The sequence below is a fragment of the Acartia tonsa genome, chromosome 8, assembly GCF_053477335.1.
Source record: "Acartia tonsa isolate MP-2025a chromosome 8, ASM5347733v1, whole genome shotgun sequence".
NCBI lineage: Eukaryota > Metazoa > Arthropoda > Copepoda > Calanoida > Acartiidae > Acartia > Acartia tonsa.
Genome location: NC_137267.1, coordinates 21,651,199 through 21,939,556, shown reverse-complemented (window position 1 = coordinate 21,939,556; position 288,358 = coordinate 21,651,199). Strand labels below are relative to the sequence as shown.

General features: G+C 33.1%; 4 protein-coding genes across 24 annotated transcripts; 1 reads left to right on the top strand and 3 right to left on the bottom strand.

Moving 5' to 3' along the window:
* Positions 1-19,585: 19,585 nt before the first annotated feature.
* LOC145326303 (uncharacterized) lies at positions 19,586-29,396 on the bottom strand. 3 transcript variants are annotated; one of them, XM_080169585.1, is made up of 15 exons: positions 29,307-29,396; positions 26,735-26,778; positions 26,283-26,341; positions 25,656-25,703; positions 25,160-25,249; positions 23,488-23,561; positions 23,210-23,313; positions 22,641-22,694; positions 22,416-22,523; positions 22,108-22,243; positions 21,942-22,044; positions 21,406-21,530; positions 21,012-21,066; positions 20,350-20,395; positions 19,586-19,891 (listed from the first exon to the last, which is right to left on the bottom strand). In XM_080169585.1, the coding sequence occupies exons 1-15, from the start codon at positions 29,361-29,363 to the stop codon at positions 19,822-19,824; spliced, it is 1,173 nt and encodes a 390-aa protein (XP_080025711.1). In that variant the 5' UTR covers positions 29,364-29,396; the 3' UTR covers positions 19,586-19,821. The 3 variants fall into 3 exon arrangements, with proteins under 3 accessions (XP_080025711.1, XP_080025710.1, XP_080025712.1); XM_080169584.1 differs by having other exon boundaries at positions 19,586-19,895; positions 20,351-20,395; XM_080169586.1 differs by having other exon boundaries at positions 19,586-19,886; positions 20,351-20,395.
* A 17,510-nt stretch (positions 29,397-46,906) lies between these two features.
* LOC145326302 (actin 403) lies at positions 46,907-50,347 on the top strand. Of its 2 annotated transcripts, none has more exons than XM_080169582.1 (5): positions 46,907-47,592; positions 48,034-48,080; positions 48,631-48,774; positions 48,961-49,695; positions 49,915-50,347. In XM_080169582.1, the coding sequence occupies exons 2-5, from the start codon at positions 48,035-48,037 to the stop codon at positions 50,118-50,120; spliced, it is 1,131 nt and encodes a 376-aa protein (XP_080025708.1). In that variant the 5' UTR covers positions 46,907-47,592; position 48,034; the 3' UTR covers positions 50,121-50,347. The 2 variants fall into 2 exon arrangements, with proteins under 2 accessions (XP_080025708.1, XP_080025709.1); XM_080169583.1 differs by having other exon boundaries at positions 47,334-47,592; positions 48,010-48,080.
* Positions 50,348-54,918: 4,571 nt separating this feature from the next.
* Positions 54,919-79,818, bottom strand: LOC145326301 (uncharacterized). Of its 12 annotated transcripts, none has more exons than XR_013881828.1 (18): positions 79,667-79,818; positions 78,783-78,905; positions 72,171-72,276; positions 71,150-71,240; positions 69,975-70,039; positions 68,665-68,755; positions 68,200-68,303; positions 67,437-67,531; positions 67,131-67,182; positions 66,396-66,470; positions 65,451-65,549; positions 65,010-65,086; positions 64,239-64,334; positions 63,719-63,814; positions 63,072-63,155; positions 62,266-62,407; positions 61,863-61,930; positions 54,919-55,125 (listed from the first exon to the last, which is right to left on the bottom strand). XR_013881828.1 is itself a non-coding variant. In XM_080169581.1 (17 exons), exons 2-16 carry the CDS (start codon positions 78,883-78,885, stop codon positions 62,346-62,348), a joined length of 1,296 nt encoding a protein of 431 aa, XP_080025707.1. In that variant the 5' UTR covers positions 78,886-78,905; positions 79,667-79,818; the 3' UTR covers positions 54,919-55,104; positions 62,331-62,345. The 12 variants fall into 12 exon arrangements, 3 of the variants coding, with proteins under 3 accessions (XP_080025707.1, XP_080025706.1, XP_080025705.1); XR_013881830.1 differs by having other exon boundaries at positions 54,919-55,104; XR_013881829.1 differs by having other exon boundaries at positions 62,270-62,407.
* Positions 79,819-80,888: 1,070 nt separating this feature from the next.
* Positions 80,889-276,639, bottom strand: LOC145326299 (uncharacterized). Of its 7 annotated transcripts, none has more exons than XR_013881823.1 (24): positions 276,422-276,639; positions 138,246-138,340; positions 137,553-137,669; positions 137,159-137,241; positions 131,252-131,331; positions 125,798-125,872; positions 101,778-101,867; positions 101,394-101,456; positions 99,386-99,544; positions 97,595-97,654; positions 95,993-96,058; positions 94,298-95,020; positions 93,898-94,167; positions 92,731-92,805; positions 89,538-89,640; positions 87,653-87,742; positions 86,461-86,531; positions 85,718-85,809; positions 84,927-85,014; positions 84,417-84,494; positions 83,392-83,460; positions 82,841-82,944; positions 82,017-82,467; positions 81,642-81,922 (listed from the first exon to the last, which is right to left on the bottom strand). XR_013881823.1 is itself a non-coding variant. In XM_080169573.1 (23 exons), exons 2-23 carry the CDS (start codon positions 138,299-138,301, stop codon positions 82,383-82,385), a joined length of 2,697 nt encoding a protein of 898 aa, XP_080025699.1. In that variant the 5' UTR covers positions 138,302-138,340; positions 276,422-276,639; the 3' UTR covers positions 80,889-82,382. The 7 variants fall into 7 exon arrangements, 5 of the variants coding, with proteins under 5 accessions (XP_080025699.1, XP_080025700.1, XP_080025701.1 ...); XR_013881824.1 differs by having other exon boundaries at positions 82,167-82,467; XM_080169573.1 differs by having other exon boundaries at positions 80,889-82,467.
* Positions 276,640-288,358: the final 11,719 nt, after the last annotated feature.

The following is a 288,358-nucleotide window of genomic DNA, read 5'->3' as shown; positions in this document are numbered from 1 at the left end:
CGTTTGAACACTAAGCTTAATAAATCCAACCAATCAAAATTTAATTAGAGTCTCTAAAGTTGTTAAGCCAACGAATAAGAAAACGTTGTTATAAATCTTGTATAAAGACTTGTATTACTTGACTAGACTATTTATAAGATTATAATTATGTCTAGGAAATTCTTCTATTAGTTGACTAGACTATCTATAAGATTATAAATATGTCAAGGAAATACTTCTATTACTTGACTAGACTATCTATAAGATTATAAATATGTCAAGGAAATACTTCTATTACTTGACTAGACTATCTATAAGATAATAAATATGTCTAGAAAATTCTTCTATTACTTGACTAGACTATCTTTAAGATTATAAATATGTAAAGGAAATACTTCTATTACTTGACTAGACTATCTATAAGATTATAAATATGTAAAGGAAATACTTCTATTACTTGACTAGACTATCTATAAGATTATAAATATGTCTAGGAAATACTTCTATTACTTGACTAGACTATCTATAAGATTATAAATATGTCTAGGAAATACTTCTATTACTTGACTAGACTATCTATAAGATTATAAATATGTCAAGGAAATACTTCTATTACTTGACTAGACTATCTATAAGATTATAAATATGTCTATGAAATACTTCTATTACTTGACTAGACTATCTATAAGATTATAAATATGTCAAGGAAATACTTCTATTACTTGACTAGTCTATCTAAAAGATTATAAATATGTCTAGGAAATACTTCTATCACTTGACTAGACTATATCTAGGATTGTGTCTGCTAGTGTTGTTACTTTTCACTGAGTAAAAGATTAATTATGTGTGGAGGACCCTCAATACTATTTTAAAACAAGGAAAATTTTGACCATTAGCAGCGCAATAATAGCATTTTAGACATATATAAACAAGGATGACAACATCCATAAGTAGCGAAGCACAAAAAATCGTGGATGGAAATACGTAAAAGTAGATTTTAAGTGTATTTATTAAAATCAATAATAGATTTATTGGAGAAAATAAACACGAAACCTTGTTTTATTTTTAATGATGACGAAGGTCAAAGTAGATTACATAAAAGATTCTCATAACAATGGGAAAAATTATTTTGATACTGATATCCCAAAAAAAAGTTTGAAAATTGGACAAAAAACACCAAATATATAGGGAAATATGTAAAACATATAAAAATAGCCAAAAACCTGATAAAAGGCAGTCTGACCGCCATGGTTGTTTTCTTTAAACGACGGGAAATTTAATTTTGATATCTATAACTGAAAAAATTTTGAAAATCGGACCATAAACACTGAAGATATGGAGAATAATGTGAAAAATACAAAAATAGCCTTAAACCTGCAAAATGGTAGTGTGGCCGTCATGGTTGTTTTCTGTAAACGACAGGAAATTTAATTTTGATATCAATAACTGAAAAAAATTTGAAAATCGGACCATAAACGCTGAAGATATGGAGAAAAATGTGAAAAAGACAAAAATAGCCTAAAACCTGCAAAATGGCAGTGTGGCCGTCATGGTTGTTTTCTGTAAACGCCAGGAAATTTAATTTTGATATCAATAACTGAAAAAATTTTGAAAATCGGACCATAAACACTAAAGATATGGAGAAAAATGTGAAAAATACAAAAATAGCCTAAAACCTGCTAAAAAGCAGTCCGACCGCCCTTGATGTTTTATAGTTAATTGTGCTCCTTAATAATGGGAATGTTGTCAAAAAATTTCAGCTGTCTATCTTTAATATGAGCCGAGAAAATCACGTTTCCCCTATTCTGTCTCAGACGGACGGACGGACGGACGGACGGACGGACGGACGGACGGACGGACGGACGGACGGACGGACAGACGGACGGACGGACATTTCGAATTATAGAGTAGCTTCGCTACTAAAAATGGCAAAAAAGTATAGTTCCCCTTTTCTATTATTCCTATAATTCCGGGGAGGTTTTACAACTAAGGAGGGTACCTCCAACCTCTCAGGAAGAATCGCCCCTAAACTAACTTTTTTGACTACAAAAGAACGTCAGACGTACAGACTTATAATAAGAAATATTGTAGCTGCGATTCTACCTTATAAAGTAAGGATATTACCATAAACAAGAATGCTAGCATCCAAAGTGTTCCAAAGAATAACAGGGACAGGTCAGCGGATTTCTATATTTCTATATTGATATTAGGATAAAATCTTGAGTTTTCTATCCAGCCGCTTGTATTTTTAAAAGCGAAGCTTTTCTATAATTAGGGTCGGTCCGTCCGTCCGTACGTCCGTACGTCCGTCCGTCCGTCCGTCCGTAACGGATAGCTTTTTTCGTTAATTTAGACATGTTAGAATTATCCTTTTGCATGGTGATTCCTTAAGTAGTTAGGTACGATTTAGAAAGCGTAGCAACTCTATAATCATTACCAAAATATCCGTACGTCCATTTTAAACATGTTGATTTTTTTACTTTTGTGAATAGCTTTTTTCGTTAATTTAGGCATGTTAGAATTGTTCTAACGACTTCAAATTTTGCATGGTGATTCCTGTAATAGTTAGGTACGAGTTAGAAAGCGTAGCAACTCTAAAATCATTACCAGAATGTCCGTACGTCCATTTTAAACATGTTGATTTTTTTTACATTTTTAACATATTTGTATGTGACTTAATTATCCAATTGGTCTGATTTTTGATATACTGATTCCTGGGACAACAAAGTACAATATTATAAGCGAAGCAACTCTATAATCAAGTTCTAAAAATGTAAGTATGTCCATAATATTTATCCTGTATCAAGTAGTTTTTCAACAAATTTACTTAAATTTTGCTTTGACTCTTATACATTCGCATTCTGATTATTCAGTTCTGACATTATACAAGTGTTAATGTCCGTTTGTCCTACCGTTTCAGAGCTTCGCTTTTATGGATGTTGTCATCCTTGTTAAATAAATTCTTTTCTCGTATTCATTCGAATCCGGTGGATAGGAACCGGTTCTCATCCATACGAAAAACTATGTCTAGCATCGTATTATATCCAGCTTTCTACGAATATAAAAATGTACAATCATAAGATTAAAACCAGTTTTTTTAGCCAGTGCCTTAATACGATGCGAGAAATAACTATTCTTTATATACTTTTCTTTTTAATATCAAATGAAAGGTTATGTGGTTTTTCTCATCTTATTTTACCAATAATACTCATTTAACTTGAAAATTTGAAGAATAATTTCTTGTTAAGATATTAGTTACTAGCGGCTACGCCCCTAGAGGCCTCTGGGGGCACTTGAGGAGGGGGGAGTTGAATCCCAAGACCCATTTTTCCTAATATAGATTTTTTTTGGGGGGGGAGTAATTTTTTTCTAGTGGCAATTTCTCTTGGGAGAGTTGTGGTACCCTCCCCCAAAATAGTTATAAACCTTCCCGGGACCTATGAGAGGCTACCATGTAAAGGAGAACCCGATCGGTTCAGCGGTTAGCGAGATCCTTCGCTACAGACACACAGACACACAGAAAGACATCCTGTTACTTTATTATAAGGATAAACAAGAAATTTGGAAAAAATCACCGTAATCCATAGATCTTGGGGAATAAGACAATGGACACGATAAATAACATAATGAGCAAAATGTACAGACTCAAACACAGCAGTTTTTCTCTTATAAATGTTGACCTGTATAAGAATATCGTGAAATATTTGTATAACTATAACATCAGGGATTTTAAGGGATAAGAACAATGGGCGTTAGTGATAAGAAATACCCCTTTCTGTAGATTAAAACTATTGGTTGAAATGTTTGGACATTGCTATTGTGTATCCAAATAATATGACGTGGTTATAAAACTTTGGGTACCAGTGTAATGTAAATTATGGTCCAATTCCCCTCTCTCCCTGCTATAACATATAATAATAGAATGGTCAAATAATCATATCATCACCACAACGGACCTTTTAACAACATGCATCATGTTTAAATTTATGACAAAAAAAAAGTACGTCATATTTATGAAAAAAATTATTGTTAGATTCAGAACTTAACCTTACCTTATTTTTACTCTATCAATAAAACAATACAGTGGCGTTTAGTAATGTAACCAAAACCTCATTTAAAATTGAAATTAGGAAGATATACCCTCCCCTTTTTCACCCCCTAATGGTTTAACACTTGTTTGGTGAATCGATGTGCACGCCACTTCAAGAATGACCATTAGTTTGTCCAAAAAGTTTCACCAAACGTAAGACCGATATGGTTTTCCTTTACATATATAGTGGAGGTCACATGAATGATTTTTTTTTAGGAAGGGATGGTACCTCTCCCCCTCACAGGAGAAAAAAAATCCATACCTCAACCCTCCAAAAAACATTTTTAATAGGAAGAGGCTAATTTCATAGGTTTGTTTATTGCAAGAATCTAGATTTTAATTACGAAATGGTTTTATGATATTTTAGTGTTAAATTTTCTATTTTATTTATTTATATGATTATAAATAGCACAAAAGGATTAATATACTGAAAGCGTTTTCCCAATAGCACTATTCGTACATGTATGATATAGAACTTTATGGAGAATGAAATATGATGTACGACTGTAAACAAGATAAGAGCCATGTGTGTGTGTGTGCGTGTTTGTGTGTGTTAATGTGGGTGTGTGTCTGTGTGTATTTGTTTTTTAGAGTTAAGTTAGAAAAATGAACAGGCATAATAACAGAAATCACATAAAGTTAGTTATGTCAATCTATTTATATAGATTTTATAGGTTGAATTAAAAAGGACTTCTAAGGGGCGAATAAAAGGATTTCAACAGAAGCTTTTAATATTGCCTATAAAAATGACGTCATACTGGCCTACCATTGGTCAATTAACATGTATACTGGCCTGCCATTAGTAATTTTGTCTGTGTATTGACCTAACATTGGTCATTTGTATTGTATGACATCATTTTTTATAGGCACTATAAAGAACCTCATAAAAATCAGATAAAGATAGATATGACTTCAACGTACATTATATATGTTACATTTCAAATTATTTGAAGGTGCGAGAAAAACGGGTTTCAATTATCCGGGAGGTTTTCCCTCACCGAAGGAGAGACAGGCACACAACCTACTACTACACTGCAGTATATCAAATAATGGGTGCTTTTAACACAGTGCCTTGCGAACCAACTCTCCCCTAATCCCCTTACTTGCTCGACTTGGAACTTTGAGGGAAACTGTTAAATTATTAGATTATTACTAGATCCCTAATTTACCAACCTTACTGTAATTATGAAAACTATACATATGTACATACCAGAGATATAAAGGCATAAGACAATGGCCAATAAATTGATGTACATTTTACATCTCTAATGATGATACACAAAATTAACCCTCCTGTAGATTAAAATTAGCGGTTTATCGTTTTGATACTCAACTAAATGAACCAACAAATAAAAATTCAATAAAAGTCCCCCAAATTGTTGAGCCAGTCAATAAGAGTACTTTATGATAAAACTTTGGGGACTAGTGTAATAAACAGTCCAATGTCCCCTCCCTCCCTGTATAATATGTATACAGTATTCTGTTGTCCGTTCGTCCCTATAGAATTGGGCCAACAGCTATTGTTACTAAATGACTGATCACTCAGTTACCTCTTTTATCAATTCCCCTTTGCTTTACCTTTCACAATGGGCAATTTTGTCCGCAAAAAGACCCGTTTCTAATAATATTATTTTATTTATTAGCTATTATATTTGCAAAAGTTCACGAAACCGAAAATTTGCTTAAAAATAAAAAAACTAGAATTATTGAAGCTAGTAAAAGTTGCTGACTCAGATTATGACGTCACAAAAATTAACTAATGAGAGGCCACTATAAATTTTACCATTGGTCAATTACAGTGTATAGTGGCCTCTCATTTGTTAATTTTTTTTGACGTCATAATCTGAGTCAGCCACTTTTACTAGCTCTGAATTAATATAATATTTTTTTCTTCATTTTTCTATCCGCGGAAAGTTGTATATAATTATTATTACTCTCCAAATAGTAAAAGCTTATTCATAATTTTGTAATTTAAAGCTGTTGGTGAAAAAGTTTGGACATTGCAAGTTTCAACAATTCAATCAACTTTTAAAAAGTCGCCAACGTTAATAAGCTAACAAATAGGCGACAGGTCGGTAAATTATTGGGAACCAATATGATATACAGTCTATAACTCCTCCCTCCAAGCTTATTTGTAATAAATATATCCTATTTTTATAAAGTAGTAATCTTTTTTTGTCTGTAGCGAAGGATCTCGCCAACTGCTGAACTGATGTGATTCTCCTTTACAGTAAGGCTTTTTAGAGACCCTGAGAGTCCCTAGATGCTAGGGGTGCATCTGCTAGTATAATATATATAAATATCTATTGTCCATGAAATTTGACTGATGTCTTTATTACCAAAGGGAGAAGGGTCAAAGGTTCGATATATTATTAATGGATGTTGCATACTCACATACAGAGTTACTCGCATCTGGATAAAATAATGATATCCCCATTCACCCCACTTGCCCCATCACCTTCTCTCCTACTGGTTTTACTGGAGGTCCATATTAGCAACCTAAATTGACGACAATTTTCCTCCTGACCATACATCCACGTATTCTATTATATATATCCATTATATTATCTTAGCACACAACTTAGCTAAAGGTATAGGTAATCGTTTGATTTGTTTAAATATATAGAATGCTTTTCGCGGAAAGAAAATTCCGTGGGTCCGTTGGCTAACTAAATCTGGTATTATTATCATAAATTTTCAATTAATTATTCGTGGAAAATTGTCTGTGATACGATGCGTTACATGATTTTTCAGTAGGCTCAGAACCCAGTTATAATCCTGCAAATATTGATCGGTTTCGAAGCCCTTTTAGAAATATCAATAGAAATTGTCCTAATAATAAAAAATATTTATATAAAAATAAAACTATAACAAAAATATTATATTAAAAAGCCGCTAAGAAATTTAACAATCCATGGAACTCTGAATATTTTTATTTTGTCCATTTTTGCTACGACACACCTAAATTTTTGGGATTCAAAATACATACATTTTTTAAAAGCAACAATAAAACAATTCTAAAATAAATTTAAAGGAATTTTGAATGTAAAAATATCCACTTAAAAAATATATATTTCCATACACAAATTACAAATGTTGGATGAACAAAGAAACCAGCCGAGAAAATTGTATTTCCATACTGACGTCACGGACGGATATTATATATTGTGGAGAAGCTTCACACATTTAAAAATCTAGTAGGTATTTTCAAATATATTTTGACTTCGGGCTTAACTGAAAGTAATTGTGAAACAGAAAGATTTAAAGGGGGGAGGGGAATAAATGAAGGAGGTTTCAGAGAAAATGTGCATAAAATCGAGCAAAAGCAATAAAAGTTACATTTGTGCTTTGGTAGCTAGTTAGATAAGAAAAAAAAATACATGCATAAGTGAGGACAGAGTGAAAACAGAGAAAAAATGATGAAAAAATAAGACCACTTAAAGAATTTTTCGTAAAAAAAGTTTTTTTTTGTGTGAACATATTTAAAATTGAGTGAGGTCCTAATAACAAATTATTTCTGGTTGTTCACTTGAAGCTATACAACACATTTTTCATCAACATTTTTCATTAACTATCCGACACACTATAACTAAATTAATATGGACGCATTTTTTATGATTTTGAGATGCAAAGCATCTCTACAAGAGAGTTCTAATGTCTTCGACTACATATTGAACTTGAAAAGGTTGCGTGATTAATCTATTTGTATTGTTAAAAAGTTGTTTTACTTCATTCTTTGGAAATTTTCGTTCCTACCCAAAAAATTTTATTAAAAAATCCTTTTAATTAAAACGCTCTCTGTCTGTCTCTGTGTGTACTGAAGGATCTCGCTAACCAATTAATCGATATGGTTCCAGAATTTTTTTTTTAATTTTTGTTCTTAAAACTAAAATTGAAAATTTGGGGGGAGGGGTCGACTTCCACCACCCGCCAGACGCTGGTCAATAATAAAGCGAGATAATGAAATTAAATTCAATTTATGTCGTAAGAAAATTTTATAGAAGATTAAAGTAGTTGTTGTCATTGTTCAAGAAAATTTTCATAAAAACATAATTTTAAAGATTGGATTTAGAATATACCTTGATAATATGACGGACAGATTGACGGCCATTACCTATTGATTACCTCATATGGGCTGTGTAGTGTGTAGTGTATGACACTTTAACATTTGATCTAACAACCTAGAATAGCTAAGGGGTGCCAAATCTCTACTATTATAAACAAACACCCTGGTTATTAGGTTAAGCAACACCCAACAGAAAAACAACTATTTGATTGTACGACCTTTGTCTGGAAGTCCCAACTGTTCATGGTAATGAGTTGTACCTGTTTTTGGCCAAGGCATTTCCTCAGTTCTCCTGTCTTAACAGCAGTAGGTACAATTTATAACATCTTTAGTTAAGACGCGATGATCAGCCGAGATTCGAACCTATCACCTCTCTTTGGGGATACCCTACGTGTTGAGCCACGATCGCGGGTATTTTTTATAATCCTTATCTCTGTCCAACGGAGGAATGTGAAAGGATCTAGAGGGATGAAAAATTGGTCCAATTTTAGTTGTCTGCAATTTTCAATGATTTTTCATCTAACCTAATTTTTTAGATTTACCATGCCTCTCCCCTTTAATCTAGCCGAGCCCATATACCCTCTTTTTTCTTCTTCTTACCTTCTCTTGTATTCTTTTTTCATCCTTTTCATCGTCTTTATTTGTTACAAGCGACTGAGTATCTCAAAGTTCTGTATTCTGAAATAGCATAAAACCATCCCCAAACCATATAACAAAGATTGGTCCAAAATCGTTTTAAAAACTTTGTAAAGCTTTTCAAATATTGATATTAACGAATTTACTACTTTTTACATATAACAAGCAGCTACTCCCTAGAAGCCTCTAAGGGCAATTGAAGAGATAGAGGGGACGCCCTCCGATTAATTTTTTTATCAAATCTTTTTTTAGGGGGGAGAAGGGTCATTTTTCTAGGGCCGATATGTCTTGCTAGGTTGGTGGTAACCCTCCCCCCCCCCTTCCCTAAAATAGTTATAAACCTTCTCCGGATTTATATGAGAAGCTTCACTCTGGGGGGAGAACCATATTCTTTCAGTCGTTAACGAGACCCTTTGGTTCATACAGACAGACACATAGACGTTCAAGGGGGATGGGTAAAATTTTCATTTTACCCCTTCCCTGGGGGTGCCGTAGGCACCCCCCAAACATTTAGGAAGGGGTATTTACCCCCCCCCAAACAATTTTGGGGGGGTAAATACCCCCCCCCCCCCCATAATAAAAAATCTCTAACAAAAATATTTTTTGCGCGCTTCGCGCGCATTTTTAATACTAAATATTTAATAGAATTTAAATTACCCCCCCAAAAAAAATTTTACCCCGGGGGTAAATTTTGGGGGGGGGTAAACAAAACATGGGGGGGGGGGAGGCTGTAGGCACCCCCCAAACATTTAGGAAGGGGTATTTGCCCCCCCCCCCCCAAACAATTTTGGGGGGGTAAATACCCCCCCCCCATAATAAAAAATCTCTAACAAAAATATTTTTTGCGCGCTTCGCGCGCATTTTTAATACTAAATATTTAATAGAATTTAAATTACCCCCCCAAAAAAAATTTTACCCCGGGGGTAAATTTTGGGGGGGGGGTTAAACAAAACATGGGGGGGGGAGGCTGTGGAGATACCATCTCCCAAAATTTTTATAAACCTTCCCTGGGCCCATAAGAAGCTTCGCTGTAAAGGAGAACCATATCGGTTCAACGATTAGAGAGATCCTTTAATTTTTATTACATAATAATTAATAAACTCTCCTTCTAATATCTTTTTACTTTTTATGCAGTATAATGCATAAATAAGTTATGTCTATTGCATAAATGAACAATTATTCAAGTATTTTTGCTTACAATACAACATACAAAGAGTAAAATATAATTATTCTTTTCTGTTTATGTTTACTGAGGTCGCGACTTCAATTATTCTAGAGTAAAGCTTTTCTTGGATTTGTTTAATCTGTTTTCCGCCGATAGAAAAATGAAAAATTAAAAGATTAGAACCAGTTATGTTTTGTTAGACCCGAGTGTTCGCAGACCCGGCTTACAAAACTGGTATTAATTGTAAGATTTTTATTTTGGTATTCGTGGAAAGCTGTATATAATACGATGCGATATATAACTATTCTATTTCTTTAGATAGATCGCAGTATACTAATGAATAAGTTTTTTCTTGTTTAAGTATGAAAGACAAGTGTTAAGAAAAAAGAGGGAAAAGAATAGGATGAGTTCACAAGGATAACAACAACCATTTTAAACATAAATTTTGTAGAATTTTTTTTAGAAAAAGTACGCTAAGGAATTAAAAAAGATGATTTTAAGAAGATATAGTAAGGGGGGAGAGGTTGCCAAATCAATGTTTCACTTTTAATTTTGATTTTAAAAGAAAAATTAACAAAAACTAATTGGGGTGTCATTTTTTTTAGAGGCGTTTTCTCTTGGGAGGGTGGATATATTTCCTCCTAAAGTAAATATAAACATTACCTAAGAAGCTGTGGGAAGACAATATTATTTTAGTCTTAAGATAAATCCTTCGCTAGACACATACAGACAGACAGACATACGTCCTGTTACTTTTATTTAGGGTTAAAAAAGTCAGCCTTTCGGAAACTGTATGCATTGAATTAGAATAAAATTTTAGTTTGTCAAGCATTAGTAATTACAACTAGAAACCTATATACACATTTTTATTTGAGGCTAGACTGACTGACATTAAAGTCAATCATATAGGTTCTCTGCTCCCGTTGAAATGGGGGGGGGGGGGGATAGACAGTGTTCAAATAGAAGAGGGAAATACGCTCTATTGTTCCTAGTTAAAAATATGTGACAGCAGAAAAATTACTCTCATTAACCCTAAAACTCCCTCTTATAAATTTCAACCAATCACAGTCGAGTTTCAAAAATTTACTCCTCATTTATTGGTGGATTTTTCCATGACAATTTATAATTTAAAGTGATATACCTTACAATTTTAGAAAATAGGATGTGAAAAGATATTTTTAGAATCTATTTTTTTTTTAACTGAAGAGGGGATATAACGTAAGGTTTCGTTATTTTTAAAATAAATTCATACTTTTTATAAAATGAATTGAATAAAAATGATATTTATAGCGTAATTAGCAAAGAAAAAAATTTTATTATTAAATATTTTCTTATGAAAGTTGATTTTAAAGGTTATCTCCCAAAATATGTATCGTAAAAACTATATTTTTAAAGTAATTCATTCATTTTAATCAAGGAGGGAGGGGACATTTAGCTGTCCCCAAAGTTTTATAAAACCTTTTAATATTCATTTTTATTAAATTTCGATTGGTTGGTTCAATAAGTTGAGTATCCAAACGTTTCCACCACTAATTGTAACCTACAGAATGTGTTATTTTGTGTATCATCATTGGGAATGTCCATGAATTTATCCGCCATTGTCTTATCCCTTTAGATCCCGGAATTTTAATTCTTTTTAAGTAAAGATATTTAAACTTTTTAGAAAATTTACATAAATACGTCGCCGCTCCTAGCCTCTAAGTAATTTGTCCATAAACATAAAGTTAGAAAGGCAAGGGGTCGTATCATTTTTGGTGGGGAGGGAAGAAATTAACACACCCCTCCCCCACAAAAAAAAAATCTTAAGTGTTGGAGTGATCATATTTCATCTTAACTGAGTATAGCCTGCTGGAGGCTATAGCTGCAGCCGCCAGTTTACAAAAACTATATACATGACAAAGTAATTTCTTTATAAAAACAGTTATCTAGATATGAATTCATATTTATTTATTCAACTAAAAATCGACTAATTGAATTTTATGAAGACAAAAAGAATGAAACAGACAATTTGATTAAATTTCCTTCTTTTATTGGCAAGTGTCCCCTATAATTTTATACAATTACCACTAATTTAATTTTCATGTGAAAAATAGCTGGTTCCACCATGAATTATCACCAAAACTATACAATTTTTCATAAAATCATTACAGGCTACAGACATAAAAAAGTGAAAATTCATTATCGTGTCTCTCAGCTTATATATATTTATGTATGTTTATTGATAAGTAAAGGTTTCTTCAATTTTATTAATGACAGCACCTGGCCAATGAACAACTGTTAAAAAGAATCAATGTTGCATTTTTGTCAGTTCAAGATAATAATATCTTAATTCTAATTAAAGGTTTCTTCAATGATAGATATTTGGAATGGAACAATTGAAATGTATATTGTATTTTTGCCCATAGTATTTTATTTCATTTTTAGTATGAACTAAATAATGCTGCGATGAGAACTCTCTATGTTGCGATTTTGTCATTTAAAAACTGTCATAATTTTACTAAATTTCAGCATCTGTTGAAACAAAGGCACATATGTATGTTTCAATACTCCTCCCCCCCCCCAAAAAAAAAAAAGGAATGGACTTCCTTAAGTTTTCCAAAACTAACAAAAAAAAACGCATAACCCCTGTCAAATTCCAGTTCATGACATTGATAGCCATGTTTTGATCTTATTGGTGTATCATAATTATTAGCATATTTTTAAAGTGGTTATATTATTCTATCTTTGATCCCAGTATTGAGTATTAAAGTTTCAAATCTGTAAAGCTATTTTAACAAAAAAGCTAGTAAGTTATTTTTTTGTTTTTGTCTCTTATTCTAATGATAATACCCAAAAATTTAATTTACACTTTATTCCATTGTTATTTTAGCCGGTACCGCAGCGCTTTTCACAGAACCGCAACGCGATGCATTTAGCCGCCAATCCAAATAAATAATGCGGCCACAGTCAAAGGGGGGATTATAAGTGTATGTATAGGGTGGGGGGTTAATAAAAGGGGGGCATGATGGAAAAAGGCTAAACAGGGCCTATTATTATTTTTCCATTATCATTTAAAGTTTGTCAGGTATATTAATCAGATCAAGTGTAGGCTGAAACTTTCACAGGGTTGTCTATGCAAGGTAGACATTTTATTAAATCTAACAGTTATTCCAGGATTGGTTTAAGCTGTTATATTCCGCCCATTCTACCTCTAAAAGGAAGGAGCGCTGCCGCCGCTAGTTTATCATACAACATAATAATAACAAAAGCGTAATAATAAAGACTTATGTTGTTATACAAACAGCCCAAAGTTTGTGAGTACAAAATATTAAGTTGAATTTTTCTCCATTAAGACTGAATTCTTTTAAAAACTTAATTTTTCTACCGTAATTGAAATTTTTATGTATATGTAGAATATATTTGGTGTTGTCTTATATATATGTTTATTAGGAGTACAGCTACTCTATGATTTAAACAGTCTTCTTAGTTTAGAAAATCATTAAACTAAAGTAAGGATGTCTACTTTTGTGTATGTGTGATTCCATTAACATATAGTGAAGGATCTCGCTAACTGATTAACAGAAATGGTTTTCCTTACAACGAAGTCCAGATATAGTTTATAACTATATTTGGGGAGGTTACCTGAAACTTCCCAAAAGAAATTGCACCTAAAAAAAATAACCTGTCACCTTAAAGTTTGTATTCTTGTTTTTCTTATAAAAGCTAAAATTAAAAGTTAAGGGTCGAATTCCCTCCTTTCTTCCCACAAGTGTTCCTAGAGGCTTCTAGGGGTGTAGTAGCTGGTTAACAAATAATTTAGCTAAATTACTAAAACATTTTAAAATAGTCAGAGTAAAAATAGAACATAAGCTAATTTTTTTTCCAAAAATCCGATATTTTTTTCTTTGTTGAGTTACTAGCAAGAAATATTACTTAAACCCATCCCAAGACTTAAATGTGAAAATAGAATTACAAATATCTCTCTATTTGAAAAATAAGATATGAAATTATATATTAGTTAATTTTCTCCCAAATTCTTAACTGTAGAATTAATTCTGTTATTAAATAATGATATTGGGGTAAGAAAGGGATGTAGTTTTACTTGTTATGATATGTTAAGTTTATACCCTCAAGACTTTACCCAGACTTACTATGGCATAATTTTTTAATGAAGGAAAAAATTCAGGAATCATAAGGGATGAGACCGCAGCCGATAAATTGATGTTTATCCACAATGAATATACACAAAATTACCCCTTCTCTAGGTTACAATTACAACTAACCTTAAAAAAACCAAATCTCTAATTAGTCCCCAAAGTTGTTGAGCAAACGAATATAATAAGTTAATATAAAAAGCTTTAAGGACCATTGTAATAAAATGCCCAATGTGCCCTCCCTCCCTAGAATTTTTTTTAGATTTTTCTACCAATTTATAGATTACCCCGCCCCCCTTTCAAATAGATACGCTCAACGTTAATAGCCTTAAACCTCCTACCCTGGACCTATTTTATTCTTTCTAGAGTATTAATGAATGTCTATTATATCAGCCGTTTGAGATATTTAACGTAAAACGTACATTTAACTTTTGGCTAAGTTAGGACATTGTGAAAATATGTGATTTGTGATCAACTGAAAATTGATTGTCCATTTCTTCCCTAATTTCCGAAGTTGTACAGCAGATAACCCAAATATTGCAAACCTATTTTCAGCTACTCCCGTCAAAGGGAAAAGCGATATAATGTATGAACGATTTATACATTATACTTTCAAAATTTTAATTTTTCAAATTTTTTCTTGAAGGTTTTAAGCTTTTTTAGCTAGTAGAAATTATTGAGATAAGATGAGGAAACTTTGTACACAATCGGAAACTTAAATTCAGCTGACCTGATTTGTAACATTAGTTGAAAAAAAGGGGGGTGTTAAAAGATAAATATACACTTTGGAGAATATGTCTTCTAAAAAGGAAGTATGACAAGAATGTTAACTTACATGGAAATCCTCGAAACAGCGCATAGTGTCCAATATAAAATTACGTCGTATAATACAAATGATCAAAGATAGGCCAGTATACATTGTAATTTACCAACCAATGGTTAATTGTATACGCCTTTCATTGGTCATTTGTATTGTATGACGTCATTTTTATTGGACACTATGCGCTGTTTCAATCCTCTATATTGAAATAGATCTTAAAAATACTATATAGAATGTTAATCTTAAGGAATAGCTTTACTATTACTTGGATCTTACACCAGATTACCATGTACTCTAATAAAGTGAAACTTGTAGCAAGCAAAAAAACGACCACCCCCTTCCAACCTTTACCCCATCCCCTCCTCTGCTACTGGATAAAACAATAAATGACATGGAAATAGCGACCTAAAATGACGACAATTTTTCCCCTGTCATAATATCCACGTACATACATATATTCTGCATCAATATCATAAGGTATATGAAGTTTAATTTAGTTCCTTTTAATGTTATGGTAAAAATCGTGTAGAGAGGGAACGAAGAGGCATCTCTGGGGGGTGGGGGATAATACCTCCCCAAAAAATATTAAAATAAATAAGATAACCCTTGCCATCATCCCATAAATCCCCAAAATCTATGATAACCACAAAAAAAGTAAGTTAATGAGGGGATTCATCTGGGTGAAAAATTAATTGAATATAAGGGTTGGGGGGGGGGGGGGGGGGTTGACACTAGCTAGCTTCCGGTGGGGGTGGTAAGGGGGTTATCCAGATGATTTTTAAATAAACAAGAACAAAGATGTCAACGACAAAAAAAAAGAGAGTTCACAAAAAAAATTCATTTTTCAGTTCGTTTATTTGTATAAATATCTAACCATTTCTACCAATTTTCGCCGATTTGCAGCTTCAGCACATTCTCAGGATATATGCAGCGGGCTAAATTGATGATTCCCTTTTTTATCCCCTGCACCTTATCCCATCCACTCTTAGTCCTACTGGATGAACGAACTGACCAATAACTGAGTTTCAAGTTAGCAAGCTAAATTGACAATTAATTTTCTCTGTCATCATATCCACGTATATTCTATATTCATTGCTTCAGCTGAACATTCAATGTTTAGATTTATAGATAGATAAGCATTTCAACATAAGCATAACAAAAATAATATAATTACACATATTGACATAATTTTAGACATAGTTTAGTACTTTCATAGTTTAACTACCTTGTCTCGTCCTATTTTCGAAGAAGCTTTAGTTTTTTCAACCACAAATTAATTTCTGATTTTATATCCTTGTTTTCCTTGTAAAAATGTCGTCATTGGTTGTTTGATAGCGTGCTTTTGGAGAATTAAAACAACTTTATTTTATTTCCATAATAAAAAAAAATAACTTTGCCTAATTAGGTGTGATGTGTATTTTTTAATAATTTCTCATATATAAAGTGTTGATAGAGGTAAAAGGGATAAGTTATAGGTAACAATAGATATACTATATCAGTGGATATATTGACACGGGGAAATTTGTCGTTGATTTAGCTTAATATTATGGACATCGTTGGGTCAGTTCGTTCAACCAGTAGAAGAGGAGGGGATGGGATAAAGGTGGTATATGGGTGTTATCGATATATCAGCCAGCTTCTAGCTCACCTTATTTTGGTACATGAAAATCTGGTGCAACATCCAAGTAATAATATATCGATTTAAGTAATAATCATATATTGAATATTTAAATAACCAAATATATGTTTTTGGGTTGTTTCTCTTTAAGAGGGAGGGGGAGTTTTTTTAGTTCTTTTGCGTTACAATGTAGCCCCTAGAACATACATAGAGAGAAAAGATCTCCATTCCCATCATTTTCTATTTATTTCAAAGTAGGGTCTGTGCTCGCTGGGGACTTTGAGGGAAAATATTAAATTTTTTTTATTATGGAGTGGAATAAATCAATTAATATAGCATATCTTTTCAGAATTTTTAAAAGCGAAGCTTTTCTTTAATTAGGGTCGATCCGTACGTCCGTCACAGACGGATAGATTTTTTCGTTAATTTAGACATGTTAGAATTGTCCTACCGATTTCAAACTTTGAATGGGGATTACTTTAGTAGTTACGTACGATTTAAAAAGGGTAGCAACTCTATAGTCATTATTAAAATGTCCGTACGTCTATTTTAAACATGTTAATTTTTTTACAAAGAAGTTAGTATTTTTGTCTGTAGCGAAGGAACTCCGATAGGGTTCACTTTTACAGTGAGGCTCCTTATAGGTCCTGAGATGGTTTTAGGCTATTTTTATTTTTGAAAGCCTTGGTATGGCTTTAGGTTTTTTTTCTGCCCATCCTTTCGAATATAGAGCCCCTAATGGTGGGGGCGCAGCCACTAGTTTCTCAATATCGACCAAACCCTTTTTCCCTGGTAAAAACAAACAGAACTTGGTAATTAGTTTAGGAAATCAAATATTTGGATAATTTTTCTTTTTTATTATTTTCTATTTTTCACACTTAAACCCAGGGAGGGAGGCGATATTGAACTCATTTGAATTTCACTTGCACCCAAAGTTTTATTACAACATTATCTCATTTTATTATTCGTTTGCTTAAAAAAACTCAGAGCACTTTTAGATTTTTTAATTGGTTAGTTTCAATTTAGTAGTGTCCAAACTTTTCAACAAATGTACCAAGATACATTGAGAGAGGGGACAATGATCTGTTAATTAATCTGTCTCCAAATTTTTACCGTAACGTTTTCTTATTCGTTGGCTTAACAACTTTCAGGACTTTAATGAATTTTGATTTGTCGATTTATTAAGTTGAGTGTTTAAACGTTTCAGCCACAAATTTTATTCTACAGAAGGAGGTAATTTTGTCTATCATCATTGGGGATGTACATAAATATTTCGGCCATCATCTTATCCTTTTAAATCCCTGCAAAGGCAGACTTTTACATATTGGTGAAACAATAATAATTGTCCATGGTCCCATCCTTTAACCCCTGAAATTAAACATAGTTATTAATACTTTCTCCCCCGTTGATAATAAATTTTAATTTCTGAGACGTTTTTCCTGCCTATATATTGTATTTTCAAGTATGGCTGCTAACCGATTAATATCCGCTGTATTAGAACCGGTTCTCAGCCATGCCGAAATAAAATCATTAAAATTTATACCCTCAGGGCCTACAAAATTGGTTTTAATCTTATAAATTTTCATTTTAATATCCGCGGACAGCTGTTTATAATACGATGCGATATATGACTATTTTTATTACAGAATGTTTTAGGGATAAGAATGCTTGGGGGCCTGTCTGTCCGTCTGATCCAAAAAAAGTTTACAAACATGTAGATTTATAATTTTTCTATATTGAGAGTCAGTCCATCTGCCAGAAATGGATAGCTCTTATTGTCAAATTATGCATGTTAGAATTGGCAAATCGATTTCATACTTGGCATAATGATTACTGTATTAGTTATCAGTAAGACCAAATGTTTCTTTTCTGCATTTTGAGTTACTTTTTTAAAAAGTTTTTCGAGTAGGTATTCCTGTGACTATAATGCACAATGTTTTAGCGAAGCATCTCACAATTAACAGGTGTTTATGGATATTGTCATCCTTCTTTTTTTTTATAGATAGTTTAAAGATAAACACTATTCTTTAATTCGACTCATTTTAAGGCTTCATAATAAATGGCTTTTGAACCAAAAAAAAGGGTAGGTAGTAGTTTTTTCATTTAATTTTTTTAATGTTTTTTCTTAAATATAGAAGCTCCTTAATCATTATAAGTGGGCGTTTTTTCATTTAAAAAAGGTTAACCCGATTAAATAATCAAGAAAAAAAGTAATTTCTTATTTTTATTTTTTTTTATTAAGAAAACATAAAAAATAACCTGATATAATTATTTTAGAATTATTTTTATTCATTTATAAATTTTTAAATTTATTAGCTTGATTTCTAATAAACCTTCAAAATGATCTAAGAATATATTTTTTCTTAGTAAAGGTTTCGTGATTTTATTATTTAAGAGGTTTCGTGAAAAAAATATATATCTTTAAATTGATAAAAATTAAAACGATGTTTGTAGTGTTTGCTCTTCTTTTTCTGTCTGTACGTCTGAAGTTTAAGATCTCGGTTACTGCTAAACCACTTTCTTTTTGTTTTTCAGAAAGAATATACTCTGGGATCTTGGCAAAGTAGCTTCGGACAAAGTAGCTTCAGACAAAGTAGCTTCGGACAAAGTAGCTACAGACAAAGTAGCTTCGGACAAAGCAGCTTCAGGACAAAGTAGCTTCAGGACATAATTATTTCCTTTTACGCTGTTTTCCAAATGGTTACTCTAATTAACATTGAGTCAAACTGGGTACAAGTTCTACTATTTTAGATGCGTGACTTTAATAGTTAGAATAGGGGGAATGCCTTGGCCCAAAACAGGCGCAACTCATTACCCTAACAGTTGAGACTTCCAGACAAAGGTCGTGCAATCAACTAGTTGATTGCCTGATTGGTGTTACACAACCTAATACCCTTGGTTTTTGAACAGAAAAGGAGAGTTTTGACTCCCTTATGTATCCTGGGTTGTTGGACCTAGCGTCAAAGTGTAATGGACAGCAGCCTCGAACGTATGAGGTAATAGGCCCAGTCCCCAACTAATTGACATCCCTCAATTTTACTTTATAAAAATTTTATTTCAGAAAGAAAACTATAGACGAAAAGGCGCAAATGTTTATTTATTTATTAGAATTTTATTTCATTTTTAAAAAATATTTTTTCAAAATCACAATATAAACATAAATCTTGTTGAACAGTGGCGCATACAGGAATTCACCAGGGGGATGTGTAGATTTTAGGGGATGAAAAGGGGGAAGGCAATCCTTCCTAATACTTGTTTCAGGGGGGCAATGGGTGTTGACACCCTATTCCAAACCCGTATGCAGTGATGATACTCTATATTTTTCCTAATTCTTTCAATTCTTCGGCCATTTCCATGATTAATCTTCCAACAGATCCATCTACAACACCTGCAATACATATTCCAGTATAGCTTCGAAACCGATTAATATCCGCTGGATTAGAGCCGGTTCTCAGTCACACTGAAAAAACATGTATCGTATCGTATATATCTAGTTTTCTACAAACATAAAAATATACAATTATAATAACAAAACCAGTTTTGTTTTATGCCTACATCCATAAATAGCGAAGCACAAAATAAATTATGGAAAGTCAAATGGACAAAGTAAGTTATAAATCAGATGTTCAGTGGCCATAAATTCAAAATAGATTTGCAGCAACTTTGGGGACTCTTTTTCAATTTTGATTGGTTGGTTAATATGGTTGAGTGTCCAATCGTTTCAACTATCAATTGTAATCTAAATAAGGGAGAGTTTTGTTTACATCAATTTATCGGTCATTGTCTTATCTCTTAAGATCCCTTTCTTAGATTTATTCTAATTTGAATAGAAATATTACTAACCAATTGCAGGAACAGAATCCAATTCGTCTATATCTTCTCCAGTTCCTAGTAATTATCTTAATTGTATAGGTGGTTTCCCTTAAAGTGCCTTGGTGAACAAACAAACCCCCACAACCAGATTAATCAGATAAATCAAAATTAAGGAGCAGTATGTTTGTTTATTACTCTAGGTTAGGTATTAAGGTAAGGTTATACTATACTAGGTAGACTCGCAGTGTTTTGGCACCACATGTATTGTATAGGCCACATAGGATAAGGAGTTTTATGTACATGCATAGGGGAAAAACTCTCCTCTTTCTTATTTTTTTAATAAATTGAATATAAGGTGGTGGGGGTACATTATTTGCAAAAACCCCTGCGGATTCAGTGCTCAATACAAACTTTGAGAGAGAATATCAATTATGCCAACAAATATGACAACATTTTTTTTTAAATCTTAAAATCAAAAAACTCTACTCTAATATTTGTTTATTGGCAATTCTACAAGTTTTAAAGCAGTATAAAATTTTCTAAAAAATTAAAAATTTAGGCAAATATTTTTTAAATGTTAGATTTAATACAAAAAAAAACACCAAAACTTATTTAAGAATCAAAATATCTTTTTTATATTTTTTCTAGTCAAAAATAAACAATATTCCAATTTAAATTGTATAATTTGTACCTAAAAGTCCGGGTAGAATGTTGACCGCTACACCCACAGCTGGCACTACAGCATCCTATTTCAATATTTATACTTAAAATCTATAATGAAAATGTTCTATATTGGCTAATATTAAAACTGTTGGCTTAAACAGTTTTCCTCTTAAAATTAAACCTGGTAATCCTCCACCAGTTGAGCGTATGAATACTGGATAGGTGTCAAGTTCAAATCCCAGGCCAAGTAGATTATCTTGTTTTAATACACTACGAGGTTTGGTGTAGGCAAGGAAGACGATTACAGCCAAACATACAATAGGTTGCATCTTCCTACACGCCAAGAGGTTTCGTGAATATTACCTAGAATTGTTTGCCTGATAGGCATTCCCTATTCCCTGGCTATTTGAAATTAAACCGGCCTGGTAATCCTCCACAAGTTGAGCGTATGGATAGGTGTCAAGTTCGAATCCCAGGCCAAGTAGATTATCTTCCAGCTCTTTGTGATAACTCTTCAATATTGTTGTCAAATGCCCTTTTCTCAAACCTTCAAAAAATATATTCAATATTATTCATTTTCTTTAAACTTTTTTAATGAGGATGACAACAGTGAAGCTCAAACAATTAGGAGGACAAACAAACATTGGCAAGAAAAGATTAAATGTACGTTTAAGACTAGTTTATAAAGATGTCATGATGCCTAATCATTCTAGTAATCTTTAATTTAAAATCATGGTAATAGGACAACTACACAACTTTAAACTTGTTCAAACTAATACTCTTATGTCGCGTCGTCAAGTGTTATTCTTTAGTCTAAATGACATTAATATATTTTTCTTTGGATAACCTGGTAAACAAAAAATAATTTTTATAGCTAGGTCTATAAATCTCATTTATTTTATCTATGTTCTATTATTTGTTTGTTTATTTATGGGAAATTTAATTTTAGTTATCTTACTTTTTTGAGTAGACGTGTAGAGTAGAATAGCAATATCTATAGCAGGTTGGCATAGTCGGGTCTCTGTATAGTTTGTTAATATACTTTCCAGGGGAGCTTCTTCCTAGATAGATATATATTTTGTTAGATAGATAGATAGGAAGTTGATAATATGTAGATAAAATACCTGGCTTGCTCTCCACTCCATAATGTTAGCCACAGTTGGCCGGCCATGACAGGTTGTACAGAAAAACCGGTTTCTGGGTCCAAATGTCGTCTTACATATGTCTGCATATGCCTGGCTTGAAAACAGGTTTTCTAGCCTAGATAACAAGTAAATAGGTATCAAATTTAATGTTAAAAACAACATGGTCTACATTAGATTAAATTTAGTTCAGGAATAAAACGAAAAGATAAACCTATTTCAACTGTAGTTCTAATTAACTTGAATAATATTTTAAATTTTAAAAATAACACTAGATGACTCTAGTGTACCTGGAAGCATATTCCTTCTGTACGCTGGTATCATCCACAGATCCAAGTATGGTCAGGTCCAGGAACAAATTCTTGTAGGATTTTCCTGCAAATGGAACTTCATCCCTGTTTTGTAAAAAAAACAGCTGATCAAATATGGAAAAAGTAAAATTTATAAATTGTTGTAATAAGGATACAAAACTTTGGTGTATTTTTTTCAAAATTTGTAAAGCTGATTTTTTCCTGAGCCAATAAGTATCTTGTCCAGACCTGGCATAGCTGTACCCCAAAGCATGAAATCTAAATGAAGAAATAATAATTCATTCAGAAAAAAAATGATGGGTAACTTTTACTTTTAAGATTAAGGATGAGAAAATTGAAAATTAAGATTTACACAGAATTTAACACTACAATTCTTGATTAATCTATCTCTATTTGTTATTTATAAATAATGCTATCTATTACTAAATTTGAGGAAATTCATAACTAGCTAAACAACTGTCTTTATTGGCATTGTTACTAGTAAGTGGTAATTGTTTGTTTGTTTAGTAGCGAAGCTATTCTATAATTTGAAATGTACGTCCGGTTCCATGTCTTTGGTGTTTTTCGGTTCGATTTACAAATATTAACTAGTTTTGTCTGATAATTATGGTTGTTGTCAAGCTTTTTAACGGTTATACAAAAGATTTAGGGAAGCCCCGGGAAATTTGTTATATGTTTTTTATTCAAAATCAGCATTTTATAACCCCTCTCCTAAATTTAAATACAAATACACTATATTTTTTTTTTGGGGGGGGGGGTAAAGCATTACTTACCTAGCCAACCATTCAATGGCCAGTAGTACACTATCTAATTCCAGAGGAAAACATGCCTTGCTGAATCCATTCTGGGTCAAATCAGATAAGATCAAACATTCTCTGGTAATATAACAATTTTAACTTTAAATTGTCAATAAATCGAAAAAAAGCTACTTTTTACTATGTTCATTTGTAATTTCAATTTTCAAAAAAAATTCTCAAAATTTTATTGAAATATCTGTGAATGCTATTAAGAAAATAATATAGATTTAGATATAAAAATTAAGATGTTTCCTTTGTTTAGTAAGATCATGGTGGATTAGGTTTTGATGCTGAGGTAACAACAAATCTGAATTTAGTCTTCCAATACCTGACAAATAGATATAATCTAGAGGTAGCTGTCTTTAGTGCCCTAGCAAAATAGGGCCTACCTTTTTTATTGACTTCAGGAAATACCCTATACCTCATCTCTTTTCTAAGGGGTTTCTTCCCCCCCTTCCCTGTTCCTCTAATATAACCTCAGTAGAATAGGTAAGCTGTGACATCTGTCCCCATTTTCCTAGGGCACTAGAGAAATCTAAACCTAACCCAAATATAGCAATTTCTATTTTAAAACAAATTTTTAAAAGCATCCAAACGAGAATGAATTTGAGGCTGCTGCTCCCTAGCTCTGTTTGTAAGTAACAAAAATCAAAGCAAGCTTTATTTTCAAATGTAACAGATTTTTTACAAATTTGAGTAAACGTTATATAATATGCGTGTGTTAACCCTTACAGATCAGGGGGGGGGGTGTTCAAAGAGCCCCCCCCCCCCCATCTAGTTTTTTCAATCTCATTTTTTTTGTAGGTAAGATGGAGAGCTGTAACTTCATGACTTTTTAAGTTTAGTAATTATACGTCGGCAAGAGTTGATTTTATTAGGATATCTGGTCTGTGTCGGTCGTGGTGTCCGGTCAAAGTCGGTTGGGTAGAAAAAAAAATATAAAAAATTCTAAATAAATCTTAATTTCTACATTATGACTTTTGTGTATAAGGTAGAAATCTAAAATTTTTTTGGTGAATACTTAGATATCAATGACCTTCTGAGAAAAGTGGTGTTATGACCGTTTGACCGCTCCCTGACTGACTTTATGACCAATTTTTGTCTGGCTTTTACTACAGACATATATCATGAATATCGTGGCTTCTATTACAGCTAGAGACCTATAATTTTTTTTGGTAAATCCTTGAGCAACAATAAACAGATAAAAACATTAATTTGCGCCGCCAACCGCCGTTTTACCGCCGTAACCGCCGAAAATGGCGGTTTCCGTTATTTGCCGTTTTTCGGCGATGATCAGAAAAAGTAATTTTTTTGTTATGAAAAATAAAAGTTCGTTCTAAAATTTGGTCATCCTAGCTGCAAAATTGGCCGCTCTACAGCTGTTTTAAAATTTAGCGGCTGGCCGCTAAAAAGCGGCTAAAGAGCGGTCTGACTGCTATGACTAGAAAAAGTAATTTTCTCTAAAAATACACATGAACCACCAGAAAAAAATTTTACGTCATTATAAAGGGGGGCGGGCTCTTTGAGCCCCCCCCCCCCCAACCCCGATCTATTAAGGTGGGAATTGGGGCCCGATCTGTAAGGGTTAAGTAATACAACGACTAGATTAATTGGATAATTCTGACACCAAAAAAAATGAATTCTGAACTGGAAGCTTAATAATTAAAAGAACATATTAAAATTGTTACTCTATCCAAGAGAGAGAGTGAAAAATGTTTAATACACTAGTCCCCAAAGTTTTATATTAATGTTTTCCTATTCGTTGGCTTTACAAATTTTGGTACTTTAGCAAATTTTGATTGGAAGTTGTGTGTTCGAACATTTCAACCACTAATTCTAATCTACAGAAGATCCCGAACCTATCCTAGGTTTCTCAAAAATACCATACCAAGGACTTCATTCATGTAAGATATATAATTATAATACCTTGGAAATAAGGAAACAGAATCTGATGAACCTTGACCTCTCTGGGCCACATTCCAATAATTTCACCAGATTTTGCAATAGAATCAAATCCTGCAAAAAAAACGAAAATAAAATTATCTTAATTGCTTAACATGCATTTTTTGGAATTTTTTATTCCTCCCCTTGCATATTTTTTTTTTTTAAAGGGAAGAACACCGCTCCTAAGAAGGATCTGGGGGTTATATCAAAGATTTACAACACCACTCTCATAAATATTTACTTTTCCTTTTATACTAAACTTTAAAGGATAGTGTCGACATTCCCCCCCAGCCTCCACTCCTTCTCACAAGTGCCCCTATAGAGACCTCTAGGAACATGACCGCTAGTAGCAAAGTTGATGACTATTATAATAATTTGCGATTTGTGGTAGTGATCACACCCCATAAACTTAATCAAATAATCAGAAAACTGTGAAAAAACATAAAACGCAAAATTGATATAAAAACAAGCTTTTTACCCGAAGCCATTTTGATAATCCATTTGTAGGTTTTCTCTTTCCTTCTCACTTAATATATACAAAATATAATCAAATAAAAACACAAGGATAATAATTTTAATAAATAGCGAAGCGGCAAAATTTGAATTTCAGGTAAAAAGAAAGAAAGGCCGGTTAATGTTTGGAGGAGGGGTGGGGGTGTTATACCATTTACTTCAAAATTTTCTGGTCAAATTTTTATTAGTTATTATTTCCAGAGAATATAATAGTATTTTTCAATCATCTCAGCCCTGAACACTTTTATTTAATTTTCAGACTATTGAAATAGCATTAATTGTTATTTAAAGAGAAGCTTTAATTCTAAAGAAGTTATTAGCAATATTTATATCTTCATTAATTTAAACGTAATTTATACTTGGCATTTATAACAAACTGACTAGTATGCCCTTAGACGCCACCAGGGGGCACTTCAAAAATGGGGGAAGTGTTTCCTACACTTTCAATTTTAGTTTTGGATGATGTTTTGGTTTTTTGTGGGTGATCTCTCTTCGATGAGTTGAAATATATTCTGATAAAAAACACGAAACCTTTCTATTCCATAAACTTCAGAAGCAGTCTTTCATTAAGAAATGTAAATATTATTTTTACCTTTTGCTTGTACAGTAAGTTCAACAATTTCACAAAGAATACCCTCCTCATAATTGTCTTATTTTTATTTGGAATTTTAAACAATGATTTAAGGGTTTTGATTGCAAAAAAGATCATTTCGTGCACAAAATTATAAACTACTTAAATAATAAATTGCATGGAACTTTTATTAAATTTTAGATAAAATGAAAATAAAAAGATCTAAATAAATACATTGTATAACTTTAATAGATAGACATCCAATTACTTATAATAGAAATTATTTCCTAATGCTGAAAAAATTTAAGTTTCACAAATAAATATAACTGAACGCAGGAGAAGAAATCAAGTTTTTGATGGACTGACAGACAATTTGAGTCATAAAGTATCTTTGCTACTGTGAACATAGAAAATAAAACTAGTACAAAAGACAAAGAAAACAAACAAGTTAAAATCATTTAAAAAACATTCCTGTGCTGATTGAGTCGATTTCTACGTATTTTGTATTCTCATGCACCTATGAATTTTTAATATAATTTAGTCATTTATAAAAACTTTATTAGGTACTAGCGGATTTGCCCCTAGCCTCTAGGGGCTTTTCCCCAAGAGGTTTGATCAAACAAATTTTTTGTGTTTTAGATTTTAAAGAAAATTTTAGGAAAAAAATTTTTTTGGGGGGGGATTTTTTTTGAGCGGGGGGTAGTCGACCCCACTATTTTAATCAGGGAGTAAGGGAGGGGACAATGGGCAATTAATTCAATTTAAGAGTTTTTGAAGAAAGGCCATGAAAACCAGAATAATCCCGAAAATATGGTTGAAATTGTAAAGTGATTGTTGATTAAATCTAGAAAACCATAAACTAAGAAAAAAGTTCCAAGAAAAAAAAGCAATCATTTGAAAATTAGATTACCAGTATTACAGACTGACATAACCATTCTGTAATTAATTACTAGAAATATCTCCCTGAAACTCTCCAAATGACAGGGAAAGAGAAAAGAGATTTGGGGGCAAGTGATGTAAACACGGAAAAAAGGGGCAGGCAGGCGTGTAGCTGGAGATGGGCAAGTATATGACCCGCACGCCTTCCTGCCCCTTTTTATCCTGTTTATTTCCCCCACCTCACTTCTCCATTTCCCTTTCTCGTCTACTTTTAAAAAGGAGGTGGGGATGAAATATAGTATGGGAGGGGGGCCGTGTATTTATATTTGAACTACTCTCTGTCTGCAAAACTATATATATTCAAAACTAACAAAACGAGTAACGGCATTTCTTGCGCAAGTCCCCAAACTCAGTCAGAAACTGCTAAATTCTTGCACATTCCCTTTAAGCCAGTCCCCAAAGTCTGAGACTCCTAAAGATTGAATATTCGATCCATTGTCCCCTCCCTTACTCCCTGATTTTAATTTTAGTTTAAAACAAAACAAAAATTGTGGGGGGGAGATTTTTCATTTTCTTTTTTTTTTTGGGGGGGGGGGGGTTAGGGGTGTCCCACCCCTCAAGAAAATAGTTTTAAACCTTCCTGGGACCTATGAGAAGCTACCCTGTAAAGGTGAACCCGATCGGTTCATCGGTTAGCGAGATCCTTCGCTACAAACAAACAGACAGATATCGTTCTACTTTGTATTATAGATATTCTTTAACCCTTACAGATCGGGGGGGGGGGGTCATATTGACCCCCCCCTCTATTTTTTCAATGTCATTTTTTTGTAGGTAAGATAGAGAGTTGTGACTTCATGACTTTTTAAGTTTAGTAATTATACGTCGGCAAGAGTTGATTTTATTAGGATATCTGGTCTGTGTCGGTCGTGGTGTCTGGTCAAAGTCGGTTGGGTAGCACTAAAATTTAAAAAAAATCTAAATAAATCTTAATTTCTACATTATGACTTTGTATATAAGGTAGAAACCTAAAATTTTTTTGGTGAATACTGAGATATCAATGACCTTATGAGAAAAGTGGTGTTATGACCGTTTGATCGCACCCTGACCGACTTTATGACCGATTTTTGTCCGGCTTTTACTACAGTGTATATATCATGAATATCGTGGCTTCTATTACAGCTAGAGACCTAAAATTGTTTTTGGTAAATCCTTGAGCAATAATAAACAGATAAAATATTAATTGGCGCCGCCAACCGCCGTTTTACCGCCGTAACCGCCGAAAATGGCGGTTTCCGTTGTTTGCCGTTTTTTGGCGATGATCAGAAAAAGTAATTTTTTTGTTATGAAAAATAAAAGTTCGTCCTAAAATTTGGTCATCCTAGCTGCAAAATTGGCCGCTCTACAGCTGTTTTAAAATTTAGCGGCTGACCGCTAAAAAGCGGCTAAGGAGCGGCCTGACCGCTAATTTTTTCTAAAAATACACATGAACCACCAGAAAAAAAATTTACGTCTTTATCTGTAACAGAAGCCGAGATAGAGGGGGGGGTCAATATGACCCCCCCCCCCCCCCCCCCGATCTATTAAGGTGGGAATAGGGGCCCGATCTGTAAGGGTTAAAAACAAATTCGTAAATCATCTACAGACTAGTAAGATACTATTTGATTCAATACAAACAATGAATTTATTATTGCTTGTATCTTGCACCAGATTATCATGTACTTAAATTAAGTGAAACTTGCAGCAGGCTAAAATAACGATTTATTCCTTCCATTCCCTTCACCCCGTCCCCTCCCATCGTAATGGATAAACAGATTGACCAATAAATGACAGGAAAAATAGCAACCTAAATTGACGACAATTTTTCCCTTGACACAATATCCACGTAATTCCAAATACAAGAAAATCACGCAACCTTGATTTTAATTTGAAATAAAATGTTAAACTTCCAGTATGGATTCGAAATCGATAAGATTAGAAACCGGTTTTAAGACATACCGAACAATCATGTATCGTATCGTATTATAGACAATTATCAATATTGTATCAAGTTTGAATTTTATTTGATGGTTGTTGGTTAGTCGGTCGGATTTATTATAGTTATAGAGTTGCTTCACGGTTAAAGTTGTGTAAATTATAGAGCTAAAAATTTAAATAAACAAAACATACTTTAACAGCTGTTTCTATAAGCTTGATATTGATAACATCACTTCTTAGGAAAGCCATTTTTATCAACTGATCAATTTTATTAATTGAAAGTATATTGTTATCTTTACATTCAATCCTAGAGATAACATATATTACTTCATTTTGCTTTTTTTTAAACGGATTTATTATCACTTTGATTTTACACCAGATTATTATGTATCCTAATAAAGTGATACTTGTAGCGGACTAAAATAATGATCCCACCCCAATACCCTTTGCCGTAACCCCATACCATTCCCTCCTACTGTGTAAAAAAAATGACCAATAAATTAAGAATTAAAAAGTTAAAGTAAAAAAAAATAATATCATCTACAAACTATTTTATTTTATTACTATCGGATGCGCCTCCAGTATCTGGGTGAGGGAGGAAAGTAAACAGCCCAAACCAATCCCGCGACTTATATAAAGCTTATCTAAACTGGAGAACTCAACCTGTTTAGATCTTAGTTAGATCTTAAACAAACAAAAACAATTCATATTAAAATAGCAGCTACGCCACTAAATGAAAGGGAAAGTTGACCGTGAATTTTAATTTCATTTTTTCAAAAGTAAAAAAATTGGGATGGGGTAGTATTTTTCCCAGGGGCGATTTCTCTTGGGAAAATGGAGTTACCCTCTCCCAAAATAGTTTTAAATCCTGGACCTATAAGTTGCTTCATTGTATAGGAGCCAATTCAAGCCATAAGCTGGTTTTAGGCTATTTTTCAATCCTTCCCCCCCCCCCCCCGAATACAGAGTTCCTAGATGCTAGGGATGCAGCCGCTAGTGTTGAAATAAAGTGAAATACCACAAAGATTATCTTTATACGCAGTTTCATATAATATTGTAATCCAGGGATATAAAGGGATAAGACAATTGCCAGTAAATTGATGATATACGTCCCAAATGATGATACACAAAACTACCTTTTCTGTAGATAACAATTCGTGGTTGAAACGTTTAGACACTTCTCTTGATAAACCAACATATCAAAATTCAACTAAAGTCCCCAAAGTTGTTAAGCTGTGAATAAGAAAATGTTATTATAAATCCTTGGGGACTAGTAAATGAACAGCCTAATGTCCCCTCCCTAATTGTAATACATATATTATCAGGGAGGGAGGGGACACTGGACTGTAAATTAAACTGATTTCCAAAGTTTTATAAACAAATTCTTTCATTTATTTGCCTTTATAAACTTTGGAGAATTTTAATAAATCTTCATTTGTTGGTTCAATTACTTGCAAACTTTACCACCAGTAATGTTAATCAATAGAAGTGGTAATTTTGTTTATCATCATCGGGGGCGTACCTCAATTTATCATTCATTGTCTTATCCCTGCACATGATAAAGTAGCTGTATGAATTGGTACTGTGTAGGTGTGCTAGTCCAGTAATATCTCGTAAATGTCTAGAGTCTTTGTATTCGGACAGAGCATGTTTGAAGCTATTTTTCAACATGAGTTGGGAGTTGTGTTAAGTAATGCCCTCTAATTTAATATGGTCCAATGAAAAACTACTATCAAACAAAAAATAAATATTGCAGAAGTTAGCCCCCTATTTCCTAAGAGGCATAGTACAAAGCAACTGGTTTTTTAAAAACTTTCATATCCAAATAGATTCTTTTTGAATCGAAAACATGTTAGGACGAACGCGCGTATCATGTTTAAGAATATCTGTGCTACTAAACTTGAAGCCACCCTATATATTTGTGAATGATTTGATCAACCATCAAATTTTAAGGGGTGTTGTTTATTTATTTTTATAGCAAAGCTTCTTTATAGCTGTCTGTGCGTCTGTCTTTTAAAAATGGCTATATACGTGAATATTATGTTAGCATGCTAACATGGACATCACTTATTGGTCAGTTCGTTATTCCATTAGGAGGGGAGGGAATGGGGTAAAAAGAGTGGAAGGGGGAAATCTTATTTTAGCCTGCTGCATATTTCACTATATTAGAGAACTTGGAAATCAGGTGTAATACCAAAGTAGTATTTTATCGATTCTTATAAATTCATTTTGACTTTTTGATACTGTATAAAATTTGAATTAAACTACCCATAAAAATAGGTTATATTTTAAAATTTGCAGGGTTGGTGCGCCGCAGGATTTGAGTTCTCCACAGGAGTTGGTCTTAGATACTAAAAAAAACTACCCTCCTAAGAATGGAGGGTTTCTTTGTTCGCCTGGAAATTTGAGGGAAAGCACTAATTTCCCTTTTTCTTACTTCATCTAAATCATGTGATGTTTGATATTGTTTTGCCACTGCACTGATGATATATTTGTACTTGTTATTTTACGATGAATAAATTTATTGCAAAATATAATGATAGAAAACAAGGAAGACAATATCCATAAAAGCTTAACATATCTAAAAAAACGTCAGTGAAACAAACATAGAGTAACAACGCATCTAAACAGATTGTATATTACTACAACAAAGTAGATTACGTTAAATGACATTGGACCAAATCCTATAATGTTCCTAAAGTTAGCATTGAAGTTAGAGTTACCTAGGTCCTTTAGATCTATGTATAGCTAAGGATACCATAACTCCTAGGCTAGGGACGTTGCCTTTCCTGCAACTGGCAGAAATACAGAGGATGTATTTTGTCAAAATTTTTGTCTGGATGTAAATTCGACAGTAATTTGTTATATATCGTAGATAAGCTGACAAATATACATCTAAAACAGGCATTTAAACATCCAAAATTGTCAATTAAACATCTATTTCTTGCCAATTTTACATCTAAACTTTCTTACATCCTGTACATTTTTATCAATAATAAACACAATCAATAAACAAACCAAAATGAAATTACAAATAATGCAGCAGGTAATCTATGATACAAAGTAGAATGATGCCTGTCCATTAAGATCTTGGTAACCACTGAACTGATCGGATTCTACTCTTCAGGGAATTTACCAACTGTTCTTGTGGTAATTTAAGGCTATTTTCTTGGGGAATGGGACAACCACAACCCCCCCAAAAACAGGCAGTTATTTTAAAATAAATGGCAGCACCAGATATACGTAATTTTTTTTCTCGTATTCATTTGAATCCGGTGGATAGGAACTGGTTCTCATCCATACGAAAAAACTATGTCTAGCATCATATTATATCCAGCTTTCTACGAATATAAAATGTACAATCATAAGATTAAAACTATTTTTTTTAGCCGGTGCCTTCGGCAACTTGGGGCTAAAAAAACTAGTTTTAATCTCATAATTGTACATTCTATATCTGCGGAAAGCCATTTATAATACGATGCGAGAAATAACTATTAAAATTACCTCTTGGGTAAATGTCTACTATACAGTTCACTATTGTTTATTATTAATTAAAATGTACCTATAGGATGTATTTATGACATATAAAAAAGTTTTAGAAGTAAAATTGGCAAGAAATAAATGTAAAATTGACAATTTTGGATGTATAAATGCCGGTATTAGATTTATTTATGGCGGTTACTTTAAATATGACTGTATTTTTGGCAGAGTTTTTTACATCCAGCTGTATTTTTGCCAGTTGCAGGAACGCCATGTACCTCTAGGCTAGCCTAAGAAAATAATTCATAGGATTTGGCCTATCATATACTTTATTTATTGATAGAATTTAACATAAATTTCCTATTTAGAGATTTATCTACAATACCTGCATAAATTCTCAACTTATATATTTACCAATGGTAAAATATATGCCGGCCCATCATTGGTCATTTGTATTGTATGACGTCATTTTTTATTAGGCACTGCTTCTTCATAATGAAAAAAAAAGAAATGTTTAATGTTTTCTATTTGATAAATAATTCAAATACTTTTATATGTCAAGGTCTCAAAACAAAACACAAAAACACAGCACAACGTTTTTGTAATAGTTTTATTATTTATTCATTGATTTAATAATTTACAGTTTAATGTTTAATATGGGCTAGGTTAATGTAATTACTATGAGATATCCTACTAGGAATAACACATTGATGGTCTTCAAATTTATGCACTGTTTAAGTTTTGTCAAAAAAGGCAATACTTTAATACTGAACTAGCGGCTTTGCCCCCTAGAAGCCTCTAGGAGCAATTAAGGTAGGAGGGGGAAAAGTCGACCTCATCCCATTTTAAATTTGAGATTCAAAAAAATAAAATGAGGGGAAGGGGTGAAGACACCCTCCTCAAAAGTAGTTTAAAACCTTCCCAGGACTTTTAAGAAGATTCACTGTAAAGGAGAACAATATCGGTTCAGCGGTTAGCGAGATCCTTCGGAACAGACAAAAAACGCTTACCACTTTATATAATAGGATATAGAGTTGAAATAGAGAATTCTGGATTTGGAAAATCAATGCTTTACCTATACTAGTGGCTACGGCACGAGTTTAGTTTCAGTTTTTTTAAAGAAAAAAGGGGGGGGGGATAAATTGGATCTACTGCAGTTCACGGTAAAATATTGCTGGTAACGAATATTGCCAAAAAATCTATGAATTTTAAAGGCTGCTAGCTGCCAAACGGCTGAACGTACAGATAATGCCCGCACACTCTTTTTGGCATAAGAAGGCCTACAAATAATCTGGAATAGCCACAAATCAATAATGCATAATTATCTCGCAGTGCAGAGAAATGCGCGAAAAAGGCCTATTTTACGCGTTTTTCTTCAGTGAAGCTTTCCCTGTGCATCATTGGATCTTGGATATTCCAGATTATTTGTAGGCCTTCTTATACCGCTCAAAACAGTGTGCGGGTATGATCTGTACGTTCATCCGATTGGCAGCTAGCAGCCTTTAAAATTCATTCCCGAAAAATACTAAAAAATCTTCCTTGGACCTATAAGAAGCTTCAACGTAAATGAGAATCAAATCGGTTCAATGGCTAGCAAGATCCTTCTTTACAGACAAAAAAGCTTACTACTCAAAAGAAGAGCCCAATCGGCTCAGCGTTTAACGAGATCTTAAGCTTCAGACAGGCGGACATACATAGTTCTACCTCGTATTATAGATTTATATTTAGATTCTTTCTAAAAACTTTAAATAATTCATCAGCAAAACTATAAAACATGAAATCAGCAAATAAATAATTTAGTATTGTCAGCTTTTGCAGGGAACAACAATAAATCTAAATACATTATACATGAATGTATAACCCAGACAAATACCTGGATCCAAATTTGAGAACCTTTTTCGTCTGTTAGCAAATTGCTTTCTGCTCTTTTTCAGCGACTTGGCTGTGTTAATATTTCCAATGCCTGGATGACATTCAAAGACCTAATTGAAAGTCTGCACAGGGTCCACGGGGTGGGGGCATACAGTTATTTACCCCCCCCCCCCCCTCCCTACAATTTCTGCCGTCACAAAAGTGAGGCTGCCGAGCCCTATATTATTGAATTTTAATTGTGTAGTAGAATTTTTATTTGTACATTACCAAATATGGTAATGAAAGAGTGATGAGTCATTCATTGTTCTCTCTGTCACAGTAATAATGGCGGGAAAAGGGAACAGAAATTCTGCAATTTTGATTCATTTTAATAATTATGTATGTTTAAATTGTAGATCAATCGTTTTACCTTTTTAAAATAAACAAATGCCTACCTTATCAGGAAGGTAAAAAATTAGAACCTAGTAAAAGTGTCTGACTCTGATTATGACGTAATAAAAAAATAGCCAATTAGAGACCAGTATACACTGTAATTGACCAATGGTAAAATTTATAGTAGCCTCTCATTGGCTTATTTTTTTACGTCATAATCAGAGTCAGACACTTTTACTAGGTTCAAAAAATAAGAACTTTTGTACATAAATATAAAAAATTAACTTTACATCTATTTTGTTCAAGGATATTTTTCAACAACAAAAGATCAAACGGGAAAAATTATTGAGGGGGACCAAAAACACAAGTTTTCAAAGTTTTATAATAACATTTTCTTATTCATTGGTTTAACAACTTTGGGGACCTTAGTGAATTGGGTGATTTCTTAAGTTAGGTTATCAAACGTATCAACCCCTAATTTCAATCTAGAGAAGGGGTAAATTTGTGCATCATCATTGGGGATGTACATCAATTTAAAGGCCATTGTCTTATCCTTTTGGATCCCGGCCAAAAAATCAGCTAAAATCTTTCAAATAAATAATATCCACTACATTTCAAGATACAATTGATAAAAATTGCTGAATATATCTGTACCTTTCCTTGGGACATAATCTCGGTGAAATTGCAATTTTTTTAGCATGCGCAATAAGTGTTCAATAAAGATCTGGTTTCTACTACATTTTTCATTAAAATTTTCACATACAAGCAGGGACGTCCAAGCTTTTTGTTTGGGGGTAGCAAACACCCTTGGGCGTCTATCATGTATACAAGGTCCTATAGCGTGTCATAAAAGAGAAGTTAAATAATTGGGGTATAGTCCCTTTCGTCGCAACGCCTCTTACACGCTGTAACACTCCGGTGCAATCACCTAACCTGACCTAAAATAACCTCTCCAAAGCTACTGTGAAAATACGACGAATCGCCCCTTAAGAGGCTTTGCCACGAAAGGGACTATACCCAAAAATTGTCTCTTATTACAGGGAAAATAGCTAATAAAGACTATTAAAAAAATGCAACAAAGTAGTCAGTAAAAAGTAGATTATATTTGTGAAACAGGATGTTCAGACTATTTATTAAGAACTATTTTTGTAATATTGGAATTTTATATTTTTCTTAATTCTGACTCTTAATGGCAAATATTTATTATGAAATTTTATTATTCATAACAAATTATATAATCTTCATATTTTTTGACAAACAAGATTGTATACGGACATAGATGTTATACAACTTTTTCAACTATCATCTAAGATATATTTACGTCTGTTTTTTGTGTGAAGATTTCTCTGACCAATTTGCACCTACTCTATAACTTACTTTATCTGCAACTAGTGTATAGGCCTCTAGCATCTAGGGGAGGGCAGGGTTGGTCAGATAAATAGCATAAAACCACCCAAAAACATCTATCAAGCTTCCTTGAAAAGTAAAACAACTTGATACCAGTATTTTCCAAGATATTTAGCTTTATACAAAAAAAATCTTACTACTTTTTATTATAGGATTCCGTTCATAGCGCTATAAAGAAGCATGATTTTCATGAGAAAAATATGCTTGTCTTGGCTTTTAGGGGCATCTAAAGAGCGGAGGTTCAACCGATAGAAAAGTGATATTTGGGGATAAGAATATTTTTAAGAATGTTACGCGTCAAAAAAATGTGTCTAATCTTTTATAAAAGACAAAAGCTTTTTTTATCATTTAAAACAAACAAAACTTATATCATTATTTTCATTTATTAAGAGTACTTATGAATTTAATATCTTTTCTCGTATTCATTCGAATCCGGTGGATAAGAACCGGTTCTCATCCATACGAAATAAATCCGCGGATATAGAATGTACAATTATGAGATTATACTAGTTTTTTTTAGCCGGTGACTTCGTCACCTCGGGGCTAAAAAAACTAGTATAATCTCATAATTGTACATTCTATATCCGCGGAAAGCCGTTTATAATACGATGCGAGAAATAACTATTAATCTCTTTCTATACATTTTTTATCTTTTTTAAAACTAGACTACTTTATAATACATGTATGTCTGTCTGTCTGTCATTCATGTTTTATAGATGGGGGTGCTCTCTACTCCATCCCTCCCTCCTTTGTTCTCAAACTTTTTCTCCTTTCATTTATCCTTCCCTCCATACATATACCTGAAGAACTTATTTGCTTTTCCTAGGGAAGTGCGCGAAGCTAACCTGAAAATTTTTATATGAAATTATTTATTTTAAGTAAATTGCAAATAATTTAATACATTTAAATTACATTAATTTTGTTTATAATTAATAGCAGCTTCGCCCCTAGCCTCTAGGGGCTTTTCCCCAAGAGGTAATTAAAAAAAATTTAAGTACTACTGATGCTGCCGCCAGTAGTTTTATGTAAACTAACTTCTCCATAAGAAAAAAAATCTAACTTCTCCGCAAGAAAAAAAAATCGGAGGGGGGATTTTTTATTTTTGGGGGGGTTGGGGGTGTCCCACCCCCCAAGAAAATAGCTTAAACCACCACAGGACCAATATGTATATACCCTGAAGAGTAGAATCCGATCGGTTCAGTGGTTACCGAGATCTTAAGCTTCAGACGGACGGACGGACAGATGGACAGACATCATTCTACTTTGTATTATAGTAATATAGATATCCAATTACATTTTGATGATACTCCATAAAATTTTCTATCATAAATTGAATTAACTTGCTGCTAAATCTTCGCTACTTGGGACCTAATGTCCTTATTTAATTTCTGGTAAGCCGAGCGTTCTCGGCCCACGGGGTAACGAGTTCGGATTCAACGAGCCCTAGCCTTTAATTATTCTACCAAACAAACAAGCAGGATTCAATCATACAGAAATTATATATTTAAACTGAATAATATTTACAAGTTATGTTTTACTATATATATACAACAGATTATAACAATGGTTAGGTTTGAAGGGGGTGTGGGGCGCTAGGGCTTAGCTCCCGACGGTAGACAGGCTGTGGGGGCAGCGGTGGTAAAAGGGGAGGCAACGCCTCCCGGTTATATAAGCGCGTGAGGGACTCGTGATAGTTGCATGTTTGAGTCCCCTCCCCACATTTAGGCAGGCTAGTTTGACCGCTGGGTGCGGGGTCAACAGCGGTCATGAGATAGATGGTGATATAATAGGATTAGTGCAGGGGGTTTGTTATCATAAGTCACAGCGAAGCAACTCTGTAAACGGCCTGTCCGTCTGGGTGTCGTATTACCACAACCTCCCCTTCAAGGGTTGCGTGGCTCCTGAGCCACCAGGCCTTGAACCTGGGGATACGACAGCCTATGCCTGCGCAGGACAGGCAGTTCTTGGGGCACAGCTCGATGGAGGACAGCTCGGGCTACACAGGCTCCCTGGGACACTCGTTGCTCGGTCTGACTGTGGTTGGTGATCAGCATTGTCAGCTCCTGGTTGGCTTCTAGGCGTGGGTTGGCGACGGCCAAGCCCCGCCGCTGGAAATTTTGCCTCGTCTGCAGGATTAGTTCTGTCTCGGCTGGTAGCTGGACACGGAGGCCTAGGCAGACTCTGATGGTTCCTAAGGGTGGAATGGCGATGGCAAAGGGTGCATAGAACTCCATGGGGGCGCCTGCTTGATTCAGGTTGCTTGGTCTCCTAGCTCCTACCCGGATGGGGATGGCTGTCATCAGCAGGGGGCACATGGCTTCTTCTTCTTCTTCTGGGGCGGCCTCTTCCATCGCAGTGGCTGGCTCTTCTCCTACAGGCTCGCTGCTGGCTGGCAGGTTCTCCATGTCCGCGTCAGGGTTCCAGATGGCATCTCTGAGTGGCTCTGGAGCGGGCGGCGGCGGCGGTGGTTCGTTGGGCTGCTCCTGCAGGTTCTCCTCTACTGGGTCACGATCTTGGCCGCTAAGCTGTGGGGCGGCTGCGGCTGGCTGGTGCACTGGGAGCTGTCCTGGGTTGCTAGCTGCGGGCGCCGCCGCTCCAACTGGCAGCTCAGTGGCATCCTCGTCGCCGTCCATGTCGACTTGGATGTCTGCTGGGATCTGGTGGGCAGTCACATCTCCAGTGTATTTGCGCAGTCGGCCTACATGCGCGGTAACTTCTGAGATCCTGGCTACTGGAGAGGTAGGTTTAATGACATAATGGACTTCTGTAGCTTTCCTCACTACTTTCCAGGGGCCAGTCCATCTCTTGGTAATCTTGGCTGCCTTCCCTGGCACCAGGCGGGGGGCCAGGTACCAGACCAAGTCTCCAACCTCATACTTGGCCGTGCCTTCGTAAGCTGCCGCGCTCCTCCTGATGGCTCCCTCCTCCTTCTGCTGGATGGCATCATACACTGCATAGTAGCGCTGCAAGAGAGCTTGGACGTTGGCTGGAACTGAAGCATATTCGGTCTCTGGCAGCCGTAGTACCATGTCCACCGGAAGTTTGGCCTCTCTCCCAAAGAAGGCCAGGAACGGGGTCACGCCAGTGGATCTGCAGGCCTTGGTGTTGTATGCAAAGGCGATGGCAGGCAGGTGTGGCTCCCAGTTGTTATCGTCTCTGTCTAGGAACAGGCGCATGCCTGTGTTGAGCGTCCTATGAAACCTCTCCACTCGGTTGGACTGCGGGTTGTAGGGTGGTGGATGTGTCAGGCCAATCTCAAGCCTGGAGGCCAGTTCCTGGAATACCTGGCCGGTAAATTCCATTCCATTGTCGGAATGGATCTTCAGGGGGCATCCGAACGTGGCCAGGTGGCGGTGCAACAGGGCTTCAGCCACCGTGAGGGTGCGCTTGTTGGGGATGGCGTAGAGGCTGACAAACCGGCTGAATCCATCTTGGCAGGTGAGGATGTAGCGGTTCCCAGCTGGGGTCTCTGGCAGTGGCCCCACCAGGTCGATGAATAGGACTTGCTGTGGATACCCTTGGCGGGAGGGCACGTGGATCCCCTGCTTCAGCCTCTCCTTGGTAATTTTCTGGACACACTCAGGGCAGGTTTGTACCATCAGGCGGACGTCACGGGCCAGGTTGGGCCACCAGAAGTGCATGGCAACGCGGGCGATAGTTGCGTCCATCCCAAAGTGCCCAGCCATGGGGGTCCCATGGGCTAGAAAGAACGCGTCCTGCTGGAGGGCCGAAGGCAGCAGGTATCTTGTCCTCTCTCCTGTCAGAGTCTGGTCAGTGGTGGTGAGGCAGCCATGCTCGTCAAGCCCCAGGGCTGGGAAGCGGCTGGCGTACTGCTGCTCGTCTCGTTCCTTGCCACGCAGCTCAGCCTTGGTTGGGGCTTTGCCATCAGCCACCCATTGGCGGACACGGAGCAGGAGGGGGTCCTGTGTCTGGGCCTCCAATACTCTAGCTGGATCCAGTCGGGCGGCAGGAGGCCGGCTAGCTGCGGACTCCCCTAGCTGGCAAAGGTTGTGGATATACTCAGCCTGCTCTGCTAATTCTTCGGCGCTAGCCGTTGGCATGTTGGCATCTTCCCGGCGGCTGAGGGCGTCGGCGTTGGTATTCTGGGTGCCAGGCCTGTGGCAGACAGTAAAGTCTAAGGCCGCTAGCTCCTCCTGCCAGCGGGCCACCATCCCTGTGGATGTGTTCAGTGATTTCATCTGTAGCAAGGCAGAGGAATCAGTGTTGATCTGGAAGCTGCGGTAGGACAAGATGCCGTGGAATTTTCGGATCCCATACATAATGGCGGCCATCTCTCCCTTCCAGGACGGGTAGCGCGTCTCAGGGTCGGTTGTCTTGCGCCCCACGGCGGCAATCAGCCTCTCCTTGCCATCCTGACATTGACTCAGTATGGCAGAGATGGCGCGGCTGCTGAAATCTGTGGTGAGCTGGAACACCGCTGGCAAATCAAACCTGGGCGGCGCTCGGATGGGGGCCTTGCGGAACTTGTCCTTGAGTTGCAGCAGCTGGGCTTCCATCTCAGGCGTCCAGGTTAGGGCCTTGGCCGTCTTCTGTCGATTCATCTCCTAGGTGAGGTCTGCATACTCTGGGAGGAACAGGCGGTAGTATCCAAAGAACCCCAGCAGCGCCAGCAAATCCTTGGGGGTGCTAGGGGCTGGCCAGTCCAAGATACGGTCAATATAGTCCTCTTGCATGGCTATCCCCTCACGGCTGAGGGTGTGGCCCAGATAATCCACCTTGGATCGGAACAGCTTGGTCTTGGCTGGCTTGAGGCGGATCCCTCCCCTGCGGTGGGCTTCCAAGACCTCTCGGAGCCTGGCCAGGTGGGCCCAGGTATCCTGGTGGAAGGTCAGGACGTCGTCAAGGTATGACTGGAGGTTGGCTGTGCCTAGTGGGTTTAGGACCCCTGCAATAAACCTGGAATAGACAGACGGTGCCGTAGCCAGGCCAAAGGGCATCCTTTTCCATTGGTACAAGCCCCTGGGGGTGGTGAAGGCGGTGCAGGGCCGGCTGTCCTCGGACACACGGATGGTGTAGTATGCGGCCACCGCGTCTAAAGCACTGTAGACACGGTGCCCGCCAGCTCGTTCCACCAACTGCTGGATCCTAGGCAGGGGGTAGCTGTCCAGTTCCAGACACTTGTTGAGGGCTCTGTAGTCGACGGCCCAGCGGGTGCTCCCGTCCTTCTTCTTGATGGGCACCAGGGGGCTGCTCCAGGCGGAGTCTGACGGCTCTATAACTCCCTCCTGTAGCCAGGTGTCCAGTTGTTTCTCCAGTTCAGCCTCTTGCCGCGGGTTCAGATCCCTAAATCTCTGGCGGATCGGCTGGGTCCCTGTCTTGAGGCGCAGCTGCAACTCAACCACATCTGTGCAGCCGGGGGTAGAATTGGAGAAGACGTCCCTGTATTCTGACAACATAGTCCAGACCTCCTTCTTGAGCAAGGGGTCCTTGCGTAGGAACTCATTGTCTTCCATCTCCAGGGCCTCCCACAACTCCTGCATGTCTATAGGCTCAGCAGGTTCTTGGAACGAGTGGAGACGCGGGGGAGGCGTATCAGAGACCTCTAGAATGTCAGGTTTGACCAGCTCCCCTGCCACTGGGAGGCCAGCATCCAGCAAGAGGGGCACCTCCCCTTCATTGACCACCAGTACTCTAAACACAGTGGCAGAGCCAGGCCGGTGGGCATACAGGCCCTCTGGAATAACAAGATCCTCCCCAAACCTCTGTTCTGGGGCAGCTAGTTGGATGGCATCCTTGGTGCGATGGCCTACTAGCTCAACAGGGACCGCCATAACCCCGCGGCCAGGCAGGACCACCCGCTTGGCTGTGCGGAGCTGGGGTGGCTGGCCATCAGTTGGAGTGACAGCGCTTAGCCTATACGTGGCTGGTGCGGGGTCAGCTTTGGCTCCGGGACCCACCGGCCGCGACTTGACGGGCTCGGCTTCTGGAGGGGCTGACGTGTCGGAGCCAGGTGTGGCTCCGAGGGCGTCCGGCCACGATTTGACGGGCTCGGCGCTGGGAGAGGCCAAAGTGCTGGGTCCAGCTTTGGCTCCGTGGACGTCCGGCCGCGACTTGACGGGCACGGCGCCGGGAGAGGCTGGGGCCTGAGAGTTGAGTGTGGCTCCGGGTACATCAGACCGCGACTTGACGGGTCTGGACTCGGGCTTGGCTGGTGGACTGGCTGGAGGTCCCAGGTAGAGGGGGCCAGGTGGACACGGCTGGCCGTTGATAAAGGTGTCGGCGGAGAAGATTGGTTCTGGAGGGCTGGCAATCTCAGGAAACGTTGTTGGCAGGCTCTCCCTCGGCACCTTGGGCACTGGGGGCAACCCCATGGCTAGCAGGTTAGCTCCCTTGTGTGCGTTGAGCTCAGCGTCCACCCAGTGTGTGCCTTTCTCAACCACACGCGGCTGCTCAGGCAGGGGGCCTGGCAGGGGCCCCTCATAACTTAGCTCTATCTCGGCTGTCTCCCGGTCAATGGGGACGCCACGGAGTGGGATAAACTCCCCACGCACCCACAAGCAAGGTGGTTGCATGTCGAAACAGAGCCTAGTTCCGAACTCCTTGAGAAAATACCCTCCTAGGTTCAGAGGGTGTGAGAGGTTCCGGACCACAGTCACGTGGTATAGATGGAGTATAAGAGTGTGTGAGACTGCCATATATAACTCTTTTAACTTTCCTATTACCTGGAGGGGCTGGCCTTCCTCATTAGCAGTCAGGATCTGGGTGTTGTCCGGAATCAACATGCGTTGCACGCCCATCGCGTGCATGAGGTGCTCAGAAATTACAGCAGACCCTGGTACACGGTTGCCAGAATCAATCATGGCATCAACCTGTACATGCTGGGCAGGGTCAGGGGTAGGAAACCTCACCCTGACATGGCAGGGGAAGTGGAGGTCCTGCCCTTGAGACAAGGGGGCCTCTCGTTCGGCTGGGGTTGGCAGAAACTTTGGTGGTGGCCGAACCGCAGCTATGGTGGTATCGCTTACCATGGTGGCTTAGACTGTAGCTTCGAATCACTAGAGCTTATTAATTATCACTTGGTCAACAATTTTATATTTTATTTTTTATCACTTGGTTGACATTTATACACACTTATGTGTTGTTATCACTAGGAGCTCTAGGTGTGATTCTGGAAGCACTGGCAGCAGGGAATGTCCGTCCTGCAAGGTTCAGAGGGGTGACGGCGGTAGGGAATGACCCGTCCTACAGCGCCGCTGGTTCGAATCCCGAAAATGGCGGCAGGGAATGGCCCGTCCTGCAGCGCCTCGGGTTCGAATCCTGGGAGACAGCGGCAGGGAATGTCCCGTCCTGCCGTGCCTGTGGCTCAAAATCTGCTATCCGTCGCAGTGGTAGGGCTTACTTGTGTGCTGAAGCTTCGCAGCCACACATTGCCTTCTTAGGGAGACCAGCACCCAGCTGTCTGTCTCGTAGGTTTGGCCTGGGTGTCCTGGGGCTTGTCCCAGCTACACTTGCCAATTTAGACTCAGTTCTGTAGCCGTCTGAGCTAAATTATCCGATTGCCGTGGCTGCGCACCTAGCGCTACTCCTACACGACACGGAAAAAGCGTCTTAACTGGCGCTTTTAGCAGGCTAAATCTGCTTGCCGTAGGCCAGAGGCCCACATATTGCGTTCAAAATGATGGAAATTCGACCTAAAAAAGGCCGTCTCACGGGTCAGTTGGCAGCTGATTGTCCCCTTATTTGCCAAAGGGTCCAATCAGAGGTAGAATAGGCTAGTTTCTGTAAGGCTCGATTGAAACACGCTGACACCAAGTTCTGGTAAGCCGAGCGTTCTCGGCCCACGGGGTAACGAGTTCGGATTCAACGAGCCCTAGCCTTTAATTATTCTACCAAACAAACAAGCAGGATTCAATCATACAGAAATTATATATTTAAACTGAATAATATTTACAAGTTATGTTTACTATATATATACAACAGATTATAACAATGGTTAGGTTTGAAGGGGGTGTGGGGCGCTAGGGCTTAGCTCCCGACGGTAGACAGGCTGTGGGGGCAGCGGTGGTAAAAGGGGAGGCAACGCCTCCCGGTTATATAAGCGCATGAGGGACTCGTGATAGTTGCATGTTTGAGTCCCCTCCCCACATTTAGGCAGGCTAGTTTGACCGCTGGGTGCGGGGTCAACAGCGGTCATGAGATAGATGGTGATATAATAGGATTAGTGCAGGGGGTTTGTTATCATAAGTCACAGCGAAGCAACTCTGTAAACGGCCTGTCCGTCTGGGTGTCGTATTACCACAAATTGACAAATTAAGCCGAAAAATAAACATAAGAAAGCAAATTTTTATCGATACAAAACGATTACAAATAAAACAAGGATGACAACATCCATAAGTAGCGAAGCACAAAAAATTGTGAATGGGAATACGTATAAGTAGATTTAAAGTGTATTTATTAAATCAAGAATAGATTTATTGGAGAAAATAAACACAAAATCTTGTTTTATTTTGTATGATGAAGACGGTTAAAGTAAATTACATACTAGATGCACATAACAATGGGAAAAAAATATTTTGAAACTGTTAATGCAAAAAAAGTTTTAAAATTGGACCAAAAATACCAAAGATATGGGGAAATATGTCAAACATAAAAAAATAGCCAAAAACCTATTAAAAGGCAGTCTGACCGCCATTGTTGTTTTGTTCAAATGATAGGAGCCGAGAAAATCACGTTTCCCCCAATTCATTAATTACGGACAGACGGACGGACAGACGGACTGACGGACGGACATTGTGAATTACAGAGTAGCTTCGCTACTAAAAACAACAACTGAACTAATTAAACTTATTAAAATTACTTGGTGAAGACTTTTTTTCCCCATATTGCTTGAATTTTCTATAACTTATATTCATCATACTAACGTCCACGGCACTATAAAGCCTCCTTGAAAACGTGGGGGGGGGGGACTACCGTCCACTTTCAATTTTAGTTTTTATAAAAAAAAAGGGTTGCTTTTTAAAGAGGGGAGGATATTTTTTCTATGGGAGATTTCTCTTAGGTTGGTAGAGGTACCCTCCCACAAAATAGTTTTCAACCTTCTCTGGTAAAAGGAAGCTTCATTGTAAAGGAAAATATGTATGTAATTTCAGTGGTTAGCGAGATCTTTCGCTACAGACAGACACACACACAGACATATTGTTACTTTTTATAAGGACTAGCGGCTTCGCCCCTAGCCTCTAGGGGCTTTGCCCCATGAGGTGATCAAAAAAAATTAAGGTGAAATTCGTAAAAGGACCAAGGAAATCTTCTGCATTAAAAAAAAAAAAAAAAAATTGGGGGGGGATTTTTTTGTTTTTTGGGGGGTTGGGGGTGTCCCACCCCTCCCCCCCCCTCCCAAGAAAATATCTTAAAACCACCACAGGACCAGTAGGTATATTCCATGAAGAGTAGAGCCCATTCGGTTCAGCGGTTACCGAGATCTTAAGCTTCAGACGGACAGACAGACGGACAGACATCGTTCTACTTTGTAATATAAATTAACAAAATTAATTTCAAACCCGACTAAAAAATCATACATTTGATCGAAATAAGTTTTTTATGAAACATTGACAAAAATGCCTATTATTGCCTTTTATGGTAATGATAGATAGTTTGAATTATATTCATTATTTTCTCCCCCCTCACAGCTGTGTCTCTCTGTCTGTCTGTTTGTCATTTTTCATAAATAAACAAGGATGACTTTGTTATACATGGTTTTTCAGTATGGCTGGGAACCGGTCCTATTCCAGCAGATATTAATCGGTTTCAAAGCCACACTCTCATAGCATCTAGGGGTCATTAATGTGGAGGGGGGAGTCAAAACCGCCGTTTCAATTTTATAAAAGGAAAAATAAAGATTTTTTTGGGGAGGGGGAGAGTAGAGATACTATCATCCAAAATAGTTTTAAAACATTCCCTGGACCTAGAGGCTTATTACATGGACTAGCGGCTACGCCCCTAGAGGCCCCTACTTGAGGAGGGAAGAGTCGAATTTTATAAATCAATTATTATTTTAGATTTAAAAGAAAAAGTAAAATAAATTTGGGGCGGGGAAATAATTTTTTTTTTTTGGGGGGGGGGGGGGCCCCTCCATTTTTAATTTTAGTAAAAAATTTAAATTTTTTTTGAGGTGAGGGGTAATTTTTTTCTAGGGGCGATTTCTCTTGGGAGGGTGGAAGTACCCTCCACCAAAATAGTTATAAACCTACCCGGGACATATGAAAAGCTACCCTGTTAAGGAGAGCCCCTATCGGTTCAGCGGTTAACGAGATCCTGATCGGTACACACAGACAAACAGACAGACAGACAGACAGAGAGATAGACAAATAGACATCCTGTTACTTTATTATAAGGATGTAATTATATATCAACTTCGCTCCAAGTATGATACTCTTTAGCTCATGACCTTATATGGTAATGTCTCACTGTATCTTTCTATCCTTTTCTTTCTTTCTACCTCTTTCCTCTCTCCAGCTCTATGTCTACCTTCCTTGCAAATAAATATATGCAAACGAATCCATTTTGCTTAATAAATAAGGGGGTAAATATGGACAATGAGAGAATTTAGGTTGAGTGGGAAGTAAAGGGTTAAAGGTGAAAGGAAGAAAAGGGGATTAGAAAGGGGTGAATGGTTGGGGAATGGGTTGGGGGGTTTCTCTTTCACTTGTCCCACCATAGACAAATAAACTAAATCTTTATAATTTTAAATCTGTAATATTTTAAAAATATTACTGAAAAATACAGTTAAAAAGAAATGTTTAATTTTTCACATTTTTTGTCTATGAAAATATTGACAAAGTCGAGATTTTTATTTTTGACGAAAATAGTCGTCGACAAGAACAATGATTTTTGAATTTTGTCAAATAAATTAAACTGTTAGATTTTTCAAAAATGTATTTTGAAATGATTTATATCGTCGACTTTGTCCTTAAAAAATTCCAAAACAGTGCACCCTACCAAGAGCCTGGTTCAGTATTACCATATATGGTCATACCGGGCTTCCCGGCCTCTCATTGGACAAAACCATTATCTCTCTCCGCTCTCATTGGTCCACATCCTGAAGAGTTGAACACGGCTGGTTTTCTCCGCAAACACAAAATCCGAGAAGATAAGAAAATTTCTCCAATAGCGAGGCTAGAAACAATATTTTGCGCATTTTTATTGGTCAATTACTCAGGTAGTTGTGAAGCTGTGCTAGAAACGAATCTCAGCCCCAAGGCGTTTCCTTGGTCCTTGTGTGGGTGTACGAGTGTGTGACACTGAATTAGACCCATTCTCCTTCTACCACCGACGACGGCAGTTGTGCGGCTTTTATAACATACAACAACTTTTGTCCGAAATAAAACAGGTATTTTTAGTTGTTTTAATTGAGAAATATTTGGGTTGTGAGTCACTCGAGTTCCACCACTTTCATTGAAGGGTTATATTTGATCAGTATTGTGATGTATTTAATAGTTAAATGACTAATTTAAATCATTAAATAAGGAAAATTAAAGGATTAATATTCAGTTTCTAAACGAAATTACAAAGTGTTTGATTTCATATGGATAAATTATCCCCTATTATATTATAGTTTTCCGCGGATAGAAGATAAAACTGATATGATTAATTTTCATTTATTGGCCATTAAGGCCCGATCTTATAATTGAATACAATCTTGTTAATATTAACAAGTTGTTTTTGCTTTGGAATTCTTAAACTTTTTGTCAATTTGGCGATTGAAAACCCAGTTACAAAGACAGTGTTACAAAATATAAAATTTCAGACCTCTATTTCTCCATCTATTCAGAATGTGTGACGACGAAGTAGCCGCTCTTGTTGTTGACAATGGATCCGGTAAGTTAGTAAACTTTATTGTATCTCCATTATACTAGCTGCCCCAGCCTTTAATAACATTTTAACTCTAAAAATTCTTTAATACAGTCCTCTTGACCCTTAAAAAGATTCTATTAATGGTAACTTAATTTGTAAAATGTTTTGTGAGATCTTTATATACTAATAGACAGATTTTCTGTCCTTTTATAGTTCCTGTAATCTTGTTTAATTTAATATGCAAGAGTGTGTCCTATCCGTTTTAGATTTACTTTTAGTTTATTGAATTTGATATTAAGTCTAAAAGTAATAGGCCTCTTGTAAAATACTCTCATATTTTTATACCTACTAATTAAGTTTTGTATTTTTAACCTTTTTTATTTTTTTTTTGTATCTTTTAACCTTTTTTATTTTTTGTATCTTTAAACCTTTTTTATTTTTTTGTATCTTTTGACCTAATTTATTTTTTGTATTTATCTTCTACGAGTTTATTTTGTGTCTTTTGATATTATTTAATTTTGTAGGAATCTTCTTAAAATGTATTTTCGTATCTTTTGACCTTTTTTCTATTCAGGTATGTGCAAGGCCGGTTTCGCCGGAGATGATGCTCCCAGAGCTGTCTTCCCCTCCATTGTCGGCCGTCCCCGTCACCAGGGTGTCATGGTCGGTATGGGACAGAAGGACAGCTATGTCGGTGACGAGGCTCAGTCCAAGAGAGGTAATGTAGAACCTATATTTTATTTACCATTACATTTAGAACCTGTAATCTAAAATTCATTTAACTAATTCAAAAAGTCTAAAATTTAAACTTTTAATCTTCAAAAATAAAATCATTTGGAAAATTTCTTATGCAAACTGAAATGTTTTTTTTATTTCAATCTTGTTCAACTTTATTTTATTTTAGGTATCCTCACCCTGAAGTACCCCATTGAGCACGGTATCGTTACCAACTGGGACGACATGGAGAAGATCTGGCATCACACCTTCTACAATGAGCTCCGTGTGGCCCCTGAGGAACACCCCGTCCTCCTCACTGAGGCTCCCCTCAACCCCAAGGCCAACAGAGAGAAGATGACCCAGATCATGTTCGAGACCTTCAACACCCCCGCCATGTATGTTGCCATCCAGGCTGTCCTGTCTCTGTACGCCTCTGGTCGTACCACCGGTATTGTCCTCGACTCTGGAGATGGTGTCTCTCACACAGTACCCATCTATGAGGGCTATGCCCTGCCCCACGCCATCCTTCGTCTCGATCTGGCTGGCCGTGACTTGACAGACTACCTGATGAAGATCCTGACCGAGCGTGGTTACTCTTTCACCACCACCGCCGAGCGTGAGATTGTCCGTGACATCAAGGAAAAGCTGTGCTATGTTGCCCTCGACTTTGAGCAGGAAATGGCCACCGCTGCCAGCAGCAGCTCTCTGGAGAAGTCCTATGAACTTCCCGACGGTCAGGTCATCACCATCGGTAACGAGAGATTCCGTTGCCCTGAGGCCCTCTTCCAGCCTTCTTTCTTGGGTATGGAGTCCTGTGGCATCCACGAGACCACCTACAACTCCATCATGAAGTGTGATGTTGATATCAGAAAGGATCTGTATGCCAACACTGTCCTGTCTGGAGGCACCACTATGTATCCAGGTATAGTTAAATTAATTTGTCTTTGGTAGTAAAACCTGGAAGTAAAACAAAATTAGATTGTTAGGGGAAAAAAACTATTGGAAGATTGAATGCTATTACGTATGATAAACTTTCAAAGAAACTATACAAGTCTTTCAAAACTAATCATGAAAAATGCTTCCCATGTTAGATAAATCTTTTCATAATTTGAATTTATTCAATTTTTAAAATTACTTTCAGGTATTGCTGACAGAATGCAGAAAGAGATCACCGCCCTGGCCCCATCCACCATGAAGATCAAGATCATCGCTCCTCCCGAGAGGAAATACTCTGTCTGGATCGGTGGCTCCATCCTGGCCTCCCTCTCCACCTTCCAGCAGATGTGGATCTCCAAGCAGGAGTACGACGAGTCCGGACCCTCCATTGTCCACAGGAAGTGTTTCTAAGCAGCTGCAGGGAAGGTTCATCCTGTTCCTTTACCTGGTTTTTATAAATATTAATCATAATACCACAAGCCATTGATTAAACATGTGATTTTTGTAATAAGTTAATATTGTTATTTTACTGAATAATTATCACCACGTATTACACTGTATACCTACTAAATTATTACTATGTATAACTACTCTCGCTACGCCAGAAAATTAATAATATATGTAACCTAAAGTTCAAATTGTTAATTTTTTATTATTTTGGATAGATGATATTTACTAAAGAGACTTCTTGTCTCTAATAGGAGGATACTAAAGGAACATACAAGAGATCTGATTGGTTAAAATTAGATACATATTGAGCATATTTTTTCATTTCGTTCGTATGAGTGCTATAAATAACAAAATGTAAACAGTTCTGTCGGAAAAAATTCCCTTTTTAATATTGACGAAGAATTGGGTCTGTTGAATTATTTTGGACAGATAGAAAATTAACCTTAATAAATTTCTGGTAAACTCTATTCTAGACCAAATGCATTTATTAAATATTGGCTGGATACTTTAAACAAAATACAATGATCTATTCCTTCAACATCTATGATATTGCCAAACATAGCTTGACGAAATTATACTATTTTTTTACTATGTACATTATTTTCCATGTTGAGTAGGTTAGATTTTTTATATCTGACTGTTTCTTGACTTAAACAAAGCGTTTGAATAACTAATAACATATACCCAATGTTGAGCGAAAAGTGATTTTTTTTCTGCTTCCATTTGAGATAAACTACTTGCTGTGATTTTAATCAAGGTTAAGTTTAATTTTTCTACATTTAAAATGAAGGCATACATATCCAGGCCTAGCTAGTGTAACAATCAATTCTACAAAAAAAAAATAAGAAACTTTTGGAAGTTAGCTGGGGGTATATCTTGTTTTTCATATAACTGAGGAGGGGTGGGTAAGAAGGGTGTTATGGAGAAATTTTCCTTTAGAATTGTTTGTCAGAATATCATTCCCTTTTCCCTGATATCTATTTCTAGATAGCAACAATTTAAGCACATTATTTGTCAGAAATTAAATTGACTCATTTGGGCGACCTAATCTGTAAGTCCTGCAAAAATAGGAATATTCAATATAAATATGTTTGATGAAGGTTTCTTGATTTCTTTATTCTTATATGTTTTCTTCCTATCCTTTTATAACAACATAACATTTACTTAATTCACTTTGTCCGTTATTCAATCATTATTTTGTGCCTCGCTATGGAAATTATCCTGTGAGATACTTAAAGATTACTAGGATAAATTGGAAATGTCAAATTTGAGAATAAAACATTTTTGTTAAAATATATAATTTTACAGGGTGGGGCAAATACAGGGTGACCACCATGTACGTTATGTTCAATATGTTCATATTGAACACCATTTTTAGGTTTTTTGGTACGTTTTTGTTCGTTATTGATTTTTGTGTACAATATGAACATTTCAGTATACGTTATTGTATGTTTTTCTGTAATGTATGGTTAGTATAAGTAATCATTAATGTTATTCCATTTCATAAAAACTATTTTTTAAAATTTTCTGCGCGCTTCGCGCGCCATTTTACCAATTTATCCCGGGATCTATGACGTCATTGTGAAGCTTTAGTAAAATAAAAAAAACTCAACTCAATCAAGTATTTCACTACACTTTCAAGGAGTATCACATTTGTTCATCAGTTAGCGAGATAATTTTTAGCTGATTTTTATGTTTTCATGTACTTATAGGAATGAGATACTACTTTCTATAATACAAAGTAGAACAATGTCTGTCTGTCTTAATCTTAAGATCTCAGTAACCGATGAACCGATTGGGTTCTGCTTTTTAAGTAATATACCTACTGGTCCTGTTGTGGTTTTAGGCTATTTATTTGGGGGTTGGGACAACCCCAACCCCCAGCGTTGCGGATCCGCATTGATTGTATGCGGATCCGGATCCTCCAAATTTGGTCAGTGCGGATCCGGATCCTTGACAATAAAAATAAAATCACCAAATTTTTCAAAAATATTTATTCTTTTATCTCGAAGAGAGAAGAGTGTGGGAGTAAATCAGCTGATCTTAACAAGGTTACCAGATATTTCAAAATTTGTAAGTTACTGTTTTATATAAATTTAGGTAGATTTTTCCATAAATTTATACCCCAGGATCAGGACCCGGATCTGCATTTTTTTGCGGATCCGGATCCTTGGACTCAAAAAAATGCGGATCCTTCCGGATCTGGATCCGATTCCGCAACACTGCCAACCCCCCTAAAAAAAACCCTCAAAAGTTTTTTTTATTCATTATAAAATATAACAAGTAGGTAAACTCGTTTAAAAAAAAACTCACAAATTTTTTTCTTTTTTTTTTACAAATTACGAACGAACAATTCTATATCTATAAGGAGGGACTTTACAATACCTCTTTGGGTGACGCCCCTAGAGGCTAGAGGCGAAGCTGCTGGAATATTTAATCATACTTAGATAAATGAATAAAAACCTCGTTTTTAGGTGGTACTATTTAGTATTTACATGATTAAATTGGAGTAAATTTTCTTAGGGGAGGTTTTAGTAGTTAACACCCAAAACAGATTTGAGAGGGGTAGAAAAATTTCTGCCTTTTTACCCCTCCACCCCCTCACAAATTGAGCTTTTTATACCCCCTCCAATGAAAAAGTTTGGGTATCCTTGGATAATTATACTACTTTCTATATGTACTAGCAGCTACGCCCCTATAGGCCTCTAGGTGGTGGGTAATTTTTTCTGGGGGCGATTTCTCTTGGGAGGGTCGTGGTACCCTCCCCCAAAATAGCTATAAACCTTCCCATGACCTATGAGAAGCTACCCAGTTAAGGAGAACCTGATCTGTTCAGCGGTTAGCAATATCCTTCGTTACAAACAAACAGACAGGCAGATATTGTTTTACTTTGTATTATAGACTAGCTACTCCTCCCCTAGAATCTAGAGGCTTTATATTGGAAGGAATTTGGAGGGCATAAAAATAGCCTAAAACCAGCTTACACCAACAATGAAATTAATTCGGAAAAAAATCACGAAACCTATACCTATTTTATATCTTAAGCTTCAGACAGACGGAAAGACATCGATCTACTTTGTATTATAGATATATGTATATTGTATATGTGGTTTATGGTACGTTATTGTACGTTATTTTTTCAAAAAATGTACGTTATTGTGTTCATTGTAATTTTTTTGTAGTACGTTATTTTCAATATTAATATCAAAAAGGCGGTGGTCGCTCTGCAAATAAGACCGGACAAATTCTAACTTCTAAACAATTGAACATAAAATCCTCAATTTTAAAGACTTTATTGAATTTTAAAAACTGGCAAGCAAAATAGGTATATGACTATCAGATTATTCAATAAAATCGCCGCCAGCCTTAATCACCGCCTCTACCCGCCTTCTCAACCGCCGGCAGGTCCAGGTCAAAATGTACCTGTCCAAGCTGGCGTAGTTCTCCTTGATAGTGGCAATGAGGGAGGTCTTTTTGGTATGGGCACGTCTATTGGTGCATGCTTAAAAGTAGCCCCAGGCCCAAAAGTACATTGAATTAAGATCGGGCTGCTAGGAGGCCACATTTCCTTAGGAACGTGAGTAACCGCAGGATCTAAATTCGCCCAACGTTTAAGCTACTCTTATACACGGAGGCTCTTATTTGGACCACAGTTGAGCTAGAACGACGTTCTTTACCTTTTTTGAAATGGCATGAAGTTTCAGCTAGGGTTGTCAGCGCAACCCATAGTCTAAAATGAGTTTTAAAGTTCAATATGGGTCCCTGAAGTCAAGAACCGAGAAATTTTCACGAATTTTCACACTTTTGTGACTTTTTTTACATCTCAAAATCTGCCCCGTTTTACTTTGCTGGAGTACTACGGCCAAGCCATTTCAGATAGAGAGCTCTAGTCTTTTCCAGTGTCTTACTTATGTATCTAACAGTATCCCCAGCAAGTTGCATAACTCTACCTCACCTACAGATGGGCTGAGGTCAGATTTAGTGGGCCCTAGTCGAGAATCAAGATTAAACCACCGGCGCGTTTGGAATCTGCCTTGTTGAACATATGCGCGGCCAGCTCGTTGTACACGTCCATCTTTGTCCAAAAGTTTTTTTTGTGCTAAAAGGTCATTACCTAAGCTTTTTATAGTGTGGTCAAACGTCCTGAATGGTCAAGTAGTTTTGGAGCTATGGCCGTTTAAAGTTTGTCCGGTCTTATTTGCCCCACCCTGTATATACTAGCGGCTACGCCCCTAGACGATTTTAGGGGCACTTAGGGGAGGGGAGAAATTGATCAACCCTCCATTTTTAATTTTAGATTAATAAAGAAAAAAGTTTTTTTTGGGAGGGTGGAGACACTGTTGTACCGAGATCTTCCTATTAGGTTCAGATATAGGACGAATGAAATAGTTTAAAACCTTCCCTTAACCTATAAGAAGCTTTACTATAAAGGAGAACCATATCGTTTCAGCGCTTAACGAAATCCTTCGCTACAGACAAAAAGCTTTAATAAGATAGATTGAATGCAAGATTAAAATATATTTATCACTGTTCGTTTTGTAAGTCTACTTTTTTGCGGTTCGCTTTTATATATAGAAATCTTCTTTGTTTCATTGTTTTTAATGAAAATATGTAAAAATATTAACATAATAAAAGTCAACGTTGTTGAGCCACCATTTAAAAATGAATCCCTAAGTCTTACGATTCGAACAAACGTCTGATCGAATTAACAGCAGGGTTATCCTTTTCAGAATTTAAAATAACTGAAATTAAAAAAACATTAATTGTAATTAGGTATTTATTTTCATAATACATATTGTGAAATGCATAGTTTCCATAAATTTACATACAAACAATACTTGAATACATATTTGTGTGTCAGCTTTTTATATTTACAAATTTCATTATAATTACATAATATTAGTTAGGTCAGGTTAACTTTTGGGGGGTTTTCCTTCTTTATGTCCTTGTGTGGTATGCGGCAGCTCTGGACCATGCAGAAACCAAGACATTATAGTGATGCTACGCACCTAGCTAAATCCTGTTATTCTACAATTATCAAGCCACCTGAAAATATGTCAGATAACGGTACTGGTTTCATCCCTCAGTTGTCCTGCAAATGGAGGGAGGGGGTGTTACCCCTCCCTCTCCCATCTTAAGCACCGGAACCTTCCCCTTCAACCACCAAGTTATCAGCACCACCTCAACCCTGAGGATAAAGGATCTAAACCTGCCCTCACCTGATAGGATCACCCCCACACAGACTGTTGTTGTCACAAGTAATCATCAAACCTTCCCTCCTTAGTACCCAGACCTACCACTCAACCCCTCTATGCTTATCTACCTATTGTGCTGCTCCATGGGCTATCCTGCCTGCCCCAGACAGGGATAGCCATCTACCTAACCATTGCAATTACCTATGTTTTACTGTATGATTTATCTTTAACTATCTTTATTCCTAATCCATAGGTATTTATATTATGGTTAACTGTATTCTTAATTCCCCCCACCCTTTCCAGGGATGGGGACTCATGATTGCCCAAACTGACTATTGTATATGTATTACAATGCTTTTATGTTATGATTATTTATTCCTATCCATTGTAGTTAATGTTTGTTGTATATATCTTCAGTATCTTACAACCCTTCAATAAAGTGACAACTGAAATAGATGTTGATCATTATCTAGTGAAAGCTAGAGAAGCGTAGCTTCTCTATAGTAAGGTGTCCACGTCTGTCACACTGCCGTAGTCTTTATTCGAACTCTGGTGTCTGCCATTTACCCTAGGCGGATACCACAATTTTGGTGACAGCTGTGTGAGATTACGGCGAACCACAAGTGTAGAGCAGACGCGCATCTGAGGCGAAGGTACTCCCAGCAGTGAATCTGGCAAAACTGACACAAGCAACCTGAATTACCCACCCTGGATAGCAAAGTTTAACTCTGCATCCGGCAGTTGTGGAAGCAAGACAGCGAAATTTGATGAATAACCGCGAGCAGCGCTGATATCTAACGGAGAATTGAGCGCCAAAAGGGCTGAAACAGGCCTGCGGACCGGCTGAAACAAGCCAAAGAAGTGTAAACGGCTGAAAATAGGCCAATTTTACTGCAAGAAATAGCAGGATCCGAACCAGTGGCGCTAGTAGGACGGGACATTCCCTGCCGCCATCAGCTGGATTTGGATAAGCGGCGCTAGCAGGACGGGACATTCCCTGCCGCCGATAGGCTGAAACATGCCACATAGCTGCAAGCTGCGAGCCAACATACGAGTGTAGTGCACCAGAACAGAGAAAAACTACGTCAACTCTAAGTGTCCTGAGAGGCTACAACGCAGCCACCCATCTAGAAAAACAGATATTATATTACAGTGCAAGGATTACCACCCTGGTGTTATGGCCAAACAATAGATTTATGAGCAAAGCTTGGCAAACAAATTGTTGTGTTGTGATAAATCTAAGAATAGAACAGGCTTGGATTATTGGGTATTGTGATAACAACTAAAAATAGGACAGAGTTGGTAAACAAATTTGTTATGCAATTGTGATAAGGACAATAATAAAAGCTAGATGCAATATAAACAAGGACCCTGATACACAATCAAAATATCTCAAGCCCACAGCACAATAACAATACACCCCTTATTCCAAGGGAAGGGGAGAAGCCCCTCTCCATTGAAGGCAAATACAATCAGGGTGATATAATAGATAAACCTAGGATTAAGAAGAAAAGGCAATATTACACCAGCCCACAGTTACCCCCCTCTCTCACAGGGGGAACGGACGGAGTTACCCCCGTCCCCTTACGCGCTTCCCCCTTCCTACCCACACTAGATTAAGTCCGTCTGTAGTGTGGGGCTAGCGATCGGACACACAGAGCGCCATTCACGGGTAGCGCAACAGAGTGCGGAAAATATCATAAATCCAACGGACGAAGCTGACCAATGAGAGAGCGAGTTGAGGGGTGAGAGCGCGTTTTCCCCGTGTGCGCGGATTTGACGGTGCGGACGCGCGTTGCAAGGACAGGAGATTTCACGCACACACACACACACACACACCCACACAGGAGAGGGGCCATTCTATAGCATACATCAGAGATATTTTTTTAGGAGAAAAACTTGCAAGCTCCTCCCTCCCTGTCTACAGTGTGATAAGGAAAACTAAACCAGTTCCTTAAACCCGCTCAGACCCTCAACATCTTCCTAGCCTGCCAACCCTACTTCAAAGCTGAATGGTTAGTGAAGCAAATATATGTATATATAAATACCCAAGTGATAAATAAGGTCGTTTTTTTTGTACCAGGGGTACAAATAAGTGAATACTAACCTCACCAAACAACACTGGAAACTGATATGGTAACTGAACGAAAGTACGCCCACCCTGTGGACATAGCCTGACTTGCTGCCCCACACTGGGCAGTGGTGGTGTGTACCTGGACCATCGACCTTCATAGTTGTGAACTATATACAGAGGAAGCGTGATTTTTTTGGAGCAAGGAGGAAAAGCTAGCTAGCTCTGGGGATATTCCTATACACGTATATATATATATATGGGCATGTAGCCATGTATATATATAGATAGCCTACCTATCCATATATCTACTAGTGGATACGCTCCTAGAGACATCTGGGGATACCTAACATATTCCCTGTTACCTTTAAGCTAAGATCCGCTGGTTACCACAGAAATCAAGAGCTATACTGGAAAGGAGAACAACTCAGGCTCAACAGTTAAACAAGACGCTGGCACAAACAGACCAACCCCCTGCTACTTATCATGGGGGCGCGCCAGCCACAGAAACTCTTGAGCCAGGAGGACCGAGCCTACGGCTACGTGGACTACCACCCTAATTACACAGCTATAGTATTTATACTAGGGGTGAGCCGGCTCGAACCTCCTTGCGGTGCGGCTACTCTACTCTGCTCCTATATCTACAAGATACTGCTTCTGTTATTACTTTGGCCTACTGTGTTGAGTACAGTGAACATCAAACACATGCCAGGTCACAGACCCCTGGTCCCTGAGATGCCCTTGTCTGGAAGGATGACTGAATGTCCGCTGCACAGCTCCTGTTCAGTTGGTGCTCAACGTACGAGAAATAGCAATACTGGACTGGGGATTGCTGAACCTGTAGGTGTCCTCCTGGGGGTGTTGAACGATGCAACTGAGCCTAATGAGAAGGTGACAAGCTTCAGAAACTTAGTGGCCAGCCCCAAGATGGACACTATTACCAGAACTGAGATTCCAAAGGGGCCCAGCCCTAGGGCCAGTACCACCTGTTTCTGGGGTGGAAAGGTCCTCCCTGGCACTGGCCTCCCCAATCTGGAGGATGGGGAGCTGTCCCAGGGGAATAGGCCCTTCACCCAGATGCCCGACGCGTACCTGGGGGTGGGGGAGCCGCCACCCAAGCCTCCCTGGGAGCCCCCAGGCATGGAACGACTGGGGACCGGCCTAAGGATGGGGACTGGTGACCTGCCACAGTGGAAGACTTTACCCAGCACGGAGGGAGCAGGGTTGACCCGCAGCAGTGAGGCTGTCCCCCCACACTCCAAGACCAGATGCCGCTACTTTGTTGAACCACTGCACATGTCCCAGCCAAGTTTCCCCATGCTGCTGAAGATGGAGGCCCACCAGGATGCAGAGCTCAAACTAGGGGAGTCAATAAGAAGGCCACCACCTGCCAAAACCAGAACCACCGCAGGGGCTCCCCACCAGCAGCTGACGGAGCCTGGCAGGGACGCAATACCAGCTGGCAACTCTGGCCCAACTCAGGTGGCTACCAACAGTCGGCTGACAGTCCGGAATACAGTCCAGGCTACCATCAGTATGGCATCTTCTGGGCCTTGCTGGTCCACCTGTGGGTACCTGTCCACACACTGGCCACAGGTACCCCCCAGAGATCATAGCCCCCTTTCCGCCTGGCACCATCAACGGCCTTTGCTACCAACTACCTGGCATACCCAGAGGCAGGATCCCTCATGTGGAGAAGCACCTGCAGAAGCTAAGGCCGAGGCTGGCCTCGCCACCCAGGGGAGGAGAGCCGCTGTTGGATGGAAGGAACCTGTGTGTATGGGGAGGAGGCTGAATGTAACCAAGGAGCCACCACAAGCAGCCCAGCACCGCCTGACCCCTAGTAGGGGAGACCCTGTTTGTCAGCTGGTGCCCCAACTGGAGGAGGAGAGACCTGGCAGGTTGATACACCCTGGGGAAGCCGGCCTGATGGGACCCAGCTGGACGAAGGGGCGCTGCCGCTTCAACGGCCACACAGCCGCCAAGTGTAGAACCGGTTGGGACCAAGCAATGAAGAAACACCAGGCCGCCCAACAACCTGCATGCAACCAGTCTGCCACCCAGGTCCACCTGGAAGGAGATGCCCAGCCGTCACCCCAATTAGCTGCTGCCGCTGGGGCCGCGGCTACCCAGGAGTCTGTGTCTCAGATTGGGACCATAGTGGCCAGGATCAACGTGCTGGGAGGAGCGGCTGAACCCAACCGGGTTGGCCTGGACCTCAGCCTCAATCACAGGGGACCGGTGTCCGTAACCCCTGTCGCCCCCAGCAAGAGCCGAGGGGCGCTACCCAGCGAGTCTGAGTCAATGTATGGGACGTCAACCGGCGTCGCCACCTGGAAGGAACGAGAGGTGCTTCCCTGCACCACCAAGCTGATGTCTGGGGCGACAACCGTCGCCGCCACCTGTGAAGACTGGGGGGTGCTATCCAGCGCCCCACGCTGGTGCCTGGGGCGACAACCGTCGCCGCCACCGAGAGACCTGGACCCCTGTGAAGACTGGGGGGTGCTATCCAGCGCCCCCACACTGGTGCCTGGGGCGACAACCGTCGCCGCCACCGAGATACCTGGACCCCGGAATGAGCCCGCAGCCCCAGAGGAAGGGGTGACACCCGTCACCCCCAGCCAGCCAGAGCCCTCAGCCAGCAGGGAGAGTCCAGCTGTCCCTCACCCTCAACTGCATCCAGCTGTCTACCTCCCTCAACCAAGCCAAGGTAATTGTATTGCACTGGTGTACCAGGAAGTTTGGGCTGGGCCAAACTTGCCTGCGCCCCCTGCATCTGCCCCAGGAGCCAGGATATCAGCCATTACCAGCCAAACTGAAGAAGCTTTGACCGCTGCCTGGGGAGTAACACCACTAGATGTGCCAAGTGCCGAGCCTAACCATAGAAGTAGAGGATCCCCAACAATTATGTCTACCCAAGATGGAGACAATGTGCCTGGACCCCTTCAGGCTAGGGGAGGAAATCCGGAGCCTTGTGCCTCCAGTCTACCAGCAGCAGTGGCCGTGGATGGGCCTGTCTCCCAGCCAACTAGAGCGGAGCCACCCTTGCAGATCCAAGACAGCCTCCGGCATAAAGGAGGGACTGTTACCTTTCCCTACCCCGCAGGTCGGACTGCCATGCACCACCCTGCCAATGTCCAGAATGAGCCTGAAGGAGGCAACGCTCCTACAGTATGGCAACCACCACCTGCCCGCGTTGACAGAGACCCTGGAAGCCGAATGAACCTGACCAGCCCCGAGGGCGAAGAAACTGCGCCTGCATCCAGTAGCCAGCCTGCCAGCAGCAAGGTGACTAACACGATGGAGACCACCAGCCCAGTGGAGAAACCTGAAGAGGTGTATACCAGGCGGCTGTTGGTCCAAGCCCCCTCATGTGCTGTGCCACTCCTGGAGGTTGCCAGGGTGGCCTCAGAGGTACACATCCAACGGCCAGAATATCCAACAGGACCAGCTACTCCAGCAGATATAGCCGATCCGTTAGACCTGGGGAGGGCTGGAGTCCACCACCATCCAGCAACTGGTATCCTGGCGGACCCATTCCACAAGGACAACAAACTGGAGGCCGCAACCACTGTCGGAAGTCTGGCGGTGCAGACAACCCCTCCAGCCTTCCGAGGGGAGAGTTGTGGTATGCGGCAGCTCTGGACCATGCAGAAACCAAGACATTATAGTGATGCTACGCACCTAGCTAAATCCTGTTATTCTACAATTATCAAGCCACCTGAAAATATGTCAGATAACGGTACTGGTTTCATCCCTCAGTTGTCCTGCAAATGGAGGGAGGGGGTGTTACCCCTCCCTCTCCCATCTTAAGCACCGGAACCTTCCCCTTCAACCACCAAGTTATCAGCACCACCTCAACCCTGAGGATAAAGGATCTAAACCTGCCCTCACCTGATAGGATCACCCCCACACAGACTGTTGTTGTCACAAGTAATCATCAAACCTTCCCTCCTTAGTACCCAGACCTACCACTCAACCCCTCTATGCTTATCTACCTATTGTGCTGCTCCATGGGCTATCCTGCCTGCCCCAGACAGGGATAGCCATCTACCTAACCATTGCAATTACCTATGTTTTACTGTATGATTTATCTTTAACTATCTTTATTCCTAATCCATAGGTATTTATATTATGGTTAACTGTATTCTTAATTCCCCCCACCCTTTCCAGGGATGGGGACTCATGATTGCCCAAACTGACTATTGTATATGTATTACAATGCTTTTATGTTATGATTATTTATTCCTATCCATTGTAGTTAATGTTTGTTGTATATATCTTCAGTATCTTACAACCCTTCAATAAAGTGACAACTGAAATAGATGTTGATCATTATCTAGTGAAAGCTAGAGAAGCGTAGCTTCTCTATAGTAAGGTGTCCACGTCTGTCACACTGCCGTAGTCTTTATTCGAACTCTGGTGTCTGCCATTTACCCTAGGCGGATACCACAATTTCACATATAAAATTCATAACAATAATAGAATTATCTTAATAAAAAAACCTTATGTAGAATAAAAATTATTAGTTGAAACGTTTGAACACTCAACTTAATGAATCAACCAATCCAATTTTATTCAAAGTTCCCAAAGTTATTAAGCCAACGAATAAGAAAACGTTACTATAAAACTTTGGGGACTAGTGTAATAAACAGCCCATTGTCCCCTTATATACTTTAGGTATTTATATAAAATTATGTTATGTTTATTCCAAACTAGTGGTGATCTAACATTTAAACCAATAACTAAATCTAAAGAAAAGGTAATTTTGATTATCATTATTGGGAATGTATATGAATTTATCGACCATTGTCTTATCCCTTAACATCCCTGCTTATACCAACACTGAAAAACTTATTGGGAACCAAATTATTGTAGTTTTGTAAATTTTCGGAGGAAAGTTACTGTTTTGTTAACTGCTCAGAAAATATTTGTCGTCGTATTTGGATTTGCTGTTGAATTCAATTTGTTCAGCATCAACTCTGTAAAAAGAAAATTAAAATAAAACAAAAAAAAGAAGTTGAAATCAGGAACTTTCTATGTAAAAAAGGATGTAAATTTGTAAACCCTCAAAGATTATAATGAAACTAATTTTAGACGTTTGTTTATACTTGTCCTTTTATGAAAAAAAAGTTTAAATTATATATAAGAAATATTTATAGAATATTTTAAATCTTATAAGGTAAAAATAAATCGGATGATAAAATGACAATCTATATTTTTTAATGGGATTTTTAGCGTGCAAAGCGTATTCTTTATAGCCAAGGCTGAAATAAGCCTATGTATATAATATATATGTACATAGGCTACTTTCAGCCGAACATGTGATGTATTATCCGAACAACTAAGAAGGATTTAAAGTCAATCTATCATAAACTGTTATACTTAAGTCATACAAACAAAATAATGAAGAAATATCAGCTGCAGAAATAAAGTATGAGCGTAGATGTATACCCTACAACTACCTGGCCCAAGTGGCGGGGACCTTTTTCGTCTGATAGCAAACTGCTTTCTGCTTTAATGTAGGGACTGTGTTTATATTTCCGACGTTATTGGCTGATATTCAAAGAACCAATTGAAAGTGTGCACAGGGTCTTATCTAGAAATATCTCGCAAAAATCAAGAATTATAATTGAAATACTTTACCTAATTTTAAATCAAGTTCTTCTAATCTGGTACAGAATTGTGATTTCTCAGCACTATTCTCAAATTCGTCAGAACTACTCCAATCTAAAAGAAAATCAATTTTAAATAAAATGAGCAAAAAGTAGTAAAAATATAATTCTTATAAAAAACTATAAAAAGAAACAAAGATGACAACATCCATAAGTAACTAAGCATAAAAAATTCTGGATGTACGAACAAAGTGATTTATAGAGCAGATATGCAGTGTTGTTCTTGATTTTAAAATATAATTTAAATAAAACAAAATCACGAAACCTTTTAAGTAAATCTTAATATTCATATTTTTGTAGAAAGACTGATAAACTAATTGACCTAGTAAATTATAAATTGGTTGCGCATTAGTATAAAGAATCTTGACAAAAAATCCATCCGTCTATCTAAAATAGCAGCCGAGAAATTCAGGTTTCCCTCTTACAGTTTCTTAAAGAATTATAGAGTCAGCTTAAGTAATGTAACATAGAAATTATTCAGCTGTGCCCGAAGCTTACCAATCTAATATTGGTCCAAGGATTCTCACTTCCAATCTCCGTGTGCATCTGAATCCTAACTTCAGAGAATCAGGGCTACATACAATTACAGAGTAATTTTGCTCCAATTAAAGAATGAACCTGAAGTTTTTTCCACGTCACTATTTTCTTGATTATAGTCATCCTCCCAACTATTCTCATTCTCTTCAAATATATTATTGTCCACCTCTACATTACCTACAATTATATTCATTATAAGGACAATTTGGTATAAAAATAACATTTCAATATTCAAGATATAAGAATGAATTTTAAAGAACAAATAAAATTTTTAGACATTATATATAACCCACACAATTCATTTGTGGGGACCTTTTTCGGCTGTGTTAATATTTCCTACGCAATTGGCTAATATTCAAAGACCCAAATGAAACTCAGCACAGGGTGCCCACCCAGTACACTTACACAATGATTCAAATAAAACTATCCTATCCCAGGAATGTTCCATTCATCAAATTTAACCTAATGAATTTATTATTACTTGAATCTTACACTAAATTTTCATGTTTTTAAATAAAGTGAAACCTGTACGCCTCAAACAATGAATGACGGGGGGATTAGCAACCAAAATTAAAAAAAATTTCCCTGTCTATTCCCTAACCTTGATTAAAAATTTGATGTTCATCACCATCAACTTCGTCAGCACTAAACTGTTCATCAACCAGCTCAAGCAGGTGACGTGTGTCCAACTCATCTCCTGGTAAATAAATTACCAGTATGGATTCAAACCGATCTAAATCCGCTGGATTAGAGCCGGTTCTCATCCATACTAAAAACTCATGCATAGGATTATAGGCCTTACATTTTTTGCCAAATTAGACAATTTTGAATCATTTTTTACTTGACACTTTTTTGGTTAAAAATATTAAGAACAAAAAATCGGCCGTTTCTTGTAACAAAATTTGAATCATTACATAGAAAAATTTAAAATCCTAATACTAAACAGGATGTCTCTCTGTTTGTCTGTGTGTTTGTACCGAAGGATCTCGCTAACCGCTGAACCGATCGGGTTCTCCTTAACAGGGTAGCTTCTCATAGGTCCCGGAAAGGTTTATAACTATTTTGGGGGAGGGTACCACCATCCTCCCAAGAGAAATCGCCCCAAGAAAAAAAACTTCCCCCAAAATTTTTTTTAACTAAAATCATAAATGGGGGGGGGGGGGGGAAGCACTCCCAACCAAAAGAATCTGAAAAAAAAATTTCTTTTAAAATCTAAAATAATAAATTGGGTTATAAAATTCGACTCTTCTCTCCTAGTAGCCGCTAGTATATATATAAAGTAGTAAGCTGATGGGCATTTTTACATTACAATAACAGGTAACCAAGTCATAGGCCAATAACCCAAAGCAGATCTATTTATATTTATTTCTACCTGAATCTTTGAGAAGAGGGCTGGCAATGGTAAAGTTAAGTGGCCAGGTATTATTCCATCGACGACGTTTCTTTCCACTAAACAAAAACCATAATTTTGAATATTCAAAGAATATAATGTTTACATGTATTAACAAAATAGTTACATTGTTTCAAATTGTGCTTGAAATATCGTTATCATTAATAATATCTGTATTTTTTTTTTATAAAGCAACAAACTTCAAGGTAAAGAAGATTTTGTAAAAAAAATCATTCATTTTAATACTATGGATTGTTTCTCACCCCAAGCTTTTTTATTTGAGGGATTGTAAAAAATTTAAAAATTGAGGGGGGGATCCTTTAACCCCCCCCCCCTTGACATCCTTGTCTCACCTCTATATAATAGAACTAAATAAACAGAAACGTGAAAAACATCCTGGCGGGTAAGAATCAGAGGCCATACCTGGAATCTTGGAGACCAGAAGTATCTTGGCTTTCATCAGTCTTGGCGCCATTACACGCTGGAGTATTCTGTATCTCATTATGACCTCCAGTTATCAAACTAAATAAATTCAACTTCAGAATAACAGATGTATAGTATCCTCCCATCCTGTTTTCATAACCTTTGTCGTCTGCTACCAAATTGTTTCCTGCGACTTGGCTGGGTTAATATCCCTGACACCATAGGTTGATTCTTAATTAATGACACCATTGGTTGATTCTTAATGACCCAATTGAGAGTCGGCACAAGGACATTGTGATGGGTAGGTACAGTTATTTAAAGGTTTCTCCCTCTAGTGTTTAACTCTAATATCAGACTAATAAAAGCGTAACTCAACAAATCAGATGATCAAATTAATCTAATTTTTAAACAAATCAGGATGCGAAATTTTAAATCAATAGGACAATTCTAGTCTAACATACTTAAGTTAAGATAGGAATAATTCGGAAAATGTAGAAATGTAGAGAATGTAGAAAAGCTTAGGTTTTAAAAATTGCAATCCTCAATTAGAATGGTAATTGGATGAAAGGTAAAATTTTAGAACCAATATTATTTTAGAGAAAAAAATCTAATACATTCCAATTACTTGGTAAAGTATGAATAGTTATTTCAAGATTTGTGACATTAAAGAAAAACAATATCATAAGAATAGCATCTCTTTAACTATGTCTTAAAATAAAACCTTATAATAAAGTAACCGGATCTCTGTGTGTCTATACCAAAGGATCTTGCTAACCATTGAACCGATATGGTTCTCCTTTACATTGTAGCTTTTCATAGGTCCTGGGATAGTTTTTTTTTAACTATTTTTGGGTTGGGTCCACCTCAAATGTCCCTAAAGGCCTCTAGGGGCGAAGCCGCTTGTATTATTATAAATCAGCATTAAACCAATTAACATGAACTTACTTTTTCAACCCATCCACAATTTTATCAATAGAGTTGAGCTCCTCTTCAGTTTGTATCAGATTGTTATACTGGACTCTGGAATAAATAACAAGAATGATTCTCAGATATTAGCGAAGCTTGGTGGTTTGTGTATTTAAAAACCAGGCCATTGGTTAATAAAATATATTTGTTTCCCTTCTTCTTCGATTTGAACCCCTAGAGAACCCAAGGGCATCATCCACCTGTAATGGGATATGATACTTTAACACCCACTGTAGGAAATTGGGCTAAGTAACATCCAATCTCCAACTAGCCCTTTGATTGCACAACCTTTGTCTGATAGTCCCAAATGTATATGATAATGAGATTCTAAAGTTTAGGGCCATGAAATTCTCCCTACTCTTAACTATTAATGATATACCAGAAGTAAGTAAAACTTTTAACGTATGAAGTTTTGACGCGAATTGAGCCGAGATTCGAACAAATAACAAATCCAACGACGATCAGATGCATTACATCTTACGCTACAGTTGCGGGTTCTATGTTATATTGGATGAACATTATGATCTTATTGCAAGGTAGGCATGTTATAATGGATTTATTATCATTACTTGGATCTTACACCAGATTTTCATCTTCTGTAATAAATTGAAACTTGTAACGGGCTAAAATAACGATTCCCATCCTTGTAATCCCTCTTTACCCGATCCCCTCCCCTACTACTGGATGAACGAACTGACCATGACAAAAACGAACCTGATTTCGTCGTACAGATAATCATTCTCGTTTCTCATGGCTATCAATTCCTATAGAAATCATTCATTATAAAAATAATGTGTAATTCTAAATTGTTTAACCTATTTTGGGCATTTGTTTTTTTATCAAACATGACCTTTACGTTAATTTCGGTCAGTTTTACCTTAGGCTTTAAACTCTTCTTCTGGATGGAAAATGCAAGAAATTTCCCTCCAAGTGCCTAGCAATCACAGAAAACCCCACCCATACTTTGAAATAATTTAAATAATCAAAATGATCTCAATGTAGCATAATGAAATAATTCCTTTTGCCAAGTGAAGAGGTTTCCATGAAGTCTAGAAATATCGTCTTCCAATCCATTTACTCGCTGCCGGGTCTCAACAAGTTCTGTGCTATTTTGCCTGAGGAAAAAAAACAAGGACGGGTAAATTCAAACCATTTTAAAAGGACATTAGTTATTTATTACATTATATTACAGACAGCTTTCCGCAGACATCAAAATAAAAAATTTAAGTTAGAAAACAGTTTTGTTAAACCAAGAGGACCGAAGTCCCGTGCTAACATACAAATATTGATTTTAAGATTTTGATATTTGTGGAAAATATTCCGTAATAGTATGCTATAAATTTTTTTTTTTGGAATGGCTGAGAACCGGTTCTAACCCAACGGTTATTAATGCTATACTGGAAAATATATTTACGATATAAAAAGGCTTCTTTTACATTGTCATTCTTGATACGTAAGTGTAGTCACGCGCAAAAAATGGTGTTGAAAAATGTAAAAAACTGGAAAAAATGTAACAAAGTGGTTAGTTGGAATTTTAGCATCCTCTACTTAAAATACAGTCAAAAACACTTATATACAGTTAAAGGTTTTATATTTGTAATAATAATACATAAAATCAAATATGACATACCTGAGGTGAATTCTTAAAAAACTTTTGACCCACTGAAATCAGTGGGGCAATTCAAAAATTTAGAGGGGATAATTTTGCTCCACTAAAATTTTAGTGGGGCCAAAGTTTTTTTTAAGAATCCACCTCTGTACTTATAATTAAATAATGAAGTACCTTATAACTTTATCCTTAGATTTGATTTCTGTTCTCAACCTCTCATTCTCTATTTGAAGAACAGATTCTTTTTGAGACTCCAACTTCTGCTCGAGTTCTTTTATCTAAATAAAAAAAGACATTTTCACGTTTTTCTAAAGTCTGAAAACCTTTAATTTATATAAATTCTAATAATTAAGTAAACAACTATACGTTTAAACAACTTTTCTTGTCATTTAAACTATTTGAGACAAAATAAAGAAACTTTTTTTGAAAAAAAATAGACCGTCCAATTTAGCAAGAAAAAATAACGGGAAACAGCGGTATTTGGCAGCAGTCCAACGCCGTTACTTAACAGTTCCAAATTTTACCTCATTATAGCACCTGTCATGCCAAATTTCAGTGCTGTGACTCTTTTTTTTGGTTGAGTTCCTTTGTCAGTTCCTTTGTGGAACTTAAAGATAAAGGTTTACAAATAAAAAATACCTTTTGATTAAGAATGTGGTTTCTGTTCATGGCATCCCTGACGTCTCTAATAGATTTCTTTTTACCAGCCTCCCGGTTGTGGTGGAAACCTCTAGAATAAAGTGAGGCATTTTTCGTCAAGGTGTGTTTTTTAAGACTTTTAAACAGGAGTAGAACTCTAAAATTTCTTGACAGTTGCTTTAATGCTGTATAACGTGTATTGATGAAAGACGCTTCCACCGAAACAGATATATACCGGTTTTTGTCGGCAGTGAGGGTTTTTGCGCCGTTTCATCAAAGTTCCATATTGTACCATATTAGAGCAAATGTAATGTCAATTTTTAGAGTTCTACTCCTGTTTTAAAGTTTAACACACACCATATACGGAAAATCCGCGGAAAAAAAATGCCTCCATTGTTCACACTTTTCAATCTTACACGCTTGCAGTATAGATACACTTTTTATTATCTTATAAATATTAGGAATTAGTAATATGGTTTACATGCAAGACCTTTGTCAGGAAGTCCTAATTACACTTGTTTATTTAGCATTCCCACATTTTTTACAAAATAATGCCACTTCCTATACAAAGCAACTGGCAGTACCATGCAAAGTCTCTAGTATGACTAGACCTAGTCTAGACTAGTACCCTACTAGGGAGCTCTCCGACAGCAAGCGGGCACAATTAAATGACAATTAACAATTTAAAGTTTAGTTCACTGACATTAGGGATACTTGAGAGAAGGGGGGGGGGGTGAGGGTAGTTAATCCTTCATTTACATTTTTAAGGAAGGGGGGGGGGGGGGCCGGGGGTTGGGTATTTTTTGTTGGGGATGTAGTTGGTACATTACACTCCCCTAAAATAGTTATTAACCTTCCCTGGACTAGTAAGAAGCTTCATTATAAAGGAGACCTATATCGGTTCAGCTATTAACGAGATCTTTCGCTACTTACAGAAATTATGAATATTAATTAAGGATTAGTTATTTCTCGTATCGTATTATAAACGTCTTTCCGCGGATATAGAATGTACAATTATAAGATTAAAACTAGTTTTTTTAGCCCCGTGGTGCCGAAGGCACCGGCTAAAAAAACTGGTTTTAATCTTATAATTGTACATTTCTATATTCGTAGAAAACTGGATATAATACGATGCTAGACATAGTTTTTTTCGTATGGATGAAAACCGGTTCCTATCCACCGGATTCGAATGAATACGAGAAAAATTATTAAAGTGCTTTTTTGAACAAATTATCCTTTTTTTAATAAAAAAAAAATTGTAGATAAAGTATAGAGTAGCTACGCTACTAATGACAAAATGAGTGACTAACCTACTCACATCCGCCAGAACTTGAGGTAACTTGTGCTCCAAATTTCTTATTATCTTATCCTTCTCCTACAATAATGGATATATAATACGTGGATATTGTTGTCGTCAATTTAGGTTGCTAATATAGTCCTCATTTATGGATTTCTAGGTTCCTCTATGGTCAGGGGAGGAGATGTGGTAAAGTCATAATGGGAGGGAATATATAAGCCAGCTAGGAGAAACATTTTATCAGGGTATGCGAGAACTTGTCACAATATCCACGTATTCTATATCCATTCCTAGAATGTGAGAGCTCGTGGTTAATTAAATTCTAGGAAAACAGTATTTAAAGGTTTGAATGTAGAGTTTATGTAGATTTGAATTTAACAAAGTATTTGATAGAAACAAAAGGGGTAGTTTCATGAAATGCATTTGAACTTAATTTAGTGAACCGCATATGGGTTAAACTACATTTATGTAGCATATATTTGAAATAAATTCAATTTTTTACCACGTACTTTTTAAAATATCAAGACTTGAAAATTGTTTTTGTAATATATGTAATTTAAAACGATTTTCAAGTCCTGATATTTTAAGAAACTACATTGTAGAAAATTGAAATTTTTTCAAATATATGCCATATAAATGTAGTTTAACCATTTAACCAGGATAAAATATGCGGTTCACTAAATTAAGTTCAAATGCATTTCGTGAAACTACCCCTTTAGAAAAATACAAAAATGCTGTTGATTTTTAAAAAAATAAAGTATTCCCTGAAACCAAAATATTATTTCTTTTTTAAATCAAAAATTATCTTTTCCCCAATTCACAATGCAACACAAAAACATCAACCAATTTAAAAGCTAAGAGTTTTATACATTATATAGTCAGTTCGTACGTCAGATTGTTATTACCGACTAAGCATTTACATACTATACAGGATGATTCCTGCAACAGATAAGTACAATTAAACCACAACATGTTGCGTAAGAGAATGAATTCTTGGTATCTAACTTCTAGCTTAATATTTAAACTAGACAATGGTGGTATCCAATTCCTATTTTTTACCATTAACTTCTACATCTGTTAGGGAATGAATTCTTATCTATGACATTAGCCTTCACTCTCATAACATTACTATGGTTTTATATCATTCCTATTTATGAGAACAAAATAAAAATAAAAACAAGTATAAACCTGTAATTGTTGGGTGAGAGAATGAATTCTTGATCTCTGACTTCTAGCTTCACTTTCATATCTCCGACACTTGGCCTCCAGATCTTTTAATCTAATAATAAGCTAAATATGCAAAACAGCCTAATAATGCAGGATAAAGGTATAACCAACAAATCATATAATTCCAGAAAAAAAATCATGATTTCAGGTGTTTTGGGGATGCTACCTTAGTGTTTATAACAGCCTACCTAAAATTAGCTGAGATAGCTGAAATATTTGTTCTCGAAATAATTCAGTTGCTGGTAACATTAGCAAGGATAGTATTAAAGAAGAAATACACTGATCTGACTGCTGAAAGACTGCCATAAAACCCTATACCCCAAATTTGAAGCTTTTGCTTCAATATTAAAAACGTTAAAGGCATTTTGAAATGACATTTTAGGTAGATGAAATTTGTGAAAGTTTTACAGCGCTTAGTAACTGGTATACTAACTTTAGGCCCAAAACTAAGCTTATAGTTTTGCTTCTAGATTAATTTTATAATTTCTATCATGAGTGCTGGGAAACTTTCCATAATTTCCTCTACTTAAAATATTATGGAAACTGGAAGCTTCAAATTTGGGTATTGGGTTTACTTGTGCCATTCTTTCAGCAGTTAAAGCAATGTATTTCATGCAGGCTTCCTTTAAATAAAGATTATTAGCCAAAAATAGTTATGAATAGACTGACATTAATCATAGAAAACTCAACAAAAATCTTTATAAAAGTTACCAGTATATAGTCTCTTTCGTGACAGCACCTATTAAGGGGCGTTTCGTTGTATTTTCAAAGTAGATTTACTCCTATTTCTAGCACCTGTGGGGCCAATTGCTTAACCCTGCGAGGAAATCGCCTTACCTAAAGTAACCTATCAAAATCTACTGTGAAAAATACGAGGTAACGCCCCTTAAGGGGCGTTGTCACGAAAGGGTCTACACCCAAAGTTTTTGCTAATGCAGCAAACACAAATCTGAATTCATTACATTCAACAAAAATAAAATACCTTGAATTTGAGGGAGGTTTGGTTGTCTTTTCGAAATTAACTCTTCTTTTTGAAGCTGGAGGACTTTTGATTGGACTTATCCCCGATAAATCTGCGTCTACTTTGTCTAAACAAGAAAAACACAAATCATAAGAATAATAAACTTTATTAAAAGGCTTTCTTACCAAAAACAAAAAATTTCCTTTATACTCAGTGGCGTGCGAAGCACTTTGTCTAAGGGGGGTATTTTGAAGTTTTTGTAAAATTTTGCCCCCCCCTAAATCAAAGTGCCCCAGGGGGGCACTTTGCTTTAGGGGGGGGCATTTTGATTATATATACTAATTTTAAATAAGGGCGTTTTAAGGGGTGGGATTATTTAATTATGGGCCTTCTAGTCCTTATCCCTTCTTCCCCATCCCTTCCCCCACCCCTATTTCCCATTTATATCCCCCATCTCTTCTCCCCCATTCCTTCTCCCCACCCTGCAATGACCGAAGGGAAGGGAGCTAGAAAGCATCTTCGAAAAAAAAATACAGAAGATAATTTAACCTTCCCCCCCCCCCCCCCCACCACAATACATTTTTTATGGGTGGAAGGGGATGTTATAAAATCTCAGCAGGAAGGATGAAAAACCCCATTAAACAAAATTTTGGGGGGGTGGAGATAAAAACACTCATTTTGGAAATAATTTACCAAAAATTAACCTAATATGTAAAACTGATTTTAAATATTTCTTTATTGTATGACAACAAGGATGACAACATCTATAAGTAGCAAAGCACAAAAAAAACATCCGACCTCCATGAATTTTTAATAATTAATTATACTCCATAATGATGAGAATGTTAACATTAAGTTTTAGCCTTCTATCTTTAATTGCAGTTGAAAAAATCACATTTCCCCTTTAGCATTACGTACTGACAGCCATAGTGGATTATAGAGAAGCTAAAAAGTTATATCAAAATTAGGGTGGGTAGATTTTGGACATTTTTTTCTGAGGCTAAAGCTGGGATCTGCACTCAATTTATATAGATATAATACACCTCTGGATGATTTAAAATTTATCCTAAGTCTTAAAACCGCTGACGACCAGACATTCAATTGTAAAGCTATTTGTAAATGGGAGTCAAAAATTTATTTAATCAGAACTATGGCTTCATGGTGCTCCCTGGAAAGGCCTTGAGGAGCTGAGTCAGGAACTTTAGTCCGTTTCAAAAAATCTCGTTCCTAGCCTGAGAAAATCTAAAAAACCTCTACAAATTGGACAATTCTCAATAAACCTTAAAAAATTGTGTTTTTTTAGTGATTTCTAAGGCTAGGAACGAGATATTTTGAAACGGACAAAAGTTCCTAATTCAGCTCCTCAAGGCCTTTCCAGGGAGCACCATGAAGGCATAGTTCTGATTCAAAATTTTTTTTGAATGTCGTCTTTGCATACTAATAAGTAACGAATTATACTTTTAAGTGGTCGTGTTCTAAAACTCAATTTTTTAAAATTCTTTTTCGGTCAGAAATGTTTTTAAGGTTAATTTTATCTGTTGCATATCCCCGCTTTGTCTAATTCCGATATGAACCCGCCCTAATCAACATATCCTACCCTTTAAATGACACTTTAAAACTCTGTTAATTTATTGATTAAGTGGTGTTTCCAAGGATTTATAAGGGCGGTGTGTGAAGCCCACCTAAAAATATTTACTCCCCCTTTGAACTAAAATCAATTAAAGACAACAAGAGTAGCGTATTTTATCAAGTTAGGAATATAGAGTGTAGTTAGTTTTAAGGGTTTTTAATGAAAATTCAAAAGAAGGTGTATCAACTTTTTCACTTTTTATTTAAGATAGCTAGCCGGCTTTTTTAGTAAGTAGTAGATGTAAAATTTTTCATAGAATTCAGATATGCAATCGGTTTTTTTTGTAGACCTCTTATTTTTTAAGTAATTTAAGTTTATAAAAAAAATAATTAAGTCGGTTTTAAGGTACTAAAACGCAACAAAATAAAAGAAGAAAATGGCCAGTATGAACAAAAATAGTAAGATCTTTAATTTGACACCTTACTTTTAAAATTCTGTTGAGTAATTATTGAAAAAATCAATTTTTTTAATCTCGGTTTAATAAAAACTTTAAACCTAAATATTTTATCAAACAGACATAAAAAATATGGGTTCATATATACCTTTAGAATCAGAAAAATATTATGAATCCATTCTAAGCGAAATTGAAAAAGTTTTAAAAAATTGTAATAAAAAATAAAAAAAAATAAAAAGTTTATTTTAAGAATTGTAACTACTAAACTAGCCAATCACAAATCGCGAAAATTGACGAATCACAAAGCTTAACCTATAAAGTTAACCAATAGAATTACCAAAAAAAAAGGAGAACGTTCATACAATATATACAATAGATACTACAATAAATATAGTGATATTACAGAACATGTAAAGAATGAAAAATTATGAACAAATATGCATCAGTCTGTTTATAAACTTCAAAACAATGCAGTTAAAAATACATTATTGTTTCTTGTGTTTAAAAAATATCTGCTACATTGCATTGTCTTTTGTTTAGGTTTTATTCAAGCTAACCCTTTAAAGCCGAAAATTATGATTCTTAAAATAAACTTATATTTTTTATTTTAGTTTTATAAAAGTTTTTCAATTTTGCTTAGACTGGATTCGTAATATTTTTCTCATTCTAAAAGTATATATGAACACATACTTTTTATGCCTGTGAGAGGATATTTTTAATTTCAAAGGTTTGATTAATTCGAGGTTAACAAAATAGATTTTTTCAATAATTACTCAACAGAATTTTAAAAGTAAGGTATCAAATTAAAGATCTTACTATTTTTGTTCATACTGGCCATTTTCTTCTTTTATTTTGTTGCGTTTTAGTACCTTAAAACCGACTTAATTATTTTTTTAAAAAACTTAAATTACTTAAAAAATAAGAGGTCTACAAAAAAACCGATTGCATATCTGAATTCTATGAAAAATTTTACATCTACTACTTACTAAAAGAGCCGGCTAGCTATCTTAAATAAAAAGTGAAAAAGTTGATACAACTTCTTTACATAAAAAAAACCCATGTTTTTTGTAAGGGTATGTACACAAAAAAAATGATAAACTTATCCTGAAAATAATATGACATCATATATATAGTTATACAGACAGACACACAGTGCAGCAAATGTACGTTTTTTTGGACATTTTAACTATGTTTACTAAAAGCTTCATAAATCGATCAATTCTTGGGATAAATCAATGCATAATACCAATTTAGAATCGCCAATGCATTGAGAAATCAGTAGATCCCTTTTTTGGCTTAGTTAATTATGAATTTTATTATTTTTTCAACGTCAAAACATAGCCTTGAATTAATCATAAACTTTTGTTTAATCCGTTACACATTTAATAAAATAACAGGATCTGTGTGCGTCAGTGTGTACTGTAGGATCTCTCTAATCGCTGAACTGATATTATTATCATTTACAATGCAGCTTCTCATAGATCCTGGGAAGGTTTATAACTATTTGGGGGGGAGGGGGGGGGAGGGGGGGGGGCAAACACCCTCAAAAGAGAAATCGCCCCTAGAAAAAAATACTCATCAACCCAAACGAATTTTTTCTTCTTCAAATTTTATATTTAAAACTAAAATAAAAAATGGGATTGGTCAAATTCATTCTTCCCCCCCCCCCCCCACTATCTCAAGTGCCACTAGAGGCCTCCATGGGGCGTAGCTATACTAGTTATAAAAAAAATTGTTGTATAAGAAACATTGTAGTCTAGTTTAATGGTTTGAACCACAACTATTCTTCAACTAGTTGTTGTCAGTTGGTCTATCTGTCCCTAAAACATTAGCAGTAAAACAATTATACTTTGTTGTTTGATGACAGATTTTAAAACTTTAAATGCTTAAGCTTATTAACTTGAAATTATCTTATGAATCTATATAAAAGTGTCAAACTTGTTGATTTATTAATAAACTTCCCAAGGAATGACTTTCTTTTACTGTTTGGTACTTATAGACTTTATCATTCTTGCTAATTAATATGCAATACATTAAAATATATTTAAAAACCTAAAATTAAATGTTAACAACCCTTTATAAATAAGCTAAGAAATTGTTTGCCTGACTGTATAAAGATATATTGCCAAATGCTCATGCAGCTTCTTAATGTCAGGCGAAAGTTATCAAATGATTTATGTATACTGCTTCACCCTACCAAGATAAACCGCCTAGAAAAAAACCTTTTACCCCAAGTTTTAAATTTAAAACAAAATCTAAGGAGAAGTCGTGACTAGAATGATAAAAACAAAACTGAAAATATCCATATGTAGAAAGCAATAAAAATATTAAAGAATTGGACAAACAGACGAACAAATGAGATGAGTCTTAAAGGTTAGAGTCAGAATTTCCATGACTCTCTTAGAATTCTTGACAGACTAAGTGTTGCTTATATGATTGTTATGAGAAATGTTAAAACAAAGATCATTTTTCTATCTTAAATAGCACCTAAGAAAAATATTTGACATTTGAAATTATAAGATTATCTTCGCTACTATGATTGTAAATAAGTTTATTAGGAATAATGAAAACAAAACTTTTTTTCTTCAAATATTTGCGAGGATAATCACCCTTCCCCTTCAATAGACGGGCCTAAAATATTTCCTTTTGTATTTTCATTGTTCTTGTATAAAGAAATAGGGTTATATATGTTTGTTTTCCTTTGCTACGCTATATATAACTGTTAATAAAAAATTAACGAATGCTTTGAAAAGGTCAAATATTACACACTTTCTCACTAAGTAAGGACTGTATAAAAATGTGAATATACGAAAAAAAGCCTCTTGGGTAAATATTAGACCCACTTTTTTATCATTATTATAACCTTGCTCAATTATAAATGTATGTGGGAAGGTTACCCAAGCGGCTTTTTTTGAGAAATAACCTAAAGAACATAAAATAAATGTAAAAATGAAACGTATGAAAAAACAATCATTTAAGACAAAAAGCCTTTAATTCAACATAATGATATAAAAAATATATCTTTTTTAGGTTTTTTATTTAGTATTAACATTGCAATTACTGAATTTAACATTAAAAGGCGACTAGAAAATTAATTTATATGTTAAAATATTGCTTAATTGACATAAGGTCGAAATCTTCAAATTCCTTGAATTTAGATAATTTCTTGTTTAGGTAGCCAACTTCAACCAGCTGGTACTCAGTCAATTTTAAATATTTTCTAAAAATTTCAACTGCTAGCTTCATCATTATGCTCATATTATATATTAATTAAAAGATAAGGTTCAAATTTGATGGTTGAAAATTTTGAAATGTCCAGCTTTGCTGCACTGTGAGACATACAGTGTTGAGAAAAAGGCTTAGATAAATATCAATGCTATTTCTTTTTTATATAAAATAACTTTTTGATTAAATATTTGTTGTTTACACATGTTTTTATAGAAATAAAAACAAAATATACAATATGATAAAAAGCAGAAACCATTTGGAAGGGCGCGAAGCAAAAATTTTTTTCTTCAAATATGCAGGGAGGGAGGGGTTTTTGGGCTATTTATTACACTAGTCCCCAATATTTCATATAAAATTTTCTTATTCGTTGGCTCAACAACTTTGGGGACTTGTGTACATACCCTTACAAAAAAACATGTTTTTTTTATGGAATTTTGATTGGTTGGTTAATTAAGTCGAGTTTCCATACATTTCATCCACTAATTGTAATCTATATAAGGGGTGATTTTGTGTATCATCATTGGGGATGTACAAAATTTCTTTGGTAAAAAGTTTATATTATACAAAATAAAATACTTCCTATTACCTGCAGGCTTGTTATGTTCAGTGAAAAAAGATTATAACCTAATTTCTACACTAATTAGAAAATTTGGTAAGGTTAAATGAATAGTAATTGTCTGATTGGCGCGAAGCGCCAAAATTTTTTTTTTTTGGTATTTCTTGATCTTTTTTTTGGAAACTGGGATAGTTTTGCTTTTTGTAGGGTAGGGGGCAAAAAGGGGCATTTTTGTTGACCAGGGGGGGCAAAATGGGGCATTTTTCAACATTTAGGAGGGGGCAGGGGGGGCGATGGCTAGGTGGGGGCAGGGGGGGGGCGTTTTTGTCGCTAGGGGGGGGCGATTGCCCCAAACGCCCCCTTCGGTTCGCACGCCACTGTTTATACTCGTGGTTTGTTAATACTTATAAAAGTGGACGCAAATAGAAATTAAATTATTCTCTCCCCAATATTCTAAAGCTTCAAAATCATAAGAATTGATTTATTATTACTTGTATCTTACACCAGACTATCGTGTATTTTAATAAAGTGGCTGAGATATCTTTTCCTATCCCTGGATAAACGAACTGACCAATTAATCAAATCCATGTTAGCAACTTTAATTGACGACAATTTTCCTTTGTCATAATATACACGCATATTTTATATCCATTATATGAGATATAAGAGAAACAGAAATAAACCAATGCGTAATCTCCCCCCTCCTCTCCCAAAGAGAAATCATACCTGAAAACAAATATAAAAAAATTAGATACAGGGTACCCCCTTTCCCTGTTTAAGATGCCACTAGGGGCGCGGCCACAAGCAAATTTAAGAAGAAATAACCTTTGCATTTTGTATCCAGCCTTTTGAGAATATTTGCCTTTTTCTTATTTGTTGTTGAAGTCAGCCGATGTAGATTGTTATCCTTGTTCTCTAAGATAGGCATCTTGGAGCCACAAATAAGTCCTATTATATAAAGTAGTAAGGTTTTTTTGTCTAAAGCTTAAGATATCAGTAACTACTGAACCGATAGTTATCTCTTTAAGATAAGCTTTAAATAGCTCGTGGTATTTTTTTAGGTCATTCTAATTTCAGATTTTAGTCTTGGGATGGTCTAAAGCTATGCCTCTTTGAATACAGAACCTCTAGAAGATAGGGGCGTATCCGCTAGTATACTAAAATATACTAGAAGTAATAACAAAAATAAGAATAAATGACATTATGCATAAGTAAAGTAAAAAACAATATGAAAGGACAAACGGACAAAGTTTAGTAAATGTTTAGTTGCCATAAAAAGAAAATGCGGGAATTCATAGAAAATCACGAAACCTTTATGAAAATAAATATTAATGTTATAAAAGCATGACCGTCAGACCAAGTATGTAATATATGATTAGAATAGAGAATCTCCACCAAACATTTTTAGCTGTCTATCTTAAATAGTCGCCGCGAAAACACATTGCTGACGGACAGGCAAAGTAAATTATAGAGTAGCTGCGCTACTTAACATGCATTCGCTATGACAATATTTCAGAGTAACAAAGACAATAAATTACGGTATTGTTATTTTAAAAAATCTTCAGAGCAAATTTAAAGGTCTCTTTTACATACAGCGGCCAAGAAAATTGAACACAAGTAAAACGTCAAATTATTTTTAAAAATACTTTCAATTGACGGTCGGAGATTCCAACTTTCATATTACAGCCATTTAAAAAAAATTATTTTACCTTTTCTTATAGTAAGCAACTTTCTTTTGAGTAAAGCAAAAAAAAATAGTATGACAAATAGATTTTAAAAATCTTAACAATTTAAGAAACTGTAATTAACAGCAGCTGGTTCGTACTAGCAATACAATCTCAGGGCTACCGAATTTTACCACATTTTCTTTTATTTTTAGAGTGCATGGTTGCCAACTTTTTGTAAAATTAAAGCTAACTTTTTAAATAGCAATTTATTCATTTCATAAAAACGCACGCAATTTTATTTAAGCTAAAAATTTGGTAATTTCTCACAAAGTGACCCTGAAGCACTGAACCTAGTACCCAATCGACCGGACCAGACAGCAATATCGGATGCAGGTTATTCAAATTCAGTGTGGCCTAAGTGATAAAAGCTTTGCGGACGGAAAAATTGCCAATTTTCCTTAAAATGCCTTGTCGAGCACAAAACCCTTTCCGTATTTTAGAGTAAATTGAAGTAATGGGAGGGGTGTTATTCTTCGAGTTGTTTTTTTTTTGTCTACATTGGATCACTTTGGGTACAGGTAAACTCCACACTCCACAGGATTTGGGGCCCGGGAGTATAAACCCCCAAGGGATTTAAACTTTATTTCAAAACTAGCGGCTACACCCCTAGAGGCATTTGAGGGAGGAGAGTTGAATTCGAAAACCCAAATGTTTAGATTTAAAAAGTAAAAGAATATTTTTTATGGTTGGTATTTTTTAATTTCAATTTTCAAAAAAATTAAATTTTGTTTTGGGGGTTAAAAATTTTTTTTATGGGAGTAATTTCTCCTGAGAGGGTTGTGGTAGTCTCCCCCAAAATAGTTATTAACGTCCTGTGAGAAGCTGCCCTGTAAAGGAGCATCATATCGGTTAAGCGGTTAGCGAGATCCTTTGGTACAGACAGACAGACATATTATTTTATTATAAGGATTAAGGGGGAGGGAGTTGTGTCCGCTTAGCTAGTGCATAGAAAATTCTATAATGTTCATTAATAACCGACAGCTTCTACCAATAACGAAATCAATTCGGAAATAAATCACGAAACCTATACGTGTTTTTCAGCTGTCGTTGGGGGGCAGCACATCGTAAAATTGACGACCTCTCCATTTGCCCCCCAAATATTATTTTATATTTTTTTCGCTTGTTGGTTATACCTTATTCCTGAATAACCGACCAATCACTTAAAACATTAACAGTAGCTTTTCTAAAAATAAAAAATAAACAATTTTAACATTTAAATTTATTTCAAATGGAAGATTTAAATACAGAAATTACAAGAAATGAAAATTATCTAAAATGAAACAAAAATCATAAATTTTTAAGTTCCTAACTTATGCAATTTTTTATAATTCCATTTAATTCAAAATTATTATGTTTGGTAGGTAAATCAAGTTTGTAAAAAATAAAATGTTCCTTTTCTCGTGTTTTTTTTTACATAAATGATAAAATATATGATTATATGCGTTTTTATGGTTTTAAATTATTATTTCTCTTTTTAATTAAACTCTAAAAGCTCATTTACTATAGAATAATCAGCTAGGAAAAAAACACTGAATTACAAAAGAAATATTCGAATTATATTGGTTTAATTCTTATTGCCATTTAAATAACAATGTTTTACTTTGTTACTAACAAAAAAAAGGGGAGGGGCAAAAGTCATTTTCTAGTGCAAAACTCGGTTTGTGTTAAAAAATATTTACCTACCGAATTTGGCGCGAGAGACCGATTTTTGACTGCCCCTCTTTGGTAATTAAATTTTAATTAGAGATAATCAATTCATTGAGCTAACAATTTAAATTTTTATTTTCTTTCAATTTTTAAGCTTATATGTAAAATAACTTCTCTGTATATTTTTAATATTAAATAAAATAATTGTTAATAAAGTACATGGTTAATATAATTCTATTGTAACAGTTTTTTTTACATATTTTATTTTTAGTACATCTTAATACTTTTTTTAGCATATCTTAACTAAAAATTTCTTTTTTCGTCAATTTATTTTGTAGGTGAATTTTAACGGTCTTTTAAGCATAATAAAATAAATCAATTGGTTACATTGGTTTAATATTAATACTGGTTTTACTTTGTTTATTATTTTAAGGGGGGGGGGGGGTGTTCCAGTGTGCCAAATTTAATTGTGTTTAAACACGGTTGATAATGTAATTTTGACAAAATCGATGAAATTTCCCCCGCCCCCATTCTTCTTTTTTTAAATAAAAAAGTTTTATGATGGACAAATCACAATTAATCTCTCCCCTACTATTGAAATAGTTGAAAAAAAGATAAAAATTTTTTTTCTCAAGAAAATATCAAAGAAAAATAATTTAAAAACAATATTCATCCATTTTTCAACTATTTATTTCAAATCTTAATTGTAATAAATAATAAGTATGTAATTAGTAGGAACTTTTTTAGGTTAACATTTGATTTTATGCTTTTGTAAATACATTTTTATTACAACTAAGATTTTGGTCAATTTAATTTTTTAACGTCAATCATTAACATTTTATGCAATAATAAGTTATCATGCAATAATTTCAATTTATTTATAATAATGTATAATTGTAGTTTTGTTATGACTTGTTAAGTTTTTTTTTAATGTTTATATAATTAAAATATATGATGTTGATCACTGCTAGAATAATGAGTAGAACTGGTACACAGCACACACCAACATCTGCTTTGTCGGGTGCGTGCACAGAGTTCGGGTTAGTGATTATTACATCATTATAATCAGATCTGAGTTCTCCTTGTTTTCTTTATTTTCTTTCATGGCCCGCTTCTTAGCTTCTAACATCTTTTTCCTGAAAAATGTAGTAAATCAATATACAAGTTTTAACTTGTATTTTTGGAGTAAAAATCTAGGCAATGTCACAAACAAAGAATTTCTAGGAAGGGGAGGAATAAATGAAGAAAAATTAATCTTCCCTTTAATATTTAAAGTTATTGAAAAAGGTACAAAAATCTGGTAAAAAAAATGAGATTCATTCATAATCAAACTAGTTGCTTCGCCCAAACCTTTAGGTTTGCAAATGTGTTGCAGAAAAATAGCTTAAAACAATCTAAGATCGATAAAAATGCTTCACTCAAGAGCACCACGTAATTCATCTGACCTTTTAGGAGATCTTTTGCATAAGTCAGTTAGATTTTTTGAATTTGTAGAATAAAAAATGTTACCTAGCTTCATCTCTTGCTTTAGCAGCTTCGCTCTTCTCTTTTGGTTTGATTGGTTTATTCACGTTCTTGTTCATTGGCTTCTTTGCTTTAGGCTTCACCTCAACCTTAATAAATAATATTATTAATATTTCTGAACGTTGCAGATAGGTATTAGAAAACAAAGAAAATCAGACTAAGGGACGGAAATCCTTTGTTTAGATGTTTTAATCATATGTAACTATCAATTTATATAATTGAAGATTAAAACCATCCCTAAACCATTAGAAGGTTCCCTAAAATGGAAGACTCAATGGATTCAGTAGTCATCGAAATCTTAAGCTATAGACAAAAAAACCTTACTCCTTTATATAATAGGATTTATCATATATCCTGTATCTATTTAAACTTTAAAATCTTTATGTTTCCTTTTCTCTAAAGCTATCAAATCTAGCTTATCCCTAGATATCTGTCTATCTATCTATCTATCTTCTTATTTGTATCTCCCTGGATGTCTGTCTATCTTTCTTCTTAATTGTCAATCCATCTTCCTGGATGTCTGACTATCTGATTACCTTAGTCTCCTTCCATCCTTGAGATCTGAGCTTCTGTAAATCAGCAAACTTGTTATGAACCTGTTCAACCTGCAAATAATAATAATATGAACACGATTGCGTAATATCAGGAAGGTGCCTGCTTGTATCTTCTCCACAACTGATTATACATTAGACATTTAATATGGCACAAACTGCTACTTTATTAGGTGCATGAAAATTATGGTGAATAGAGAGGATAATGTCTAAGCTCAAAAACAAAGAGTGACTTCCAAGACAAAAGTCGTGCAATCAAAAGGTTGGTTATCTATAAGGTGTAACCTAATTCCATGGGTGTTTAAGACTGAAAAGGAGATACTGCTCTCCTTATCAGTTTTCCTTGGATGTTGGACATGATTTTACACTTTCATGCGTATATAGTTAGGATTCAGATGCACATGGAGAGTGGAAGTGAGAATCCTGTAGCCAATCTTAGATATGTAAGCTTCGCGCACAGCTGAGTGTATTTTATGTAAAATTATAAGATGAACCGTAATTCTCATGTAAGCTACTTTATTATTATATCACCCTGGCCTAAACTATACCTGAAAATGAACCATATCCCAGAACCCAGCTAGATCTCCAGAATTAGGTTCAAACTATCTATCTATCTAGACTATACCTGAATATGAACCATATCCCAGACTCCAGCAAGATGTCCAGAAGTAGGTACAAACTATCTATCTATCTAGACTATACCTGAATATGAACCATATCCCAGACTCCAGCTAGATCTCCAGAAGTAGGTACAAACTATCTATCTATCTAGACTATACCTGAATATGAACCATATCCCAGACTCCAGCTAGATCTCCAGAAGTAGGTACAAACTATCTATCTATCTAGACTATACCTGAATATGAACCATATCCCAGACTCCAGCTAGATCTCCAGAAGTAGGTACAAACTATCTATCTATCTAGACTATACCTGAATATGAACCATATCCCAGAATCCAGCTAGATCTCCAGAAGTAGGTACAAACTATCTATCTATCTAAACTATACCTGAATATGAACCATATCCCAGAATCCAGCTAGATCTCCAGAAGTAGGTACAAACGGATCCTCTTCTTTTGTTACATTCTAAACAGGAGAAAAATGTAATCATTCATAACAATGACAATATTGTGCAAAGAAAAATATTTTGTTTATTAAAATCTTTATGTTGTGTTAGATAAATTGCTTTCCCGAATTTTATGGGTCATCTCAAAAAACGCCTATCTCAAATAACGCCCATCTCAGAAAACGCCTATCTCAAAAAAATCGAATTTAGCCTTGGCTTTGTCATTCAAGACACGTGATCAAACTGTTTTAATTGTATTTAATGTTACTATTTTACAAAGTTGACCAATGGCATAATTTATATCATGACAAATATGCATTTCATTAGGGTTTAAAAATTGTGCCCATCAAAGCAAACAGTGTTGTTATTTTTATATGTTTTAATTAATTTTAACTATTAACTGCAAAGAAAACTTCATACCTATACAAAGAAAGTAAAAACTTTATACTTACAATATTTTTATCACAGAGTCCCCTGAACTGAGTTAGTTTCTGAGCCATCAGTAATTTAGCCAGGCCCACAGTACTGAGTATTTGTTCCCTGTAACAAAAATTAATTAAATAACAGCTCCACTCAATAAAAAGTAAGTTTTTAAAATCAAAAGGGATAGTTGCATGGAGTGTTTTTCAGAAAAAAATGATTTCAGGCCTAAGTTACAAATATACCATCAAACATACGTAATTTTGTATTACAACAAATAACAAACAATTAGAAATTACTAAATTGGTCCTCATGCTGTTATTGTAAAATTAAGCCAGCTATATAGATTGCATATATCACAAGAATACGATTTTTAAGTATTGATATTTTTAAAACTATGTGGTAGAAAATTGAAATTCTTTCAAATATATGCCCTATAAATGTAGTTTAATCCATTGATCAGGAAAAAATATGCAGTTCACTAAATTCAAGTTTAAATGCATTTCGTGAAACTACCCCTACTCACTAAACAAATTATGTAGCTACTCCAAATCAGATATTATTTGCCAGTTCAAAATAAAAGATTAAATGACAAGATATAAATTGACTAGGTACCTAAACTCTAGGTACCTAAACTAAATCCCCAATGATTATACACAAAATTACCCATTCTGTTGATTAAAATTAGTGGTTGAAACGTTAAAACACTGAACTTTATTAATCAACCAATAAAATTCACTCTCTCTGTATAACAAGATATCTAGCGTGATGATGAGATAGTAGGAAAGATATCAAGCTATCTAGAAATAAATTAACTAGGTACCTAAATTCTTCTGGTATATCTGGACTCATATTCAATTCTTCCTCAAAATCACAGATATTTTCTTCAAACTTGAATATCTCATTCTCTAGCACCTGAAAGATTTAAAAGTATTAAGACATAATTTTTATTTGTAAGTCAGTAATATACTTAATAGGTACCTTCGATCCTTTTATATAAAATATTATTAAACTGATCTGGGAAAATGATGGTCCAAATGAGCTGTACCTTTCAGGGAATAAAAAAAGTCTTTGGGTGCTTTTACGCTTTTTCCTTACCTCTCCTTGCCATCCCCTGAAGGCTAGGAGCAGAGCAACTAGTTAGGTAGAAGGAAAGGAAAGATGAATAGTTGAAACAACTCAATTAAAGATATTCTCTTGTATTTAGACCTTTTCAATTTTTGATTACTTAAATAACTTTCAAATTCAATTCTAGGCGTAAAATTTACTTAAAAACATAACATAGCATCAATGGACTTTAAGGATTTTAAATTGTTCCTTTAACCATTAAGTGAAAAAGTTATTTTAAGAAAAGCTAAAATTAAATAAAAATAAAATCTTGTTTATCAAAATTACATTCTTTAAAATAGAAGGGAGGGCGTGGACAAGTTGACAAGTTCAGTCATTCGTTGGCTTTTTCTTTTATAGAAAATCCTGATAAAAAAATTTAAAAAAAATTTTTTAGAAAAAATCACGCAACCTTTCACCACTAACATAATTTAAAAATGTAATAAATGAAAATATTACCTTCAAGAAATAGTGTCCATCCTGAATTTCCCCCTGCTCTGTCAACAGTAACGGATCATCTGACGAGTAACCTGCAATATAAAGTATTATAAAATAGCTGTGCTTAAAAAATTATGTTGTTTCCTTATATGTTTTAAAATTATATCTTTGGAGCCTTAGGTATGATTTGGTCAAATTGTCGAGTTTAAATCAGAGTAGGGATAATGGGCTATTTATTACACTAGTCCCCAAACTTTTCTTACCCTTAGTTTAGCAACTTGGGGACTTTCAGTTGATTTTGATTGGTTGGTTTATTAAGTTGAGTGTCCGAACGATTTAACCACTAATTGTAATCTATAGAAGGAGTAACTTTGTGTATTAACATTGTAGGTACTTTATTTATTTATCGGTCATTGTTTTATCCCTTTAGTTCCCTGCGTCTAAATGTCTATGCCTCAAGCCTAATAAAATTTCGAAATCATAGGACGTTTCTTCCACTGTTGATTGCAAGGCTGCATAAAAAGAGTAGCCTTTCGAACAGCAACCTTTATAAATGTCTAAGAACGTTTATGTACAAGAATTTAATCTACATATCTTAAAATCTAATTCTAAATATTTTTACAGCAATAATGAAAACTAAAACAATTTATATGCAAGTCCAAAGTGTTGTTTAGAAAAGAATTTTTTATCTTGGTATTTTCACATTATGCCTACATTACATAGCTAAAGTTTTTTGCTAAAATCCATTAAAATATTGAAATCGAAAAATAAGCCTTGACAGATGTTTCTACCCGTAATTGGTTAGCTAAAAGTCACACGTTTAACAGTTTAAACTTTAAATACTTCATGATCAAATCTCATGATTAAGATTTTTTTAAATATAACAAATTTTTAGGTTTTCAAAGAATAATAATTTGACTCTTTTGTATGAAGTCTTTTTAACGTGTAGGCGTATCTTGTAATCTTGAATTAGTTGATCAGTATCTATTATAGCAGGGTGGGGCGGGGTAGGCCCTGGCAGGGTTGTTATCCGTCTAGTCTAATATATCTTGCTAAAATAACTGCATACAAATGATTATGTGTATTTATTTTTATAAGAAAAAATCACGAAACCTAGTTTTAAAAATCAGATCAAAGAATTAAGTTATCAAATGCTTGTTTTATTTAAGGCTGTATTAAAATAAGGAGGGCGCATTAGGATTAAAACCAATACCTGATGATCCCGCACCATTGCTGGCAGCCTCCAGACTATCTCCAGGTACTGCAGGTCCTCCAGGTGGCTGCTGGAGTCCTTGGCTTGCTCCTACAATAATATTATGGTTTCAATTCTTAGTTAGTGATAAAAATGATTGAAATGCCTTATACAGGGTGCGGCACATAAATCGAGACATTTTTTAAACGGCCATGGCGCGAAAACAACTTGACCAATCAGGACGTTTGACCCCACTATAGAAAGCTTAGGTAATGACCTTATAGCAAAAAAAAATCTTTGGACGAATCAGGGTTTCGGATCCGCATTGATTGTATGCGGATCCGGATCCTTAAAATTTGGTCAGTGCGGATCCGGATCCGGTTCCGGATCCTTAACAATAAAAATAAAATCACCAAATTTTTCAAAAAAAATTTTATTCTTTAATTCGAAGTCAAAAATACTTTTAATTTTCAAGTCTGAACCTAAACCTTAAAGATTGGCTCTCATCAAGAGAATGTCTGAGATTTTATATAAATTTAGGTAGATTTTTCCATTTTTTCCGCATTTTTTTGAGTCCAAGGATCCGGATCCTTGGACTCAAAATATGCAGATCCTTGCGGATCCGGATCCGAAACTCTGGGACGAATATAGACGTGTTCACCGAGCTGGCCGCGCATATGTTCAATAATACAGATTCCAAATACGCCGGTGGTTTAATGCGCAAAATCACAAAACGTATGGTACGACAGGGAAGGAGTTGGAATCTTAACCCCAAATTTTGTGGGTGTCTTAGGCTCATTGAGACACACATTTTGCCGTGTTTAAATCCATTTTAGCTCAATCCTAGCCGAAATGAGGTCGATTTTTCAAGATTATTTTTGAGCCTTAAGAAATCACAAATAGTAGGGCCCGACAGGGAAGGAGTTGGAAATTTGACCCAAAATTTTTTGTGTGTCTTAAGCTCATCGAGACACGCATTTTGAGTACTTGAAGTCCACTGTAGCTAAATCCTAGCCCAAATGAGAACAAAAACATGGATTTTGTCAATTTGGCGGTTAATCGTGTTCCTAAGGAAATGTGGCCTCCCAGCAGCCCGATCTTAATTTAATGGACTTTTGGGCCTGGGGCTACTTTGAAGCATGCCCCAATAAACGTGCCCATACCACAAAGACCTCCCTCATTGCCACTATCAAAGAGAACTACGCCAGCTTGGACAGGTACATTTTGACCTGGACCTGCCGGCGGTTGAGGATGCCGGTAAAGGCGGTGATTGAGGCTGGCGACGATTTTGTTGAATAATCTACTAGTCATATACCTATTTTGCTTCCCAGTTTTTAAAATTCAATAAAATCTTTAAAATTGACGATTTTATGTTAATTTCTTTAAAAATTACAAAATGTCTCGATTTATGTGCCGCACCCTGTATAACATAAGTATGAACTATTGAATCCTCCAGTAGAATAAACATTACCTGTGGACACCAGAGTGCCAGCATGCTGCAGGTTGAGCAGGCTACCAGAGGCTGTACTCTCATTATCTCCAGAAGTATAAACATTACCTGTGGCCACCAGAGTGCCAGCATGTTGCAGGTTGAGCAAGCTACCAGAGGCTGTACTCTCATTATCTCCAGAAGTATAAACATTACCTGACGGCACCAGAGTGACAGCATGCTGCAGGTTGAGCAGGCTACAAGAGGCTGTACTCTCATTATCTCCAGAAGTATAAACATTACCTGTGGCCACCAGAGTGCCAGCATGTTGCAGGTTGAGCAAGCTACCAGAGGCTGTACTCTCATTATCTCCAGAAGTATAAACATTACCTGAGGGCACCAGAGTGCCAGCATGCTGCAGGTTGAGCAGGCTACTAGAGGCTGTACTCACATTATCTCCAGAAGTATAAACATTACCTGTGGCCACCAGAGTGCCAGCATGCTGCAGGTTGAGCAGGCTACCAGAGGCTGTACTCTCATTATCCTCCTCCAAGATTGGACATAATAGTTCTCTCTCCCTGTGGTACAATCATATTTAACTGATTATTTTGTGATCAGAATCTAAGATATTTTTCATTCTTGTTCTTTTAATTAATCTTAAAATTAATGTTTAGCATTGCTCTAACTGTAACATTGATTCAAAAGTAATCTTTTAAAAATATCCTTAATTGATAGATTGAGTTGTAATTTCAAAATTTATGATGTGGGCAAGTAGAAAGATGATTTTAGTGTATCTCAAATATTTCATATCATGGCGTAAATAAAAGATAATCTATTATCTTCTAAAATGGCCTGGCTACAAATACTGAAAAGTCACTTGAAAGAGATGGCTTTGGAGTTTATCTAACAAGAATCACAATACATTCAGGTCTCTGGTTGATTACTAATTTGATGTGATGCTAAGCTGCAATGTATGTTTTAGGACCAAGACTTGTTTTTGTTCCACTTATGGGTGTTTTTGTGCCTGTGTATGGTAGAAATTGGCAACTAGCATGTACCAGTGTAGCACAGGTGTGGACATATCACACAGTGGGATAAACAACATTAAAGTGGATATTTTAATAGAGAAAGGTACTCTGTAAGTGTTTCTGCCTGGTTAATCTAATCAATGAATAAGACAATGGACAATAAATTTATATATGTACATTACCAATAATGATAAACAAAATTACCCCATCTGAAGACTAAAATTATTGGTTGAAAAGTTGGGACAATACTAGATTGGGACCTACCAAAGTTCAAAATAAGTACCCAAGATTATTGAGCCAAGATAACGCAGTTATAACTTTTAGAAACAGTCCAATTTCCCCTACCACCCGGTTCTAATCTAATATTACTTATACAGCTGTACTCAAATTAAGAATATTCAAACCTATACAACATCTATAATTAATTTAAAATTTCCAACAGAATAAAACTGTGCTATTATTCTTAGATTTGAATCTGTCAAGGCGTATTAGCATACACACCATTGGCTAATCTAAAAGGGATTGTAACATGATGATGATTTAATTACAAGTTAGACAAAAATTCATTTAAGAATCTAATAATCGTTTCAATTTTCCATATAATTTAAAGCTATTGCACTCCAAGCAAATAAATAGAGGAGGGGCAGTAAAATAGCATAAAACTATCCCTAATATGTGAGACGCCATATTAGAATTTTACAATCTAGAACTTAATTGTTTATTGAGATATTAACGGACAAACTAAGAAAACTTACTACTTTGGGATTTAAACAATCACTCCTTAAGTAGCTAAAAATAGAATTTACTTTTTTTATTATCCAATGTCAAATTTAAATGGCCTTTCTTTTTTCGTATATATTCAAATTGATATTGAACTTGAAAGCTTTCAATGATAACCACTCCCTGTTTTTTCCCCCTCCTGTCCTTTTTCAACCATGTATTCATTTTTCTCTTTTAATGGTTTTATGCCCCCCATGAGCAGAGCTCAAGGAATGTGTAAAAATTCAAATTATTCAGAATAATTGGCCGAAAGTAAGTTTCTGCCTTAACAATATACGGTTGCCAAAATTAAAATATATGGTGAAACGGGGGCTTCGTCCCAAGTGTGCCGTGGGGGTTCAGCGGTTACAGAGGTCTTAAGCTTCAGATAGACAAACAGTAAACTTATTGCTTTATATAATAGGATAATACAAATTCATGTCATTAAACTAGAACATGGTTGGTATAAAAAGACTTCTTGACAACCATTTACGCGTAAGATAACTAAAAGAGACAATTTAATTATTCCTTACTTCTGGCATGTCCCTTGCCCCCACCTTTCTAGTGAACATAATACCCCTTGCCCCCACCTTTCTGATGAACATAATACGCCCACTCGGTGTTTCCATGGGATAAAAATGTTGCTTTACAAGGTGTGCTAATTTTTTAGGCGCTGCTAATTTCACAGTTTTTGGAGAAAATTTAATTTATTAGTCGTTTAATGATATACTAGAAACTACGCCCCTAACATCTAGAGACTTTGAAGGAGATAGGCTTGAAACCTTTTATAAGACTTAATCTGCAATTTAAATAGTCTAAAACAATGACAGGAACTAAAAGTCCACCTAAACTAGATAACCAAATCGGTTCAGTATTTATTAAGATCTGAAGCTTCAAAAAAAACTTAATAATAAGCGCAGCAGCTCTTTAACTTTAGAACGTCCGTTTGTTCGATCTCCATAATTGAAAGGTAAGTAAAATCATAATAAGCTATATAAACAAAATTCATTTACAATAAGATTGTTAAAAAAATTTTTAATGAGTTTTTAAAAAATTTTAATGAGTTTTTAAAAAATTTTAATTAGGATTTTTAAAAATTTAACTACAAAAATGTTTGTCTTTTTTAAGCTAGTATCTTTTTTTTACAAAGCTTTCCCGTTATTTTACTTATACAATATACATATAAACTTGTATATGAAAAGGATTATGTGGGCGATTTTCAAGCTTTTATGTTTATAATAAAATAATAGAATTTTTCAGGGAGAGAAGGAACTTTTCATGTTTTATGGAAAAGTTTTCAAATTCGTTGGCTTAAAGACTTTTAATTGTTTTGTTAACATTAGCAGTATCCATAAATTTTTAGCTAGTTATGGGGTAATTTTATATCTAATGTATAATAAATACGTTGGCTTATCCATAAGGTTTCCTGGGATTATTTTATACGGTAAAATTTTCATAATAATTCCATTACGCCATATTTTATGTCAAAATACAGTTAATTTTTATTACAAGAATACCAACAATTCATAAGGCTAAATGTAAATGGAATATTTTGAACTAAGTTAGGTTCTCTTTCTTTTTTTTGAATTAAAAACGGGGGATTGGTATTTTACTTTAAACTGTACCCAGTATAATATGATATAACATAAGAAAAACAAAAACTCTCGAAAACTACTCACCCCTCTAATTTTAAATCTATATTGCAAAATAACGGGAGGGGGGGGGGGGGAGTTCTGTGCGCTTTGAGGGAAACCGCCCTAATTTTGTCTTTTTGTTAAAACAAAGCAGAAGGGAAATTTTTACTATAAGTTTTAACATGTCTTTATTTTTAGGGACGCTTGCTTTGTATCCCAGCTTAAATATTGTTTGTTAAATATGTTCCTTAATCCATAATACTGTGTAGCATACTGTTCTCTCTCCATTATTTCATCCTCATCCTCCAGATATTCGTCCGTCAACTAAAATTATTTATTTAATTAGGTACCTAGATAATTTTTGTTGTGTTGACTTCTCATGTATAGTGATGAGAATCCATATATAAGAATTGAATGCTGAACTTTATTCTCGCCTACTCTAATAAATTGGTTCTTCCAGCTAGCTAGTATTACAATACTCTCATTCGCCCCTTTTACCTCATCTCCTCCCCTCCAACTGTAGGAAAGTACTGACCAATTAATGAGGACTAAAGTAGCAACCTATTTTCACAATAATTCCCCTGTCATAATATCCACGTATATTATGTCCAACAATGAGATTGAAAGAATGATTTTTTATGTTTTAGATTCACTTTTTGATATGAGATGAATAAATCAACACAGCGCACACATGGTTTAATGTGTTTTTATCTTTTTAGACTGATGACAAATCTCAAGTTGAAGAGAAGCTACAAAGGGGGGGGGGGGGGGGCGAAAGTGACACTTTTTGAAACCAAAACTAAGAGTCAACAAAGGAACTCAACTAAAAAAAGGGTTACAGGTCTGAGATTTTGCATGGCAGTTGCTTTATAGGGGTACAATATGGAACTGTGAAGAAACGGCGGCGCAACCGCCGAAAACCGCCGTTTTTCGCCGTAATTTTTGTTGCCTTTTCTCGGCGGTTTTCGGCGGTTGCGCCGCCGTTTCTTCACATTTCCATATTGTACCCCTATAAAGCAACTGCCATGCAAAATGTCAGACCTGTAACTCTTTTTTTAGTTGAGTTCCTTTGACTTTTAGTTTTGGTTTCAAAAAGTGTCACTTTCGCCCCCCCCCTTTTATCATTTCATATTATGCCTATGCCTAAAGTTATAAATAGTCAACAGCAGCTAAAAAGTCATGTCTCTTTCCAGACTGTAAAATGGTCCGGGCTTAGTGCCTCTTAGTTATCACCTGGTTTCACAGTTATCCTGAAAAGTAGGCGGGCCAGGCTGACCGCCAAGCCTGGCGACGAGCCCGCCTAAAACCCGTGGAGGCTGGACACAGACAACATCTCTACCCAGACCAGGTGAGAGCTAATCTTATTTCCGCAGTGTTTGGCAAGTGTTTAACTTTATCAATTAAATTTTGTTGTACCTGATAATTATGATTTCTACCGAGGAGTTGTCTCGTGTCTGTTCCATTGATATGGTTCTCTTCAATAATATCAGCTGATTCTGGTGTAGGGGTCACGTGTCCCTCCTCCTCCTCCCCTCTGCCCACCTCCTTCCCTTCCTCTTCCTTGATATCTTCTGTGTTGGTTAGGGACATAGAGTAGACCGATGAAGTGAGGCCGTTGACCTCCGCTGGTTGGCCGTTGATGGGGGTCACTGGCTCTTCAGGTTTTTCTGGCTCTGGCGCCTGATCCTACATAATAAGTTGTTGTAAAAATATATTCAATGTTTTGTGTTTAAAAATGCAAGTATTCACATTTTAGTTGCTTATATATTAAATTCAAAATTATTAAAAATAAATAAAGCATGAAAATGTGTTGTACCTGTGTTGTGAGTGGTGGACACGGAGACATGGTGGAGCCTGTCCTGCAGGAATCTGCTGGCGAGCCAGAGCGGACACTGTTATCCGACGGGGTCGGCGAGAGCGGTGGTGACATTAAATGCTCTGGTTTAGGCGCTGGCGCTGGTTTTATTACCGCCCCGTTGCCGTTAGAATTGGCGGTTGATGACGGGCAGATAATATGTTTAGGACTGAGTGGACTTAGTTTACGGATTATCAAAGGCTTGGCGGGCATGGTCACTGAAGCGGCATCCTTTTCACTTTTTGCCTTATCTGCGGCTGCGGACTGCAGCGGATTGCGAAAACCAATCACAGTGGGCACAGTTCTACGGGCAAAGCCGTTCACTAAAGACTGCTGGACGCCGCCGTGGCCAATGGCCGAGCCGTTTGAGCCGTTAACAGCCAACGGCGATTGGCGCCCATTACTGTAAATACTACTACCGCCATTCACTGGCGAAATCGTGCCGCCGTTTAACATTTTAGCCGCCGGACTGTTAGAATGTCTAGTCGGCGGTGTGGCGTTGCCATTTGTTGTGGACGTAGAGTTGCCGTTCAGACGTGTGATCGGAATCACTCTTTCAGCGGCGGGTCTTGAAGTCGGCGTGGCCGTGGGATCGGCGGCGTGATGGCTCGCGGCAGGCGCACTGCGGGTCTCTCGTTGGATTGGAATTATTCGCTCTTTTCCTTCTTCATCAGGCATTAATACCTAAACATTTTAATATATGAGTGGGAGATTTTGGTAAATGGTACCTATTAAAAATATACTTAAAAGTAAAATTATTAGAAAAATAAACACTTACTAATTAAAAAATAAAAATAACGAAAATTTTGTCCACTTAACCAAATTTATAACATTTCACATTAATTCAAAGATTTTTATAAAATATTTAGAAGGTTTTCCTAAAACCAAATAAATTATGAAAATGTTGATCGCTTATTTTTCACTAGGTATAAAAAGGTAAAATAATAGACGAAAAACAGAGTTATTAGATTAATTCTATAGGCCTATCTTTACAAAGATAGCCTAGGCCCTAGTCAGGACCACTACAAAGCTTCTTTTAAAACAAAAGAAAAATGTATATTAAATCATAAGAGTTTTTTTAGAATATATTATTTATTGTATACACATTAGAATAGATACTGTGTAAGAATGCAGGCTCAGAGAAAGACTAATGTTTGGATAACAAACAAATAAAGAAGAGTAGAGTACTTGGGGAAATAGACTTAGTTTCTGCAAAATACTTCACTGTAAAAATGGATGTAGAATATACGTGGATATTAACCTGCTACAAGATTCACTTTATCAGAGAACGAAAAAATCAAGTGTAAGAACCAAGTAATAATGTATCTATTATTCATCTGAAAATTTCGCTATTTCAGAAAGTAATCTCATATAAAAACCCATATTTAGAATGCACGTTTATTTTTTATATTGCCAGTCTTATAACATTCATATAACATTCAAAGAAGAATTGAAAATATTCCTTAAATATCCCACTAGCTGGAAATAAGTATGTTTGTGTGTTTAGTAAGATCTTGCAAACGGCTTGACCGGTTGGTACGTGAATTTCAAGTAAGCCACCAATTGGTCCAAGAAGAAGTCGAGACAATCACATTTCAGACGGACGAACGGACATTGCTAATTATAGAGTAGCGTCACTACCCACTAAAAACTCACCCTACAACTGGATTGTTTCAACTGTTCACGGAATTCTGGACGTAATAACTTAAATACTGCAGGTACCTAAAATAAAAAAGATTTAAAGGGGGGGGGGGCGAAAGTGACACTTTTTGAAACCAAAACTAAAAGTCAACAAAGGAACTCAACCAAAAAAAGAGTTACAGGTCTGAGATTTTGCATGGCAGTTGCTTTATAGGGGTACAATATGGAACTGTAAAGAAACGGCGGCGCAACCGCCGAAAACCGCCGTTTCCCGCCGAATTTTTTTTTGCCTTTTCTCGGCGGTTTTCGGCGGTTGCGCCGCCGTTTCTTCACAGTTCCATATTGTACCCCTATAAAGCAACTGCCATGCAAAATCTCAGACCTGTAACTCTTTTTTTTAGTTGAGTTCCTTTGACTTTTAGTTTTGGTTTCAAAAAGTGTCACTTTCGCCCCCCCCCTTTTCAAAAATCCGTCAATAAACAAAGGAAATAAACATATGTAGACGGCCTAATGGCTCATTATTTGAATCTTTATAACACTTAATATAAATTATATTTTCTTTGAAGACATAAAAATATTTTTTTAATGGACATTCATAATATTAAAACCAGTTTTGTAAACTCGTGACTTAAATCTCGGTGCTAACAAAACCTGTTTCAATCTTATAATTGTAAATTTTCATATCTGAGGAAAGCTGTTTATAATATGATGCGATAAATAACTATTTTAATTCTTTAAATAGTTGTCTGAAGTGTAAAAATAATTACAATGACTTTTTATTTGTAGCCAAAATTACAGTCTCTAATAGACAACTAACTTATAATCAATTGAAATTGAAACTTGTATAATTGTCAGGGAGGGAGGGGACAATGAAGTTTAGATTATTCCTCTCCTACTTTTTTCAACAACAAATAAGCTTTAGTAGGAAGACTAATTTATTTGCCAGTATGGCTTTAAAACCGATTAATATGCGCATGATTAGAATCGGTTCTCAAACATACTGATAAATAATGTATAGCATAGTTTTACAGACAATTTTCTACGAATATTAAAACAAAAAATCATAACCACTTTTAACAGTTATAAATCTATCACAACCATATATCATAAAAATTAATACCAGTTTTGTTAAACCCTAGGAGTCATCCCTGTATTCTTGAATAATTATACTTTAATAGACAATAAATTAGAAAGTTAAACAAAAGTTTTTTTTAATACTTCATTGAGTTTTTGATTTCTTATTGTTTCTTTCAAATAGATTGAAAGTTGCATTTAGTCATCAGAAATTATAACAAGATAAGTTTTTATAAAAACTGATGCCTTTCAGAAATGAAAGAAGATTACTGTCATTTCTTTTACATACATACATACCCCCCACTACTCTTGCAGATAGATAAAAGTACTACAGAGAACAATTGGAAATCATAAAAATCTGCTAAATGATACTAAACTTAAATAGGGTGACACAGACATATTTAAGACCACTGTTTTGAAGGCCTGTAGGGCAATAAAACTAACGAGAAAGTATTTTTAACAATAATGAATTGTTGGAAGAAGTAAAAACAATATGACTTTTTTTTACAAAAAGACATAAAAAATGGAAAAGCTTATTATTACCTTTAAAGGCTTAATTTCTCCTGGCACATCGTGTTCTGGGGATTTTAAGGTGGAATGATCCTGAAAAAAGTTTTAATTGAATTTTTTTTCTGAATAGGTAATAATATATCTAAAAGACAATTAATATATAAGCAAAGCTATATTTTTTAGAGGAAATAGAAATCAAATACATAAAATAAAACTTTAATGCAAGTATTTAACAATATAATAATTATTTCTCGCCTCATATTGTAAACAGCTTTCCGCGGATATAAAATGTACATTTATAAGATTAAATCAGATTTTTAACCACAAGATGCCGAAGGCACGGGCCAAAAAACTAGTTTAATCTTAGGATTGTACATTTTAATATTCGTAGAAAACTGGATATAATACGATGCTAAACATAGTTTTTTTTCTCGAATGGATGAGAACCAGGTCTAATCCACCAGATAAAAATCGGTTTCGAATGAGTACGAAAAAAGACTTAAAGCCTAGAAGTCGAAGGAAATTAGAAAATTGTATGGTAGCTTCGCTACTGAAAAACAGCAAAACAATTGTAATAAAATGCAACTTAATGGTAACAAGATATAATTCTAGAAGTCGAAGGAAATTAGAAAATTGTATGGTAGCTTCGCTACTGAAAAACAGCAAAACAATTGTAATAAAATGCAACTTAATGGTAACAAGATATAATTCCAACTACTTAAATTAAATAATTTTTTTGCAATATTATTAAACATAAGAAGTTTAAACAAATGTTTTCTTATTAGTTGCGCACTGCGCAGCAACTATACAATTGGTGTATGTTAGTACGTCCATAAGTCAGTATTTTAAATAAGTGTAATTGAACTGTAAATTACACTGGTACCTAAAGTTTTTTTTATAAACATGTTGGTTATACACTTTTTGTGCTTTTATTGAGTTTTCATTTGTAGGTTCAAGTACTAGAAATGTGAAAACCTTTCGACCATTGTCTTATCCCTTAAGATTCCTGGATTACCAACATTTTCCTGTTTAAATACAGTTCATCCTTGTTAAGTATGACTTAATCCCTAGATTAAAAGGACGACAAACTCTATATTGTAAGATGTTATTAAAAAAAACTCTTTTTTAAGTAAGGGGGATTATTTATGTAAAATAGGATGATTGATCACTATGTATGCATATTTTCACATATCAATTATGCTAACTCATCTTACCTTACTTTTAATGTAATTGCATCAACTGTTTCATAACCCTTATTGCCATATTACTTTTTACTCATAAGAATGAACTTTTTCCAGAATTTTGCATACAAACCAAATTCGAAAAACTTCCTTTTTAAAGTTGAAATGAATAAATTTTGCTTAGTAGTTGAGAAATGCAATACTTGTATTTTGTTATCAAATGATAATCAAATTACAGGATGATGTAATATTATCATTTCAAAATTCTTAATTATTTTACTTTATTAGGATTGTTATAAATAAATCTAAATAATATGAAATAAATAAGTAGTTGGAATTCGGGATACAAAAAGATCTTAGAAAACCGCAGCAGTCAGGTTTTCGGCTGTTTTCTTTCAAGGGAAGAGAGTTGATAAGCGAAATCCCTTCATCGTAAAAAGTCTCTAAACGCTAGGGGCTGAAGTCAAATTAAAGTGACATTGATAATATGCCTAGAATATATTATTTTTTAAAAAGTCGGTACAATTAAGCACTAGTTAGATATAGAATACTAGTTGCTTCACCCTTAGCCACTAGGGAAGGGCAGGGGTCAGAAAAATAGCCTTAAACCAGCTCAAGTGCAAAATTTCAGAAAAATATATACCTTCATCTTAGTGATGCCGAAGCGTTTGGAAAAGAATCCGCCGCCATTTCCGAAGCCTCGCTCCGGTGAATCCTTGCCATTTCTACCATGTAGTCCTCCACCTAGGTCATCCTCGTAGGCGTGGGCTCGAACCTGATGCTCGGGGCTAGTTAATCGTATCTGAAAGAAGAAAAAACAATATTAGTTCAAACTAAAGCTCACAAAAGAAAACAAACAGACAATTTAAGATGCAGATAAGATGCTTATAAGTCAGAGGTTGATCTACAAAAATAAGTTTATCTTTTACAGCAGCTGTGTAAATCAATTTTCAGCAATAAAAATTTCATGTTTCTAGTGGCACTACAGAAAGACTGACAAAGTGAATTTAATTGTTATTTTGAAAATATTCACACAACAGCCACCTATATTAAACAGCAGCCGTGAAAATCACATGTCTACCAATATTTATATATCTGTGTGTACCGAAGGATCTCGCTAACCTCTGAACTGATATGATTATCCTTTACAATGTAGCTTCTCATAGGTCCTGGGAAAGATGACAGATTTGGGGGAGGGTTCTTCCATCCTCAACCCCAACTTTATTTACTTTTAAATCTAAAATTGAAGGTTCTACCACCACCACCCCCCATTCCCTCATGGGTCCCTAGAGGCCTCTTGGGAACGCAGCTGCTAGCAAAAACAAAGTAACTTAAATCTAATTACCGAGAAGGAAAACTTACAAGAATAATGTCACTTAAGAGTGTTTCCAAATTACTATTGTTTAGTTTTTACAATTTAATACTTTACTCAGGAATTAAGTTCAGGAATAAATGAAGAGATAAATGGATAAAATATTAGTATTTTCAATAGATATTCAGGTAGACTGGATATAAGAAGTTAGTAATTTTCCCAGTAAAGTAATATAATAGAGGAGGAAGCTGTTAAATAACTGTAAGACCCCACCTCGAGGAACCTTTGCCGACTTTCAGTTGGTCCTTTGAAAATCAACCAATAGCGTCGGGATATTAACACAGCCAAGTCACTACAAAAGTGCAAAAAGCAATTTGCTAGCAGGCGAAAAAGGTCCCCAACCGGGGGATCCAGGTAGTTGTCAGGTTATATATTTATACATTTATTACCCCTATCCCTGCTAAATTGGGATTAAGTTTGCAATAATTTCTAATATTTCACTTGTATGCACACTTCTGTAGGGTTTCTGCAACACTAAACCAGTAACCTTTTTTTTTAAAGACCATAGCTTCTATATAACAAAGCAATATACGTACCGTACGTACGACATTACAGCCTTAAATGACACAAATAATCTTCTTTTATAGATTATCCTACTTTCCCTGTTAGTTTCCTAATTTTTCCTTTAATATGTTATTGAATATTCTCTTATTGCTGAATTACAGTTTACTGCCCTTCTTAATTTAACCTATTGTTGATATACTACTTATATTGACATCGTTTTTTCAGTAAAATAGCTACTGTGCAACCAATGAAATTTCTGAAATATTTATGTCACGTGTCTTGACACGTAGCAAAAAGACATATCTGCTACTTTATGTTTTGACCAGTATTATTACAGTTTATTACCTGTAATATGAAAAGCTTTACTGTATAGGAGAACCATATTGGTTCAGCGGTTATGGAGATCCTACGCTAAACACATATACGCAAACTGACAGACAGACATCCTGTTACTTTTATAAATGGATAAAGATAAATAAATCTTATTGTGAAAGTTATCAAAACTGCAATTTGAAACTACGCAATTTGCGTACAACAGGGCAAAAAATGAAGGGATCTAAAGGGATAAGACAATAGACGATAATTGGATGTACATCTCCAATGATAATACACAAAATTAACCCTTATATAGTTTACAATTAGTGATTGAAACGTTTGGACACAAAGTTTTTAAGCCATCAAATAAGAAAATTAAAATAAAACTTTGAGGACTAATGTAACGAACAGCCCAATGTCCCCTCCCTCCCAGCAGAATGTGATTATTAATGTAACTAACCTGAGCAAAAGGATCTCCGCCATATAATCTTTCTATCTGTTTACTAACTAAATTCTTCTTCGCCTGAAATTAAGAATTTAAATCAACAAGAATTATTTTCTCTATTATACAGGACAATGGACGATAAAGGGCGACTGTTTTTGCGCAGCAGTTTCTTTAATGGTATATAATATAAAGTTGATTTGCGGTCTTAAAACACTCACTTTTATTTTTATTTTTATTATAATTCTATCTAATTAACGTTTTTAAGCCAACGAATTGCAGATTGATTGGCACTAATTTTTCAAAAAGCTTACAACTATTCCTAACTTTTTAATTCTGTAAATACATATAAATGACAAATTAGTATTATAAAACAGGTTGAGTGTGATTTATTGACAATACCTGTGAACTGGTTGGGGTACTTCCATTGCTGGCAGATGAATGGAACTGTGTTATAGTTGTCACACTCTTACCCTCACTGTCTGTGATTACCTGAAACAAAAAATCACATTATGAAAACTATATGGTAAAGATTATTTCATAACTCCATAATGAGCTCCTGGGACAAACGCAGGAGCGACAAAACGTCGGAGTGGACACTTAACCTTATTTTACCTATCTTAAACCTACTTACAGGTTTTTTTAAATGCCTAACCCCTGAGTGGGGCACATTTGTACATTCTTATCTTAACCTAACCTAACCTGTATAGAAATACTTAATTTACTTAATATCTAAGACACTACTGCGTATGTCCACTACGACATTTGTCACTCCTGTGCTTGTCCTGGAACCAATAATAAAAATAAACTTGCAGCTAGAAAGAGGATGCACCAATCAGGAGATAGATTTAACTAATTTTTTTTGTAGATTTCAATTATATGTTTATTTAAAGTCAAAATAGTTCTTATAAAATAAATATACTAGCGGCTTCGCCCCTAGCCTCTAGGGGCTTTCCCCCCCCCCCAAGAGGTAATTTAAAAAATAAATTCAGGCAAAATTCGTTAAAGGACCAGGGAAATCTTAAGCAAATTCTTTTTTAAAAAGGGGGGGGATTTTTTTTTTTTGGGGGGGGGGGTGTCCCACCCCCCAAGAAAATAGCTTAAAACCACCACAGGACCAATAGGTATATACCCTGAAGAGTAGAATCCGATCGGTCCAGTGGTTACCGAGATCTTAAGGGACAGACGGACAGACAGACGGACGGACGGACGGACAGACAGACATCGTTCTACATTGTATTATATAGGTATATGCAAATAATTATAAATAAGTTCAGAAAACTAAAATAATGTTAACAATGTATTAAAATTTGGGTTTTAATGTTAACTCTCAGTGATTTGTGGGAGTGTACGGAAAGGTAGTTATCAATTTACTATTGCGATGTTATTCTCATTTTGATTACAGTTCAATCCTTAAAAATTACAATTTATTAATTTTTTTTTAAAGGATTCGTTTTGTAGTGTTGTTATCCTATTATATAAAGTAGTAAGCTTTTTTATATGTAGCGAAACATCTCGCTAACCGCTCAATCGATATGGTTCTTCTTTACAGTGAAGCTTCTTATAGGTCCCGGGATGGTTTTAGGCTACACAATTTTTTTTCAAATGTCTGGTTTTAAGCCATTTTCTGGCCTTCTATACACCTCCATCATCCACCCCCCACCCCCCCCCCCACCCCCCACTGACATCCCTTTTATTTTTTTTACAGTAGCTTATTTTAGATTATGTTATGTTAGGTGATTGCCCCGCAGGGTTAGGCAATTGGTCCCGCAGGGTTAGAGACCCCGCAGTGGCTAGAAATAGGGGAAAAGTTACTGTGAAAACGCGATAAAACGCCCCTTAAGAGACGTTGTCACGAAATGGACTATACCCAATTTTTTAAAAAGTTTAAAGATTGAACCCAAAATCAAACAGCATAGAACAAAAAATGTACTATTTGAGCTTTCTGACAATTAAGATGAGTTACATCTTTTGATTGATTTATTACCTTTTATTTTTTTTGGTTATTTATTTTTTAAAAAATATACATCACATCCTATTATTATTTTTTTCTGGTTTTTATTTTGATTTTTTAAAGATTTTTTCTATAGTTTCGTGCCATTCCAACATGTAATAAAAAGTAGATAAATAAACAGGTAGTTAAACTAAGCCCTGGTGGCTAGAGCCAAGCAGGAAAAAAATTAGATCAATAAGCAAAAATATGCTAATCAGAAGCTTATTGCATGCTATCCTATAATATAAAGTAGTAAGGTTTTTTGTTTGTAGATTTTGACAGCTACTGAACCGATTGAGTTCTCCATGTACGGGAAGCTTCACGTTAGTCCCAGTTTTATTTTACTTTTTAAATTTAAGTCTTATGATGGTTTTAGGCTATTTTCTAAATCTTCGAATGCAGACCTCGTTGATCCAAGGGGCGCAGCCGCATGTTATTAATATTCTAACGTTTTCCATGAATGAATTTGTTTATTAAAACCAAAATCTGTATTTTTATTTTATTTTATCCTTTCGTGTCAGGATAAAATATTCTAAGTGGCGAAGCTACTCTGCATCTTTTTATTCGTTATTACATTTAATTCATGAGTCATCACTTATAAATAACATCCTTAGTGACGCCCAAGCTCTATATTTAAGGGTGCATACAATGAGGGGTTTCAAAGGTTTGAGGGGGATAATCTAATGCATTTTTTAAAATTTGAAGGGGGGTAAAATACGGGTTTTAACATTTGAAGGGGGGGGGGTAAACACATCCTCTATTCTAAACAAAAAACTTTGAATACAATTACAAAGCTCCAAAATAATAAGGGGGAAAAAAAAATAAAGCTTGCTTAAAATTTTTTATATTTTTTTATCCAAAGGCTACGTTTCTATTAAACGTAATATTCTTGTTTTTTTTGTGCAATGAAAATCAATTTGATAAAGTATTTGAAATTTGAATAAAATTGAAATATTTGAAATATATTTGATTAAAACAATGAAAAGCAAATAAAAGGTTATTTGTCTAATTAAAACATTCAACTAAAGCATCCATTATCAAACTATTTTCAAAAAACAACGTTGACTTAAATATCATTATAATTAAATAATTATGTTATTAAATATTTCAGGGATTTGCAGGGATCAAAAGGGATAAGACATTGGTCGATAAATTTATGTCCATCACCAATGATTATACACATAATTACCCCTTCTGTAGATTCTTGTTGAAACTTTTAGACACTATATGAAACAACCAATCAACCGATTTAGAAAACGTAATTATAAAACTATGGGACCAGTGTAATAAACAGCCCAATGTACCCTCCTTCTCTGGGAATATGTCACTGAAAGAGAGGATAGACAAGAGAAATGTGATACACAAATTACCACTTAATGAACCAACCAATCAAAATTTAATAAAAGTCCCCAAAGATGTTAACTCAAGAAATAAGAAAACGTTATTATAAAACTTTGGAGATTAGTATATTAACAGCCCAATGTCCCCTCCTTCCCTAAAAAAATTTAAAACAATTTTTAACGTGCTTTTTAAATATTTCAACTTTTACAATTGTACATGTTTCTAAGTCATACCTTTAAGCATTCATAAATACTTCTTAACATTTATAAACACTATTTAATAACTCACTTTAAAATGAATTCATAACTAAAATGTCAAATTTTAGAATTTAATTAACAGAGAGACGTGTATTCATGTCTAGTGGGAAGGATATATTGACAACTGAGAGTGAAGCCGGCTCTGCCAATATTGTTCAATTAATAAACACAAAAATCTACCAAAATTTTATATAGCAAAAAAATCTAGGAACGTTTTTCTTTTGATGTAAATAAATTAAATATAATATACCATTGTTCTTTATATATAAGATCTCTATAAGCTTTATTTAGTTCTCTTTAAAAAATTTAAAAATTTTGCTAAAATAAATCTTGACATTATAATTCGAACAGAAGTAATTTAAAATAATTTTAGTAGTAAATTTTTTGTTTGATTTGTTCAGAAAATGGTTCTATAAAGCTTTTGCTTATAAATTATTAATAAAACCTGTTTCATACTTCATTGATTTTTATTCAATGTCTGTATAAGAATTAAAACAATGAAAATATTACCTACACAGTACACATTTAAAATATTTTTTAAAAACTCAAAGTAAAAATGTGCAAGCTTTTTTTAAGTTTAAAAAATCGAATTATAATTAAAAATGAGATATTTTCTATTGTCTTAGTTAAAAAATGAAGTAAGAAAAACATCCATAATTGCCATTGTCACTAACCACGGAAATCATGGCTTAAGGAATACCTAAATAAAAAATATTGAAAGGTATTACATATAAGCAACAGAGGTCTCTAGGGGTGCTTGAGGTTAGAAGGGGGGTGAGAAGTCAACACTCCCACTTTTAATTTTAGTTTTAAAAGGATTTCTTAGGGTGATTTATCTGGGAAGGGTAGAGGTACTCTCCCTAAAAAAAATTTAAACCTTCCTAGGACCTATAAGAAGCTATACTGTAAAAGAGAATCGGTTCAACGGATAGCGAGATCCTTTTGTGCAACCTCCCTGTTACTTTTATACAAGGATTTCTTTTAATTGGAGGAAAAATATTTTGTCTTTTATTTAAATAAGCCTTTTTTGCCATAACTGGTATTTTCAGCTTTTGCAACAGCAAACCCAGGTTATGAAAGTACCAAACTATGCATATGTGAATATGTTTGATAATATTATTATTATTATTTTGCATGATTATATTGAAATACTGATATCTATCTATTTGAATTTTAACCTATATTAAAGATCTCTAACATCCCTGCTTTCAACAACTTTGAAGTTTTGAACAAAAGATGATGCAATTATTATTTAATTTTAATCAATTAAAACAATAGCACAATGACGATATTATTGGCTTAAAATCACTTGAAGTTTGGTCGTCTGTCTGTTACGAACATTTTACAAAGGTAAATAATTCTTGAAAATTTATGGTTAGGACAAAATAAAGATGATGGCTAAATTCTGCGTAGGGCAGTGACAAATTGGTGGAAGAAAGAGTTGTAGATTTTTTGTTCTCCCCCTTCCTGATTGATTCTTTTATTATCTAAATTAGTTTATTTCACAAAAAAAATCTTTCAGGGAAAAGACAATAGAAAAAAAATTATATACATTCGCAATGATGATATACAAAATCATATGATAATCTGCAGATTTAAATTACTGGTTAAAACGTTAGAATACTGCTAGTTTGGAACACTCCATTTTAAATTCCATATGAGTACTTTAAGATTTTGGGACAAAGAATAAGTTAACGTGGTTATCAAACGTTGAGTACCACTATTATTTACATTCCAATGTCTCCTCCCTCCCAGAGGTTTCCTATTTAAATCAAATAAATCACCAGAAATGAAACAAATTAAAGCAATAATTGCAAGGGAGGGACGGGACATTGGGCTGTTTATTACACTAGTCCTGTAAGTCTTATAATAACGTTCTCTTATTCGTTGGCTTAACAACTATTGGGACTTTTATTGAACTTAGATTGGGTGGTTGATTTTGTTGAGTGTCCAAACATTTCAACCACAAATTCTAATCTACAGAAGGGATAATCATGTGCATCATCATTGGGAATGTACATCAATTTATCAGTAATTGTCTTATCCCTTAAGATCCCTGTAGCACGTGGCTTAACAAACTATCAACACTAACACTGTCGTCCAGAAAATCTGTCATACACGAGTAAATTTACTAATTAAAAACCTTATATATTAACAAATATTGATTTATTATAATTTACTAAGCGCAATGCCATGACACATGATATGTGTATAGGCCAGGCATATGCACTACTAAACAGTAAACACTAATAAGATTATACTAGATGAAAATTCCATTATAATCTACAGAAAGTAGGTGTCCATTTTTTATCACCAATATGAAAATAGCTATATTAGAATACATGATGTAGGTACATCCAAAAAGTTTATCAAAACTACGTCTTACTGTTATTTAAAATATCAAGAACAGCTAGACCTTTGCAAGGTTTTCGACTATTCTTCTCAACCCAAGGAACAAAAATAATAAAAAGAATCATTTTGCGATACTTGCTATATATTTTTTGTGCTACAATTAGGAAACACCTGTAACATTCTTGCGTTAAGATGTTCCCTTTAAAAGAGGGAACACGGACAATTATCCAGAACAATTTAAATAAAAGTTACAGGGGTCTGTCTATCAGTGTGAGGAGCGAAAGATGACGCTAACCACTGAACCGATATAGATCCCCTTTGCAGTGATGCTACTTACAGGTCCAAGGAAAAATTATTTTTGAGTAGGTTTTACCAAGAAAAAATATGGCAACACAATTTTTTTACTTAGTCAACTAGTGCCCAAAGTTTTATAACCACATTATCTAATACGTTAAATAGGTCCAAACATTTAATCTTTATCTATAAAAGGGGTAATTTAGTTTATCATCGTTAGGGACGTAATGTCCAATTGCCCACCCCTTGAGACCCCTTAATATTTGATTAACATAATCCTGATGACCATCCCTGTAAAGGAAAATGCAAGGTATGTATATCTAAAAGGGAAAGGGTTTGCGTCAGGACTACAGGGATGTGCAATCTCAAGATAAAAATCCAACCCCCCCCCGTATTTTCTTAATTATAAAATGCATCTTCATGTATATTTAAATATAGAAAAAGATTGAGTGCAAAGATTAAATTATTTTTACTTATCCATCCCTGCATTCCTGAGATTAGTTTACTTGCTTCAAGTAGACACGTAGACTAGGAAATATTTATAAAATGTACGTAATATAATCTTACAGCACAAATAGCATATTTCATTCATTTATGTTTAATAGTTATTTATCGCATCGTATTATTGACAGCTTTCAGAGGTTAGTAAAATTAAAGATTATAAGATTATTTCTAGTTTTGTTAGTCCTGAGTATTAAGATTTATATTTTGTTATTAATAGAAAATTGTCAATAATGCGATACGATGCAAGATTTTTCAGAATGGCTCAGAATCTCTTGACAACCCAGTACCTAAAAAGTAATAAAAGGAAAACTACCCGAAACCTAAGTTTCGAAATGAAAGAGGGGTGGGGTTAAGCTCGATAAGGAACTATTAGGCAAAATGCCATCCATTCTTTATTAAAAGTATTACTGTCCTAGAGATAGGCCTCTACAAATTACACTTTTGTTGCGTTATTTATATAAAAAAAACACCTGAACATTTTATGTTAGGATTAACTTGGTGCTAGAAAATAAACCCAGGAAAATTACATACAAAAGAATCATTTTTGTGGTGTTATGGGACTTTAATAGATTTTTATTTAAATTAATTAATTAATAGGTAAATATTTAGAGAAATTTTCACACAAGAAACAGTTTAATTGAAGTGTACATAAAACGTGTAGAAAACAAAAATTATCAATTCATCTGTTTTAAGAAGCAAAGATGTTTTGATCAAAATACAATTTATGTCAAATCCTAGTTCATTTTATAATTAGTAAAAAGGATGCTATACATGATTTTTCAGTATGACTGAGAACCAGTTCTATTCCAGCAGATAGTTATCGGTTTCGAAGCTTTCCTAGAAATAAGATTATATTTTTTTTTTTTTGGGGGGGGGGAATAGACAGTAAAATTATCATCAACAATCCCACACCCCCCCCCCTCCCCCTCATTTAAAGAAAATCACAAGCTTCTCAAAGTGAAACCTTAATTTTTTGAATTTATTTATCATACATGTCCTATCCTTTAATTCCTGAATTCTTTAGAATGGAAACCATATTATAACGATATTAAACCTCAGGGATTCGGGATATGACAAAAAACAAAAAAAGAATCTTTCCCAATAAATATTGTTAGTGATAATTCTTTATTGGTAGATTGAAATAGTTAGAAAATTCTTATATTATTTTGAGTACTATTGTTCTGTTCCAAGCTTTTCCTCCAACAGTTTTAAGCAACAGAAAAAGTTTGGGGGAAGATTATTTTATTGTTGATTATCCCTTGTTTCCCTGATTAAACCTGGATTCCAGGAGTACAGCCCTGCTGCTGGACATAATTCTGCCAAAATTATAATTGGATTAGCGTGGCATTTGCCAGTTTTCTGGATTATCAGCAACGTATACTCTAAAGTAGTATAGAGTTGCTAGCATAGAGTAGTAAATTAAGGAAGATAATCTAGAAACATAATGTCTTAATCAGCCATTAGGATAACAGCCAAGGCACATTCAAGACATGTCATTGCTTGAAACTGATTTTGGTACGTTAGGGTACATTTTTTTCATTACGTTCACATTATGAGTCAGCTATAAATTGTCGTATTTCTTAGGATAAAGCTTATACTAGGCAAATCAATTCGTGCAAAAATTTCTTCTATCGTGAGCTAGTAATGAATAGTAAAATTTCTTAGAATAAAGTTTGCATTTTAAAGATTATATCGTCAAAAAGTTTCGTCGCCAATATCTCGTATATAACAAAAAAATAAAGGAAAGGTTTTTGTCTGTTAAAAATCTCTATTTAAGTTTGTCGAAAAATGGGGTCAGATGGACCATCTAGAACTATTATATCTATTGAGGATAATTTAGTTAAAAGATTTATTACTAATGCACAATGTGTCCTGTTTAATTGGGACAAAAGCAGCACAGCTTTGCTTCATGCAGTGTGCACTCATAAATGCTTAAAATTCTAAATAAAAGTAAATTTAATTTTGAGAAATCAATATCAGTTAAAAAAAAAAAGGATACAGCCTATGTACTACCAAGAGTATTTATTTTAACACAAGAGTATTCTTGTAATCATAAAAGTGGTAAATTGGTTATTTTCTTAGGTTAACCTGTTCTTTATTTCTACTGTTTTAAATAGACATACTAAATTGTGTGCATTAAAAGAAAAAGGGGGTTAAAGACTTTATTATTCTAATTGTTCCTAAAAATGATTACAAAAATAAATATATTTTTGTTGTGAAGCTGCTCTACAAATAGAACAATTATTATCCAAAATATTCTAACTCATTTAATCTGGTACTTTTTACAACTGCCAGAAATAAGATAAATGTTTTTTTTTTGTCAAAATTATTTGAGTGATATTTGACAAAACTTTATGGAATTTTGATGTAAAAAGTTTATTTTGTAATAAGTTATTGAAATAGTCTATTTAAATATTTTATAACAGTTTCTTTTGAAAAACTAAAATATTATAAGCAAGTAGTAAAATTCATTTATATTTTTTTAAACCAAAATATCCATGCTTACTGTATTGTCTTTGCTGTCTTTTTATGTAAATGATAAAGCATAAATTAGAATAAAAAAAGATGAAGAAAAAGACACAGTTATAAAATGATATTCTAATTATTCTAGATATTAGTTGTCCTTCAATACAGAAAAAAATAAATTTGCGTTTTAGCCAATTATAAAAAAAAACACATAATATTTTTTTTAAGTTTAAGAAAAATAAAATATTTATTTGATAGTATATATTAGCGACGAAAAAAAAAGACAACTTTCAGCGGGTAAAAAATCATTTTCGTTAGACCCGAGGGGCCGAATTATCTGTAATACTAAGCTATACATGACTTTTCTGTATGGCTTTTAACCGGTCCTAATCTAGCGTATATTAATCGGTTTCGAAACCATACTAATAAAATCGGATTTTGTTTTGATGTTTTACTAAAACCCCATATGACTGTTACAGATTAGAACAACCCACCAAAATTGCAGTACCAAGATTGTAAAGTCATTTCTTTAAAAAACTGTAGGCGAAAAAAAGTCGACTAAAAACACAACCAACATTTTGTAAATTAATCGTCTTTTTACCATATGAAATAATAATAAAATAAAAATCTTTTTAAAAACAAATCTCGTGAAAAATTGTTTTCAGCAGGGCTCTACGTCGATTATTTTAGAAGAGAGGGATTGTCATATTTGGTCACGTTTAGACTTCCAGCTGACTCATAACATTGTAAAAGGTTGGTTTCCCCGAGGCAAACAATTGGCTGACGCGCGGCTGCCAAGCCAAATTACTTCTTTTTCTAGATGGAAGGATTGTTACCGAAGAAGCCCCTTAAGCTAAGGGCAATGCCACTAATAAACTACTTATTTGGATAATATTGTTTAAGATAAGATAAGATAAGATAAGATTTATTTTCCTCAAAGGTACAACATATTTTATTAGATATATATCATACATTATGTTACTATGCTTTGATCTGTTTGATTCTTCTGGTTTGTTTGCTGCAGGTTTGGTAATAATATAATAATATACATAATAACTATTATTAAGTACCTAGCATGGAATTGGCCGAACTTCGTCTCCACCTAGTTACCAGGCCAGTTCGAATAAGATGAAGATAACATTTTACAGAAAAAATTCCATGCAACATTGTACCAGATAGTTAGCATAACCCTTTAAGGGTTGTGGAGCCACTGGTGTACTTTGACGCTTGCTAAGCCGATACAATGTTATATGTGCAAATAAATAATAATCTTAACAATGAAAGAACAAAAATATCTTGCTGTGTATTTCAGACATCCTCCTACTATCAGTTGCAACTTCTCCAAGCGTAAATTCGGAACAATTAAGGAACCAAAACCTCCATCAGGAGTCGCTATTCCCGTTGTGATCCCTTTTCAGCTCTACATAGACAGTTTCCTTTATAACAAATTATTTTCATTATAGAGTGGAGTTTTGTCCGGGTCTAAGGACATCTCCACACCAATAATTACAGGATAACGGCAAATCTCGCGATAACACTTGGTCCAATCCAAAAATCCAAAATCCAAAAAATGAATAAGATATCCTAATATATAATCGTATCATGTACTAAGTGAACAAGGTGTAATGGTTGGTTTCGATTCCTACGGAATCTGATTTTTATTTCTTGAGAATGGATATAATAATCCTATGATGTACAATTGTATAATTGTACAGAATAAAGAATAGGTCATGTGCGATTCCTACGGAATCTGATTTTGGTTTTTTGATAATGGGAGTGTGTCCCTAAATGTGTAAGGTTCGATTCCTCCGGAATCTGATTTTTGTGTTTTGAGAACTGGTCACAGCATGGCTGTGAATGGGGCAACAATATGGGGGAGGGTGAGGTGAGGGAAGGTGAGAGGAGAGTGGTTTGTGCTAGAAAACGTTTACATTAATCCATTGATCTCACTCTTTTTGAAAGTAAAGGGTGAAAGTGGGTCATGTTAAAAAAGGCTGTGGCGTGCTATTGCGCGCACAATTTGTTATAGCTTTGCTTTAGTGGAGTTTAAATCTTTCTGTTGTTTAGGCACGAAAATGTTCGGAGAGGAAGAGTACCAACAAATGTGGCAGCCGCTACGCAATAGACTGACAATAACATATCAACGACTTCTCAATATAGTTAATGGTGACAATGTCAGTGAGGAAGTACGTCGTGAGGTAGCCCGTCTACTATACCATCAGGGTTATTTAGAAACCGAGTTGGCACTCACATTATACAACCCAAACAAGGATATGGAGTATCATGAAACTAAATTAGGTGAAATTGCTGAGCGGATAACTGCACAAGAGGGGGCTTGTCTCCAACTATAGCTCCAGAAGTTGGCCATTTCTGGTCAGGACCAGTTATGGTCAAGTTCTCTACGACTTTATATACAAGATATCCGCAAAATATCCGCAAAAACAACCGCGGAATTATCCGCAAGACGTCCACAAAAAAAACAACAGTGAGGCAACAGAAAAAAAAAAATCTGCAAAGTGAGAAATAAATAATACAGTTTAGTTTTTTGAAAAAAGTAGCTAAATATAATTTTTTTAAAAATAATTTACCATAAATTCATTGATTTGTTTTTTAATAAATCCTAGATATCTTGCTATGAACTTTTATTTTTTATTTGAAAGATGTACAAAGTAATAGGATGTCTGTTAATTAATATTTTGCTATGGATTAATTTAGTATTAGCATAAAAAAAGTAAGGATAAGAAATGTAAGTTGGTGAAGTGAGAGGCTAGATAGAATAAGGGAGATGGGTCGAGGAATTGAACAGGTATGGGGGAGGAGGGGAGGAAAACGAGGGGGATAAAATGGGGCGTGGTGAATGGTTTGTGCGCGGTCGTGGCTACCAGCCAGACAGACAGAGCGGCGCTTATCGTTTGGTATATGCTAGGGGGGGAGAAAAAGTAGGGGGTGGGGGGATGAGTGGTTTTCCGGTAAAGCACAGTAGAATGAAGGAAAAAGGGGCGGGAGGGAGACAATTGGTTGTAAAGCATAGGGGAAATACGCGGGAAATCGGAAGTGGGGAAAGTTATTTACTAATTAATAAGTTAAATTAAGATTGCATAATGCATGGTATTAAAACACAAGGGGGGTATAAATATGGGGTAGGTAAGGTCAAATTTCAATTGTCTCCAAGATGTCAGATCAAGAAGAGGAAGTAGGACAAGGCCAAGGTGCTCTACCAGACGGGGCGCCGGAAGTTCCGGAGGAGGCTGGAGGTGAGGAAAATGTTCCCCTCCATGACCAGGTGCAGGAGCTCATCGCTATGCTCAATTCTAGCGATGAAGTCGATGATCCTGTACCCGTGCACGGCGTCCAGCAGCTGCTGAACCTCGCGGCAGTGCCTGATCTACTCCCATTTCCGGGGGTAGACAGGCGCTGTCTGGACCTCTGGTTTATGGTCAAGAGGAGGTTGTTGGGCGTTGTGCACGAGGGCGACATGTTGATGTGGAGGAGATTCCGCAACGACGCCATCGATGAGGAGATCCTCCGCATGATGTATTCCAACTATGGGTTAGTCGTGAGGTTAATATCAGTAATGCCCACGTACGCCCGCTCCTTCCAGGCCAACATGGATTCCATCGCCGCAATGGACCGCCTGGTCACCGTCCAGCAGGACCTTGTGGAGGAGCTCCTCCAACAGGAACCCGACGACATCGGCGACTCCAGCGACTACGACGAGTAGATGGCTATGCCCACTACATGAGCTTAACCAGTCAGCGATAGTCATTTATTAAACAAAATTTTTGATATCTAAATTTAAATAAATAAATATATTTTTGGTCAAAATTATGAAAAAAACTTTGTTATTTTTTTTATTAGATAAATAGAGGTAGAGGTTGCGCGATTCGTTAGCTGCTTGATAAAAAATATATAATATAATGGAAGAAGTTAAAGTCAAAATATAAAATGTAAAATGAATAAAATGGATAAGAAACAAACTATGCTAAAGCTACTCTATACATAGGTATGTATGTCGGTTCCTACGGAACCTATTCGTTGAGATTTGAGGTTAAAGAAATGCTGTTTTATTATTTTTTGATATAGAAATTAAATGCTTACAAAAAGTCGAGGGCTAAAGATACGAATAGAAACTTAGTTAGAACAAAAAATTGTTAAATAAAGGAAGAGAAAAAATAAAGTATTTGCTTTTTTTAAGATAATAAGTAATAAGTAAAACATCTTTCTTGAAAATATTTTTATTATCAATCAGTTTAATTTCAAAAATAAAATATTTGCTTTTTTTTAAAACTCAATCTTGTTTAGGTAATAAGTAAAACATTTTTTCTTAAAAGTATTTTTATTATCAATTAGTTTAATTTCAAGTGGAAGGTTGTTGAATATAGTTGGGAAAGAGTTAAGAGGGGCGTGCAGGAGAAAGTTTCTATTGGTGCCCGGTTCATAAGCAAAGTTGTTCCTGTTCCTAGTGCCATACGTATGTCTGTCTTGAACAAAATTCCAGGTGTTTTCAAAGATTTTGGGAAAATTGCCTAATTTATAGGCGTGCATAAATTTACAAACATTGAATTCAATTAACAGGTTAAATGGAAGTATGCCATTAGATTTAAAGAATTCAGCTGTGTGAGCTCTGCTAGGTAAATTTTCGATTATTCTAATGGCCTGCTTCTGCAACTTAATGATTGGTGCTAACAGATACATAGGACAGGCAGTGAACAGGAGACAACAATATTCGATATTCGACTTAATATAAGAAGAATAGAGTAGCTTTAAGTGTTTCTTGTCCAACAAATGACGCATTACTTTCATACTATAAATTATTTTAGAGACTTTGCTATAGACTTTTTCAAGATGATAAGAAAACTTCATTTTCTCGTCCAATTGAATTCCCAAGTGTTTGATACTACCCTCATTGGTACCGCTCACAAGATCCAACTTAGTGATTTTTGACTCATCATTTTCATTATGATTATTCATGTTTACATAGACTTCAAAGTTGGTCTTAGCGGCGAGCTCAGCGGGGGTGAGTATCTCACGGGGGGAGGAAAAGACCATACATTTGGTCTTGCGGGGGTGAATGAGAAGTTTATTGGCATTGTACCATTGGGTCAGTCTGGGGACAAGCTCCTTTGCAAGGTTAATCAATTGTATAATATTCTGCTTTTCAATGAAGCCCACTGCGTCATCAGCAAAGAGATTGATTAGGATCTCTTCACTGCATGAAACAAGGTCATTGATAAAAATCAAAAAAAGAATTGGTCCCAGGACTGACCCCTGAAGTACGCCAATGATAATGAATTCAATTGTAGAGGAGAAAAGACCCTTAAAAAATACACGCTGCTTTCTATTTGCATAATAACTACGGAACCAATCAAGTGCAACCCCCCTTATCCCTGAATTCTCCAGTTTGCTAAAAAGGATATCCCTATTTATCATGTCGAAACACTTCCTTATGTCCAAAAATATGGCCATACAGGAAGTGTCTCGACTGAGTGCTTGGGTGATCAATGTGCTTAAGTTCAATACATTGTGGAAGGTTGAGATCCCTTTCATGAAGCCAAACTGGCGATTGCTAAAAAAAGACCGATCTTCCAAGAACTTAACCAGCGTTTCACAGACATATTTTTCAATGGGTTTGGAAAAGTTATCGATGAGTGAAATTCCTCGATGATTATCTGCCTCGCTGAGTGAACCTGATTTGTGAAGGACAACTATTTTGGAAGTTTTCATTTTTTCAGGAAAAGTGCCATTTTGAAGTGATAAATTATAAACATGTGTTAGGGGAGTGGCAATGGTATCAGCACAGCGAGACAGAACATACATCGAGACATCATTTATGTCTGTGGAACGCTTAGGTTTAATACTACGAATGATATTAATAACCTTGAAGGGATACAACGGCTCAAAGAAGAGGGAATCTTGACATGGGGGTGGTAAATATTCAAAAAAGTTTTTGGGGGTGGAAGGAATTTCAGGCCTTAGGGAAGACCCAATCTGACTAAAATAACGATTAAATTCATTAGCTATTTCTTGGTCATTTTCAATTTTGTTTGGGCCTACTTGAAGGTATGTGCACTCAGGGGAAGATTTACTAAACCCAATGACTTCCTTTAGGGTTTTCCAGAGTTTTTTCCCATCCCCGTTTGCATCTCTTATTTGTTTTCTGTAATATTCAATCTTTGCTCTTCTCACTTGCCTATTGTAATTATTCCTATAGACATTGTAAATACTTTCATTTTCAATTGTTTTGTCTTTTAAAAAGTTGCTGTACAAAATATCTCTATGCAATCTACAACGCAATAAATAATCTGACATGAAAGGCTGCTGGGGCTGGGTACGTTTGTTTTTTCGTTTTTTCCTAACTGGACACTTTTCATTATAAAGTCTCAAAAAGGTTGAAATAAAGTTATCATAAGCGATGTTTGTGTTGTCTTGACTTAAAACGTGATTCCAGTTAGTGTGGTAGAGTGCATAGTTTAAGGCATCAAAGTTTTCATCATTCAATTCTCTTTTTTCAAAGAAATCTGGAGGTTTGGGTTTATTTACTTTGTCTATTCGGAATGAATTAATAATTGGCAAGTGATCGGAGATTTTTGATGTTAAAACAAAGGAAGACATTAGGTTTTGAATAAAGTTACCTACCCCGAATAAGTCAAGGAGGGTTGCTGTGGTTCTAGTTACTCTAGTAGCTCTGGTAACGGTATTTATGATACCGTTAAAAGAAAAAGACTCAATAATTCTCATGGAGTTGCTATTTATATTATTTATTTTGAAAAGATCAAAATTGAAATCTCCCACAATGAAGTATGGTATGCTTAAAGCTGCTATTCTATCAATCAGGTCTAAAAAAAGTTCAAAAAATTCTTCTATTTCAGCATTATTCTGATTGGGTGGCCGATAACAGTTTAGTAAGCAAAACTTTAGTCCATTGTGGGAAATTTTTAAGCAAATAGACTCAAGAATATTTTCTTTAAATGAAAATTTATCAAATAGTTTATCTACTTTATAATATTTGCTTACTAGAATACCCACCCCTCCCCCCCTACTTTTTGTGCGGAGTTTAACATGCCAATCGTAATTATTAATCCCATAGCAATCCATATTTACATCCTTATTTAGCCATAATTCTTGAAAACACAGAACATTTAAGTGGATATCATGTTGCCTAAAGAAGTCTACAGTGGAGACAATATCATTGTATTTAGAATGTAATGACTGACAATTAATACTAAAAATATTGAGAAGGTTTTCATTGAATGTTTTCAGTTTCTGTACGATACCTTGTTCACTTGAAAAAACGCAATTTATTCCGAATTCATTCTCAAAATCGTTAAAGTAGTCGCCGTAAATCGGATTCATAAGATTTAGACCAATGTTATCGTTTAAGTTACCGTGATCCTGGTTAATCTGATCATTAAGGAGGTTTGTCATAGCAGAGCTGGTCCAGGAGCACCGCAGGAGGAATCGTCTTAACATCAAGTATGGACATCTGAAACACAGTAGATATTAGTGGACAAATAAAAATAGTTAATATACAATATATTATCGTTAAAGCGAAAAAAATTACCATATTTACTATGGTTATTCCGATAGCGTTTAGTTTATGTGTGTGTTGGGGGTGGCAACACATTTCAAGCTAGTTTAGTTCCCCCTACTCTTTTTCATACAAGTTCCATGTATTTTATATGCTAATCAGCAGAAAAGAAAAATAGATTGAAATTAATATGCGATGTGGGCGTTCTAACAAGTTAGGTAATATATAATAATAAAATTATAATATTATAGAGTTTACGTGGATACAAAACATTCATTTTTTCGAAATAAATCACTTTGGAAATGATTTTAAAAATGATGATAATAATTTTTTGTTAGGTACCTTTTTTTTCCGTCGTATAAGATACTTAACTTCATGATGTGATTACCGCCTTTGTTGCTTTGCTTTGCTTAGCTTTGTTGGCGGTATCTCTAGCTTTGGCCCTCGTGGCCACAGGATCAGAAGGTGCTGAGTCAACGACAGGGGCAACAGGATCAGAAGGTGCTGAGTCAACGACAGGTGTAGATGCGGCAGATGCGGCAGACGTGGCGGCAAGTGCGGCGGTGTGTGTGGCGGTAGGTGCGGCAATAGATGCTGCAGGTACGGCGACAGACACGGCAGCAAGTGCGGCAGACGTGGCGGCAGATGCGGCGGCGGTCACTGCGGCAGGTGCGGCGGTGAGCGCGGCGGCAGGTGCGGCATTGAAAACAGCGGTAGCGGCGGCGGCGGATGCGACGGCGGCAGGTACTGACTGTGTGGGCTGTGCGGCTGGTGCAACGGCTGTATGTGCGGCGGTTGCGACGGTTGCGGCAGAGTCTATGGGAGGAAACACAGCTAGGTCCCCAAGAGCTGGGGCAGGGGCAGACGTTAAATTATGTTGAATCGTGCTGGAAGGGTGGGCTGTGATCGTACTAAACTGTCTTGGGAAGTCATCCTCTGTTAAGTCAGCCTGATTAGAGAAGAATGTTTTCCTCTCCTCAGGCGCTAGCTTGTTGAAACAAAGGATAGGCGGTGCCTCCGACAGAAAAAAATCCTCGCTTCCAGGTATGGGTTGGGCCATTTCCTTCAGGTCTTTGCCAAATGGGTTAAGGCAGCGTATCCAGCGGCTGCCGTTCTTGAGCTGAAATTGGACATGTTGGCCAGCGACTTTGGCCCTCGAAATCTGGTTTGTGGCATATACAAAGGTCATGGTCTTCCTGTTGAGGTCGGACATATCTTGCTTCGCCTGGACTAACCTATTGGGGAAGAACGGGACCGGTGACGCGTTGTTCCTGGGATTGAACCTCTTGATCTCGGCGTTGTAACGGTCAAGCACAGCCTTCTTATTGTTCATCCACGCGTCGAGGTAGGATCTTAGCTATATTCGCATCGTATTCTTTAAACTTAACATCCAAAGCAGCGTCCAAATTTGTTTTAAACTTTGACCAATATTCTGGGTTGTCACACGTACTACAGGCCATGATGAAGTGAAGATGGCGGAACCGAGGGTGCTGAGTGAGTGATGGCAATGAAATATAATAGGAGTGTAAAAAAAACTAGGGCGTTAAAATATTAATGTTCAGTTTGTAACTTTGTAGCATTTTCATCAGGACGGTAATGAAAAATAATCTACTCACCTTCTTTCTTTACCCCAGTCAACAAGAACGAATATTTTAAAATGAGAGAGAATTAATTCTAAGTCCATTTTCCCTGTGACCGTGATTTTATTTTAATATGCATAAAAAAGGGTAGTGTGTGTTGGTTTTCATTAGGATTCATACAAAAAGACAAAAGAGCACTTTTAAAAAAGCTACCAACTTTATAATTCTCTTTGTATGTCCGTCTGTCAGTCAGTAAAGATATGGAGGAAATGTGATTTTCTCGGCTGCTAAATAAGGTAGACTGATGGTTATTTTATTTAAAATACCAATAAGCATGTACTCAACAGTTACTTTGTCCAACAATGGATTACTTAGCTATTATTACATTTTCATTGCAAATAAAGAAAATTTGCAACATCGAATTGACGCCAAATGTTCGTTGTTTGCTCAGGACAACACCATTTTTAGGAAAAGTGTGTTCATACACAAATAAAGAAAATTTAAGCTAAAAGTTTTACGGTTAAAATATTCAATTTTAAATTCTTAACAATCAAAATTATTCCTTGTTTAAGGCCTATTTTCAAGTTTGAACATTTTGTCTTGAATGAAACTTTTGATTTATTCGACCATTGTTGTAGTGATTTTTAATTTAGCCACTCGTTTTTTATCTAAATTGAGTGCACACATAATATTTTTGCAAACAAACGATCATGCAACTGAAACAAAACTTCACCCACTCATAGTTGGCAAATATGGTTTATTATTTCATTTTTAAACAATAATATTCCTTTGTTTATCCTATATAATTGCAGTTGTTAGGTTATTTTTCTTAGTCAGGTTTGAACAAAAAAGTTATTATTGATGAGATCATTTAGACAAAAATGAGATAAGCCAGGTGGTGAAAAAGGGTAGTGCAGTCCTCTTAAATATCTTCTTCTAGACCACTCTACACCAACTTACCATAAGAGGTGTTATAATTAAAACTAGTCTAAATGCTAAATAATTCGATCACTTTTAATTATTAGTGTACCTAGTTACTTAAATGAAAGGAGGACGTGAAACTAAAAGAAAAAAAACGGCGTCAGTTTAGTTCTGAAAAGTTCCGCCCATCCCCAGGAGAATAAAGAGATAAGACAATGGTCGATAATTTGATGTAAATCTCCCGAGATAATACACAAAATCACATCTTATGTAGATTACAATTAGTGGTTGAAATGATTGGACACTTGATGAACCAACTAATCAATTTTCAATTCAATAAGAGTCTCCAAAGTTATTAAGCCAACGGAAAAGAAAACATTATTATAAAACTTTGGGAACTTCTGTTGTTTAGTTAACAGCCAAATGTCCCCTCCTTCATTGGCCCATCCACTACCACCCTTTATTTGAGCTTAATATCTCCTACCCTTCTGTATTTAGTCATTGCATTAAGTGTCCCCACTTGAATTCCAGATTGCATGTGTCATTCTAGGTTTCAAATGTTGGGTCTAATTTTTGATGAAATAAAACATTTAAATATACCAATATATATATTTAAAAAAATGTAAAAGCTATTACTTTTGGAGTCCTTTCCCTACCAAAAAACTTGCCTAAGACCAACCACAAGCTTCCCTAAAAGGCACAAACTCATCAGTAAAACTGTTTTAAGGGACTTATGAATCCAAAAAAAAAAGTGTGCTTATATCCTTACTTTAAAATAACTTTTCTCCTACACTGTTAAAAATAAAAAATAAATTTAGCATCAGATAATACTATATATTCATTTCATTACTGTATAGCATCATCCCATACGTTCTAGCAAAAAAACCCTCATTACGATATAAGGAAGATTCCAATACTGTATTGAGTATTAATTAGTGTTCTGTGGAGTAATATGTATTACTAAATAAAGAATGTGCATTTTAAAGTATTATCTAATACTCTCTAAGGAATAAAATTCAATACGCTAGAAGGAAGTTTTTAATACTCTGGTTCGTAATTTTTGTTACTCTGTGGGGTAAGAATTGATACTAAGAACGTAATATCTCTGTATAGTAATAGTTATTACGGTATATAGTACTACATGGTGTTATATATTCATTTTGTTAATACAGCACACTTACGGTACCAGGTCTAATACAACCCCAGCGTATCAATTGATACTAAATGAAAAAATTATTTTTTACAGTGTAATCTAATTTTTACCACTTCTCTCTTTTTATTACATTTTTATTATTCTAATTTGATATTTTTTATCTCATAAATGAAAAGTAATTAAATCATAAGATTTTTTTGATATAATTTGGTTTTGCAATTTTTTTTATAATAATATAATTAGATTTTAATTAGGCTTTATTATTATATAACAAAAATTATTAATTTAATGCTTGGTCAAGTTTTATTTACAAGCAGCCCAACTATATGCATGGAATTTGTCCGTACGTCCATCAATAACCAAAAATGTTTATGGTTAGATTCCAATAACTCAAAACCCTAAATTAAAAGAAACCTTGATATTTTACTGTTGCCTCTAATTCAAGAACATCTATTTAAAACAACAAGTATGCTTTCCTTTAGGAATACGATTGCCCTTGTTATATGTATATTGTAAAAAACAAAGAAAAGATCGTTTAGATGGAGCTCAAAAATAAGATTTACAAGAAAAAAACTATTGTACAGTAATAAGTGTAATATCCCCCCAAAATATAATTAAAGAGAAGATGCACTCTGAAAACTATGCATCTACCACGGATCTTTAGGGATAAGACAATGGACGATAAATTAATGTAAATCCCCAATGATTAATGACAAAACTAACTCTTCTGTAAATTTAAATTGTTGGTGTAAAGGTATGAATTTTATTTTTTATTTTGAACCAATATATCAAGATTTAATAAAAGTACCCAAAGTTTCTGAGCCTACTTTAGGTACCAGTATAATTTACAGTCCAATGTCTCCTCCCTCCCTGACTTCTAGGTATATACAAAGAATAATGTTGAATGGTTTCTGCATTGGGATACAGCAACACATCAATGCACACGAGATTACTACTATGGCCTAGAAATTACAGACCATTTTTTAAAGAAAGAATAACAATGATGTTTAACAAGGACAATAATGCCAAAACGTGCCAAGACATTTCCCCTTTAATGTTAATGTTTTGAACTAAGGACTTGTAGATAAAGGTCGCTTGGTATATTGATTAGATTTTCTGTGCCACTTTAGTTGGTTTATTTCAGGTAAAAATAAGAACTTTTGGTATTCCTATCCTCCATAGGTTATTGAGGTTCATTTGAAATTTGCAATAAATACTTTAAAATCAACTAATTTACCATACTTTTGACTAAATGAAAATGAGTAGGAAAAAAGTTTCTAAAAGTTTATTTAGTTACAAAAGTTTCTCCCCCCGTTTCCTGTTCACTAATTTAACCTGTCAAATGATAGTTTCAAACAACCAATCATACAATAATTTTACAGAGAACAAATAGGCTAAGAAAGACTGAAATTGTAATGTAATTGTTAGATTTTGCAGCCCTCAGAACCAGTCATGTCTAGTCGGTTTCTTGGTTTGTAATTGTCAGTTTTCTGTGATTGCAATCCTTTTAGAAAAATTACATAGATTGCTAATTTGCACGGGGGGGGGGGGGGACATTGGACTGTAAATTACACTAAAACCCAAAGTTTTCTCATTTGTTGGCTAAAAATCTTTGGGCACTTTTAGTAAATCATAAATAGTTGGTTGACAAATTGCAAACCTAAATTTTTAATTGACATTTTATCATTACCAGTGCAATGTACATCAATTTGACACTTTTGCAATAGATTTAAATATTACATATTCCATAGTAATTAAATGACTTTGGAATGTATTGAATTAAAAATCTTTTTTTTTTTATTTGAAGGATTCTTACTATGAATTCAATAATGTGCAAAATTTTAAAGGAATTAAATATCTATAGCGAAACTATTTAGTAGTTCCAATCTATGCAACAAACATCTTCTACATTTTGTACCATTGCCGAGCTTTATTAACTTTTTATCTATGTGGAAACCTTACTCAGGATTGAAATAGAATACAGAATACTTCCTTCTTTGCGGACGGAATTTTAATCAACTTTGCTTTCAATCTTATTCCAAATATGTTTGATTGATATACAAGTTTACATTTGAAGATAAGTAGCTTCAATACAATGTAAACGTAGTATAGTTTGCTTCTCTAATCATTCATTAAATCCTAGTAATGAAATAGTTAGTATGCATATTTATAACCTATTTTTTGCTTTTTATAAAATTATAAAGACAAACTAAGGACAATCCAAGCCCCTGGGAAAGCATGGGGCTAGTGGAGAAGCAGATAATTTAAAATTAATGTTGTGAAATTAATAATAAAAGAACATTTGCATTCTCTTGAAAATCTGACATTTAAAAGATTTGTTTGTATTCAATTAGTTTAGTAGTTCAACCTAATTATTGTACAAACACTTTTCTTAATTTTGACAAATTCATTTAAAATATTAGCTTTCAGATGTAGTAGTTATCTAAAGCTTAAGATTTGACAACTACTGAAACGATTGAGTTCTTCATTTCATTTACATAAGTCCAGGAAAGGTTTTAGGCTATTTTTAAAACCCCACTCCTTCAATACAGAGCCTCTAATTGATAAAGGTGCAGCCTTTAGTATAATAGAGGATGATTTTAATCCTTTAATTTAATGAATTATTCTAAAGATATAAAAAATCCTCTTTTGTAATAAATTCACAAAACCTTTAAAAATATTCTTTACTAGTATACAAAACTATTCTTCTAAAAAATATAGAATTAAAATATAAAACTTAAAAATATTATTTCTGTAACAAAAATGTAGTAAAAGAATAATGGTCAAACAGAAATTGTTCGTCCATAAAATCCCGGAAACGGAAACTTTAATTGATTCATTTAAAAGTAAAAGTTTGACAGTTTGGTGTTTTGACAATAAATACATTTTTTGGACAAATAATGTTAGAATTAAAATTTATAATCATTAAAATTGATGTCTGCAAAGGGAAGGTTTATAACTATTTTTTGGGAGGGTACTTCTACCCTCCCAAGAAATCGCCCTAGAAATAATAAGAAAATATATAGTAAATTAAACATAGGTATCAATTTCTTTTCAAAACAAAATATACCTATTCTGTTTTGAAGTAACATTTATAAATTTAATTTCTTTCTTTTTTTCAACCTAATTATTAACATAAAAGTACATATTAAGGACTAATATAGGAAACTAAAATATCGTTATTGTCCTCATTTCCGAAGTCAATAAAAAAAATTTTTATTATAATTTTCTTTAAATAATAGTCAAGCGGAAAAATACGTTTCATTTGATTTTTTACGGGATAATGTTTTTGTATTAATTGTAGTTTGGATAATATGTGTTGTGATTCATTTCAGTAGGAAACGGGACATATTTATTACACTAGTCTTACACGTTTTATAATAAAGTTTCCTTATTCGTTGGCTTAGCAAATTTGGAGACTTGGGGGATATTGTACATCAATTCATCGGCCGTTGTCTTATCCCTTTAGATCCATTGATCACATAGTTATTCTTTTAAAATAATGCTATTTTTTCATTAAAAACATTTACAATATACTTAAGCATTTTACACCTATTAAAACAAATCATTGTAAAAACTCCTAAAAGGTTCTTAAGATGTAGAGAGTTTGTATGTATGTATGAAGGAAGCATTATCAAGCTAAGCAATGCAACCTTTTTCACAATTTGAGGTTTTCTACCGTTTTTTGCGGCACATGGCGTTGCCACGATTAATTTAGATCTTACTCATTTTTTATTTGAAGCAACTTCACATTTTATTTTGTTAGGATAATGGATTTAACTTGAATTTTACACTAAATTTTCATATTCCCTGCGAGAGTTAACCTTGTAGCGGGCAAAAATAATGATCTAACCCATATCCCCCTTTCCTACTGGATAAACGAACTGACCAATAAATGACAGGAGAAATTGACGTCAATTTTTCTCCTGTCATAATATACAAGTTTATTATTCTACATCCTAGGATAGGATTTAAACATTGCACACAAGTAAAAGATTATGCAAAGGTGGCGAAACAACAATAAATATCTTACCTCCTTCATATGTGAGGTGGGAAAGAACTGATCTTGAACGTGGAGAATTCTTGCATTGTCTGTTATATCTGAGCTCTAAATAGAATAATTTGTATTTGTTGCTTAAAATTGTAAACTTATCTTTAAAATATGAATAACTCTTCTGTAGTATATAATTTCTTCGAAAACAGTGAACAGTGGCATATAAATATAACATAGTATGTCATTGACCTAAGGAAGGGAGGGGACATTGGGATTGTAAATTACATTTGTTCCCAAAGTTTTATAATCAAAGGGAATTTATATCAATTTACCGTTCATTTACTTATCCCTTTAAACCCTGCATGTTCCTGACTATTCGAACATAAACTTTCAAACAGATAACATCTGAATATTTTGAAGCTGTCATAATGAAAGATTAAATAAAATTTAGATGATACATCTTAATTTATATTATCACGTCTAGCCAACAAAATTAATATGAAACAGGGTTAGGTAAATGGTGAAAATATCTTGATTCATCAAATGTACAGGGAAAGGTCATTTGCAAGTAACACAATATGAAATCTCCCTATATCAAAAATATTATTTTCTCCCCCTCTACATGTAACCAATTCTTATTTTCCCTACTTTCACAACTTAATTGAACCAAATCAAAATGTTGATTTTTAGAGTAAAAAAATTATTTTCATAATTTTAAGCAAGGATAATTATGTTCATTAGTTGTCGAGTTGTAGAAATACTCTCAGTTGTTTTTAATTTAATAAATAGAAAAATCTAAATACTAATACAATAAAGATATTAAATGACAAGTTAAGGAAAGGCAGCTACTCTAAAATTTATTATGTGTATGCAAGTGCTTAACACTTCAGAAAAATTACAATCACATTTTTTATTTTTCATGGTTTTCTTTAATAATATCAACTGCTTAATATATACAGAACTCATTATTAAAAGGTCCTATTCAGAGATTTATAGATAATACCTTCCAAAAATTAACCTTTTCCATCTATGTTTTAATCTTGTTATTGCTACGCAACCTATGGGCAAAGTTGTCTATAAATTAGGTAAGATAAAGAGAAGATAATAAAAATAATATTATGAAACACACATAGGTATACATTATAAAAACAATAAGTCTTTACTTCACAGGAAGATATATTTTGTCAATGGAAAACTATTTTGTCTCTGATTTTTACACCGAATAATCATAATATTTTCCTATTTGTTTTTAAAATATTTAATAAGCATAGTTTTTATTGAGATAAAAAAAATTGTTCCTGATTAATGCATAAAAAATTCCCATGTATTAGCAACTATTCTTTTATTCTACTTAACGCCAAAATTCAAGTAAATCTTTGACATTAGACATATTCTATTAAGACTAATCATACACTTATTTATTTGAATCTTTATCTTTTGAATTTAATTTACAGGTAAAACAATGCAGTTCTTTTAAGAATCTTTACGATCTTCTTTAAGTATCTTCTCTCAGTTTTAAGCAACCGATTTTTAGAAATGCAGGGCAGCTTTCTTAATTGAACAACCCTAAAAAGGCCATCATTTAAAAGCATTTTTCAATAATTAGAATCTGACCCAAGAAAAAAATGATTGATGAATCTATGAAAACTCAATTAATCGGGGAATAAGGAAATGAAATAGGTGGAAATATGTGAAAAATTCCAGTGATTGACCCTTTCTTTAACATAGATGTTGCATTCTTACAGTACAGGGATGTCAAAGGTTTGATGTTATTTTACTTAATTCCGGTTTTTAGGTTTTTCTAGTGATAAGCTTTTCTAGCTTTTATGTAGGTGAATAATAATAAGATATTTCATTTTTATTTAAGAAAAATAAGTCTATTTTTAATAATTATTTAAAGCTTTGATTTATGTTTTTGTTATAAAAAATAACTACTTTAAGGCAGGATATAAAGGTTTTAGACAATGGACGATAAATTGATGTACATCCCCAATGATGATACAAAAAATTACCCCTTCTGTAGATTACAACTCAACTTAATTACAAAAATCGGTGAAAGTCTCCAAAGTTGATGAGTCAACGAATAAAAAAAAAACGTTATTATAAAACTTTAGGGACTAGTGTAATGAACAACCCAATATTCTCTCTCTTTTTGACTTAAAGGAAAAGAAAAAGTACTGAAATGCATATTTTATCTTTCATGTTCATATCCCTGAAATACAAATAACTACTACAATATTGAAACTAGCATATAAAACAGAACATCCCACGACAACCCTGAAAACTGCACACACAAACAAAGACACACAAGGACAAATATATGCAAAGAAATTGCCAAGAATTTTCAAAAATACAAGCATATACAGGATAGAAATACAGAAGTCATCTAATAATTATTCAATTATTCTCTCTAATAAATAAATGTTTTAAGAATCATAACAAATATATATTTTTTAAGATAATAAATATAAAAAAACTTGCTTTTTAAATGAATATAAGAAAAATCGAACACATTTTTATATAACTCTTTTTTTACATTAACATAAACGTCAGTAAAGTTAATCATAATATCAAATTTTAATAATACCTATTATTAAAGCTAAGTGTTTAGGGGGCTAAGAAGAGAACTAAGGCAAAGGTCGTGTTTTGTAAATATAATTAGTTTTACATCAAGTTTTTGCAAGAGAAAAGTGAGGGCCCAGCTTGCTTCAGGACAAACATACATTTGCTTGTCTGTTAGCCTGTCCCAATATGCAATTTTTGAAATACAATTTTGGTCCTTTTCCTTCTTTCTAAAACTTCATTAACACTCTAAAAATCACATTTAATCTTTCAATTTTCTATTAACTTTTGGACCGATAGCTTAATTTTACTTGGATGGGGCCAACCCCTCTTAAATAATAGTACAAGATATGTCATCTAAATTTTTTATTTGTGTATTCAAAGTTGACAAATAGGGGCATCCTAAAAATGATATTTTCTTTTCATTTAGAACTCTTTTACAAAAATATTGCCATTAATAAGAGAGAGGTCATTTTCTAGTAAATCCCGTAAAGGTGTGTGTTATAAGGCCTAAAAATAGTAGTAGAACGATAAGGTGCTCTATATATTTGTATTTCCTATTGAATAGAACAATAGGGAAGAAATTTTTTTTTTTTTTTTATAACCATACCTGGAATATCTATCAAATTTCTATCAAACGCTTTGTTTGGCTCAAACTGACACAAATAAAAAAAATATAATTATAATAAATCAACCTGTAAAGAATGACTTCTTCCTTTGTTTAATGGTATAGATTGTTCTTAACCTTTATCTTGTACCTATAGAAAACATTATTATTATAATTATATTTTTTTTTTAATTTTTGTCAGTTTGAGCCAAACAAAGCGTTTGATAGAAATTTCGTATTTTTTAAAGATATTCCAGGTATGGTTATCAAAAAAAAAAAAAAAAATTTCCTATTGTTCTATTCAATAGGGAATACAAATATATAGAGCACCTTATCGTTCTACTACTATTTTTAGGTCTTATAACACACACCTTTACGGGATTTACTAGAAAATGACCTCTCTCTTTGTTTGGGTTGCAGGACTATAAATGTGGCCTTAGCCTAGAAATAATTCTTTTTTCAAACTTTGGGTAGATTAAATTGTACTATTCCTTCATTTAAATTCTTACAATTGAAACACCCTAGCCTTTGATATTTTCTTTTCATTTTGAATCTTTTAACAAAAACATTGCTATGAGCTATCAGATGCAAGTTAAAGGTTTTGACAGATTCCAAGCGTGCCTCTATTGGATCTTGCAAATGTATGGATAATATGTTCTTAAATTTAATAATTAATTAAAATTAATACGACGCAATCAAAGGCATGCATAAAGGGGGGTTGATACACATCCCTAAGTGTTCACCTCCCTACACCCCCCTAAAACTCCCTTCACAAGGGTCTGCTTCCTTTGCACCCCCCTAAAACGCACATTTTTTTTCTTTTTATAATTTTTAGTATCTTGATTATGAAGTGGGTTAAAGAACACCAATCTTGCTCTCTACGATCCACAATGAGCCCAGAAATCCAATTTTGTGGAAAAAATTAATAACTTTCTTATTTTTTATCCAAATCAAACACTTTTTTTTAATTAGAAGGTTTTTATAGTACCTTTTACAGAATTAAAAAGATTACCCCCACCCCCTCCTCCCTAGATGATTGGGGGGCCAAAATATCCCTCCCCCCCCCCAAATTGTTTTTTTGCCGATTTTAGGTATTAATTTCATCAAATAAATAACTAATAATTTTCAAATAATAATCTATATGTCAGCATTATAAATATAGCATAACATTAAGAATTAAGATATCTGTCCCTAAAGATCTCTTAAATGGCCAGTACTTACGCCTTCCATTTGTAAAACTATGTAGACAAATTGTAGAAAATACCTATGTAAGTACGTATAATTATCGAGAAAAAAAAATTAAAAACTAACTTTTAAGTCCCAAAAATTTTTACCTTAAACAGATAAATAAAAGGACAACAATAAAATAAATCCCCTAACATTTAAAGTATTGCTATAATATAGAGAGGGTTAATAAGCAAAACTATAATAATTTGAAGCATTTGGGTTAATAGAAGAAATATATAGATTACAAAATTTAGGTATATACTTTATAAAATGCGACGAACTTATAGAGAATGGATATAAAATACGTGGATATTATGACAAGAGGAACTTATCTTCAATATAAGTTGCTGATATAGTACTCAGATATTGGTCAATGGATAGGAGAAGAGTGGGGTGGAGTCATAAGGGGGGGGGGGGGTATTGTTGTTATATTAGCCACCTGGGAGAAACATTTTATCAGGGTATGCGAGAATCTTCCACAATATCCACGTATTCTATATCCATTGTAAAAAGATGATTTCATTGAAAAAATAGCATTTTAAAGCATATAATATTTTGCAATCTACACTAAAATATAATAAAAAGCCTGCAAACAAGTAGAAGTAAATATATATATTTTTTATTTACCATATTTTTATTTTGTTCTTGCTCCCCCTTCATCTTGCAGTGTGTGTGTGTGTATGTGTTTGTGCGTGCGTGCGTGTCTTTAATTTTCTACAGATTTTTCACAACTGCAATATTAATGGACAAATGTTTCTGGCGTGCTTGGATTGGATATTTAAAAAAAAAGGAAAGGTAACTTAAATTACAAAAAGGGTTTAATTTTAGGATTCATAAATGAATATATGCCTTTAGTTATATTTTTTAACTGTTTCAAATCAAATATTAATAAAAATAAGAACTAAATCAGATTTTTTTAGGTTTGCAAAAATTTTGAGGGATGCATATTTTCACTGTAAAAAAAACTCTCGATAGGTATGTAAGAATATCTTCCAATAATAGCATAAGAAAGGCATTTATATTAAGTAGACAAATTTAACTGATAAACGACCTCTTTCACTAAATGTCGTAATTAAAAATTTAAAAGTCGTCTTTACCTCTGGTCTGCCCATGGTAATATCTCTCATAGTTTCTTGAAATTCCGCCAGAGACCTCTGGAATCCGTCTTGGTTCAATACTGAAATAAAATAAAATATTAAGGGACTTGACGTGATGTAATCATAGAGGTTTGAGGTATTTCTTTTAGGGATGATTTCTGTGATTTGGAAGAGGTTCCCTCCCCAAAAATTGTTTTAGACCTTCCCTGGACTTGAAAAAATCTTAACTGTTAATAAAATATGGCTTGGACAGTTGGCGAGATCCTTCACTACACAGGGACACCAGCAAAACATATATCCTTTTACTTTCATATCAATTATGATGCACTGTAGCGAAAGGAACAAATTTAACCCATCTTAGTTTGAAAACTACTTGGCAAAAAATGATATTCTTTCACAGAATATTACTTTACTTATGTCTATCCAAGTTGAAGAATTGTTAACCCTTATCTTGAGATAACCTAAAATGGTGTAATTTTGGTTTTAAGAATGAGTAATAATTACCCAAACTAAACATCTTTAACATGAATTTTTATGAGGATTAATATCCGATGCATTTTTAATAGTGCTTTGGTTAAGTATTATTTTCAAATTAAACAGTTTTGTTTTTATAAAAATATTCAACAATCTGAACTTCCGGAAACTTAAAGGAAAGAAGGGAGACAAAACAAGAACCAATTATCCAAAAAGTAGAACAGTGTTAGCTAAACAAGGATGTCAAAATCCATATAATATAAGCAAAACCAAATAAATGAGTGTCTTGATACTTACAAAAGATAAAAAAATTATTTCAAGCCTAATGCAATAAAACTATAAGTGCAATTTATAATGCTTTGCAGTATATTTGTAAACTCAGCGTTACAAAACCCTTATTAAAAAAACCTAATGCCTTATTAGAAAAGCTACGCTGATTCGAGGGGAAGTTAGCGAGCAAAATAGTATTCTAAGTTCAAGTTTATTTGTTCAGGGTAGCAATTTTAAATACATTTTCTTAAAAAACTGCACTTAAAAAAAAACTTCAAGCTTACGATATTTGATTAGTAAGGAGAGGCATAAAAATAGCCTAAAACTACCCTGATACATCAAAACTAAATTGCCTAATATGAATTGTTGAAATCATCCTTTGGAACTATAGCAGATTCTCTAAAATTGAGAACTTAATCGATCCAGTATTTAGCGAGATCTTAAAATACAAATACAAATATTTTTTTTACTTTTATAATAGGATATTTTATTACTGCAATTTGTTATAAGTCAAAAAAGACACAGCCTCGTTTCTTACACAATTTTAATGACAATTAGAATGAATTGCTAGGCTTTTTAACGGCTTTGATTGAACACCTATTGAGACAATACTGATGAGAATTAATTGGAACATGAAACGGGAAAATTTGGAGAATTTGAAGGGAAAAAATGTTGCGTCACTCTTCTATTTATTTTTAGATCACATAGCAGTTCAAATACAGTACATTTTTTAGTTCAAAGATTTAACTAATTTTAGAGCCAATTTTATTTTCAGTTCTAGATTTATTAATACTAGCGGTTGGGTAGTAGCCCCATGTATTGTTTGGAGGAAAGAGAGAATAAAAAAAACCAAGTCTAACAAAATAGATTAAGTTTCTGAGATATCTTTAAAATTAATATTCTTCAAAGTGGATCCGCTATGTACCCAATCCTGTTTTATATTGTTTAGTAATGTTCTACTGGGGGAATTAATAATATTAATATCCTATTGACTTATCCCTGTGATAGAATGATTCATGCAACGCGTGATCTATTAATGGATAATTCAACCTAAATCTTAAAGTAAGATACTCGTATAGACCATTATATTTTGGTACAAATTCTTACAGATCTAATTTGGTAATTTTAAAGCCATTTAAAACAATTATTTCCTACATAATAAATTAATAAACTTGAACATTTAATTCAATGTAAATCTTACATCAAAATCATAAGTCATTAGTTGAAGTACTTGTCTATTTGCATAAATAATTGTTAAACAGCTATGCCAATTTACAGGAACCCATTCAAGAATCTAACTATTTGATCAAGGACATTCTAATCAAATGAAATGACTAGGGCAAGGGGAAAGTTCAAAAGGAAGCACTAGTTTTTTTTAGTAGCGCGTAAATTCTATAGCTAAGAATTCCGCTTTCAATAAATTCTTCTATTTTCTTAATTAGTCATTCAAATAATGGATTAATAATTTTTTCATAATAATTACTTTTACTGAATAGGCCTAAATTTTTTTTACTACTGTATATAACAATTAAGTTATTATAGACATCAAAATTATTTTTAGTCTGCTGTTTCTACGCAACTTTGAAAAATAAATGTCTTTCATATATACATATGTAAGTATTTTAACCGTTTTCCCTTACAAAACTTAAAAATAACCTTATTTGTTATCTTTTCTCGCAATCCATCAAGTTCAGTGTCAGAAAAAAAACCTTCAAAACGGTGCAATTTTATTTCTATGAATACAGTGGAAGTTATAATTTTTGTGAAGATAATAGTTTTGTGTCAATATTTTATAGATTTCTTGTCATAAAGGCTCGGCAGGTGTATTGGCAGTTTTTTTTCCCAGAGCATGTAGCTGCAACTGCAGATTCTTGATCAAATAATTGTTGCAGCCGCCAAATATGGCAAAGCAGAAGACGCGTTTTTTTGCCACATTTGTATTGTTTAATTAACTGTCGAATCTTAGCCGCGCATGCAGGTGCTGAGCCCTGTTGCTTGTCAATATAGATAACAAATAATCAAAGTCCATTCTATGAATTCATTATGAAATAAATACTTTTCATAGCAAGCTTTCTTTACAATTAATCGCGTCGGTATGTTCGTAAATGATAGGTATTTTGATTCACGAAAAAGGAACAAGGAGTATAATATCCATAAAAACAGACAGAATTATATCATTGCCCCCGAAAAACACAATTATGTTTGATGGAAACTAAACATTAGAGGGAAGTAAAAAGCTGATGAAGGAAGGGTGCCCGGGGGTAGGATTAATTTATTTTCAATTTATCACTCCCTGTGTTGGATGTAATCATCCCTGTAAAATATTTACCGCCTTTTTTTTCTATTAAAGATTAATAAGTATACAGTTTTGTTTTCATTACCTACTTGGTCAAGAAAATTACGTCATTTTATGCTTTCTTTAAAATTAAGATATGCAACTAAATTTGACACAACCCTCCCCCCCCCCAAAAAAAAAAAAAAAACTGTCAATGCCTTATCTGATTTTTAAATCATTACAACAAATACATAAAAAAAAATTTTTAACCAAAACTTTATCCACCCTTTTTTCTCTCTTTTCGCTCATAATGACATTTACTTAAGAACAAATATAGCAACGCCCTAGTTGGTGTTATTTTTAACATTTATTGACAGTAAAATATAAACATGTTTGAAAATAAATATATTACTCAAAAGATGTAGTTTTCTAAAATAAAAAATTTAGTTTATATCCTAAAAAGAAAATGTATGAACTGTTGGCATTTTTCCATAATGTGCCTGTAGAGCACCGAACCCTACCCCCCTTTTTTAAATTTAAGAAAAAAGTTTTCCATATTTCAAACCCATGCGGGGTGTATACTTTTCAGGCCTACCCAGTCTCCAATAACCTTACCTAACCCAAATTTATATACTAATGAAATACTAACCCCATCTACCTTTCAATTTTGTTGGATTAAGAGGAAGTTTTCAGTGCTGAACACGGCACTTTGATAAAAAGTAAAAAAATTATCCTATTAATTAATAAGAACCATTCTTTGAATTAGAAATCAATAATAAAAAAAACTTGCAATTAAATAAACTTATAATATAAACTGAACGCAACTTTGGCAGGGATGGAGGAGACATTGGGCTGTTAATTACACTAGTCCCAAAAGTTTTATTGCTATTTTCTTATTCGTTGGGAACTTTGACTGAATTTTAAATAATTGGTTCATTAAGTTGAGTGTTCAAACGTTTCAACCACTTTTTGTAATCTACAGAAGGGGTAATTTTTTATCATTATTGGAGAAGTACATCAAATTATCGGCCATTGTCTTATCCCTTTAGATCCCTGCAATTTTTAACTTTTTATTTTTTCCAAATATTATTTAAAGCTTTAACTGTTTTTCTCTCTTTGTCTATTTGTATAATATTTAATAGGTAGTTAAATACAGCAAAATGCATAATCTCAGTAGGCAGATACGTACTAAGTATTTAGAATTATAATTTTAGCAAACAATAGGCTTTTTAACACCTTCTTATTTCAGCATAAATTTTTGTTTTAATACATTCTAGGTGTATCATTTAAAGTAACAAAATAATTTTAAGAAGATTTTGTACAGAAAAAAATCTGGCAATGATGCTTTTATTTAATTTGAAAATTAAACTGTTTATAAAATAAAAGTTATGATATTTGATAATGGTGCTTTTAGGTTAGTCAACTTGACTATTACTATTAATTGTAAAAAAGTAATCCTTGGTAGGTCTATTTTATCTAAACTGAACAAAAAGATGGAAAAGTAACTGTGAACGGCTCAATTTAGGGAAAATAGACATACCAAGGATTAATCATGACAAGTTTTATACCGAAATTGGGATTCTAATTGCCATTTGAGCATTAATTAAGAGATGGTTGCATTACCCCCCCCCCCCCTATACTTATAATTGACGTTTTCTAATTTTATACATATTTTCCTACCTTAAGTTATTCCAAACCAAATTTTTAGCTATTTTGAGAGAACATTAAGAAATATTGTAATATGATTAGTATTCAAGACTGATGGCTTGCCTAACAGCATTATAATGACGGTAATATATAAATAAATACTAAGAATGTCAATAAGTAGCTTTTTTATACACAAAGCTTTAGGGTTAAATCATGGACAAGGTCTATTATTTTGCAAAACAAAGAGGACTACAACAATAAGCATAACATAACAAGGATGACAACATCCATAAAAGCGAAGCACTGAAACGGTAGGACAAACGGACATTAACACTTGTATAGTATCTGAACTGAATAATCAGAATTTAAAAGTTTAAGAGCCAAAGCAAAATTGTAAGTAAATTTGTTGAAAAGCTGCTTGAAGCAGGATAATGTTTATGGACATACTTAAATTTTTTGACTTGATTATAGAGTTGCTTCGCTTATAATATTGTTCTTTGTTGTCCCAGGAATCAATATACCAAAAATCCGATCAAACGGATAATTAGAACACTTGAAAATTTGTTGTTAAAAAAGGAGAAAAATCAACATGTTTAAAATGGACGTACGGACATTCTGGTAATGATTATAGAGTTGCTACGCTTTCTAAACCGTACCCAACTACTACAGGAATCATCATGCAAAGTTTGAAATCGATAGGACAATTCTAACATGCCTAAATTAACGAACAAAAGCTATCTATCTCGGACGGACGTACGGACGGACGGACGGACGGACGGACGGACGGACGGACGGACGGACGGACGGACCGACCCTAATTATAGAAAAGCTTCGCTTTTAAAAACGAGCATAAGCAAAAAAATATTTTTTGATTCTGTAAAATTCGATGTTAATTGCTTGAAAACAGGATGCCTAATAGAGCATATGAAGACTTTATTGTAGAGATAAAGGTTAAGAAAAATCATGTAAAACCAAACTGACCAATGAGAGCTTACCTAGTGCAACATAATTTAGATTCGAATGTTTTGATTAATTGAAACTAATCACAGTAAACTAAACTGACCAATGAGAGCCTTCCTAGTGCAACATAATTTAGATTCGAATGTTGTGATTGGTTGAGACTAATTACAGTAAACTAAACTAACCAATAAGAGCTGACCTAGTGCAACATAATCTATTTTTGAATGTTGTGATTAGTTGAAACAAATCACAGTGAACTAAACTGACCAATGAGAGCTTACCTAGTGCAACAGAATCTAGATGCGATTGTTGTGATTGGCTGGGAAAATGTAGAGGTGGGCTAATCCGCCTACCAGTTCCGGTTCTGAAATAATAAAAAAATAAGAAGGGATCTAGGATAACTAAACTTTGTATATTTTATAAAGTAACAAGGCTACTTTATAATTCGAATGTCCGTCTGCCCGTCATGAAGATGCGAAATGGGTGACATAAAATTTCGGCTCTGTTCAATGTTAACCAATATTTTCTTTCGTTTAGATTCCCTATTTTAATGGGCAACCAATGTGCAATTGGTTTGTCGGTTTAGTGGTCATGCTACAAAAGACAAACACATTTTTTATGTTTATAGATTGATTCTATTGGCGTTCAAAATATCCAAGAAAAAATAAAATATACCTATAGCTAGCATAAGGAGTATAACCATTCAGAGAGTTAGAAATGCCCACATATGAGGGACGCTTCGCTCTGGTCTCTGCTGAGTTGGGGCTTCCTGAACCTCCCTGATCTAAATCTCTAAAATATAAGGATTCATTAAAAACATTACAATGTTAGGTTAGCATTGCATAACAGTTCTTTTAGTTTTTCTAGCGTCACTTTATTTTCAATGAGAATTTTTGTTAAATCCCCAATATTACTATTACTTTGTTGTTGTTCAACTTGATTTGTAGCCATTGTTAAAATAGAAAATTGTTGGACACCCTATCACCAATAGTTTCTATCAATAGGTCATACAGGATATGTTTATTACACGTCAGTTCAGTCTGGCGGTCAACTATCATTAGTTATTAGTATATTAAAACAGTAAGTGTTAATACCATTAATTTATTTATTATAATAAATCATATCTTCCATAGGTAGGTACTTTTCATAAAAATATTTAAAAAGAGCAATTATATTATAAATCATGATTTATTTAACTTTTGAAATTCTACATCCATTTGAACTAAAGGGTAATACACTAAACTTATTTATTGAAAACAAAACCCTTATCCCAGACCTCCCCTCCTACCTTGAAAATCTATTACTAGAGATATGCGGGGGATCCTATCCCTACAGGACTTATGTTACTTGGAAAAAGAAAAGTCGTACCTGAAGTAGATTGCGCGAGATGCCGCGATCTCGGATTTAGTGTCCACTACACTCATACAGGCATAATAATACAACTAGTACACTGAATACACCACCTGAAATATAATAAGAGATGTTTAGTGATTTAAAAACTAAGAGATCTTTCTTATTTATTTTTTAAAAATGTGCCTAGTCGAGCACAGAACTCCCTCCCTCAATTAGAAATAAATTGAAAATAGAAAGGGGTGGAGGGGCTGAGGGCTAGTTTTTTTTTTGTTATTCTTTTTTACTTCAGGTAAGGTGTATGGCTATATTGGGTACTGGGTAGCCCTGAAATGTATTGTGCACAGGGTTCCGTGTTAACTAGAAACTGAGGCAACAAAGCACCGATTTATTTTAACACCCCCCATCACCGAACTTTAGCATAATTAGGAATCTTAAATAATGCAAAATTTTTAATTATGCATATTTTTTCAATTTTGTTTTAATGCCTAGAATAAAATCTTGATTTGTAGGACAAAGACAACAGAAAGAGAGAGTGGGTGTACAGATGAAAAGAGGTGTTCCCACCCAACTAATATTTATTTCATCCGAAGAATAGCAAAGAACGGACGATTGCGTTCAATTTTAGCAAATCTTTTAATTAATTTCATTTGTCTGGTCCTCCTTTTTTTCAAAGTTAAATTCATTAGATTACAATGAAGAAAGACTCCTGGCATAGTTAGGTGTTAATGAATAATTTCATGCTAGGAAACTTAGATATAGTAATAATTCCATGAGGATGAAGTTACTCTATAAAAACTTGGGATCGTAGAAAGAAAACGAAGTAGCGAGTTTCGTCATATTTTAATAGTAGCTTTTGATAGGTTAATTTAGGTTAGGTTGGGTATATGTTAATGATTGCCCCACAAGATTAACGCACTCAACAGGTGATAGAAATAGGAGAAAAACTACTGTGAAAAAAACGACGAAACCCGCTACTTCGTTTTCTTTCCATGATCCAAATTTGTTATGTTATTCTCTTGGCTAAAGTAAATTATTTGCTACATTTTTGAAAGATGAATAAGATGTAAAATATCTCTCTCAATATGTTTTATAGGTCATTGTCAAAACAGTTTCTTTTGGAGAACAATAGATTTACAAGAATAGATCAATAGTGCAAAAATATTTAGCTAACAACAGTTCAATGTCCCTTTAGTAACCCGTATTATAGAGAATCTGTCTGTACTTTAGAGATCCCGCTATTTGTATCAACAAAAGTAAAGCCAATACATTCCCCTCGACCTTCATTAAAAGTGTCAAGTGTATAAAATCAATAATGGACATTGACAATTCAGGGAGAAGGGAACAATGGGCTGTTTATTAAACTAGTCCCCAAAGTTTTATAATAACGTTTTCTTAATCGTTGGAATGACAACTTTGGAGACTTAAGTGAATTTTGATTGGCTGATTCATTAAGTTGAGTGTTCAAACGTTTCAACCACTAAAATTAAATTAAAAAAGGGATAATTTTGTGTTTTATCATTGGGGATGTACATCCATTACCGGCCATTGTCTTATTCACCTCGTTCACCTTGGGACAATTAAAAGATGTAATATTTTTAATAGTGAACTGTATGTCTATATTGAAAATCTAATATGAAGTCATGGTGTGCTATTTAAATGCCTCAAATATGCATTTGTTTTTGCACGCAGTTTTAAAAAGCAAAGCTTTTTTTACATGGAAGCGTTGTCCGTACTTCAATAGCAGTGGCTAGAAGCAATGAGTGGCAATTAAAGGGGAGGGAATTAAGTAACCCCCCCCCCTCATTTTCGATTTAAGTTTTAAAAGAAAAGGTACATTTTCTTGTGAGGGTTGAGGTACCCTTCCACAAAATATTTATAAACTCTCACTGGATCTAAAAAAAAAGCTTCACTGTTAGGATTCCTCGGTTACCGGGATCCTTCGCACCAGACAAAAAAGTTTACTACTTTAATTAAAAGTATATATAATCATCCTTCATTTGTGAAATATAGTTAAACAATATATTTAAAGGTTATTTGCAGATTATATGGATGTAAATATAGGATCATGATATAGGATTTATATTCGGGAAAATGCCTTATAATGCAAGTGGATCATCCTCTTTCCCATGATTTTCAATTTGAATTTGTTTTAAATGGAGCCCAATAAGATAAGGGCTTCCTGCAGGGGCAGATAACAAGGAATTGGAAATCTTAACAAGGATGACAACAACCATAAGTAACGAAGCACTAAAAATCATGAAAGGACAAACACACAAAATTTATCATAGAGAAGATTTTTAGTTAATAAATATGCAATAATTCATAGAAATCACGAAACCTTTCTGAAATAAGGATAAAGTATATTTTTAAAAGCGAAGCTTTTCTATAATTAGGGTCGGTCCGTACGTCCGTCCGTCCGAGATAGTTAGCTCTTATTCGTTAATTTATGCATGTTAGAATTGTCCTATCGATTTCAAACTTTGCATGGTGATTACTGTAGTAGTTAGGTACGATTTAGAAAGCGTAGCAACTCTATAATCATTACCAGAATATCCGTACGTCCATTTTAACATGTTGATTTTCTACTTTTTTAACAACAAATTTTTATGTGATCTAATTATCCGTTTGATCTGATTTTTGGTATATAGTATCCTGTGACAACAAAGAACAATATTTTAAGCGAAGCAACTCTATAATCAAGCCCTAAAGATGTAAATATGTCCATAAACATTATCCTGTATCAAGCAGTTTTTCAACAAATTTACTTACAATTTTGCTTCGAATCTTATACTTTTATATTCTGATTATTCAGTTCAGACACTATACAAGTGTTAATGTCCGTTTGTCCTACCGTTTCAGTGCTTCGCTTTTATGGATGTTGTCATCCTTGTTAATGTCTTTTTTATGTATAACCGACAGACTGACAGACAAAGTAAATTACTTACTAGATGCTCATTGATACAGGGAAAAATTTCAGCTGGCTACCTTCAACAGGAGCCGAGAAAATCGCATTTCCCTCATAGCATTACGGACGGACTGACGGACAGCCAAAGTGAATAGCAAGAGAGAATTGAAACAAGGTTTATTACATTCAAGGGTATCACGCCTCAAAAAACATAAGCTGACATGCCCGAATGGAAAGAAAATGGTCATGGAATACACAGAGCAATTATCCAATCAGAGCTCAAGATATCGCAATTAGCCAATCAGGACTAGGGAGATACCGCAATTAACCAATCAAAATTCAGTGCAAAAAAGTTCACAAGTTGAAATTGGTCTCTCGTGCCGTTTGTTTTAGTTTTTCTCATTAGGAGCACAGCTATTCTACAATTCAGAATGTTTAGAAAACAAAACGGTTGGCACATTTTTTTCATGTTAGAATCTTACATTTAAATCTAAATTAATAGTAATAGAGACAGCTTTCCGCGGATATTTAAATGAAAACGGTAATAATTTATATTTTATTCATAGAAAATTGTATATAAATACTATTAAATTCATTTGTACTTGTTTTTATGAAAATTTCTTAAATTGTTGAAAGTTTGGATTGAAATGAATGAAATCTTTTTTTTCTTCTCCCGAGGTGCTTGCTTACATGTGAAGACCGGAGCACCGAAAACCCCCCCCCCCCCCGCTTAGTTTTGACAAAAATCAAAAATAAGGGGGGGGGTAGTTTTTTAACCCCCCGCTTAGTTTTGACAAAAATCAAAAATAAGGGGGGGGTAGTTTTTAACCCCCCCCCTTAATTTTGAAGAAAGTCAAAAATAAGGTTTCCCCTCTGGTATACTGGATTTTCTTGATTTACCTCACTCAAGTTTCTGGCGTGTTGCACAGTGAAAAAACTACCCCCCCCCCTTATTTTTGATTTTCTTCAAAATTAAGGGGGGGGTTAAGTCTTTGCCTTGCTGAGCCCTTTTCCTCCTTGCCGTTTTCCAGACATTAAAAAACTACCCCCCCCTTATTTTTGATTTTTGTCAAAATAAGCGGGGGGGGGGTTTCGGTGCTCCAGTCTACCACATGTAAGCAAGTACCTCTCCCGACTTAAAATTGTATTAAATCATGCAATTTTTTAAGATCAAGGACACATTTTTGCATAAGTAGAACAGAAAAATTTAAAATTTAAATTAGAGAAATGAAGGGGTAAAAAGTAAAATATCTACAGAAGCAAATACAATGTGCAGAACAAGTCTTCAATTTTCTTGGTTGTTTGATGTATAATTTAAGCTATAGTAAAGCTGCGCTATTTAAAAATATAATATTAGTTTTGCAAGTATTTGCACAACTAAAATTTGCACATCAGAGCCCAAGACAGTTCTGCAATATTTTGGCTCGTGCTGCTGGCCTGTTTAATTTTCAGCGTACAAATTTGACGCACAAAATTTCTTTCTGGTTGCACAGCCAATTTTTATCTATAGGGATAACACAATGGCCAAAAAAATGATATAAATCCCCAATGATGATATACAATTTATGGTCGAAAAGTTTGGACACTCAACTTAAACTACCAACCAATCAAAATTCAATAAATTCCTCTAAAGTTATTTTGCCAACGATTAAAAAAAGCATTATTATAAAACATGGGACTAATTAAAAAAAACCCAGCTATATGTGCCCTACCCCCCTGCAATATTTAAGAGTTTAAATAGAAAGTGAAGCTACTTCATGCCCAAAACTTTCTCTTGTTTGTCCTCTATTTGTATTATCAAGATATTGTTTTTTTTTCTTGGCGGTAGAATATAATTGCCAATTTCACTTTTTAATTTGTTTACTTGTAACCAGTGGCGTGCTGAGGGTTTTGCCATTCTTATACATTCCTTACGATTTTTGACACCTGTTTAGTAAAAAAAAGGGGTTATTTTCAGAGACATGGGAATAGATACACCCCTCTGAAAAGCAAAAAAAAAGCGTCACTCAATATTTTTTTCCTCAAGAGAATGTAGGAGGATTAACAACTTTGGGGGTTGAAACACCCCACTTCTGCACACATCTGCATGTAACCATCAACATTCCTTGAAAACTTTTGGTTGTATTTCTTCCCCATATTTCAACACATTTTAATGGCTGCGATACTTTACATATGCCTTAATAATTAGCAATTAATTTAGTTTTTATTAGGGTCAAGCGGGGCATTAACCGGAAAGGGGCATTACCGGTAATTTTTTACCCACCTTCAAAAAATGACATTTTTCTCCATGTTCTAATCGGCTGACAGAAAAAAAACATAAAAGCAAATTTGTTCCTTATTAAATTGCCTACAAAAAAGTATGATATGAAATTTTTGTGAGATGAATTTTAAGGGTACTTTTTGGGTCTCAAAGTCGGACGAAAAATTTTTTTCTTCAAAATTTTTTTCACCTAGGAGTATAAAGATCGACCTACACAAAAATTGGTAAGACCTAGAACTGATCCGTATAAACCTTTTGAACTAAGAATTGCCCGCTCTTTCCAAATCCGTTGAGAGCTTAAATGTAGAGTTAATATTTTTTTCAAAAATGACCAAAGTTCGCGCGGGGTATTTTTCGGTAACGTCGAAAAAAAAATTCAAATTCGATTTTTAAGATCAATTTTCAGGTTTTCTTTGGTAAAATCTAAAATTCAATATGGGCTTTTTAAGAATTAGGCCAAAAAGTGAATAGAACAGGTTTTTTTATATATTTTATTTTTTAAGAAAATTTTTGTGAAAAAAAATCGAAATTTCTCGTCTTTAAAAAAAAATGATTTTTGACATAGAAGGAATAGTCCGATCTTTATGAAAATTTTTATGGATAATCCCTAGAACCTATACTAATTATGATTATTTATGTTTGACTGTTTTTCATCGATTTTTTTTAGGTTGAAAAGACGTTACCCACAATGCCCCACCGTGGGGCATTTATCGGTAATTTCTTTTAGTCCAATTATGACAAACTTCTAAAAGTCCTATGATAACGTCCTATTAGGACCTGATAGTCCTTTCCGTAAGCTTTCTAATGGTCTTGGTCCCATTTAAAAATATTAATATTTACCCCATTTTTTTTTCAAAAAACCAAAAAAAAATACCGGTAATGCCCCGCCTCACCCTATAAATAATGGATAATTCTAATAAGATTCTAATAATGGGTTATTCTCATAAAATTCTTACTTTAATTGTCTAACCTTGAATATATCTCTTAGTAACAAACTTTGATAATGTTAGTCATTAAGAAAAAAGTAAAGGGATAGTTGCATGAAGTGCATTTCAGAAAAATTACTTAAAGCATAAGTTACAAGTATACCATCAAACATACATAATTTTGTATATAAATAAATTACAAACAATTAGACATCACTAAAACGTAATGCTGTTTTGTGAAAATAAGCCAGCTATATAAAATGCAAATATCCCAAGAATATGATTTTCAAGTCTTAATATTTTTAAAACTACATGGTAGATAATTGAAATTCTTTCAAATATATGCTCTGTAAATGTAGCTTTAACCATTGAACAGGAAAAGATATCATTAAATTCAAGTGTAAATGCATTTCGTTCAAAAGTTCAACAGTAATAAATTTAAGCCCCATTTAAATAAAGATAGACATTCATGTATAACTCCTGACCCAAGAAGCCTTAAAAATCATTGAAACTAATGAATTTTTACCATTCTTAGCTTAAAAACTATTAATTCTTTGTTACGAATTGCTTCTAAATAATTATCATTTTGCAGGCATTTAGCTTTAAACAAGAACAACTACACCCATAAGTAGCGCACTTACTTGTTATAGAAACACTTTACTGCTAAATAGTTACCATTCGCATTAAATACTGTTAACCCTCTTCCTAGAGTTTATTCCATTCTTAACTTAACATTTATAAGATTTAAATCAATTGAAATATCTGAAATCATAGTTTGATAGAAGTTTAAATATTCCAAAACAGAAATAATAAATTGCAGAATTGTAAAAAATGTCTCCATATTTATTTGCATGACTTACAGGGAGGAGACAATGAACTGGTACCCAAAAATTTGTTACACGGTACCCTACTGCTGGCTTTAACAAAACTTTGGATACTTTCATAGAATTGTATTTATTGGTTCCTAACATTTCGACCAATAAGGGAGGGGGCGGATGTGACAATTTTTTAAACCAAAACAACAGGAATTCAATTTATAAAAGAATTACAGCACTGAAATTTGGAATGACAGTCGCTTTAAAGAGGTTCACTGTGGAACTGTGAAGAAAAGTTGGTAAAACCGCCGCTACCGCCGTGTCCCGCTAAAAAAAAATTCGGCGTTAACGGCGGTTCCACATTGTACCTCTTTAAAGCAACAGCCATACCAAATTTCTGTGCTGTAACTCATTTTTTAGTTGAGTTCCTTTGACTTATAGTTTTGGTTTCAAAAAGTGTCACAACCGCGTCCACCCTTTAATTATAAAAATGGGTATTTTTGTGTCAATTTACCATCCATTGTCCTATCCCTGAAGATCCCTGATGAATTGTGCAGTAAGACAATGGTATGTCACCTGTTGGCCAACAACAAAAGACATATCAATTGTTTAGACGGCCATGGTGTGGTAACATTATGTCCACTAATTATAAATAAGTATAATTTTCCAAAAAGCAAAAGGGACTTAACTTTTTTTAACAGGGAGGGAGAGTACATCGGACAGTACATTATTCTGATACCTAAAACGCAATATACACGCTCTCTTATTCTTTGGCTGAAATTTTTGGTACTTTATTGCACTTCAAATCCAAATAAGACTTAACTCTTAATCTGTTGAAAGGGGTATTTTGTTTATCATACTTGAGCATGTTCATCAAATTATCGTACAATGTGTAATACCTTAAAAAAGAGATAGTCGTTTAAAAATTTTCTGTCAAGCTTTAGTTGCCAAATTCTACATTTGTTGGCAAAACTATAGCCACACTGCATATAAATTGTTGGACTACCATATATCGTAAACAATATGAGGTACAACTATTTAAATTGCTAGTTGATAACCTATATATTTTCTACCCATTTTCCTTTTTTTAAGGTAAATATTTGTTTGGTTAGATATGATTATGGATATGGCTCACAATGTAAAATCAGGGATAAATGGCCGATGAATTGATGTACATCCCCAATGAGAATACATAAACTTACCCCTCATGTAGATTAATATTAGTGGTTAAAACTTTTGAACACTCAACTTATTGAATTAACTACATTTGGGACTAGTGTAATAAACAGCCCATTATCCCCCCTCTCTCTGATGTAAAACCCTTTAAAGTGGCGTATGGCTTTCAACAAGTTAATAAAAATAATAAAAAATTGAGGGAAGGGGGAGGGGTTGTAAGTTCTACTGGGCACATAAGGATTGTACCGAGTATGAAGGTTTGAACTATGGAATTCTTTGGCTGTGCAAAATATTTCATTTACAGACATCTCAGTATCAATAAGAACAATAATCTTAAATACAGCGAAGCTTTATGAAGAAATACACATTACATCACAAAAATCTAAGTCTTCATAAACAGATAGGTATTATTAAGCAAAATTGAGAAAAAATATCGCATAGAACTGATTTAAAAAGTAACAGAAAGTATCAAAAAACTTTCCATGTTTGTGCAACATCTATTGGACAGGAGTTGTCTATGGAAATCCGATATTGAATATTTTACACAAAAGTGGCCAACCACTAACAAACTTTCATTTATCATGAAAACAATCATTATCCTAAGATCTAATTTTAGCATATTTTTAGCAGGTTTTTGATTTTTAAAAGATTTTATTGAATAACGTTTTAAGTCTCTTTAGCAACACAAGAAAATACAAAGCAGGTTATTAACAATTTCAAACTAAAAAATAAGATGCTCCTTAAGAAGGTAGTGCCTTTAACTATCTAAAATAGCTTAAAGCCTGCACAGGAACAATAACAACTTCTTGTAGCAATTACTTACCTATTACTTTTTTTATTTTGAATATAATATTCCGCAATGCTCGTTATTTTTTTTGCAAACCAACACCAGAGGAAATGGAAGTCTTGATATGAATCAGATGATATTGCAAAAAATATTTTTTTTGCATGGTTTAATTTTTGGTTAGGTAGTTTGGGAATGAATAATAATGGAAATATAAAACGATGGATGAAGTTTGAATAAAATTTTGAGTCTTTATCAAAAAATTCCACAATAAAATAATCATCTTGTAAAAACTCATTTCTTTGTTGATTACAATAGCAGTACCATATTCCGAGGATAATATCAAAATACTGTCACTTTAAATTTGCAAAAATAATGATAGAGGAAATTATGTAAATAATGTTTGACGATTTTTTCCAGAGATAACATTTGTACAAAAATATACATTAATTTTAGGTAACGTCAGCTACTCTATAACTAATTTTTATAATGTAGTTTTTGAATTTGACAAAAGCACATTTTATTTGAGATTATCAATGTATACATCCTATAACACTGACTTATAGCATTAATTACAAGAGAACCATGTCATTTAAAGCATTTTCAATGAATAGTAATTTGAATACTGAATTTTGTTTGGATGTCAAAAGCCAAAAAAAACACAAAAAAAATTCAAAGAAGCAATTTGGTTTAAATGAATTTCAATCAGTATCAAAATCTGCATTTCTTGATTGAAATTGATTCGCAAACTTTTTGCAAGGATTTGTTTTACAAGAACAGGGGGTTTGGAAGGGATGGGGGGGGGGGGGTGCTGGGGTCTATAATTGATTTTATACTACTGAATTACTTTTAAGGGGCTCTTTTAGTTTTATGAGTGTGGTAGGTAGTTTCGGATTTTAATACAGGCCACATAATGATTATATTGCATTTAAATGTATTTATTAAGTAGATGGGGGGGGGGGGGGCCGGGGGGGGGGGGTGAGTAGATTGACAAAAAAAGGAGGGAGGAAGTAAAGAAAAAGAAATAAAAAGGTTTAGAGGGGCGAAAAATCTGTATAGGTTAAATATAAATACTGATATAAAGCATATTTATAAGGAGTTTCAATAATAAAAACCTTAATTAAAAGCTAAAATTTCTGACATCAGTATCTAATAAGTTAATATTAGAAAAGAAAGGGCTGTAGATTATTTTAGCCCTCTTTGTTCTCTCCCCAACTGCAAGGACACAAGGCCAGAATGTACCCTGTCGTCCTAAATGTTGAACCAATAATGATATAGGCAGCAAGAACACGTAGTTTATTGATTTTTGATGCATTTTAAATGAGGTTGAAAATTGAATAATTTGATGTGCACGCATCATTTAATAATAATATAACTCACTTTGTCCGCCTGTACGTCCCTATTAGGGATAGCGTGATTTTCTACACTCTGCCATTAAAGTAGTAAGGTTTTAAATTTGTCTGAAGCTTAAGATCTAAAAAACCACTGAAACGATTGATAATTTTCTTTTTTAGGTAAGCTTCCCAAAGCTGTTGTGATGGTTTTAGGCCGTTCTATTTTTAGATTAAATTCTTAGGATGGCTTTAGGCAATTTTTTTAGTACATAACTGCCTCTTCCAATACAGAGCCCATGGATGCTAGGGGCGTCGCCGCTAGTTAAAGATAAAGTATTGATTTTACAAATGACTAGTATTATTGTTCAATAAGCATCTTCAATATGTCCACTCGTCTCATTTTTGATAGTTTTGATATTTTATTAAAATTAGTTTATCAGCTTCGCTACTTATGAATGTTGTCATTTTTATTGGCAAGATATCTTAATAACATTTTTACCCAAAGATTAATTGGTTATTAAATCCAGTCGCGTATTTAAGTGTTGTTTTAAATCAATAATGGATAAAACAATGAAAATAAACTCTTTGATTTCTCCACTTGTAACAAAAGTTCAGGACCAATATAAAGATTCTATAAATAGCAGGAATAATAAGCGAAAGGATTATCCGATAAACTAATGTACTTCTTCAGTAAACACAAACAAAATTACTCCTTCAATGCTGTGAATCAAACCAATCAAGATTTTTTAAAGTACTTTTTTATGGCAACCAATGAGAGAACGTATTTGTAAAACTTTAGATACTCTCCCTCCCTAATGATCAGTAAAGTCTATTCGTTGTAGAGGTTTTAAGTTACTAAAGCAGAAGAAGAATTCCACAAGACATAAAAATATATTTTTGTACCAAATGTAATTAATCCAAATTGCATGAATAAATTTTCAAGTGAAATGAAGTCCAACTTTGATTTGACTGGCAGTTTCAATTTAGTTCACATACACTTCCACTAAATCGTAAGAATAGCAGACAAACAGAACAGCATAATGTGTCACTACCTCTTTGTTTTATATTTATTTAACAACTAGGATTTTTAAGGGATCAGACAATGGACGATTAATTTTTATTCATCAGGGACAAGGGAATGTTATTCTGGCAAACAATTATAAGTGAAAATTAACTTTGTTCTCTTATGTCTCCCCCTTCTTATCCACTTCTCGTCAGTTACAAAAAAAAGTTTTACGCCAGCTCTACAGCAACAAATATTTAATTTTCGGCAATTTCAAAGGGATTGAATTGGCAAAATCACAACCCCTGATATTCATCACCAATAATAAACAAAAAAAAACCTTTTATGGCTAAAAATTAATAACTAACCAATCAAAAGTTAATGAATGTATCCTAAGTTTTGAGCCAACGAATGAGATAACTTTGTTATAAAACTTTGGGTAACAGTGTAATTAACAGTCTAATGTATGCGAATAAGACGCAAAAACTATATTATTTGATGGGGCGATGTCAAAAGTAGCATAAAAATTATTTTGATATATTTTTAAGTACACTATTGTTTTAAAGAGTGATTTTGAAATACAGCCTTTTAATCTTTTAAAATCTTTCTAGATTAAACAATCACAAAATATTGCTGTTGTAAAGCAATCCCCCAGTATTCAATAATTAGAAATAAAGTTTTTAAACTGATATTTGTCAATTGTTTGAAACTTTAATTAATCTACTATGCTATATTACATAACTAGTTGCTTCGCCCCCAGTCTTCGGTCAGGAAAATAGACTACAGCCACCCTAATAAGGTTATAAAGCTTACTTGAAAAGTACAACCCCATTCGTACGATTATTTTCTGATATCTTAAGCTTCAGACATAAAAACACACTACACAAAATTAAGATAGGATGTTTCGATTAAAATCAGAGCTGGATCTTTAAATTGTTTAAAGGTGCGCTGAATCGGAGCGATTCATTTCAGCGCGGCCAGTTGCGCGGTACCAGCAAAAACCGGGGTGATTTATTTAATAATTAAATATTTTATTGCAAAACTATTGTGAAAACATTTTTATAGTTATTTTTAAAATAAATTATATATTGTTTTATATAAATACCGTACAGACACGGCTTAAGTTATAAAATTGTACTGGCACATATGGATATGTTATTGAGTGTCGCCAGCGATCTAGCAACACCGCGCGGAAAACCTTATAAAGATCCATGTTTTATAGCAGTGGCTGTGGCGCACCATCAGCGCACCTCCGGTTCACCTCTGAATCGCCCGATTCAGCGCACCTCTAAAACGATTTAAAGATCCAGCTCAGTTTAACATTTTTAGAGAAGCTTTTTGCTTGTCTAGGTAAAGACAGTTAAAACATTTGAGTAAAATATTAGGTGGGGAAGGTGTTAAATAACTGTAACCCTGTAAACCCTGTGCCGACTTTTAATTGGGTCTTTGAATATCAGTCAATGGCATCGGAAATATTAACGCAGCCAAGTCATTACAAAAGGGCAGAAAGCAATTTGGTAGCAAACAAAAAAGTCCCCAACACTTGACCAAGGTAGTTGTCTGTGTAATATATCTATATTTATACATTTATTTGTAAATTTATTGTTAAGACTCATTAAAAAAATTTAGAGAAGTAGGGGAGTCAAATTCACGCCAAGCATAACAAAATGGCTAATAGATACATTTAGTGCCTGTTCTATTTTTCTATGGTACACTTTCTTAGCTCTAAATGCATCTCAATCCAACAAAGAATTTAAATTTTGATAGGGATATGGATTTGTACAAAAAAAATATATCAAGAATCCTAATTGTAGTTTCAAGGCAATAAAAATGCATGTTAACCCTTGGGCTTCGACCTAATAATTTCATAATATTTGGGTTTCTTTTTGCTATTTAATCGAATTAAAATTGTTTTAATTTGTTATGAGTTTCAATTCTAAAAATGTTTTACAAGTTACTTTGTTAAGTAGATCATTTCTATTTCTATTAATATTCTTGCAATCTTTACATAGGATTTAAATATTAAAGTAAAAGATTGAGGTGTATGTAATTCTGTCCACAGGGTGAGGACCCTGTTCCGATTTTGTATTTGGGTCTTTTAAATCAGCTGATAGCGTCGGAAATATAACACAGCCAAGTCCTTAGAAAAGAACATAAAGCAATTTGCTAGCAAACGAAATGGGTCTCTACCACATAGGGTAGGATTTTATGTTTATACTTAAATATGTTTAAACAATTTGTATTATTTTCTGTGATTTTTTTGGAAGAAATTATCCCATCCCTGAAAAATAGGATCAATCAAAGAAAGTGATGGAGTCGTGGCTTTACTTGGTTCCAGGGTCGTGATACTAGAGCTAACACAGGTGTTAATAGACATATTAATTTTGGAATAAATTTTGAATTTGGTAGCTTGTAAATACATATTATATCCTAAATTGTGCCGTGTTTCAGTCATTTTAAAACCAACTAAATTTTTATACTACTAATGTACTATGTTAGGTGCACAACATAAATATAGGAGAATGCGATTGCTCAAAAATAACGCAACTTATTGCCATGAACAGTTAGAACTTCCAGAAATATATAGTGCAATCAAAGGGTCAGTTGACTGTAGGACGTTTGGTCACTTAATCATTAGCAAGATTTGGTTCAGAGATATAAATCAAATTTAGACCTAAAGGTGTATCCTGTCCTCTTTTCTTCAAGTTCTACATTCAATGCCATGTTAAAGTCAACGTACAAATAAATGCTCTAATATTAATAAATCTACTAGCAATGCACAAGGAAGGAATATAACTATCTCAGCCCTTCAATGTCATTTACAATGGATAATTCTTTTTCTTACTTGCCGTGCAAACTTCTTCTAAGCTTCAAGGAAATGCTTTTAGCGTGCAATTGGAAATATTTGTTTATGTTTCTTATTTAATATTGTTTAGGATATTAAAAAGTATAATATATTATCAAATGATTTCTAATTATGAAAGTTGTAATTTAGAAAAAAAGGAGTAGGTTGCGCTAAAAATCCGTAAAGTTTGTGAGTTTTAAGTTAAAAACAGTAGTAGATCGATAAAAAATTAATTTAACTTAAAAAAATTTGTCTTTAGTTTTTTTCAATAAGAAATGCACATATTTAGTGAATATTACCGTTCTACTATTTTTATACTATTTTTAAGCCTTAAAACTCACACCTTTACGGGTTTTTATTGCAACCTACTCCTCCCTTAGCACAGATTGCTATTATTACTTTGATCTTACATCTGATTATCATGTACTCTAATAAAGTGAAACTTTTAGAGGGCTAAAATAATGATATTCCCGCCCTCCTACTGGATAAACGAGCTGACCTATAATTGACCATGAAATAACAACATAAATGGACAACAATTTTTTCCTGTCATAATATCCATGTATATTTACATCCATTTCACTAAACTATTCTATTTTTATTGGGTAAAATCTTTTCATTTTACTAAAAAAAATCCTCGAAAAAAGTTGAAAAATTGCTTCACAATTACTAAAAGTCAACAATTCTCATTAGGAAAATGACTATGTCTGTTATTCAAAATTAAAAATCAGGGAGGGAGGGTACATTGAGCTGTTTATTACACTAGTTCCCAAAGTTTTAAAATAACGTTTCTTATTCGTTGGTTTAACAACTTTGGCGACTATTGACTTTTGGTTGGTCGGTTCATTAAAGTGAGTGTCCTAATGTTTTCAACAATAATTGTAATCTACAGAAGAGGTAAATTTGTGTATTATCATTGAGGATGAATACAATTTATCGGCAATTGTCTTATCCCTTTAGTTCCCTGATTAGAAATAGTAATAAATACTTCTAGTGAGTCATTACATAACTTGAATATTTTGAAGAAATAAAAGAATGTTCAACTTAATCTATAGGATAAGCACTTAAAAACAAGAATGACAACATCCAGCAGATTCACAAAAATTCCCTATTTTTGTCATAGATAGTCAGACAGACTTGCAACAGTATTTTATTTATGCTTAGAGATAAAATATAAGCCAGAATTTTATGTTTTATTCTACTATGACATAGAGAATGTCAAATTAAATAGATGATTAGATAGAGGAAATAATAGATGCTTATTTTTAAGAGAAATAACATTTCTCAGTTATAAATATAAATATCATTATTAACGACCATCAAAGTTATTTATATCAAAGATGTGAATTCGCCAAAGATTCAGCAACCTTTCTTAAAAGCACATATTTTCTATATAGCAAACAGATAAAGTGTAACATTTAATTGATATACCTGATTTCTTCCCTACCATTTTAAGTATAGATTTTTCTAGTAAATAAAATCAAACATACCTAAAAATAAAATAAAATGTTATTAAGATAATATGAATACTAAGTACATCATGTCAATATTTCTAAATAGTGTTATATCATTATTAGACAAATATCATACTTTTTAATAAAAGAATAAAAATTATACCTATTCATTTTTACTTTATTGTATTAACTCAAAAAATCAATTAGAATATAAAATATTTTTGAACAAGGATGACAATATCCATAAAAGCGAAGTTCTAAAATCTGAAGGAAGGACAAATGAACAATAACTCTTGTAAAGCTTCAGGACTTAATAAGCAGAACATTAATTTGTAAGTCAAAGCAAAATTGTACATAAATATGCTGCAAAATTGCCTAAATACAGGATACAGTAAAAAGTCATTATTTCATTTGAAATCGATAGGACAATTATAACATATCTAAATTAACGAAAAGACCTAAACATTACAGAGACAAAGATAAAAGGACAGACGGACCGACCCTAATTATAGAAAAGCTTCGCATTTCAAAATACAGGACATGGGTATATGATGGGTATATTGGCCATATTAAAACGTAGAATCTACATTGAATTATGATGTATCGTTGTGGCTCCTACAGAGAGAATTATTCGATATCTGGAATATTTTCAATACTTAACTAAAATATATCTATTATACAAGGTTTAGAGTAGTGCATCTACTATTCAATTGGAGAATTTTCGAAAGTTTTTAACCACACTCTTCAATCATTAAACAAATTTGTTTAAATATTTCCAAAAAAAATATGCCTTTTTTAGACACATACTTTTCAAAACTATTAGTGAATGACAGAAAAGTTAGAAGAAAACAATATTTAGGTGACATTTACCTTTAAATATTTCTTTATTTTCAAGTGTGAAAAAAAGGGGAAAGGAAAATTTTTAAGGACTTGATCTCATAAGAGAAAATCAAGGTTAACTCAAAGATTAAGGAAGTGTTCACACAAAGTAGATAAATATGTTCAAATATCAATTTGTTTGTGTTTTTAGTAATTTACAAAGCATAAGTTACCAAGCTTTTCAAGGCAATTGTAATGAATTTTAAAGATATCTGCTGTGCCTTTCCTGAAATAAAATGCCAATTGAAAACATTAAGAAACAAAACATTTTATGGTTAAAATCTCAAAATCTTCGGGTATAGTCCCTTTCGTGACATCGCCTCTTAATGGGCGTTTCATCGTATTTTCACAGTAGCTTTTGATTATTTGTTTTTTGGCTTTTGGTTATTTTAGGTAAGGTTAAGTGATTGCCCCGCAGGGGATAGCTATAGGAGAAAAGCTACTTCCCTTTAAGAGGCAAGGTCTATTTTCCCTAAATCGAACAAAAAGTTGGAAAAGTAACGGCTGGCGATTTAGGGAAAATAGACCTACCAAGGATTATTCATGAAAATTTCAGATCGAAATTCGAATTCTAAGTGCCATTTAATCATTGATTACGAGATGGTTGCAATAACCCCCCCCCCCCCCTTTAAGAAACTTAATTTTGTCAGTAATGTATGGATGTTGTATACCCTTAAGATTAATGTTGTACTCAGGATTCTATTATGTTCATTCATGTCTATACACCAGGGATTAAAGGATACGACAATAGGAGAAATATTAAGTATTACAGAAGCTTAGCATATAACTCTTGGAGCTGATATGTTTGGCAAAGAAAACAATTGTTCCTATTGCTGCTTTAGATTCCTAAGATTTATAGTTTGACAGCCAGGCAGTAATCATCCGTTTTAGCTATTGGTTAAGGGTATTAAACTGTAGCTTGAATAAATTGTGGGATAGTTTGATTTTACTTTCTACCTTCCTTGAGAATACAAAGATTATAATAGGCAAAGCATGCATTTTTGGTTCACTGTAGAATTACTAGAAAGGTTAAAACTAAGGACCTAGACTATCTCTCTCCCTTTTATTGAATTTTTAATTTATGTATGACATAACTGATTAATAGAATAATAAAGCAAGATTTTATTTTTTTGTCACCATCATAGAAAAAGATCAACCCTTTAATTTTAACTCTTAGCTGAAGGTTCTTGCCTGTAATTAGTTATGTACTGCCCTGTTTTGAGTCAAGACATTCCATCTACTCTCACTATAATTTCACACATTTGACATGGCAACAGTATATACAGTTTTAACCTGCTTTTTGCCAAACAATACATTGACAGTTAAAACCCCTGTAATTCTTACTTTATTATTCTAAAAGTAGTTTCTATTGGCTATAGATCATTGCTAAGTATAAGTATATTCAATCTTTAAGGTTGCTTTGATGATGTCAATATACAAAGATTGATAGATAGATTGCATGAAAGAAAGAGAAGATAATTAAATCCTTTTTTTATGCATGTTATTGCTTTAGTTTTGGAGTTTCACAACATGGCCATATTGGTAGATTTGCTAATCAAAAATACGTAACATATAAAATTGCAGATAAGAGACAGCCAATTGGAATATTAATAGGAATATGTAAATTATAGAGTTGCCATGCTTCTAAAAAACTATGGTAGCAAAATATCGTGATGTGATTTAAGATTAACCCTATAGTAAAAGGTGTTTTAACATCTTTGTATTAATAAAAAAAGGATCAAGAAAAGAAAACAAAGTAGCTGGTTTCTTCGTATTTTCACAGTAGCTTTTCTCCCCTATTTCTAGACCCCGCAGGGGCCTTAGCCCTGTGGTGCAATCATTAACATTTACCTAACCTTAATTAACCTATCAAAATCTACTATGAAAATACGACGAAAATACGTTTTCTTTCCATTTAATATATCATAATGTTTTATTTTATTTAATCTAGATAGGTATTTTTAGTTTCATTAATGACTAAATTTAGGTTCTTTACAAGGTAAAACCTCTTAATTTGGCTGTTGCTATTGAGAATTTTTTTGTATTAACACCAGCAAGTAAAGTGCACCTTTTCTTCTTTATTATAATGGATTACACAGGTGTCAATACGAAAAAGCTCAAAATTGAGATTAAGGTAAAACTAATCCGCTTTGCTGGCCCGTAGATCATTCTATATCATAATTTGGTGGGTTGACCTATCAACAACTACCGTAATAGCTTGACAATGCCCTGAAATCATCGCTAACACTAATAGAAATTAGTATTTTCTTTTTGTCGTTTTACTATGTTATCTTAATGGATATAGAATAGACATGGATATTATGACAGGTGAAACAATTTTGTCAATTTAGGTTCCTAACATGGACATTTATAGACAAGTTCGTTTATCCAGTAGGAAGAGAGGGGATGGGGATCGTTTCATATTTTGGCCAGCTACAAGTTTCTCTTTATTAGAGAATATGATATTCTGGTGTAAGATCCAAGTAATAAAAAATCCAAGATTATTGGACAATTTTTTTTACTTTTCGAACAGCTATGAAAGTAAAAAAATCCAAATTAAAGTAAGATTACAATCTAAATAATTCTATGCAAAAAAGTTTTGCTTGTGATATATCATTTAATTACATCAAAACCACATGTTTAAAATACATGTATTCTTTGCAAAACCCTTTTTAAAGACATTTTTGTGGCAGAAATTCTACTCTACATGTGTTACTTCGTCAAAAACCTCTCAAGGGTGAGGCTGCTGTCCATGACACTTTAACGACAGAAAGTCCTGATTGTGCCCTACTATAAATGCTGCTCATCTTACATAGCAGCTGTTGGAACAATGGCTTTAGTTATTGACTGCTTTTCATTCAAAAGTTTGTTTTTAAATACGTCAATATATAATATATTTGTCTAGCAGGCTGATGAACGAAAAACAAAAAAAGTTCGTTTATCCAGTAGGAGGGGATAAAGGGGGTGGATTGACGGATCGTTATTTAGCCACTTACAAGTTTCACCTTATCATAACAAATCAATTGGTACCTGTGCTATTTTAAAAAATGGATAATACACTTCCCCTTACCTAAACTAAAATGTCTAAGGGTGAAAGTTTAAAGATTTATTGATCTGATTAGGCCTTAAAAGGATAATATAAATGGAAAGGCCTTTGTTAGGCCTAACAATAACAATGTAAAACATTATCTAGCAAAATTGGCGATTTAAACAAGTTAGATAGTGTCCATAGATGCGAGCAGAAATTAATACATAGTTGAAATCTGTAACAAGAAATGTAACTTTATTGTTGATTTACAAATATTAAAATTGAATTGTAAAAATGAAATTTTCCCTGGCTAGGATAGAACATTGGACTGAAAATTACAATGGTACCTAAAGTTTTAAGTCCACACGTCATATAAATTGTTGGCTCAAAAACTTTGAGTGCTTTTTATGAATTTTAGGCTCCATAACATTTTATGCAGTAATTATAATCTACAGAAGAGTTAATTTTGTTTTTAATCATGGAAAAGGTATATTACACTTGTCTCTATTATGTCTTGAATGTGAAATATTCCTGACGTTTATATAAGCTATGAATTTAAGCAATGCTAATTATAGAGAAGTTGCTGTGAAAAGAAAATATGCTAATTCATTTAAACCTAAATGTGTCCCCTTTTACACCTAAAATCCCTCCCACTATTAGAAATCTTGTAAATCTTAAGTATGAAAAACCCTAGCATCAAATGGTGTAGAATGAAGGAAACTAGCCTCGAGGCTAGTCTCTTTCATGTGAACCCAATGTTTAACATATACTTAAAAAGCAAATTCTTAACGGGGGGCATCTTCTAATTTTCTTGACTTTACTTTATTTTACAGGCAATCGTATTTGCTGATTTGAAAGAACACTGTATTTTGTATGTGTATGTGTATTTTAAATTGTATCTTTAGCCTTCATGGATGAAAACATAATTCTTAAAAGATGAAAGTGTGACAGCATTACAGCAAAAGATATTTTATGAAATTAGTAAATTTTCGGGAGGGAAATATTGTCTTACTTAGAACAATGCCTTATTATTTTTTTTATCATAATATAAGCGTAACTACCATATTTTGTTTTTATTTAATTTAACTGCATTTTATGGACACTTTTAAAGATGATGTTTAAAAGCATTTTACCTTTAGTTACCCCTTCTAACCTATATCATTTCGAAATTTTAGAAGCGTGGCAACTTGAAAATTTACATTAACCTAACAAAACATGTTTTAGTGCAGCGAAATTACGATACATTTTAAGTAGCAACTTTAACAATTAGTGTGATATTTTGAAGAAAAAATAGTAAAAATCAAATATCTATGATAGCTACTAGTTGCTTCTACCCTAGCATCTTGGGAAGGGTAGGGAGGTAAGTAAAATAGCTTGAAATTACACAAATACATTTATAAAGCATCCCTAAAAAGTATAACCAATTCTGTCCAGCGTTTTCCGTTAATTTTGTATAGTCCTAATATATTCTCAGAATATTTGTTCTTTCCTTTCAAGATGTCGCAAATGCATGAAAAATAAATGATTACATAGGTTTTCCTTCTAAATTATATCAATTTTGCAAATTTCTTTTAGGGATAAGACAATGAACGATAAATTAATATTACAGGGCGACCACTCCAAAACAAAAAATATATAGTATTTTTATAGTATATTTTTTAAATCCATATAGTATATATAGTATATTTTTTTAAACTCATATAGTATGATATAGTATCTGACTTGGAATTATTTAGTAATACGTAACATAGTATATACATCATCAATAATAACTCAAAGCATAGCTGTTATCAAAGCAATTTCACATATAAGGGGCTTACTCTGTGATTATTAGGCTAGGTATTAATGTGAGACTATAGGTTATTTAGGATAACAGTTTACTTTTGGTTAGTATTTCACATATATTTAATCATTTTTTGGATAGGTCTCAGGTTCAGGTGCTGCAGGCAAGGTGGTTTCTGGACAAGTAAAAAAAATTAAAAATTTCTGTTTGAAGAGTTAGAGATCAGCTTATAAAACAAAATTTGCATCTTTTTGGATGTTATTAACATAAATGAAGAAAAAATTAAAATAGGCCTTCAAGTTCTGGTCTTGCAGGCCTCCAGGTCCACTCTGGACAGGTTATAGATATTTTTTTTATTTTAAGAGGCCAACTAATAAAACAGAATATGCATCTTTTTGAATGCTATTAACATATCTGAAGAAAAAATTTAAATCGGCCTCCAAGTTCTGGTCCTGTAGACTCTGGACAGGTAAAAATTAAACTTCCCTCAATTCAACAGTTAATGGTATATTTGTTATATCTGGACAGGTAAAAAATTTAAATTTCTTATTTGAAGAGTTAGAGGTCAACTTATAAAGAAGAATAATGAATATGCATCTTTTTGGATTAACATAACTGAAGAAAAAAATTAAAATCGACCTCTAAGTTCTGGTCCTGGACTCTGGACAGGTAAAAATTAAATTTCCCTCAATTGAACAGTTAATGGTATATTTGTTAAACAAAATGAGCTTATATTGGGATGTTCTTTATAAATTTGGAGGAAAAAATAAAATTGGCCTTCAGGTTTAGGAGCTGCAGGCCTCCAGGTGTACTCTGGACACGAATAAAATAAAAAATTTAAATTTAAGGAGTTAGAGGTTTATTAAACAACATAAGCATCTTTATAGATGCTATTTATGTGTTTAAAGAAAAAGTGACAATCGACCTCCAGGTTTTGATGCTGCAGGCCTCCAGGTGGACTCTGGACAGGTAAAAATCTAAATTTCTTATTTATGTAGTTAGAGGTTAGTTTATAAAACACCATAAGCATCTTTTTATATGTTATTTACATATTTGAAGAAAAAATACAATTGACCTCCAGGTCCAGGTGCTGCAGGCTTCCATGTAGACTCTGTCCAGAGAAAACCTGGAGGCCTGAACTTGAACTCTTCAAATAAGAAATTTGAGTCTTTTACCTGTCCTGAATGAACCTGAACTTGGATCCCAATATGTTAATATTATCCAAGTAAATGTATATTCTGTTATATAAATAGACCTCTAACTCTTCATATAAGAAATTTGATTGTTTACCTGTTCAGAGTGGACCTATAGGCCTGCAAGACCTGAACTTGGAGGCCGATTTATATATTTTCTTCAGATATAATAAGATCCAAAAAAAATACATATTCTGTTTTATAAGTTGACCTCTAACTCTTAAAATAAGAAATTTGATTTTTTACCTGTCCAGAGTGGACCTGGAGGTCTGCAGGGCCAGAACTTGGAGGCCAATTTTAATTTTTTTCTACAGATATGTTAATAACACTGAAAGATGCATATTCTGTTTAATAAGTTGATCTCTAAATCTTAAAAAAAATTTTATCTGTCCAGAAACCACCTTTTAGCCTGCAGCACCTGAACCTGGAAACTTATCCAAAAAAATTATTAAATATAAGTGAACTACTAGCCAAAAGTAAACTTTTATCCCAAATAACCTATAGTCTCACATTAATACCTAGCCTAATAATCACGGAGTAGGCGAAAGCGGTTAAACTTCCCCCTCACCCTTAAGTTAATTCTATGAAAAATAACTGATATTTAAATCATACCTAATCACAAACAAAAATACCTATATTTTAAAGGATTTTCTTCATCTCTTTTTTACTGAAGAGCTTTATGCATTTTTGTCGTATCACAGTATCTTTTGAGCCCCCCGAAGGGGCTAGAAATAGGAGAAGACCTACTGTGAAAATAAGACAAAACGCTCCTTAAGAGGCGTTGTCACAAAATGTAATATATAAATGTAATATTATATAGTATATATAGTAAATTTTGGTCAAGTAAAGGTAATAATATTTAGTATATATAGTAAATTTTGGTCATATAGTATGATATAGTATCCAAATTGATCCTATATAGGATAAATAGTATATATAGTATGCAGTGGTCGCCCTGAATATACATCTCTAATGATTATAGACAAAATAACCCCTTCTGTTGATTGAAGTTATTGGTTAAAAAGTTTGGAAACTGCTGAATCAGAACCTAGCAATAAAAATCAGAAAAGTACCCAATATTTTTAAGCCAACGAATTAGGGATGGCATTCCGTTAAATTATTGGACCGGATTCGGATTCTCCGCAGATTCGGATTCTAATTTTTAACGGATTCCGAATTCTAGCAATATTAAAAAAAAGGCTTTTTAAAAAAATTTAACATATGTTCTAGAAATTCATGTTCTTGTTGTTCTCTTATAATAATGATAATCTTTGCCTTCAAAAAGGGGGAGTTAAAAGAAAAAAACGCTAATTTTAGCCTACCAATTAAGAATCCAAATCCGCTATTAAAAAACAGATTCCGGATTCGGATTCCAAAATTGGCCCAAAAATTGGGGCGGATTCCGGACCCGGATTGCCAACCCTACAACGAACAAAATACAAAGGTTATGAAAGCTAAGTACAAGTGTAATTTACAGTCCATTATCCCCTATCTCTGCAATTTCCCTTTTTAAATTATTCTTAAAATAGATAGATAAACCGAAAAGACAGTTTTTTATATTGCATAAGAAATCAATAAAAGTAAAATTATATTTAAAAGGACCCTAATTTTTATTATTTAATTTGTAAACACTCCTATCTCATAAACTTTTCAATTCATTACTGTTGGTTTAAAAAATCAACTATGGCATTTAGAAAATTTTGCTCTACTGCATTTTTTGCGTTTCTAATAAGGGATCGGCAGTCTTCACTATGTATTGCGACTCAAATGTGGCGTTTTCTGCGGATAGTAAAATTTTACTATCAGGGATAAGACAATGGCAGATAAATTGATATACATCCCCAATGATGATACACATTATTACCCTTTCTGTAGATAACCATTAATGGTTGAAACGCTTGAACAAACAAATTAATAAAACAACCAATTGAAATTCAATAAGTTTCCAAAGTTGTTAAGCCAACGAATAAGAAAACGTTGTCATAAAACTTTGAGGACTAGTGTAATAAACATGCCTATGTCTCCTTCCTCCCTGACTATGAAAAGGCAATCATTTTTGGTGGCTGCGGCTGATGAATAAACTATTTAGGTACATTAGGTACAATCTTACTTTAATATGGTTCTATTTTTTTTAATAAAAGGAGAGGGATTTAGATACAACTTTGACACACTAAGAAGACAGGTCCATTAAAACGTCTAACATCCATAACAGAAATATAATACTTTCTATAAAACTTCCCCTGACCCCAAAAAACAAGGATGACAACATCCTGAAATGACCTTTTAAAGTGTTATTGGACAAAATTGATTAGAATGGCTTCACCTTAAGCATAAAAAACAGTTGGCTAGAAGGAAAGAAGCTGCGCAACTAGCTAAAAGACACTAAAGAATCTTCAAACTTGGTTAGTATAATAATGACTTACACAATTATTTATAGAGTGGCAGCGCTGCAAGCATGGAGAGAAACTTTAAATATGGTTGGTGTTAGAATGAAAGTGGGTCTGCTCAAAATTCATGCGAAGGTCAGATAAAGTGGACACTACACGTCTTCAAAATATTTATGTAAAGAAATAAATTTTTTACAGGCGAAGCTTTTCTATAATTAGGGTCGATCCGTCCGTACGTCCGTCCGTAACGGATAGCTTTTATCGTTAATTTAGGCATGTTAGAATTGTCCTGTCGATTTCAAATTTTGCATGGTGATTCCTTTAGTAGTTAGGTACGATTTAGAAAGCGTAGCAACTCTATAATCATCACCAAAATTTTCGTACGTCCATTTTAAACATGTTTATTTTCTTACTTTTTTAACAACAAATTTTATGTGATCTAATCATCCGATTGATCTGTTTTTTTGGTATATGATTCCACAACCAAGTATAATGTTTTAAGCGAAGCAACTCTATAATCAAGTCCTAAATATTTAAGTATGTCCATAAACATTATCCTGTATAAAGCAGTTTTTCAACAAATTTACTTGCAATGTTTGCTTTGACTCTTATACATTTATATTATGACTATTCAGTTCTGACACTATATAAGTGTTCATGTCCGTTTGTCCTACCGTTTCAGTGCATCGCTTTTATGGATGTTGTCATCCTTCTTTTGGCATGTTTAGGTCTATTTTCTAGGAAAAGAGGTAAGAACAAAAACTTCATCATTTAAAACATAGGGAGGTGACATTGGTATCTTTGTTAGCTTTAAAACTTTGGGTAATTTTAATATATCTCAATTAATAGGCTCAAATTAGCAGTGCCCAAAACTATACATAAAAGTATTATTTTTAAAATTATCTTTTTAGATATTAATCAATCAATTGTCAAGTGCCTTTTCCCTTAAGATCCCGGACATTTACAAGAAAAATTTTCAGAGTATCCCATTAATGCACACATATACACAGAAGAATAAAATTGCGAGACGAGCATTTTGCAATACACCGACATTAGACGTAGTTTAGAGCTACTACCCTTACTATTTTCTTTCTTAATCACTTATTGTATTAGACAAAAAAATCCCCATTTTGGATCATTAAATTTTTTTTACAACCAATCAAGTAGGTATTAATAAAGCCAACGCAGAAAAAATCGTGGCATAACTTTTGGGTGCAAATAATGATGGTTCTAAAAGTTTGGGTATCTAATATGCAGACCAAGGGTCATGAAAGATGGGGTTAAATTACAAAAATGGGCGAGAGATAGAAAAAGTGGGGGGGGGGAGGGGTTGGAAAGGGAGCAATGGCTATGTACATAAGTAGCGAAGCAATAACAATATAATACATGTAATGCAGTATTATAAACCAGCATATGCGCACATAACATCCAGGGATTTAGTATTTGGGGGAGAGTTGGGTAAAAATAGTATTAAACCATCCCGGGACCTATGTGAGCTTACCAACATGAAGATATAATTCTGTTTAATGTAAAGTGAGATCTTACAGACAAAAAGTTACCATTTATATATTAGGATAAAAAAATTTATGGACCTAATTTTAATTCTTTTGCAAGAAATATAAATAAACCATGACTTACTTAAGCATAGTGACTTAACTGACAGATCCTATGTATAACGCAGCTACGTTACAAGACAAAAATGAGTATGTAAAGAAATTAGAGGGCAGTGGTAGTGGTGCATGCATAAAAATAAAAAAAATAAATATGACAGTTTAGAATAGAAATTTAGGCGAGTCCAATTTTACTATTTTGAAGCATTATAAGGAAGAGAAATCTTAGTCGCGAATCTACTCTATAAGACTATATTAGTTTAACGGACTGAGTATCTTGGGGCACTCTTTGATAGTGAAAATAGTGGTTCAAATTTCAAGTCACTCAATGGCAAAAATTAGTTTTTTTATTTTGAGAAAAACATACCTAAAATAATAACAAATGATCTTTAATACATTATTGGATTGAAAATCGTGAGATACTAATATAAGAATAGGTATCCAAAAATGTAAAAAAAACTGCATATCAGCAATATTTGTTTTGCAAGTATAGTGTTCGCGAAAATAGTATTGGATTTATTACAGGGAGAAAGGGGAACATTGGACTAGTAACCGGTTTTATTAATAAATTTCATATTCGTTGGCGGACTGTTCAAATTTTTCTACCAATAATTCTGAAAAGAGAGAATTTTTTTCTTACGTTATTGGGGGTGTAGATAAATATATCGTCCATTGCCTTTCCCATAAGATCTCTGGTGAAATCCCATATATTGTGAGTAGTTTATAACCACCTCCCAACCTCACCCACCAATAGATGCAATTCTAGAAATACTAAATATTTAATGTTCAAGGTTTGATGATTTATCTAATACAAATGTGTTTAATTTCTTTACAACTAAAAGATTGGTTTTATGTCTATTCAAATGATTGTCCAACACCCGTAATTGATGAACAATCCCTTGTATGAGGTAGGTTTAGATATTAAAAATAAGGGAAACAACCTGCTATTGCAAACATTATTTTTTTTGCAAATAAGCCTTGCAATATAACTTTTTATTCGTCCAAGAAAGTAATAGTTTCTTAGAACTAGTAAGATAGAGATATATATTCTCATTTAATAAGGTCTTCATCAATGAAATCCTTACATATAAGTAACAGGATACTGTCTGTATCTGCCTAAGATCTCGTTAACCACTTCGTCGATGTAGATCTTTACAGTGAAGCTTCTTTTAGGTCCAGGAATTTTTTTTATCTATTTAACTCTAACAAGAGAAATCTAGAAAACATACCCCTTAAAAAGAAAATTTAGGACTAAAATTGAAAGTTGAGGGACGATTTACTCTCCTTAATCTAATTTTTAGAATTGGATGTAGGATAATCGTGCATAAATTGACATCTAACATTTTTTCGTCAATTTAGCTTGCTAATATAGACCCTATCTAGTAGAAGGGGAGGGGATGGACAGCTGCAAACATCACTTTATCATATGAAAATCTGGTGCAATATCCAAGTAATAATATATAGACTTTAGAAGATTGTTTACTACAATCCTTAAATTTTTGGCAAACAGGATATAAAAATTAATTTTCCACATACTAGTCCAAGCCAATGGTTAAATAAAATAAAAAACAATGTTATGAGCGAAGCTACCTCACATGTCATTATGTCGAGCTGTAAGTTAATTTGTAAGTACATTGAGTGAAGATTGAAGATTATGCACAGGTCTCCGTAACAAAACCTTAGATTAAAAAAAATCTCCAAAGAAACGGACAACGGGGCCTTCAAATAGGGCACAGTGGTGGTTAGAATCCGTTGGAGATTAAATCTTAGCTGCTCCTTCTTGCCAGATATTGCAATTTGAAGTTTAGCGGTAAAAATGCCTAAAATTACAAGAATTCCAAGGATATATGCATACATGAACACCTTAATTCATCAAATAAAAAGGGTGATTTTAACATTTGAAGAGTTAAAATATCTCTTCATATGTAAACTACACACTACATCCCCATTCAAAACAATTCCTACTACTTTAAATGATGTTTTTAACTTCAATAAGAGTAATAAATAAGGTACTATAAGCTTAAAGAGGTTTGTCCAATTTACAACTTTATCCTAAAGGCTGTTACCCTGGAACCAGAAGAAAAAACTTCAGTTTAAGTTTACATATGGCCCAAGTTACTTTTAGTAATATTGCTCCCCCCCCCCCCATACTCTCACAACCTACAAACTTTAGGTTGGAGGGAGGGGGGAAGCATAGAAATGCTAATATGTTTCTCAAAAACTAATTGAAGTATAGTGGGAAAAATTTTTATGTAAGGTTTTTAGGCCAAAAGTTTGTAGAAATTATGTTGACCACCTTTTCCCCCCCACCCCTTTGTCCTAACATAATGGAGGGGGTGGGGGGGGGGTGGCAGAAGATCATTCCAATATGTTTTTAAAAACTATTAGATATATATATAAGCTTTTGGATTTGTATTGTTGTAGGACCCAAAGCACTTTTACATATATTGCTGACCTCTTCCCCTCCCCTCATAAATCAAAAACATAACATTTTGCAAAGAGAGAAAGGGGGGAGGGTTGCAGCTGAAAGAGTACTACTCTGTTGTGTTACTAAGAAACCGCTAGAATTATAGCAGCAAAGCAAACCTTTGAGATGTGCTTTGGTAGGTCAAAAGCAACTTTTACAAAATTTGCTGAAACCCCCCCTCCAAGCCCCACTTCCCTCCGTATTGCTTTACAATCTCCCTCCCCCCCCCCTCCAATAAAGTAATAGAAGCAAGTATAGCAATACCCTTTAGGATTTAAACTTCAGTAAATTTCCTCCACCCCCATAAAAATAATATTAAATTATTGCTTGCCCTCCCCCTCACTCTTAAGCTACCCTCCATAAAATCTCACCACCTGTGTTTTACTCAGGAACCGCTAAAGCATTAAGGAGCAAACTTGGAATAAAGCTTTTAGATTTCCAAATTGCTCTATATGTATTACCTATTCAATGTTTGGGGAAGGAGCAATGGGTTGACAATATTTCTTTTATTAGTCCAATAGGTTGGAGGAGATTATGCAGCAAAATAATTGTATTTGGAATAGATATTAGGGTTGTAGTTGGAATAGATATTTAAAAAGTAAATATGGGCCTATATAAGTTAAAATAATAACCCTGAATATCTCTAGAGGTTTCTAAATGATGCACAATATTATTTACCTATGCCACTAGCCACTATTTCTAACAGATAGAGGGGGTTGGTTGCAGCAACATTTGTAAGAGATTTTGATGCCTACTAAAGTTTATGTACTAAAGCTTATATATTTCTTTAGTGATATCTAAAGAACTCTGCCCCTTCACCCCCTTCCTATTAGATTTCATTAGGAGGGGGGGGATGGGATGGGGGGTAGTCAACAATATTTCCAGAAACTTGGGGCCTAAGAATCTTACATATAAATTTTTCTCACAATACTTCAAGTAGTCTTGAGTAAAACATAATACTATTACTTTGCCCCCCCGCCCTCTTCCCCCTTAAATTTATGGGCTGTAAGGGGTGGGGTTAAAGGGGGGAGGGGGTTGTGAGTATTTTAAAAACTAACTTTAGCTATATGTAAACTTGAACTGAGGTTTTTTCTACTGGTTCCAGGGTAACAGCTTCTAGCTTAAAGTTATAAACTAGACATTGTACCTTTTTCATTACTTTTGTTAAAATAATTTTTTAAAAGTTTTAAAATTTTCTAAATGGGGAGGGACTGTGTAGTTTACATATGCAGAGACATCTAAACTCCTTAAATGTTAAACTCACCTTTTTATTTGATGAATTAAGGTGTTCATGTATGCATATATCCTTGGAATTCTTGTAATTTTAGGCATTTTTACCGCTAAACTTCAAATTGCAATATCTGGCAAGAAGGAGCAGCTAAGATTTAATCTCCAACGGATTCTAACCACCACTGTGCCCTATTTGAAGGCCCCGTTGTCCGTTTCTTTGGAGATTTTTTTTAATCTAAGGTTTTGTTAAGGAGACCTGTGTATGTAGGGATAAACAATGGAAAATAAATTAAACTTAGTATGAAATTCTGCTTTTGTAGCTATAATCTAAGAATATTATGTAAATTCACATTAGACTTATATCAATTAAAATATTAGCTTTCAAAGTTTCGCTTCAATGAAAACTAATCGTCCTTGCGTATTATTATTTCCTTTTCCTCTAGTAAAAAAAATCCTCTAAACCATTTAACAATTATACGAGCAATTAATATATCAGTAAAGACTTGGTTGGATATCTAGATATGTTTTTTCATTACGGCTAAATTTAATAGCAAACACTAAAAAAAACTTGATTAGTTCTTTTGGTTGGAGGTTGATTGGTAGAATCCCAGCAAAAATTAAAGGCAATAAATATTATAAAGTAGGATAAATTCTTTGGTCTCTAAAAGTAAATGAACAGTTGGAACATTAAAATAAAGTTCTGTAATCTAAAAGTTGCGTTCTTATACTTTTTTTTCACTGTTCTTCTAGTAAACCATATAAATATTTGGCCATATATCCCAGAGGCACAAATGGTTGATTTTAATTCTCCAATAAAAATATTGATATCATTAAAATTGATCCAAAATTTTTTTTTAAAACTATTGTAACCGAAGTTTTTTGTCTTTAAGGTATTGTTTATGTTAAGTGAAATAACGAGAAAAATGACTTCAGAACAAATATTAAGTTTGTGACAGTTAGATAGGAATTAAAGCCATATGGCCATACCGGCTACTTGTAAATCAAGGATTATTTACTACAGATATTTTAAACGTTTTATAAGTAAGTGAACAAGATACAATTGACATTTTAGAAATTGTTCTCTTTATATATTTGTTTGTTCGGTAACGACTAGAAAACAACAAGAATAAAGTTGCCGAGTAGCTGCGTTTAGTTGTTCCCCTCAAATTGCCCAGTCAAGTACATATACCCCCCCTTACCTATTTTGAAATAAATTGAAAATGATAAAAGGGTAGTATTTCGTATTTACTTCATATTAGGTCAAGTGTAGCCCCGCAGGTAAAAGGAAACCACTACTGTAGGCCAAGAAGGTTTGGCATAAATAAAACATAAGTTTGTAACGTTTGTAAGAAATTCCTTGTTGGGTCTTTTAATTCATATTATCTTTAATTTGATCTTATTATCTCTCTATGTTTTCATTTAACTTTGAGGCAAATTTCTTTATGGCTTTTTATAGTTCTTTAGAAACAAGTTGAAATATCAAAATGTTTTAGCCTCTTTATTAAATGCTGCTTCATTTGTTTTTCAGTATGAAATGTTAAACACAAGATTGGTGCTTTCTCTCAAAGTCCCTTACGAGCACAGAATCCACCTCCCTCACTAAAAAAAATAATTAAAAAGAGGGGATAGTTTTTTATGCACAACACATTTATGGAGCCCCAACACTTCTGGGCTACCCTGTATCCAATATAACCTAACCTAACCTAGCATAAATTAAAAGAAACCTACACTTATATTCAAATTATTTCAAAATCAAGAGGGGGCGGTCTGTGCTTCACTGGGCACTATAGGGAAACCGCCGAATTAAGATTTACTCCATTTGATTTCCGATTTTCCCTCCAATTATCCCAGGCTCTTAATTACACCAATTGCACACACTAAAATTCACACACACACACACTAATACAAACACAAATATTTTGAAAGAAATATGTGTGCTATTTGTTTATTGTGTTATTCTTATTCAAATGGTTACAATAAATTCTAAGCTGAAATGTGTTTCAAGTGGTGTATCCAGAATTCAAGTAAAGTTAAAAGGGGGTGGAACACCTCTAATTTGGGGTCCGATTCCTAACAACCATATAACACACCATAAAACATTCAATGGGGACAGAGACATCCAAGATGTTGATTTTTAGGGGGGTAGAATGGGAGGTTTCAAAGGTTAGGGGGAGGGGAGGTTGATTCTAATATATTTTTTAAAATTTTGAGGGGGGTCGGTAAAAACAGGGGTTTCAATGTTTGACAGTGGTAAACACCCTTTTACCCCACCTTATGATTGGGGTCGTCAAGTTGAAAAGAAAACCATCTTTTAAAATTAGTTTAAAAGAGCGCTTTGCAAACCCAGTAAAAATCATGTGCACGCCACTAAAATAATCATTATTAAGCAATACAAGATCCACCTAGAATTACCTACAAACAGACACGCACACACACACACATGTATGTTTGTGGTTATGTTTAGCGTGTGAAATGTCAAATTAAAGCGTCAGACAGAATAAACCAAAAACAACTACACTTACAATTAGTGTCATTTCAAAACAACAAATATTTTCATCTAACAATAGCAAATAAATAGGAAAATACTGCATTTAAGAAGCGTAGCATTAACAAACTTTATTTGGTCTGAAAAAAGGGCTAACAAATTGGTTAATTATCAACTTTGCGTGACGGTCAAACGGACGAACAGACAAACATACATAACCAAGTTTTATAGTTGCAGGGATTTGAAGAGATAAGCCAATGGCTGGTAAATTGATGTACATCACCAATCATGAAACACAAAATTGCCCCTTTAAGAGATTAAAATTAGTGGTTGAAACGCTTGAACCGTCAACTTAATGATCCAGCCAATCAAAATTAACTTAAGTCCCAAAAGTTGTTAAGCCAACAAATGAGAAAACGTTATCATAAAACTAGTAATAAACAGCCCATTGTCTCCTCTCTCTCTCTGTATTGCCTTTCTATTGGAAAAAATCGCAGGAAAACAAGGACACCGGAATGCATAAGAAGTTAACATGTATATATCTGGCGTGGGGTGTTGTAAACACCATATTATATATTGGCCCATATCCGTTATTACTTTCACTTCCATATATTATTGAGAGAGTGATGGGGGGGGGGGGGGAAGGGGGTGTTCTAAACAATCGCCCCTAGAACTATCAGTTTTAGTGAAATAAAACAAGGCGTGATTTTTTTAATATTCCATTTTAAGCATAGTATTTTTTTTTAAGTTTATAGATTTAAATCAATCAAAATCAATCCTAGTTTATTCTTTAAAATATTAACTTTCCAAATTACACAGTTTTCTTTTATGGGTTACAGGGAACGTGTAGTTGATGATAAATTACTTTAGCCCAAAGTTTAAGTTCCAAAAGCAAAACTCTGCCATTATACTTTATAAATTACTAGCGGCTGCTCTCCTATCATTTAACATATCTGTATCCGAAAAAGTAAGGAAGTGTAAAACCTAATTTAAATATAAAAATTAATTAGCCTAAAACCATCCAACGACACATAAAAAGCTTACATAAAATGAAGAACTCAATCGGTTCAGTAGTTACTAAGATCTCAAGCTATACCTAGGCAAAAAAAAGGTTTACTACTTTATTAAATAACAGAAGATTAAGGGTAATATAGTATTCTAATATTCTTAACTATAAAGTAAGTTTTAGTGGTTATTTATCGCACCATATTATAGGCAGATTTCCGCGGTATTTAAAAAGAAAAATTATAAGCTTAGCCACGAGGAGCAGAAGGCCCTTGCTAACAAAACTTGTATTGTTTTTATGATTTTTATTTTAATATACGTGAAAAATTGTTTGTAATACGTTGCTAAACATGATTCTCCAGTATGTCTGAGAATCGGTTCTAATCCTGCGGACATTATTAGATTTCTAAGCCATACTGGATATATGGTTATGAGTTCTGTAAAATTCAATTTGAGAAAGACAGATAAAATATGTAAATAAGAGTACTAATGAAATGCATCTAACTAAAGTTTAGTTGCTTAAAAAATACCTTCTTTGTATTTTCTGAAAACCTATACCCGCCCCCTGAATACTGGGGCGGCAGGAGGAGGGCGGGACCTCATTATAAACTTTGATTTGCAAATTCCGCCCCCGCGACAACCCCCCACCCCCCTTACTCATGTCAAAGAACCCTTTAATTCTGCAACTTTAATTCAATTGGGGTCCATGCGTAACAGCTGATCTCTTAATAGCGAGGCTAAATAAAATCGCTTCGTATTAGAGACAGCTTTCTGCAGATATTAAATAAAAAATCAGAGGATTTTCTTAACCCCGAGGGACCGAAGGCCCGGTCTAATAAAACTTGCATTAATTTTATGATTTTTTTTAATATTCGTGAAAAATTGTCTGTAAAACGTTGCTTTACATATCTTTTCGGTATGACTGAGAACAGGTTCTAATCCAGCGGATATTGATTGGTTTCTAGGCCATCCTGGGAAAGTTTTTACAGGTCAGCTCCGAAACTAGCCCCTGTGTAAAAACGCTGTGGAAAGTAACTGCTAGTTGTTATATACCCTTCCATTAAAGTTGAACTCTGATCATCTTAAAAGCATTTCTTAATGTAATACATATGTACAAATGCAATGCATTGAGATGCGTTACAACCTTACAAGTGTTTACTGTTGGTCTATCGGTCTTTGTTCAAGAAAAATATTGAAGTACATCCTTAAAATAACTAGGTATTCTATTGATAGAAATTTTTAGTTTAAAAGTTTAGATACTACTAGTCTGGAACTAATCAATCACAATTCAATAAAAGTACCCAAAGTTTTTTGGTTGTAAAAGTTTTGGTACCAGAGTATTTTGCTGTCCAATGTTCCATCCCTCCCTGGAATAATTCTTTTATTAGAACATAGAAATTTTACTAGATCGCTAATCGATCAATATGATAACAAATTTAAGGTGTAGCAACTTTTTAAGTATTTTCTGTTCGCATTGGACGTTATTATCCTTGCGTATCTATCCATTTTTCTACTCTTTTAGTTTGCGGAATTGCTCTAGATTTTTGACAAAGACAGGCTCCGTTATTTTGATTAATTCATGTATGTGTGTGTGTGCTTGTATTTGTGTGTGTGTGTGTTTGTTTGAAATGCTAAAATTTTTGCAACTATGAATGTAACAAGGATGACAACTTAACTAATAAGCGCAGCTTAACAGGTCTGATCCTTCTCTGTATTGCAGGAATAATATATAGCCATAGATTTCTAAATCTTTCGTCCAATTAAGAAGGTAGTTTTGGGATGATTTCGAGGGAGAGGGGTAATTTTTTCTTCTGTAAATCACAAAAACACGACATTTTCAACTTAATTCAAAATAGAAAGAGGGTGGGGCAGTGAAACCAAAATATTCCAGCAATTTATTAAAATTGGAAGAGTACGTGAAAAGTGAAAAAAAATAGAGTAGCTGTGCGACACGTAATAATGATACAGCTATCTATTGTCATTTCAATTTGATTTGATAATGAAAAAGACAAGAGAAATAGATAGATAGAGAGACAGATAGATAAAGAAATATGGAGTAATAGAACAATAAGGGTAATTGATATACTTCAACCTAAGAATATATGTAGTTTTACTCCTTTTAGAATACCTAATTATTCAGACAAAATATTTTTTTTCAGTTTATTGATCAAGAGCGTGTCTTATTATATAAGGTTGGTATGTCCTTGTGTTTTTAAAAATCTAAAAACTACTGCACTTATTCCATTACAGGGCAACAATTAAAAAAAATACCTATATTAAGAATTTTAGTATTTTAAAATCGAAGTAGATGAAACTGCAACCCTATCACCCCTAAAAGAAATAATAGTCCCCCCCCCCCAAAAAAAAAAGATTTTTATTTAAAATAAGAAAAGTGTACCTAGGGTAATACATTTTCTTATAGAAATAATCAAATAATATTCAAAGAACCAATAATAATTTTTCTTTAGAAGCAATATCCCCTATTCCTGACTGAGGTTAATTGAGTGAATAGCAGTTATATTATTTCATATCTCACAACTTACGATGATTTGATAAAAAATTTGTCATTACTCAAAATTTTATTGTCTCAAATCATGATAGATTGATGAACCAGGAGGGAGGGGACATTGGACTGTAAATTACACTGGTACCTAAAGTTTTATAACCGCGTTATTTGTTAGATCAAAATATCAATTGGTTGATCTCTACAAGTGTGTTCAAACATTTCAACCAACAATTTTAATCTACAGAAGGGGTAATATTGTTCTTCACCAATAGGTATGTAAATCAAAATATCCTCCATGGTCTTATCACTTAAGATCCCTGATTGATGACGGTTTACTGTTCATTTCCGTACTTTATGTCCTCTTTTTTTTGTAGATAAGATATTAGATTACAAAGGTATGGCAAAGCAACCAAACTAACGGTAACAGGCTGACGAACAGATCATATTATGTGATTTATTGACAAAAGCTGTTAAATTTGCTTTTAACTAACCTTTAATTGATGAAATGTCAAAAACTTAAAATCAAAATACTTTTGATTTTGGGAAAAGTATATCTAACACAATTTATTTAAAAGGTTTAAATTTTGGTTTCACTTTACTTCAAAGAAGATTTGAATATAAGGGAGAGGCTCATGAAGAAAGCTTAACATCAGGGATCTTAAAGGATAAGACAATGGAAGATGAATTAGTGTACATACATCCTTAATAATTATAAAACTCAACCCCCTCTTCAGATTAAAATCATCAATTGAAAAGTTTGGACACTACTAGTTTGAAACCAACCAATCAAAATTCAATTATTGCTAGAAGTAATATCTTTCCTGTAAACAAAAAGAAAAATATTTAGGGTCAAGTGCAGCTAAGAGTAAAATATTGTTGGTAACGATTGCTTCCTGGTTCCGTGGATGATTACCAGGTTCCTGGATCTAGCATTACACGAAATAATCCTGGAGCCACCAATGTTTATATCAAGTAGGTACTTTAAAAGTAGTTAAACATTTGTTGCTAGAAGAAATATATATCCTCCTGTAAACCAAAAAGAAAATATATTGCTTTTTCAGAAACTTTTTTAAAAGAATGAAAAGTGTTTTGGTAAAAGCTGGTCAAAAAAGTTGTTGGCCTAACCATTTTACCAACTAAACTTTCAAGACAACACTTGGATCAGGTCGAAAAAGCAAAAGATGGTATTTTTTTAAAATTTTTGTCTGTAATACGATGTTATACATGATTTTTAGGTATGGCTGAGAACCTGTAATAAACGAGCGGATAGTTATCGGTTACGAAGTCAAACTGGTGTGAATCATAAAGGCTGCTTGATGCTAACAGTGTGACCGCACAGCCTAAATTCGCATAATATGGCCTAAATATAATTAAGGATTGCCAGAGAGAGAATAAACATTGTAATTACACTAATATTCATTGGCTCTTTAGAAAAATAGAAATAATTTTAATATAAAGGAGTTTTTGTTGATGTAAACCAATAAATCAACTAATGTCAATTCCCTTATGATCCCTGAGAAATATTAATCAAGCCATTAGCATGATATTAGTTGTCGTAAAATACAGTTTCGTATATTTGACTTGATACCAAAACTTTATTTATTCATTTATTGCCTAGAAACATTAGTTTAACTTTTGTTCAGAGAACATCAATGAATCAGTTACACGTAGATGCATGTCCACTACCACTTACTCTTATTTTATAGGTATTATGATATAATTGTACTATTGATTTTAAAGTAGCATCAAGATTACTTTCCTTTTCCCAATAATACATTATCTAGTTAATTGATTAATCCAAGTTGGTTCAAACTAACAGTGTCAAAATTTATAACCATTAATTTTCATTTACGTAATAAGGGGTTATTTTGTTTAGCATAATGTACTATCATCCCTTAAATGTACTGAGTTGGATCTTTAAATCATTTCAATGGTGCGCCAAATTGGGGTGGGCCTAATTTCAGCCAATCACAGCGCGGCATTTCGTAAAATGCTGTGCTCTCATTGGTTGAAAGTTGGCTCACCCCGATTTGGCGCACCATTGAAATGATTTAAAGATCCAGCTCTCTATAATATACTTTTAAGTTTCTCTCAGCTTGATAAATTAAATAACTTGATTAAAACCATTGCCTTTAATAATCATATAAGGGTATCACTTGTATATAGGTACCTTTCATACCAAGAAAATCTTTTTAAAATCATACAAACGTACCTGAAATTAAAAAATCTTTATTTTAAATTATTATTTTCATAGTTATGTTATTTTGTTGTTGTAATTGTTGATGTAATAAATTACTCGTGACGTCTAGATGTTAGTGTGTTGGCTTTCCTGTTTATTGGTTTCATATCAACCTTAAATTAAATTAAGGTTACTGAGAACAAGGATGACAACACCCATTACTTTAAAAGAATATATACATTTTAACTTGTCCACGGATAATTAATAAAAAGGTGTTATTTCTTTTTGGTGCCAATTGGCTTTAGCAAGGAAGTTGACAATTGTAACCAAAGTTTTATAACTAGAATATCTTTGGCTCAAAAAATTTGGGTACTCTACAGAAAGTTTTTTATTTACGCTTATAAAAAAATAAGCGAATAAAAGATTTGACAAAAAGATTACTACAATAACTCAAAATTCTATTGACAACAAATATTTTGTATGCAGTTATCCAATATCCATGTCAAATTCTTTATTATGTCAACAAATCAAAAACTCAAATTTAATTGTGTATTATTAACCTATTTCATGGAAATTATGCTATTAGAAAAAACAAAACATCTTGAAACCAAAGATCTTTTATAAGTAGCGAAGCAATAATACTGTAAAAATAGATTATTGATTAATTTCATCACTTTTTCAGCAATTTAATCCAAAGTGTATAAGTATTTATTTTTCTAATTTTGGGCTGATAATAGGCAAAATATTATGTAAATTTTACAGACGAATATTTACCAAATTAGAAAAAAAACTATGAAAAAATAAATATAATTCAAATGCATTTTATAAAGATATTGCCATCATATTTTTATCTTGCACTTTTTTATAGCTTTCAATTAAAATTGTAATTTAGCTTTCCAAGTCATAAATTAAAAAGCAATCTTATTTTTACCGAGTGTAAAGAATTGTTAAGAAAAGCATTGTGTTAAAATTGGCAAGCAGCTAGTTAGAACTCAAAGCACTATCTTTTTCTCACTTTTTATCAGTTTATAATGCTTTCTTTAAAATTCTAAAAAGAGAACTCTTTTTGTTATTACCTAAAAAGACACTCCCAAAACTAATAATTCTTATTTTTGTCCCAAATGCAGGGAGGACAGGTCATTGGACTGTGAATAAAATTCAGCTCTCTACAGAAAATGTTAAAAGAAAACTGAGGGAAACAATATTTTGTACCTATTACATATATCTTTTGGGTAATTTCTCAAGAATCTTAAGAAATAGTACGTTGGACAATAAATAGCTGTAAACCCCCAATGATGATAAACTAATAACAAATTGTTTAAAAGTTTAAAAACTACTTATGAAAATTTATCAAAGTATCCAAAGATTTTATCCAACTAATAAAATAAATATAAAACTTTTGGTACCAGGCTAATTTACAGTCCAATGTCCCCTCTCTCCCATCCTGCTATTTTGTATGGCATTTTTACAAACAACCAAGCACGATTTCGAGACAAAATGCTTTAAATAAAGAAAATAGAAAGGCAGAGAGTCCCATGACACACATGAAGTTGATTTAATACGAGGTCAAATCATTTAAGAGAGATTTAAATATGCACTGAGATTCAGATGCACATTGTATCGTTCATGGCCTGCTAGCCGCACCAGGTTTTAGCCAAGATCCGCAGCTGAAGTCAGCCGACATTCTTGCTATTCTGTCAAACTATAACAGCAAAAAAATTTCGTAAGTTGTCAAAAACTTAAATGCACAAACCTTAATTTCACTAGATCTTTAATCAGCAGGAATTATTAGTATGTTAGCCGGTCAGTCAGTCGTTTAAAAAAACGCAACTGCAGAACCTTGATATTACGTCTATTCTTATATATTATGTATACTGCACATTAAATAGACTTTTATTATCGCTCAAACAATGCCCAATTTTTCAGCATTTAGGTACTTAGAGGTAGTAACTTTTTTTTATGCAAAATAAGGATGCTTAAAGGGGAGAAGAGGGGTGTTATTGTGAAGCGTTATCATAATACGAATTTCTTTTTTCATCTAAAATACGAGATTTCTATACATGTAACCTTCCCCTCTCATTAAAAAATGGGTAACGTTAATAGGACTTCCAATCTCAAAGAAATAGTCAACGATATAACTCTGTAACAAAAGCATCTGGTGTCATATTTTTTAGACTATGTAGCTTTTATTACAAGCCTCAAAAAATCAAAGGGGGGGGTTTTTAATGCAACCATCTCGTAATCAGTGAGCAAATGACACTTAGAATTCGAATTTCGATCTGAACTTTTGCATGAGTAATCCTTGGTAGGTCTATTTTCCCTAAATCGAACAAAAAGTTGGAAAAATAACGGCTAGCGGCTCAGCCGTTCAGCCGTTTTTTGCCTATTTTCAGGGTAAATCCATCATCAATTACGTAGGAATCGACTTTTTAAAACATATTTTTGGTTTAATTCATGTTAAATGATAGCAATAACCAATTTTAAAACTTCTAGTACCAACAGCTACCGTCTAGAACTGTTTGATAGCGTTTTGGAGTAGAAAAGAGTATTATGTTGAGAGAGGTTTCGTGACTAATATGCAATATAAATAGCAAAAAAATGGCAAAATAGCTGAGCCGCCAGCTGTTAGCCGTTACTTTTCCAACTTTTTGTTCGATTTAGGGAAAATATACCTACCAAGGATTACTCATGCAAAATTATAGATGGAAATTCGAATTCTAAGTGCCATTTGCTCACTGATTACGAGATGGTTGCATTAAAAAACCCCCCCCTTATATATTATTTTAAAAATAAAAAAAAAATCAATTTAGCTAGTTGACATGTAACCTTTTTAATCTCTCTCCAATATTATTTGAAACAAATGTTAAGTGTAAAGAGAAAAACTATTGTAATTTTCTGGTCTACAGAATTTAAGGTCAAAATGTCAAATATTAATTCCATTTCGTTCAAAGAAAAATCATTTTGTATTAACTTAATATTTTGTTCTCAATTTTAGGTAAACTTCTATGTTTCTAGGATGGTTTTAGGCTATTTTACTCCCCCCGCCCCACCTCCTCGAATACAGATATGCTTGGAAGGCAGCCACTAATCCTATAGCCTCGAAATAGTAAGGTTATTTTGTGAAGCTAAAGAATTCGGAAATTACTGGTCAGAATGGGTGGTACTTTTCATAAGGGCCTTATAGATGTCTTGGTGTGGTTTAAGGCTATTTCCTAAATTCATTTGCCTTCCCATGAGGGCAAGTGGCGAAGCAACTTCTAATATAGGTAATATAGGTTATTTTTATTAATCTAAATTTTGAGCAAGATCAATTTATCATCCATTGTCCAACTCTTAAGTTTCTTGCAACTTAAGCTGTTTAATAGAATTAACATTATTATTATGAAAAAAAGTTTTAATTCCAAGTAATTATATTTTTTAACCTTGATTTAATTTTCAACAATTATTCTTCATTATTAATCAACCACAGAGTTCAAAGTGGTGGTCTTAAAAATCAACAATAAAAATATTTTCATTCTATTTTTGAAAGCACGGGTCAAAGATCCATTTAATCGCTATTATTCTTTCCCTTCCTCCATCATTATAATTTTTGTTAAATATTAACACAAATATTTCAAGATTGAAATAAACAAAAAGTTTGTTAAAATTTAATTTTTGTTGTATTTGAATCCATCAAGGTTTGCGGTATATTTCGTACAAATAAGAACTAATATTTCATGTTGTTTCATTAAGTGCTGCTAAGTGTTTTAACATGATTGTAATTAATAGTTTGGCTTTTAAACCAGGGAGAGGACAGTGGCAGCCATTTCCTCCTCCTTGCACATATTAAAAGCTACTAAATAAAAACAAAAAAGTTTTTAAAGAAATATGAAAACAAATCCAATTTTTAAAAAACAAACATATGACAATGTATGTAAATCACATTTGGATATTATGACAGGAGAAAAATTATCGTCCATTTAGATTGATTTTCCCCTGTCATTTACAGTACATGATAATCTGTTATAAGATCCAAGTAATAATAAATCCATTTATAGGACAGAACAAAGAAAAATTCAGTTCCATAAGATAAGAGAGTTTAGAAGATAAAAAAAGATGGAAGTAATGAGTTTGTGGTCTCTTAAAACGTTTTATAGATCATTTATCCCACACCGAGAAAATAACAAAATTATTATCATTGTTTTATGGTTCTCTTCCGAGAAATTAAAATTCACTTTTTATACATCAAGATCATAACTGATACAAATTTCTGTTAATTCTAAGCGAAGCTATCCTAAAATGAGGAATTTGTATGTCGCTACAACTAGTTTTAAGTATAGTATGGAATTTTATAAAAAGAAGTATTGCATATATAATATTATTGTAAGATATTCTTTAAAAGAAGCAGAAAATCAGAATAACGTTTATGTATATGAACATATGTCCTTGTCCAAAATTGCTTTACTCTGAAAATATAACATAAAAACTTATTAAAAACTTAAAATTTCTTATAATATTGTGAATCCATGTGTAGAATTTCTTATTAAATTCAACATAATTTACGCAATAATTTTAATCATATAATGTATTAAGTCTAATTCATAAGTAATAAATTAAAGGCTTGTTTTTAAGTTTTTTAGAGATATTTAGTGTTTTTCCTGGAATATATTTAATACATTTGCATGAAGGGGAAGGGGATATCTTTCGACGACCCACCCAACAAAAAGTTAAATGTGGGGGTGGGGGAGGCCGAGGGGTGACTCCAACCTTCGACCCTTGACACAAACAAATTCGCATTCCCCTTGCAAATGTCCACAAAAATAACAAGACCTTAACTGTAGTAAAAAGATAGCAAACTGACTGAGGCATGGTTTAAGTGATTTATTGGGCAGATAAAACTTTCGTTTGTACAGGGATAAGTTAATGGACGGGATATAAATCTACCTCCCAATGTATATTAGAATATTTTTAGATAAAACATTTTTTTAATAGGAGAATAAAAAAACACTGGTAAATCCTGTTAAATTCATGATAAAACATTGAATAGAAATTATCTCAGTGGTTGGTGTTCTTTAAACTTACCTGAAATAAATTAAGAATTAAAAACGGATCTTAATAAGGCAGGTATTGAAAATCAATCACATATTATGCAAATCCTATAATATATGTAAAGTAGTAAGCTGTTTCTTTTGTCTGAAGCTAAAGTTCTCGGAAATGACTGGTCCAAATGGGTTGTACTTTCCGGGAAGCTTTACAAATGTCTTGGGTTAGTGTTAGGCTTTCCCCTGACCTCACTTGTTATCCCCAAGAGGCTAGCGGCGAAGAACTAGTTTTATCTAAAGCAATGTGCGTGTTTTAATTTCTTGTAACACCGAAAACTTAACAGAAATTTTGGTTTTACGTTGGGACCCTATTTAATGAGTAGATACGCTACGAGTAATCAATTGAAAAAATAGGCTAAAACTTGTATAAAACATTTAACAACATTGAAGAAACTCTGCGAAGGTGAAACTGAAAGTAAAAGTCTGATAATGCATAGGGACACTGATATGTGCAAAGATAGTATCATTGGGTGTCTCTTCATTTCCGCATATTTACCAGGGAGGGAGGTAATTTTGTTAATCATCAAGTGGGATGTGTACTAATTTATCCTCCATTACATTATCCCTAAAGATCACTTATATCAACCCTAATAAATAGCAATTCATATTCTAAAAATAAAAAGCAATTAATATAAGTGAAGTAAAAGGCAAAAAGCAACTTGTGTTAATGAGCGGTTTAAGTGAATAAATAATAAATATATGAACGGAAGTGAATGCACAACCAACCATTGACATGTTCTATACAGAATACAGGGATATGCCATTAGATTAAAAATAGAATAGTAACAATATTTAAACATGCCTAGACACTTAATCTAACCCATATATACCTGCTTCCCATGTCTCAACTTAAAGATTTATCGTTTTTGTCCTATTCGAACATGCCCCATTCTTAAATACTTGGGTTTGTGTGTATGTATAGACAATCTTTTGAGGATTTAAAAAAAATTATCTTTCGTTGACCAACCCCTATATCCCTGTAAAATACCAAACACAGATAAAATTCAAGGATAAGATCAGATAAAAGGTTTAGAAGTAAACACCTTTCATTTATTTTCCAAACATAATAACTACCATTGAAATAACTTTGCTTAACTATGAATGATAATGATAATATACGAAAGGGTAGGTAGGAGCTTATAAATCATATAAATCTATCAAAAGAATATTATATTACATCCTATTGTATAAAACAGAGTTTTTTGTCTGAAGCTTAAGATCTTAATAAATAATGAACCGATTGGGTTCTCGATTTTAGGAAAGCATTACACAGGTCCTTTGATCTTCTTAAGCTATTTTGTATCCAGATTTAAGTCTTGAGATGGTGTCAAGCAATTCCTCTAACCCCTCTTTGCCCCTTGGAATACAAAGCCCCTAAATACTGGGGCAAAACCCCTAGTATACTTATAGCAGCCGAGAAAATCATAATCTAATCTTATAAAAGATCAATTGACAGGCGGACAAAGTAAATTATAAAGAAGATTTCAAACCTTGTAAATCTATCATTTGAACTATCAGCTAAGATATGGTTTCTTTTCTCACTCATAGTACTTTGATTGCTTAAAATTTGTGAGGGTGTCTTATTCTTAGCAAAGGCATCCCTCATCATTATTGTCACGCACTTGGCATAACATATATGCCCAAAACACAAACACACATTACTAAAAAATGCAGGAAAAACATGCACATTACATTAATAAAACTATAATTAATTTTCCTACCTTCCTGTCATGTAAAAGCTTCATATGCCAATTTTAAAGCATTTTGTAGATTTTAATATTTTTTTTACAAGAACAAGAAAGATTTAATGTAAATTTTAATTAGCGTATTATATTGAAGAGATGCAGCTTTTTCTATAACTACAAAATGTCTGTACGAATAAGGTTGTCATAAAAGGGCCACAAAAATGAGGTTTTTTTTGCTAATAAATGTTATTAATAATTAATCAATATATTTTTTACAAGTACAGGCTGAGAGAAAGTGAAATTCAAAGCTTATCTATTATAAATAGGCCTGTAAAAGTTTGTATTATCAGGAATAGAGAGATGAGACAATGAAAGACAATTTCTTAAATTAAATTCGTTAATTCAATTATTAATCTGCCAAAGAAAGTGTGGAAAGATTAAATAATCAGCAATTGATCTATCTCTTTATCCCTGACTTGATACATTAGTATACACAGAGCATTCTTTATTATGATTGACATTTCAACCCTCGATTAAACATAACTTTTTCATATTACTCAAGGATGTAAACAAAAATTAAGTGAATTATACCGTATCGCATCATAATATAGACGTCAAAAAAATAACTTTAGCCTTTACGTTTTTGAACTAACAACGTTTTACTTCTATGAATTATGAAAATAAGCTTCTAATTTTGAAGTAATAAGTCTGTGGAATTGATTTCTTACTTGTTTAGTGTTTACCTTTTTAAAAAACCTTGAGAATGAACTTTAATCTTTCTATTTAATTCTAGTAATGGGTTTAATTCTAGCTAAACTATTTCAACAACCTAATGTTTAGATTAAATAGGGTTTCGTGGTGGTCTGTTTATAATAGCACAGCCACTATATAACCAAGGTCTGTTTGTGCATTCGTCTTGTGGTCCAATCGTCCGTCACATAAAAATCGTCACAGTGCAGGTTTACATTAAAATATGTTCTTTGAACAGACCGTGAAAACTTGTCAGTAGCTTATGAACTTTTATTTATTTTTAGCCCGAATATTAAATGCAGAATTGTTGGTTTACAGTTAATTGTTCTATGACTTATTTTTCTGCGCTGCTTATGAAAAAATTGACCTTGTTAAAAGGCTCTGAATCGCGTTTTATGTTTTTGATCCTATTTAGTTAAATGACATTGGATCTATTACAGTAGAAATCTACGTAAATTCAGGGAGGGAGTGGATATTGGACAGAAAATTATGTTGAAACCTAAAGTTTTATGAACACTTTCTCCTGCTCGATGGCTCACATACTTTAAGTTCCTTGATAAATCTTGATAGGGTCCAACAACTTAGCAGAAGGGGTAAATTTGTTTTATGAAAATGAACATCAATTTATTGTCGATTGCCTTATCCCTTAAGATCCCTGATATAAATACCATTTGAGCAAAAGAAGGTTATTTAAAATCCTTAATTTGGTTTAGGTTAGGTTTCTTTTCAAATTTTATCTTTTTGACATATATTATTCTATAACAAAACCAGTTCTTTTTCATTTACAAATTTTTAGCATGCAAAGGCATAATTTGCTTTTAAAAAAACTAAAAAGTATTTTATTACTGAATAATTCTTTGATTATAAATGCTTCAAGCTAGTTATTGCCACTGAAAAGAAATTAAATCATATTTTAAAATAAACTAAGCAACCAATATTTATGAAAAATTGTGCATTTATCAGTAAATGCATTTTATTTATTTTGATAAAGCCACACTTTTTAATAAAAAAATTATAACAAGAATGACAATATTAATTAGATTCGTGGCAAAAACCACGAAAATTGATCCTAAAGAAATAATTTTACCTCTAATGGTTTTCAACAAATACTTCTAAAAAAAATGCCAATTTTATCCATTTAAAAATTTTATACCTTTACCTTATTCCATCTTTGATAACTAGAATATAAAAATGCAGGGATCTAAAGAGATAAGACAAGGGTCGATAAATTGATGTACATACAATGTACATCCCCAATGATGACATACTATAGATTGCAATTAGTGGTTTGGACAAAATTCGATAAAAGTATCCCCAAAATTGTTGAGCAAAGGAATAAGAAAACGGTAATGTAACACTTTGGGAACTGGTGCAATGCCCAATGTCCCCTCCCTCCCAGATAAGAATGACAACACGCATTGATTATGGAGTAGCAGCGCTTCTTAAACAGTTCATTTTGCAGCTGGTTCCATTGTTTAAACATTAAATAGCTGCTGGGGCGAGGGAGACACTTAATTTCCGAAATATATAAATCGTATAGTTCAAGCTCAATACTTAAATAATAATTTTGTAAAACATAGAATTTTTATTATTAACAAATAGTTTTTTATTGAATAATATCCATTAAGATCTCGCTACCATTACACCGATTGAATCCTTCTTTTTGGGAAGCTTCACTTCAGTGAAAAAAGGTTTTAGGCTAATAATTTCAAGGTCTTGGGAGAGTTTTAGACCTCCTAACCCATAGATAGATATGTATTTCAACATAAGCATTCAAAATAATTAATATTATTACACATTAAGAGATATAAGTTTTCCGGAATTTTAATGTAGGGAGTAGATTTGAAATCTGCATCAAATTTTAAGGATTTTTTTTATAAAATTCGTTTTTTGTAAAATTCTTTATCTAAAAGCGAAAATACATTTTAAGTTAATTAATTTTGACCAATAGGATAGGTGGATTTTAAACTACCTGCGCTCTTATTGGTTGAATGATGTACGACATCCAATCAGAGCGCAGATTTTTTAAATCCACCAATCACAGATGCCAAAATTAATTAACGTAATTTGTATTTCCGCTTTTAGATAAAGAATTATACAAAAAACGAATTTTATAAAAAATCCTTAAAATTTGGTGCAGATTTCAAATCTACTCCCTACATTACAATTCCGGAAAACTTATATCTCTTATTACACATGTCAACATAATTTTATGGTACTTTCATGACAGTTGGCCGTTGCAAAAGCTAAAGATATAAATTTTAGTTGATGATATGGTTGGAGTATTGACTTTTTTTTGTCAATTTGAAGAAGTTTTAAGAAATGGACTAAGGGTCTATGTCAATTTACCCTTCTTCTTTTCTGTTATATGATACCTACTTATTGTATGGTTTTGATAATGGTTTCATATTTCATACAACAGTGATTACGTAATTTAACACTTAATGATAAAGAGTCTACTTAATATATGTGACTTGTCCGTCTGTCCTACGGCCAATCAAAGATCTTCTAGGATATATGCTTAATATTCTAAAGGCACATACATTTTTGTAAATTTCATAATTTTAAAAGTAACAGGATGTCCGTCAGTCTATCTGTCTGTAGATTAAGATATCTCGCTAGAGCGATATGGTTCTCCTTTACTGTGAAGCTTCTCTATACATCAAGGAATAGTTTAAAACTATATTTGGGGAGGATAACTACAACCTCCAAAGAGGAATAGCCCCTGATTTTTTTTACAAATTTCTACAATAAAAATTGAAGGGTTGTCTTATTTAATCTCTCCCCACCCCTCCCCCCGTCAATCCCTTAAGTACCTAAAGGGGCGTAGCCGCTCTTTCCTTAATATAGTCAAATAATATAAGTATTTCTTTAAAGTAAATAAGAGAAAATTTTCTTTACATAACTTTAGGTAACGGTTCAGGGAATTAGGGATGGGACAATTATCAATATTTTAATTCTATCTTTAGCAGCTAATATATATATTAAAATAGGAAATATATGCAGATGAATTTTTTGTCGTTGTCCTCTCTCCTTTTCCCTGGAAACGATAAGTGGTGAAAATTGTTAAAATGGTAAACAACATTAAACTTTTAAGTGTTTATCTTTGTCAACTTTGAAGATTCTCGGAAAATATTCTATTTCATTTTATTTTCAAAATATAATTTAAACAAATAAAATATTATAAAAATATTGATATTCTTTTTTAATGCAGTGCAACTTTTTATTAAGGGGGTTTTTTTTAATGCAACCATCTCGTAATCAGTGAGCAAATGGCACTTAGAATTCGAATTTCCATCTATAATTTTGCATGAGTAATCCTTGGTAGGTCTATTTTCCCTAAATCGAACAAAAAGTTGGAAAAGTAGCGGCTAACGGCTGGCGGCCCATCCGCCATTTGTTGGGTATTTTCAAGCGAAATCCATCACGAAACCTCTCTCCACATAATGCTCTTTTCCGATCCAAAACGTTTTCAAACAGTTCTAGCCGGTAGTTGCTGGTAATAGAAATCTAAAAAATGTTTTTTTTGTATCATTTCACATGATTTAAAGCAAAAATATGTTTCAAAAAGTTGATTTCTACGTAATTTATGACAGATTTGCCCTAAAAATAGCCAAAAAACGGCTAAACGGCTGAGCCGTTAGCCGTTACTTTTTAAACTTTTTTTTCGATTTAGGGAAAATAGACCTACCAAGGATTACTCATGCAAAATTTCAGATCAAAATTCGAATTTTAAGTGCCATTTATACATTGATTACGAGATGGTTGCATTAAAAAACCCTCCCCTTATTAATTTAACTTTTTAATCACGCGTCAAAAGAAGGGATCTAAATTGATACGACACCGTCCAATAAATTGATAAATTGTCTCCAATGATTATACTCAAAATTACCCATTCTGTAGATTACAATACATGTTTGAAAAGTTTGGACACTGAACTTAATAAACCAAGCAATCAAAATTCAATAAAAGTATTCAAAGTTGTTATTTTTATTATAAAACTTTGGAGACCAGTGTAACAAATGCAAGACAAGATCATGAACGATAGACGTACCAATCAACTTAAAAATAAGGACAATCCTAATATATAAAGTATTGAGCATTTTTTGTCTGTAGCGAAGGATCTCGCTAACCAATGAATCGATATGGTTCTCCTTTACGTAAAGCTACTTATAGGTATCGGGATGGTTTTAGGCTATTTTTCTGCCCTGTCATATTCTTTCCAATATAGAGCCCCTAGATGCTAGGGGCGCAGTCGCTAGTTTTGTATAAAGAAAAGCAACATATAACATTTTTATTCAAAAAAGTAGAGAAAAGTAAAATTATAAAAATATACCTAAATGAATTTAATTTTCAATAATTTAAATTATAAAAATTTGTGGATTATCCAAGGAATAATGAAATCTTTAATCTAAAATAGTTTATTTAAAAATCTTGTAGCTCACACAAACATAACTTTAAAATTGCAAAAAGTTTGTTGAAAAATTAAGTTTTTTTGTGCAAAATATTCAATAACTGTCAACATTCTTTTATTAAATGAGTAAAATTCAAGTAGAAGTTTTTTTTGCCTTATTAAATGTGATTAAAAAAGATAAAAAATTAAGATCATCTAAAAAGGCGAAGAAAAATAAAAGAAAAAAGAGAAATATAAAGGAGAAAAAGATGAGAAAGATAGATGTATGTATGACAAGGATTTAAATAAAATAAAACTTCAACATAAAATTTCAATACTCAAATAAACATGTTATTATTCTTCATATTGTTCATATATAAGGCAAATATTTATGTTAGAGTAAGCTAGGAAATCAGGAATAAAGGGTTAGGACAATGGACAATAATCAAATCTTCCTGATAATATTTACGTCAAAAATACAGTTTTTTTTTACTATTATTGCGGGAGGAAGGGAGGGGATATTGGGCTGTTTATTACACTAGTCCCCAAAGTTTAATAATAACGATTTCTTATTCGTTAGCTTAACAACTTTGGAGACTTCTATCGAATTTGATTGGTTGATTATTTAAGTCGATCGTACAATCGTTTCAACCTTGTAATTGTAATTTACAGAAGGGTTAATTATGTGCTTAAAATTGGGGATGTACATCAATTCATCAGTCATTGTCTTATCCATTAAGATCCCTGGGGAAAATAAAGGTGTAATTTATATTATGCCCCATTGTCATATCCCTTACCTCTCTGAAGAAAATTGACAATCATATAAATATTATTGTCATTGTTAATATTATTACTATTAAGATCCCTCATTTTTAGGGATAAGACAATGGACGATAAATTGATGTACATCCCCATTCTCCAGTGATGATTTACACTTCCTGTAGATTGAAATTGTTTGGTAAAGTTTGGACATTGATAGTTTAAACCAACCAATCAAGAGTTAATAAAAAAAAAACCTGAAGTTTTATTCCAACAAAAGGGTTAAAGTGTTCAGTCTAATGTCCCCTCCCTCCTTGTAGGTAAAAAAAAGAGAAATCTAAAATAGTGTTTTTATCCAAATCTTTATAATTTAGAATAAAGTTTGTTTACTGGGATAATTTCTAGGTAAAGCAGTGATAAAGTAGGCAAGTTTGAAAGTCATAACTGCATACTATACTACCACCACTGCACTGGTTGTAAAAACTTAAAATAAACCTTTGATAATGGATATTTATATTTTAAATGAAGCAATGTCTTTCGCAAATTTTTAAAAAAAAATAGCATAAATCAAATAAGAAGCTTTCATAATAATCCTTCTCATGAAATTTAGTCTTTCTCTTAATAATGTTATATGAAATATTTTATCTCTATTCTATTTATCCATTTTTAAATGTTTTATAAAAAGGTTGTATCTATAGTTTATTTATCTTTTACATGTTTTATAAAGGTTTGAATCCATAGTTTATTTGTCCATTATTTAATGTTATATAAAAAGGTTAGGTAAAGCTTTTCTTGGAACAATCAAATACCAACTTGAACTAGGAGTTTATTTACTTCAGCAAAACCCTTTTTTTTCGTTAAAGCTTTAAATACATTTTCACGTGCTTAAAAGCTATCATAGCAGCATATTTATTATTACAGCAGAATCTCCACGTACTTCTGCATTCTTTAACCCCCCTCATAAAATATTGCTTTATGTTTTAGTGGAAATTCTGATGCTAATGTGATCAATTTCGCTTAAATAATGGAACACCCCTAGAACTAATCTACAATGCACTTTTTGTGTTGCTTCACTTTTTTTAGGCGTGTAGCTGCTCTACAAACAAAGTCTGTACATACGTCTGATAATTTCAAATAAGGTCTTGTTTAAATTATCTAGTACAGGAATCATTTCTACGTATATATTAAACCTTAGGTAATAACAAAGACGTCCATAATACCTATTTTTTTGCATTTTTATCATTGGTATACAAGAAATTAAGAAACATGGATGTTATCATCATTGTTTATTTTATTATAATTACATCTAGCATAACTGCGGTTTTACACAAAAAGCTTGAAAAACATACCTGAAAATGGAAACAAAATATTAGATTTTTATTAAAACAATAATAAACAAACTTAAACAAAATATATGGTTGTTACGATTAAAAATTGACATAATGTAGAAATAAGTACAGAGTACTTTTGGGGAGTAAAATATTTATTTGTCGTGTTTTGGCTTTTATGCTTCGATGCAAGAGATACAAATTACAAAGACAAAATTAGAAGGATAGCTGAAATCAGTGCACCAATATGTTGATTAGACCTGTGTGCAGCTAAATTACAACAAAACAAAAAGTAAAAGACTAATCTGAGACTTAAGGACCAAGAGACTCAAACCACTCTAAAGTTATGAAGAATTAATTTTGTAACCTTGAAAATCTGAGCGAAGATTTTTTCATTGTCCTATCAGTGTATTAGTGTTCTAGAAATTATCCGGGAGGGGAGGCTTCAACAGTTTTTGCCCAATTTAGAACATTTACAATTTTGCCATGGATAAAGTGATACCTCTATGTTATTTTTGATACCTAATGAATAAAGAAATATATCTACTTTATTTATAATTCTATACTTAACAGGGTTGTAACTCAGAAACAAGAATAAATTATAGTAAAAATACCATCCTATTATATAGAATAGTAATCTTTTTTATCTGATGCAAAGGATCTCGCTGATAGCTGAATTTATATGGTCCTCCTTTACAGTAAAGTTTCTTATATGTCCTGGGGAGGTTTACGGACAGTATCTCCTCCCTCTCAATTTTTTACTTTTTGAAGATTGAAAATGGAGGGGGACCAACCTACTTCCGCCATCCCTTTAGTGTACCTTGAGACTTCTACAGGTATAGCCGCTAGTAAAACATTAATTTTCTAGATCTATTCCTTTCCTACAAAAATCTGTAACTAAGGGTTGGGGCACAGAGAAAGTTTAATATCTTAGGGGTGGGTGCATAGAAAACTAAACAAAAAAGCTATAATAGCAAAATTTATATTTTTTGGCGCGATGCTTTTTTATAACCTAAGGTCTGCTCGTACCTAACCTGGACGTTTTACTTATCTCCTTATTTTATAAATAAACTTACAGAAAAGCCATGATATAATGGTATGTTAGTTTATTTATTTTTCTTAGCAGTATTTTGAAAACACTTGAAACTTTTAAAAGTGTGTAAATAATGATAGAGCAGGGGTGTTGTCAGAAATGCTGCTAGAAAAACTTATCTATATTTCATCTATCTATCAAAATAATCTATATAACAAGGACAAGAACGTCCAAGTATAACAAGGTCTAGTATGTCCACAAGTAGAGTAGGGGGGCTATCAGAAATAATACAATAATCTATATAACAAGGGCTGTCATCAAGTCCATTTTAATGAGAATTTTCCATATTTTACTGAATATGACAAATCTACAGAAGGTCTAGTCAACTTTTCAACAGTTTATATTGTCTGTCTTACGGACGCTGCGCTATTAATATCTATCTATACATTTTATCAATAATAAAAAATGAAATATCATCATACTTAAGCTAAGAATTCCATTTCATCTGATTAGCTTTAAAGAATGAGATTTAGAAAATAGTTTCTTTAAATAGTTATTAACCAATGTAAAATCATGAGACTAGCAGATAAGTTAAGAGCATTTATTTGATTTCTGGTAAAAGTCCCTTCCTTTGAGTGTATTGTTTTTCATATTAGAATGATTTAAGATGATTTTAATTATCGCTGTTTAACCAATACTCACGTTCGACATACAACACTTTTTATAACCAAAGTGTTTATGCATTCTGGGTGATTTGAAATTAAATAGCGAATCTTTATATAAGGCAATATGAAAATATTCATAATACAAAAACCAATAATAAAAACGGTATTCACACAAGGATCTACAGTGATGAGTGATGTACATTATAGACAAATTACCTCTTTTGTAAATTAGTGGTTGAAACGTCTCAACTTATTGAATCAACCAATCAAAATTCACCAAAGTCCCCAAAGCTGTTAAGCCAATGAATAATAAAACGTAATCATAAACTTTGGGGACTAGTAAAATAAACAGCCTATTGTCCCCTCTCTCTCTCTCTAGCATTCACAATATACGATATTAAGTCTTACATTTTAATTAACGAATGAGTAAGACATTCAAAGAAAAGTTTTCGCAAGGAAGGTTGGAACACCAAACCAATAAGCATGCACAAGTTTAGAACAAATACCAGGGAGGGAGGGGACAATGGGCTGTTTATTACACTAGTCCTTTAACTTTAAAGTTTTATGCATAGAACAATCAACTTTTGACACTTTTAATGAATTTTGATCGGTTTCAACTCTACAGAAGAGGATATTTTGTGTATCATCATTGGGTAAACACATCAATTTATCGGTCATTGTCTTATCCCTTTAGATCCCTGACAAATACACACATATACATTCCAATGGTTGTCACTCTTCAGGGTTTCTTTAGTCAACAAGGAAAATGTTGTCCATAAGACGCACCAATAGCGAGTATACGGTAAATAGTAAGCAGGAACCTTATAAGGGACTTTATACATTGATTGTTAGGTTTTTAAAAAAGTATTAAATTTTTCACTAGGTATGTGATGCCAATTTAAAAGTAAACAAAGTCATTTGACGACCGGACATACATAAAAAAAACCTCCCTAACCCTAGGTATCTTAAGGGATAAGACATAGGGCAATAAAATGATATACATTCCCTATGATAAACAAAACTTCCCCTTTTGTAGATTACAATTTTGTTTTGAAAAGTTTAAAAACTACTAGTTTGGAACCAAACAATAGAATATTAATTAATGTACCCAAAGTTTTGAGCTTACGAATGAGAAAACGTGGTTATATACTTTGGATACCAGTGTAATATCCACTCCCTTCCGGCATATTATCAAATCCAAGAAATAACCACTAAAACCCTAGGTTTGCATAATGTATTTGTTTGGTATTAACCAACTATTCTCGACATGTTACGACTTGCTGTTTGTTTCTCTATGTTAACATAAACATCAAACCAAAGATTTCTATATAGCGCGGCTAATCTTCTTTAAGGGTATGTCCGTAAATAACAAAAAATGTACAAGAGGACAAATTAGTGCAAATATTCTTCACAGGTTACGACTTGCTCTCTAACATCAACACCAAACCAAAGAATTTTTATAAAGCGCGGCTACTCTATATAAAGAAAATGTACCTTTTCTATATGCACTACAGGGCATTTTGTATTAATCTTAAATTAACTTTCAATCTGGAGAATGTATAGGTATTGGTGATATTTAACAATTTATTTTCGATTGTCTTATCCCTTAAAAATCCCTAGTATATGTACAATATTAAAGTAATATATATAGAGTGATAAATAGCTATGAAACCATTTTCTCTTTTCAAAGACCCCTGACGCTGCAGAAGGTTGTTTATCGATAGAAATTTTGCTTTCTCACTTAGCTGCTAGAAAGCTCATAAGCTGTCATTGGAATAAGATTTGTAGGAACTTTACTAATTAATCAAAACCACCGTATATTTTGGTATAAGGATTTGGGGGACCTTTATTAATAATTAAAGTCATGTGACCTAATGTACAAGAGTTAAAACAATTAAATCAAAAGATTTTAGTGTAAAACTATTTGTAAATAAGAGTATAAGAATAAGATATTGTTATCAACGACAAAAAATAAATGTTTTGCCTAGTTTTTGTAAAAATTTAGAGCATATTTATCATTTAAAATCAATGCTATCTTTTCAAAAGTGTTTCCATTAATTTGATTGTGTTTTGTAAGCAAAACCTGTTTTTAATTATTTGTACTGTGTAATTTTCTTTGAATATTTAATTCAAAGATAGCAATTTTTTTAAAAAATAACCTAAGATGAATGTCGGAATTTTCTTGTTAAACATAATAATGTATATATAATTAGAATAGTAAGACCTTGAAAATAAGCAAAAAATTATTATATGATAATTATCAGTAAATCTAACAGAATTTAAACGTAATTATTAAAAAGCTAGCTTCCAAAAATAATAATACATTTTTTTATTCAAATACTATAGTACATTCTAACAAGGATGATGATATCAAGTTTAGCAACATTTAACAAATATGTCTTTCAAAAATCAGTTGATTTATTGCATGAAATATTGAAAATGTATATAGCAATTTACAGATTTTTATGATTTTCAGGAATTTAGTCAATGTCATAAATGAGCTACAATTTGAAATAATTTACATTTATTTATTAGGATGTAAAATCCTTTTATAAAAGGCAAATACAGATTGATTTTAATTACAAGTTCATTGAAAAAAAATCTGGACTGACTGATGGATAGACAAAGTGAATTATAGAGTAGCTTCGCTACTAAATTTGACATATACACAGACATGCGCACTGGTTCAGTTCACATTGCTATGGACTGTTAAACTATTTAGGAAAGTTGTAAGGAAGAAAGTTATCTATTTAGTACTAAGAAAAAGATTAAAAAGCCTCCTAAAAAAAGAAATATATTTTTAAAAACAAATTAAATCTATAGTGCTGTTAACATGAACTTTAATATTGTTATTATAAAAAATGGAAATAATCTCTACTTTCCGAAATAATTGTACTCAAGAGAGCTTGTAATGAAATTATTATCCAGATTTTTACGATTTTATAATTTTTTGACAACGCCAAAATTGTTTTTTTTACTTTAATAATTTTAAGATATATGCATTATCTATAAAGGACAAACACAAATACATAATAAATTTTATAGTTAGGGTATTGTTTCTAAAAATGAAAAACCCTGTATAAAACTCAGCCATTTTAGAGTCTAAGCTGTCAAATTTCTTGAGCAATGGGATTGTGTTGGTAGGTCTTTGCGATAGTTCTATATAGTCATGTACCCTTGCTCCCTCTATTCTCTAACTTTATTTGTACAATAATGTTTACTGTGCGTAGAGACTGTATCCTACCGACCAATCGGCAATCACGGACGCACGGACTTCTTGTCTTGTATTTTTAAAGCAATATAAAAACATTAAAAACCTTTTCTAGTATTCATTCGAATCCGGTGGATAGGAACCGGTTCTTATCAATACGAAAAAACTATGTCTAGCATCGTATTATAAACGGCTTTCTACGAATATAAAAATGTACAATCATAAGTTTAAAACCAGTTTTTTTAGCCCGTGCCTTCGGCACCTCGGCACATTCTATATCCGCGGAAAGCCGTTTATAATACGATGAAAGAAATAACTATTCCACATTTCAACAAAAATTTACCCAAAAAAACATGACCAAAAATACTTTTTAAAATTGATTTTAATCTAAAAGATATCTTCCTATAGATATAAATGTACTCATATTATGAACACAAAAGGTTTCTTTTTACACTTAAACCAGCAATAAAAAGCATTGAAATCTGTCGGACGGACTAAAAGACATGTCGGGGCCCTAAAAGAGAAATTTTTCTATATGCTGATCAATTTGGGTCTTATCGAGACTTTCATAAAATCTACAAAATTAACATAAATAAAATGACACAAAACCTTTTAGTCCCATACATTCGTAGTGTCATTGTATTGATATCAAAACCCTAGGGAGGGAAGGGACATTAGATCGCAAATTACACTTGTACCCAAAGTTTAATAATCTTATGATTGATGGCTCGAAAAATTTAGTATAGAATTTTAATTTGTTGGTTCTAAACAAGTAGTGACCAAATTTTACAACCAATCATTTTAATCTACAGAAGTGATATTTGTATTATTAATTACAAACATGTATATACAATATATAATAGCCATATTACTGACAAGACCCAAATTGACCAGCAGCGAAAAAGCTTCTTTAAAAGTTGTAATAATAAGATTAATTCTGCTTGCTGGCCTTATTCAATTCAATACACGAAGAAAGTTGTTTGTCATTACACTGGCTACAGTTGACAAAAACATACTTTTAATAGCGAAGCTACTTATAATAAAGTATCATTTCAGTCAAAAATGCTTAATGCCTATTCTAATCAATAAATAAAGTCCCTGTTTTTAGGTTATACCAAGGATTTAAATAAATATGACAATGGTTTACAAATTGATAAACATCCGTAATAATGTTTAATAAGATTACCCCCTATATGGATTGAATTTATAAGCCGTTTATTTATCAATAAAAACATTACAATTAATATAAATTAACAAAAATGTTTGTACTCATTTGAAGAATGTAAAACTCGTAAATTCTTGCGACACGTCAATTTTTTTTGTCCATATACATTACATATAACATTTTAAGTAGGTAACTTCAAATAGTTTTAGAAAATTAAGGCCAAAGCAAATTACTTGGCCCATTTGAGCTTGGAAAAAATAATCATAAAACTGAAAAGTCATTAGTCACTAATACATCTTTCTCACTTGCCTTTTCAGGATTAAATTTCCTTTTGTTGTTACTTTCAAGGATGGGTCAGTGGGGGATAAATTAAACTTTATTTAAAAAGCTAATTTTAAATGTCACTCCCCTCCCAAATCCTCAAATTGCTTTATCTCTTTGAAAAATGAGTTGTTTTTGTTTAAATTGTGTAAAACTAGTACAGTTATGTCCACAAGTATTGAAGCAATAAACTGCTAACTTTGATAAATAAAAATATGACAATTCCCCTCAAATTAAAAGGGGTGTCTTTTTTCTTTGTTTATTACTTTAGGTTAGGTTAAGTTATGTTGTGTAAAGGGTAGCCCCGAAAGGGTTAGGAACAGAAAAAAAACTATCCCCAAAATATTAAAATAAGGGAGAGGGGTTCAGTGCTTGATAGGCACTATGGGGGAAAGTACCAAATACATTAAATATTTTCTAATTTTTCAAATCATCATATACTTTCAGGCATTCTTGTTCCAAGCCCTTAGTCTGACAATCGATTCTAAATATAGAGTTGCCGCGCTTCTGGCATAAAATAATGCGCAACACGTTCCTAAAAATCATTAGATCCAATTCTTATCAATTTGAAAAAGATATCTCTATCAACAAAACACTTAGCCTTTGAAATGTCAAGTTTTGTGAAAGCGAAGCTTTTCTACAATTAGGAAATGTACGTCAATGTTGAAATCAATAAAAGTATTATATGCAATCATTAAAATTGTTCTCTATAATTGTAGATAAAATGCTTGTTAATTTGTTAGCCTTACTTTTTTGGATGTTGTCATTCTTGTTTAGTGAAACAAAATTAAGGAAGTTAATGATTTTAGAGGGATTGAAAAAAAGGGAATGTATATAAAAGGAGTATCATTATTTTTAAAAAGGGAAGTGTTTTATTTATAGGTTATTTAAAAAGCAGCTAGCTTCAACATAAAGTAAATTTGAAAAATGTCTTAATTTAGTGGTATCTTTAAATTGATATAAATTAAAAGCAATACAAATCATTTAAAATTTGAATGTTTTATATCTTATTTCAGGTTAGTTTTTGGCTATTTTTAAAGCAATTGCAAGATTGTAAGCGTATCAGGCTAAAGATCAACACTGTCTGGAGAGCATCTGAGCATCCATTAGGGCAGGTGACATCAAATCTCAGGCGGTTTCCTTGAAATTTATTATGCTTGAAATACACCATATTTCTTATATTTACAAGCTTGTTTGTGAAAGTGATATTTATGTAAATTAAGGATCTCAAAAAGTGTATATTATCTTTTTTTATCAAGTACATAAAAAGAATGGATTTCCTTATAAATATACTTATAAACCTTTATTTAAAAAGTGATATAATAAGCAATGCGTTTGCTTAATCTAAGATACCTATCATAACAAACATTATCTAGAGTTTGACGAAATAACAAAAGTCTTTCAAAATACTTTTAACATGAAATTTAAGTCACTAATAGAGGTAATAAAAGAATCTAAATTTTATATTGTAAATTTTTAGGTCTAAAATGGATGTAGAATATACGTGGATTTTATGAAATGTTGAAAATTGTCAGCAATTTTGCTGACATGGAACTTGTTAATTGGCCAGTTCGTTCATCTACTAAGAGGAAAGGAGATAGGATAAAGGGGGTGGAAGTGGGGAATCGTTATTTTAGCACGCTGCAAGTATCACTATAAAAATATAAAAATCTAATGTAAAATCCAAGTAATCATATATCTATTAATCTAACTTCAAAGTTACAGTAATAATTTCAAATAAACTATATTGTATTAATCAATCAATATATCTATTACTGAGAAAATGCATCTGAAAATACAATAGCGCCTAAATACTTTCTAATAAGAGCGGATAAATGATACTAGAGCAACTTCAAGACAGTTGTTCATACAAACTATCACAGACAGTGTGTACAACATAGCAAAACATAAGATTCATCTTGAAATATCTTAATTAAAAATAATATCACCTACTGATATTAAAAGCTAAAATTGCTTAAATAAAAAAAATTATGTCTCCAAATTTAGACACCAGGTGAAATGAAAAACAGTTTTATTTGATGTAATATGCCATTTTTTGTTCTTCCAATTTTTACAGTTTTGAATTGACAACAATTAAAGGAACTTCGGGGTCATAAGGGGGCCACATTTTCTATATTATGTCTGCTCCCTTTACCCCCATCAACCCCAATAAAACAAGGATGACAATATTCACCAAAAATGTAGCCCAACCAAAGCCACTAATAAAAATCAACTTAGCCCAATTAAACCCCATAAAACAAAGATGTCCCATAGAAAGTTGCACATCTACGCATCTCCCCGTCTAATGTTATAGAAAACAGACATACATACAAGATTACCGATTTAACAGCTTCGCTATTACAACGACAAATTTCCCCTTAATTACAGGTCTTTATATTGGGAAAATAACAATACTACAACCCAACAATTAGCCCAAATCAATCTTTTCTTTTACTTCCCTAATTACGTAAGAAATTCTTTTTAAAAAACTTAAATTCTTAAACATTAACGTTTTTGCCTAAGAAATTATGTAACCTTTATTCCCAATTAAAAATATATTTTCTAACAGATTTTTAAGAGCAAATCTACTATTCAAATTGTTGGTTTGTCTGTCAGTTAGCTGATTAGTCAGCAATGCATTTCTAACTTTTAAAAAGATTTTTGACATCATTATTCTTTCAAAAAGATAATTTTATGAAAAAAACTATTTCGAAAATTAAGCATTGCTTTTTTTATTTGGTTATTAATTAAAATTGATATTATGGTTTAATGCTGTAGAGAACAAGAATAAAACTTGTTTCAATAATGATTATTCTTAAGTGGTGAAAGCCAAATAATAAGCAGTCAATGAAAAAAAATGAAACTTATAGTCATTTGTTCTTTTCTGCTTAAAATAGTAAATTTTCCCCTATAAATCAGGAATTGAGAAAAAACAACCAACGAACAATATTTCTCATAAATTTTACCCTTTACACCTATAATCTATTTTAAGTCATGGCCCTTTTCTTCAGGATTTGCAGTTATTTCTCATATATAATTGCCTTTAATTATTAAGGAACTTGAGTGGTTTAAATTATTTGTCCTCTCTCACCCTGGCTAAACATATTTCTTTGTAAACCTTGGTTCAGTGAAAACTATGAATTTTCAAGCATATAAGATTTCACAACTTCATTGTTTTCGAGGGGAGAAATGTTCTCAAAAACAAATGGGTAGCTATTCTTTTTTACTGATGAGATAAAATTTATTTTAGAATTTTGGAAACCATTGTTGCAAAATCACAAGACAACCCACCCCCTACAGACAGACCCTTTGATTTCACAATAGTTTTATAAATGTTCTCTAATCGCAAGTTTTGTTTGTCAGTATGTCTATCCCTCTCCACAAACTCTGTGTGCAAGGCAAAATTTGAATTTGAAGCGTTTAAACTCTTTGAAATTGTTTTACCTATTGAAGCAAGTAATTTCATGGTGTTTAAGCAATGTGAAAATATGTTAGAGTGGGGAAAATTTTATATTCTACAATTATATTTTAATTGATATCTAGAACAAGATAGCATCCTGAATGCTATGTCCTCAAGAAAGGCCTTACTCATCACCATATACATATAGGCTCTATATTCGAAGGAATATTGAAAAGCAGAAAAAAAGGATAAAATCATACCCAGACTTATCTATAAAAAATGAAATAGCCTAAAACCATTTCAGGACCTGTAAGAAGCTTCACTGTTAAAGGTAAACCATATCGGTTCAGCAGTTACCGAGATCCTTTGCTACAGACAAACAAAGCTAACTACTTTATATTATAGGATAAAAACAGACCATCAAATAGGATTGTACAGAAGCCTTTACGGCAAAAAAAAATTTATAATTAACAAATTTGCCAACTATTAACTTCTTTTCTGCGTTTTTGTTGCACATATAGCAAATTTTGTTTTACTTCATTCTCATTTCATGCAAAGTGACCAAAATTTGCAAGGTTTTCGCAACACAAATTATTTTAAAATTATGGATAAAGGATTTTGATGTATTAAAAAATTTAAAAAAATCTAATAAGCTAAAGGTTAATAGTATTTACATAATACAACAATTACAGATTTTAGTAATAACCTAAAAATAATTAAAAATTCCTCCCCCATTTTATCAATTTATCATTTGTTCGAATAAGCACTTTTAGTGAAACCGCCTCCATTTTCAATACATCCATCCGCAAATATCTACCCATCAAGTAAAAAATCTGCCATGTTGTCAGAAAGATTAAAGACGCAACTCTCGTCTAATAACAGGAGTTTTCAATCAATCTGTTAAGCTCGAGTTTTTTTAGGGTCAGTTAAAAAGAATGATTTTTCTCGTATTCATTCGAATCCGGTGGATAGGAACCGGTTCTCATCCATACGAAAAAACTATGTCTAGCACCGTATTATATCCACCTTTCTACGAATATAAAAATGTACAATCATAAGATTTAAACCAGTTTTTTTAGCCGATGCCTCCGGCACCTCGGGGCTAAAAAAACTAGTTTTAATCTTATAATTGTACATTCTATATCCGCGGAAAGCCGTTTATAATACGATGCGAGAAATAACTATTAAAATTTGCTTAAAGGGTTTTAGATACATATTTTGCAGGTATAGTAAATCCTATTATTTTTTGTTTGTTTGAAGAAAAGGATATCGAAAATAGCCGGTTCAATTCAGTTACGGATTTAATGGAAGCATAATAAATATAAACTCAAGACTGATGAGGGTGCAATGTCCACCGAAATATATTTCAATAAATAGCTGGGAAGTATCAAAGACTTTTTCACTCAGTGAATTTATCATAATAAATATGTTGGTGTGCTTTAAGTCTTTTAGACTATAATACCCAGTTGTAAATTACCAAGAGACTAGAAGCGAAAATCAACTACTAAAAAAGTATTTTCTTGTATAAAATAAATTTTTTTAAAAAGACGAAGAAACTAATTTTTTTCTTTTATTAATTTTTTTCAAAAATGAAATAAACCAAAAACACTGAATATAGGGATTTACATATTTAGCATATTTGAAATTGAATGAATAAAGAATAATATAAAACAAGTCGAAATGTTTACAATGTTCCTCTTTATAATTTGGGTGTATTAGGGTATTGTTACATAAGAGCTCTTGAATGACAATGACATGAATATAAATACTAAATAGTTCCTCTCTTATGTTAGTTAAACCTTTTCATATCCCCCCTATAGAATCATAATTTCTGTTTAAATATCAATGTATTTTTTTATATTCAGTAGAAACTGCAAGATTTAGGCTATTTGGCGAGGTGGGGGTAGATAACTAAACCCTCACTTGGTGCCTCACTCCTACTAGAGGCGAAACTACTAGTGTTCTAAAAGAGAAAACGTTGGGGTAAATATTTAAGGAACCTTAACAATTTCAGGACGATTATACTATGATACATAATTTCTTTTTAATTGAATGAAAAAATACAGGTTTTTAAAGAATATTAAAGTGCTTTTAAGTCTTTGTTTCTATGTGTTTTATAATCATAAGTTACAACATGTTTTATTTTTTTTTTTGTTATGATTTTTAAACCAAAAATTTTAAGTTTTGATAAATAGAGTTGATCTTTACATCCATAAAAATATCCACTGCATAAAAAATTATATTTGGTCAAAAACAAACATTGGGTCGTGCTTTTTAAAATATCTTTAGTTGGATCCAGATAATAGAACTTGTTTAGAACAAATCAGAGAAAAAAAGATATGTGGATTTATTTAAAAAGAAGTGCTGAGAAATTAATTGAATACCAAGTAATTTTTATTTAATTAAAGAATGTCAAGTTACAAAAATATTGATCATTTTGATTTTTTTTTCATTTAGTTTTAATATCAAATACACTTGTTTTGTTGCAGGGGCTGCTATTTAGCCTATCAATTCCATTTGAAATTGTTAAAAATTAAATATTTTGTTTTTGTAAAACTTGTTTTTGGTGTAACTGATAGGAAGTGGGTATGAATGGGAGAAATAAGGGAAATGGGTTGTGGATAAATTTTCATTTAGAATTGTTTGTCAGAATCACATTCCCTTTTCTCTAGTTTAATTGTAATAATAAATGTTTTAATACAATTCAAATCCTTAATATTTACTCGTGTTTAGTCTCTATTTTATTTAAGTTTACCTTCCCTTTAAACCATACATGAATGGTATTTCTTTCAAAGAATGACAAAGTAAAAAAAAGTTTGAAAAAATAATATTGAGTAAAATAAACAAATGTTCGTACTGCAAAAAGGTTTCTTCTTAAAAGGTTATCCAGTACATACCTATAAATAAGATGATAAAAATATAATTTATTTAACTTTAAACAGGATTTTTAATTGGTAATTTTACATAATAGTGTTTTTATTGTATTATACAAGTAAACAAGTTAAAGCAGCAGATAATATTCAATGTTTTTCTCATGGAAGGAAAGAACATTAGACTGTAAAAAACACTGGTACCCAAAGTTTTATAAATACGTCCTCATATTAATTGCAATAAAAACTTTGGGTACTTACAAAATAATACACGTGACATGTATGTATACCCCTTATGATAATTAATGGAAATTGACAGCTCCAATAAACCTATAAGGATTTAAGAACAGTACCCAAAGTTTTTTATTTTCAACCAACTGTAAACTGATACTAGGAAAATTTATAGTTTAATGCCCCTTCCCTCCTTGCTTCCTCCCTGATCATTTAATTTTGGTGAACTGTCATTATTTAACAACCCCTCTAAATTATTTGCTATTGTATATTTCTGCAAATATTGAGTACTATGTGGAAATGTATGCACAACGGTCAATACAAAATTGAGAGAATCAGGGATAAGAAAATAACTGATAAATCAATATACATCCCCAATGATACACAAAATCACCACTTCTGTAGATTAAAATTAGTGGTTGAAACGTTTGAACACTCTACTAAATGAATCTAAATTCAAGCCCCACAAGTTTTAAGCCAACGAATAAGAAAACGTCATCATAAAACTTTTGGAACTGATGTAATAAACAGCCCATTGTCCCTTTTTTTCTGTGAGAGAATAGTTGATGTCAAACAGAGACCATATGCAAATGAATGATTTCTTCCTATTATTTCTTTTACATCCATACATACATTTGCCAATACAGAGAAACAAGGATGAATAAGTCCAATGCAATGTAGCCTTTAAGGTAATAACTGTAGGACAAATTGACGTATCTATATTAGATGGTTCTACATTAACGTCGCTTTTTAAAGAACATATTTTTTTTCTTAACCATGAAGATTAAAAAGAAAATTTTGTCATATAGTTTTAGAACAAAAGTTGAAGGCAGACTTCTAGTATTTATTATTTTCATTTAAGAGTGTTTAATGTATAATATACGTGTATTTTATTCTTTTTACAGTGCATCTACCTTGTAAACAACTATCATTTTTTCTGCATTTTTTTACCCTAAAAAGAAAGCAACAAAAAAGTTCTCGTAATTGTTTTCAAACTTTGAAATTGGTTACAGATTTTTTTTAGCATAATTTTGGAGAAAATAAAGGGGTTGGATTTAATTTTGCAATGAGAAAAACAAGCACAATTATTTCCTTAGACAAATCCCAACAAAAAGGTTTTGTTTGCAAAAGATGGAGATAAAAATACATTTAAATAAAAATATACTAATCAAGAGATGTAGCCTACAACTAAATGTAATCGTAAAATTCAGCTGCCATGGGAGGTTTGTATTAGTACTTTAAATCTGAACCATAACTATTTACTTCTATTTAATATGCTAATAACATTTTCTAATATAAATGACATACCTAAACCTAAACATCAAAATTTAGAGTTGCTTTGCTTGTACTAAGAAAAAGTAAACACGGGGATAAATGAAGCAAAAAAATGCACTAACCTAAGAAAATTATGAGTTCTGGACAAGTAAACAAAAGCAGAGAGAAAAAGATACCGATAAATTAGGAAAGAGATAGGGAGAATGAAATAGATTAAAGCAAAACAAGGATGACAACATCCATAAAAGGGAAGCTCTAAAACTGTAGGACAAACGGACATAAACACTTGTATAGAGTCAGAACTGAATGATCATAATATAAATGTATAGGAGTCGAAGCAAAATTGTAAGTAAATTTGTTAAAAACTGCTTGATACAGGACAATGTTTATGGACATACTTACATTTTTATGACTTGATTATAGAGCTGCTTTGCTTATAATATAATACTCTGTTATCCCAGGAATCAGTATACCAAAAATCAGATCAATCGGATAATTAGATCACATACAAATTTGTTGTTAAATAGTAAAAAAATCAACATGTTTAAAATGGACGTACAGACATTCTGGTAGTGATTATAGAGTTGCTACGCTTTCTAAATCGTACCTAACTATTACAGGAACCGCCATACAAAGTTTGAAATCGATTGGACAATTCTAACATGCCTAAATTAACGAAAAAAGCTATGCGTTACAGACGTACGGACGGACGGACCGACCCTAATTATAGAAAAGCTTCGCTTTTAAAAAGAATATGGAGTAAGAAAACAGCATCATAATTTAAGACAGTAAAAGTTTAGAAACTGCCATGGCCCATAAACAGGTGTAGATTATCATCATACACTATTAGGTATTCTATTTAAACCAGACAGGGAGGGGACAGGCGACTGTTAATTACATTGATACCCAAATCTTAATCTTTATCATTGGCTTAAAAACTATGGGTTATTGATTAGTTAGTTCAAAACAAGTAGTGCCCAAACTTTTCAATTAATAATTTAAATCTACTGAAAAGGTTATCATTAGAAATGTATTTATATCTTTCATTGTCTTATCCTTAGGGATCTCTGATTTAAACAAAGCACCAAAAACAAACAAACAAAAAAATAATACCCAAAGAAAGCAAGAAAGAAAGAAGGGAGTAACTGTTTATCCCCCCTCATGATAAGTTAGATTTTCATCTGATAATGAAAACGTGTTTTTCTCCCAATCAAATGTTAGCTAGTTAAGATATTGTGTGTGTAAGTAGAAAGTCTTGTGTCATTTCCTTTTAATTCAAGTGATGTTTTTATTTACAGATAGAAAAAAAAGATCGACCAACATATATAAATGCACAGCCACTTCAGAAATAGGTGTAATTTTATAGGACAAAAAAGTTACAATTTAATCTAAACTTCGGGTACCAGTACAATATACAGTCAAATGGCCCTCCCTCTCTGTTTTTTTTTTATAATTAGGGTCTGTCAGTCTGTACGTTCGTATTTACCGTATACATCTTTACGTTAATCTATGAATGTTAAAATTGTCCTATCGATTTCAAACTTTGCATGCTGATTTCTGTAATACTGATGTACGTAGTAACTCTTTAATCGTTCTTAGAAAGTCTGCATGTCCATTTAAAAAGACAGATCTTATTAAAATGTCAGAGCTTCGCTTTTAAGGATGTGCTATCCTTGTTTATAGAAGAAATATTGCCTAAAAAACAACATACAATGTTCAATAATAACAATTAAGAACACACACACACACACATGTATGTACAATAATATTCTTTGTTTACTTATTTATTTATCTTATACTCATAATGATAGCTCAAAGTAGGATAATAATGGTCCAAATACAGCGCAGCAATAGAAATCTAACTGATGAAAATAAACTATAATACAGTAATGATATGGAAAATCTTGCGAACAGTTAATAAAACATCAGGGATGGAAGGGACATTGGACTGTAAAATTGCACTGGTACCAAAATTGTTTCCAAACTATTACATCAATTATTTAAATCTTAAGACGGGGTAATATTGTTTATCCTTACTTATTTCCTTCTTCACAGTATGACAGATTGAATAAATCTTGTTTTTTTCATCCACTTAATTCTATAAGCTACAGCACTGCTTATAGACAATTAAAATTATTTTTGGATAAATTTGGTTTGAATTCTAGGTCTTTTGGTTTGCAAGCCCTAGAATAGGGTTTACAACAGATTTGTTTGAAGAAGGCGTCCCTTCCGACGTTATAGATCGTGCTGGCCGTTGGTTATCGAAATCAACGAAATTTGGTTATTGCAAGCACGAGGAAACTTATTTTATGAACACATTAAATGTTTTATTTCTTCTTCGTGATAATACGTTGCATTTTTTATCTCACAACTTATCATTGTTTTTTTTGTACATATTTGCTTTACTTGAATGCTCAAATAAGGAATGTACATTAATTTAACGTCGATCGTCCTATCCCTTCTTGATCAAAAATTAGTTTTTAAGTGTATGTGTGTGTGTGTGTGTGTGTACGGTGGTCTTTGTACGCAAGAAGACACTGCAAAATACTGCATATAAAGACAGATGGACAATCTAGAGTAGCTGCGCACAGAAAATCTTTAAGATTTGTTGTAATTATTGTTTGTTTACACATGCTCTGCGTTTACTTAATTTTGTTATTAAACATAACATTTACACAAATTACTTAAAATAAGTGAACTCTTGAGAATAGTTATTTCTCGCATCGTATTATAAACAGCTTTCCGCGGATATAGAATGTACAATTATAAGATTAAAACTGGATATAATACGATGCTAGACATAGTTTTTTCGTATGGATGAGAACCGGTTCCTATCCACCGGATTCAAATGAATACGAAAAAAGATATTACTTTAATATCTTATTTACTAGGTACATTTGTATGTGTATAACTTTTTTTCTCGTATTCATTCGAATCCGGTGGATAGGAACCGGTTCTCATCCATACGAAAAAACTATGTCTAGCATCGTATTATATCCAGTTTTCTACGAATATAGAAATGTAAAATCATAAGATTAAAACCAGTTTTTTTAGCCGGTGCCTCCGGCACCTCGGGGCTAAAAAAACTAGTTTTAATCTTATAATTGTACATTCTATATCCGCGGAAAGCCGTTTATAATACGATACGAGAAATAACTATTCTTGCAATTGAATTATATTATCCAAGTGCTAGGATGTTGGTATTTCTGTACCATAAGATACATTAGAAAAAAAACAATAGAGGGAGACGGGGTTAATTTACTGTATGTACCCTCCAAGTTGACTCTGTGCCAATTTTCAGTTGGCTCTTTGAATATCAGCCAATAGCGTCGGATATATTAACTCAACCAAGTCACTTCAAAAGAGCAATAAGCAATTTGTTAGCAGACAAAAAACTGGATTTAGGTAGTTATTTTAATTTATATATTTATACTACTAACCTCTATCTTTATATTTGGGGATTCGAATAGAAATGAAATATTATTCTCTCCTACCCCTCTAAAACTTTAAATCTATAGGTAAGTGAAACAATATCGTAGATATAGGGGGATTTCACCCCCAACACCTCTGTCTCAACTAACATATTATAACACATACTAAGTAAAATGAAGGTAGAAATTAGTATAAATGATCTAAACAGTCAATAAAACACAGGAACACATGGAAAGGACAATTATACATTTTCTGACGTTTTTAGAACGCAAAGTGCATTTTTTTAAAGAAAATTTTTAGTTAAATGAAATTTTTGTGATATATTTAATTTTATGTATATTTTTTTGGGGTAAATTTGTATGAGAGCAATAGAACAATAATAGTAGATTACTCCCATGGGGGTTATAATCTCCCAAAGATCCTATACTCCCCCCCATTAGTCCAACACATAACATTATACCCAATCCCTCTACTCATTTAATAGAGTTTATTCAGAGTGATATCAATAAGTAATAGGGGTAGTTTTTCGTTTGCTTGTTTTTTACTTTAGGTAAAGTTATGTTTTGTTATATTGGGTTCTGAAAAGCCCCGCAAGGTTAGAACACCGCAATGTTAGCCTAACCCCCCCTCCCCTTCTCCTATACCTCAAGATGTTAACATAGTAATCCTTCTTGTTTAAGTTTATTAAAAAAATAAGGGGAGGGGGAGAGTTTTGAGTGTTCGATACGCACTTTGAGGAAAAGCGACAAATGTACACATATGTAAGATAATTATAAAGGTTCATTAGAGAGATGGCTGTTGATAATATAATTGTTATATTGTCTAAACAAATCTTCTACAAATGTTACATTTTTCTACTACTCTGTCCTTTTGGTTTATCTTTGTATAAAAGTAATAGGATGTCTGTCTGTGAGTTTTGGAAGAGGGTATCAGCACATTCACTGTCCCAAAAGAAACTGCCTCTAGAAAAAATACACCACCCTTAGTTTTTATTACGTTTTTTTTTTAATTCCAAAATATAAAGTAAAGGGTCGATTAGCCCCTTCCCCTTCTTCTCTTAAGTTCCCCTAGATCCGCTAGTATATTTCATAAACAACACTTCTCTACAATTAAGGCACTAGAAACATTTTTATATTGAAAAATTATACATACAAAGAACAAACTCAAAAAATCATTGTTAGAAAAGTGAAGAAAAGTAAACGTTAGCTTTCTTAAGATTTACCTAAACAATAAACATATACATTATTATGTATTATTTAAAATGTATAAATGTAAATAGAGGTAATAGTTGATCACTATTACACAGTAAATTAAGATTAATATGTTGTGTTTAGGGGTTTGGACCAGGGATCTAAAGGAATAAGACAATGTCCGATAAATTAATGTACATCCCAAATGAATCTAAACAAAATTACCCCTTACATTAGATTACAATTAGTGTTTGAAACATTTAGACACCAAACTTCATGAACCATCCAATCCAAATTCAATAAAAGTCCCCAAAGTTGTTGAGCAAACGAAAAAGAAAATGTAATTTAAAAACTTTGGGGACTACTTTAATAAACAGCCCAATGTCCCTTCCCTTCCTGGGATTTGGACAGAGGGGTTGAGTTCAATTATATTCTATCATGCTGGCACATAACTTTCTTATTCAAAGGGAAACTTTCATTTTTTGGTTTATTGTTGCATCTAGGGGCTCTGTATTCAAAGGGGTAAGAAGGGGGCGAAGAGATAGTCTAAAACCATCCCAAGGCTTAATTAAATCTAGAAATATAATAGTCTAAACCACCCAGGGACCTATGTGAAGCTACTGAAATCTTTAGCTTCAGACAAAAAAAACATAATTATTATAGGAGGATAAGGCCCAAACCATGTCATAGCTAAGACACAAAAAAATGTTCATGCTGCTTCTACGTCAGATAATTACGCCTATGGTATGAAATTATGAATAATTTGACTCATAAAGAGCCGAAACTAAAACCAAAATCATTAGGTAATCAATATTTCAAATGTTTTTAGGGAATACTAAAAGCACAATACTGATTGGGTTCTTCTTTCTAGGGAAGATCCATTTAATTCCTTGGCAGATTATAACGTTTGTAATCAAAATTAAAGTTAAAGGCTAGGGGCAAAGCTAATTATGAATAAACCAAAAAATCATTATTTTTAAGGATAATATTTTGAAAACCCGTCATGATTGTTCAAAATATAGCTAGGGGGGTAAAAGTTTAATGATGGTATGAAGTGTGTTAAAACGTCCCAATCTCAGAGATGCACACTTTTAATCAAGGAACAAGCAAAATGAGACAAACTTTGTATTGTTAGTTATGAATACACCAATTTGTTAGGTATGGAGGGTTTTCTCTTTATTGGGTAGTTAATATGAAGTACGGGAAAAATATTTTAAATATTTTTTAGTCATTATTGTATCAATTCTTTGTTAAAAAACACAATTTCAAGAGATATTTGAACAATATGTATAGATATCTAAATTATGTCAGCAATATTTCTGAAACATACCATTTCATACTTTTCTATTTAAGATTTTTTTAGAGTTTTGTTTCCCTTTAGAGTTGTAATATTATTGAATATTTCATAGTCGTATGTTACTGGGGGATAGTTCAGTAGCTTAAAATTTAATCTATCCTAAAATTCATTCTATTATCAGCCTAAAAGTAACCTCATATAATATTTTATGTTTCTTCATTAAGATCTCTATAACCAATAAATCAATTTTATGAAAGCTTCACATAGGTCCCAGGATGGTATTTAATTTTATAATCAAGGTCTTGGGATGGATGGTTTAAGGCTTTCTTTTTCATTCCCCTCTCTCTCACTCCATAATCACCCTGTTATTGGGAGCGCAGCCGATTGATTATTTTGACATATCCCTGGATCCCCGAGTGTACAACACCCTAGGGATTTAAATTATGTTGGCCACAACACATTTTCATTAAATTACACTCTCAAATAATTTAATTTGCTCATCGTATATGTTCAAAATTTTATAACTCCCCCCCTTCACCACTCTCTACATTTATTGATTTTTCTCTTGGTCAATTTATTTCAGCCATAAAAGTTTTTGTTTGGAGTAGAAAAGCTACTCAATTATGAATGAAGAATCAAGAAACTCTTTTTAAGAATAGATTTGAAATAATGGATATAGAAAAATTGTCGCCACGTTAGGTTGCTAATATAGATATAATTTATTGGTCAGTTCATTCATCCAGAAGGAGTGAAGATGATGGGTTGAATAGGGAGATCGTTATTTTAGCCAGCTACAAGTTTCACTTTATGATAATCTATTGTAAGATCCAAATAATAATAAATCCATTCTTGGAATATAGATTTTGTGGCAGTTTCCCTCAAAGTACCTTGCTACGCAAGGAATGGGAAAGTTTTAACCTTGTTTAGGTTCTAATTGGTATACGATATCCCCACAGGTTAAGGCCCTGATGGATGCACATAAAAACAAAACAATTTTTTTAAAGCTTTGCTTTTGGTGACTATGGACATAGTCATCCTTTCTTCTAATCAAAATCTTCTGACATGAAGCTTACAAAGCCAAGAAATCCTGTGCACGTTGCTGGGATGCATTGCGGAATTTCTTCCAACATTTATTTTGATTTATCATTATGTGTTCTTATGTAGGTACCTGTTAGTGCCAGTTAGATGCATGAATGTATTGCTCTGTTTTATATGGGCTGTATGGTAAGTATTATGTTAGGATACATCTTATATTTTTGTAAGTAATAGCAGTAGCGCCACTAGCATCTTCAGTCTCTGTATTCAAAGGTGTATAAAGGGAGGATGGGGGAAGGTAAAAATATCTAAAGATTAAAATTCAAAATAAACTAATCAAAAACCATCCTGGAACCTATAAAAATCTTCCTTAAAATCTTACAACAACAAAAAACTAGATTAGCTACTCCAATACACAATGATCAAATATCGTATCTCATTGTATTATGTTACAAAAGCGATGCATTTTTTCCTGCAGTTTTGACATTAGAACATTTTTTTTTTGTGTTCTAGAAGATTTCTTTAATTTCTTGCAATATGATTTACTAACAAAATATTTCTTTTGCTACCTAAAAACTATTGAACTGCTTTTGTCTTTCAGTGAACTTTTGTAAAGGATTTTGCAATGTTAAACTTGTCAAATGATTTTATGGCCCTCCTCCCTTAAATTTTAGTTGGTTGGTTACTTTGGGATATACCAATCGCCTTATTTGAAAGGAAAAGACACTAGAGGCTTTTGGCGAAAACTATTGAATTATTTCTTCAGAATCTAATATCCGAATTTAGAAGCTGACAGATACTTGCAAAGAATTAATGAACGAACTTTGATTAAAAATTTAGATAATCTTAAACTTGACTCCCCTCTTGCAACTATCTCTTGTTATTATCGGTGTAGCATCACTTACACACATTGTCGCATTCGCTAAGTGTTTCTTAGTCGCATAAAGACACGAAGCAAATAAATCAGGGGAAATTTATTTATGACTGTGGATTTTTTGTGCTTTTGTAATAATTGGCGGTTATTATTGATTAAAATAATATAGTTAGGAAGAATTACTTTTAATATTTTTACGAGAATTAATTTTATGTTCTGTAAATTAATGTTGGTTTTACAGCATAGAATGATGGTATGTTTAAGGGAATATTTCTAGTTTTAATCTTTTCTTAATAACATTTTAATCTTATTAAAAATACAATATAGAAAGTTTATATTTAGCATGTAAATAGATTACAATTTTATAACTTGGAGGGTAGTAATATCCTCTCTCCCATAATATTTAAAAAACTTTCTTGAACTATGATAAGCTACATTGTAAAAGAGAACCATATCGGTTCAGCGTTTAGCAGACACACAGACAGACATTCTGCTACTTTTATATATAGATAAATGTCCTTGTTAAAATAAAATTAAAAAAGACATTGAGTTTATATTCAGCAAAAATGCGTTAAAAATTGTCTAAATCTCTCTCTGTTAAAACTGCATATCATCTTAAGCACTGTACATTTGTTAAAACAAGGATGACATCCAAGCAAAGTCAACCAAATAAAATGTAAATCATTTTGGACGCATATAATGATTACTAATCTTCATGCTTAATTTTACAAAAAAACAGAATTTTCCACATAAGAATTGAGGGAATTGTGTTAAGCATTAATTTTCACCTAATGTACTAACGCTAATCGATCCGGAATGGTTCTCCTTTACAATGTAGATTCTTGGAAGATTTGAAACTTATTTGGGGGAGGGTACCACCAACCTTTTAAGAGATACACCCTTAGAAAAAAAAATGCCCTCCCCCCAAAAATACATTATTATTTTTATCTGCTAATAGTTAATAATGATATGGATTTTACAATTAAAGCAATGTATTTGTCCTATGATTCGAATGCGGCCACAATAAAATATCATCAAATATTTAAGGAATTTTAAAAATAAAAGAATCATAAAAAAAAAACATTTTATTTTAAAGAGGCTACGCTGCTGGTAAAGAAAGTAAAATGACTGCATAGTGCAGAGCAAAGCAAGATGAAAATAAAGAAAATATTATAATTCTATGCACGTTCCACCCAGGGCCGGGGAAGGATATTTTATATCAAGAAAAACTTTTTGTAATAAAAAACATTTATATACAAAGAATGCGCAGCAATATTTTGTTGTTATTTGAAGCTGAATAAAAGCCTTATATCAATTTTAATTTAATAGATAACCTTCGTCAAAAAAATATCACATCTTTATTATACCAATGGTTGATAAATAATAGTAGAACATTAAAAACAAAATATTACTGTGAGAGTGAAAGAAATCATAATTAGATTTAAAAGAACAGGGACAACTTTTTTATCTTTTGTTCCCCAATCACTGTATTTTTAGAATACGTATCCAATCCTGGTTTTACTTGTGTAACATTCCTCTTATATGCATGGTCATTTAGATAAAGGGTGTCAACATTTTTAAAAGGTAAAATAAACTTATGGTTTGCGTAATATGTTATAGCAGATGTTTTTTAAACTATTGAATTAGTGTAATAAATTGCTTTATTTACAGAAATTTGCACCAAAAATTTGATTTTACGGACACAAATAGATTTTTTTCTGACACCCGTGACAAATGCATTAAATTTTGCAGTGTCCTTTCAGACTCGTCTTATTCATCAATATACGGTGTTTCGCATAATAAATAACAATAAGAAAATCATAATACGGATAAAAAGTAATTTTTCTGGCACCCATGAAAAATGCATTAAATTATGCATAGAATACGTCCAGACCCTCCTTATTCATTTATATTCAGTGTCGCATAATAAATAATAATATCTTACTAATAAATTATAAAGACATTGGATTAAGACTATGGATATATATATACTATAAATTCTGTCTCCATATTTAAAAGTATCATAATTTCAGTCTGCATATTTGTAACGACGGATCTCACTTACAGCTGAATCACCAATATGGTTCTCCTTTACAATAAAATCTCTTATAGATTCAGGGATGGAATAAAACTATTTTTGGGGAGGTCTCCTCAATCATCTCAAAGAGAAATATCACTTCCCCCCCCCCCCTCTCCCAAAAAAGGTGGCATTTAGGGACTTCCTATCTTGTTTAAGAATCTTTTTCTATTAGGTTATCAAACGTTGTCCTCTATATTATTAAACATGAATTGGTTATAATATGTTTTATCCATTTGTAATTAGATCCATTGGATATGAATAAATGTCTAGATCAAATAGTCTCAATTACATACCAACTACATTCCAATAACAAATATGATCTTAGAATTAACATATTTATTATGATGGCAATGACAAAATATGAAAGATATAAAATAAAAGAATCAACAAATAGCCATTTAATCATGATAAAATTGTCTGATCATTCTTAAACTTTACACAACTATAGTGTCATAACCAGTGTTTCGGAGGTGGAGCCGGGAGCCGTGAAGCCGCCATATTTTGCTGGAGCCGGAGCCGTAATTTTCGTTAAAAACGGCTCCGGCTCCGGACTAGATAAATAAAGAGATTTTTTTACGAATTATAATTTGGTAACTCTTTTTTGTCATGTGCAAATGCCCTTTTTAAGTTTTTCAAGTCCATTTTTATCGCAAATTGAACTTTTAAAACCTTCAAAAGTCAAAAATAAAAAATATTCTTTATGGGGAAAAAAATATGTCGAGTTTTTCTTGATTTTAGATCTGAGCCGGATCCGGAGCCGTATTTCCAGATACGGCTCCGCGGAGCCGGAGCCGCACCAAAATCAAACGGCTCCGAAACGCTGGTCATAACCTATATGATTATCGAAGCAACGATACAGATAATTTAATTTTTCGTTCATAAGTAAAATATATTTACTTTACTTTATTAGTTCTTACATTTCTTATGTTCATAAACTATATATCACAAAAAGACAATTTTCAAGTCTTGATATTTTCAAAACTACGTGGTAGAAAATTGAAATTCTTTCAAATATATGCCATATAAATATAGTTCATTAACTAGCAAAAAATACGCGGTTCACTAAATTAAGTTCAAATGCATTTCGTGAAACTACCCCTTTACAATTTTTACCATTTTGACAGATTTACATAACTTTAGCTTTGAAATATCTTATTGGTAAAATCCAAACAATAAGAAAAGCGGAGAGGGAGCTAGTAATTTTTCTCCAAGTACATCAAAATCCACTTTTTATAACACAAAAGAAATCAATAAAGATATTTGCTTGATTTTGATTAATTATCTATGCATTCAATATCGTTATAGTAGAAAAGGTAATAAATGATTATAAGCGTTCATTTGAAAAGGATAAAATAGAGATATAGCAAAAAGGTAAAGGGGTAGTTTCACGAAATGCATTTGAACTTAATTTAGAGAACCACATATTTTTTCCTAGTTAATGGGTTAAACTACATTTATAGAGCATATATTTGAAATGAATTCAATTTTCTACCACGTAGTTTTTAAAATATCAAGACTTCTTTTTGTGATATATGCAATTTAAAAAGACGATTTTCAATTCTTGATATTTTAAAAACTACGTGGTATAAAATTGAAATTCTTTCAAATATATGCTATATAAATGTAGTTTAACCTTTAACCAGTTATGCGGTTCACTAAATTAGGTTCAAATGAATTTCGTGAAAAGCATTCTTTATTTTATAGAGCAAAGCTTTTTCACATATAGGGCCGGCTAGTCCGTCTGTAGCGGATAGCTCCTATCTCTAAATTAGGCATATCAAAAAATTGCTTAATCGATTTTAAACCTGGCATAAATGAGAATTTTGAATATTAAATGCGCTGTTACTCTATGCTTGTTAATACTCGTTTGACTTAATGATTTGGTAAGCAGTATCGATTTCATGGATATTGTCAACCTTTTTTACTTTACCTAATTCGCTATCATATTTTTATGACAGTTTTGAATTAACAAGAAAACGAATGTAACAAAGGAGGGGAGAATAAGAAAGGTGAGAATAAATCATAATTACTAAGGAATGTATATACAATACATACTTAAGTACGGGGTGCATCAAATAAATTATCTAAATTTTAAAACGGCGTTTTTCGAAGAAAATAAGTATCAGAACCTGAATTTAATGATTTAACTTATCTTAATATATAGTTACACAACATCGGTTAAAACATTTCAATTTCATGGATTCTAAACTAGAAAATCCCTATTTTTGGAGGATGAAGCAGCTTAATTGCTAAAACCTGTATCAAATTTTGGAGCTGCCTTGAGGCTCAAAATTAATATAAATCCAAGTGATATGAAACTAACCTTTTCCCTTAATTTTTGCATTTTTTAAGGTTAGAGGAAATTCTTTTTATCGCACTCTGTACATGCATACATATACACTTGTATGTAAGTAATAAAGCCATTTATAGTTTATATCAGTTAAAGAATGAGAGGGATAAATAGTAACTAGTTATTTCTGTTATATTTGTTTTCATTAAAGTAGAGTAAATTATTTTACAGGTTAAAAAAGAAAAGAATATTACAAAAGTAAGGAAGTCTAATTTTTTAAAGAACTACATAAACCCCTATATACCTATTTGCTGATTTTTATACTTAAACATAATCCCTTATATTTTATATAAAAATTAATGATATTATATGGTATTATAATATTAAGCCTTATTGAACATATGTACTTATATGATTCAATATAGAGTATTATTAATAATATGTTGATTATTTGAAATTGGAAGATTTTTCTTTAAAAATTATTTGTCCAAGATAATATACATTAAGTAGTTACTCTATAACACGGGGTTAGTCTGAATCAAAAATTAGAAATGTTATTGAGGACATTGACATCTTTGTTTAGACCAGGGAGGATGGGGATATTCGATTGTAAATTACACTGGTACCCAAAGCTATATGACCACGTTATCATATTACATATTTTAAAAACATCGGGTACTTTTATTGAATTTTGATTGGTTGATTCAAAGATGTCAAAACTTTTCAACAAGGGGGGGGGAAGTTTGTACACTTATAGGAAATGAAATTCAGTATCAAATTTTGGGAGGGACGTGTAGGCTTGTGTTTATAGTTATCGACCTAATTCTTTTTGTAAAAGCTCTTATATGACTGGATGTACACGGAAAACTTTTAAAATTGAATTTCGGGACTTTCCTTCTAGGGGATAGTGGAGCAAAAGACCCCCCAAAACACTAAAAATATGAGTTCTGAGCTTATTTTTAGAGATATCAACCTGATTTTTTTAATGAAAACTTTTTAAAAATAACTGAACTTAGTAACCATTACACATTTCATTTTGGGACTTTCCTTCTAGGGGCTTGTGGAGCAAGAGACCCCCCAAAACTAAGAATAGGAGTTCTGAGCTTATTTTTGAAGATATCAACCTGATTTTTTTAAAGAAAACTTTATTAAAATAACTGAACTAAGTAACTATTACACATTTCATTTTGGGACTTTCCTTCTACGGTCTTGTGGAGCAAGAGACCCCCCAAAACTAAGAACAGGAATTCTGAGCTTATTTTTGAAGATACCAACCTGATTTTTTTTAAAGAAATCTTTTTTAAAACAACTGAACTAAGTAACCATTACACATTTCATTTTGGGACTTTCCTTCTAGGGGCTTGTGGAGCAAGAGACCCCTCAAAACTAAAAATACGAGTTCTGAGCTTGTTTTTTAAGATATCAACCTGATTTTTTTTAAAGAAAACTTTTTAAAAATAACTGAACTAAGTAATCATTACACATTTCATTTTGGGACTTTCCTTCTAGGGGCTTGTGGAGCAAAAGACCCTCAAAACTAAGAATAGGAGTTCTGAGCTTATTTTTAAAGATATCAACCTAATTTTTTATAGAAAACTTTATGTAAATAACTGATCTAAGTGACCATAACACATTTCATTTTGGAACTTACCTTTTAGGGGCTTGTGGAGCAAAAGACCCCCCAAAACACTAAAGATATGAGTTCTGAGCTTATTTTTAAAGATATTAACCTGATTTTTTTCAAAGAAAACTTTTTTAACATAATTGAACTTAGTAACCATTACACATTTTATTTTTGGGCTTTACTTTTAGGGGCTTGTGGAGCAAAAGACCCCCAAAACTAAAAATATTAGTTCTGAGCTTATTTATAAAGATATCAACTAGATTCTTTAAAGAAAACTTTATTAAAATAACTGATATAAGTAACCATTACATATTTAATTTTGGGACTTTTCTTCTAGCGGCTTGTGGAGCAAAAGACCCCCAAAAACTAAAAAAAGAAGTTATGAGCTTATTTTTAAAATATCAGCCTGATTTTTTAAAGAAAACTTTTTTGACATAACCGAACTAAGTAACCATTACACATTTCATTTTGTAACTTTCCTTCTAGGGGCTTGTGGAGCAAATAACCCCCAAAACTAAAAATATTATTTCTGAGCTTATTTTTAAAGATATCAACCTGATTTAAAAAAAAAAAAAACTTTTTAAAATAACTGAACTAAGTAACCATTACACATAATTGATATCTTTAAAAATAAGCTCAGAACTCATATTTTCAGCGTTTTGGAGGTCTTTTGCCCAACCAGCCCCCAGAAGGAAAGACCCAAAATGAAACCTGATTTTTTTTAAAGAATATTTTTTTAACATAACTGTACTAAGTAACCATTACACATTTCATTTTGGGACTTTCCTTCTAGCGGCTTGTGGAGCAAAAGACCTCCCTAAACACTTAAAATATTTTTAAGAGCTTATTTTTAAAGATATCAACCTGATTTTTAAAAAAAATCTGTTGTGGCTACGTAGTTTAGTTATGTGAAAAAAGTTTTCCTCATAAAATCAGGTTGATAGATATCTTTTAAAATAAGGTCAGAACTAATATTTTTAGTGTTTAGGGGGTCTTTTGCCCCACTAGCCCCTAGAAAGAAAGTCCCAAAAATAAATCTGTAAAGGTTACTTAGTTCGTTTATTTTTAAAAAGTTCTTTGAAAAAATCAGGTTGATATCTTTCAAAATAAGCTCAAAACTCCTTTTTATAGTTTTGTGGGGTCTTTTACTCCACAAGCCCCTAGAAGGAAAGTTACAAAATGAAATGTGTAATGGTTACTTAGTTCAGTTATTTTTAAAAAGATTTCTTTAAAATTCAGGTTGATGTCTTCAAAAATAAGCTCAGAAATTCTATTTTTAGTTTTGGGGGGTCTTTTGCTCCACAAGCCCCTAGAAGGAAAGTCCCAAAATGAAATGTGTAATGATTACTTAGTTCAGTTATTTTAAAAAAGTTTACATTAAAAAAATCAGGTTGATATCTTAAAAAACAAGCTCAGAACTCGTATTTTTAGTTTTGAGGGGTCTCTTGCTCCACAAGCCCCTAGAAGGAAAGTCCCAAAATGAAATGTGTAATGGTTACTTAGTTCAGTTGTTTTAAAAAAGATTTCTTTAAAAAAAATCAGGTTGATATCTTCAAAAATAAGCTCAGAATTCCTGTTCTTAGTTTTGGGGGGTCTCTTGCTCCACAAGACCGTAGAAGGAAAGTCCCAAAATGAAATGTGTAATGGTTACTTAGTTCAGTTATTTTAATAAAGTTTACTTTTAAAAAATCAGGTTGATATCTTCAAAAATAAGCTCAGAACTCCTATTCTTAGTTTTGGGGGGTCTCTTGCTCCACAAGCCCCTAGAAGGAAAGTCCAAAAATGAAATGTGTAATGGTTACTTAGTTCAGTTATTTTAATAAAGTTTTCTTTTAAAAAAATCAGGTTGATATCTTCAAAAATAAGCTCAGAACTCCTATTCTTAGTTTTGGGGGGTCTCTTGCTCCACAAGCCCATAGAAGGAAAGTCCCAAAATGAAATGTGTAATGGTTACTAAGTTCAGTTATTTTTAAAAAGTTTTCATTAAAAAAATCAGGTTGATATCTCTAAAAATAAGCTCAGAACTCATATTTTTAGTGTTTTGGGGGGTCTTTTGCTCCACTAGCCCCTAGAAGGAAAGTCCCGAAATTCATTTTTAAAAGTTTTCCGTGTACATCCAGTCATATAAGAGCTTTTACAAAAAGAATTAGGTCGATAACTATAAACACAAACCCACACGTCCCTCCCAAAATTTGATACTGAATTTCATTTCCTATAAGTGTACAAACTTCCCCCCCCCTTAATTCTAATCTACAGAAGAGGGTAATTTGATCCATTTAAAATGTATATTAAATTATCGTCCATTGTCTTATCCCTTCAGATACCTAGTTTAAGGTAACGAACAAAATATTTGCTATTAGTCCAATTTGACATTAGTTACTCAGGCAATCTTAATTATCTACAATTTCTCTTTGATAATCCAGATTTCAAGCAGGTTTCTATAGGTGTTTCAAAATACAATTTACAGTATAACTTCAGCTTGTTCTAGCATAGAATTAAATTGAGATACCAGTGTAACTAAGCACTTTTAGAAAGTACTTTAAGTTGATGGCTCAATTAGAAGGATGCATAAAATTCTTGGATAGAAAGGCAGGGATCCAGGATACCACAAGGAACATTAAAATGATCTACCCGAAATTTTTGGGTTTAGTCCCTTTCGTGGCAACGCCCCTTAAAGAGCGTTTCTTTGTATTTTCACAGAAGATTGTCTCCTATTTCTAGCCCCTGCGGGGGGGGGGTCTAACCCTGCGAGGCCAATTGCCTAACCCTGCGGGACAATTTGAATCACCTAACCCAATACAACCTAACCTAAAATAGCCTACAAAAGCCATTTTGAAAATACGTAAATCGCCCCTTGAGGGCGTTGCCACTAAAGGGACTAAGCCCAAATTTTTAAATAAAGCAGGAAAGAGGGATAATAACTTATAGCTATTTCCCTTCCTTCTTGATGACAGAATGGGGACCTTATTTCTACATAGCAATCAACTTCATATCTAAATTCAGAAGAAGGTTTTCAATTCAGCAAAAATCTCTTTTTTTATACTGCAAAATATTTGTTTGGAAATGTTTGTCGGTTTACTGTTATAACTTCACCTATTTAGAAATTAGGAAAATATGTACATTACAAATTAAATTATGGAATTACTGTTTTATAATGCTAAAAAATTTGGTTAGTTTGAAGGAAAACCCTAATTTTTTGGATGCAAACTTTATCAGCCCAAGCAAACTTAGTAATTTGTAAGCAAGATTGGATGTTTTTAAAATTTAAGGACCAATTTTGATCAAGGAGAATTTCTAACCATTTCCATTTTTAGATACTACTTTACCAATTCTAGTGATGTTTTACGTAGAATCTTACCTGAAATAAAACAATTTTTAACTATTACAATTTACAAAAGTGTTTACTAGTGTATTCTTTTTTTTATTCAAGTTGCTCAAATGATAAGAAATATAGCTGAAACCATCCCAAGACTTAAATTGAAATAGCCGAAAACCATAGCAAAACCTATGTAATTGTAAAGTTTCCCTAAAATCGGTTTAGAAGTAATTGAAATCTTTAGTTTCAGACATAATTCTTCCTACTTTCAATAACAGAATAGTAGTAAAACCAGAACTTTCTTCATAGGACAAGACCCAAAGTAATTTTCTCATTATCAAAATAAATGTTCTAGTAGAAACAGCTTCTAAAACTCGTAGCAAAATACGATACTGTGTGCAGGCATTGTTAATAAATCTACATAAATTTAAGTACTAGAATTTTTAAATCCACAAAAAAAAACAAGACCGAAACAGGTTTTTTGGTATAATTTTTATAATGCAGTAACGGAAGAAATGACAAATCCTATAAATAAATTTTCATAAAACTTAAAGAATTTGCTACTTAAAATTGAAACTTTATTGCAAGCACATCCTAAAAATGTCCAATAACTTTTTATCCCAAGTCTACTTTCTCTCTGTAATGAATGGTGTACTGCAGGGATAGATACATGGACCAACAATTAATCGGTGCTTCCCTTCAAAGTACCTATCAAGCAATAAATCCATCCGCCCTTTTTTTTAAAATTGATAAGGGAATGGTAGTTTTTTCCTATGTATAAAAACTAGAGGACCTATAACTTTAGTGCATTTATCCTGCGGGGCTACTCAGTACTAAATAGAGCCTAACCTAAAGCAATAAACAGACAAACTAAAAACTATTCCCCTTCTTTTATAAATTTACCTTCCATAGACCTTTCCCTATGTCCCTACTTTCTTTCTCTAATGAAGGGTGTATATTATCACTACAAATCTGTCGGACATAAAAAAAAGTATGGATTTAGGAATAGGTTACTAGAAAAGAAAATGTTTCTCCTATAAATTCAGTACTACAAACTTATAACTTGTTTAGCTCACATATATTAGGAGAAATACTAAGACGAATAATCTATCTCCAATTACCTATACGTTTAGCCCCTGATCCAAACCCAAAAAATGACAGGTACTTAACTAGGTATAAAAAATGACAAGATAAATCAGGGATGGAGTGGACATTGGACTGTAAATTAGACACTGGTACCCAAAGTTTTATAACCAGGGTATCATATAGGTTGGCTCAAAAAATGGGTACTTTAATTAAATTTTGATTAGAAGATAGTTCAAAACTTTTGTTTATATTTTTCTACTAATAGTTTTTAGGTATAGAAAGGGTAATTTTGTTAATCATTATCAATTTATTGCCATTGTCTTTTCCCTTAAGATCCCTGCGGATAAATACTTCAACAACTGGGCAATTAAAATGCCTGAGAGTAAAAACAACAAACTAATCATTATTTGATATTAAAGAACATTTGGGCTATTTTATTATATGACAATTAAGAGGAGAGTGGATTACTAGAGAACTTTTAATACAAGTTTTTTTTTAAAGCGAAGCTTTTCTATAATTAGGGTCGGTCCGTCCGTCCGAGATAGTTAGCTTTTATTCGTTAATTTAGGCATGTTAGAATTGTCCTATCGATTTCAAACTTTGCATGGTGATTCCTATAATAGTTAGGTACGATTTAGAAAGCGTAGAAAACGTCCATTTCAAACATGTTGTTTTTTTACTTTAATAAAAAAATTTTATGTGATAAAATCATCCGATTGATCTCATTTTTTGATTACTGATTCCTATTACAATAAGGTACAATATTATGAGCGAAGCATCTCTATAATTAAGTATTAAAAATATCAGTATGTCCCTAAACATAATTCTGTATTTAAGAAGTTTTGCAACAAATTTACGTATAATTTTGTCCAGGGTTTCGGATCCGGATCCGCAAGGATCCGCATATTTTTGGGTCCAAGGATCCGGATCCGGATCCGCAAAAAATGCGGATCCGGATCCTTGGACTCAAAAAAAATGCGGAAAAATGGAAAAATCTACCTAAATTTATATAAAATCTCAGACATTCTCTTGATGAGAGCCAATCTTTAAGGTTTAGGGTCAGACTTGAAAATTAAAAGTAATTTTGACTTCGAATTAAAGAATAAATATTTTTGAAAAAGTTGGTGATTTTATTTTTATTGTCAAGGATCCGGAACCGGATCCGGTAGGATCCGGATCCGCAAAAAATCAATGCGGATCCGAAACCCTGATTTTGTCAAACCTTATATTTTCATATTTTGTATATTCAGTTCTGACACTCAACAAAAGTTAATGTTCGTCTGTCATATCGTTTCAGAGCTTCGCGTTTATGGATGTTGTCATCCTTGTGATATATAGTCGGTACAAAAAAAAACTACTTATAAGCATATTTTTTATTTAGGAAAATGTAAATTAGGAACTTTGGCCTTACCCTTAAAAATATAGCTTGAAACCTAACATGGGCCACATCTTGAAAAAAAAAAATATTATACTAGAAACATTAAATACACAAATGAAACTTTAGCTTACAGATCCACTACACGAATTATTCTCTTATTGCTGAATGCGATCAAATACATAATTACGCGATATCTAAATAGCTACCACCCCTCAATAATACTTTATATATGCTTAAAGCTAAAACCAGTATAATAAGTATCTGAATCTCACTTGAAAGCGTTTTTAAGGTCTGTTATAGTATGCAACTAAAGTTGAAACATCTTAAATCTTGGAGCTTTCCCTAAAAGTACCTGTTAAGCCCTGAACTTTATCTTCGCTCCTTCTTATTTTTCACTTCTATAAAAAAAAACGGTATGTGTTATATGCACAACAAAAAAATTATTAGACAAGGCCTAAAATGGTCGTTTTATAAAGACAGTCATTTATTTTTTTTGTACAATACCTATTATTTAGAATGAATATTTTTATTGTTTTTATTATAAATAATTTTTATATGGAAAGAAACCAAATAAGATTATCTTGCACTTTCTACAAACCCACTTCCTAGCATTCTTTGCCTATGGGTCCCTTAATACAGGCAGGGGAGGGACACTGGGCTGTATATTACCCTAGTCCCCAAAGATTTCTAATGACGTTTTCTGATTCGTTGGCTTAATAACTTTGGAGACTTTTGTTAATTGATTCTTAAGTTGAGTGTCCAAACAGTTCAACCACTTATTGTAATCAACAGATAGGATAATTTTGTGTATTATCATTGGATATGGACATCAATTTATCAGCATTGTCTTATCCATTCAGAGACATATTTGTATTATAAATCCTTATCAATATAATGATAACTAATAAACATCCTGTCCTATTATTCAAACATTCATAATTATCTAATCATGTAGGCTTATCATATCCTATTATTTAAAGTAAAACGTTTTTTGTGTTAAGCTAAAGATTTTGATAACTACTGAACCGATTGAGTTTTCGACTTTAGGGAAGCTTTATATTGTCCCGGCTTGGTTTTAGGCTATTTTCTTCCATTCCCGACCCCTTCGAAAACAGAGCATCTAAATGTTAGCCGCTAGTTTATTTCAAACTTAGAATTAAATATTTTAACAACAGGGAAGATCATATGCAATTGTAGCGAAGCATTTTACACACAAAAAATCAAGACAATCTTAACGTTTTTATTGCATTATTGTCTTATCTCCGTATTTTCTGAGCTTTAAATCTTTTAGTGTAAAAATACAATGTATACTTGCGTTTTTAGAGTTGCTTTGCTAAACATATATTTTAGTATGTAAAAAAAAATCCTCCTTATTTTCAAGATACTTTTAAAAATTTTCCACCCATACTTGAAATCTTTTTTAAGCCACCAAAAATTTAGCATACTGACAGACAAGGATGATAACTTTCATTTAAAGCGAAGCATCAAAAATATAAAGATGGACAGACAAAGTGAGATGTGATCAGATATATTGTTGTAATATGAGATGATGACGAAACCTGAATAAAAATAAGTATTTATGTTTTATTAATTATTGTGAAGCTTCGCTACTGAAAAGGTGCGTCCATTTTTAAACTCCCTTTTCTCTCCCTATTTTTAACTAAAAAGTTAAACACGCCTCTTCTAAAATAATAAATATTTTGATGGTTTGCATGTTGGTGTTGAATTTTGAATTTTTACAAAAAAAAAGCTTAAAGAAAACTTAGAAAAAGTACTTTTTTAGCCCTCTGGCATTGTTTTAACCTTTAACATTTTACTTGGGAAATTTAGAGGATTTTTAGCTCAGCCAATTTAACTTTCTAGAAACGTTTAAATGTAAAGTTATTTTTAGCTAAATGTTTGAAAAAATATATGAAGATTTTCTATGTAAAATATATTATAACCAACCACCTTACTGTTATATTGCCCTATCCATAGCGTAATCTTTCAAAAAATAAAGAGATAGGGTTAGATAATAAGTAAATTTAATCTTTTTGAATCAAAACTATAAAAAAGAATGACAATTTAACTTTTTAGTCCATTTAAAGTAAGAAACAGGTTGTCATTTCAGGACAAAATTATCAACTTTAACGTTTTCAAACATTAGTTTTCAAAAATTAGTTTTTTGTGGACCATCTCTTTATTAATGAAAATCTACATTATGCGTGGGCGTTTATCTATCTATAGGATCTTCTATAAGGATAATAGGTGCAGGTGTGTGTGTGTGTGATTGCGTACATCTATACACGACGCGCGTATATACGCTAAAATTAATGGGTTGCTCTATATTTTTGCCTTTAATAAGGAACGAGGTGAAGTTCAAGTTTTGGTCTTTAAAATATCGTAACTTGAGACTATGCTTGACAACATAAGGTTTTGAGCAAGTGGTGTAATATCAAAAACTTTAAAAGTAAATGTCTTATAATCAAGTTATCTTATTTTTTACTTAAAAATCTGGGCACTATTTTCACTGTATTTTGATAAGTCCTTTCAGTGTCCACACTCAATAATCAATAATCTTAATCTTAAGTGAAAGTATGTAGGTGTATCTATTTTTCATTAATATTCCCTAAAGGTATTTTAATATAATTTTCAACTCATGAGTGTCCTATTATCAGCGTCTTATGGTATGTTACGCTACGTTCTTGGTCTTTATTTTGGTCTGGCTAGAACAATTAGGTATTTAAATTGACATATGTATACTTGTGCGGATACAACTTATCAAAGAGAATTATATCAATAAGTACAGCAACAATAACTAGATAACAAATAACAATTATGAAAATAAAAGGCAGCTAAGTAGATACAGTAATTGATTTTTATCAATTAATGGTTAAGTTATATGAATGATCTAAAGGCAAAATATTTAATATTTTGTTGGAATTGCGCTTTTAAATTAAAGGGGGTTCTTAGAAAGCCCACACAAATAAACTGCAGTCCATATAAACCCCACACTCTCATAGTAAGGGCATTTTGTAATTTGCATATTTTAAAGGTGATAATTATCTTTTTAATTTTGGAACATATTAGAATATCATTGTATAAATAAATGCTTTAATCATTTTAAAATAAAATATTTCTGCTTTTATAACGAGTTTTGCTACATATTAAGAAATGTAGTTAAACAAATAAGTCATCTATATTTTTTAAGTCTTAATTTCAGATAAATCTTATTATATAAAGTAAGTAAGGTATTTTTGTTTGATTTCAATAACTACCGAACCGATTGAGTTCTTCATTTTATAGATGCATCATATAGGTACCTGGATAGTTTTAAGCTATTTAATTCTTATATCAAAATTTGGTAATAGGCTATTTTCCTACTTTCCTTACTACTTCGAATGCATAGCTCCTAGAGGCTAAAAGCGCAGCCCCTAGTACTTAATAATTATAAATATCTCAAGAATACCATAAAAAATTAGGAATTTAGGTCTATCTTAAACTAAATATAATCCTGAACCGATATGGTTCTCCTTTAAGGTGAAGCTTTTTATAGGTCCAGGGAAGGTTTATAATTATCGCCCCTATGACCCCCCCCCCCCATTCCCTCATATGTCCCTAAAGGCTTCTAGAGGCATAGCAGCTAATCTATATTTTAAACAACTACATGGTAGAAACTTATTGTTTAGAATTTAAAAAAATTTTGATTGGAAAAATTGCATAAAGTAAAAAATTATTTACATATTATTAATTTCCCAACCAATAATTATGGTGGCGACAGAATATAAAATTACCAATAATGAATAATTTGGTTTTTATCAATTATTAATAATTGCAAAATTGATTCTTTAATTAAATAGTATGAACAAGAACATTCATGTCCATAGAATTAACATTGTGACACAATAAATTGATGTACAACTAAAAACTTCAATGATGGTGAACATAATCACTCCTTCTGTACATTAAAATTAAAGGTTGATATGTTTGAACAATACTATTTTGGAAACCACTAAAATTGAAAAGAAATATTTAATTAAAAGAATAAGATAGGGTTGTTATAAAACTTTGGGTACCAGTCAAATTTACAGTACATTGTCCCCCTCTCTCCCTAATCTTTGTGCCTGCGGAAATAGTAGAAACAGAGTGCTGTGCTTTAAAAACAAGAAATTGTGGTAATTTATTTAACTATGACTTTACAACATATTGTCTTTATCGAGTTAATAAGTAGATGCGCTATTAACAATTACTTGATTTGCTACCTTATATACGTTGTGGTTTTATAAATTGACCGCTTTCATAAAGTATTTATTTTTTCATTTAAACATATTTTGTAGAAAATAAAAATGTACATAGAATTTACTTAACATAGTCAAATTGTATACCTATCCTATATGTGGATGTCTGTCTGTATGTGTTTGTGTCCGTTAAGATCTCATAAACGACCAAGAGTTTGCTCTGCAATAATCAGGAAAGCTTAGTATGAGTTAATTTGATTAATATTGAGGAGTATACATTAAAAATACCTTTTTGACTATCTTAAATTGTTTTACAACGCCTTAAATTTCCCCCCAATAACTTTTTAATTACCCCCATATGGTCATTTAACTTTAGGCCCTACCTACAATTTAATTACATGCCCGGCCCCGTAAGAGAAACTTTCTTTTGTTAATATTTGAATTGATTTAGCATGTTGTAAAATTAAGATTGATTAAACCCACCCCTGTAAATAACCTTGGTGTTTTTACAATAAAATAAAAAAACAATTTTCATCAACGGTAGAAAATATTTTACATAGGGAAAAGTCTTACACAATCCCAAACAAGTTCTTTTTAAAAGCGAAGCTTTTCTTAATATTGGGTCAGTCCGTTCGTCCATAAAGGAATATTCTTATCGTTAATTTAGGCATGTTAGAGTTATCCTAATGATTTCAAACTAGACATGATAATTCCTGTAGCAGTAAGGTACAATTTAGAAAGCGCAGCAAACCTATGATTAATATGATATAATTATCCGGATCAACTGCAGTTCACAGTAAAATATTGCTGGTAACGAATATTGCCAAAAATCTATGAATTCTAAAGGCTGCTAGCGTCCAAACGGCTGAACGTACAGATCATACCCGCACACCATTTTAAGCGGTATAAGAAGGCCTACAAATAATCTGGAATAGCCAAGATCCAATGATGCACAGGGAAAGCTTCACTAAAGAAAAAACGAGTAAAATAGGCCTTTTTCGCGCATTTCTCTGCACTGCGAGATAATAATGCATAATTGATTTATGGCTATTCCAGATTATTTGTAGGCCTTCTTATGCCGCCTAAAACTGTGTGCGGGCATGATCTGTAAGTTCAGCCGTTTGGCAGCTAGCAGCCTTTTAAAGGGGGGGGGGGGGGGCGAAAGTGACACTTTTTGAAACCAAAACTAAAATTCAAAGGAACTCAACTAAAAAAAGTGTTACAGGTCTGACATTTTGCATGGCAGTTGCTTTATAGGGGTACAATATGGAACTGTGAAGAAACGGCGGCGCAACCGCCGAAAACCGCCGAGAAAAGGCAACAAAAATTACGGCGGGAAACGGCGGTTTTCGGCGGTTGCGCCGCCGTTTCTTCACAGTTCCATATTGTACCCCTATAAAGCAACTGCCATGAAAAATCTCAGACCTGTAACTCTTTTTTTAGTTCAGTTCCTTTGTTGACTCTTAGTTTTGGTTTCAAAAAGTGTCACTTTCGCCCCCCCCCCCTTAATAAATTTTTGGCAATATTAGTTACCAGCAATATTTTACCGTGAACTGCAGTAGATCTAATTATCCTATTATCCTTGACTTGTGTTATTCTCATTCCTGGGAAGCATCTCTATAAACAAGTCTTAAAATGTAAGGAAGTCCATAAATTGAACAGAAATTAGAGAGTGGCGGCTAATATTTACAGCTATATGGTCGTTTATTAGTCATATCTTTTCTTAAACAATAACAAAAGCCTGTATGGGACTAACATCGTGAGAACCCATTATGGAAATATCAGAATATTATATTCTGTAGTAATTCTGTATTAACACTCCACAATCAATGACTTTCCCTCCATAAATAGATAGAAAGATAGACGTGGATTAATTGATTGCTATTAATTATTTCTGGGTGTTCTACTTTTTTAGGATCTTAATTATCTTATACTTTTGGCCTAATTATCATACTACATTAAGGATTTATTATTTGTTTTTATATCAAAATATTTGTTTTAGTGTCAGTATACAGTATGACCCTCGAAAAAGTATCTTTAAGGGTATACAGCCCTAATTTCTTAATGTATCATAAAAAATAGCATATGTCCTTGTTCTCTGTACATTTCCACACAAGCATATATAAAAAAAAAATTTTACTTCCATTAACACTGGAGATTTTTAGAGCTAAAGTTTTGAAAAAGTGACTGAGCAAAAAGTAACTTTTAACATAAATTGACTTTTTTGGCAAAATTAAGATAGAAGTCCTATTATTTTTGTTACTAGCAGAAACATTATACAAAAATGAAACAAAAAATTTAGGTTTTAAGTTAAAAGTCTTTTTTTTACACATATTTTTGAGTCTTTCTTGTGTAATGATATTTTGAAAAACTTACTTATGAGGCAAAATTGTTTTAGATAAAAAACCAAATAAATCTTTATGGATATAGCAGGAATATTGTTTTTGTTTCATCATCATAACTTTAATAACAAAAAAGTTATAAGGAAAATAAAATTACATTATAATGGTTTTTTAGTCTAAAAAGCTTAATTAACCCCCTATTAAGTGATTGAGATGTCAAAAAAGGGGGCGGAGCAACTGTCATAATTAATCCTTTTCTTAAATAAGGGTAAGTAAATAGCCTGAAATTTGCAAATAATCAATTCATTCAATAGTATTTTTTGCCTTTAAAAATTTATATTTTTTGGTGGAATAAAAAGAAATAATTAGTTACCATGTTTTTCTTTGTTTATCATTCTTCAGTTACCAGAAAGACATAATGTAACCATCCAAAAATAGTGGGAAACAAAAAAAATTATTTTTCTTAGTCACTTTTTCAAAACTTTAGCTCTAAAAATCTCCGGTGTTAATGGAGGTAAAATAAAAAAAAGGGGGATGTGGAAAATAACCATTTGGGCAGGGGGGGGGGGTTTACTCGAGAACCCTTAGAGCTAGAGGGAGCTAATTTTGGATATAAGCTTCTATGGGGCCAAAGTTACTTTTAAAATTATCGTCGACCCCCCAACCCCCCCCAAATTTTTTTTTTGGGGGGGGGGATAAAATTTTTTTTTATTGCATTTCTCGCCGAATTAGGCAATTTGGAATCATTTAAGACCATGTTATTTTTTTCAAAAATTTTTCGCCTTACAAGCAACCCTGCGGGGGGACTTAGTCATTTTTTTCAAATTCTCGTTTATGAAGGTATATCTTAAATACAGTATGCTACTCTCTTAGTTTTAAAGATAATTGGATGAAATCTTTTTGATTGTGTCACTAAGGGGGGGTGGGGAAGTTTGTACAGTTATAGGAAATGAAATTCAGTATAAAAGTTTGGGAGGGCCGTGTGGGCTTGTTTTTATAGTTATCAACCTAATTCTTTTTGTAGGCTCTCTTATATGATTGGATGTAAACATAAAACTTTGAAAATTGAATTTCGGCACTTTCCTTCTTGGGGCTTGTGGAGCACAAAAACCCCCCAAACGCTAAAAATATGAGTTCTGAGCTTATTTTTAAAGATATCAACCTGATTTTTTTTAAATAATACTTTTTTAACATAACTGAATCAACGAACCTTTACAGATTTCATTTTTGGACTTTCCTTCTAGGGCCTTGTGGAGCAAAAGACCCCAAAAACACTAAAAATATGCGTTCTGAGTTTATTTTTAAAGATACCAACCTGATTTTTTTTATATAATACATTTTTTAACATAACTGAATCAACGAACCATTGCAGATTTCATTTTGGGACTTTTCTTCTAGGGGCTTGTGGGGCAAAAGACCCCAAAAACACTAAAAATATGAGTTCTGATCTTATTTTTAAAGATATCAACATGATTTTTTTAAGGAAACTTTTTGAACATAACCAAACTAGGGAACAATTACATATTTTATTTTAGGACTTTCCTTCTAGGGGATTTTGGAGCAAAAGAACCACAAAACACTAAAAATATTAGTTCTGAGCTTTTTTTTAGAGACATCAACCTGATTTTTTAAAAATAATACTTCTTTAACATAACCAAACTAATAAACCATTACAGATTTCATTTTCGGACTTTCCTTCTAGGGTCTACTGGAGCAAAAGACCCCCAAAACACTAAAAATATTGGGACTTTCCTTCTAGGGGCTTGTGGAGCAAAGAACCCCAAAACACTAAAAATATGAGTTCTGACCTTATTTTTAAAATATCAACCTGATTTTTTTTAAGAACACTTTTTTAACATGACCGAACTTGGTAACTTTTACAGATTTTTATTGTTTTTAGGGTCTTTTGCTCCACTAGCTTATAGAAGGAAAGTCCCAAAATGAAATCTGTAAAAGTTACCAAGTTTGGTTATGTTAAAAAAGTGTTCTAAAAAAAGGAAGTTGATATCTTTAAAAATAAGCTCAGAACTCATATTTTTAGTGTTTTGGGGGTCTTTTGCTCCACTGGCCCCTAGAAGGAAACTCCCAAAATGAAAGGGGGGGGGGGCGAAAGTGACACTTTTTGAAACCAAAATTAAAAGTTAAAGGAACTCAACTAAAAAAAAGAGTTACAGGTCTGACATTTTGCATGGCAGTTGCTTTATAGGGGTACAATATGGAACTGTGAAGAAACGGCGGCGCAACCGCCGAAAACCGCCGAGAAAAGTTACGGCGGTTTTCGGCGGTTGCGCCGCCGTTTCTTCACAGTTCCATATTGTACCCCTATAAAGCAACTGCCATGCAAAATCTCAGACCTGTAACCCTTTTTTTAGTTGAGTTCCTTTGTTGACTCTTAGTTTTGGTTTCAAAAAGTGTCACTTTCGCCCCCCGGCCCCCCCTTTGTAATGGTTCCTTAATTCGGTTATGTTAAAAAAGTTTTCTTTAAAATATCAGATTGACATTTTTAAAAATAAGCTCAGAACTCATATTTTTAGTGTTTTTGGAGTATTTTGCTCCACTAGCTCCTAGAAGGAAAGTCCCAAAATGAAGTCCCAATAAAAAATCAGGTTGATATCTTTAAAAATAAGCTCAGAATGCATATTTTTAGTGTTTTTGGGGGTCTGTTGCTCCACAAGCCCCTAGAAGGAAAGTCCCAAAATGAAATCTGTAATGGTTCGTTGATTCAATTATGTTAAAAAGTATTATTTAAAAAAAATCAGGTTGATATCTTTAAAAATAAGCTCAGAACGATATTTTTAGTGTTTTTGGGGGTCTGTTGCTCCACAAGCCCCTAGAAGGAAAGTTCCAAAATGAAATCTGCAATGATTACTTAGTTTGGTTATGTTAAAAAAGGTTTCTGAAAAAAAATCATCTCAATATCTCTAAAAATAAGCTCAGAACTTAAATTTTTAGTGTTTGGGGGGGGGGTCTTTTGCTCCACTAGCCCCTAGAAGGAAAGTCCCAAAATGAAATCTGTATTGGTTCGTTGATCTAGTTATGTTAAAAAAGTTTTATTTAAAAAAAATCAGGTTGATATCTTTAAAAAAAAGCTCAGATCGCATATTTTTAGTGTTTTTGGGGGTCTGTTGCTCCACAAGCCCCTAGAAGGAAAGTCCCAAAATGAAATCTCCAATGATTACTTAGTTTGGTTTTGTTAAAAAAGGTTTCTGAGAAAAAATCATCTCAATATCTCTAAAAATAAGCTCAGAACTTAAATTTTTAGTGTTTGGGGGGGTCTTTTGCTCCACTAGCCCCTAGAGGGAAAGTCCCAAAATTCAATTTTCAAAGTTTTATGTGTAGATCCAGTCATATAAGAGAGCTAACACAATGAATTAGGTTGATAACTCTAAAAACAAACCCACACGGCCCTCCCAAACTTTAGTACTGAATTTAATTTCCTATAACTGTACAAACTTCCCCCCCCCCCTTACCCCAACTATTGGTATCTTTAAAAAAAACCGCGGCGTTTATGAAGGTATATCTTAAATACAGTATGCTACTCTCTTAGTTTTAGAGATAATTGGATGAAATCTTTTGGGCTGGGTCACTAATTAACCCAACTATTGGTATCTTTAAAAAAAACGGCGGCGGGACCGCCGCTCCCGCCGCCTTTTTTCGCCGCCACCAAAAATTTTTTTTTATTATATTTCTCGCCGAATTAGGCAATTTGGAATCATTTGAGTTCATGTTATTTTTTTCAAAAATTTTCCCCCCCGAAGGGTTGCTTGTTAGGGGAAAATTTTTTTGAAAAAATAACATGGTCTCAAATGATTCCAAATTGCCTAATTCGGCGAGAAATGCAATAAAAAATTTCTTTTTTGGTGGCGGCGGAAAACGGCGGTGGACGGCGGGAGCGGCGGTCCCGCCGCCGTTTTTTTTTAAAGATACCAAAACTTGGGGTAATTAGTGACACAATCAAAAAGATTTCATCCAATTATCTTTAAAACTAAGAGAGTAGCATACTGTATTTAAGATATACCTTCATAAACGAGAATTTGAAAAAAATGACTAAGTCCCCCCGCAGGGTTGCTTGTAAGGCGAAAAATTTTTGAAAAAAATAACATGGTCTCAAATGATTCCAAATTCTGAAAAAAAAATAATCTCAATATCTCTAAAAATAAGCTCAGAACTTAAATTTTTAGTGTTTGGGGGGGTCTTTTGCTCCACTAGCCCCTAGAGGGAAAGTCCCAAAATTCAATTTTCAAAGTTTTATGTGTAGATCCAGTCATATAAGAGAGCTCACAAAAAGAATTAGGTTGATAACTCTAAAAACAAACCCACAGGGCCCTCCCAAACTTTAGTACTGAATTTCATTTCCTATAACTGTACAAACTTCCCCCCCCCCCCTTACAGTTTGGGAAGGCCGTGTGGGCTTATTTTTATAGTTATCAACCTAATTCTTTTTGTAGGCTCTCTTATACGACTGGATGTACACATAAAACTTTGAAAATTGAATTTCGGCACTTTCCTTCTTAGGGCTTGTGGAGCACAAAAACCCCCCAAACGCTAAACATATGAGTTCTGAGCTTATTTTTAAAGATATCAACCTGATTTTTTTTAAATAATACTTTTTTAACATAACTGAATCAACGAACCATTACAGATTCATTTTGGGACTTTCCTTCTTAGGGCTTGTGGAGCACAAAAACCCCCCAAACGCTAAAAATATGATTTCTGAGCTTATTTTTAAAGATATCAACCTGATTTTTTTAAATAATACTTTTTTAACATAACTGAATCAAAACTTGGGGTAATTAGTGACACACTCAAAAAGATTTCATCCAATTATCTTTAAAACTAAGAGAGTAGCATACAGTATTGAAGATATACCTTCATAAACGAGAATTTGAAAAAAATGACTAAGTCCCCCCCGCAGGGTTGCTTGTTAGGGGAAAAATTTTTGAAAAAATAACATGGTCTCAAATGATTCCAAATTGCCTAATTCGGCGAGAAATGCAATAAAAAATTCTTTTTTGGTGGCGGCGGAAAACGGCGGCGGACGGCGGGAGCGGCGGTCCTGCCGCCGTTTTTTTTTAAAGATACCAAAACTTGGGGTAATTAGTGACACAATCAAAAAGATTTCATCCAATTATCTTTAAAACTAAGAGAGTAGCATACTGTATTTAAGATATACCTTCATAAACGAGAATTTGAAAAAAATGACTAAGTCCCCCCGCAGGGTTGCTTGTAAGGCGAAAAATTTTTGAAAAAAATAACATGGTCTCAAATGATACCAAATTCTGAAAAAAAAATAATCTCAATATCTCTAAAAATAAGCTCAGAACTTAAATTTTTAGTGTTTGGGGGGGTCTTTTGCTCCACTAGCCCCTAGAGGGAAAGTCCCAAAATTCAATTTTCAAAGTTTTATGTGTAGATCCAGTCATATAAGAGAGCTCACAAAAAGAATTAGGTTGATAACTCTAAAAACAAACCCACACGGCCCTCCCAAACTTTAGTACTGAATTTCATTTCCTATAACTGTACAAACTTCCCCCCCCCCCCATTACAGTTTGGGAAGGCCGTGTGGGCTTATTTTTATAGTTATCAACCTAATTCTTTTTGTAGGCTCTCTTATACGACTGGATGTACACATAAAACTTTGAAAATTGAATTTCGGCACTTTCCTTCTTAGGGCTTGTGGAGCACAAAAACCCCCCAAACGCTAAACATATGAGTTCTGAGCTTATTTTTAAAGATATCAACCTGATTTTTTTTAAATAATACTTTTTTAACATAACTGAATCAACGAACCATTACAGATTCATTTTGGGACTTTCCTTCTTAGGGCTTGTGGAGCACAAAAACCCCCCAAACGCTAAAAATATGAGTTCTGAGCTTATTTTTAAAGATATCAACCTGATTTTTTTAAATAATACTTTTTTAACATAACTGAATCAAAACTTGGGGTAATTAGTGACACAATCAAAAAGATTTCATCCAATTATCTTTAAAACTAAGAGAGTAGCATACAGTATTGAAGATATACCTTCATAAACGAGAATTTGAAAAAAATGACTAAGTCCCCCCCGCAGGGTTGCTTGTTAGGGGAAAAATTTTTGAAAAAATAACATGGTCTCAAATGATTCCAAATTGCCTAATTCGGCGAGAAATGCAATAAAAAATTCTTTTTTGGTGGCGGCGGAAAACGGCGGCGGACGGCGGGAGCGGCGGTCCTGCCGCCGTTTTTTTTTAAAGATACCAAAACTTGGGGTAATTAGTGACACAATCAAAAAGATTTCATCCAATTATCTTTAAAACTAAGAGAGTAGCATACTGTATTTAAGATATACCTTCATAAACGAGAATTTGAAAAAAATGACTAAGTCCCCCCGCAGGGTTGCTTGTAAGGCGAAAAATTTTTGAAAAAAATAACATGGTCTTAAATGATTCCAAATTGCCTAATTCGGCGAGAAATGCAATAAAAAAAATTTTTATCCCCCCCCCCAAAAAAAAAATTTGGGGGGGGGTGGGGGGTCGACGATAATTTTAAAAGTAACTTTGGCCCCATAGAAGCTTATATCCAAAATTAGCTCCCTCTAGCTCTAAGGGTTCTCGAGTAAACCCCCCCCCCCTGCCCAAATGGTTATTTTCCACATCCCCCTTATATATGCTTGTGTGGAAATGTACAGAGAACAAGGACATATGCTATTTTTTGTGATACCTTAAGAAATAAGGACTGTATACCCTTAAAAATACTTTTTCGAGGGTCATACTGTAGTAAATCCAGGAAGAGAGGGGAAATTGAGTTGTAAATTATAATGGTACCCAGTTTTCTCATTCGTTGGCTATAAAACTTTAGATTATTTTATTAATAATCATAGAGAATGTACATTAATATTTAATTGTCTTATCCATTAAGATCTCTGAGTAATTATGTAAAATCAAAAATGTTTAACAAAAAATGTACTTTTGTTGATCATGCTTTCAAATTTTTGATAATTTTCAATTCAAGGATAAAAATAATTTTAAATTAAGTTTGATAAGAATAAATATCGTAAACATGAGTGGGTATTTTTTAAATCAATGACATGTATGTTCCAAGTTTTTTTCAGTAAGAACAAGCTGACTACAATATTGATAAAAAAATATAGTTGAAGACTCTAAAAAATTCAAATATGTTTTGCTTTCAAAGTAATTTTTATCAGACCTTGTAGGATATTTGATTCTTATTTTTAATCATCTCAAAGCATATGCCGTCATGCTATGACTGAGATAAAAAGTGACAAGAGAGATTAGGTTCATAAAAGCAATGCAAGGAGAGGCCCTAAAATTAAATTATTTTCATTATAATAATGAAAAATAAGAGATACCCTTAAATAATTTTTGGGCGATTTCTGTCTATCGAAGTATCTCGCTAACCGCTGAACCGATATGGTTCTTCTTTACAATATAGCTTCTCGTGGGTTCTGGTAAGGTTTATAACTATTTTTACCACCACCCTCCAAAAGAATTACTACCCCTAAAAGAAAAAAAATTCCACCACCCCAAAATTCTTTTAAAATTAATATTGAAAATGGAGGGATGTCAACTTAACACCCTCCCCCACCATAATTACCCCTTGAGATCTCTAGGGGCCTAGCCGATAGTTAGGTATGAAATCTATAGATTGAAACTAAATTTTGGAAAAATTAAGAACTACCAATATATTACTTTTCAAAATTGTAGAAACGCCTTACGCCAAAATATATCTTACATGTCACGATATTGTACCCCACCGCAAGACTTGAGCTAGAGCTAGATATGAATATGATCTTAATCAGATAATGAGTAGAAAAAAAATATACTGTAAGCAAAAACATGTCTCTATGTACATTCATCGTGTCTCAAGAATTTTTATTACAATTTTTTAGTTGCATAGCTACTCTATAACTAAAGTAAGTTCTTTAAAACAGTAATAGAACGCTAAAATTTGGCACATAAATAATAGATGTCACAACTAAGTATACAACAAAAATTACAGGTGCCAATTGAAAATATAAGGAAAATTTTAACTGTCATATAATTAAGAATTGCTTTCCATTAATACTTACCTACTGAATATACTTTACTGATCTTATTTTTATCATAACAGTTTTTAATATTACTTTAGTATTGACAAAATTGTCCTTGTTTTATGCTTACTATATTACTCTAATTTAAGGTAATAACCAGAGCATTTTTTGCTAAAAAAAAGTTTGGCAAGGACAATCATTTTGATGAGTAGCGTAGCAATAACAACCATCATTTATAATCTTCGGGGATATTAAGTACATATCTTTACAAAAAGTGATTTGTTTATTATACGCTTTTTGTGACTGTCTGAAGGACATGCCATAGTTATATAGTAGTTAATCAATAACAAAAAAATGTAAGTAAAAAGACACGCTTATCCTATACTAACGAAGTAAGAAGCAAAAAATTGACACAAAACATACTTCCAATTTATCAATATATATCCATGTCATCTCGTTTAAATAAGAAAAATATGTGTCATTAAGCGAGGAGATTTTTTGTTCAATCATTTGATTATAAAGATAAAATGGCAAGGTATTCGTAGCAAATCCTATTATATAAAGTAGTAAGCGTTTTTTGTCTGTCCCGAAGGATCTAGCTAACCGCTGAACCGATATTGTTCTCCTTTACAGTGAAGCTTCTTATAGGTCCTGGGAAGGTTTTAAACTATTTTTTGAGAGGGTGTCTTAACCCTCCTCCCCCCCCCAAATAATTTTTATAACTCTTTGGAAACTCAAATTTAAAATAGGAGGTCGACTTTTCCTTCTCCTACCAGTGCAGTGCCCCTAGAAGCATAGCCGCTAGTAAATATAAAACTATGTAGATATGAACACTAACCAGGTTGAGCAGGAATAAGGAAGTTTACAACATATTACAAGTAATGGAAGTATTTTCAACTATTACTCTATAAAAGGATGAAGAATAAGCGTGAATATTATGACAGGTAAAAAAATTGTCGTAAATCTAGGTTCTTAACATGTAACTCATTTATTGGTCAGTTCGTTCATCCAGTAGGAGGAGGGGGGGATAAGGTAAAGGTTGTGAAAGCGGGAAATCGTTATTTTAGCCTACTGCGTGCTTCACTTTATTAGAGAAAATCAAAATCTGGTTACTCCATAAGACATTTTCAGAAAATATTTTTCTAGTTTTTAGATAAAATAAAGTTTGATTCATGACAAAACTGAATAGGTCATTACCCGGTAAACATGTACAAAAAAAGAGATAATAAATAAGTAAATTCACAAACTTTAAAAAATAATTGCTTACTAAATAGGATTTATATCGACATAATACATTACAGTCAATATTTCAAAATAGCAAAAGTATCATATATATAATTCTTGTATTTTGATTGCTTGAAACCTTTGTCCTACTACACAAATAATAATTTGCTTTTCAAGTAATCTTTTAAAGCATTCTTGATTGGTATTTTAATTTTTAGAGATGTAGAATATTCTTTTCACAGGTTCAAACTTAAAAGAAGATTGTTAAATAGCACCTGGAAATAGCCTAAAACCTTAGAAAGTCGAAGCTTTCCTATTTAATTTAATAATAGGATAGTTTTGCGGTTTTAAGATCTAACTGAACAACAAAGACTTCTTGGCTGGGAAGATTAATTTTAGATTGGTTGAATTGAATGAACACTGTAGTACTATGGGAGTATTTAGGGAGGGATGGGAAACCGGGGCAAATTACCTAAGCATAACGGGAAATGAATATGTTTGATGAGGGAGGAAGGGGGGGGGGGGCAAACATGGAAATCAACAGGATTCAGGACCACATGGATAGGACAATGGAATATTTTTTTTCTATTCACCACTGGCTTTTAGTATCCAAAATTGTTTGTTGTATGGGTGTAAGGAAACATAAATAATTGAAAAAAAATCATATATTTTCATTATTGTACTTGAAGTAAAACGATATTTTGTGCTTCCGTTCATTTTATCTTCTTAACCCTTATCTCCGAGGAAAGCTTCAATAGCGACATTTTATTTGTAGGGGTAGAAAGAGGTGGGGGGGGGGAGGTAAATGACCAAATACCGGAAAACGTACAGGATTCATGTTTCAATAACCGCAATAAGTTGATATGTGTGTAGATATAAAGGGTCATGTAGATACTTCAGTACAGGCAAGCTTCAACAAATATCCGTTGGATTATAATTGGATCTCAGGCGTACTGAATAATTATGAATAGCATTGTATTACAGACAACTTTCTACGAATAATAAAATAAAAAACCTAAAACTAATAACAGTTTAGTTAGCCTGAGCTTTCGTCCCCTTGGGTCTACCTAAACTGGCTTTAATCTCATGATTTTTATTTTACTATCCACAGAAAGCTGTCTATAATACGATACAATAAATAACTATTATTTTCAAAAGCAGTTGTAAACAAAACGCCGATTTTTTTTTTAAACGGAAGTCAAAAATAATTTATAGGCATTTTAGGAAGATCGAACGAGAGAAAGGGGGGGAGGGGGGGTGAGGAAGTTGCAATACCAAAAACTTTTAAACGTTTATAGGAATTGGGGGGGGGGGGGTATAAAGGAAGTTATGAAAGGGAAAAATGAGGAAGTCACGGGAAAAAGGGGAGCAATTAAAAATGTTTATGGAAAGGTAAACTATCAAAAGTTCTAGCAAAATAACTAATTTATGTTTTAGTCAAAAACAAAAAAGGTATATTTTCTAATTTCTTTGTGTGGTGAATAGCTTATTCTTAAAACGGTAGTTTCTCTAAAAAAAAATATAGGGATAGGAAAAATCTAAGTCACAACTTTCGCTAATTTTTCAAAAATTTAAATTTGCAGCTTTTCTACAATTCTAGATAATTGTCTGTTTACTTGTAACTACTTGTAGTTTGTACGCAAAATAAATTATACACAACTTTGACGCCAGACAAATGTACATTTTGTTTAAAGTAGCGCAGCTACTATATAATCATAATTTGGTATAAGGTCTTGAGAAGGTTTTAGGCTTTTTTCTGTCCCTCCGCTTGAATACAAAGCACCTACATGTTAGAGACGCAGTCTTTAATATGCAAAATATCAGGAAGCACATACCTAAAAGGAATACAACAATTAAAATTAAAAAATAATCTATGGTAAGCGAGGTCTTGACAGAAAAAAAAACAAGACCTTAATTATTACTCTATATACATTTCGGACAAACAAAAGCACACATCATAGGCATATTACTATTTTATTCTCAATTAGGTATTATTTATTTGACAAAATAAAACATAAAAAACTATAGAACATTAAAAAATAATGTAATAAAATTGATTTATATCCCATAAAAAGATGTAATAAAAAGGGATTTAAATGGCGTTATAATAACTTCCGTTAGCTAAAAATTATTTTTATACTTCAATATGTTTTACATAAAAAAAAAACATTAGAAATAACATTTTCATCTTATATGTTTAGTAGTGCACCTACTCAAAAATATCATGGCATTTTTGTGAAAAAGGACTCAATTTACCAAATTATGTGTTTTAGGCTAAGATTTAAAAATCTGACAACTCCTTTGAAATAAAAATTATTTACAAAAAAAATTAAATGTTACCGCAATTAATCGATAAAAATTCTTGCAATCAAAGGATAGAAAAAATGTGTGAGTGTCATAAAAATAAAGATAAGAGAATTATTATTGTTCTGATAAAAAACAACAATTATTGCTATGTTGTGTTTTTGATGATTTTAAGCTTTAAAGGTAGGCTTTAAATTGTAAAGACATAAAAGTTTGAAATATTTCTTAACAAGTAATTGAATTAGTAAAAAGCCCTATTTTCAGCCAAATCATTCATCATACTCTTTACTTGCTAAAGCTGACAATTATTTGACTACATTATAAAAACATACCTAAGTATAATCAAGAGTTTAGCAGGGTTATATTAATTGCTAAGATTAGAATAGCAATCATTTTATTGCAAAATAAACAAAGTAAAAAAAAACTTTTTTCATTACCTAATAACCTTTAAATTGAGGTATATTTTGCGATATTTTCATTTTATTCAATAAAAAAATATGATTTTAAATACAAATTAATTAAGATATTTAGAATTACTTAACTTAAAGGTGAAACAACATTTTATCTTTAATTTTTATTTTTTTAGAATTAATAATAATGCCAACAGTAAGTTTAAGAATATCTTTACTGTCATTGAAATTATATTTAGCTGTCATTCATATGATATATTCATACTTGTTATACATATTAAAAATATGTATGAACAAGCATAAAAAAAAGATCATGAAAGCCTTATTAAAGGCCTGTATATTATCTTAAAACTTAAATCATGAACTCATATGTATTTAAAGATGTGCAGCTACTCACTAATTCACGCTTTTCATTTAACTTTATATTAAAGAACAAAGCTGCTAAATTCTTCATTTCTAATCATTCTCTTAGGATTATATAATACTATTTAATCTTCTCATACTTTTAAATAACTTTGACATTTCTAATACAATATATGCGAGAGAAAAAAGGTGTCCTCTCTTTATTCTGATCAAACTATATGGCTGCGGCTGCTTACTCAATGACGCGCTATAGAAAAACAATCTGGTATATTAACTTATATTACCAGTGGACTACCTATACCCCCTCCTCCCCCCTGCATTATTTATGACCCCTCAACAGGGATCTTAGGGGATAAGACATGAGACGATAAATATATGTACACTCCCAATTGCGAATCAAAATTACACCTTTTGTAGATTAAAATTGGTGGAAAAGTTTTGATTATGATAGATTGTACAACCTAATATAACAAAATCCCTCAAAGTTTTTAGGCCAACGAATAAGATATCTTGATTATAAAACATTGAAGACTAGTATTTTTAAAAGTCTAATACCATGTCCACCGCCCTCCCTAATTTTTTTTTCTCACATAACTGGACATATCCTTATAGAGGCATCGCAAACAAATATCTCAAAATATTAGAACTAGTGTCAAAGAAGGCAATTTGGGTATTCCACTAATGAAATATGATATTTGCCTTGTTGCATGAGAGCCCCATATGCATATCCCCTCAATATGTTATATACGCACATAAAAGGCCATACACACCAAAATAGAATAATGTCATGCTAAAAATAATTGACCAAAAACATTTTCCTTTCAAGGATATATTGTTCCCATTTGAATTTGTACCACCAATCGTAATATTTTTCATTGCTTCTATAGTGATTTAAACAACATTTTGAACTTATAAAAATCACGGTATTTTATCAGTTAATTTCCAAATTTATTGGCTTAAAATTTATAAAAAATTCAAGACATTATAACTTTGAAAAGAAGAAGGCAAATATCTCTATGTGTAAGGGGGGGGGAAGTTTTGCCACTTTCGCTTACTCCGTGATTATTGGGCTAGGTATTAAAGTTAGACTATAGGTTATTTGGGATAAAAGTTTACTTTTGGGTAGTAGCTCACGTATTTTTAATCATTTTTTGGATAACCCCACCCCCTAGCCCCCCGGGGCTCAAAAACCCCCTAAAAATGAACCTAACCTTAATTTTCTCAGGAACAATTTGACCAATAGAGATGATTTTTTAAACTTAAGCTTTTATGCGTGTAAACTAACTTCTAGTTTAGAAGTCATCCCCCTGCCGCCAACCCCTAGCCCTCCGGGGCTCCAAAAAACCCTAAAAATGAACCTAACCTTAATTTTCTCAGGAACCATTTGACCAATAGACATGATTTTTTAAACTTAAGCTTTTGTGCGTGTAAACTAACTTCTAGTTTAGAAGTCATCCCCCTGCCGCCAACCCCTAGCCCTCCGGGGCTCCAAAAAACCCTAAAAATGAACCTAGCCTTAATTTTCTCAGGAAACATTTGATCAATAGACATGATTTTTTAAACTTAAGCTTTTATGGTTATAAACTAACTTCTAGTTTAGAAGTCACCCCCCTGCCGCAAACCCCTAGCCCTCCGGGGCTCCAAAAAACCCTAAATATGAACCTAACCTTAATTTTCTCAAGAACCATTTGACCAAAAGAGATGATTTCTTAAACTTAAGCTTTTATGGTTATAAACTAACTTTAAGTTTAGAAGTCAACCCCCCTTGTGCCAACCCCTAGCCCCCCGGGGCTAAAAAAAACCCTAAAAATGAACCTAACCTTAATTAAAATTTCTTATTTGAAGAGTTAGATTTACATTTATTAAACCAAATATGCTTCTTTTTGGATGTTATTGACATATTTGCTGAAAAAAATAGAATCTGCCTCCAGGTTCAGGTGCTGCAGGCCTCCAGGTCCACTCTGGAGACAGGTAAAATTAAAAATTTTTATTTGAAGAGTTAGAGGTACACTTATTAAACAAAATATGCTTCTTTTTGGATGTTATTGACATATCTGCTGAAAAAATTAGAATTGGCCTCCAGGTTCAGGTGCAGCAGGCCTCAAGGTCCACTCTCGACAGGTGAAAATTAAATTTTTTTATTTGAAGAGTTAGAGGTACACTTATTAAACCAAATATGCTTCTTTTTGAATGTTATTGACATATTTGCAGAAAAAAATAGAATCAGCCTCCAGGTTCAGGTGCTGCAGGCCTCCAGGTCTACTCTGGAGACAGGTAAAAATTAAAATTTCTTATTTGAAGAGTTAGAGGTACACTTATAAAAACCAAATATGCATCCTTTTGGATGTTATTGACATATCTGCTAAAAAAATGAGAATCGGCCTCCAGGTTCAGGTACTGCAGGCCTCCAGGTCCACTCTGGAGACAGGTAAAAATTAAAATTTCTTATTTGAAGAGTTAGAGGTCAACTTATGAAACAAAATATGCCTCTTTTAGGTTACTATCAACAAACCTAAAGAAGATAATAAATTCGGCCTTCAGGTCCACTCTGGACAGGTAAAAATTGAAATTTCTTATTTGAAGAGTTAGAGGTCAACTTATAAAACAGAATATGGATCTTTTGGCTGTTATTACTATTTCTGGAGAAAAATATTAAATTGGCTCCAAGTTCAGATATTCACCTGGCCAGCTGCAACCAGCGGTCACCAAGACGCAGGTAAAAGTGTCCATATCAAAAAGTATCAATGAATATGATACCTAACATGTCTAAAAAAATAGCGAAAATATCTGAAAATACCCCCAAAAAGCCATCTGGAAGCCTGCAGTACCTGGAGGCCGATTTTATTTTTTTCTTATTTTATTGTGAATTGACCTCTAACTCTTAAATTAAGAATTTAAATTTTTTCATGTCTAGAGTTGAACTGGAGGCCTGCAGCACCTGAACTTGGAGGCCGATTTAAATTTTATCTTCAAGTATGTTATTAACATCAAAAACAATGCATAGATTGTTTTATAAGTTAACCTCTAACTCTCCAAATAAGAAATTTTATTTTTACCAATTCTAATTTTTTCAGCAGATATGTCAATAACATCCAAAAAGATGCATATTTTGTTTAATAAGTGTACCTCTAAATCTTCAAATAAGAAATTTTAATTTTACCTGTCTCCAGAGTGGACCTGGAGGCCTGCAGCACCTGAACCTGGAGGCCGATTCTAATTTTTTCAGCAAATATGTCAATAACATCCAAACAGAAGCATATTTGGTTTAATAAGTGTACATCTAACTCTTCAAATAAGAAATTTTAATTAAGGTTAGGTTTATTTTTAGGGGTTTTTTTAGCCCCGGGGGGCTAGAGGTTGGCGGCAGGGGGGACTTCTAAACTTAAAGTTAGTTTATAACCATAAAAGCCTAAGTTTAAGAAATCATCTCTATTAGTCAAGTGGTTCCTGAGAAAATTAAGGTTAGGTTCATTTTTAGGGTTTTTTTGAGCCCCGAAGGGCTAGGGGTTGGCGGCAGGGGGGTGACTTCTAAACTAAAAGTTAGTTTATAAGCATAAAAGCTTAAGTTTAAAAAATCATCTCTATTGGTCAAATGTTTCCTGAGAAAATTAAGGTTAGGTTCATTTTTAGGGTTTTTTTTGAGCCCCGGAGGGCTAGGGGTTGGGGGCAGGGGGGTGACTTCTAAACTAGAAGTTAGTTTATAACCATAACAGCTTAAGTTTTAAAAATCATGTCTATTGGTCAAATGGTTCCTGAGAAAATTAAGGTTAGGTTCATTTTTAGGGTTTTTTGGAGACCCGGAGGGCTAGGGGTTGGCGGCAGGGGGGTGACTTCTAAACTAAAAGTTAGTTTATAAGCATAAAAGCTTAAGTTTAAAAAATCATCTCTATTGGTCAAATTGTTCCTGAGAAAATTAAGGTTAGGTTCATTTTAGGGGGTTTTTGAGCCCCGGGGGGCTAGGGGGTGGGGTTATCCAAAAAATGATTAAAAATACGTGAGCTACTACCCAAAAGTAAACTTTTATCCCAAATAACCTATAGTCTAACTCAAATACCTAGCCCAATAATCACGGAGTAAGCGAAAGTGGCAAAACTTCCCCCCCCTTTGATTCACATGATGGAGTATATGATATATATATATATACTTTTATGTTAAGTAATTTTTCCCAAAATAGCTGGAGTCAAATTCACCTTTAATGGGGTGCTGAATAATTTAATTCGAAGGCGGTATTCTGTGCAAAACTGGACTCAACTCAGAAAATTAAACTATATTCTTTTAAAGGTGCACCATCACTTCAGCATTTTGTCACACATTCCTGTTATTAAAGTAACAGGATTGCTGTCTGTCTGTTTTTGTGAAGTAAAGAATGTCGCCAACTGCTGCGCCAATATCTCCTTCACATTGAAGCTTCTTAAGAGTTCCATGGAAGTTTTATAATTATTTTATGTGGGGGTTACTCCTCCCTAACAAGAGAATTTGCTAAACGTTAAGGGTAAGCGCAAGTTGGTGCTGTCAAAACAATACGGATGCCAATTTGTTGATGTTATACTTTTGGCGTAGGTAATTGAACAACTCTTTTTAAACCCTTTTTTCAGCCAGCCAACTAATTTGAATCCTTTTTTGACAAGAAGGTTTTTTATATACAAATGTTAGAAGTCATACTGGAACTTAGATATGCCCCGTACAGAAGTTCGATGGCTAGCAAAAAAGAGCAAAAGTTTAACGTCTTTTAGTTATGACGGGGGTTGGGTGATTAGCACAACTTAAACATATTGCAAACTACAAAAATCCTGAAAATTCAATAGAAAAAAAGACCGACAGACACGAACACTTCCAAAGTAGCTTCGCTGATAAATCTATGAAAAATAGATAATAGTCTCTCTAATTATCTCTATTTCAAGAAACTGATTGATATGTTTAGTTTTTAACCAAGTGCACTTTAAACAGCGTAGCTGCTCCACAGTTTGCTTTGTCTGCTTATTTAAGACGTTCATCTCTAAGTCTAGCACAAAATTGTTATTATTTATATTCGTTTTATTGTAAGGCCACTATTTTATTGAAGTATTTAACATAATAAAACACATTTATTTCTTTATGGTTTACTTAAAAAGTCATTGAAGATTTTTGCTTAGCTGTTGGTGGTTTTTTTCATTCTAGTCCTTGCAACCACTTAACATGATGTGGGTGAAAATTTGTCAATTAGCTATTGCAGTACTTTTCAGCACATTTCATTACTGAGAGTGGAGAATGCCTTGACCTATAAACAAACAATCACTAATAAAACCTAAAGACAATGATCCAAGCAAAAAAATCATTTCTTGGCTATCCTTTTTCTATTAAGAGAAACTTAATCATATTAACAGCTTATAATATATTGGGGCAATTTTTTTATTTAACTATAAAATATCAAAAAAAATTTGCATACTGAGAAAAAAGGTGAAATATGTCAAAGGGGTAGTTGCTCGAAGTTTATTTAAACTTTAATTAAGTGAACTTTATACCTATTTAATAATAAGTTCAATAGTTAAAACTACATCTACCTATAGAACATACCTATATTTGAAAGAATTTCAATTTTTACCAGATAGTTTTATAAATATCAAAAATTGAAAATCATGTTTTTTGGATATAAGAAACATAAATGGTTGTCCTGTTTTCACAAAAACCAGCATGATGACTATTATGGTTGGGCCTAATTAATTGCTATTTATTGTAATACAAAATTATATACATATGTTAGATGGTATTCTTGTAATTTATGCAATCAAACTTGTTAAATCCACCTCATGCAACTATCCCTTTCAATTAGACAGACACACATACATCCTTGTATTTTTGGCAGATATATATACTACTAAAACTAAAGTAGGAGTAAGACACTTTTAAAACATGTGCCACTCAGAAGAAGAGAAAAAAAAACGTTTTAAGAAACCAATGTTTTGAAAGTCCTAATGGCCTTACAAATAACGAAATAGCCTTTTAAAAATTGCTTGAAAAGGTAAAAACAATCCTTTTTGGAGGAAAGAATAAAACTGACACCAGCCTACCCTATGAAAGATTAAGGATTAAATGTCACACAACTATAATGTATCTTAAGCATGCTTTTCTTGTCATCCATATCTTAAAAGGTATGAGACGAAATTTTGACTATCATATTTATTTTATAAACGCTTAGGTTATGCTTTAGTAAATTGGATTCTTACTACTTAGATTCTTTAATTAAAACTGCTTGTTATTATTCAAGTATTATTGTCTTGATTCTTTTCTAACTTTATAAAACATTAGCCTTACATGTATATGATTTAACCTAGAGAATTCTAAGCCTATTATTTAAGGTTTTGCATCCATTTAAAGCTAATAATTGAGTAAGATTATATACTGGTCAAAGAGTTTTTTCTTAGCTTTTTGAAACAATAAAAATTATTAACAATAGGCATTTGTCGAGAAATATAAAAAGGAGAATAATAATTATCTTTACGTATATTTGCAACTTAACTGAACTTTAAAGGATGAAAACCAATCCATAAAAAAAAATTATGAGAAGCCTATTAAACTAATTCTAATGTCATAGCTTAGAGAATGCTCATTTCAAAAGTTTTGACATAATCCTTCCTTATTATTGTGTTATGTTTAAATATGCCTCATTCTATGCTGAAAATATGTGACAGTTTAAACTAAGAAATTTGAAAGTTAAAATAACAAAAAAAATATATATCTTGTATAGCTAATATTGAAATATTAATCAACACTAAATGACTTACCTATTTATTTTTAGTATTGTTGACGTTTCATATATATATACCTATCCTATTTAACAAAGTAGTAAGTTTTTTTGTCGGTAGAGAAGGATCTCGCTAACCGTTGAACTAATATCAATAATTCTCCTTTAGAGTGAAGCTACTTATTAGTACAGGGAAGGTATATAACTATTTTGAGGGAAGGTATTTTCATCCTCCCACGAGAGGCCTCTACGGGCGTAGCCGCTAGTACATAATAATTTTTGAAAATTTTTTTCTTGTTTAATCATTGTTAGCTAAGGCCGTACACCAAAGGAGTAACTCTTTCCAAACATACCTAAAAGAAAAGAGAAATAAAATAGTTTTTAAAATAAAATATACGTGACACCTGCCATTCTAAGTATAAGTTGAATATCATACTCAGGAGCTGTGATTCCAATTAATTCCATTTGAAATTACCGAAAATTTTATATTTTGCTGGTGTAGAGTTAGCGTAAACTTGTTCTTTGATGTAGCTGAAGGGAGGTGGGTAAGAAGAGGAGAAATAAGGGAAGAAGATTGTGGGGAAATTTTCACTTAGAATTGTTTGTCTGAATCACATTCCCTTGTCCTTGATCATACTTTCTCTCAGTTAGTCCGTCTGATGATGTTTGCTGAGATCCCAAAAAAGTCTAGAGCAATAGTTATAGGAAGTTTAGAAATAGATATAAATAGTGACTTCGCCGCTATGTAAATATGTAGGTAAGTAAGTCATTAATTACTTAATTATAACAAATTATCATAAAATTAAAACTAAAAGGATTAAATCTTAACACTTGTTGTAATAAGCTTACATAACGGACTTTGGTCCAGCTAATGTTTGTTTAACACCTCAATAGATCAGTAAAATATTAGCGTAGGTCAGCCTGCTTTAGAGTGAAGTGTCATAATATCTGGTCCTTAGAAACCACTGACAGGCAAAGAAGTTTATAGGGTTTCACTTTCCTAGTGTTAAAGTTACAACAGGGCTTTAGTGTAAGTGAATTAAAAAAAAAATATTGTTTTAATGAGTCAATCAATAAAAAATTCATGTAGATTTATTTAGTGCACCTATATAATTAGAATATTTGATATTTTAACAGATTTTAAAACATCATAAAAAAATGCTTTAGACTAACTGGTTTCTTTGTGGGAGGGATGAATCTATCAACTTGTTTTATCATCTAAAAAATGCTACTTTTCTTCCTACTGACTTATCCCTGCATCTCTGTAATGTAAAAGTTGTATTTTACAATTTAAAAGAGTATAGAAATGCATCGAAAATCCACTAAAACAGGTTCGACGAACCTATTCCAAAGTATTTGGAAATAAGTTTTTCATATATGATGAAATAGCTTCATAATTTATTATAGGAAGTAAAAACATATTCCATTAGATAATAAAGAAAACACATTACACAAAATTTTGAAAGCTTTACTACACAGAAAAAAATAAAACAAATAGTTTGTTACAAGTTTTAATAACTTTGAATTTCGATATTTAATATTGATAGAGAGAGGGCCAACAATTTGTAATGCTAAACTTCTAAACAAATCCAATGTTTTTTCTTCAAAATTCTTTATCTGATATATTTCAAGACTGATTCAAAAGCAAGAAAAACTGTAGGAAATAAGAAAAACTTTGAGTACTTTTATAGAATTTAGATTGGTTGGTTCAAACTAGCAGTGACCAAACTTTTTAACCAATAATTTGATCTACAGAAGGGGTAATTTGTTGATCATCATTGGGGATGCATATACATTAATTTATTGTCCATTGTCTGAACCCTGAGAAAAACTGTACTACAAAAGTAAAATGCACACAATAACGTAATGCAAGTTTAATTACCCCTTTCTTCTGTCTATAAAGTAATACAAAATTAATGACCATATCTTATTGGGAAAAAAGACAAGATAAAAGCGAAAGGGATAATTCCATGAAGATAAAAGCAGTAATGAATACCTATTCAAATAAATCATTATATAAAAGTAACAGGTTCTGTGGCTATCTGTAAGTACCGAAAAATCTCGCTATACGCTGAACCGATATGGTTCTCCTTTGCAATGTAGCTCCTAAAAGGTCCAGAGCTGGTTTATTAACTATAGAGTACAATCACCCTTTCAATGAGAAATTGCCCCAAGAAAAATTACCATCAACCCCAATTTTCTTTGCTTTTCTTTTTACAACCAAAAATTGCAATCCAAATTAAAAATACCCTGCATAGAACTATCCCCTTTGACCTAAATTTCAAACAAAAGGCTATAAAAAGTGATGGTAATTTTCATTATAATCAAAAAGAGTTTTTAAACAATGATTTCCTATTCAAACATTTTTATCAAAGCACATAAAATATGAAAACTTTTTTTGTAAATCAAATGAAAATGGTTTGAAGAATCAAATTTTAGCTCTGTAATTTATTTTTAACAGTTTACAATATTTCTATACCCTTTTTTCAATTTGGTAAGAGTCTACCATGGCAGTAAAAAGGAGTTATAAAATTGTTTTTGTTGAGATAATATTGTTTAATTATGGGGTTTATGGCAGGGATCTATAGGGATAAGACAATGGCCGAAAATTTGTTGTATATCCCAAATTATGATACACAATATTAGAACAACCAAAAATCTACCATCCAAAATTTTTGAAGAGTACCCAAAGTTGTTAAGCCACCGAACAAGAAATGTTATAATAAAACTCTGGGGACTAGTGTAATAAACAGTACAATGTCCTCTCCTTCCCTGGGTTTATGGTATGTGCGCCATAAACTTTTATATTTTAAAGAAAGAAAATTCTCCAACATACAAAAAGTTTTGTTGTTATTAATTAAAATTAATTAGGTAGTACAAATTACAATTTGAAATCCGCATTTTATCACCAGTGGATTTTTTATAAAGTTTAATAAACATTTCAAAATGATTGACCGATTCTATCGAGAAAAAAAAAGATTTATAAATTCAATTTCTAATTAAATATAAAATTTGAGTTTCATCATCCCCCAAGAAAAACATCCCCTAAGATTTCTTTGTCCATATTTAGAATGTAAATAACTTTTTCCACTGCCCATTTGGAAGGTGTGAAAATTTTCTATGGATTAAAAGTGTGCCCACAAAGCAGATTAGAAGTTTGTGAAATTCAGTAATAAATTTAGGAAAGAAAGGGTTTTTGATTCAGTTTAAAATAATTTTGCTAACTGTCCCATTAGTTAATTATATCCTGCGCCCCTAGCATCTTGGGGGCTTTGTATTTAAAGGGAGGGATAGGAGACAGAAAAATAACCTACAACCATCCCAAGGATTAAATCTAAAGTAAAATAGCCTAAAACCACGCTGATAAAAAAAAACCTTGGTACTTTATATAATAGGATAAAAAAGAGAAAAAATTTACATTTAAATTTTTTCAGTGGTTTTATATTGAAACTAGAAATCGTGTAGTTTTTGCCCATTAGGATAGGGTTGGTCTTATGTTAATAATCCCCCACCCTTAATTTATGTACACCCTACCGCCTTAATGTGTATGTACATTGTACAACCTTAATACACGGTACACCTGCCACCTGGGGAGGGGCGAGGTACTTGTTGCTTGGTCAATAAATGTTTGAACATGCACGAGAAAATATTAATTCTAAGATTCAATTATGAAATTACAGGAAAAATTATTGTAAGTTAATTATTCCAATAACCAACTCGTATGCAAAGAATAATTCATTTCTATTATGTTTAATCTTATTATTACAATAAAATCGTTAAAGTAAGAAAGTCAAAAATCGACTTAAATAATAAATATTATTTGCACATTAGTCGACATAAATTTTTTTAATGGATATTTATTATTCAAAAATCTTTCAATTCTTTATTCATAAAAACAATAATAATACATAATAAAACAATCTTGGGAAAAATTAAAATTTAAGTTATTCATACCAACAAAAGACTAGCCTGAATAAATTTTGCGTTAACAGGCTAATCAATTTGGAGTATTTTGAGGAGAAGCAAAATATTTTTTAAAAGTACAATAAAAAAAAATGAAAATATTTAAAAGAATAGGTGTATGATATGCTTACGTTAATCTTTTTTCTTTAAATATATTCATTTTAAGAAAAAATATCTTAAATTTTAAAAATCTCTAAATGGACTAGCCACTGCCTTAAAGCACAAGAGCGTTCACATAATTTCTAAATGCAAGCAAAGGCTATGCAATTAGTACGCAAGAAACAATAGAGTTAATTTTAGAGTACCTTCTCTAGATTTTCCTCAAAAAAAAGATTTTAACGAACATAATAATATTAGGTATACCTATGCGTTTTTAATATTTTTTTTATAATCAAGGCTTATTACTTATTTAATTCTTTTAAAAATTCTAACGTGTTTTACTAAAACTGGGATTTTGAAGAAATAAGGCTTAAATTTAAGTCTAATTGTACAAATCTATTAAATTTACTTAAAGGCATAAAACTATGTATATAAGGATCATTACTTTAATTACAGAATGTATATATTGAACGATTATTAATCTCATTATGGTCAATATTTAAATGCGTCCCAGATTTATAAAAGGCACGCAGCTTCTTTTTAATTCAATTTCTGTTTTAATATGTATGTCAAATTTTCATGAAGATTAAATTGGGTAAAATAAACAAGCTTTATAAATTATCATCCTTGTTTATAGTTTAAAAACTGAACAATTTTTTAAAACACAGAATAAAATAAATAATAAATAAGATAAATGGCGATTTTTTCTAATCATAGGGGTATATATAAAAAAAGTAAGATTTGTCTAATAAGATCCAGATAACCATTTAAATTATCTTTCCTCCCACCTTGATTACAAAGCCCTTATATAGCAGAGGCGCAGTCACTATGACACTAATAGATTTTAAAAATTTTAAAATTGCATTTGAAAATATAAGATTATAAATAAAACCCTGCCAAACTAAGAGTATATAGTTAACATACAATTTAATTTGTTTGTGTTAAAAAACAAATCGACATGTCATAATCCCAATGATATAAAATCTAAGATATTGTATAAAAGTGATAAATGCTGACATATCATAGATATGACGTTATTCTAATGCCAATATGACTACTTGATAAAAAAACAACGTTTTATATCCAACAAAGGCATAATTTTTAGCATAAGAATTTTTAGGGGAAAATTGATTGTCCCATCCCTGTATCCATGACGTTATTGGACATTAAATCCATGTGCACATGGTCAAAAATATATATATATAGTACCCATATAAGGTCCAAACCAATGTACACACAGACAGACACACACACACAACTACGTATAAAAGATATAATAGTGAAAATATCTCTAAATATCTCCTCACCTTTTATCAAAATATTATCTTTATTTTGTCACAATCATTATTTTTAACTTTTATATAACTAATATTATCAAGAACACTTAATGTTAATTGCGTATGTTTAATATTTACGCAATTTTAACTTTAGAAATAGGCGTTGTTATGATTATAAGATAAAATCACAAAAAAATATTATGACACTGGGTGTTTAGATCTACTCTTGTTTGAGAGTAAGGCTGTACTAAAGTAAAGACTAAAGCCTGTAGTCTGACTTTAAAAACTTTCCCTCTCCCTTCCTCTCTCTCTCTTTCAACTCCTTCACTCTCTCTCTCTCTCTCTCCCTGTGTGTGCGTGTGTGTGTGTGTGTATCTATCTATTTTCCCACTCCCCTTTCTCTTTCTCTAACTGTGTGTGTGTGTGTGTATTATAGAGACCTAGGGTTTATGCACGGGCAGGGTAACAGTATACAATAGAAAATAGAAAGATTCTTTAAGATTTCGTATAAAACCATAAAGAAAACATTTTTAAAAGGACGAAAGCTACTTTTTTATTCTTTATATTGCACTTTTCAGGAAAGCTTTTTAAGGCTTTCAAACAGGTGTTTAACTGAACCTAATTTCAGGCTTACAACAAAAAGAAATTGTAAACTTTTTGTATGGTTTAAAATACCTATAGATCAAAGTAAACCCTTTATAGAACACAAGAATGACAACAATTTTAAGTAGCGAAGCACAGAAATAAAAACAAAGAAGGGATATAGGGGTATAAGCGGCAAAAGTGTAACATAATTAAAAAGAGTTAAAGCATTGTAATTTGTATTATTATAAAAGTCATCTAACTTTAGCATAGCTGAGAGTCAAAACTTCCCCCTTAGACAATGTCTATTAGACATAAAAAAGTAATTTATAGAGCTGTTTCTCTTCTAAAAACTCTTTTTTATTTTGAGTTTATCTTTGTTTTGACTGACATAGCTTCAAAGATAACGCCTAAATTGATACATTATTATATATGTTGATATTTTATCATCTATATGCAGCTGTTCACAAATAACCAATGTACGTTTGCCTTCTTTATAATAACGATTATTTCCAATTATAACCCGCGACTGTAGTGTAATACGTTCCGTATTCATTCATCGTATGATAGGTTATAGGTTTTAGGATCGAATCTCAGCCCAAACCGCGTCATTTCTATGCATAGACGTTAAATTTTATTCCTTTTGCTGGTAATTTAGAAGCACGGCGTTAATAGTAAGGGTAGTGGAAAAGCCTTGGCTCAAAACAAGAGCAGATCTTCCAGATAAAGTTCGTGCCATCAAAGGGTTGATTGTCTGCAATATTAGGGATGTCAATGATTTTGGGACCAACTTGTTGTTAACATTGGTCTCCAGAGGTAATTATGTGTAAATCTAACTATCAAGGTAGTTTTCATCCTTGTAACTTTATATTTTTAATAGAAACCACAAAAAGCTTATTAATAATAGTTGAATTAAAACACATTTTACATCGCTTTTGTTTTAATCAAATATTGTAATATTCTTAGTATCTCTATTATTTTCTAAAACATTGATTTCAATTTTAACAAGAAATAGGTAATATATATGAATATTTCCTTATTATCTAAAATTACAAGTTTTATATTTCTAAATTTCTAAAATAAAGTTTTTTACCCTAAAAATGATTAAAAATAAATTAGAATCGTTTGACCCCTGATCTTGTCTAGCTATTAAATCTTAATCTCAAACTACATGAGAAACTTTTAATAGCGCAGCTAATCTATAGCTAGGGTATGTTTGTACGTCTGTCAAAGACATGGAATGTAAGTTTCCAGTATATTTATTTTCTGATGGTCAAAATTTTTTTAATTTAATTATATTATTATAAAACTCGTTATTGCTGCGCTAAATATGGATATAGTTATCCTGTGTTCACACTTAACCCTTGATACTATGTTTAATATGATTTTAATAAGGCAGCTTTAGGCTCTAATGGATGAATAAATTGATAGATGGATTGATAAATGGATAATTTCATGAGAAGGAGAAGGCATGGATTGCTATTGAAACACACATATTGATGTCTTTAAATAAGATAAGACGTACATACAGAACTTAATTAAATATATAGTGACTGCGCTCCTAACAAGATATGGCATATTAAATATAGTTGAGCATAACTTAATTATGTGATAATTAGATACAGGTTGGGGGTCAATTTTTATGCAGCGTTGTTATAAACCAGCTAAAATACATCTTACATAGCAACCTATATTTGTTTAGAGCTAGTATTCATATAAAAAAAGGGGGGGGGGGGAAATGTGGTGACTCGTGCCACGACATACCAGCAATTTTATTTTGGGTGCTACTCCCTTAGTTTTAGAGATAATTGGATGAAATCTTTTAGGCTGGGTCAGTAATTACCCCAACTACTGGTATCTTTCAAAAAAAAACGGCGGCGAGACCGCCGCTCCCGCCGCCCGCCGCCGTTTTCCGCCGCCACCAGAAAAATATTTTTTTTTTGCATTTCTCGCCGAATTAGGCAATTTGGAATCATTTGAGACCATGTTATTTTTTTCAAAAATTTTTCCCCTTACAAGCAGCCCTGCGGGGGGACTTTGTCATTTTTTTCAAATTCTCGTATATCAAGGTATATCTTAAATAAAGTACTTCTCGTGTGATTTTGAAGATATTGAAACAAAATCTTTTTAGGTTGGTAAGTAAAAAATATTTGAATTAAGAAAACGGCGGCGGGACCGCCGCTCCCGCCGTCCGCCGCCGTTTTCCGCCGCCAACAAAAAAAATTTTTTTTTGCATTTCTCGCCGAATTAGGCAATTTGGAATCATTTGAGACCATGTTAGTTTTTTCAAAAATTTTTCCCATTACAAGCAACCCTGCGGGGGGACTTTGTCATTTTTTTCAAATTCTCGTATATCAAAGTATTTCTTAAATACAGTACTTCTCCTGTGATTTTGAAGATATTGAAACAAAATCTTTTTAGGTTGGTAAGTAAAAAATATTTGAATTAAGAAAACGGCGGCGGGACCGCCGCTCCCGCCGTCCGCCGCCGTTTTCCGCCACCAACAAACATTTTTTTTTTGCATTTCTCGCCGAATTAGTCAATTTGGAATCATTTGAGACCATATTATTTTTTTCAAAAATTTTTCCTCTTACAAGCCGTCCTGTGGGCGGCGGGAGCGGTGGTACCGCCGCCATTTTTTATTCAAATATTTTTTTGCTGATCTAACTCAAAAGATTTTGTTTCAATATCTTTAAAAGCACAGGAGAAGCACTGAAGTTAAGATATACCTTGATATACGAGAATTTGAAAAAAGTCCCCCGCAGGGCTGCTTGTAAGGGGAAAAATTTTTGAAAAAGATAACATGGTCTCAAATGATTCCAAATTGCCTAATTCGGCGAGAAATGCAAAAAAAAAAATTTTTTTTGATGGCGGCGGCGGACGGCGGGAGCGGCGGTCCCGCCGGTCCCGCCGCCGTTTTCTTAATTCAAATATTTTTTACTTACCAACCTAAAAAGATTTTGTTTCAATATCTTCAAAATCACAGGAGAAGTACTGTATTTAAGATATACCTTGATATACGAGAATTTGAGTCCCCCCGCAGGGTTGCTTGTAAGGGGAAATTTTTTTGAAAAAAATAACATGGTCTCAAATGATTCCAAATTGCCTAATTCGGCGAGAAATGCAAAAAAAAAATTTTTGTGGCGGCGGAAAACGGCGGCGGCTGGCGGGAGCAGCGGTCCCGCCGCCGTTTTTTTTGAAAGATACCAGTAGTTGGGGTAATTACTGACCCAGCCCAAAAGATTTCATCCAATTATCTCTAAAACTAAGGGAGTAGCACCCAAAATAAAATTGCTGGTATGTCGTGGCACGAGTCACCACATTTCCCCCCCCCCCTTTCTTTCTCAATCTAATGAAATTCTTAATCACATACCTAATCAATATTGGTGATTTATAAAAAAAAACACCCCTCCACCCTAATTTTTTTTTACTTTTGCTTTGCTATTAAAAAGACATTGTAAGATTGTAATGACACCAGCATAGAGAAGGGTTACACTTCTTACGCGATGTTAGATGTCTGTCAGTCAATATGACCATGCAATTGTAGACCAATCAAACTAGAATTTGTGTTTATTAAAACCTCAATTGAACTGTGTTTATTTTTTTCAAACATAAGTTATGCTTAAGGTCAAAATTTCTCAATACATAAACCCATGGTGCTGAAATACTTTAGTTGAATAAAACTTTAGAATATTTTAACTTAAAGGGATTGTTCAACGAAAGGGTATTATTAAATGTTGTTTATATTCATGGTACAAAAGCTTTGGGAACTTCAATTTAATTGTAATATAATGGATCCGAACTAGTAGTAAATAAACCCTTTAATCAATGATATCTATCTACAGAATGGGGTAATTTTCAGATCATCAGAAGATAAAAATTGAATTTATTATTTTTTTACGGGCTGTTTTTAATAATATAATTTTCTTCTCCAATATAATTATTCTTACATAACCCATAGGATGCAGTAATTTTTATTACATAAAATTAAAATCAAGTTTAAAATACTGAATTTATTTTGATAATACTAGACAAAACTGCATAAAAACAAGGAAGACTAAGTTAACGGGAAAGAAATTAAGAAATTTTAAAAACAATATTTGCTTTTTATTATTTTCAAAGTTGAATTATAGCAAAAACAAAGATGCTTAACAATCCTAAAAATTCTCAGAAAAATAGATCATAGAGTTGCTGCGCAATATTTTATTGTTACATACGACTTCAAACCAAGTTTTAAATTCATTGTACGATTCTTTCATATAGAGCTAGCCGTCCAGTCAGCCATGCATACACAAAGCGAGTATAAAAGAAGTTACGCACTTAAATACACCCAGATTTATCAGAAAGTTAAGTTACTCAAATTACCTAAATTGAGACAGAAAATCAGCAAAGCATTGCATACAGGACAATACAGAAATATTTTTGTTTATACAAAACAAATAATAAAATGTAAGGGCTATCTTTACTAACTTCTGAGAAATTTTAGTAATGTAATTTCTTACGGACAGACAAACACACACCTTACTACTAGCAAGTCTCGGTTATTTTTTATCTCCTCTGTTCCTTTTTCAGTACGATTTAAATTATTTCATTTTAGTTTTATCAATGTTTTTTTTTTTAAAACTCCCATTTACAAGAAAGCTTTCTTAGTATAAAAAAGTTGAAGTCTAAATATCAAAGTAAGTAAAATAATACATAGAAGAAAAAAAATTTCAAATCACACAGGACTTGCAGTCAAAGGTCGTGTAATCAATAGTTTATTGCATGTTAGTAATGCTAAACGTAAAGACACTGATGTTAAAACGCTTTTAGAACATGCAAGTCCTAAAGTTTCGAGCTTTCCTGCCAATCATGGGCACAATCATTAAATCATTTTTATTTGATATAAGTACATTTAAAAATTTAAGGTTATATTTAGTGAAATTGTTCTGATTCCTATCTAAAACTAAAATACATGCCTGACTGCTCTACAATACTTCTAATACTTCAGTTGTCATGAGGAACAGATATTAAAAATTAAATCTTAAAAAGTAAAAAGTAAACTTAGACCACAAACAAAATTTGTGAAATACAATATAATTGTGAAATTGATATTTTTTATTTTGGAATTAGAAAGAAAAACATATTACGTATGGGTTTAAATAAAAAGACACCACAAAAAGAAATTATTGAGACATACTAATGGATATAGAATATACGCGGATATTTTGACAGGGGAAAACATTGTCGTCATTTATATTGGTAACATGAACATCTATTAATGGTCAGTTTGTTCATCCAATAGGATGGGAGGGGATGGAGTAAAGGAGTTGGATGTGGGAGATTGTATTTTAGCCAGCTACAAGTTTCACTTTATTAGAGTACTAGCGGCTTCGCCCCTAACCTCTAGGGGCTTTGCCCAATGAGGTAATTTTTAAAAAAAATTTTTAAAAAATTCTGGTGCTGCTGCCAATAATTTATGTGAAGTAGTTTCTCCAGAATTTTTTTGTTTTGGAGGGGGGAAATTTTCATTTTTTTGGGGGTAGGGGGTGTCCTTTCCCCCAAGAAAATAGCTTAAAATCACCACAGGACCAATAGGTATATACCATGAAGAGTAGAATCCAGTCGGTTCAGTGGTTACCGAGATCTTAAGGGACAGACAGACGAACAAACAGACGGACGGACAGACATCATTCTACTTTGTATTATAGAAATGATAGTCTGGTGTAACATCGAAGTAATAAATGTAATACATTGACATGCTATTTATTTTGCATTCTTTATTTCATAATTATGAAAATTAACATTATTTTTATGGGTAGATTAAAAAAAACTAAAATTTTTTTTATTAATTGAGTTATCTGTCATATTCAGTGATTTATTGGCATTATTAACATAATTTTCTCTGTACTTTTTTATCATGTCTGTGCTCTTAAAAGGCATATGTTTACAGAATAATCAACTCCCTCCCTGAATTAACTAAAATTCAACGCATCCATAATACCAACAAATTCATCTTTCTCACGGTCGTAAGAAAGAACCAACAAAAGATGTGCAGGCAATAAAAAAATACTTTTTTCTACTAAAAATGTCTTTATTTCTTCAGAAATCTTTCTTTGTAAATGTATAAACTTTAATTAGAAAACAAGGATATGAAATATGTATGTATAGCCCATAAATAGAAAATAACAAGCCTAAACAAAATTGTATATTTTGTAGCAAAATTGTATATTTTGTAGCAAAATTGCTTTAATACCTCATACCATGTTGTCCTGGGAATCATTAATCCAAAAATAAGTTAGATGATTAGGATAATCATATTATGCAAAAAATTTAAAAATCAGCATGTTTAGAATGGGCGTACGGACGGTAACGATTATCAAGTTGCTTCGCTTTCTAAATCGTACCTAACTGTTACAGGAATGAACATGCAAAGTTTAAAATGTATAATTCTAACATGCCTAAATTAACAATAAGAGCTACCCGTTACAGAGGCCACACTGGACAAACGGCCGTACAGCATAGCATAATCAAATAATAGCTGCGCTACTTAAAATTCAAAATATCAGGTTTAATCTGGGGATATTTGTTTCCTTCCATGAATTTTGTACATTAAAAGAGATTTTGGGAGATTTATTTAATTCTAGGATTTTTAAGTTTAATGAATAGATTTAGCAACTAGTTCAGATACTTATAAAATCAGTTTTTTTTCCAAATTAATAATAATGAATGACTCAATTAATCTACGATTAAAATACTTTCAAAATATAAATGTACATATAAATTCTTAATATAGGTTATTATATAGTAGACATTCATACTATTTTATATCCTAATTACTATACAAAACAACCTAAAATACAAATTAGCATGACATTCCTTCTGTTTTAAAGCTTTATAACCTGGGAAGGTTTAACTCTATTTTTAGGAAGGTTGCTCATTGTTGAGCTCTCCAATTAAACAAAATATCTATTATTTATAACTAATTTTCAGGCGATTTGTTAGTATGTGATTTAGGCTGATCAAAATTTTTACTGGAACGCAAAAATATAAAACTCTTGACAAATGAATTCTAAGAACCCATTATGAGTCATTAAAAGAAATTTCTAGACTAACACTTGCCCATGCATACGTACCCATAAACCTTTTGAAATGTCAAGGGACAGTCTTTTAAGATTTATAAACAAGGACTATAAGGTTAGATAGAAAGAAAGATAATAAATAGTTAATTTAAAGACAAGAATAATTGGATCATGGACAGAAAACAAAGTAGCGGGTTTAGTAGTATTTTCACAATAGTTTTTCTCCTATTTCTAGACCCTGTGGGGGGCTCTAAGACTGCGGGGCAATCATTAACATTTACCTCATCTAAAATAACCTACCTATTAAATGCTACTGTGAAAATAAGACGCAACCCGCTACTTTGTTTCCTTTTCATGATCCGAATAATTAATTTCGTAGTTTAATGCAGCAAATAAGGTAAAATTTGATTATTTGAAGCTTTCCTCAGCTTTTTAAAATGCAAATGCATAAAACGAAGTATGATGAGAATTCAGCTAATTGGAAGCTCAACACGCTATCTTGTGCTTTACAGAAAAACAGACCATAAGACAAGAAAAATTTTCATAAAATCTTATCTAGTACAAAATAAAAGAAGTCAGCTACTGTCCTTTAACCCAATATGAATAGGTGATATATTGAAGAATGAAATACCAAAGGGTAATAAATATTCTAAATGGACGCGCCAGTTCTATTTACATCCTTCTATAAAAGGAACAGGATGTTAGTCTGTGTGTCTGTACTGAAGGTTCTCGCTAACCGCTGAACCGATATGGCTCTCCTTTATAATGTAGCTTCTCTAAGGTCCTGGGAAGGTTTATAACTATTTTGTGGAGTGTTCCACCACCCTCAAAAGAGAAATCGCCACTAGAAAAAATAACCTCCATTTTCTTTTAAAAACTAGAATTGAAAATAGAGGCCTCTAGTGGCGTAGCAGCTAGTCAAAGATATAGTAGGTATGAAGACTAATTTTTAAAACATTTTTCATCAGGGTCCGTTTAAATTCTAAACCGTAAATGAAAAACATGTCTCGTAGATTAATTCCTTCTATATCAACCCTTAGAGTTGTTTTATCCCCTTGAAATTGTGCCTAAAACATTACAAATACAAAGCTTTTCTATAAGACAAATCGGTCCAGTAGATTCCAATATCTTATTAAAAGCTAAACATTAAGTTTTGAATTACCTAAGTACATTGGATTAAATTTCTAAACACCTTTTAAATTTTTGTTTAAATTGATTGGAAAAACAAAAAACAATAATTTGTTACTTTCAATGGACTAACAAATTACATGGATTTTCTACACCTAATTAGAGGGTTTTTAAAAGTAAAATGTATTTTTGTTACATATATCGAAAAACGTCTGTTAAAAGAAAAAAAACTGGGTATGATTATTTACCTATTCACAAAAAAATGATTTATTGTTATAATACTTTTTTAATGTTTAGAGTTTTAAAAAAATAAATTTCAGCATTACATGTTTTTAAACGATATATATTTATCCTTATAATTGGTTTAACCCAAAGCTGTTTTAAAGTGAACTTGTGGGCTGACCAAAAACAGGTTTGTAGTAACAGCTATATATTATTTTTTAAATGAAGCTATTTCTATTACTAGAATATATCCGTAGGCCTGTTCGGCAATCTTTCGTCACTAAATGATTTTATGTTTGTTTTCAAAGTAAATTGTTAGCTAGCTATGCCTATTATTCTTGATTTCATATGAACATAGATGGTGTTGGTACGCAGAGAGAGAGGGGACAATGGGCTGTTTATTACACAAGTCCCCAAAGTTTTACAATAACGTTTACTTATTTGTTAGCTTTTAAATTAAGCTATGGGGACTTAAGTGAACTTTGATTGGTTGATTCATTAAGTTGAGTGTTCAACCGCTTCAACCACTAATTTTAATCTACAGAAAGGGTATTTTTGTACATCAATTTATCTGTCATTGTCTTATCCGTTTAGATGCCTGATTGGTACGTACAAGTGTAACTAATTTTGTCCAATATTTAGAATGATTAGGTGTCCCTATAAATCTACCAATTGTAAGCTGTATAACAACAGTAAACCAGAAAGATTGTATTATTTAATGCATTTGTAACTCAAAGACCAGACGAACATGTCCAGTTTTTTTACCTGCGCCTTAACCAACCAAAGCTTGTCAAACATCTTTTAAAAACATACCTATAAAACATTAAAATTAATTAGCTTTTATTTAAAAAAAAAAAATCTGCAAACGCAGTCACACCAAATGAATTTATCGAGGGTAAGAGATTTATTATTTAGAAATTTGAGCTCGGCTTAAATTGTAGGTTCAAAATTTATACCCTTGAAATGGTTCAACTTTCATTTGAAGCTTGAAAAATTAACACTTTTTTATAAAGCAAAGCTACTCTGCGATTAGAATAGTTAAAGTTCGTTGGTATAAGAATACTTACTGACTTTTTAAATTTTGTAACTGTAAATCCCATTTCACTCAAAGCCTCATAACGGACAGACAATCTTAGAGATAAAGAGTATCTTCGCTTACAATGAAAAAATATCAAAAAGTTTTCCTTAACTTTGCATACATAGAAAGTCTGTATTTTGATGTATTATAAAGCAATTCTACAAAAGATATACGATCTACATAATCTTACAAAAGGATTTGACGGCTCATTGATTTAGCTACAAAAACATAAAAGGATTTTTAGATATAAGCATCAACCTAACAGAGTTAACTTAAGTAGATGATATTCCAAGAAAGGAGTAACATATTATTTTAGAAATCTGTCAATAAAATTCACAGCAGCTTATAATCTTCTTAGTTTTCTTAGTTTATTACAATTACCAGCGGTAGTGCCTCCAGTATCTAGAGGATATCATTTTGAAGGGTAAGAATGGAACAGTAAAATAGCCTTACTATCCCAAAGCTGAAATCTAATAATAAAAAAGTCTAAAACCCTCCCGAGACCAATGTGATGCTTCCCAAAAAAGAAGAACTCAATCAATTAAGTAATTATTAAAATTTTCGGCTTCAGACAAAAAACCTTACTACTCTCAAAAAATGTAATGAATTTCATAAAACTAACTAATTATTTTAGCTAGCAAAATTACCAGAAAACAAATAATTTTTGACTCTTAATTCTTCCTCTAATGGCAAAGATATTTTTTAACAAGTAAATAATTGGATCAAATTAAACTTGTTACCTAACATTCCAATGATTTTTAGATTTACTGTTTTTAAATTTATTTCTTTAAATGTTTACTGGCTGCCTTGTCCATTTGGGCCTTTCAAATGAATGTGTAATTCGTATGTATATATAGCCTAAAGCTATCCAAAACAAATATAGAGCTTCACTTAATAGCAAGGTTTAATTAGACTACTTAAGTTATACATTTATCTTTGATTTTCATGATAAAAAGTACAATTATGTGTATTTAAAATTAAACTATTTTTTCTTTAAAATGTAAATACTTGAAAAATTAAAAAAAAAACATGATATTACTAACTTGAATGTATAAAATCGTCATTTTTTCAGTAAGATTCCTTCTTAGACACATCACAAAATTATGTGTACAATGCTTTAAGTTTTAACTTCTCGTCTGACACAAACAAACACACACACACAAACACACACACACACACACCAACAAGCACACACAACAAAGAGAAAATATTGTGCCAAAGTTTGTAATCCAATTTATTTGAAATATGGAATTTCAAGCACTCTTCAGAATATAAATATACAAGGAAGACAAAATTCAACGCTTTATGTTCATCAAGAATTTAGAAAATACACCAAAAAAATAATAATTTCTTGGGGACAGGGCAATTCTTACATATTTGAATTAATATACATTCTACCGTCTTTATAAAGTAGAAAAGTTGTTTAAAGCTTAAGATTTCAATAACTAATGAACTGATTGAGTTCTCCTTTTAGAGAAGAATCACATAGGTCTCATGATGGGTTTCAGGCTATTTTATTTTTAAACCCAGTTCACAAGACTTTTGGAGGTCGACTAAATTTTTTGCCTTATGTCAACCTAATCAAGTACAACCAACTAAACTCATTACAAAAACAATCGACCTAAAACTTCCATAGATTAACCTAAAATTTCTTTAGATCGACCTATGTACAGACTGTAGGTTTAAATTTTTGGACGGTTTTAGGCTATTTTTAAATCTTTGAATACTGAGCCCCGGATTAAAAAAAGATAATAAACAACAAACAACTAGATTTTGAACATAATTAAATGAAAGTTAAAGAACTAACTGTAAAGAAGATACGTTTCTTGTTTTTATGTTTGAAACAGAGAAACAAAATTGAGAGGGTATCATTTGAAAACAAATATCTTACATATTTCCTTTTATTAATGTGTGAGTGAGGTTTCGAAATTTTAAGAAATAAAAATGCAAAATTAATACAATATAAATAAATCAAAACTGTATGAGTTTTAATGAGTAATTTCTATTGATATTAAACATTAATCAATATTTCAAAAATATAAAAAATCAAATTAACACATTTTCCAAAATTGTGGATTACTTAGTATCATATATAAAGGGGGATGTGGAAAATAACCATTTGGGCAGGGGGGGGGGGGGTTTACTCGAGAACCCTTAGAGCTAGAGGGAGCTAATTTTGGATATAAGCTTCTATGGGGCCAAAGTTACTTTTAAAATTATCGTTGACCCCCCACCCCCCCCCCCCAATTTTTTTTTTTTTTTTGGGGGGGGGCGGGTGGATTATACTATGGGATGTTTCTCATAAACGACTTGAGATAAATGGAGCAAACCTTGGGATACAAGTTTTGTAGGCCTATATTTGATTTTATAATTATCGTTGACCACCCACTCACCCCCAAACCTCTAATTTTTTTTGGGGGGGGGCGGGTGGCCGCCACCAAAAAAAAATTTTTTATTGCATTTCTCGTCGAATTAGGCAATTTGGAATCATTTGAGACCATGTTATTTTTTTCAAAATTTTTTTACCTTACAAGCAACCCTGCGGGGGATTTAGTCATTTTTTTCAAATTCTCGAAAAAAATAACATGGTCTCAAATGATTCCAAATTGCCTAATTCGGCGAGAAATGCAATAAAAAATTATTTTTTGGTGGCAGCTGTAAACGGCGGCGGGCGGCGGGAGCGATGGTCCCGCCGCTGTTTTTTTTAAAAGATACCAATAGTTGGGGTAATTAGTTGGGGTAATTAGTGACCCAGTCCAAAAGATTTCATCCAATTATCTCTAAAACTAAGGGAGTAGCACCCAAAATAAAAGTCGAAACAAAATTGTAAGTAAAGGGGGGGGGGGAAATGTGGTGACTCATCACACAACATACCAGCAATTTTATTTTGGGTGCTACTCTCTTAGTTTTAAAGATAATTGGATGAAATCTTTTGGGCTGGGTCCCTAATTACCTCAACTATTGGTATCTTTAAAAAAAAACGGCTGCGAGACCGCCGCTCCCGCCGCCCGCCGCCGTTTACCGCCGCCACCAAAAACATTTTTTTTATTGCATTTCTCGCCGAATTAGGCAATTTGGAATCATTTGAGACCATGTTAATTTTTTCAAAAGTTTTTCGCCTTACAAGCAACCCTGCGCGGGATTTAGTCATTTTTTTCAAATTCTCGAAAAAAATAACATGGTCTCAAATGATTCCAAATTGCCTAATTCGACGAGAAATGCAATAAAAAATTATTTTTTGGTGGCAGCTGTAAACGGCGGCGGGCGGCGGGAGCGGCGGTCCCGCCGCCGTTTTTTAAAAAAGATACCAATAGTTGGGGTAATTAGTGACCCAGCCCAAAAGATTTCATCCAATTATCTCTAAAACTAAGGGAGTAGCACCCAAAATAAAAGTCGAAACAAAATTGTAAGTAAAGGGGGAGGGGGGGGGAAATGTGGTGACTCGTCACACGACATACCAGCAATTTTATTTTGGGTGCTACTCCCTTAGTTTTAAAGATAATTGGATGAAATCTTTTGGGCTGGGTCACTAATTACCCCAACTATTGGTATCTTTAAAAAAAATGGCTGCGAGACCGCCGCTCCCGCCGCCGTTTACCGCCGCCACTAAAAAAATGTTTTTATTGCATTTCTCGCTGAATTAGGCAATTTGGAATCATTTGAGACCATGTTAATTTTATCAAAATTTTTTTGCCTTACAAGCAACCCTGCGGGGGATTTAGTCATTTTTTTCAAATTCTCAAAAAAAATAACATGGTCTCAAATGATTCCAAATTGCCTAATTCGGCGAGAAATGCAATAAAAAATTATTTTTTGGTGGCAGCTGTAAACGGCGGCGGGCAGCGGGAGCGGCGGTCCCGCCGCCGTTTTTTTTAAAAGATACCAATAGTTGGGGTAATTAGTGATCCAGCCCAAAAGATTTCATCCAATTATCTCTAAAACTAAGGGAGTAGCACCCAAAATAAAAGTCGAAACAAAATTGTAAGTAAAGGGGGTGGAAATGTGGTGACTCTTCACACGACATACCAGCAATTTTATTTTGGGTGCTACTCCCTTAGTTTTAGAGATAATTGGATGAAATCTTTTGGGCTGGGTCACTAATTACCCCAACTATTGGTATCTTTTAAAAAAAACGGCGGTGGGACCGCCGTTCCCGCCGTCCGCCGCCATTTACAGCCGCCACCAAAATGAAATTTTTTATTGCGTTTTTCGCTGAATTAGGCAATTTGGAATCATTTGAGACCATGTTATTTTTTTCGAGAATTTGAAAAAAATGACTAAATTCCCCCCAGGGTTGCTTGTAAGGCGAAAAATTTTTGAAAAAAATAACATGGTCTCAAATGATTCCAAATTGCCTTATTTGGCGAGAAATGCAATAAAAAAAAATTTTTGGTGGTGGCGGTAAACGGCGGCGGGAGCGGCGGTCTCACAGCCGTTTTTTAAAAAGATACCAATAGTTGGGGTAATTAGTGACCCAGCCCAAAAGATTTCATCCAATTATCTCTAAAACTAAGGGAGTAGCACCCAAAATAAAATTGCTGCAAGTCGTTTATGAGAAACACCCTATAGTATAATCCACCTGCCCCCCCCCAAAAAAATTAGGGGTTTGGGGGTGAGTGGGTGGTCAACGATAATTCTAAAATCAAATATAGGCCTACAAAACTTGTATCCCAAGGTTTGCTCCATTTATCTCAAGTCGTTGATGAGAAACACCCTATAGTATAATCCACCCGCCCCCCCCCCAAAAAAAAAAAAAAAAATTAGGGGTTTGGGGATGAGTGGGTGGTCAACGATAATTATAAAATCAAATATAGGCCTACAAAACTTGTATCCCAAGGTTTGCTCCATTTATCTCAAGTCGTTTATGAGAAACATCCTATAGTATAATCCACCCGCCCCCCCCCAAAAAAAAAAAAATTTGGGGGGGGGGTGGGGGGTCGACGATAATTTTAAAAGTAACTTTGGCCCCATAGAAGCTTAAATCCAAAATTAGCTCCCTCTAGCTCTAAGGGTTCTCGAGTAAACCCCCCCCCCCCTGCCCAAATGGTTATTTTCCACATCCCCCTTTTACACAACTAATGTATAAATAATGTTCAAAGGTATGTCTGCCGTTCAATTTAAGGTTGTCTACGTCTACCCAACACAGAATCTAAAATCACTTAGGCAGCTTTTCTTATGGGATATTCTTATTTTTACTGTATTGCAGTATACTGCACTTTCACGCTATGCTATTAAAGGCAGAATTTTGTACATTTTATTGTCAATTTGCAGGGATTTTAAGTGATAAGACAATGGATGATAAATAGATTTCGTCCCCAATGAAAAAGGAATAATTTTCCCCATCAGTAAAACTATTGGTTGAAAGATTTGTACAACAAACAATATATCATGATTTTAAAACTTTGGGTACCATCGTAATTTACAGTGCAATGTTACATCCTTTCATTAAAACTATCGCTTGAAACCTTTTGACAACCAATTAGAGATAGAGTTTTTAAACTTTGGATACCAGTGTAATCTATAGAGTAATGTCCCCTCCATCCATGTCAAGTTGTTATTGGAATGATTAATATGCTGTGAATCAATGTCCCAATTATCAAACTAACAATTATTGCATCCAATTCAACGCCCACGCGCATTTTCTTGTCCTTGTCTGTCATTAAATTACAACCAAATAAACCTTACAGCGAAAATCAGAATTTATTGACATTAATGCAACTCTATAAACAAACTACAAAAGTCTCCAAGTCAGAGGTCATTTTTTACCAGGGCGATTTCTTTATTGAGGGTGGTGGTACGCTCTACAAAATAGTTATAAACCTTCCCGGGACCTATGAGAATCTACCCTGTTAAAGAGAACCCGATCGGTTCAGCGCTTAGTGAAATCCTTCGGTACAAACACACAGACATACAGACAAACAAATAGACATCCTGTTACTATAGTATAAGGATACGTATCAAATTCAATTGTTATGAATCCGCTTGTCGTCAAATCTTTAACAGCATTTTTATTTTTAACGCTTGAACCTCTATATTGTTAGCTATAATATCCAACAATATAAATGCTGTTTTGTTTACTAACCCTAACCCAACCTTATCTAAAAAAGAAATGCCCTTTTAGGAAAAATTAATCTTTCTTTTTTCTATTTTAAGATAAAACATTGTTGCTATTAATCTTAACTCAAAATCCTTTGTTAAAACTTAAAATATAACTTTTAAACTTATAAAATGCTATCATTACATAGTTATTTACAGGATAAACAAGCTTGTTTTGCAAACAGGACAAGTTTAATCCTTTATGTTTGAGGCAAAATAAGTAAAATTTCTTTGATGTGAAATAGGTAGGTATAATATTAATCATAAATAAAAAAACGCGCAAAAACCAAATATGAAATAACACATCAAATTTCTGTCAACAACACTCTTTTATTCGATAATGCCTGTTTGTGGGTGTGCACTTTATTATGCATGGCGAATAAAGTGATTATTTTCTAATTAGCATAATAAAAGGTGTAAACCTACACTGTAGTTCAGTCATGAATAATAGGAATTTGTGTTAATTAGGGTATCAACAAATTCTTTAATTGCAGGTGATGTTTTAGGTTTTATTTATATTTTCTTTTGTTCAAAATATATAACTGATCACATTTAAAGAAGAAAAGAATACCTAGTAAACTGTGATCTTACATGTTGGAGAATATGTGCTAGGAATAGTTTTTCATCGCATCGTATTATAGACAGCTTTCCGCGGATAATATATGAAAAATTTTAAGATAAAACCAGTTTTGTTAACCCCATGGGGCCCCGGGAAAACAAAATTGGTAATAAGCTTATGATTTTTATTTTAATATTTGAGGAAAATTGTCCGCAATTCGGTGCTATACATGATTTTTCAGTGTACCTAGGAACCGGTTCTAATCCGCCGACTATTAATCGGTTTCGAAGTTATACTGGGAAGTAAATTCTAAATTTCTCAAGTTCATCACTTTATGTATATACCTACCAAATTTGGGTAGGTAGGTACTAGGTAGCAAATTACTTTTATATAACCTCACAAAAACATTATTCCCTAAAATTGCTAACAAGAAGAATGGAAAAGGAACAAAAAGTTGAATTGTTACCACCAAAACAGTAAGTGTGAAGGGTAAAAAGTTTCAATAAAATTTTGCATAAGAAGTGGTTATTGTTTTAGGTATTTGATATGCAGGAGGGTTATAGACTAAAAGGTTTTAGAGTAACCATAATCATAGACATACAAGCAAACAAATACTTTAGGTTTTAGTTCAAGCAAATTTCAGGAAAGCATCGTATGATTATGGAGTAGATTTAAGGGTTTAAGTCAACCCCCTTATCTTAGTAAGGCAAATAATTTTTCCTTTTCAGAAAAGCATTAAAGAATCCATTCTAGTTAACTCTATTGCATAGAGGTGTTTTGAGCTAAATTTGTAAACCTGTTGTTGAAATGGTACAATAAACAGCGTAGGCGGAGAAAGGAGATTTGGTGTTATTACTATTCAACAAAATAACGGACCAATTTGTTAAGAAAATTGCAGCAATAACGAAAAAATGTCTGCCGGACAAATCGAAAAAATCTAGAAGCTACCTATACTACACACATTTCAAAAAGAGGTTACGAATTGTTAAAAATAAACATTTTTACGCCAAACATATAAAAATTGGAGAGAGGAAAGGATATCAAAGACAAGATAGAGAAAATATATTTTGAAAATCAAAAAGAAAACACAGCAGACAAAGATCTAATAACATATTTAAGTTGTATAAATGGAAAAATATATGAATGTAAGAGCGAACTAAAGAAAGTACCTACTTAGTTAATTCAACTGACCCATATCCCTTTTTTTCATTCTTACATGTGATCGTTAACTTCCTCTATAATAGTAAAGGTAATATTATAATAAATATTTACTGAGATATTTACCTAACTGTCGCATTACATACTTTGTTTTTAAGAATAGTTAGTCTTGACACTGAAGAAAAAAACCTTCTCTCTTTCTAAACCCCATTTGGGGAGAAATCAAATCTATCTAGGGCATTATTAGAGGGCAATGTGGGTGGTAGAGTCGAGGAGGGGGATGTGACCCCGCCCAAATCATTTGCCAAATTAGGGGTTTAAAATATGTTTGTGTGTCTGATTCAAGGACATGTTGAGGGCATGTTCCAACCAATGTTTCCAAGTTATTTACAGCTGTTTCTTTGCTTTATTTACCACACATTTGAAAAAGAGCCTTCATTGTGGTCGAAGCCAAAAGTGTATTAGTTTTTTTGTTTATTTCAAAAGAGCCTTTGCAAACTAAACAAGGATTACAATATACACAACAATAAGAACCTACGAAGCTTTTCATAAATCAAGTATGAAATAAAAATTGCAGCAATAAAGATGGCCATGAGAATAGCAGCCGTCTATCTTTAATAATAGCCTAGAAAATCAAGTATTATATAGTAATTCATGCATTTATAACATTATGAACATGTTCATCGTTTCAGAAAGCACATAAATCAAAATGTTGCCTGTCTTATTTTTGGTCAAATAATGGACCTAATAATTTAAATAAACCATAAAAAACGATAATATTCATAAAATATGTATATTCCTTATTTAAAAGAACTATAGACAAAAATATTTACCAAGTGAATATTATCATTCTACTACTGTTAAAACTCACACCTTAACGGAATTTTAGCACAACCTACCTACCCCTTTATTGATACAGATTCACTTCACTAGGTACCTACCTACTATAGGTAGGTATTGGGTTTTTAGAAAAATAACATATTTCAATTATTCTCTCTTATATATTTTGGGTTATAGTTCTTTACATTTTTGACAATGTCCTTTGTTTTAAATACTTTATCCATCTTCATATATCCAAACACATTCATTGGTAAATGTTTTATGTTTATTGAAGCCATATTTGAAATAAAAGATAATTAGTCCTAACCAAAATACAACCGTTTACAATTAACTGTCCTTTTAATTTTGCAGCAAAGACTGTTCAAGAACAGAATTTAATACAAGTTGATAATTTGTTCGATATGTCTTTCATGTAATTTTCAGATATTGAAAAATTAGGGTGGAGAAGTCTGTTTTTAGTGCAAGATCATAGTTTTGACATTATTTATGTTAGAATAACATTAGAAAAGCTGAAATAAACTTCTAAAAACATTAACTTAAAAGGGGGGGGGGGGGGCGAAAGTGACACTTTTTGAAATTAAAACTAAAAGTCAACAAAGGAACTCAACTAAAAAAAGAGTTACAGGTCTGAGATTTTGCATGTCAGTTGCTTTATAGGGGTAAAATATGGAACTGTGAAGAAACGGCGGCGCAACCGCCGAAAACCGCCGTTTCCCGCCGAATTTTTTTTTGCCTTTTCTCGGCGGTTGCGACGCCGTTTCTTCACAGTTCCATATTGTACCCCTATAAAGCAACTGCCATGCAAAATGTCAGACCTGTAACTCTTTTTTTAGTTGAGTTCCTTTGACTTTTAGTTTTGGTTTCAAAAAGTGTCACTTTCGCCCCCCCCCCCCCCTTATTATTCCTAGGGAGGGAGGAGACATTGAGCTGTTTACTAAACTAGTCCCCAAAGTTTTATAATATAATAACGATTTCTTATTCGTTGACTTAACAACTTTGAGGACTTCTATTGAATTTATTGTTATTTAAGTTGAGTTTAAACGTACTAATCACTAATTGTAATCTAAAAATGTGGTAATTTTGAGTATCATCATTTAACAGCCATTGGCTTATCCCTTTAGATCTCTCATTATACTTATTCCTGAGAAAAAGATAAAAAAAACCTATAAACTATCTAAAATTATTCTATTATAACTCGATTGCAAAAGCTTGATGCAAAAAAATAACAAGTAAAATGATTTGTTTATGAGAACATTCTTTGATTTATTTCTCATAGTTTTATGTTGTAAAATATTCATGAAGAACATTACATGTGCTTAAGCATTAGTTTTTTAATATAGGACCCCATAAAAAGTTACCCTCCTTATTATCAATTTGTTTTAAAATAAAGAAGACAGCGGTTTATGTGCTTAGCACCACAATGGAAAATAAAAGAAATTTTTAATGTCCATTTTGATAGATAGGTAATGATTTTTTTAAAATGTCCATGTCCATAAATTGAATATCTAGGGCTGCAGCCGTCAAATTCTAGAAAAACTACTAAATGCTACCTACCTAATCAATAAGCTTTTTAAATAATAATAATCACTATGACTTGCCCCGCTATCTCCAGGGAGCTAATCTTTGTTACCTCACCCTCGCCGAATATGGCAGGTGTCCCAAATTAAGTCACCGTAATGAATGTTGCTCCTCGCAGAAAAGCTTGGACTAAAGATTGCATAAATATTACGTACGTGACTATTGAGTATCCAATCTATTTTAAGTGGCTGCTAGTGCTAATTACAAGTTATCGATGTAAATTAGATATTATTCATATATTCAACTAGGAAGTGAAGAATTTGTTATTCATCCATTATTTTTTTTTCATAAACAATGAAAATTGTGAGATATCAGTAAATTCTAAAAGAATTTTTGGGAAAGTCTTAAATGTGAAGAATGATACCTAATAAGTGTTGCGTGTTTAATAATCGAAGTTTTTTTAGCCCTTATTGTTAGGGCACAGTACCACAGGGTTAGAGCTCCCGATAGGAGTTATACAAAGAGAAAAACACTGATCTCTCCCCCTTATTTCTCAACTATTTTTAAAAAATTTTTATAAGTGGGTGAGGTTCTGTGCTAGCTAGCACTGGGAGGGAAAGCATTTCATTCTCTTCTACTAACATTATTGTTACCAGGCGTCTGCAAAAGTTTTTGTGCCTCTTTAGTTATGACACGGTTTTAGGACACGAACTAGCAACTTTATACATATTAGGTACGCTTTATAATAGTTATTTATCGCATCGAATTATGAACAACTTTCCGCGGATACAAAAATGTACAATTATAAGATTAAAATCAGTTTAGCTAGCCCCCAGAGGCTGAAGGCCCGAGCTAACAAAACCAGTATCAATTTTATGATTTTTAATCAGTACTTTTAAACAGTATGGCCGAGAACCGGTTCTAATCCAGCAAATATTAATCGGTTTCTCAGCTATACTGGAATAATAATTCCTACCTGTTACAGGTCAGCAGTTAGAAACAAACACACACTCTGTTACTACACAAAACAAAATCACTTTACATCCACAGGTTCTCTATTCTCACTATATCCAGATAATAATATTTCTATCTGTTGTCACTTTGTACATTTTTATACTTGTTATTTAACTAGTTACATATACAATATTTACATTTTTACTTCACTAGAATTTTACATGGTAAAATTACACGTCTGAAATTAAAAAAATATGAATTAAATTTTAAAAAAGTTTTAGATGACTACCTAGCTATACTAAGATAAAACTTGTAAAATTCACAATAGTTTTCTAGGTAGGTAGGTAACATTTTCGAAAGGAAAAAAAACTATGAAGGTATTTTTTTTGTTTGTGCGTTGTCATCCTTGTTTTACATTGGTAGATTCTAATAAAACGGTCAGAAAATCTGTCATTAAAAATTCCTTTTGATTATTTTCCATAAATGAATCAAAAAGAAAACAAGGATGACAATATTCATAAGTAGATTATCTTACTACCTAATATAATTTTATGCAGGGTTGGAAGGTTTTATCTCGCTAACTCTTCAAACGATTGCTTTCTCCATTATATGAAGGCTGTAAATAGGTCCTATAATGAATTCAGGCGGTTTTATTTTTAAGTTTTTAAATTTTTGGGGGGTTCTGGGTTTCTTCCGCTTCTCCTTCCCCCTTGTATAGAGTGGTGCAACCGCTGGTTGATCAAAAAAAACTTTTTTAAATAAGGATTATTGTCTGTCCAAGACCATTTAAATTTGCAACCCTTTGATTGCACTACTTTATGCTGTTGCTGAAGTTCTTTTATGCACGTTAAAAAGTTACGCCTGTTTATGGGCCAAGGCAAATCCCAAATGTCACTTGACAGTCAAAGATAAAGAAGGTACAACTTCTAGTATTATTACTCAAATATTTAATCTATTTTGTAACATTTGAAACATAAAAGTTACCACAATGCAGTTATACAGTAGCTATGCTACTAACAACGCAGATCATATTGAATGGTCATCTTTGCTTAAAGTTGATGTGAATACTGAAACCAAAACCAGAAATAACAATTCTTTGCCTGTGATCAGATATTTTTGAATAGTTTAATCTAGGATTTTATCCTCGTGGTAATTACAATATTTAGTTATGAAATAGATCTATAGAATAGATGTATATACAGATAACTACCAGTGCCCCTTTTCCAAGGACATTTTACGTCTGTTAGCGAATTGTTTTCTTCTAATTGGCTGTGTTACTATTCCCGACCCGACACTGATGGTTAATTTTCAAAGACCCAATTGAGAGTCGGCTAAAGGGCCTTGGAATGGGGAAATAAAGTTATTTAACCCCTTCCCCCTCTAGTGTTTTACTCTAAAGTTATAAAGATACCTATAAAGTTAAACAGTATCATTTGAAGAATATTTATGAAAGAATTTTATCTCAAATACTAAAAAACTAATTTACATAACTTAATCATATATACAGGGCGACCACTCCAAAACCAAATAAATATAGTATTTTTATAGTATATTTTTTAAATACATATAGTATATATAGTATATTTTTTCTTACTCATATAGTATGATATAGTATCGGACTTTGTTTTATTTAGTAATACATAGTATATTAATCATCAATAATAACTCAAGGCAAAGCTGTTATCAAAGTAATTTCACATATAAGGGGGGAGGCCCAAGGGGGGGGGGGGGAGTTTTGCCACTTTCGCTTACTCTTTGATTATTAGGCTAGTTATTAATATGAGTCTTTAGGTCATTAGGGATAAAGGTTTACTTTTGGGTAGAACTTCACATATATTTAATCATTTTTTGGATAGGTCTCCAGGTTCAGGTGCTGCAGGCTAGCTGGAAGGTGGTTTCTGGACAAGTAAAAAAAATTTAAATTTCTGTTTGAAGAGTTAGAGATCAACTTATTAAACAAAATATGTATCTTTATGTTATTAACAAAATTAAAATCAGACTCCAATTTATGGTCCTGCAGGCCTCCAGGTTCACTCTGGACAGGTAAAAAATTCAAATTTCTTATTAGAATAGTTGGAGGTAAATTTATAAAACAAAGTATGCATCTTTTTGGATATTTTTTACACATTTGAAGAAAAAAATGACATTTAACAAAGTATGCATCTTTTTGGATGTTATTAACATAACTGAAGAATAAATTAAAATCGACCCATAAGATCTGGTTCTGCAAGCCTCCAGGTCCATTCTGGACAGGTAAAATTCAAATTTCTTGTTTGAAGAGTTAGAGGTCAACGTATAAAACAAAGTATGCATCTTTTTGGATATTTTTTACACATTTGAAGAAAAAAATGACATTTAGCCTCCAGGTTCAGGTGCTGGAGACCCTCAGGTGGACTCTGGGAAGGTAAAAATCAAACTTCTCATTTGAACAGTTAATGAAATATTTGCAAAATGAGCTTATATTTGGATGTTATTTATATATTTTAAGGGAAAAACAAAATTAGCCTTCAGGTTTAGGTGCTTCAGGCCTCCAGGACAGGTATAACATCAAAATTTAAAACTTAAGGAGTTAAAGGTTTTTTGGCGTTATTTTTTTTCAATTTTGAAAATTTGAGTACCCTACCCCCCCCGGATGAACAACTATTTTAAGTTAGGTTTTAGGCTAGGGAGCTGAGCACTGCGGCTAGGCAGGCAAGGGGGCCGAGCGCTGCGGCTAGGCAGGCTAGGGAGCCGAGCGCTGCGACCAGAGTTCATAGTTTGCTGCGTAAAATAACGGCAAATGCTCATTATGATCCCAGAACGGCAGAAACTAATTCCAGGAAGAATTCTTAAAGACAGAGACGACCATTGTAGTAAATTAAAGGGGGGAGGCGAAAGTGACACTTTTTGAAACCAAAACTAAAAGTCAAAGGAACTCAACTAAAAAAAGTGTTACAGGTCTGACATTTTGCATGGCAGTTGCTTTATAGGGGTACAATATGGAACTGTGAAGAAACGGCGGCGCAACGGCCGAAAACCGCCGAGAAAAGGCAACAAAAATTACGGCGGGAAACGGCGATTTTCGGCGGTTGCGCCGCCGTTTCTTCACAGTTCCATATTGTACCCCTATAAAGCAACTGCCATGCAAAATCTCAGACCTGTAACCCTTTTTTTAGTTCAGTTCCTTTGTTGACTCTTAGTTTTGGTTTCAAAAAGTGTCACTTTCGCCCCCCCCCCCCCTTTTTTACCTGTCGAGTCCTTAAACCACCTTCCAGCTGGCCTGCAGCACCTGAACCTGGAAACCTATCCAAAAAATGAATAAATCAAAGTGAACTAATACCCAAAAGTAAACTTTTATCCCAACTAACTTATAGTCTCACATTAATACCAAGCTTAATAATCACGGAGTAAGCAAAAGTGGCAAAACTTTTTCCTCCCCAGTTAAGTTAATTCTATGAAAAATAACTGATATTTAAAACATAATCCAGGTGTGTATATTCTACATGGGATCCCCTGCTCAAGGGGAGGGAAAAAATAAAAAATAAGTGGTTGGAGGAAAAAAAATGTAAAACTTAAGAAAACTGAAAACATTTTTTCCAATTCCCACCCCCCCCCCTCCTAAGTCCTTGGTGAAAAAAAAACAAAAAAAATGAGTGGTAGGAGGGATAAAATAAATAAAATATAGAGTTCTTTAAGTATTTTTTATTTCCCCCCCTACTTGGCGAGAAAAAACTAGGGGGGGGAAAAATAAAAAAATTTGTAGCAGGGGAAAAAAATAAATCTTGTGCAGAATATACACCCGACATAATCACAAACAATAATATATTTTCAGGATTTTCTCAATTACTGTAGAGCTTTATGCATTTTTGTCATATCACAGTATCTTTTAATGGGTTATTTTAGGTTAGGTTAGGTAAGTCAAAGGTTAATGATTGCCCCTCAGAGATAAAGCCCCCCGCAGGGGCTAGAAATAGGAGAAAACTTACTGTGAAAATAAGACAAAACGCTCCTTCAGAGGCGTTGTCTCAAAACTGACAATATTCGTTTTTTTGTTATTTAAATTTAATATCATATAGTATATATAGTAAATTTTGGTCAAATAAAGGTAATATTATATAGTATATATAGTAAATTTTTGTCATATAGTATGATATAGTATCCAAACTCATCCTATATAGTATAAATAGTATATATAGTATGCAGTGGTCGCCCTGTATATATGGTTATTTGTCTTTTCTTTATTATTTAGCTAAATTGTAGGTTTACTTATCTTAGTATCATGTTTGACTTTTGAACACATGAAGAGCTAAATCAAGACATGCAAGGCTAGATAGCTTTAAAGTTTATTATATAATAGTCAAATTTCGTGGATTTATTAAAATCATGAGATTTTTAAAAAATCTGCATATGGTGCTTTTTACATTAAGGAAAATCATAAAAGAATAGGTACTTTTTAAAAATATTATCTAAAATTATCATTTATTTTAAAGAAATATATGTATTTTCTAGTGGCTTAGCCCTTAGCACCAAAGGAATCCGCATTCAAAGGGAGATAAGTTGGCAGAAAAATAACCTAAAACATTTCAAGGACTTTTTAAAACATGATGATCCTTTAAACATCTCGAATGCTAAGTAAAGCTTTCTTTAAATTGATTATTTTATCAGTTGAGTGGTTATCAAATCTTAAACAAATCTATATTTCAAGAAAAAATATGAATTGAATTGGTCTAACCAACATGCATGATTGAGAAAAGGCGTGGCTGGATAACTTAACATAACAGGATTCGGTTTTGTAGCTCACATTCAAATACAATTTTGCCAAATATTGTCAATTTTTGTATTACTGAGAGGGTTCTCGGTAGATATCCCCCCTTTCACTTAAAATAACCAAAAATCTTATCAGAAACAATATAAAGCATACATAATAAATGTGTCGGACAAGCTGTTAAAACTATATTAAATTACCCTCCAACACACAATAAAACACATTTAAAACTTTGTAAGTTCTGTAACAAAATAAAAATTTTGCTGAAAAAGGTGGATTTAAAAAAATATATCAATTTGAGTAATAATCTTTAACAGCAAAATCGATTAATGGCTTTTTTTTGGTTAAATGCAAGATTTTGTACTATAATATCTGGAATCAAAAGCACCCAAAAAGGTCATCGTGAATTGATTAATATGGGAAGCGAAAAAAGTAATGCATAAATATTATTTTAAAATAGTAATAACAACAGAGGTTTTAGAGATTCATTTCTTCAAATTAAACTTTTAAACATTGTAGGAGAATTATTTTCTTTCTGGCATTTAATAAGGTACATCTTGACATTTGCTAGGAAGAATATGTCTACTGAAAAACAAAAACAAGAAAAAGAATGCTGTCTGTACTTTTTTTAATATGGTTGCTTTTAGGCACAGTAAAAATATTAAACATTTTAGTTCTTATTCTTTTGAAAACTAAATAGTAAAAAAATGTTCTATGAACTATCTGCCAAATAAATAAGATGTTATCTATATTAGGTACCTTTCATAAAACTTATCTCTTAATCTGAATCATTTATTAATCTGACTATCTATACTTATCCCTGAATGGTTAGCACTAAGTAATGTTGACCACTATTCTGGTTTTTGATGAATATTTTTTAAAGGCCTAAAGCACTTTTTTTCAAGATTTCCCACGCATTTAAAAAGCAAGGTGGGTGATTGAAAATGCCAAAATCCACGAAATTGACCAAATGCATACTTACGAATAAAAAAACATCACTATAGCATATAATAGAGATATGTCAATTAACAATGTAGGTATATTGTATACCTATGCAATTTAAGTGTGAAAAACATTTTTTAAAAGTTGTGGAATTTTGCAGCGCAGGAAATGTCTCCTCCCTTAAAGAAAATATTAGAAAACTATCACAGAACCAGTGGCTTTAATCCAAGTGAGGCACAACATAATAGGTTTAGCGGTTACCAAGTTCTTCAGGCTGACAGACATCGTTTCACATTCAAAATCTCTATTTGTAGAATAAGTGAAAGATTGAGGTTAAGAACAAATAATCTTCCCTTGAATTATCAAAACTTCATTCTATACTTTTTTTTATAATTTTGCAGGACCTATTCAATAATAAAAATATTAAAATATGACAAAATCTTAAATATTAATTTAGTATGCCACTCTAATTAGTCACCAAGCTACCCGTTTTTTTGTTCATAATCAATTTTCTTTGTAAATAAAAAAAAATCCTTTTAAAATATTGCTAGAATCCCGATTCTGGAATCCATCAAAAAAAATAAAAATCCGGAATTCGCGGAGAATCCGTTTTATTTTTGGACAGATTCTTGTAAGATTTCAAATCCAGTCCAAAAATTAGACGGATTGCCAACCCTAGTTAAAATAAACGAAATAACCAAGTTAGAGTAGCTGTGCAAATAAAAAAACAGCATTTGAACCATCCCTTCCTGCCTGTTTTCTTTCCAATCGGAATAAGGGGGGGGGAAGTTCTGACACTTTTGCGTAAACAGTGATTATAGGCTTTGTCTTTGGAGATAATGGATAGGTTATTTGGCAAAAAAGTTTCCTTTTGGGATGTAGTTTTCCTATTTTTAAAAAAATTTTGGATTCGGCCTCCAGGTTCCGGTACTCCAGGCCTCCAGGTGGATTCTGGACAGGTAAAAATTGAAAATTCAAGATAGAACAAAACTTATTTAACAAAAGTTTGTACTTTATGGATGGTATGAATTAATTTGAAGAAATTTTTGAAATCGGGCTCCAGGTTCTGGTACTGCAGGCCTCCAGGTGGATCCTGGACAGGTAAAAATTGAAAATTTTTAATTTTAAAGTTAGAACAAAACTTATTTAACAAAAGTGGCTTCTTTAAAGATAGTATTAACTAATCTGAAGAAAATTTTGAAATCGGGCTCCAGATTCAGGTGCTGCAGGCCTCCAAGTGGATCCGGGACATGAAAATTTTTACTTTAAAAGTTAGAACAAAACTTATTTAACAAAAGTGGCTTCTTTATGGATGGTATGAACTAATTTGAAGAAAATTTTGAAAACGGGCTCCAGGTTCAGGTGCTGCAGGCCTCCAAGTGGATCCTGGACAGGTAAAAATTGTAAATTTTTAATTTAAAAGTTAGAACAAAACTTATTTAACAAAAGTGGCTTCTTTATGGATGGTATGAACTAATTTGAAGAAAATTTTGAAATCGGGCTCCAGGTTCAGGTACTGCAAGCCTCCAGGTGGATCCTGGACGGGTAAAAATTGATAATTTTTACTTGAAAAGTTAGAACAAAACTTATTTTTACAAAAGTGGCTTCTTTATAGATGGTATTAAGTAATCTGAAGAAAATTTTGATATCGGGCTCCAGGTTCAGGTGCTGCAGGCCTCCAGGTGGATCCTGGACAGGTAAAAGTTAAAAAAATTTACTTTAAAAGTTAAAACAAAACTTATTTTTACAAAAGTGGCTTCTTTATAGATGGTTTTAACTAATCTGAAGAAAATTTTGAAATCGAGCTCAAGGTTCAGGTACTGCAGGCCTCCAGGTGGATCCTGGACAGATAAACAGTAATTTTTTACTTTAAAAGTTAGAAAAAAACTTATTTAACAAAAGTGGCTACTTTATAGATGGTATGAAATAGAAAATTTTTGAAATCGGGTGCCAGGTTCAGGTACTGCAGGCCTCCAGGTGGATCCTGGACAGGTAAAATTAAAAATTTTTACTTTAAAAGTTAAAACAAAACTTATTTGACAAAAGTGGCTTCTTTAAAGATGGTAGGAAGTAATTTGAAGAAAATTTTGAAATTTCAAAATTTTCTTCAAATTAGTTAATACCATCCATAAAGTATCAACTTTTGTAAAATAAGTTTTGATCTAACTTTTAAAGTGAAAAAATCAATTTTTACATGTCCAGGATCTACCTGGAGGCCTGCAGTACCTGAACCTGAAGCCCGATTTCAAAATTTTCTTCAAAATAGTTCATACCATCTATAAAGAAGCCACTTTTGTTAAATAAGTTTTTTTTCTAACTTTTAAAGTAAAAAATTTTACTTTAAAAGTTAAAACAAAACTTATTTTTACAAAAGTGGCTTCTTTATAGATGGTTTTAACTAATCTGAAGAAAATTTTGAAATCGAGCTCAAGGTTCAGGTACTGCAGGCCTCCAGGTGGATCCTGGACAGATAAACAGTAATTTTTTACTTTAAAAGTTAGAAAAAAACTTATTTAACAAAAGTGGCTTCTTTATAGATGGTATGAACTATTTTGAAGAAAATTTTGAAATCGGGCTTCAGGTTCAGGTACTGCAGGCCTCCAGGTAGATCCTGGACAGGTAAAAATTAAAATTCTCTACTTTAATAGTTAGAACAAAACTTATTGAACAAAAGTGGCTTCTTTATGGATGGTAGGAAGTAATTTGAAGAAAATTTTGAAATCGGGCTCCAGGTTGAGGTACTGCAGGCCTCCAGGTGCACAGCGGTCTAAGGCCGGACATTTCGCCAAAAATCAACATTGGAATTCCTCAAAATTAATAATTTATTTTGAAAATATATACCCTATCTCATATGAAACCGAAGAGTTTTTGTCTTTTCAACTACTGGTTGTTGAATTATGAACTTTGAAACATGAAGGTTCAGGATTATTTTCACGTCATGAATTTTGCCTTTTGAATTTTCACCATCTTTGGAAAAAATATTTTTTTTCAGTGTTACATTGATACAATGAAGTTTCTTAACCTATTTATATTCATAATATTACATGATATATTAGGAAACTGGGGTTTTAGATTTTTTTAAAAACTTTTTTATCCATTTTATAGTTGTTTTAAAAAAAAAATTATGTCATTTCCTAAATATTTTTGCAAAAAATGTTAGCAATAATTTTCAGTTTTTTAAGTTTTTCACCAAAAACCGGGCCCCGCAACATACCAAACCATATATTATTCTTAATATACAGGTATAATGCCATAGTTTCATGTTTAGTTTAGGTTGTTGCAGGGCCCGGTTTCTTTCAAAATTTTAACTTTAATTTTAGGGGCCAGACTCTAAAATTCCAATATAAGAAAAACATTTTTTTACAATTTTTTTATTTCTTCTGTTAATTTCAATTTCTGATGCATTTAAACTGCCCACAAAGAGCATATGCTAGATTAAGAGACTTTCAGAGATTTAAAATGAATGTTTTAATTTTTTAAGGGGGGGGGGGGTGGTTTAATGCATCCTTTTCGTAATCCATGCGCAAATGGCACTTAAAATCGGAATTTCGTTATTAAACTTGGCATGAGTATTCCTTGGTAGGCCTATTTTCCATAAATCAAACAAAAAGGTGGAAAAGTGATGGCTAACGGCTGGTGGCTCAGCCGTATAGCCTTTTTTGGCCAATTTCAGGGCAAATCCATTAGTTATTACGTAGGAAACAACTTCTTGAAACATAATTTTGCTTTTATTCATGTTAAATGTTACCAATAACCATTTTAAAAATTTCTTGTACCAGCCACTTAACGGCTAGAGAACCAGTTGAAAACGGCTGAGAGTGGCCAAGAGTATGATGTGTAGATAGGGCTTGTGTCGTGTCTAGGGGTAGGTTTTCATGGGTGCTGAGCTTAAAAATACTCTCAAAAATAGTGGGGGCTAATTCATATGGCAGCTGGGTAACGGCTGCTGCTCAGATGTTAGCCATTTTACATGACTATTTAATGATATTTTAACATCAAATGTTTAGGTATAGTCCCTATCCTAACCTAAAATAACCTAACAAAAGCCATCTTAAAAATACGACGAATAGCCCCTTAAGGTGCGTTGCCACGAAATGGACTATTCCCAAATATTTCAGTAGAATTAAACTTCTTCAATTAATTTTCGTATTCTAATTAATTTTATTGGATATATTAATAACAAAATTTTACAATTTCTAGATTTAGCTATTAAACAGCTGAAAACATTAGGTACTAGATTAAGTATTATTACTTATCTAAGAGAAAATAACTTCGTAAAAAAGGTGAAGAACCTTCAATTAGTTGTATCAAATGTATGTTGCACAAAGTTTGGTGATTGGGCATTTACCTTTATATAATCATTTCTACAGTAATGTTTATTAATGCTGCAAGGTTTTTAAACGTTTTTTTGCTTAGAAACATCGAATTTAGGCTCTCTGCCACTTAAGAAAATAGTATGAAAATATGAAATTTTAGCTAAGTTTCAAAGTATTTTCTAGACCAGTTGGCTTTTGTTTTTCTTTTCTAAATGAATATACAAGTTGTATTGAGTAATAATAAGGCGCATGCTTTTTATTTTAAACGATTCTATCAACTACAAGCTGAGAAAATTGACTTTGAGTAGAGGTAGGTGAAATGTCCACCAAAACGCCAAAATAGACCACTGTGAGGTGGATCCTGGACAGGTAAAAACTAAATTTTTTTTTCTATTAAAGTTAGAACAAAACTTATTGCACAAAAGTTGATACTTTATGGATGGTATTAAATACTTTAAAGAAAAATTTGAAATTTGGCTCCAGGTTCAGGTACTGCAGGCCTCCAGGTAGATCCTGGACATGTAAAAATTGAATTTTTTCACTTTAAAAGTTAGATCAAAACTTATTTTACAAAAGTTGATACTTTATGGATGGTATTAACTAATTTGAAGAAAATTTTGAAATTTCAAAATTTTCTTCAAATTACTTCCTACCATCTTTAAAGAAGCCACTTTTGTCAAATAAGTTTTGTTTTAACTTTTAAAGTAAAAATTTTTAATTTTACCTGTCCAGGATCCACCTGGAGGCCTGCAGTACCTGAACCTGGCACCCGATTTCAAAAATTTTCTATTTCATACCATCTATAAAGTAGCCACTTTTGTTAAATAAGTTTTTTTCTAACTTTTAAAGTAAAAAATTACTGTTTATCTGTCCAGGATCCACCTGGAGGCCTGCAGTACCTGAACCTTGAGCTCGATTTCAAAATTTTCTTCAGATTAGTTAAAACCATCTATAAAGAAGCCACTTTTGTAAAGATAAGTTTTGTTTTAACTTTTAAAGTAAAAATTTTTAACTTTTACCTGTCCAGGATCCACCTGGAGGCCTGCAGCACCTGAACCTGGAGCCCGATATCAAAATTTTCTTCAGATTACTTAAAACCATCTATAAAGAAGCCACTTTTGTAAAAATAAGTTTTGTTCTAACTTTTCAAGTAAAAATGATCAATTTTTACACGTCCAGGATCCACCTGGAGGCTTGCAGTACCTGAACCTGGAGCCCGATTTCAAAATTTTCTTCAAATTAGTTCATACCATCCATAAAGAAGCCACTTTTGTTAAATAAGTTTTGTTCTAACTTTTAAAGTAAAAATTTTCAATTTTTACATGTCCAGGATCCACCTGGAGGCCTGCAGCACCTGAACCTGGAGCCCGATTTCAAAATTTTCTTCAGATTAGTTAATACCATCTATAAAGAAGCCAATTTTGTTAAATAAGTTTTGTTTTAACTTTAAAATTAAAAATTTTCAATTTTTACCTGTCCAGGATCCACCTGGAGGCCTGCAGTACCAGAACCTGGAGCCCAATTTCAAAAACTTCTTCAAAATAGTTCATACCATCCATAAAGTACAAACTTTTGTTAAATAAGTTTTGTTCTATCTTGAATTTTCAATTTTTACCTGTCCAGAATCCACCTGGAGGCCTGGAGTACTTTCTTCAAATTACTTCCTACCATCTATAAAGAAGACACTTTTGTTAAATAAGTTTTGTTCTAACTTTTAAAGTAAAAATTGAAATTTTTACCTGAACCTGGAGCCCGATTTCAAAATTTTTTTCAGATTAGTTAATACCATCTATAAAGAAGCCACTTTTGTTAAATAAGTTTTGTTCTAAGTTTTAAAGTAAAAATTTCAGTTTTTACCTGTCCAGGATCCACCTGAAGGCCTGCAGTACCTAAACCTGGAGCCTGATTTCAAAATTTTTCTTCAAATTAGTTAATACTATCTATAAAGAAGCCACTT

What these genes read in the sequence shown, in the direction of transcription:
- LOC145326302 (XM_080169582.1), top strand. Translation starts at nt 48,035, where the DNA reads ATGTGTGACGACGAAGTAGCCGCTCTTGTTGTTGACAATGGATCCG. An exon ending in CGAGGCTCAGTCCAAGAGAG is followed by an intron (nt 48,775 to 48,960) that starts GTAATGTAGAAC and finishes ATTTTATTTTAG; the next exon opens with GTATCCTCACCCTGAAGTAC. An exon ending in AGGCACCACTATGTATCCAG is followed by an intron (nt 49,696 to 49,914) that starts GTATAGTTAAAT and finishes AATTACTTTCAG; the next exon opens with GTATTGCTGACAGAATGCAG.
- LOC145326303 (XM_080169584.1), bottom strand. Translation starts at nt 29,363, where the DNA reads ATGGCTTTCCTAAGAAGTGATGTTATCAATATCAAGCTTATAGAAACA. An exon ending in ACCATGATCTTACTAAACAA is followed by an intron (nt 23,314 to 23,487) that starts AGGAAACATCTT and finishes TGTTATATTACC; the next exon opens with AGAGAATGTTTGATCTTATC. An exon ending in GCCATTGAATGGTTGGCTAG is followed by an intron (nt 22,695 to 23,209) that starts GTAAGTAATGCT and finishes TTCTTCATTTAG; the next exon opens with ATTTCATGCTTTGGGGTACA.
- LOC145326301 (XM_080169581.1), bottom strand. Translation starts at nt 78,885, where the DNA reads ATGCCTATCTTAGAGAACAAGGATAACAATCTACATCGGCTGACTTCA. An exon ending in GTTCTGGCGGATGTGAGTAG is followed by an intron (nt 68,756 to 69,974) that starts GTTAGTCACTCA and finishes ACTTTATTCTAG; the next exon opens with AGGTTTCCACCACAACCGGG. An exon ending in AAACCTCTTCACTTGGCAAA is followed by an intron (nt 67,183 to 67,436) that starts AGGAATTATTTC and finishes AATGATTTCTAT; the next exon opens with AGGAATTGATAGCCATGAGA.
- LOC145326299 (XM_080169573.1), bottom strand. Translation starts at nt 138,301, where the DNA reads ATGAGTGTAGTGGACACTAAATCCGAGATCGCGGCATCTCGCGCAATC. An exon ending in ACTCCTTATGCTAGCTATAG is followed by an intron (nt 137,242 to 137,552) that starts GTATATTTTATT and finishes TTATTATTTCAG; the next exon opens with AACCGGAACTGGTAGGCGGA. An exon ending in CTACACAGTATTATGGATTA is followed by an intron (nt 89,641 to 92,730) that starts AGGAACATATTT and finishes TGATTGTACCAC; the next exon opens with AGGGAGAGAGAACTATTATG.